At 43.9% G+C, this 261,813-nt stretch overlaps 1 protein-coding gene across 1 annotated transcript; it reads right to left on the reverse strand.

The window, feature by feature from the left end:
- Positions 1 to 49,108: 49,108 nt before the first annotated feature.
- On the reverse strand, positions 49,109 to 179,727 carry GPR37 (G protein-coupled receptor 37). The gene is made up of 2 exons (XM_069764909.1): positions 177,772 to 179,727; positions 49,109 to 50,319 (listed from the first exon to the last, which is right to left on the reverse strand). Exons 1-2 carry the CDS (start codon positions 178,762 to 178,764, stop codon positions 49,501 to 49,503), a joined length of 1,812 nt encoding a protein of 603 aa, XP_069621010.1. The 5' UTR covers positions 178,765 to 179,727; the 3' UTR covers positions 49,109 to 49,500.
- Between the last annotated feature and the right edge of the window lie 82,086 nt (positions 179,728 to 261,813).

Consider the following 261,813-nt stretch of genomic DNA (forward strand, 5'->3'; position numbering starts at 1 on the left):
AGGACGTTATGAGGGTTAAAAGTTGACAAGGGATTTCTAATTTTTCCAACAAAATTTACAAAACCATTTTTTTTAAGGATCACCTCACATTTGAAGAAACTTTGGAGGGTCAATAAAACAGAAAGTACCCAAAAGTGACACCATTCAAGGTGCTAAAAACCACATTCAAGAAGTTTATTAACCCTTCGGGTGCTGCACGAGAACTAAAGCAATGTGGAAGGGAAAAAATGAACATTTTACTTTTTTCACAAAAAGTTTACGTTGGAATCAAATTTTTTTATTTTCACAAGGGTATCAGGAGAAAATGGACCACAAAATGTGTTATGCAATTTCACAAATGCCAATAACACGTATGTGGGGGAAATCCACTGTTTGGGTGCATAGCATGGCTCAGAATAGAGGGAGCACCGTTTGACTTTTGGAACGCAAAATTGGCTGGAATCAATGGTGGTGCCATGTCGCATTTGGAGACCCCCTGATGTATCTAAACAGTGGAACCCCCCCAATTCTAACTCCAACCCTAACCTCAACACACATCTAACCCCAATCCCAACCTTAACCATAACCCTAACCACAAACCTAACCCTAACACACCCCTGACCCTAATCCCAACCCTAACTGTAATCCCAAACATAACCACAACGATAACCCTAAACCAACCCTAACTTTATCCCAACCGTAACTTTAGCCCCAACCCTAACCCTATCCCCAGCCGTAACTTTAGCCCAACCCTACCCCTAGCCCCTACCCTAATTCTAGCCCAATCATAACCCTAACTTTAGCTCAACTCTATCTTTAGCCCAACCCTAACTTTAGCCCAACTCTAACCCTAATGGAAAGGTGGAAATAAATATATTTTTAATTTTATTATTTTTACCTAACTAAGGGGGTGATGAGGGGGGGGGGGGGTATTTACTTTTTTTTTATCACTGTGATAGGGTCTATCACAGTGATAAAAGTGAACCAATAGGAAAAATTTCCTATTGTTGCAGGGGGCTGGCTGGCAGATCTCGGCAGGCACACTGCGCATGCGCCTGCCAATTTTCTTCCCGGGGCCAGGGGACTACATGGGGGGATGCAGGGACACCGGATGTACCAGGAGGTGATTGGGGGACCACATTTCTCTCTCCTCTGATGTGCAATCACATCAAAGGAGAGAGAAATTAAATTGGAAATCGGACTTTGTGTTTTGCGGTCGCCGTTATTCCGTTAATAACGGTGATCGCAACACTGAGGTCAGTATAAATTGAACTGAATCTTGTTCTATGGGGTCTCAACTCCCCCCGGCAGCCAAGACCCCATAGAAATTCCGACTCTGGGGGGAAAGCGATACCCTTATTTCTCAGCACGGTTAAAAAACGGCAATGAGGAATAAGTACCCTTAACTGCCGCCGTTAAAAGTCGCATCGGCGGTCATTAAGGGATTAATATACTTGTACGGCGTTAAAATAAGGTGTAAATAAAAAAATTATTATCATTACTTTTGAAGAATCAATTCAGCGCAACCCACCGTACTTGTTTCATCCAACTGGATCCAATATTTCCTTGAGGATTTATCAACCAGTCCCATTGCATTAGCAGCTGTTTTTCTTCCTGCCTATATAGGAGTTGTGCCTGTCACAACTCCACCAGGTGAGCGTAACCAGCACTTACCCACTATCCCTCCATAGGGTACCTGCCCATTGTGCGATCTGTTCCCCACATCTAGATTTATTCTTTTGCTGCATTAGAATTGAATACTATTAGGGTTACCTACACATAGGAAAAGGATCATTATTCAATTCTGCAATCTATATAAGGCTAGATCAAAAATAGGTTACAACCTTTTAAGCTAGAAGAGATGATCTTAAACTCTACTACATACAAGTAGTTAAACGTCTACATTCTGGAGATGATATGTCTCTCTGAATAAGTTGTCACTATAATGCGGTGCCCACTGTGATACTCCATGGTCCTGTTGCCCTGCATTATTTATACCTATTTGAGCTATTAGAAAAGATGGTCATTTGTCTGGGCTTTATTAAAAATAAGGCAAGTGAGGACTGATAGGGAAAAGTATGAGAACTTATGGCCTAGTGGGATCACTCTTAAAAGTAATTTTTTACAGGAAAGAAGATAATTGTTCTTAAAATCTTTGTTTCAATTTAGTAAATTCATGCAGTTTTTATATTTGTCTTGCATTCAATTAAAATTGCCTTCAGCCACATCAAAAGTCTAACTGGTGTTTAATATGTCCTCCTGGCGGTGACTAAAGCTCATAAAATGAGGCTGACAGAATGGAAACATAGCCTAATTTTCTTTCTCATAAACCATATTTTGAAATGGCATTTTACAGGTTTGTAAACTAAGAAAGAATACATTATTTTATAAGCCTAAGGAGAACACAGTAACAATTACACACAATTACAATTAAACAGTTCAGCTTCTGCCAGTATAGTAAATTCTCTTTGCTCATGGATAAAATATACTAAGTCCAGTTCCATATGACCCCTTAAAATGTTCAGAAAAAGAGCCACGTACTACAACTAAAAATCATTTCTTTAACAATTTTCTTCTAAAATAATCTACAGTATTAACACTATAAAGCATTAATGTATTAATAAATGGTGGCAACAAACAACAACTGCATGAAATGATACAAAAGGGGTTTTCTACTACCCTGATATTGATGAGCTATCCTTGTGACAGGTCAATGTCAGATTGGTGGGACACCACCTAGGACACTTACCGATCAGCTAGTTGATTTTCCTGAAACAGCTAGATACACCCAGTGTACAAAGCAGAACAGCAAAGCTCCATTGTGTAGTGTCCTTTTCCAAATGCTGTAGATCAGCTCCTACAAACCCCTTCACGACCTTGTGTTTTTCCATTTTTGCGTTTTTCGCTTTTTGCTACCCTTCTTCCCAGAGCCATAACTTTTTTTTACATTTTTCTGTCAATATACCGTAGCTGTGTTAGGGCTTGTTTTTTGCAGGCCGCGATGTACTTTTGAAGGACACCATTGGTTTTACCATATTCTATACTAGGAAAATGGAAAACAAATTCAAAGTGCAGAGAAATTGCAAAACAAGTGTAATTCCACAATTGTTTTTTTTAAACCATGTTCACTAAATGCATAAACTGACCTGCCATTATGATTATCCAGGTCATTATGAGTTTTCAGATACCAAACATGTATAGGGTCTTTTTTATTTCAGTGTTGATAAAGAAATCCAAATTTTGCAAAAAAAGGTGCAATTTTCTGAGACCTATAGAGTATCCATTTTTTGGGTTCTGGGTGAGGATTTATTTTTTGTGTGCTAAGCTGATATTTTTATTGATACCATTTTGGCATAGATACTATGTTTTGATCGCCTGTTATACCATTTCATTGCAATGTTGTGGCGACTAAAAGATGTAATTCTGGCACTTTGATTTTTTATTTTTGCTACGCTATCTACAGATCGGATTAATTCTTTTTATATTTTGATAGACTGGACGTTTCTGAACCGATACCAAGTATGTATATTTTTTTATTTAAAGGGGGTGATTTGTACTTTTATATTTTTTTAAATAATTTTAAAAACCTTTTTTCTTCTACTTTTTACTTGCTTCAATAGTCTCTCTAGGAGACTTGAAACTGTGATCTTCTGATCGCTTGTGCTACACATGACAGGGCTTTAGGTCTTGTCTTGCAGACTGAGTTGGGAGCAGATATATAGCATTAAAGAATACTGTATATAAGGCCTGAAAGGTGGTGGCTGTATCTCTGATCGGTCAATCCTGGTTACAGTTACGCTTTAACACAAGGATACAGTTCACACAGTCCTGACCTGGCCTCAACATAAGGTCATCCATTTCCTCCCCATTTTATGAACAACAGTCCTCCTAAATTTGCGCAGTGTCACCCACTGTGTCAGATTCGCTGTCCGTTGGGCAAAAGTTCATGGATAGCATGAGGCAAAGTTCATGGAGCTACGGAACATAGGGGCAAGGTGCACAGTTCATAGGGACAAGGGTTTTTTACCCTTTGACAGTCCACAGTCCCTCAATCCAGCAAGGGGATGTTCAAGCTTGAGTAAAATAAAACAGGTGGGCAGGGTTGAACACAAACCTTTGGCCATCCTTGGCCAACACCAGGGATTTTGGTGACTGGTGGGCCTTCTGCCCCAGGAATAGAGTTGAGCGACCTTGACCTTTTTAGAGTTGAGCCGGGTTTTGCGAAACCCGACTATGTCCAAAGTCGGGTCGAGTGAAATCGGCCGATTATGACGTAAAGTCGGGATCGACCGAAACACGAAACCCAATGCAAGTCAATGGGGCAGCATAGTCGGCAGTGAGTGGGGGCCAGGAAAACACCTAGAGTGCCCATTTTAATGTCAAAACCATCCATTCTTCTTAATGAAGCTTGTCAAGCGTAATTTACCTTAAAATAATTGGAAGGCATTTGAAATTGGGGGTCATTTGGCTAAAGTTGTGGGGGGTAGGGCTGGTTCAAGTAATTAGTGGGCCCAGTAAATCTGGACCACGTCACGGCAGTGGAGCAGGGAGAGGTAAGTATTTCAACTTTGCAAGTGCTGTGATCCTGAGCAAGCAGGGGGGGCCCACTCGTTGGCATTGGCACTGGCACAGGGCCCCTCAAAGTACAGCGGTGTGTTTGCACGGCGGGGGCGCCTCCCACCGGCAGCAACACTTTTGCGTACTATGAGAGGCCCTGTGCCAGTGACGTCGCCAACTAGTATTCCTCCCCCCACCTGATGAAGGAACCTGCACTTTCATCTGCACCTTCCTCTTTGTCCCCGTGTAAGGTGGTATGGTATGCGGGAAGAGCAACCTGACTTTCAGCAGGGTCACAATGTTGTTGTGTAGCGTGCACGGGGAATGTTGCGTTATGGGTCAATGTACCAGCAGACTCATCTATCACTGGCTGGGCAATGGGCACGATGAAGTGGAAACACAGATATAGGCCCAAAGAAGAAAGTGGGCTAAATGCAGTTCAAAATTGGTAACACAGGAATAACCAGGGGGCATTGCAGTGGAGGACAACTGGAATGAGAGGCTGACACAGAGAGTAGGGCCAAATCAGTAAGTAGTCGAAATGCAGTTCAAAATTGGCAACCGTAGTAAACAGGCGGCACAGCTTTGTTCAGTGGAGGAGAACAGCAAGGAGTGGCAGACACCGATAGTAGGCCCCAACCCAACTAGTAGGCCAAATGCAGTCTAACATTAACAACTACTTAACGAGAGGCTGAAAATGGAATTTCAGGACAGGAAACCAGGAGAACAGCAAGGAGTGGCAGACACCGATAGTAGGCCCCAAACCAACTAGTACGCCAAATGCAGTTGTTCCATTTAACCACAATTTAATGAGAGCCTGAAGATAGAAGCTCAGGAAAGGCAACCTGGGGAACACCTTGGAGTGTAACACACCATCTCTCTCCACCCCATACCCATTTTGTAGGCCTAATGCTGTGTACTTTTCTACAACTACTAAACGAGAGTCGGAAGACCGAAGCAATGGCAAGGAAACCTGGGGAACACCTTGGAGTGTAACACACCATCTCTCTCCACCCCATACCCAATTTGTAGGCCTAATGCAGCCTACTTTCCGACACCTACTAAACGAGAGCATGAAGATCGAAGCTCAGGAAAGGCAACCTGGGGAACACCTTGGAGTGTAACACAACCTCTCTCTACACCACGGAAGGGCTGATTCTTAGGAAGGAAGGCTGTTGTAAATAAGCATTGCGCGTCCGAGGGTGATTATATTCTTATTCGGTATCTACTCACCCTCGGACGCGCCATGCTTCTTGATTTGTAATTAATGTTTATTTGCAATGTGCTTTTGACTTACTCAATTATTTTTTTAATTATTGATTTTATTAAATTAATAGTTTAACATCTTATTGGAAATAATTTAAAGGAGACGCGACAGGACAACACTCGGTGGATGCCATATCTGTGTTAACAACTCCAAAAAACTTTCAGTTAACTTCTTGCAGGAGAAAGAAATTGTAGCTGTTGGACCTTTGTAGTACAGTTCCAGATATTTGTTGTGTGTTTGTTTTGATTGTTAAAATGTCTGCATTTGAGATCTCAACACGATCTTATTTTTTATAATCAAATTAATTTTTTAAATATTTTATTAGGTTGGTTCAAGGGGTACACGGGCCGCAGTAGACAGGTCAGTGGAGGCCTAGTGGAAGGAGGGACCGCAGATGCGCCACTGTTTCACCCATACACAATTAGTAGGCCTAATGCAGCGTAGTTTCCAACAGCTACTAAACGAGAGCCGGAAGATCGAAGCTCAGGAAAGGCAACCTGGGGAACACCTTGGAGTGTAACAACAACCTCTCTCTACACCACGGAAGGGCTGATTCTTAGGAAGGAAGGCTGTTGTAAATAAGCATTGCGCGTCCGAGGGTGATTATATTCTTATTCGGTATCTACTCACCCTCGGACGCGCCATGCTTCTTGATTTGTAATTAATGTTTATTTGCAATGTGCTTTTGACTTACTCAATTATTTTTTTAATTATTGATTTTATTAAATTAATAGTTTAACATCTTATTGGAAATAATTTAAAGGAGACGCGACAGGACAACACTCGGTGGATGCCATATCTGTGTTAACAACTCCAAAAAACTTTCAGTTAACTTCTTGCAGGAGAAAGAAATTGTAGCTGTTGGACCTTTGTAGTACAGTTCCAGATATTTGTTGTGTGTTTGTTTTGATTGTTAAAATGTCTGCATTTGAGATCTCAACACGATCTTATTTTTTATAATCAAATTAATTTTTTAAATATTTTATTAGGTTGGTTCAAGGGGTACACGGGCCGCAGTAGACAGGTCAGTGGAGGCCTAGTGGAAGGAGGGACCACAGACAGGCATCGAAGGCCTAAAATAATAACACATGGCTGTAGGCAATTTTAAATTGGTTCCAGGGGTACACGGGCAGCAGTGCCCTGGTCAGTGTAGTAGTAGTTGAAAGAATGGACCGCAGACAGGCATCGAAGGCCTAAAATAAAAAAATTGGGCTGGCTGTAGGCAATTTTAAATTGGTTCCAGGGGTACACGGGCAGCAGTGGTGTGGTCAGTGGAGGCCTAGTGGAAGGAGTGACCGCAGACAGGCATCGAAGGCCTAAAATATTAACACATGGCTGTAGTCAATTTTAAATTGGTTCCAGGGGTACTTGGGCAGCAGTGCCCTGGTCAGTGTAGTAGTAGTTGAAAGAATGGACCGCAGACAGGCATCGAAGGCCTAAAATAAAAAAATTGGGCTGGCTGTAGGCAATTTTAAATTGGTTCCAGGGGTACACGGGCAGCAGTGGTGTGGTCAGTGGAGGCCTAGTGGAAGGAGTGACCGCAGACAGGCATCGAAGGCCTAAAATAATAACACATGGCTGTAGGCAATTTTAAATTGGTTCCAGGGGTACACGGGCAGCAGTGCCCTGGTCAGTGTAGTAGTAGTTGAAAGAATGGACCGCAGACAGGCATCGAAGGCCTAAAATAAAAAAATTGGGCTGGCTGTAGGCAATTTTAAATTGGTTCCAGGGGTACACGGGCAGCAGTGGTGTGGTCAGTGGAGGCCTAGTGGAAGGAGTGACCACAGACAGGCATCGAAGGCCTAAAATATTAACACATGGCTGTAGTCAATTTTAAATTGGTTCCAGGGGTACTTGGGCAGCAGTGCCCTGGTCAGTGTAGTAGTAGTTGAAAGAATGGACCGCAGACAGGCATCGAAGGCCTAAAATAAAAAAATTGGGCTGGCTGTATGCAATTTTAAATTGGTTCCAGGGGTACACGGGCAGCAGTGGTGTGGTCAGTGGAGGCCTAGTGGAAGGAGTGACCGCAGACAGGCATCGAAGGCCTAAAATAATCACACATGGCTGTAGGCAATTTTAAATTGGTTCCAGGGGTACACGGGCAGCAGTGGTGTGGTCAGTGGAGGCCTAGTGGAAGGAGTGACCGCAGACAGGCATCGAAGGCCTAAAATAATAACACATGGCTGTAGGCAATTTTAAATTGGTTCCAGGGGTACACGGGCAGCAGTGCCCTGGTCAGTGTAATAGTAGTTGAAAGAATGGACCGCAGACAGGCATCGAAGGCCTAAAATAAAAAAATTGGGCTGGCTGTAGGCAATTTTAAATTGGTTCCAGGGGTACACGGGCAGCAGTGGTGTGGTCAGTGGAGGCCTAGTGGAAGGAGTGACCGCAGACAGGCATCGAAGGCCTAAAATAATAACACATGGCTGTAGGCAATTTTAAATTGGTTCCAGGGTTACACGGGCAGCAGTGGTGTGGTCAGTGGAGGCCTAGTGGAAGGAGTGACCGCAGACAGGCATCGAAGGCCTAAAATAATCACACATGGCTGTAGGCAATTTTAAATTGGTTCCAGGGGTACACGGGCAGCAGTGGTGTGGTCAGTGGAGGCCTAGTGGAAGGAGTGACCACAGACAGGCATCGAAGGCCTAAAATATTAACACATGGCTGTAGTCAATTTTAAATTGGTTCCAGGGGTACTTGGGCAGCAGTGCCCTGGTCAGTGTAGTAGTAGTTGAAAGAATGGACCGCAGACAGGCATCGAAGGCCTAAAATAAAAAAATTGGGCTGGCTGTAGGCAATTTTAAATTGGTTCCAGGGGTACATGGGCAGCAGTGTATGGTCAGTGGAAGTCTAGTGGAAGGAGTGACGGCAGACAGTCTTCGAAGGCCTAACATAACAAAATTGGGCTGACTGTAGGCACTTTTAAATTGGTTCCAGGGTAACACGGCCAGCAGTGGCCTGGTCAGTGTAGTAGTTGTAGAAAGAAGGGACCGCAGACAGGCTTCGAAGGCCTAAAATAATAAAAATGTCAAAACAATGGTATTGTCAGTGCCAGGCATTGAAGGATGTCAGCGCCTAGACTACACATTGGTGAAGCTGTGAGAGATAATTTTGCTAGTGGTAGAGCACTGTTTGAGCTGGGGGGGGGGAACTGGCTTGTGGCCGGCGGTACAGGCACAGGGCCCCTCATATTACAACGGTGTGTCTGACGTTGGGTGCGCACCACCACCGCCAGAGACACTTTATTGTACTATGAGGGACCCAGTGGCAGTGCCGTCGACCAAAAGCGGCCACACCCACCTCTTCAGACAAACAGCACTCTCAAGGGTCCAAGCGCAAAGTGGCGATAGCACGGCCCCGTGTGGGGAGTTTGGCCATTTCGTGAGGTGGAAACATGTCGTATGCTGGACAATCAGGTGAAGAAAATTACGAGATTGGAAAAGTCATTCAGAATAGTCCACAGGCAAGACCTTTTCATAGGAAAGCTAGGTGTCAGCCGGGCAGGGTGGGGCAAAAGATTTTGAAATCCAGTTGTGGTTCATTTTAATGAAGGTTAGATCATCTACATTTTGGGTAGCCAGACGAGTCCTTTTTTCTGTTAGTATTGAACCTGCAGCACTGAATACTCTTTCTGATAGGACACTAGCTGCCGGGCAAGCAAGCTCCTGCAATGCATATTCTGCCAATTCTGGCCAGGTGTCTAATTTGGATGCCCAGTAATCAAATGGGAATGACGGTTGAGGGAGAACGTCGATAAGGGATGAAAAATAGTTTGTAACCATACTGGACAAATGTTGTCTCCTGTCACTTTGAATTGATGCTGCAGTACCTGTCCTGTCTGCGGTCATAGAAAAATCACTCCACAACCTGGTCAGAAAACCCCTCTGGCCAACGCCACTTCTGATTTCTGCCCCTCTAACACCTCTGGTCTGCTGGCCCCTGGAGCTCGTGTGAGAACGATCACGGGCGCTGTGTGCAGGGAATGCCAGAAGCAAACGGTCAACAAGAGTTGATTGTTTTGTTGCTAATATTAGTTCCAAGTTCTCATGTGGCATAATATTTTGCAATTTGCCTTTATAGCGAGGATCAAGGAGGCAGGCCAACCAGTAATCGTCATCGTTCATCATTTTTGTAATACGTGTGTCCCTTTTGAGGATACGCAAGGCATAATCCGCCATGTGGGCCAAAGTTCCCGTTGTCAAATCTGCGGTTGTGCTTGGTTGAGGGGCAGTTGCAGGCAAATCTACGTCACTTGTGTCCCTCAAAAAACCAGAACCCGGCCTTGCCACGCCACCAATTTCCCGTGCCCCCGGGAAAGCTTCCTCATTAAAAATATACTCATCCCCATCATCCTCCTCATCCTCCACCTCCTCTTCGCCCGGTACCTCGTCATGTACACTGCCCTGACCAGACAATCGCTGACTGTCATCAAGGCTTTCCTCTTCCTCTGGTGCAGACGCCTGATCCTTTATGTGCGTCAAACTTTGCATCAGCAGACGCATTAGGGGGATGCTCATGCTTATTATGGCGTTGTCTGCACTAACCAGCCGTGTGCATTCCTCAAAACACTGAAGGACTTGACACATGTCTTGAATCTTCGACCACTGCACACCTGACAACTCCATGTCTGCCATCCTACTGCCTGCCCGTGTATGTGTATCCTCCCACAAAAACATAACAGCCCGCCTCTGTTCGCACAGTCTCTGAAGCATGTGCAGTGTTGAGTTCCACCTTGTTGCAACGTCTATGATTAGGCGATGCTGGGGAAGGTTCAAAGAACGCTGATAGGTCTGCATACGGCTGGAGTGTACAGGCGAACGGCGGATATGTGCGCAAAGTCCACGCACTTTGAGGAGCAGGTCGGATAACCCCGGATAACTTTTCAGGAAGCACTGCACCACCAGGTTTAAGGTGTGAGCCAGGCAAGGAATGTGTTTCAGTTGGGAAAGGGAGATGGCAGCCATGAAATTCCTTCCGTTATCACTCACTACCTTGCCTGCCTCAAGATCTACAGTGCCCAGCCACGACTGCGTTTCTTGCTGCAAGAACTCGGACAGAACTTCCGCGGTGTGTCTATTGTCGCCCAAACACTTCATAGCCAATACAGCCTGCTGACGTATGCCAGTAGCTGCCCCATAATGGGAGACCTGGTGTGCAACAGTGGCAGGTGCGGATGGAGTGTTTGTGCGACTGCGGTCTGTGGACGAGCTCTTGCTTCTGCAGGAGGACGAGGAGGAGGAGGAGGAGGAGGGGGTGCGAACGGCTACAGACAACTGTTTACTAGACCGTGGGCTAGGCAGAACTGTCCCAAACTTGCTGTCCCCTGTGGACCCTGAATCCACCACATTTACCCAGTGTGCCGTGATGGACACGTAACGTCCCTGGCCATGCCTACTGGTCCATGCATCTATGAGTCAAAATAGGCCAAAAGGTAATCTCAATAATTTTATTAGAAAATGTAATCAAAAAACACATAAGATCATGTACCATATAAGTGACATCATGTGATAATACCGTGAGTACATCAAGAACCCAAGATCACAAAACAGGAAACTGAAAGGTATATAAAACGCCCCCTGAGGAAGCGGGATTCATTTGACGCGAAACGCGCGTTGGGGTAGCACCTCGGACCGGGACAGGACCTGTTACGACTATTATGGGTAATTAATCCTTATCCAGCACTTGCATTTGTACACTATTTGATGACAGCTATGTGGGTAATAGTACCGGTATTATACAATTGAATTAGCTACAATTTGCCACAATCTGTCTTCATTTTGGTACATTTGTTTATGGCATGTTAATTGCACTTGTGTGCATTGCATTACGTTTTATATACCTTTCAGTTTCCTGTTTTGTGATCTTGGGTTCTTGATGTACTCACGGTATTATCACATGATGTCACTTATATGGTACATGATCTTATGTGTTTTTTGATTACATTTTCTAATAAAATTATTGAGATTACCTTTTGGCCTATTTTGACTCATAGTTCTCCTGTTTTCATATGATTGTTATTAGAGTCGCCTTTTTTATTAATTTTTGGTTGTTATTTGTAACTGATGTTCGGTTGGTATATATGGTCCATGCATCTGTTGTCAAGTGCACCTTTGTGCTCACAGATTGCCTGAGTGCATGGACGATGCGCTCTTTAACATGCTGGTGGAGGGCTGGGATGGCTTTTCTGGAAAAAAAGTGTCGACTGGGTAGCTCGTAGCGTGGTACAGCGTAGTCCATCAGGTCTTTGAAAGCTTCGCTTTCAACTAACCGGTAGGGCATCATCTCTAACGAGATTAGTCTAGCTATGTGGGCGTTCAAACCCTGTGTACGCGGATGCGAGGCTAAGTACTTCCTTTTTCTAACCATAGTCTCATGTAGGGTGAGCTGGACTGGAGAGATGGAGATCGTGGAACTAGCGGGGGTGCCGGTGGACATGGCAGACTGAGAGACGGTGGGAGATGGTATTGTTGCCGCCGGTGCCCTAGATGCAGTGTTTCCTACTACGAAACTGGTGATTCCCTGACCCTGACTGCTTTGGCCTGGCAAAGATACCTGCACAGATACAGCAGGTGGTGCGCTAAATGGTGGTCCTACACTGCCGGAAGGGATGTTGCGTTGATGACTAGCTTCATTGGCCGAGGGTGCAACAACCTTAAGGGACGTTTGGTAGTTAGTCCAAGCTTTCAAATGCATGGTGGTTAAATGTCTATGCATGCAACTAGTATTGAGACTTTTCAGATTCTGACCTCTGCTTAAGGAAGTAGAACATTTTTGACAGATGACTTTGCGCTGATCAATTGGATGTTGTTTAAAAAAATGCCAGACTGCACTCTTTCTAGCATCGGATACCTTTTCAGGCATTGCAGACTGAGCTTTAACCGGATGGCCACGCTGTCCTCCACCAGGTTTTGGCTTTGCCACGCGTTTTGGGCAAGATACGGGCCCGGCAGATGGAACCTGTGGCGATGTTGATGCCTGCTGCGGCCCCTCCTCCTCCTCTGCTTCAGAACTGCTGCCGCCTGCACCCTGTTCCCCCAATGGCTGCCAATCGGGGTCAAGAACTGGGTCATCTAATAACTCTTCTTGTACCTCCTGCGCAACTTCGTCTGTGTCACCGTGTCGTTCGGTGGTATAGCGTTCGTGATGGGGCAACATAGTCTCATCAGGGTCTGATTCTTGATCAGCACCCTGCGAGGGCAATGTTGTGGTCTGAGTCAAAGGACCAGCATAGTAGTCTGGCTGTGGCTGTGCGTCAGTGCACTCCATGTCAGATTCAATTTGTAATGGGCATGGACTGTTAACTGCTTCACTTTCTAAGCCAGGGACGGTATGTGTAAAGAGCTCCATGGAGTAACCCGTTGTGTCGCCTGCTGCATTCTTCTCTGTTGTTGTTTTTGCTGAAGAGGACAAGGAAGTGACTTGTCCCTGACCGTGAACATCCACTAACGACGCGCTGCTTTTACTTTTACCAGTTTCACGAGAGGAGGCAAAAGAGCTAGAGGCTGAGTCAGCAAGATAAGCCAAAACTTGCTCTTGCTGCTCCGGCTTTAAAAGCGGTTTTCCTAATCCCAGAAAAGGGAGCGTTCGAGGCCTTGTGTAGCCGGACGACGAACCTGGCTCCACAGCTCCAGACTTAGGTGCAATATTTTTTTCCCCACGACCACCTGATGCTCCACCACTACCACTACCCTCATTACCAGCTGACAATGAACGCCCCCGGCCACGACCTCTTCCACTAGACTTCCTCATTGTTTTAAAAACGTAACCAAACTAACGTTATTTGTTGCAGTCACACAACTTACACGGTGAGCTATAACTTCAGTATGATTTAGCTACCCCTTTACAGGTTGGTGAGACCACAGCGAAAATCAGGCCCAATGTTACACACTCTTTTTTTGGTGGCTGCAAATTAGAGAGATGCCCCACACGCAGGACTGTCACTGAAGCACAAATGTTAATATTAATGTCACACTATTATTTTTTTTTTATTTTTATTTTTTTCAGGAACACTTTAGAAACCCCCCCAAAAAAAAAAAATTGATTTTTGCAGGGAGAATTTAGAAAACAAATGTAACAAACTATATGCTTTCTATGGGCCACTGAGTGAGAGATGACGCACACAGGAATCAGGAGTGGCACACAAGCCCAGAGGCCAATATTTTTCTACCAATGATTGATGGAGTTATTTTCTCTGGTAGATTTTGGAACCCAAATCAAGGAAAAAAAATATAGGCTTTCTATGGACCACAATTGGAGAGAGAGAGAGAGAGAGAGAGAGAGAGAGAGAGAGAGATGGCACACCCAGGAGTCAAGACTGGCACACAAGCAGAAAGGCCAATATTAATCTCCCACTGTTTTTTTTGGTTGTTTTTTTTTTTTTTTTTTCAGGGAGACTTTAGAAAAAAAAATAATAAAAAAAATATGATTTTATCAGGAAGAATTTAGAAACCAAATAAAATAAAATGATTTTTTCAGGGAGAATTTATAAAACAAATAAAACCAAAAATAGGCGTCCTATGGCCCACTGACTGAGAGATGACGCACACAGGAATCAGGAGTGGCACACAAGCCCAGAGGCCAATATTTTTCTACCAATGATTGATGGAGTTATTTTCTCTGGTAGATTTTGGAACCCAAATCAAGGAAAAAAAATATAGGCTTTCTATGGACCACAATTGGAGAGAGAGAGAGAGAGAGAGAGATGGCACACCCAGGAGTCAAGACTGGCACACAAGCAGAAAGGCCAATATTAATCTCCCACTGTTTTTTTTGGTTGTTTTTTTTTTTTTTTTTCAGGGAGACTTTAGAAAAAAAAATAATAAAAAAAATATGATTTTATCAGGAAGAATTTAGAAACCAAATAAAATAAAATGATTTTTTCAAGGAGAATTTATAAAACAAATAAAACCAAAAATAGGCGTTCTATGGCCCACTGACTGAGAGATGACGCACACAGGAATCAGGAGTGGCACACAAGCCCAGAGGCCAATATTTTTCTACCAATGATTGATGGAGTTATTTTCTCTGGTAGATTTTGGAACCCAAATCAAGGAAAAAAAATATAGGCTTTCTATGGACCACAATTGGAGAGAGAGAGAGAGAGAGAGAGAGAGAGAGAGAGATGGCACACCCAGGAGTCAAGACTGGTGTTAAGGACTGGCGGAACGCACCATGTATAGATGGTACGAAACTAGGTGCGTTCGCAGTCCGAGGTCCACCGTGCAGGTAAAAGACCCTGCAGCTAGCAAGACGGACAATATGGCGGTACACTAAAGGATACACGCGTGGGTTAAACCTCACCCAGCGTGAAGAAAGCGATCCTGTTAATCCACAGGACCGCAGTACCGCACTAGTGCGCGAGCAAGTGGTCAGCGGACTTAACCCCAGAAGGGATTGGAGCCCGATTAGACCCTTGCTGGCGTAACACCGCAACTGGGTGTGTAGAGAACTTTAAGAAGTATAAGTGCACAAGAGTGCGAGCGATGCCGCACTAACGGACGCCACTAACCACCCAGACTCGGGTATGGAAAGCGCAAGGCAGGCGCACGGCGCCGTACTGGCAGGCACAGCTACAGGACGCTGAGATGTGTGTCTAGTGCTGTAGGCTAAGTCGGGCGCTAGGTAGCAGCCATACACCTTCCGCGAACAGACATTCAATAGGGAAGGGATTTCAAAGGACGACTTGCACTCACAACATACACACATCAACAATTGTTAGACAATACTAGCGCATGGCCGTGCGGTCATGCGCAGTTTATATAGGAGCAGCACAGGAAGTGGCCACAGCACTTTTGCCCTTCTAGGACCTGCCAAGAGGACCAATGGAATGTGCTGCAGAGCCTGAGCACATGACCCTCGATCTCCAACGGGAGACCTTACGCTGGGCATGCTCAGTACATGCAGACAAGGACTTAGTCCCAGAGAAGTCCGCTCGCTGCTGACCAGTACTGACTTTAATGGCAGAGACTGGAGAAGCAGCACTAACTCTCTGAACAGAGTGAGAATGAGCAAGACGCTGGGACCGACGTCCTTGCTGAGCAGGCTCCACTGCGGCTGGACAAGAATGGGAGACCGCAGCGGAAGTGGCTCGAGATTCCCCCAGTGCAGAAGCGGGAACTCGACCCCTAACATTACCCCCCCCCTCCTTGGGCCTCGCTACGTTCAAAGGCAGCAATGAGCTGCGGAGCCCGAATGTGCTCCACAGGCTCCCAGGTTCTATCCTCTGGACCATGACCCTTCCAATCCACCAAATAAAATTTTTTGCCACGTACCACCTTGCTTCCCACAATAGCATTCACCTCAAATTCATCCGTGGATGAACCCGATGTCCCAGCAGAAGACTCAGAAAACCGAGACAAGCGAACGGGCTTTAAGAGGGAAACGTGAAAGGTATCGGTGATACCAAGGCGTGGAGGAATGGCCAAACGGTAAACCACAGGGTTGACCTGTTCCAGAACTTTAAACGGGCCAATGTAGCGAGGAGCAAACTTAGTGGACTCAACTCGCAGCCTGATGTTACGGGCGGAGAGCCACACTAAGTCGCCGGGAGCAAAGACCGGAGCGGGGCGCCGGTGTGTATCAGCCGAAACCCTCATTCTCTCCTTGGAGGCCCGGATAGCATCCTGTGTGCGGTCCCAGATGTCACGTGCCTCCACCGCCCAGTCTGCCACCCTAGAATCGGTGGAGGACACGGGCATGGGCACAGGGACACGCGGATGCTGGCCGTAATTAAGGAGAAAAGGAGTTTGACCAGTGGAATCGGCTACGGCGTTGTTCAGGGCAAATTCCGCCCAAGGTAGCAAAGATGCCCAGTCATCCTGCCTAGCAGAGACGAAATGTCGCAAATATGTCACCAGAGTCTGGTTGGTTCTCTCCACCAACCCATTCGTCTCGGGATGGTAAGCAGAGGAGAGGTTTAACTCTATGCTGAGTAAACGGCAGAGCTCTCTCCAAAACCGAGATGCGAACTGGGGACCCCGATCGCTGACAATCTTATCAGGCATACCATGCAAACGGAAAACGTGTTTAACGAACAACACCGCCAAGGCCCGTGCTGAGGGTAACCGAGGAAGCGGCACCAAATGCACCATCTTAGAGAAATGGTCAGTGACAACCCAAATAATGGAGCAGCCACGCGACTTGGGTAGACCCACCACAAAGTCCATTCCGACCATCTCCCAGGGCCTGTCTGCCACCGGTAGAGGGTAAAGCAACCCAGCAGGCCGTTGCCGAGGAGACCGATTCTGGGCGCAAGAAACGCACGCCTGAATGTAGTCCCTGACATCTCGGGCCATATGCGGCCACCAGTATGTTCTCGCCAAAAGCTCTGATGTCCTCTTTGTCCCAAAATGCCCCCCCACTCTGGAGGAGTGAGCCCAAGAGAGAACCTCCGGTCGCAAGTTAGCTGGCACGAAAGTCTTGCCCGGGGGCACAGACTCTAGCGAAACCGGAGCTACAGTTCTCAGGCTCTCAGAAGGGACAATAAGCCGAGGCTCCTCCTCCTCCTCCTCAGATGACACTACGGAGCGGGAGAGAGCGTCGGCACGAACGTTCTTCTCCCCGGAGAGAAAATGGAGAGTAAAATGGAACCGGGAGAAGAACAGGGACCATCTAGCCTGGCGAGAATTCAGCCGCTGGGCCGTCTGTATATACACCAAGTTCTTGTGGTCAGTGAAGACTTGGAAGGGAAAGCGAGCTCCCTCCAAGAGGTGTCTCCACTCTGAAAAAGCCAACTTCATAGCTAGCAACTCCCTGTCCCCGATGGAATAATTCCTCTCCGCTGGTGTGAAGGTCTTGGAGAAGAAGAAGCAAGGATGCTTCCGACCTTGAGCATCCTTTTGGAAAAGGACTGCTCCAGCACCAACGGATGAGGCATCCACCTCCAAGATGAATGGTTTATCTACATCGGGGCGATGTAGGATGGGAGCGCTAGCGAAGTGTGACTTAATCGAGAGAAAGGCCTTGGAGACCTCCTCTGACCACAACTTGGGATTTGCTCCCTTCTTGGTGAGGGCGACCAAGGGAGCGACCAAAGTTGAGAAGTGTGGAATGAACTGGCGATAATAATTAATGAACCCCATAAAGCGCTGCACCGCTTTAAGAGAATGGGGTTCCTGCCAGTCCATTACAGCCTGTAGCTTGGCAGGATCCATAGCCAAACCCTGGGCAGAAATGATATATCCAAGGAAAGGCAAGGACTCCTGCTCAAACACACACTTCTCCAACTTAGCGTAGAGGGAGTTTGCCCGTAAGAGGTCGAAGACTTTGCGAACATCTCTCCGATGGGAGTCTATATCTGGAGAGTAGATGAGAATGTCATCCAGATAGACTACGACCGAGGTGGTGAGCATATCCCGAAAGATGTCGTTCACAAAGTCTTGGAAAACGGCTGGGGCATTACAGAGCCCAAAGGGCATCACTAGATATTCATAGTGCCCATCCCTGGTGTTAAAAGCCGTCTTCCATTCATCCCCCTCACGGATGCGAATCAGGTTGTAAGCACCCCGCAGATCTAACTTTGTAAATACCTTTGCTCCCCGTAGCCTATCAAAGAGCTCAGATATCAGGGGTAATGGGTACTTGTTCTTAACGGTAATTGCGTTAAGACCCCTGTAGTCTATGCATGGACGTAAGTCTCCAGTCTTCTTCTGTACGAAGAAGAACCCAGCCCCTGCCGGTGACACTGACTTCCTAATGAATCCTCTTGCCAGATTCTCCTGAATATACTGGGACATTGCCTCCGTCTCCGGGAGAGATAACGGGTAGACTCGACCCCGGGGAGGCTCAGCACCAGGCAAGAGGTCAATAGGACAGTCATAGGGGCGGTGAGGCGGAAGGGTCTCCGCAGCTCTTTTGGAGAACACGTCTGCATGGGACCAATAGTGCTTGGGGAGAGAGGAAAGATCTGCGGGTACCTGTGTAGAAGCAACCTGAACGCACTCCCTCTGACATCTACCCTCACAGGATTTACTCCATCCCAAAATTCTCCCAGAGGACCACTCAATATGAGGAGAATGGTAGCGAAGCCATGGCATCCCCAACAGGACCTCATCAATTCCCTCAGGAATGACTAATAGGGAGATTATCTCCTGATGTGATGGAGACACAGATAGGGTGAAAGGAATGGTTTGGTGAGTAATCTGTGAAGGTAGTGTTGACCCATTTACCACTCGAACGGTCACTGGCTGGGCGAGCATCACCAAGGGTATTGCGTGACGCTGGGCAAAGGTGGAGGACATAAAGTTACCCTCTGCCCCAGAGTCCAAGCATAGCTCGACCGTGAGAGTGGATGGGCCTATGGTAATTGTCCCCTTGAAGGACAACTTTGAGGCAAACGTCGCCGTGTCTAGTGTACCTCCTCCAACTGCCACTAGACGCTGACGTTTCCCCGACCGCTGAGGACTCTTGGAGGCAAGACGTCCTGACTGCTGGCGAACATGACGAACCTTATGTGCACGAGCGGACTGAGACTTGGATCCCGCTCGTGTCACCTCCAAGGTCTCATGTGACTCAGATGTCTGGACTGGAGATTTCAAAGGTTTGGCGAAGGTAGGAGCCAGCCGAAACCTCTGCCTACACTGGGCTCGTTCCAACCTCCGCTCGTTAAAACGGAGGTCTATACGAGTAGAAATAGATATTAACTCCTCCAGTGTGGCAGGAATCTCCCTAGTGGCCAGAGCGTCCTTAACATGGTCAGCCAGACCCCTCCAGAATATGGGGATAAGGGCTTTATCCGACCACTCCAGCTCGGAAGCTAACGTACGGAATCGGACGGAAAAATGGCTGACCAAGGACTCACCCTGAGTTAATGCCAGTAGTTGGAGCGCTGTATCATGGGTGAGTTGAGGTCCTAGAAAGACCTTTTTCAGCGTGCCCAGAAACAACGGAGCACTCTGCACCACATGATCATCACGCTCCCACAGCGGCGTAGCCCACTCCAACGCCCTGTCCGACAACAGCGAGACAATAAATCCCACCTTAGCCCGCTCTGTAGGAAAACGTGCAGCCAGGAGCTCGAGGTGGATAGAGCACTGACTCACGAATCCCCTACAAGTTTTGCAATCTCCAGAAAATTTTTCTGGCAACGGGAGGCGGGATAATGTCGGAACAGGGGTGGCAGTGGACAAGGTTGCTGCCGCCACGCCAGCAGCCTTTACAGCAACTGCGGTAACATCCACAGCTGAGGTTGAGTTCTCGAGAACCTTCAACCTACCCTCCAACTGCTGGATATACCGCAAAGATTGCTGAATGTCCGCCATACTAGCCAGACCTTGGCGCTAGTATTATGTTAAGGACTGGCGGAACGCACCATGTATAGATGGTACGAAACTAGGTGCGTTCGCAGTCCGAGGTCCACCGTGCAGGTAAAAGACCCTGCAGCTAGCAAGACGGACAATATGGCGGTACACTAAAGGATACACGCGTGGGTTAAACCTCACCCAGCGTGAAGAAAGCGATCCTGTTAATCCACAGGACCGCAGTACCGCACTAGTGCGCGAGCAAGTGGTCAGCGGACTTAACCCCAGAAGGGATTGGAGCCCGATTAGACCCTTGCTGGCGTAACACCGCAACTGGGTGTGTAGAGAACTTTAAGAAGTATAAGTGCACAAGAGTGCGAGCGATGCCGCACTAACGGACGCCACTAACCACCCAGACTCGGGTATGGAAAGCGCAAGGCAGGCGCACGGCGCCGTACTGGCAGGCACAGCTACAGGACGCTGAGATGTGTGTCTAGTGCTGTAGGCTAAGTCGGGCGCTAGGTAGCAGCCATACACCTTCCGCGAACAGACATTCAATAGGGAAGGGATTTCAAAGGACGACTTGCACTCACAACATACACACATCAACAATTGTTAGACAATACTAGCGCATGGCCGTGCGGTCATGCGCAGTTTATATAGGAGCAGCACAGGAAGTGGCCACAGCACTTTTGCCCTTCTAGGACCTGCCAAGAGGACCAATGGAATGTGCTGCAGAGCCTGAGCACATGACCCTCGATCTCCAACGGGAGACCTTACGCTGGGCATGCTCAGTACATGCAGACAAGGACTTAGTCCCAGAGAAGTCCGCTCGCTGCTGACCAGTACTGACTTTAATGGCAGAGACTGGAGAAGCAGCACTAACTCTCTGAACAGAGTGAGAATGAGCAAGACGCTGGGACCGACGTCCTTGCTGAGCAGGCTCCACTGCGGCTGGACAAGAATGGGAGACCGCAGCGGAAGTGGCTCGAGATTCCCCCAGTGCAGAAGCGGGAACTCGACCCCTAACAACTGGCACACAAGCAGAAAGGCCAATATTAATCTCCCACTGTTTTTTTTGGTTGTTTTTTTTTTTTTTTTTCAGGGAGACGTTAGAAAAAATAATAATAAAAAAAATATGATTTTATCAGGAAGAATTTAGAAACCAAATAAAATAAAATGATTTTTTCAGGGAGAATTTATAAAACAAATAAAACCAAAAATAGGCGTTCTATGGCCTACTGACTGAGAGATGACGCACACAGGAATCAGGAGTGGCACACAAGCCCAGAGGCCAATATTTTTCTACCAATGATTGATGGAGTTATTTTCTCTGGTAGATTTTGGAACCCAAATCAAGGAAAAAAAATATAGGCTTTCTATGGACCACAATTGGAGAGAGAGAGAGAGAGAGAGAGAGAGGGATGGCACACCCAGGAGTCAAGACTGGCACACAAGCAGAAAGGCCAATATTAATCTCCCACTGTTTTTTTTGGTTGTTTTTTTTTTTTTTTTTTCAGGGAGACTTTAGAAAAAAAAATAATAAAAAAAATATGATTTTATCAGGAAGAATTTAGAAACCAAATAAAATAAAATGATTTTTTCAGGGAGAATTTAGAAAACAAATAAAACCAAAAATAGGCGTTCTATGGCCCACTGACTAAGAGAGAGAGAGAGAGATGGAACGCTTAGTACTGGCACACAAGCCCAAAGGGCAATATTAATCTCCCTTTTTTTTTCCAGGGAGAATTTCTAAAACCCCCCCAAAAAAAAAAAAAGGCTTTCTATGGCCCACTATTTGTGAGAGAGATGGGACGCTCAGGACTGGCACAGATGGCACGCTCAGGACTGGCACAGAAGCCCAGAGGCCAATATTAATCTCCCTTTTTTTCTGGGAGAATTTATAAAACCAAAAAAATATTTAAATAGGCTTTCTATGGCCCACTATTTGTGAGAGAGATGGCACGCTCAGGACTGGCACAGATGGCACGCTCACAACTGGCACACAAGCCCAGAGGCCAATATTAATCTCCCTTTTTTCAGGGAAAATTTATAAAACCAAAAAAAAAATTAAATAGGCTTTCTATGGCCCACTATTTGTGAGAGAGATGGCACGCTCAGGACTGGCACAGATGGCACGCTCACAACTGGCACACAAGCCCAGAGGCCAATATTAATCTCCCTTTTTTCAGGGAAAATTTATAAAACCAAAAAAAAAATTAAATAGGCTTTCTATGGCCCACTATTTGTGAGAGAGATGGCACACTCAGGACTGGCACACAAGCCCAAAGGCCAATATTAATCTCCCACTGTATTTTTATCAGGGAGAATTTATACACCCCACAAAAAAAAATACAGAAAAATGAAAAGGCTTTCTATGGCCCACTATGTGAGAGAGATGGCACACACAGGGATGGCACTCTAGCAGAAATGCCAAATTGCCAATCTTAATCTCCCACCAAAAAAAAAAAAAAAAAAAAAAACAGGGAATGTCCTACAATTACTATCTCCCTGCCTGCAGTAATCTCAGCCAGGTATGGCAGGCAGCTACTATCTCCCTGCCTGCAGTAATCTCAGCCAGGTATGGCAGGCAGCAATAAGGAGTGGACTGATGCACAAATGAAATAAAAAGTGTGGACAAACAAAAAAGATAGCTGTGCAGAAAGGAAGGAACAAGAGGATTTGTGCTTTGAAAAAAGCAGTTGGTTTGCACAGCGGCGTACACACAGCAATGCAGCTATCAGGGAGCCTTCTAGGGCAGCCCAATGAGCTACAGCGCTGAGGGGAAAAAAAAACAAAAAAAACTTCCACTGTCCCTGCACACCGAGGGTGGTGTTGGACAGTGCAAATCGCTGCAGCACAAGCGGTTTTGTGGTTAATGGACCCTGCCTAACGCTATCCCTGCTTCTGACAAAGCGGCAGCAACCTCTCCCTAAGCTCAGATCAGCAGCAGTAAGATGGCGGTCGGCGGGAACGCCTCTTTATAGCCCCTGTGACGTTGCAGACAGCAAGCCAATCACTGCAATGCCCTTCTCTAAGATGGTGGGGACCAGGACCTATGTCATCACGCTGCCCACACTCTGCGTTTACCTTCATTGGCTGAGAAATGGCGCTTTTCGCGTCATTGAAACGCGACTTTGGCGCGAAAGTCGCGTACCGCATGGCCGACCCCGCACAGGGGTCGGATCGGGTTTCATGAAACCCCGACTTAGCCAAAAGTCGGCGACTTTTGAAAATGTTCGACCCGTTTCGCTCAACCCTACCCAGGAACGTTGAACAGTTCCTCTTCCATGTATAACTAGCACAACTGTACACTGTGCTTACAAAAGTAGATTTCTCTTCTGGTTCAGGAATTCATGTTATCTCCTCCCTCCTCAAGGAAGTCTGTGGACGGTCTCCATCTGCACCCTGGCACCCAGTTTCCTGATGCTTGGGCCACAAGTCACCCTGCTTCAAGTAGTGCCGGAGATCTCGACATGCAAAAATGGGCTACGACCCCCGTATCACTTGCACCATGGCCTGCTCCCACATAAGAGGTTGAAACCTACAAGAACTATGCAATACCCCAGAAGTGGTGGTCCCAAATCAAGCCACCTCGATGAGCCTCTCCCAGGCCCTCTCATTCCGCAGGAAAGGCTCATCCTGCTCCCTGCCTTCCCGAATCACATCCATGGCATTCCACCAATGTCACCCCTCCATTTTTAGGAAGTTGACCCTGGTAGCGGTCGTTTGCTCCTTCAGTCTTCAGAGTAGGTGCTCTGGCTCAACCACACTCTGATCAAACAGAATGTGGTGTCGATTTCCGAACTCTTCTATAGACCCCCATTTGCGCTGCAGGTCATAAGTGACGACCTCCCCCGGGATGCCAGCTCTTGGTACCTTATGGCTAGCAGACCTACCAGCATGTCATCACCTCTGGCCCATCTCCTTCTCTCTTCTTTCCAGCCCAAACCCCTAGGTTGCTCACTAACTGCTGAATCTGGGATCGCCCATACTCAGGAACCCCGGTGATGCAGGCCGCACCCTCACTTTGGGTCTTGCCTGTCCAACGATGTCACTCAGCTCTGGGCCACAAGCTCTTGCCCCTCCCACTGCTGTTCTGACCTGCTCTGGTTCCTTCACTCCTCCAACCGCACACTCATAAGCTTTGCTTAACTACACCCTAGTCTCACCCTGTTGCTCTTTTGCGAATTCACTACCTATGAATGGCATTGTCTCTTTCAGCTTCTGGGGCATGTCATGGTTCCGCATTTTCCTGGGTGTTGCTACTTCCAGCTCATCCGCCAATTTTCTATCAGTCTGCACACGATCTCTATTGACTTTCTGCAACAGGCAATGTTTCTTTTTCTTCCATTGCACCCATTTGGGGTCGGGCACTGCTCACTACAGGCCGGCCTCTCCAGACAAGCCACTTCCCAGGCTGGATGGATTTTCACGCCTTTATACTTCTTTTAAGTCCACGATGGGCAAGTTCATCTTGCCATTTAGCACCATTCACCACCATCTTGCAGTCTGTGCTCAGCTTTGTTTTCATTGGCTTTCATCTACATCTGTCAAACTATCTTGATGCATGCTGGGATCCTGAAGGATATACCAAATATAAAGTGCTCAAGAGCAGTAGTCATTACTGAGTTGCAGTGCAACAGTCCTAAGTGTGCTATTATATGTGGGGTGCATTACACTCTTTTGTAGGCAACAGGCCTCTGCTGTCTCCAGGCATTCATCCTCCGGGAGACATTGCACACAATTCAGGGGACACAAAGTTCATTGCAAAAAGCAAACAATTACTGGTCAATTCAAGGTCATCAGGGGGTAGCAAGTGAGACAGCACTTCATGTTTCTTAGTTCCTTAATACAACATATCTTCAGCTCTACCACTTGTTCTTACTGGACTATCAATAAGCCCATTGAATCCATCTGTTTCTGGAATTTCCTGCCCACTTCAGCAGTGCACTCGGGACAGGCCAGCTACCCTTCATGTGATTCCACGTCCACCGACCTTGAGATGTCAGAAAACCATTCTCCCTAGTACCTGGACTGAGCCCTAGAGTTCGGATGTTGTAGGAATGCCCACAAGGGATATCAGTGTGGCCTCACACTGCCTCGAATGATTGGCACATGCTGGCCCTAGAAGTCCACTGCACCTGAATTTGACCTTGTCACAGTACTTCACCATCTGCTCTACTATCAGGAAGTGCCCACTCTTCACTTGCACTAGTTCCCACTCACTGGGTTAGTTCTATCCATTAACTATATCCTATCCTGCAGACTAAATCTATTGTCCTTATCTTACAGTATGTCCTATGTCGTTGCTAAGCAACTATATTCACAGTACTCATATTATTTCAGGTCTACCTCTCTGCTTGCCCTGTACTATGCACTACTCATATTATACATAAACACTTTACATTCTTATACGTTACGTTGTACATTACCATCATACAATATGAAAGACACATATCACTAATTACATCTTGATCCCATAGCAAGACTTCATCTAGGACCACGAAAAAACGATTTTGGTTTTCCGTACATAATGATCCTAGTCTTTTGGTTCTTCAAATATTTGTGATAAATACTATAGTATATTTTATAGACTAAGTTGTAAGCTATAAAACATTTCCAGCTTAGCAGCTGGTAAAGAATAAATGCTATAAAAATGTTATCCAGGTAGTGATATCATTCAGCACTTTATAACCTGATGTTGTAAGCATTAAAATGACAAACATTACTATTTTTCAAACATATCAATGGGCTATTGGGTCACATCTAAGTGAGGATACATTTTGCAAGTGTTTACATGTTCCGGAAAGCAACCGTGCTTTATAACTTTCATGATTTGATAAAATATAACAACTGATTTGGAATGCTGCAATGAATCGGATAATTAGAAATAAAAAAAACTTTAAATGGTTAAAAAGTGGAAGAACTTATATTGACTTTTGTTTGTTTTAATTGCCTTTTAGTCACAGATTTAATTTATTTTTTTCATTGAACCCCTTGGAGATGTAATAATTTTTTTTACTTTGCTGTTTTCACAATGCCTTCCAAGAACCATAACTTCCAAGATCTCATTTAAGGACTTGTTTTTTTTCTTCAGGACAAGTTGTAGATTTGATTAACATCATTTATTTTACCATATACATTTTTTAAAAGTGGAAAAAAATATTCCAAGTGGGGTAAAATTGTGAAAACAATGCAATTCACTAAATGTTTTGGGGTTTCTTTTTTACAGCGTTCATTGTGGTAAAAATTACCTGGCAACATGATTCTTCAGGCCAATATGGATATATTAATATCAAACTTGTAGATTTTTTTTATTTCAATGGTTGGAAAAAAAAAATTAAAAAAATTGCAAAAAATTTTTTTTACATTTATTTCACCATTTGTTTTGGGGGATTGAGGTGTGAGGACTTGTTTTTGCAGTAGCTTTTATCAGTACAATTTTAAAATACGATATAAATACATATTTATAATGTGACAAGAGGTGGACTGCAAATAATATCTATATTGTAGAAGACAATGTAATTAAATTAGAGGCAATGTGGAGTCAATTATTCACTAATAAAGCAAAGTTAAAAGCAGCAAAACAGAAAACACAGAAGAAAATGCATAACATGTAAATGGCATCTAATGTTGTTATATACACGTATCATTTCGAAGCTAAGAAAATGGACAGCTGATAACATTAAATTAACACACTTATCCATTTACCATAAATATTTCAGAAATTATGGCTAAAGAAATTTAGAATTTATTAAAAGTAACAAATGAGAAGAAATATAAATGTAATGTTTACACTTATTAATGAATGTTACACTGAGCAGGTGGCTGAACAGCAGATTCTCCATGAAGCCAAGGAATTGCAGTAATGAAGAGAGGAGGAGGCTGGAATGTCTAATGAAATAAAATATTACCTTCTCTGATACATGTCCTGGAAGAGGAAGTCACTGTTAGGAGTCAAGTTTCCTCTGCTGCACAGGGGGAATCTTGATCCGTCTCCGCTGCGGTCTCCCATTCTCCTCCAGCCGCAGTAGAGTCTGCTCAGCAGGGACGTCGCTCCCAGTGTCTTGCTCGCTCTCACTCTGTACAGAGAGTTACTGCTGCTTCTTCAGCTCCTGCCATTAAAGTCAGTGCTGGTCAGCGGCGAGCGGACTTCCCTGGGACTAAGTCCTTGTTTGCGCACACTGAGCATGCCCAGAGCAAGATCTCCCGTTGGAGATCGAGGGTCATGTGCTCTGGCTCTGCAGTGCATTCCATTGGTTCTCTTGGCAGGCCCTGGAAGGGCAAAGTTTCTCTGGCCACTTCCTGTCCTGCAATTATATAAACTGCGCATGACCGCACGGCCATGCGCTAGTGTACAATTGAATACGTGTGTTTGTTGTGAGTGCAAGTCGTTCATTAAATACCCCTACCCTATTGTATGACTGTTCGCGTATGGAGTATGGCTGCTATCTAGCGCCCAACAAATCACTCAACGTGTCACACACGTATCAGCGTCTATTGCTGTGACCGCCAGTGCGGCGCCACGCGCCAGTAGTGCGCTTCCTGACCCACGTCTGGGTGCTTAGTGGTGCCTGCCAGCACGGCACAGTTCGCACTTCGGTGCTCTAATTATAAGAGTTGCCTAACACACCCTGTTGCGGTGTTGTGTCAGCAAGTGGTCTAATCGGACTTCAATCCTAGTTGGGGTTAAGTTCGCTGACTGCTTGCTCGCCTTCTATGTGCGGTACCGCGATCCTGTGACGCAACAGGATCGCTTCCTTCACGTTGGGTGAAGTTTAACCCACGCGAGTATACTTATGAGTACCGCCATATAGTCCGTCATTACTCAGCAGCAGGTTCCATCTCTGCACGGTGGACCCCGGGCTACGAACGCACCGTACACTATCAGTCTTATTATTTGGTGCGTTCCGCTAGCCCTAACATTACACTAGTGCCAGGGTCTGGCTAGTGATGACGGACAAACAGCAATCCCTGCGGTATATACAGCAGCTGGAGTGTAGGTTGGCGGCTCTCGAGAGCGCAACCTCAGCTGTGGATGTTACCGCAGTTGCTGTACAGGCTGCCAGCGTGGCTGCAGCAACTTTGTCCATTGCCACCCCTGTTCCGACATTTTCTCGCCTCCCGCTGCCAGAAAATTTTTCTGGTAATAGCAAATTTTGTAGGGGATTCGTGAGTCAGTGCTCTATTCATCTCGAGCTTCTGGCTGCACGTTTCCCCACAGAGCGGGCTAAGGTGGGATTTATTGTGTCTCTATTGTCGGACAGGGCGTTGGAATGGGCTACGCCGCTGTGGGAGCGTGGCGATCATGTGGTGCAGAGTGCTCCTCTGTTTTTGAGCACTTTAAAACAGGTCTTTTTAGGACCTCAAGTCACCCATGACACTGCGCTCCAACTGCTGGCATTAACTCAGGGTGAGTCCTTGGTCAGTCATTTTGCCGTCCAATTCCGCACTTTAGCATCTGAGCTGGAATGGTTGGATAAAGCTCTTATCCACATATTTTGGAGGGGCTTGGCTAACCATGTAAAGGACGCTCTGGCCACTAGGGAGATTCCTGCCACACTGGAGGAGTTAATAACAGTCTCCACTCGAATTGACCTCCGTTTTAACGAGCGGAGGTTAGAGCGAGCCCAGTGTAGGCAGAGGTTTCGGCTGGCTCCTACTTTCGCCAAACCTCTGGAATCTCCGGTCCTGGTTCCTGAGTCACATGAGGCCAGGGAAGTGTCACAAGCGGGACCTAAGTCCCGGACCGCTTGTGCACTCAGGGTCTGTCATGTTTGCCAGCAGTCTGGACATTTAGCCACCAGATGTCCTCAGCGGTCGAGGAAACGTCAGCGTCTAGTGGTCGTAGGTGGAGGTACACTAGACACGGCGACGTTTGCCTCTAAATTGTCCTTTAAGGGGACAATTACTATAGGCTCATTCTCCCACTCAGTAGAGCTCTGCGTGGATTCTGGGGCGGAGGGCAATTTTATGTCTTCTGCCTTCACCCAACGCCACGCAATACCTCTGGTTATGCTAGCTCAACCTGTAATGGTACAAGTGGTGAATGGGTCGACTCTGCCCTCACAGATAACTCACCAGACCATCCCTTTTACTCTGTCCATGTCGCCATCTCATCAGGAGATTATTTCTCTGCTCGTCATTCCAGAGGGAATTGATGAAGTCCTGTTGGGAATACCTTGGCTACGGTACCACTCTCCTCATATCGAGTGGTCCTCAGGCAGAATTCTGGGATGGGGTGAATCTTGTGGGGGGTAGGTGTGAGAAGGAGTGCGTTCAGGTAGCTACAACTGAGGTACCCGCAGATTTTTCCTCTCTCCCCAAGCAGTATTGGTCTTATGCAGACGTGTTCTCCAAAAAGGCGGCGGAGACCCTTCCGCCCCATCGCCCCTATGACTGTCCTATTGACATCTTGCCTGGTGCTGAGCCTCCCCGGGGTCGAGTCTATCCGCTATCTCTCCCGGAGACGGAGGCAATGTCACAGTACATCCAGGAAAATCTGGCAAGAGGGTTCATCAGGAAGTCAGTGTCACCTGCTGGGGCAGGGTTCTTCTTCGTGCAGAAGAAGAGTGGGGAATTGCGTCCATGCATAGACTACAGGGGTCTTAACGCCATCACCGTTAAGAATAAATACCCTTTGCCTTTGATATCTGAACTGTTCGATAGGCTTCGGGGAGCAAGGGTATTTACTAAATTAGATCTGCGGGGTGCTTACAACCTGATTCGCATCCGTGAGGGGGACGAATGGAAGACGGCTTTTAACACCAGGGATGGGCACTATGAATATCTGGTGATGCCCTTTGGGCTCTGTAATGCCCCAGCCGTTTTCCAAGACTTTGTGAACGATATCTTCCGGGATATGCTTTCCACCTCGGTCGTAGTCTATCTGGATGATATTCTCATCTACTCTCCAGATATTGACTCCCACCGGAGAGATGTTTGCAAAGTCTTCGACCTCCTACGGGCAAACTCCCTCTATGCCAAGTTGGAGAAGTGTATGTTTGAGCAGGAGTCCTTACCTTTCCTAGGCTACATCATCTCAGCCCAGGGATTGGCTATGGATCCTGCCAAACTACAGGCTGTGATGGACTGGCAGGAACCCCATTCTCTTAAAGCGGTGCAGCGCTTTATGGGGTTCATCAATTATTATCGCCAGTTCATCCCGCATTTCTCAACTTTGGTAGCTCCCTTGGTTGCCCTCACCAAGAAGGGGGCGAATCCCAAATTGTGGTCTGAGGAGGTCTCCAGGGCTTTTATCTCTATAAAGTCACACTTCGCTAGCGCTCCCATTCTTCATCGCCCCGATGTTGATAAGCCATTTATCATGGAGGTGGATGCCTCTTCTGTTGGTGCTGGAGCAGTCCTCTTCCAAAAGGATGCTCAAGGTCGGAAGCATCCTTGCTTCTTTTTCTCCAAGACCTTCGCACCAGCAGAGAGGAATTATTCCATCGGGGACAGGGAGTTGCTAGCCATGAAGTTGGCTTTCTCGGAGTGGAGACATCTCTTGGAGGGAGCACGTTTTCCCTTCCAAGTCTTCACAGATCACAAAAATTTGGTGTATCTGCAGACAGCTCAGCGGTTGAATTCTCGCCAGGCCAGATGGTCCTTGTTCTTCTCCCAGTTTCATTTCACCCTCCATTTCCTTTCTGGGGAGAAGAACATTCGGGCCGACGCTCTCTCTCGCTCCGTTGTGTCATCTGCGGAGGAGGAGGAGGAGCCTCGGCTTATTGTCCCCACCGAGAGTTTGAGAACCGTGGCCCCGTATTCGCTGGAGTCTGTGCCCCCGGGCAAGACTTTTGTTCCATCTAGTTTGCGACCGGAGGTTCTCTCTTGGGCGCACTCGTCCAGGGTGGGTGGACATTTTGGTACTAAAAGGACATCAGAGTTACTGGCGAGGACATACTGGTGGCCGCATATGGCTCGTGATGTCGCGGAGTACGTTCGGGTGTGTGTCTCTTGCGCCAGGAACAAGTCTCCTCGGCAACGGCCAGCTGGGTTGCTTTATCCTCTGCTCGTGGCTGACAGGCCCTGGGAGATGGTCGGGATGGACTTTGTGGTTGGCTTACCCAAGTCTCGTAATTGCACCATTATCTGGGTGATCACCGATCATTTTTCCAAAATGGTGCATTTCGGGCCTCTTCCATGGCTACCATCTGCACGGGCGTTGGCTGTCTTGTTTATCAAGCATATCTTTTGCTTACACGGTATGCCAGACAAAATTGTTAGTGACCGGGGTCCCCAGTTTGCGTCTCAATTCTGGAGGGAGCTATGTCGTCTACTCAGTATTGAGTTAAATCTCTCTTCGGCATATCATCCCGAGACGAATGGGTTGGTAGAAAGGGCCAACCAGACCTTGGTCACATATCTGCGACATTTTGTTTCTGCCAGACAGGATGACTGGGCATCCTTGCTACCGTGGGCAGTGTTTGCACTTAACAATGCCGTAGCCGACTCTACCGGTCAGACTCCATTCCTCTTAAATTACGGCCAGCATCCGCGTGTTCCTGTGCCAATGCCTGTGTCTTCCGCTGATCCCAGGGTGGCAGACTGGGCTGTGGAGGCACGGGACATTTGGGATCGCACGCAGGATGCCATTCGGGCCTCCAAGGAGAGAATGAGGTCCTCCGCCGATGTTCATCGGCGCCCCGCTCCGACTTTTGCCCCTGGTGACTTGGTGTGGCTCTCCGCCCGTAACATCAGGCTGCGAGTTGAGTCCACTAAGTTTGCTCCTCGCTACTTGGGTCCCTTCAAGGTTCTCGAACAGGTTAATCCTGTGGTCTACCGCCTGGCTCTTCCTCCACGCTTGGGTATCACCGACACCTTTCATGTGTCCCTCTTGAAACCCGTATACATGTCCCGGTTTTCCGAGTCATCTGCCGGGACATCGGGTTCGTCTACGGACGATTACGAGGTGAATGCTATTTTGGGGTGCAAGGTGGTACGCGGCAAAAAGTTTTATTTGGTGGATTGGAAGGGTTATGGTCCAGAGGACAGGTCTTGGGAGCCTGCTGAAAACATTCGGGCCCCACAGCTCATTGCTGCCTTCGAGCGTAGCGAGGCCCAAGGAGGGGGGGGCCCTAGGAGGGGGGGTAATGTTAGGAGTCGAGTTTCCTCTGCTGCACAGGGGGAATCTCGATCCGTCTCTGCTGCGGTCTCCCATTCTCCTCCAGCCGCAGTGGAGTCTGCTCAGCAGGGACATCGCTCCCAGTGTCTTGCTCGCTCTCACTCTGTACAGAGAGTTACTGCTGCTTCTTCAGCTCCTGCCATTAAAGTCAGTGCTGGTCAGCGGCGAGCGGACTTCCCTGGGACTAAGTCCTTGTTTGCGCACACTGAGCATGCCCAGAGCAAGATCTCCCGTTGGAGATCGTGGGTCATGTGCTCTGGCTCTGCAGTGCATTCCATTGGTTCTCTTGGCAGGCCCTGGAAGGGCAAAGTTTCTGTGGCCACTTCCTGTCCTGCAATTATATAAACTGCGCATGACCGTACGGCCATGCGCTAGTGTACAATTGAATACGTGTGTTTGTTGTGAGTGCAAGTCGTTCATTAAATACCCCTACCCTATTGTATGACTGTTCGCGTATGGAGTATGGCTGCTATCTAGCGCCCGACAAATCACTCGTGTCACACACGTATCAGCGTCTATTGCTGTGACTGCCAGTGCGGCGCCACGCGCCAGTAGTGCGCTTCCTGACCCACGTCTGGGTGCTTAGTGGTGCCTGCCAGCACGGCACAGTTCGCACTTCGGTGCTCTAATTATAAGAGTTGCCTAACACACCCTGTTGCGGTGTTGTGTCAGCAAGTGGTCTAATCGGACTTCAATCCTAGTTGGGGTTAAGTTCGCTGACTGCTTGCTCGCCTTCTATGTGCGGTACCGCGATCCTGTGACGCAACAGGATCGCTTCCTTCACGTTGGGTGAAGTTTAACCCACGCGAGTATACTTATGAGTACCGCCATATAGTCCGTCATTACTCAGCAGCAGGTTCCATCTCTGCACGGTGGACCCCGGGCTACGAACGCACCGTACACTATCAGTCTTATTATTTGGTGCGTTCCGCTAGCCCTAACAGTCACTCTATAATAAATCTGCTGAAAACTCCCTAAAATCAGCTTGCTCAAACTTATTGTTGTGCCTTACTATAATAGTTTATATATACTTACACTTGACATAAGGCTTTTTGTAAGGCCACGTTCAGTATTTGGTCAGTATATTACATCAGTATTTGGAAGCCAAAACCAGGAGTGGGTGATAAATACGGAAGTGGTGACGTGTTTCTATTATACTTTATTTTGGCTTACAAATACTGTTGTAAAATACTGACCAAGTGAATATTAAGAACATCAATGTGCATTATTGGCTTATAGCAATATATGACAATGATGATCACTTAAAAAACTATTGATAAACAGTACTTATCACCAGTCTGGGGCTTCCCATACTGGTGATTGGTACCGTTCAATGTTATGTTCATATATATTATTGGCCTACTATACATTTCCTTAACTTTTTTTTTAATACTGATGTATACCCACCAGTGGAAAGCCAAAATGACACAAGTAATAAATACCAATGTGTATGTGGGAGCTTTCCAGGGGGCACATAAAACTAAGCAAAGTGAATATATAATATTGTAAGGGGTATACCGGGAACGTGTGATACTCTACTCTCTACTTTTCTTCTTCTTCTTCTTATTTATATAGCACCATTAATTCCATGGTGCTGTACATGAGAAGGGGTTACATCAAAATACAAATATCACTTACCGTAAGCAAAACTAACAATGACGGACTGATACAGAGGGAAGAGGACCCTGCCCTTGCAAGCTTACATTCTACAGGATCATGGGGAAGAAGTTAGCAGGTCACGGTTGTAGTAGCTCCGATGGTGTTGCGGTGGCTGTGTGGTCATTAAAGGTTGTAAGCTTTTTTGAAGAGATGGGTTTTCAGGTTCCGTTTGTAGGATCCAAATGTGGTGGATAACCGGACGTGTTGGAGCACAGAATTCCAGATGATGGGGGATATTCGGGAGAAGTCTTGGAGGCGACTGGGTGAGTAGCGAATAAGCATGGAGGAGAGAAGGAGGTCTTGGATGGACTGGAGTTTACATGAGGGAAGATATTGAGAGATTAGTTTGGAAATATACGGAGGAGAAATGTTATGGATGGCTTTGTAGGTCAGTGTTAGTAGTTTAAACTGGATACGCTTGGAAATTGGGAGCCAGTGAAGGGATTTGCAAAGAGGGGAAGTAGGACTGTAGCGAGGAGAGAGATTAATTAGTAGGGCAGCAGAGTTAAGGGCGGACTGGAGGGGTGCAAGAGTGTTAGAAGGTAGGCCACAGAGGAGGATGTTGCAATAGTCGAGGCGGGAGATGATCAGGGCATGCACAAGCATTTTGGTCCAGTGAGGGTCGAAGGAAAGAACGGATGTTGGAAATATTTTTGAGCTGGAGACGACAGCAGATGGCGAGAGCTTGGATGTGCAGTTTGAAGGACAGGGCAGAGTCAAGGGTTACTCCGAGGCAGCAAATTACCGGGACAGGGGAAAGTGTGAATTCATTTATTGTGATAGATAGATCAGGTAGGGGGTGTATGCGAGATGGAGGAAAGATAATTAGTTCAGATATGTCCACATTGAGTTTGAGGAAGCGAGAGGAGAAGAAGGAGGATATGGCTGATAGAAACTCTGAGATTCTGGAGAGCAGAGAGGTGACATCTGGTCCATAGAGGTAGATCTGAGAGTCATCAGCATATAGATGGTACTGGAAGCCATAGGACTTTATGAGTTGTCCCAGGCCAAGGGTATAGATAGAGAAGAGAAGGGATCATAGGACAGAGCCTTTAGGGACACCAACAGAGAGGGGGCAAGATGAAGAGGTAGTATGGGAGTAGGAAACGCTAAATGTGCAGTTGTTAAGGTATGAGGAGAGCTGGGATAGGGCAAGGTTTTTGACACCAAAGGAAGAGAGGATCTGTAGTAGGAGGCAGTGGTCAACTGTGTCGAAGGCAGAGGACAGGTCTAGAGGGAGGAGTATAGAGAATTGTCTGATAGCTTTGGCTGTAAGTCATTATGTAAATGTTACCTTCATGTGAAACTGTGTATGCATATATGTATGTTTTGCTAATACTTAATGATGAGCATAAGGAAAGCATAGTACCCTGTTCGGCCCACTAGATGGGGCCCATGACACAGTATGATAATAAGTGGTGTAAATAGGTAACCAAAGGAGGAGCTAACTGGGGTAAGGTAGGAAGAGTTTCCTGGTGAGAGTCAGTAGGACCAGGTTGCCCAGGCAGGTGGGAAGGGTGCCAGAGCCCAACCTACTCAGTAGCTCCGCAACGTTAAAGTACAGCACAGAAGTATAGCTGAGCAGTGGGCTTACAGCAGTGTTGGAACGTAGGCTGAGAGCAGGGCCAGGACAGTACGAGGCACAGGTGGCTCCATAATGTGGTAACTTATCGCATGGGCTAATGCCCTCAGAACCGGATCAAAATGGCTATGGGAACCCCCACTCAGTTTGGACAGGTAGGACGCTGCGTTACTGCAAGAGGTGGTATGACCCGGGCACATACTGAAGGCCATAAGAGGAGAAGCAGGGAAAGTGGAGGATGTGGACTGTACAGAACCCGATGCTGTAAATGTAACTGAGAAGGATGTGCTGTGAACAGAAGCAAGTAAAGTTTTGTATTTGAAGTTAAAGCAAGACTATGTCTCAATTTGTGTACAATCGCATGAAAAGGGTCTGCAGCAGCTCAGAAGAGACCCGGAAAGTACGGATAACAAAGAGACAACTACCCTCATAGAACTATGTTCTTGGCATGTGACGGGAGGCCAGGGTGTGCAAAGGCTTTTAACCTCAGCCACGACTATGGCCCTGCCCCTCCCTCACAATATTACAGAATTTTATAACTGTTAGTTAAAGGGAACATGTCAGCAGGATTGTGCACAATAACCTACAGAAAGTGTCAGGTCGGCGCTGTTATATTGATTAAAATGATACCTTGGTTGATGAAATCCATCTTGTGGTTGATGTTTAATCTTTATTTGTAGTTTTGTGGTAATGATATACCCGTGCTCTGGAGCAGTCCTGTGGGGGGGTCCTTTTTGTGGTGCTCTGATTAGCTATTCATTATGAAGACTGCTGACATGTCTCTGATCCCTCAGTAACCTGACCCTTAGTTTACATGATGAATATTATATATACATATTGAGAAAAAAAAACCTTCTGTAGGCAGGTGCCGGCCAAGGCACCTGTGCTGCAACATAATCGTATGTGTACTACTGTATGTATATAATTATTATGGCTCATATTTGTGGGTTTGATATCACCTTTTGTGTTGTCCAGTGACATCAAGCCCTCGGCTTAGTAAGGCCGGCGTCACACTAGAGAGAAATAGGGACAAGGGAGAGGCACAAAAACAACGCATTGTACACTCACCAATGCTTCTCTACGGGGCAGCTTCCATCAGCCGTATATTTCTCGGCCATATTTTATGGGCTGAGAAAATCACAGCATGCTGTGATTGTCGGTGTATTCCGAGAAAAATGAAAGTCTATGGGGGCGAGAAAAATACGGATTACACACGGACCACACGTCTGCCTTGTGAGAAATACGCACCGGTGTCCTATAGAAAAGCCGGCAATTCAGATTTTGTCAGCCCGTAAAATATGGCTGAGAAATATACCGCTGTCCCATAGAGAAACATTGGACGGTGTGCAATGCGTTGTTTTTGTGCCTCTCCCTCGTCCGTATTTCTCTCTAGTGTGACGCCGGCCTAATGGAGAGGCATCTATAAGACGCTTATCCATTAGTAATCCTATAGTTATATTATAAATAACACAGAGCCAGAATAAAGTCCTTTATTTGAAATGAAAAAAACACACTTTTACTTTTTTATTTAAAAATGAGAAACAGACGAGTATAATGCCCATTCCATTTAAGCCATCGTCTACTGTAAAAAAAAAATAAAGATAAAAAACAGCCATATCCCTCACCTGTCTGATGTTCTGTCCCATGCCGTAATCCATGCCTGCAATAATTGGATGGTGCCAAGATGCAACTGTCGAGGATAAAAACCAAGGGAGAATGATGTAAGCGCGGCATCAGTGTCTAGCGGTGATGTCATCAAGGTTACTGCAGGTCAATGAGGCTGCGTTCCCAGCTGAGCCCCTGACCTGCGGTGACCTCAGTGAGATTGCCATTCACGTTGTGAGAAAAAGTCACGGTGAACTGCGGTGAAGTCACTGAGCTCAGCACTGCACCGTGAGAAATCTTTGTTGGTTGCCGCCCGCAGCCGTCAGTTTTGCCTGGCTGGTTATCATAAATACAGGGAATCTCACGTTATTTTTTAAATGTATTTATTTATAGTGAAGGCCCCAGCTGATTAATACTCCCATCAGCTGCCCCTGCTCTAGCTGTTATCGCCAGTAGGTGTAGGCTGATGGGAGGTAAACTTTTTACCGCCGGTCACACCTATGGGCTCATGCTTTCATCTGACAGCGTGGGAACAGCAGCGCTCATGCAGGTGGTATTAATGTTACCGCCAATCAGAGCCACAGGTGTTTTTCGAGCTGTGATGCAGATGACAGCACAAGAAACACCCAGTGTTCAGGAGGCCGAACCCGAACAGTAACATTGACTCTGTGTTTGCCAAGACCAGGAGTGGGTGATAAATACAGAAGTAGTGGCATGTTTCTATTATACTTTTCCTCTGATTGTTCCACTCCTGATTTTGACTTTCAAATATAGATGTAAAATACTGACTAAACATTGAACATGTGAACGTGACCTAAGGCTTTATTCAGACTGTAGTAATTTTTCTGGTGTGCAAAATACAGTTTGAGCGTCAGCAATGGTTTTGATTACATTTTTGTCAGTTTGTCAATGTGTCAGCTAATCCTTTTCATTACAATGTTAATTATGGACAGCTCATGTCATCCAAGTGCTGTCTGTGATTTTCATGGACTCACAGAATTGCACACATTGTCCACAAAAAATGTGAACAGCTGCATAGACTATAATGGGTATATGTTCTGTCTCTGAAAAACACAGAAAAAACATGTGCATGAGAAACAGACGTCTTAAGGAGTTATTACTCATCATTTTCCCATAACTAATTCTGCCGCGTGTTTTAATAATTCCTTTCAACCTTTGGCTGTTGCTAAGCCCAGCTCAGAAAATGAGGAGACAACTATACAATTAATCTTCCAACCTTTCTTTCTAATTCGTCAATGTTTTATTTGGGACCGATTACATTCATGCCATCCGTAATATGTCTAGTACAACAGGTTGGTAAATATATGGTTTGCAAATAGATCAACCAGTACTGTACATTCTCAATTAAAATGAGATCTCTAAATACAGCATGCAAAGTGGTTTAATCCTGACCTGACCTGAAAATGAGCTCTCAGCTAGTTGAAGGCTGAAGTCTTTTCATTACCTAAATGAAAATGATTGTGAACTGCTGAATGCATCTAATACCAGTCCCCATGAAAATACAGATAAACAACCCACAGACGGAGTTCTGCAAGTGAGTATAATCCAGAACAGCCTCAGGGGATGAGTTCAGAAGGAGAAAATTGAACACTATAGCCCGATTCATAGAAGAGTCTACACCAGTTTCAGGCAGAAAACGCTTTGAAAGGTTGCAAAATGATTGTGCAGTAGAGTTGTGCAAAAATTTAGCGACTTTTGCCATTTTCACACTAATTTCAGACACCTCCACCTAAATGGAGAGGGCTGAAAAGGAGCCAGGGTGGGTGGGTAGTGCCATTGACCACCAATGAAATACATCAACAGTGGCGGTGTTTCTTGAACCAGAAATGTTATTCCGGTCTCTGTCTCTGATTGGAGCAGCCATTTCTGGCAAAGCACAAGGAGACACCCACCAATGAGAAAATGTGCCCAACTATATGGTGTGCATTTCTTAATGTATTTGGCGCATCTTACTTCTTTACGGCCTTCATTAAGACTGGCATACAAAATGACAGAATTAGAGCCAACTAATCTTGTTTGTACAATGCAAGTTTGATGAAGATTTGATTGTATCACTCGGGTACAGATATATAGATTTTAGCTAATGCAGTAATAGAGAAGCCGCCACACATCACTATATGACAAGGAGCTATACAAAAGGTGACGAACAGTGTGGCAGACGGTGCAGTGACAGTGTCTTTAGTTATGACATCACATTGTACACTTATTACTTATACAGGAATGGTGGAAGAATAATATTACTGGCGTAGTTTGGCCTGGTAGGTATAATTGAATCTGCTAAAGACTGTGGACCAAACATAACTAGTCTTTTCAGGAGATACAGTAATATTGACTGTAATGACAAACAGAACAGTGTATTTGATCTGATTACATAAAGCAGCCACAATCTCAGGATCAATATATTATGCAGATTACAAATGTAATGCTCAGTTCTTCTAGCCGCTGTTTCATGCTGATTGACTTACCTACACACATTATTCTCATTCTGATTGTATTTCCCATCATAATTCAGGAATTAGAATTATTTCACCCAGAGGCCCTTTCTCCAGCGCTCATTGTCTTTACCTGCAGAATAATGTACTTAGTATGAAATGCCAAGAGGTGGGAAATGACAACTGCTCTGCTCATGTTTCAGGCTTAGAACAATTGATTATATCTTTCTTTGGGGCCAGACTAACACAACCGTATTTTCGGTCTTTCGGTCCGAGTGCTGTTCCTAGAAAAACTGACAACAGCAATCGTTCAGATGGCTCTTCAGGTTGTTTTTTTTTATAAATGGACCAAGTGTCCTTTTAAAAAAAAAAATCTCAGTATGCATTCTTCTGGTCCAAATTTCAGATAAAATGAACCTACTTAAGTCTATGGGAGCACAAAAAATATTGGATCCCTTACAGATCAACCATATAGCATCCAATTTTTTATGGATACATTGCAGTTCTTAAGCTAAGAAACTGTAATGGGTTGATAAATGTTAAAAACTATTTATGTATAAAAACTGATGCCATACGATTTACATATGGATGACAATAAGATCAAAGAAATGAGACGTCGTATGCAAAGTATAAGAGCATGTTCACACTGGCCATTTAACAGACAAAACCTAAGACAGAAACAAAATGAACATATACTTTGCTGTAAGTAAAAAGTAATAGTGCACAAAAATCTCGGGAGATGAGATCTCAGCCGAGATGAGATCTCAGCCGAGATGAGATCTCAGGCTGCGGCTAGTAAGTTATATCTGCATTATAAGACGTACCCCCATTTTCCCTCCAAATTTTGGGGAAAAGAAGTGCGTCTTATAAACCGAAAAATACAGTAAACAATAAAAGTACACATATTTGGAATTGACGCATCTGGAACAAACCGACCTATAAAACTGTCCCACTAGTAAACCCCTTAACCCCTTTTTGACCTCGGACGGGATAGTACGTCCGTTGTCAGATACCGCGCTTTGATGCAGGGCTCCGGCGGTGAACCCGCATCAAAGCCGGGATATGTCAGCTGTTTTGTACAGCTGACATGTGCCCACAATAGCGGCGGGTGAAATCGTGATTCACCCGCCGCTATTAACTAGTTTAATGCCGCTGTCAAACGCTGACAGCAGCATTTAACCAGCGCTTCCGGCCGGGCGGCCGGAAATGAGCGCATCACTGCCCCCCGTCACATGATCGGGGGTCAGCGATGCTTCTGCAGAGTAACCATAGAGGTCCCTGAGACCTCTATGGTTACTGATCCCGGATAGCTGTGAGCGCCACCCTGTGGTCGGCGTTCATAGCACACCTACATTTCTGCTGCATAGCAGCGATCTAATGATTGCTGCTATGTAGCAGAGCCGATCGTGTTGTGCCAGCTTCTAGCCTACCATGGAGGCTATTAAAGCATGGCAAAAGTTTTAAAAAAAGTGAAAAAAATGTGAAAAAATTAAAAAAAAATATAAAAATTTAAATCACCCCCCTTTCGCCCCATTCAAAATAAATCAATAAAAAAAATCAAACCTACACATATTTGGTATTGCCGCGTTCAGAATCGCCCGATCTATCAATAAAAAAAGCATTAATCTGATCGCTAAACAGCGTAGCAAGAAAAAAATAGAAACGCCAGAATTACGTTTTTTTGGTCGCCGCGACATTGCATTAAAATGCAATAACGGGTGATCAAAAGAATGTATCTGCACCAAAATGGTATCATTAAAAACGCCAGCTCGGCTCGCAAAAATTAAGCCCTCAACCGACCCCAGATCATGAAAAATGGAGACGCTACGGGTATCGGAAAATGGCACAATTTTTTTTTTTAGCAAAGTTTGGAATTTTTTTTCACCACTTAGATAAAAAATAACCTAGTCATGTTAAATGTCTATGAACTCGTAATGACCTGGAGAATCATAATGGCAGGTCAGTTTTAGCATTTAGTGAACCTAGCAAAAAAGCCAAACAAAAAACCAGTGTGGGATTGCACTTTTTTTGCAATTTCACTGCACTTGGAATTTTTTTCCCGTTTTCTAGTACACGACATGCTAAAACCAATGATGTCGTTCAAAAATACAACTTGTTTCGCGAAAAATAAGCCCTCACATGGCCATATTGATGGAAAAATAAAAAAGTTATGGCTCTGGGAAGGAGGGGAGCGAAAAACGAACACGGAAAAACGGAAAATCCCAAGGTCATGAAGGGGTTAAATGAACACCATAAAAAATATATAAAAAACCAAGCAAAAAAACAATGCTTTATCATCATACCACCAAACAAAAAGTGGAATAAAATACGATAAAAAAGACGAATATAAATGAACATTCTACCGGTGAAAACGTCATCTTGTCCCACAAAAAAATACATAATACAGGTCCATCAGAGGAAAAATAAAAAGGTTATAGCTCTCAGAATAAAGCAATGCAAGAATAATTATTTTTTCTATAAAATAGTTTTCATTGTGCAAAAGCGCTGAAATCTCATCGGTGCCGAGATCTCCATCTGCGCATGCGCCGCTCCCCCGGCGGCCATTTTACCAGAGTCCACCACACAGGAAGTCATGGGACTACCGAAGCTCTGGCCATTCACAAAATGTCGGCAGAGCCCTGGCTGCACCAGAGACCGCTGCAGCAGCACTGGGCAGAGCCGTCTGGAGCAGCATCGGAGACACCAGCAGAGCACCGGGCAGCAGCGCCGGACACCCAGAGCAGGACCGCCGGACACCCGCAGCAGGACCACCGGGCACCAGAGACACACGCAGAGCACCGGGCAGCAGCAGCAGACACCAGCAGCACTGCCGGACACCCCTTCATCCCAGCCTGCGGCCTGCAGCATCACCCCACTCCTGCCTCCTCCAGCAATGACCCCGCTTCACCGCAGCCACCACCCCGGTAAGCAATAAAACGCATGGATTATAAGAAGCACCACCATTTTATTAAAAATATTTTTTTCCTATTTTCTCCTCAAAATTTGGGGTGCGTCTTATAATCCGGAGCGTCTTATAAAGCAAAAAATACGGTATCTCTGATTTAAGGGCAGAGCAATTCAAAATTTGAAAATTTCATTTTTTTCACAAATAAACACAAGTCATTTTGAAGACATTTCACCACTGTCATGAAGTACAATATGTCACGAAAAAAGTCTCTGAATTAGTGGGATCAGTTGAAGAGTTCCAGAGTCATTACCTCACAAATTGACACTGGATAGAATTATAAAAATTTGCCTGGTTATTAACGTGAAAACCATCTTGTGGTGTAAAGAAATTAAAGGCTTATTTTTTGCAGGGCGAGACAAAATTTTTACTGGCACCGTCTTAGGATAGATATCTCATTTTGATTGCTACTTACTGTATTTTTTGCAATATTGCAGTGACCACAAAAAAGTAATTTTTCCGTTTTAATTTTTTTTTCTATTTACATTTTGTCTACCAATCAGGGTATCAAATTTTTCATTTTGATAGATCTGACTTATCTGGAGATGACAATACCACATATGAGTATTATTTATTTTTTATTATCTTTATTTTTAATGGAGGAAAAAGGGGATGGATTGAACATATATATTTTTTACTTTTTACTGTATTTATTAGTCCACTTAGGGGACTTGAACCGTTAATCGTCTGATCTCTTGTACAATGAACAGCAATGTAAACCAATAACCATAAACCATAATAGAGTAATGTAGTAGTTCTAAGAGCACTGGCACAAAGCAAAAAACAATAATGATAAAGTGCAGGCAAGAAAAAAATATGAATAAAATGAATGATTTTTATTACAAAAATTATTAAAAACAACGAGTTCAAACACAAAAACACATTTGATGTGTTGATTGGTGAACCAAAAGGAGAAACACTCATAAGAATAATAATAAGAGTGATCCTAACACAGTGCCTTGCAAAAGTATTCGGCCCCTGGAACTTTTCAACCTTTTCCCACATATCATGCTTCAAACATAAAGATACCAAATGTAAATTTTTGATGAATAATCAACAAGTGGAACACAACAGGTTTTCTTCAAGAATGGTCCTGTATTTGGCTCCATCCATCTTCCCATCAATTTTAACCATCTTCCCTGTCCGTGCTGAAGAAAAGCAGGCCCAAACCGTGATGCTGCCACCAGCTTCACAATTGTGTTCCACTTGTTGTTGATTCTTCACCAAAAATTTACATTTGGTATCTTTATGTTTGAAGCATGATATGTGGGAAAAGGTTGAAAAGTTCGAGGGAGCCGAATACTTTCGCAAGACACTGTAGGTAATATAAAGCATGATCAATAAGTAGTTAGATATGCATAATAGCAGCACAATGGCATGCCAAGAAAAAATAGTAAAGCAATAAAGATAAAACATTAGGTATAGTAGTATGTATAATGGCAGTCTGGGTATAGAGGCTCACCCGCTAAACTCTCTCGACTTGTGTTTCACAAATGCTTTGTCAGGGTTGGTCGGTAATAGCCACAGTCTGGCATATAAGACACAGCCAATCAGGGAGAAAACATAATAAAATATACACGAATAACACCTGAATAAACAAAGATAATATATGCAAATATTGGGATTTCTTAGAACATACATGGGACTCTAGCCCCTGTGCATAAAATACTTATGAGCTGATCATATCGCTATGAGCTATGGTTCAGGAGGTGCCCATAGCGTAAAAGCTTGTTGACTGGATGTGCTTCACCCTTTCAACAAGCTTTATTAAGCCTCCAAACTCCAAACAGTAACACGGCCTTCCGGGAGACGTCTGTCTTCGGAGTTAAGCACTGGACACTATGTGTCTGGTACAAACCCCAAATTTTACAGTTTGTATTCTCTGATCCCTAATTATAGATTTGATATAAAACTATTTATGTTATGACTTTGCAAATTATTTGCATTTTTTTCTGGAATCCAGAAATTTGAATCCAGATATACAGGTTCTTGTGTTAGAGTGGTCGCGGTTCATCTTGTCATCTCCCCAGATCCTTGGATGGTTTCACTACATAGATGATGTTCTTTTTATTTGGCAGGGTTCTGTTAATGATTTACAGAGTTTCATGGCCATGTTGAACCGCAATGACTCAAAAATTAGACTGACATACACCTACCATTATCAAGAAATGTTATTTCTTGATGTGAAGCTGAGGGTGGAAACTGATGGCTTGATCCATACTGACATACACATTAAAGAGACATCGGTTAAATCTCTGCTTCGTGCCTCATAGGCACATGTGGGTTCGTGTTGGGCAGTTTTTCCGTCTTAGGACAATCTGTACATCAGATGAATCATTTGAAAAAGAATCTGTGGACCTTGGGGAGAGATTTTTGGATTGTAGGTATAGCAAGAGGAGTATTAGAAAAGGACACATTAGAGTGAACAATACCCCGAGGGGTAAGCTACTTACCTTTGATAAGAATAATAGAAAGTCTGATGATGAAATGATACGCTTTATCTTGACGCATAACCACCAGTGGGACACGATGAGAAAGTTTCTTACAAGACATTGGTCGGTGTTTAGCACTACGCCCACATTAGTAAATTGTCTCTCCAAATCACCATTAATAACTGCCAGGAAAAGCAAAACCATTAAAGACATTCTTGTTAATAGCCACTACGTGGAGAAATCCCCAAATCTATTTATAGCTGGTAGACAAAAACAGGGTTGCTACCCGTGTGGTGACTGCCTAAAATCTTGTACGAGCTACATCCTTCACATCATCAGATGACATAAGAAATTTTAAAATCAATGACTATATCACATATAATACAACTCGTGTGTTATATTATGAAAGATGCACTTGCAATATTTTTGATATTGGCCTCATATCTCGCACACTACACATTAGAATGTGTGATCGTGTGATGGACATCATATCCGCCCGTGATCCAGAGGATGTTGGTGCTTCTAAAGACAATCTCCCGACATTTCAGGGCATTCCACAATGGTTATCCGAATGAACTGAAAGTTTGGGGTATTGACAGGGTAAAGACTGGCATAAGACGATGTGATAATAAATGTTTATTAGCTCAAAAAGAATGTAGGTGGATCTCTGTCTTGGGCACAATGGTACCAGATGGTCTGAATGAACAGTTGAACTTTGTGTTGTATCTGTAGCAATTTAAATTATATTTCTCTGGATCTGGCTTTTAATTTGTGTGTCTTGCATCATTATTTTTAATGCTGTACTCCAACAATGAGGAACTCTTTTCCAAGCATGAACAATCACATATGAACAGGACTTCTCTATATACATAGACCTCCCATGTTTTTTGAATAGGACCTCCAGCATATTCTTGCGCTGTGGTGCTTTTTTATTTAATGGCTCATATGTCACAATATAGCTCATGATATTTACATATCTGTGTTGATTTATCACTTTATAGCAGGAAAGATATGCATCTTTTTACGGTGTTAGCCAGGAGATACAAAAATATTTAGAACTGAGAGTCCTCAGTGGTTGATAACTTTTCATGGCTAACTGAAAAAGATGGTAACAAATTGCAAGTTTTTGAGACTACACAGGTCTCTCCATCAGGCAAAGACTAAAAGAAATTCTGAAGAATCACATATTTATACACAACACGGCACAGAAATAATGCGATAGATAAGACAAGTGACGTGAAGAAGAATTATCATTATGGGAGAGGGATAAACAGTTGTGTCCATAAATATTGGAACAGTTCATAGATAAGGAGTGTGAAAGAAGTATTGTACCTCAGCCATTGTGCATATCTTTGACAAGATGTGTTCTGGAGCATCACAGACGGTGACCTTTGTGTGACACATGCGGGTTATTGACATCATAAGGGGGTTCTCCCCTGACCCGCTGTGTCACATGGGCAGCAGAGGAGTGATGCAAATTCAAGCACTCGCAACATGTACAAATGCGCCTTCAATTAGGCCCGGTTAGCTGACAGCTGTTGCAGTAATATATAGGGCGAGTTTGGACACACAACTCATCACAGCCTCCTGAGGAGGCCCATGCAAAACACGCGTTGGGGCTGCGGGTCAGGTGTCACACAGGGATAACTATGGGTAAAAGCAGTTAATATCGGTATGATTATATGCTTGGCATTGTTTATATTTATTTATTTTTTTCTTCTGGTACAATGTACCACAATGATCTGTATCTGTGAGTACTATAATTACGAAGACATTTACAGTTGAAACTGTAACCAAACTGTTACCAAAATGGTAATAAAATGGCTTAAGGATAACAAAGTCAATGTCTTGGAGTGACCATCACAAAGCCCTGATCTCAATCCTATTGAAAATTTATGGGCAAAGCTGCAAAAGGCAGGTGCGAGCAAGGCGACCTACAAACCTGGATCAGTTACACCAGTTTTGTCAGGAGGAATGGGCCCAACTATTGTGAGAAGCTTGTGTAAGGATATCCAAAAACGTTTGACCCAAGTCATTCAATTTAAGGGCAATGGTACCAAATACTAATGAAATGAATGTAAACTTTTGACTTTGCAGTAAGTAATAAACATACCTTAAAACATTCTCTCTCTCTCTCATTATTCTGGCATTTGGCAAATATTAATAATTATGGTAATCTTAATTGACCTAAAGCGGGACAGATTTGTTCTGATTTCATGTCAGATATTGAGAAAAACATGCATATGTGTCTTTTTACTGTATATAGTGTATGTAAACCTCTGGTTTCAACGGTATATATACAATATTGTTCCTACTTTAGCATCTATTGATAACCTGCTTTCCCTGTCCCTATATGCATGTGTCCTCACCCTTAGTACCTGTATCTTTTTGATGTGATTGCATACACATTTTTTAATATGATATAATAAAGAAATATTCAGTTTTTAATGGACTATCTTTGGCTCTGTGTTCATTGTGTTATATGTGTTATACATTATTTAAAGTATACTTGTAGTAAAGTTGTATCTTTAGTTATAGAATGATAGAATATTAGAGTTGGAAGGGACTTCAATCGTGTCCAACCCCCTGATAAGTTCAGGATTCACTAAACCATCTCAGACAGATCTCTATCCAGCCTTGGTTTGAAGACTTCAATTAATGGAGTACTCACCACTTCTTGTGGCAGCACGTGCCACTCATTGATCACCCTCTCACTGTCAAAAAGTTTTTTTCTAATATCTTATTTGTATCCTTTTCCTTTCAGTTTAATTCCATTGCTTCTTGTGATTCCATGTGCAAATGAGAACAAGGATGATCCTTCTACACTGTGACATCCCTTCAGATATTTGTAGACATCTATTAAGTCTCCTCTTAACCTTCTTTTTTGCAAGCTAAACATTCCCAGATCATTTAACCATTCCTCGTAGTACATACTTTGCAATCCGCTCACCATCCTGGTAGTTTCCTTTCTAATCTTGCTCCAGTTTTTCAAAGTCATTTTTAAAATGTTGTGCCCAAAACTGGACACAGTATTCCAGATGAGGAAGGGTAGAGGAGAATAATTGCTTCACATGATGTAGACTCTATGCTTCTTTTAATACATCCCAGAACTGTTTGTTTTTTTCTGCTGCATAACATTGTTGACTCATGTGCAGTCTTTGATCTATTAGTATATTCAAGTCTTTTTCACATGTGCTGTTGCTTAGTTCTATTCCTCCCATTCTGAAGATGTAAATTTTGTTTTTATTGCCCAAATGTAGAATCTTGCATTTATCCCTGTTAAATACCATTCTATTAGTTGCTGCCTATTGATCAAGCTTATATACGTCCTTCTGAATCCTTTCTCTGTCTTCACTTGTGTTAGCAATCCCTCCTAACTTTGCATCATCTGCAAATTTGAATGTGTCATGGAGACATAAGTAGGAGTCCATGGGTTGGATTCCGACCAGCTCCAGCTTAATAACTTACTAGGTATATGTTGGTAGAACCTGCTAAATTTGGCTGATTTAAAATGTAAAGTCATTAAAAAGTTTAGTAAAGATATAGTAAAGTTATAAAAGGAATTGTTTACACAAGTGGTGTGGTATATGCTTAATACTTCATTATTAAATGTGTTGATCAATCTTATGTTAAGATAAGTTAGCAATATCGTGGAGGTCTGACTGGGTTCTGCTCTGTCAGGAGTCGGTTGTAAACAGTGAGCAGAGACAGAACAGAGCAGCTCCTTTCACTCTGTAGTGGCCGCAGCTCTGGTTCAAGTCACTTTAATAAGAACTGAGCTGTGGTTCTCAGCAATCACTAATTCAAAGTTAACGCTCCATGTGCTGTTTCATACTCCTGATCAGATGAGGATTATTATACATTGGGGTTAGGATATCTTCAAAATGTCTTTGCTGGGCTGTAACCACTATGTATAGGTAAGTAACAAAAGGAAAAAGTGGTCAAGGCAGGACAGGGTGATGGGGCTGACTTACACTAGATCTTCAGAATTGAATAATTTTGGAATTTGGGATAATTTTCTGCAATAAAAAATGACAAAATCTAATATTTTTTATTTATTTAATTGGTTCTCTTGAGCTACTTTTATGACTTGAGTGAAAATCTGATGTCGTTTTAGAACAAATTTTTAGCAAAATATGGAAAATTATAAAGGGCTCTCAAAATTTCAAGCACCATTGTAGTTTATCACATATAGATGCTTGTGTTTGTAAGTTTATGGAAACAAAAATCCTTACAAGCATATTTCATAAAAACAAAATAAAATTTATTTAACAGCTAATTTTGGAAATGTTAAAGAAAACAAAACATTACAATATTTCATTTCAGTGCAAACCACCTTGGAGTATAATAATTTTACCTAGTTTTATATATATATATAACATTTTTAAAAAGTTACCAGTTGCGATTATCAAAAAGGCTAACAACAATTGAATTAAGGTGCAGAAACGTGACTGTTAATATTTTTTGTGAAACATACCCTGTTAGGAGACCTATAACATAATAAATATACAGAAGATACCAAAATTGTTCTTACACAAGTCGAATATTTCATTTTAAAAAATCATGAACTAAAAATGATTTAAAATGTATGTCACAGATTATTTACACAGAAAGTGAAAACAGACTTTTCATGTTCAGCAGTGAGTTCCAACCGAAGCAAATGTGGACATTTCACGACGTATAGTACTGAAAGGGGAAAGTTCTAGCTCTGTTGTATATTCATTGTCATTATCATCGCTGGTTGCAGTTGAGGACTTTTGAATGCATTCATCACAACAGCAACAACAGCATTCCATGAAAGCTCGGCTAAACGGCTTGCAAAGGCAAAACAGAAGGACAGGGGTAACACACGATTTAAAAAACAAAAGAAACTGACTGATCAGATGAAGAAGATCCAAGGTCTGCCTGGAGACACCAGTGGACATATAAGCCGTTACAATGTTACAGATATTTTCAGGGATTATACAAAAACCATACAAAATTGTTAGAGCAACTACTGTACAGTTCATTTGGCTCTCGAGCTGAATCTGACGTTTGTTACCTCTCGTACAGGCTTTCTCAGCTCTTCTGATCTTTCTTGCTGTCACCAAAGAACATGTAATTGTGAAAAGAGTGGGCAAACAAAAATAACAGCCAAAGTACCACCACAGTCTAGCGCCATCATAGGTAAGGGCTAAAACATAGATAGTATCAGGAAGATCTGTGGAAATCTTGACAACACATCGCTCACTGAAAGTGTTGACATTCACTGTCGACTCATCCTTGGTTAACTGCCGGAGGACAACTTCGGGCAACGCTAAAAGAAGCGCCCCCACCCATATAACAGCAAGCTTTGCCGTTGTTGATGTGCAATTTTCAATCATCTCATAGTACATCTGTACATTAGTGGCAGCACGGAAGCGGTCAATGCATAGGGCACACAATGTAAATGTAGTAACTCCAAGCGAGGCCACCTGAAAAAGAAGGAAAGATAAATGTCAACTTGCACCCACTGCAAATAAAGTATATTTATCTTATATTTAATTAAGAAACACAAAAATACAGTATCTTACATGATTATAAGGAAAAAGGCACCTATAGAGTCACGTTCAATCAGTATGTACGCTTGATTGTGTATATTTTGGACTGAAGGACATAGACACTCATAGTGGCCACCATACACAATAAAAAGAGTTCCCCTTTCAGAAAAGATTCCCTATAAGCTCCACCCCTTAGTGACGGAGCCAAATTTTTGAAATCTGACCAGTGTCACTTTATGTGTGTAACTCTGGAACACTTCAACAAATCCCAGTGATTTTTAGATTGTTTTTTCATGACACATTATATTTTATGATAATGGTAAATTTAGGTTGATAGGTTTTGTGTGTATTTATAAAAAATATCCGTAATTTGAGAAAAATGTAAAAAAAAAATAGCAATTGCCAAACTTTGAATGATTATCCCTTTAATCCAGATAGTCATATCACAGAAAAACCTTAATAAATAATATTTCCCATATGTCTGCTTTACATCAGCACCATTTGTAAAATGGTATTTTATTTTGTTAGCATTTTAGGAGGCTTAAAAATGTAGCAGTAATTTTTCATTTTTTTCAAGGAAATTTACAAAAAAATTTTTTTTAAGGACCTATCCATGTTTAAAGTGCCTTTAGTGGTCCCATATATTGGGAAACCCCCAAAAGTTATACCATTTTAAAAACAGCACCCCCGACATATTGAAAACTGATGTCAGGTAGTTTATTAACCCTTCAGATGCTTTTCAGGAATTAATGCAAAATGGCATGATAGAATGAAAATGTGCATTTTTACCACCTAAATGTCAGTAAATTCTGAACAGATTATTATAGAAGTCAGACTCTAAGGCCGCTATTTGGTCTTGAATTGCCATGGCAAACACCAGGACCACACAATCATGATCTGAGGGCACCAATTGGGATAAAGAGGAAGCCCCCACACTCTGTTAACCATTTAGAATGATGTAGTCACTATTGACAGCAACATCTAAGGGGTTAAACAGATTTGGACGGTGCAAACACTGATCGTGGCTGATGCAGCAAGTTGTCAGCTATAGTGCACAACCGACGGCTGCTGGATTGTCACCTGTATGGGGAGGCTATTCTCTTATATCTCAGGTCATTAAGGGGTTAATAGTACAGAAAACAAACTTAACTGTGCTTAATTCATCTTAACAGGGTCCAGTGCGGAGCTTCCGCTGTTCCTGATAGCTGTGACAATGTACAACCATTGAGCTTGGCAGCTTTGCTGCCAGCGCTGTTTACACCAGCACAGCACAGTAGCCTGCCGCTCTGTTGACATGATATGTTGACATGAGGTGGAGATGTAGCACTTGACCTGGGCAGAGTAAGTAAGGCTGTTTATTTTTTTCTTAAAGGGAACCTGTCATTTCTGATAATGCTATTAATCTACAGTCATTCTGAAGGTAAATAGTGTTATGAAGGTGCCTGATCGAGGGTCTGACAGTGGGACACCCAGGAGAATATTACCTTTATTTCTCTTAGGAGACACCAGCTTTCAGTCATGCAGGTGTGCCCAGGGCGAGATTACAGTCACTGTGTAAGTTCGCCTCAGAGCGCAGTGAAAGCCGACTCTACAGTGCATCAGTGCAAAGGATCATCCCTTTAATATACATATAGGAATAACAGGACATGCTCCACAATCTCCTACAGCTCATCACACGTTAAATGAAATGCATTCCAAACATTATGATTTGTCCCCAAGCTGCTCTGCAACCAGTGTTGATTATCTTTGGAAGGTTATAATTTTATCAAGCACCCAGTATCTCTGGATTTGACCTCCCATGAAGCTAATTATAAAAAGATGAATGCAGAAAAGATTCAGGGCCTTTTACATGTTGCAGATTTGCAGCTAAATTTTGCATTAGCTGCAATGTGAATACGATATCACAAATCTCCATAAGGAAAGTGTCCTGCACTGCGGCATTTTAAATATGCAGATTGTTGATTTAATGCGCGGATTTCACTCATTGTGTGCATTGAGTGAAATCCGCAACAGAATCTGCAAGTCATACTTGTGGTTGTAGATTCTGCATTGAATCTGGAAAAAAATCCACACAGCTTTGTCCATTTTGTGCATACCCCTACTGTAATTACCTGCACTATGCAAGTTAGGTTCTGACAAAGTTAAAGAAGTTGTCCACTACTTTGACAACTTCTCATTCCCAACGCTAGTCCCCGATAAAATAATAAAGCTTATACTCTCCTTCCATGCTGCAGTGTTTGAACTCGCTCTCCCCGGGCTCTCGTGCGGTGTTGTATCATGTGACCCCGGTGCCCAATCAGCGCTAGCATCACTGTCTCCATCTCCTGTCAAATTGAGCATGAAGTGGAAGTCAGAAATCAGCTCTAGCCTGGACCTCACCTTCATGTTCAATTTGTCTGAAGTCAGGGACAGTGAGGCCATTGCTGATTGGGCACAGGGGTCACGTGACACAACAACTCACGAGACCTCCGGGCAGAGTGAGTGCCAACATCGCGTGAACGGTGCTGGAACAGCAGGTGAGTATAGGCTTTATTATTTTATTGGGGTCAAACATTTAGATCTAGAAGGGGTTGTCCTGGTAGTGGACAAGCACTTTAAAGAATAAAGATTAGTAGTACTACTTATTAGGGGTAATAGTCCAGTGGCTCTGGCTGACGTGATGATGTGGGATATTAAGAGTAGTAGTCAGGTGGCTCTGACGGGATGATGTGGGATATTAGGGGTAGTAGTCTGGTGGCTCTGGCTGATGGGATGATGTGGGATATTAAGAGTAGTAGTCAGGTGGCTCTGACGGGATGATGTGGGATATTAGGGGTAGTAGTCTGGTGGCTCTGGCTGACGGGATGATGTGGGATATTAAGGGTAGTAATCCGGTGGCTCTGACAGGATGATGTGGGATATTAGGGGTAGTAATCCGGTGCCTCTGACGGGATGTTGTGGGATATTAGTTATGTTATTACCCTATACGTATTTCAGTTAAACCTCCTATCATATTTCTTTGTCAATGAATCAAAGTATTCTAAATATTACCATCTATGAGCACAAACCAACAATAATTTATCTTATTGCAGCGCCCCAGAGACCTGGTCGTTGCAGCATAGCGCTCTGCCGCTAAGGGGAGCAGCGGTACGTCTGATGGCACTAAAGAGTTATCCTGACCAGTAGAGTTGAGCGACCTTGACCTTTTTAGAGTCGAGCCGGGTTTTGCGAAACCCGACTATGTCCAAAGTCGGGTCGAGTGAAATCGGCCGATTATGACGTAAAGTCGGGATCGACCGAAACACGAAACCCAATGCAAGTCAATGGGGCAGCATAGTCGGCAGTGAGTGGGGGCCAGGAAAACACCTAGAGTGGCCATTTTAATGTCAAAACCATCCATTCTTCTTAATGAAGCTTGTCAAGCGTAATTTACCTTATAATAATTGGAAGGCATTTGAAATTGGGGGTCATTTGGCTAAAGTTGTGGGGGGTAGGGCTGGTTCAAGTAATTAGTGGGCCCAGGAAATCTGGACCACGTCACGGCAGTGGAGCAGGGAGAGGTAAGTATTTCAACTTTGCAAGTGCTGTGAACCTGAGCAAGCAGGGGGGGCCCACTCGTTGGCATTGGCACTGGCACAGGGCCCCTCAAAGTACAGCGGTGTGTTTGCACGGCGGGGGCGCCTCCCACCGGCAGCAACACTTTTGCGTACTATGAGAGGCCCTGTGCCAGTGACGTCGCCAACTAGTATTCCTCCCCCCACCTGATGAAGGAACCTGCACTTTCATCTGCACCTTCCTCTTTGTCCCCGTGTAAGGTGGTATGGTATGCGGGAAGAGCAACCTGACTTTCAGCAGGGTCACAATGTTGTTGTGTAGCGTGCACGGGGAATGTTGCGTTATGGGTCAATGTACCAGCAGACTCATCTATCACTGGCTGGGCAATGGGCACGATGAAGTGGAAACACAGATATAGGCCCAAAGAAGAAAGTGGGCTAAATGCAGTTCAAAATTGGTAACACAGGAATAACCAGGGGGCATTGCAGTGGAGGACAACTGGAATGAGAGGCTGACACAGAGAGTAGGGCCAAATCAGTAAGTAGTCGAAATGCAGTTCAAAATTGGCAACCGTAGTAAACAGGCGGCACAGCTTTGTTCAGTGGAGGAGAACAGCAAGGAGTGGCAGACACCGATAGTAGGCCCCAAACCAACTAGTACGCCAAATGCAGTTGTTCCATTTAACCACAATTTAATGAGAGCCTGAAGATAGAAGCTCAGGAAAGGCAACCTGGGGAACACCTTGGAGTGTAACACACCATCTCTCTCCACCCCATACCCATTTTGTATGGCCTAATGCAGTGTACTTTTCTACAACTACTAAACGAGAGTCGGAAGACCGAAGCAATGGCAAGGAAACCTGGGGAACACCTTAGAGTGTAACACACCCTCTCTCTACACCCCATACCCAATTTGAAGGCCTAATGCAGTGTAGTTTCCAAGAACTACTAAACGAGAGCCGGAAGATCGAAGCTCAGGAAAGGCAACCTGGGGAACACCTTGGAGTGTAACACACCCTCTCGCTACACCCCATACCCAATTTGAAGGCCTAATGCAGCGTAGTTTCCAACAACTACTAAACGAGAGCCGGAAGATCGAAGCTCAGGAAAGGCAACCTGGGGAACACCTTGGAGTGGAACACACCATCTCTCTACACCCCATACCCAATTTGAAGGCCTAATGCAGAGTAGTTTCCAAGAACTACTAAACGAGAGCCGGAAGATCGAAGCTCAGGAAAGGCAACCTGGGGAACACCTTGGAGTGTAACACAACGTCTCTCTACACGACGGAAGGGCTGATTCTTAGGAAGGAAGGCTGTTGGAAATAAGCATTGCGCGTCCGAGGGTGATTATATTCTTATTAGGTATATACTCACCCTCGGACGCGCCCTGCTTCTTTATTTGGAATGAATGTTTATTTGCAATGTGGTGTTGACTTTCTCTATTATTTTGGTAATTAATGATTTTATTATTTTCATTATTTTGCATCTTCTCGGCAATAATATAAAGAAGACGCGACAGGACAACACTCGGTGGATGCCATATGTGTGTTTTCAATTTAAAAAAACTTTCAGTTAACTACTTGCAGGAGAAAGTAATTGTAGCTGGTGGCCATTTTTAGTACTGTACCAGATTAGAGTTGTGTGTTTGTTTTTAATGTTAAAATGTCTGCATTTGATATCTCACCAGTATTTTCTTTTTTATAAGCAAAATACTTATTTTTATATTTTCTGATGTTGGTTCCAGGGGTACACGGCCAGCAGTGCCCTGGTCAGTGTAGTAGTAGTTGAAAGAATGGACCGCAGACAGGCATCGAAGGCCTAAAATAATAACACATGGCTGTAGGCAATTTTAAATTGGTTCCAGGGGTACACGGACAGCAGTGGTGTGGTCAGTGGAGGCCTAGTGGAAGGAGTGACCGCAGACAGGCATCGAAGGCCTAAAATAATAACACATGGCTGTAGGCAATTTTAAATTGGTTCCAGGGGTACACGGGCAGCAGTGACCTGGTCAGTGTAGTAGTAGTTGAAAGAATGGACCGCAGACAGGCATCGAAGGCCTAAAATAAAAAAATTGGGCTGGCTGTAGGCAATTTTAAATTGGTTCCAGGGGTACACGGGCAGCAGTGGTGTGGTCAGTGGAGGCCTAGTGGAAGGAGTGACCGCAGACAGGCATCGAAGGCCTAAAATAATAACACATGGCTGTAGGCAATTTTAAATTGGTTCCAGGGGTACACGGGCAGCAGTGACCTGGTCAGTGTAGTAGTAGTTGAAAAAATGGACCGCAGACAGGCATCGAATGCCTAAAATAATAACACATGGCTGTAGGCAATTTTAAATTGGTTACAGGGGTACACGGACAGCAGTGACCTGGTCAGTGTAGTAGTAGTTGAAAGAATGGACCGCAGACAGGCATCGAAGGCCTAAAATAAAAAAATTGGGCTGGCTGTAGGCAATTTTAAATTGGTTCCAGGGGTACACGGACAGCAGTGGTGTGGTCAGTGGAGGCCTAGTGGAAGGAGTGACCGCAGACAGGCATCGAAGGCCTAAAATAATAACACATGGCTGTAGGCAATTTTAAATTGGTTCCAGGGGTACACGGACAGCAGTGGTGTGGTCAGTGGAGGCCTAGTGGAAGGAGTGACCGCAGACAGGCATCGAAGGCCTAAAATAATAACACATGGCTGTAGGCAATTTTAAATTGGTTCCAGGGGTACACGGACAGCAGTGACCTGGTCAGTGTAGTAGTAGTTGAAAGAATGGACCGCAGACAGGCATCGAAGGCCTAAAATAAAAAAATTGGGCTGGCTGTAGGCAATTTTAAATTGGTTCCAGGGGTACACGGGCAGCAGTGGTGTGGTCAGTGGAGGCCTAGTGGAAGGAGTGACCGCAGACAGGCATCGAAGGCCTAAAATAATAACACATGGCTGTAGGCAATTTTAAATTGGTTCCAGGGGTACACGGACAGCAGTGGTGTGGTCAGTGGAGGCCTAGTGGAAGGAGTGACCGCAGACAGGCATCGAAGGCCTAAAATAATAACACATGGCTGTAGGCAATTTTAAATTGGTTCCAGGGGTACACGGACAGCAGTGACCTGGTCAGTGTAGTAGTAGTTGAAAGAATGGACCGCAGACAGGCATCGAAGGCCTAAAATAAAAAAATTGGGCTGGCTGTAGGCAATTTTAAATTGGTTCCAGGGGTACACGGACAGCAGTGGTGTGGTCAGTGGAGGCCTAGTGGAAGGAGTGACCGCAGACAGGCATCGAAGGCCTAAAATAATAACACATGGCTGTAGGCAATTTTAAATTGGTTCCAGGGGTACACGGACAGCAGTGGTGTGGTCAGTGGAGGCCTAGTGGAAGGAGTGACCGCAGACAGGCATCGAAGGCCTAAAATAATAACACATGGCTGTAGGCAATTTTAAATTGGTTCCAGGGGTACACGGACAGCAGTGACCTGGTCAGTGTAGTAGTAGTTGAAAGAATGGACCGCAGACAGGCATCAAAGGCCTAAAATAAAAAAATTGGGCTGGCTGTAGGCAATTTTAAATTGGTTCCAGGGGTACACGGGCAGCAGTGGTGTGGTCAGTGGAGGCCTAGTGGAAGGAGTGACCGCAGACAGGCATCGAAGGCCTAAAATAATAACACATGGCTGTAGGCAATTTTAAATTGGTTCCAGGGGTACACGGACAGCAGTGGTGTGGTCAGTGGAGGCCTAGTGGAAGGAGTGACCGCAGACAGGCATCGAAGGCCTAAAATAATAACACATGGCTGTAGGCAATTTTAAATTGGTTCCAGGGGTACACGGGCAGCAGTGACCTGGTCAGTGTAGTAGTAGTTGAAAAAATGGACCGCAGACAGGCATCGAATGCCTAAAATAATAACACATGGCTGTAGGCAATTTTAAATTGGTTCCAGGGGTACACGGGCAGCAGTGACCTGGTCAGTGTAGTAGTAGTTGAAAGAATGGACCGCAGACAGGCATCGAAGGCCTAAAATAAAAAAATTGGGCTGGCTGTAGGCAATTTTAAATTGGTTCCAGGGGTACACGGACAGCAGTGGTGTGGTCAGTGGAGGCCTAGTGGAAGGAGTGACCGCAGACAGGCATCGAAGGCCTAAAATAATAACACATGGCTGTAGGCAATTTTAAATTGGTTCCAGGGGTACACGGACAGCAGTGGTGTGGTCAGTGGAGGCCTAGTGGAAGGAGTGACCGCAGACAGGCATCGAAGGCCTAAAATAATAACACATGGCTGTAGGCAATTTTAAATTGGTTCCAGGGGTACACGGACAGCAGTGGTGTGGTCAGTGGAGGCCTAGTGGAAGGAGTGACCGCAGACAGGCATCGAAGGCCTAAAATAATAACACATGGCTGTAGGCAATTTTAAATTGGTTCCAGGGGTACACGGGCAGCAGTGACCTGGTCAGTGTAGTAGTAGTTGAAAGAATGGACCGCAGACAGGCATCGAAGGCCTAAAATAAAAAAATTGGGCTGGCTGTAGGCAATTTTAAATTGGTTCCAGGGGTACACGGGCAGCAGTGGTGTGGTCAGTGGAGGCCTAGTGGAAGGAGTGACCGCAGACAGGCATCGAAGGCCTAAAATAATAACACATGGCTGTAGGCAATTTTAAATTGGTTCCAGGGGTACACGGGCAGCAGTGACCTGGTCAGTGTAGTAGTAGTTGAAAAAATGGACCGCAGACAGGCATCGAATGCCTAAAATAATAACACATGGCTGTAGGCAATTTTAAATTGGTTACAGGGGTACACGGACAGCAGTGACCTGGTCAGTGTAGTAGTAGTTGAAAGAATGGACCGCAGACAGGCATCGAAGGCCTAAAATAAAAAAATTGGGCTGGCTGTAGGCAATTTTAAATTGGTTCCAGGGGTACACGGACAGCAGTGGTGTGGTCAGTGGAGGCCTAGTGGAAGGAGTGACCGCAGACAGGCATCGAAGGCCTAAAATAATAACACATGGCTGTAGGCAATTTTAAATTGGTTCCAGGGGTACACGGACAGCAGTGACCTGGTCAGTGTAGTAGTAGTTGAAAGAATGGACCGCAGACAGGCATCGAAGGCCTAAAATAAAAAAATTGGGCTGGCTGTAGGCAATTTTAAATTGGTTCCAGGGGTACACGGGCAGCAGTGACCTGGTCAGTGTAGTAGTAGTTGAAAGAATGGACCGCAGACAGGCTTAGAAGGCCTAACATAACAAACTTGGGCTGGCTGTAGGCACTTTTAAATTGGTTCCAGGGGTACACGGGCAGCAGTGGTCTGGTCAGTGGAAGTCTAGTGGAAGGAGTGACCGCAGACAGGCTTCCAAGGCCTAACATAACAAACTTGGGCTGGCTGTAGGCACTTTTAAATTGGTTCCAGGGGTACACGGGCAGCAGTGGTCTGGTCAGTGGAAGTCTAGTGGAAGGAGTGACCGCAGACAGGCTTCCAAGGCCTAACATAACAAACTTGGGCTGGCTGTAGGCACTTTTAAATTGGTTCCAGGGGTACACGGGCAGCAGTGGTCTGGTCAGTGGAAGTCTAGTGGAAGGAGTGACCGCAGACAGGCTTCCAAGGCCTAACATAACAAACTTGGGCTGGCTGTAGGCACTTTTAAATTGGTTCCAGGGGTACACGGGCAGCAGTGGTCTGGTCAGTGGAAGTCTAGTGGAAGGAGTGACCGCAGACAGGCTTCCAAGGCCTAACATAACAAACTTGGGCTGGCTGTAGGCACTTTTAAATTGGTTCCAGGGGTACACGGGCAGCAGTGGTCTGGTCAGTGGAAGTCTAGTGGAAGGAGTGACCGCAGACAGGCTTCGAAGGCCTAACATAACAAAATTGGGCTGGCTGTAGGCACTTTAAATTGGTTCCAGGGGTACATGGGCAGCAGTGTATGGTCAGTGGAAGTCTAGTGGAAGGAGTGACGGCAGACAGTCTTCGAAGGCCTAACATAACAAAATTGGGCTGACTGTAGGCACTTTTAAATTGGTTCCAGGGTAACACGGCCAGCAGTGGCCTGGTCAGTGTAGTAGTTGTAGAAAGAAGGGACCGCAGACAGGCTTCGAAGGCCTAACATAACAAAAATGTCAAAACAATGGTATTGTCAGTGCCAGGCATTGAAGGATGTCAGCGGCTAGACTACACATTGGTGAAGCTGTGAGAGATAATTTTGCTAGTGGTAGAGCACTGTTTGAGCTGGGGGGGGGAACTGTCTTGTGGCCGGCGGTACAGGCACAGGGCCCCTCATATTACAACGGTGTGTCTGACGTTGGGTGCGCACCACCACCGCCAGAGACACTTTATTGTACTATGAGGGACCCAGTGGCAGTGCCGTCGACCAAAAGCGGCCACACCCACCTCTTCAGACAAACAGCACTCTCAAGGGTCCAAGCGCAAAGTGGCGATAGCACGGCCCCGTGTGGGGAGTTTGGCCATTTCGTGAGGTGGAAACATGTCGTATGCTGGACAATCAGGTGAAGAAAATTACGAGATTGGAAAAGTCATTCAGAATAGTCCACAGGCAAGACCTTTTCATAGGAAAGCTAGGTGTCAGCCGGGCAGGGTGGGGCAAAAGATTTTGAAATCCAGTTGTGGTTCATTTTAATGAAGGTTAGATCATCTACATTTTGGGTAGCCAGACGAGTCCTTTTTTCTGTTAGTATTGAACCTGCAGCACTGAATACTCTTTCTGATAGGACACTAGCTGCCGGGCAAGCAAGCTCCTGCAATGCATATTCTGCCAATTCTGGCCAGGTGTCTAATTTGGATGCCCAGTAATCAAATGGGAATGACGGTTGAGGGAGAACGTCGATAAGGGATGAAAAATAGTTTGTAACCATACTGGACAAATGTTGTCTCCTGTCACTTTGAATTGATGCTGCAGTACCTGTCCTGTCTGCGGTCATAGAAAAATCACTCCACAACCTGGTCAGAAAACCCCTCTGTCCAACGCCACTTCTGATTTCTGCCCCTCTAACACCTCTGGTCTGCTGGCCCCTGGAGCTCGTGTGAGAACGATCACGGGCGCTGTGTGCAGGGAATGCCAGAAGCAAACGGTCAACAAGAGTTGATTGTTTTGTTGCTAATATTAGTTCCAAGTTCTCATGTGGCATAATATTTTGCAATTTGCCTTTATAGCGAGGATCAAGGAGGCAGGCCAACCAGTAATCGTCATCGTTCATCATTTTTGTAATGCGTGTGTCCCTTTTGAGGATACGCAAGGCATAATCCGCCATGTGGGCCAAAGTTCCCGTTGTCAAATCTGCGGTTGTGCTTGGTTGAGGGGCAGTTGCAGGCAAATCTACGTCACTTGTGTCCCTCAAAAAACCAGAACCCGGCCTTGCCACGCCACCAATTTCCCGTGCCCCCGGGAAAGCTTCCTCATTAAAAATATACTCATCCCCATCATCCTCCTCATCCTCCACCTCCTCTTCGCCCGGTACCTCGTCATGTACACTGCCCTGACCAGACAATCGCTGACTGTCATCAAGGCTTTCCTCTTCCTCTGGTGCAGACGCCTGATCCTTTATGTGCGTCAAACTTTGCATCAGCAGACGCATTAGGGGGATGCTCATGCTTATTATGGCGTTGTCTGCACTAACCAGCCGTGTGCATTCCTCAAAACACTGAAGGACTTGACACATGTCTTGAATCTTCGACCACTGCACACCTGACAACTCCATGTCTGCCATCCTACTGCCTGCCCGTGTATGTGTATCCTCCCACAAAAACATAACAGCCCGCCTCTGTTCGCACAGTCTCTGAAGCATGTGCAGTGTTGAGTTCCACCTTGTTGCAACATCTATGATTAGGCGATGCTGGGGAAGGTTCAAAGAACGCTGATAGGTCTGCATACGGCTGGAGTGTACAGGCGAACGGCGGATATGTGCGCAAAGTCCACGCACTTTGAGGAGCAGGTCGGATAACCCCGGATAACTTTTCAGGAAGCACTGCACCACCAGGTTTAAGGTGTGAGCCAGGCAAGGAATGTGTTTCAGTTGGGAAAGGGAGATGGCAGCCATGAAATTCCTTCCGTTATCACTCACTACCTTGCCTGCCTCAAGATCTACAGTGCCCAGCCACGACTGCGTTTCTTGCTGCAAGAACTCGGACAGAACTTCCGCGGTGTGTCTATTGTCGCCCAAACACTTCATAGCCAATACAGCCTGCTGACGTATGCCAGTAGCTGCCCCATAATGGGAGACCTGGTGTGCAACAGTGGCAGGTGCGGATGGAGTGTTTGTGCGACTGCGGTCTGTGGACGAGCTCTTGCTTCTGCAGGAGGACGAGGAGGAGGAGGAGGAGGGGGTGCGAACGGCTACAGACAACTGTTTACTAGACCGTGGGCTAGGCAGAACTGTCCCAAACTTGCTGTCCCCTGTGGACCCTGAATCCACCACATTTACCCAGTGTGCCGTGATGGACACGTAACGTCCCTGGCCATGCCTACTGGTCCATGCATCTGTTGTCAGGTGCACCTTTGTGCTCACAGATTGCCTGAGTGCATGGACGATGCGCTCTTTAACATGCTGGTGGAGGGCTGGGATGGCTTTTCTGGAAAAAAAGTGTCGACTGGGTAGCTCGTAGCGTGGTACAGCGTAGTCCATCAGGTCTTTGAAAGCTTCGCTTTCAACTAACCGGTAGGGCATCATCTCTAACGAGATTAGTCTAGCTATGTGGGCGTTCAAACCCTGTGTACGCGGATGCGAGGCTAAGTATTTCCTTTTTCTAACCATAGTCTCATGTAGGGTGAGCTGGACTGGAGAGCTGGAGATCGTGGAACTAGCGGGGGTGCCGGTGGACATGGCAGACTGAGAGACGGTGGGAGATGGTATTGTTGCCGCCGGTGCCCTAGATGCAGTGTTTCCTACTACGAAACTGGTGATTCCCTGACCCTGACTGCTTTGGCCTGGCAAAGATACCTGCACAGATACAGCAGGTGGTGCGCTAAATGGTGGTCCTACACTGCCGGAAGGGATGTTGCGTTGATGACTAGCTTCATTGGCCGAGGGTGCAACAACCTTAAGGGACGTTTGGTAGTTAGTCCAAGCTTTCAAATGCATGGTGGTTAAATGTCTATGCATGCAACTAGTATTGAGACTTTTCAGATTCTGACCTCTGCTTAAGGAAGTAGAACATTTTTGACAGATGACTTTGCGCTGATCAATTGGATGTTGTTTAAAAAAATGCCAGACTGCACTCTTTCTAGCATCGGATACCTTTTCAGGCATTGCAGACTGAGCTTTAACCGGATGGCCACGCTGTCCTCCACCAGGTTTTGGCTTTGCCACGCGTTTTGGGCAAGATACGGGCCCGGCAGATGGAACCTGTGGCGATGTTGATGCCTGCTGCGGCCCCTCCTCCTCCTCTGCTTCAGAACTGCTGCCGCCTGCACCCTGTTCCCCCAATGGCTGCCAATCGGGGTCAAGAACTGGGTCATCTAATAACTCTTCTTGTACCTCCTGCGCAACTTCGTCTGTGTCACCGTGTCGTTCGGTGGTATAGCGTTCGTGATGGGGCAACATAGTCTCATCAGGGTCTGATTCTTGATCAGCACCCTGCGAGGGCAATGTTGTGGTCTGAGTCAAAGGACCAGCATAGTAGTCTGGCTGTGGCTGTGCGTCAGTGCACTCCATGTCAGATTCAATTTGTAATGGGCATGGACTGTTAACTGCTTCACTTTCTAAGCCAGGGACGGTATGTGTAAAGAGCTCCATGGAGTAACCCGTTGTGTCGCCTGCTGCATTCTTCTCTGTTGTTGTTTTTGCTGAAGAGGACAAGGAAGTGACTTGTCCCTGACCGTGAACATCCACTAACGACGCGCTGCTTTTACTTTTACCAGTTTCACGAGATGAGGCAAAAGAGCTAGAGGCTGAGTCAGCAAGTTAAGCCAAAACTTGCTCTTGCTGCTCCGGCTTTAAAAGCGGTTTTCCTAATCCCAGAAAAGGGAGCGTTCGAGGCCTTGTGTAGCCGGACGACGAACCTGGCTCCACAGCTCCAGACTTAGGTGCAATATTTTTTCCCCCACGACCACCTGATGCTCCACCACTACCACTACCCTCATTACCAGCTGACAATGAACGCCCCCGGCCACGACCTCTTCCACTAGACTTCCTCATTGTTTTAAAAACGTAACCAAACTAACGTTATTTGTTGCAGTCACACAACTTACACGGTGAGCTATAACTTCAGTATGATTTAGCTACCCCTTTACAGGTTGGTGAGACCACAGCGAAAATCAGGCCCAATGTTACACACTCTTTTTTTGGTGGCTGCAAATTAGAGAGATGCCCCACACGCAGGACTGTCACTGAAGCACAAATGTTAATATTAATGTCACACTATTATTTTTTTTTTATTTTTATTTTTTTCAGGAACACTTTAGAAACCCCCCAAAAAAAAAAAAATAGATTTTTGCAGGGAGAATTTAGAAAACAAATGTAACAAACTATATGCTTTCTATGGGCCACTGAGTGAGAGATGACGCACACAGGAATCAGGAGTGGCACACAAGCCCAGAGGCCAATATTTTTCTACCAATGATTGATGGAGTTATTTTCTCTGGTAGATTTTGGAACCCAAATCAAGGAAAAAAAATGTAGGCTTTCTATGGACCACAATTGGAGAGAGAGAGAGAGAGAGATGGCACACCCAGGAGTCAAGACTGGCACACAAGCAGAAAGGCCAATATTAATCTCCCACTGTTTTTTTTTTGTTTTTTTTTTTTTTTTTTTTTTTTCAGGGAGACTTTAGAAAAAAAAATAATAAAAAAAATATGATTTTATCAGGAAGAATTTAGAAACCAAATAAAATAAAATGATTTTTTCAGGGAGAATTTATAAAACAAATAAAACCAAAAATAGGCGTTCTATGGCCCACTGACTGAGAGATGACGCACCCAGGAGTCAAGACTGGCACACAAGCAGAAAGGCCAATATTAATCTCCCACTGTTTTTTTTGGTTGTTTTTTTTTTTTTTTTTTCAGGGAGACTTTAGAAAAAAAAATAATAAAAAAAATATGATTTTATCAGGAAGAATTTAGAAACCAAATAAAATAAAATGATTTTTTCAGGGAGAATTTATAAAACAAATAAAACCAAAAATAGGCGTTCTATGGCCCACTGACTGAGAGATGACGCACCCAGGAGTCAAGACTGGCACACAAGCAGAAAGGCCAATATTAATCTCCCACTGTTTTTTTTTTTTTTTTTCAGGGAGACTTTAGAAAAAAAAATAATAAAAAAAATATGATTTTATCAGGAAGAATTTAGAAACCAAATAAAATAAAATGATTTTTTCAGGGAGAATTTAGAAAACAAATAAAACCAAAAATATGCGTTCTATGGCCCACTGACTGAGAGAGAGAGAGAGATGGAACGCTTAGTACTGGCACACAAGCCCAAAGGGCAATATTAATCTCCCTTTTTTTTTCCAGGGAGAATTTCTGAAACCCAAAAAAAAAATAAAATAGGCTTTCTATGGCCCACTATTTGTGAGAGAGATGGGACGCTCAGGACTGGCACAGATGGCACGCTCAGGACTGGCACAGAAGCCCAGAGGCCAATATTAATCTCCCTTTTTTTCTGGGAGAATTTATAAAACCAAAAAAATATTTAAATAGGCTTTCTATGGCCCACTATTTGTGAGAGAGATGGCACGCTCAGGACTGGCACAGATGGCACGCTCACAACTGGCACACAAGCCCAGAGGCCAATATTAATCTCCCTTTTTTCAGGGAGAATTTCTAAAACCCCAAAAAAAAATAAAATAGGCTTTCTATGGCCCACTATTTGTGAGAGAGATGGGACGCTCAGGACTGGCACAGATGGCACGCTCAGGACTGGCACAGAAGCCCAGAGGCCAATATTAATCTCCCTTTTTTTCTGGGAGAATTTATAAAACCAAAAAAATATTTAAATAGGCTTTCTATGGCCCACTATTTGTGAGAGAGATGGCACGCTCAGGACTGGCACAGATGGCACGCTCACAACTGGCACACAAGCCCAGAGGCCAATATTAATCTCCCTTTTTTCAGGGAAAATTGATAAAACAAAAAAAAAAATTAAATAGGCTTTCTATGGCCCACTATTTGTGAGAGAGATGGCACGCTCAGGGCTGGCTGGCACAGATGGCACGCTCAGGACTGGCACACAAGCCCAGAGGCCAATATTAATCTCCCTTTTTTTCTGGGAGAATTTATAAAACCAAAAAAATATTTAAATAGGCTTTCTATGGCCCACTATTTGTGAGAGAGATGGCACGCTCAGGACTGGCACAGATGGCACGCTCACAACTGGCACACAAGCCCAGAGGCCAATATTAATCTCCCTTTTTTCAGGGAAAATTGATAAAACAAAAAAAAAAATTAAATAGGCTTTCTATGGCCCACTATTTGTGAGAGAGATGGCACGCTCAGGGCTGGCTGGCACAGATGGCACGCTCAGGACTGGCACACAAGCCCAGAGGCCAATATTAATCTCCCTTTTTTTCTGGGAGAATTTATAAAACCAAAAAAATATTTAAATAGGCTTTCTATGGCCCACTATTTGTGAGAGAGATGGCACGCTCAGGACTGGCACAGATGGCACGCTCACAACTGGCACACAAGCCCAGAGGCCAATATTAATCTCCCTTTTTTCAGGGAAAATTTATAAAACAAAAAAAAAAATTAAATAGGCTTTCTATGGCCCACTATTTGTGAGAGAGATGGCACGCTCAGGGCTGGCACAGATGGCACGCTCAGGACTGGCACACAAGCCCAGAGGCCAATATTAATCTCCCTTTTTTTCAGGGAGAATTTATAAAACCAAAAAAAAAAACAAATAGGCTTTCTATGGCCCACTATTTGTGAGAGAGATGGCACACTCAGGACTGGCACACAAGCCCAAAGGCCAATATTAATCTCCCACTGTATTTTTATCAGGGAGAATTTATACACCCCACAAAAAAAAATACAGAAAAATGAAAAGGCTTTCTATGGCCCACTATGTGAGAGAGATGGCACACACAGGGATGGCACTCTAGCAGAAATGCCAAATTGCCAATCTTAATCTCCCACCAAAAAAAAAAAAAAAAAAAAAACAGGGAATGTCCTACAATTACTATCTCCCTGCCTGCAGTAATCTCAGCCAGGTATGGCAGGCAGCTACTATCTCCCTGCCTGCAGTAATCTCAGCCAGGTATGGCAGGCAGCAATAAGGAGTGGACTGATGCACAAATGAAATAAAAAGTGTGGACAAACAAAAAAGATAGCTGTGCAGAAAGGAAGGAACAAGAGGATTTGTGCTTTGAAAAAAGCAGTTGGTTTGCACAGCGGCGTACACACAGCAATGCAGCTATCAGGGAGCCTTCTAGGGCAGCCCAATGAGCTACAGCGCTGAGGGGAAAAAAAAAAAAAAAAAAACTTCCACTGTCCCTGCACACCGAGGGTGGTGTTGGACAGTGCAAATCGCTGCAGCACAAGCGGTTTTGTGGTTAATGGACCCTGCCTAACGCTATCCCTGCTTCTGACAAAGCGGCAGCAACCTCTCCCTAAGCTCAGATCAGCAGCAGTAAGATGGCGGTCGGCGGGAACGCCTCTTTATAGCCCCTGTGACGTCGCAGACAGCAAGCCAATCACTGCAATGCCCTTCTCTAAGATGGTGGGGACCAGGACCTATGTCATCACGCTGCCCACACTCTGCGTTTACCTTCATTGGCTGAGAAATGGCGCTTTTCGCGTCATTGAAACGCGACTTTGGCGCGAAAGTCGCGTACCGCATGGCCGACCCCGCACAGGGGTCGGATCGGGTTTCATGAAACCCCGACTTAGCCAAAAGTCGGCGACTTTTGAAAATGTTCGACCCGTTTCGCTCAACCCTACTGACCAGGTATCACCAGAACACATTACACTTCACACTCCGGCCACTAGGGGGAGCAAAAGGCTTTATTTATTGGGCCACTCCTCACACTGGTAAAACTAGGGGCTGGGGAGGAAGTTAGTCAGAAGCTGACTGGGTTGGAACCAGGCAACATCCCGTGGCAGGGGGTGTTGCAGGGAGAAGGCACAGGGGGGTCGAGAACGAGAACAGCAGTTGTGAGGACTATACCGAATGCTCAGCAGGGTAGGACTACAACACACAGGCGCTATTGGTAGGCAACGATTTCCATCTGAGAGGGAAACTCTGGATGTGCCCATCGGACCAGCCGGTCTCTGAGAGCCCTGTTAAATGTACTCTGGATTGAGGATCCTGAAGTCTTCAGTAAAGAGGTAAAGAGACTGCAACCTTGTGTCCTCTTTATTGCCTGCACCCCACACCATCACCATCCACCTTACTGGGAAGCCCTGGGGACATACTTCACCTGTGGGAAGGTATACCATCCAGCTGCAATTCCATCACCCCAGCGGACTCCATAGCAGCGTCGGTCACCCTGACCGAACACCACAGGTGGCGTACGAACCATTGATAGACTGTACAAATCCCTTTACTGGACGCCCCTTAGCAGGGTCACGGACCGGGTCTAGCCACCGTGACAGCCTCAGAACCGAACCAGAGAGGCCCGGTACCGAGAACTCATGGCCCTGTGTCTGGGGGCGATCCATTATTAAACAGTAATATGACAGGAAATTTACATTTGTCTTTACTAAAGATGAAACAATCCAATGAACACATACAATGAAGAATGAATAAACATTTATTAAGGAAAATTCGATCAAAGGTTTCTCTGTGTACATAACCTTTATCATTGATGAATACAAATCCACAATGGGACAAATAATGTCTCCGGATATACATTCATTTTACTAAGGATTTAAAAGAGTGTTTCAAAATGGTATAAGCTGATGCCATATAACAGTTGCACTGCACAACGATTACCAAAATAAATTAAAGGGGTTATTCACTACTGTAGATAACACCTTCTTAAATGCCTGAGTCCTCCAAGTAAAATAAGAAAAGCTGAAAGTCACCTCCCACACCAGCGCTGCTCTAAGAATACTGGCACTGGGTTTCCCAACACCTGTGTGGCAGTGTTATGTCACGTGAGTGCTACAGCCAATCAAAGGTCATTGAATGGCAGGGCAAAGCTGGCTGGTGACTGGCCTCAGACTTGTCAGAGGAGACACATATTACACATCCATCTTTTTTTAACGCATGTTTACACTGAAAAACTCTAAATCCTTTCAGAGAAACATTTACCCACCTGTAATCATGTGGGTAGTGTCTGATTCATGCTGTCTGTGGTTTGGTCAAAATGCATCTAAACAAAGGTTCCTTTTACAGGGAATCTGTCAGCAGGTTTTTGCTACATAATCTGAGGCCAGCACAATGTAGTGGCAGAGACCCTGATTCTAGTGATGTGTCAGCTTCTATAAAAACAGTGTTTTATTAGCAGAAGATTATCACTAGAGGACTAGTTGTCTTGTGCCATATAGATCTCCTGCCTTGTGTAATTACACCCCCACTACTGCTAAGCAAGGCACAGTGTACACAGAACATTGTCAATCAATGGTGTGGACACAGAAATAGATGGCTCAGCAGTCAGAAAACTGGTAAATCACTGGAATCAGGATCTCTGTCCCTACATCATGCTGCTCTCATATTACACAGCAAGTGTCCAGTTACAGATTCCCTCTAACCCCTTTCCGACATTGTACGCCGATGTTGGACTCCCTCCCTTTGATGTGGGCTCAGGACTGAGCCCACATCTTTTCCGGTTTTCAACAGTTGACATGTGCCACTAACAGCTGTGGGTGGAATTGTGATCCACATGAGGCTGTTAACTAGTTAAAATGCCTCTGTCAATCTCTGACAACATGATTTAACGAGTGCTCCCGGCAAGCGCACTGGAAATCCCGCCCATCGGTGACCCCGTCACGTGATCGAGGGTCACCGATGGGTTGGCATGACAACTAGAGATCTCCAACAGATCTATATGGTTGCTACTGCCGGATTGCTATGAGTGTTCGAAGCTCATAGCAAATGAGCAATTCTGCTACATACTGTTAGGACTGGCGGAACGCACCAAGTACAAGGTGAAATAATATAGGTGCATTCGCAGTTCGGAGTCCACCGTGCAGGTGAAAACCTGCTGCTAGTAAATGGCAGCGCTATATGGCGGTGGAAGCGAACCCTGTTAAGCCACAGGACCGCAATACCGCACTAAAGAGCGCAAGCAAGGAGTCAGCGAACTCAGTCCCAAGACTCAGGGTAGAAGTCCGTTCTGACTACTTGCGCACAACACCGCAACTGGGTGTAATAACAAATAGTTTGAGAGCACCGAAGTGCAAACTGTGCCGTACTGGCAGACACCACCAGACACCCGGACGTGGGTAGGAAGCGCACTACTGGCGCGTGGCGCCGCACTGGCGGTCACAGCAATGGACGCTGATTCGTGTGTAAGATGTAGAGAGGTTAGTTGGGTGCTAGATAGCAGCCATACACCTTACGCGAACAGTCATACAATATGGTAGGATTATCCAAGGACGACTTGCACTCACAACAAACACACGTATGCAATTGTACACTAGCGCATGGCCGTGCGGTCATGCGAAGCTTATATAGCTGCAGCACGTTCAGGACCTTCCAATAAAGGACCAATGGGAACCGCTGCAGCATCTGAGCATGTGACCCTCGATCTCCAACGGGAGATGTCACCCTGGGCATGCTCAGAAGGGAAAAAGCAGGACTTAGATCCCAAAAGCGTCTGCTAGCTTCTGCCCAGCACTGGCTTTAATGGCAAAAGCTGGAAAAGCAACAGCAAGGCTAAGCAGAGTGAGACTGAGCCAGACGCAAGGACCGACATCTCTGCTGAGCAGGTTCCACTGTGGCAGGAGAAGAATGGGAGACCGCAGCAGAAATGGCCTGAGATTCCCCCTGTGCAGAAGCGGGAACTCGACCCCTAACACATACAGGCGATCTGATCATCGCATGTACAGTTAGGTCCATATATATTTGGACAGAGACAACATTTTTCTAAGTTTGGTTATAGACATTACCACAATGAATTTTAAACAAAACAATTTAGATGTAGTTGAAGTTCAGACTTTCAGCTTTCATTTGAGGGTATCCACATTAAAATTGGATGAAGGGTTTAGGAGTTTCAGCTCCTTAACATGTGCCACCCTGATTTTAAAGGGACCAAAAGTAATTGGACAGATTCAATAATTTGAAATAAAATGTTCATTTTTAGTACTTGGGTTGAAAACCCTTTGTTGGCAATGACTGCCTGAAGTGTTGAACTCATGAACATCACCAGATGCTGTGTTTCCTCCTTTTTGAAGCTCTGCCAGGCCTTCACTGCGGTGGTTTTCAGTTGCTGTTTGTTTGTGGGCCTTTCTGTCTGAAGTTTAGTCTTTAACAAGTGAAATGCATGCTCAATTGGGTTGAGATCAGGTGACTGACTTGGCCATTCAAGAATATTCCACTTCTTTGCTTTAATACTCTCTTGGGTTGCTTTGGCTTTATGTTTTGGGTCATTGTCCATCTGTAGTATGAAATGACAACCAATCAGTTTGGCTGCATTTGGCTGGATCTGAACACACAGTATGTCTCTGAATACTTCAGAATTCATTCGGCTGCTTCTGTCCTGTGTCACATCATCAACAAACACAAGTGACCCAGTGCCACTGGCAGCCATGCATGCCCAAGCCATCACACTGCCTCCGCCGTGTTTTACAGATGTTGTGCTATGCTTTGGATCATGAGCTGTACCACGCCTTCGCCATACTTTTCTCTTTCCATCATTCTGGTAGAGGTTGATGTTGGTTTCATCTGTCCAAAGAATGTTCTTCCAGAAATGTGCTGGCTTTTTTAGATTTTTTTTAGCAAAGTCCAGTCTAGCCTTCTTATTCTTGATGCTTATGAGTGGCTTGCACCGTGCAGTTAACCCTCTGTATTTACTTTCATGCAGTCTTCTCTTTATGGTAGACTAGCTGAAGAGCCCGGCGTTGCCTGGGCATAGTAAATATCTGTGGTTAGTTATAGCACCTCACTTCTTATTTTCCCATCACGCCTCTCATTTTCCCAATCACATCTTTCATTTTCCCCCTCATATCTCTCATTTTCTCCCTTACACCTCTCATTTTCTCCCTCACTCCTCTCATTCCCCCCTAACACTTGTCATTTCGACCTCACATCTGTCATTTTCCGATCACTCCACTATTTTCCCTCACTCCTCTTTCGACCCCACATCTGTCATTTTCCGATCACTCCACTATTTTCCCTCACTCCTCTCATTTTGCACTCACACCTTTTCATTTTCACCTCAGTATATACATGTTTGTCATCTCCCTTATATATAGTATACAACTGTATGTCATCTCCTGTATATAGTATATACCTGTATGTCATCTCCCCTGTATATATAATATACCTGCTGTGTGTCATCTCCTTCTATATATAGTATATACCTGTATGTCATCTCCTCCTGTATATAGTATATACCTGTGAGTCATCTCCCCTGTATATAGTATATATCTGTGTGTCATCTCCTCCTGTATATAGTATATACCTGTATGTCATCTTCTATATATAGCATATACCTGTATGTCATCTCCTCCTGTATATAGTATATACCTGTAGGTCATCTGCTCCTGTATATAGTATATACCTGTGTGTCATCTCCTCCTGTATATAGTATGTACCTGTATGTCATCTCCTCTATATAGTATATACCTGTGTGTCATCTCTCCTGTATATAGTATATATCTGTGTGTCATCTCCCCTGTATATAGTATATACCTGTGTGTCATCTCCTCCTGTATTAGACCTCGTTCACACATTATTTGCTCAGTATTTTTACCTCAGTATTTGTAAGATAAATTGGCAGCCTGATAAATCCCCAGCCAACAGGAAGCCCTCCCCCTGGCAGTATATATTAGCTCACACATACACATAATAGACAGGTCATGTGACTGACAGCTGCCGTATTTCCTATATGGTACATTTGTTGCTCTTGTAGTTTGTCTGCTTATTAATCTAATTTTTATTTTTGAAGGATAATACCAGACTTGTGTGTGTTTTAGGGCGAGTTTCGTTTGTCAAGTTGTGTGTGTTGAGTTGCGTGTGGCGACATGCATGTAGCGACTTTTGTGAGATGAGTTTTGTGTGGCAACATGCATGTAGCAACTTTTTGTGTGTCGAGTTGCATGTGACAGGTTAGTGTAGCAAGTTGTGTGCAGCAAGTTTTGCGCATGGCGAGTTTTGCGCATGGCGAGTTTTATGTGTGGTGCCTTTTGACTATGTGCAAGTTGTGTGTGAGGCAACTTTTGCATGTGCTGCAACTTTTGTACATGTGGCAATTTTTCCGCATGTGCAAGTTTTGCGTGTGGCGAGTTTTCCATGAGGTGAGTTTTGCACTTGTGGCGAGTTTTGCGTGATCCTAGTTTTTGCATGTGGCGAGTTTTGCGCGTGGAGAGTTTTGAGCGGCGACTTTTGTGTTTCGACTTTTATGTGGCGAGGTTGGTGTATGTGTGGTGAAATGTGTGCTGAGGGTGGTATATGTGTTCAAGCACGTGGTAGTGTGTGGCGCATTTTGTGTGTGTCCATATCCCCGTGTGTGGTGAGTATCCCATGTCGGGGCCCCACCTTAGCAACTGTACGGTATATACTCTTTGGCGCCATCGCTCTCACTCTTTAAGTCCCCCTTGTTCACATCTGGCAGCTGTCAATTTGCCTCCAACACTTTTCCTTTCACTTTTTCCCCATTATGTAGATAGGGGCAAAATTGTTTGGTGAATTGGAAAGCGCGGGGTTAAAATTTCGCCTCACAACATAGCCTATGATGCTCTCAGGGACCAGACGTGTGACTGTGCAAAATTTTGTGGCTGTGGCTGCGACGCCTCCAACACTTTTCCTTTCACTTTTTTCCCCATTATGTAGATAGGGGCAAAATTATTTGGTGAATTGGAAAGCGTGGGGTTAAAATTTCACCTCACCACATAGCCTATGATGCTCTCGGGGTCCAGACGTGTGACTGTGCAAAATTTTGTGGCTGTAGCTGCGACGCCTCCAACACTTTTCCTTTCACTTTTTCCCCATTATGTAGATAGGGGCAAAATTGTTTGGTGGATTGGAAAGCGCGGTGTTAAAATTTCACCTCACAACATAGCCTATGACGCTCTCAGGGTCCAGACGTGTGACTGTGCAAAATTTTGTGGCTGTAGCTACGACGCCTCCAACACTTTTCCTTTCACTTTTTTCCCCATTATGTAGATAGGGGCAAAATTGTTTGGAGAATTGGAACGCGCGGGGTTAAAATTTCGCCTCACAACATAGCCTATGACGCTCTCGGGGTCCAGACGTGTGACTATGCAAAATTTTGTGGCTGTAGCTGTGACGGTGCAGATGCCAATCCCGGACATACACACATACACACACACATACACACACACATTCAGCTTTATATAGTAGACTAGCTGAAGAGCCCGGCGTTGCCTGGGCATAGTAAATATCTGTGGTTAGTTATAGCACGTCACTTCTCTTATTTTCCCATTACGCCTCTCATTTTCCCAATCACATCTTTAATTTTCCCCCTCACATCTCTCATTTTCTCCCACACACCTCATTTTCTCCCTCATTCCTCTCATTCCCGCCTAACACTTGTCATTTCGACCTCACACTTGTCATTTTCCGATCACTACACTATTTTCCCTCACTCCTCTCATTTTGCACTCACACCTTTTCATTTTCACCTCACACCTCTCATTTTCACCTCAGTATATACATGTTTGTCATCTCCCTTATATATAGTATACACCTGTATGTCATCTCCTGTATATAGTATATACCTGTATGTCATCTCCCCTGTATATAGTATATACCTGCTGTGTGTCATCTCCCCTGTATATAGTATATACCTGTATGTCATCTCCTCCTATATATAGTATATACCTGTATGTCATCTCCTCCTATATATAGTATATACCTGTATGTCATCTCCTCCTATATATAGTATATACCTGTATGTCATCTCCTTCTATATATAATATATACCTGTATGTCATCTCCTGTATATAGCATATACCTGTGTGTCATTTCCCCTGTATATAGTATATATCTGTGTGTCATCTCCTCCTGTATATAGTATATACCTGTATGTCATCTTCTATATATAGCATATACCTGTATGTCATCTCCTCCTGTATATAGTATATACCTGTAGGTAATCTGCTCCTGTATATAGTATATACCTGTGTGTCATCTCCTCCTGTATATAGTATATACCTGTATGTCATCTCCTCCTGTATATAGTATGTACCTGTATGTCATCTCCTCCTTTAAATAGTATATACCTGTGTGTCATCTCTCCTGTATATAGTATATATCTGTGTGTCATCTCCCCTGTATATAGTATATACCTGTGTGATCTCCTGTATTAGACCTCGTTAACACATTATTTGCTCAGTATTTTTACCTCAGTATTTGTAAGATAAAATGGCAGCCTGATAAATCCCTAGCCAACAGGAAGCCCTCCCCCCTGGCAGTATATATTAGCACACATATACACATAATAGACAGGTCATGTGACTGACAGCTGCCGTATTTCCTATATGGTACATTTGTTGCTCTTGTAGTTTGTCTGCTTATTAATCAGAATTTTATTTTTGAAGGCTAATACCAGACTTGTGTGTGTTTTAGGGCGAGTTTCGTTTGTCAAGTTGTGTGTGTTGAGTTGTGTGTGGCGACATGCATGTAGCGACTTTTGTGAGATGAGTTTTGTGTGGCAACATGCGTGTAGCAACTTTTTGTGTGTCGAGTTGCATGTGACAGGTTAGTGCAGCAAGTTGTGTGCAGCAAGTTTTGCGCATGGCGAGTTTTGCGCGTGGTGAGTTTTATGTCTGGTGCCTTTTGAGTATGTGCAAGTTTTGTGTGAGGCAACTTTTGCATGTGTTGAAAATTTTGTGCATATGGCAATTTTTCCGCATGTGCAAGTTTTGCGTGTGGCGAGTTTTCCATGAGGTGAGTTTTGCACTTGTGGCGAGTTTTGCGTGAGCCTAGTTTTTGCATGTGGCGAGTTTTGCACGTGGTGAGTTTTGAGCGGCGACTTTTGTGTTTCGACTTTTATGTGGCGAAGTTGGCATATGTGTGGTGAAATGTGTGCTGAGGGTGGTATATGTGTTCAAGCACGTGGTAGTGTGTGGCGCATTTTGTGTGTGTGTTCATATCCCCGTGTGGTGAGTATCCCATGTCGGGGTCCTACCTAAGCAACTGTATGGTATACACTCTTTGGCGCCATCACTCTCACTCTTTAAGTCCCACTTGTTCACATCTGGCAGCTGTCAATTTGCCTCCAACACTTTTCCTTTCACTTTTCCCCATTATGTAGATAGGGGAAAAATAGTTTGGTGAATTGGAAAGCGCGGAGTTAAAATTTCACTTCACAACATAGCCTATGACGCTCTCAGGGTCCAGACGTGTGACTGTGCAAAATTTTGTTTCTGTAGCTGCGACACCTCCAACACTTTTCCTTTCACTTTTTTCCCCATTATGTAGATAGGGGCAAAATTGTTTGGTGAATTGGAAAGCGCGGGGTTAAAATTTCACCTCAAAACGTAGCCTATGACGCTCTCAGGGTCCAGACGTGTGGCTGTGCAAAATTTTGTTTCTGTAGCTGCGACGCCTCAAACACTTTTCCTTTCACTTTTTTCCCCATTATGTAGATAGGAGCAAAATTGTTTGGTAAATTGGAAAGCGCGGGGTTAAAATTTCACCTCACAACATAGCCTATGACGCTCTCAGGGTCCAGACGTGTGACTGTGCAAAATTTTGTTGCTGTAGCTGCGACGCCTCAAACACTTTTCCTTTCACTTTTTTCCCCATTATGTAGATGGGAGCAAAATTGTTTGGTGAATTGGAAAGCGCGGGGTTAAAATTTCACCTCACAACATAGCCTATGACGCTCTCGGGGTCCAGACGTGTGACTGTGCCAAATTTTGTGGCTGTAGCTGCGACGGTGCAGATGCCAATCCCGGACATACACACATACACACACACACACACATTCAGCTTTATATAGTAGACTAGCTGAAGAGCCCGGCATTGCCTGGGCATAGTAAATATCTGTGGTTAGTTATAGCACCTCACTTCTCTTATTTTCCCATCACACCTCTCATTTTCCCAATCACATCTTTCATTTTCCCCCTCATATCTCTCATTTTCTCCCTTACACCTCTCATTTTCTCCCTCACTCCTCTCATTCCCCCCTAACACTTGTCATTTCGACCTCACATCTGTCATTTTCCGATCACTCCACTATTTTCCCTCACTCCTCTCATTTTGCACTCACACCTTTTCATTTTCACCTCAGTATATACATGTTTGTCATCTCCCATATATAGTATAAAACTGTATGTCATCTCCTGTATATAGTATATACCTGTATGTCATCTCCCCTGTATATATAATATACCTGCTGTGTGTCATCTCCCCTGTATATAGTATATACCTGTATGTCATCTCCTCCTATATATAGTATATACCTGTATGTCATCTCCTTCTATATATAGTATATACCTGTATGTCATCTCCTCCTGGAAATAGTATATACCTGTGTGTCATCTCCCCTGTATATAGTATATATCTGTGTGTCATCTCCTCCTGTATATAGTATATACCTGTATGTCATCTTCTATATATAGCATATACCTGTATGTCATCTCCTCCTGTATATAGTATATACCTGTAGGTCATCTGCTCCTGTATATAGTATATACCTGTGTGTCATCTCCTCCTGTATATAGTATGTACCTGTATGTCATCTCCTCTATATAGTATATACCTGTGTGTCATCTCTCCTGTATATAGTATATATCTGTGTGTCATCTCCCCTGTATATAGTATATACCTGTGTGTCATCTCCTCCTGTATTAGACCTCGTTCACACATTATTTGCTCAGTATTTTTACCTCAGTATTTGTAAGCTAAATTGGCAGCCTGATAAATCCCCAGCCAACAGGAAGCCCTCCCCCTGGCAGTATATATTAGCTCACACATACACATAATTGACAGGTCATGTGACTGACAGCTGCCGTATTTCCTATATGGTACATTTGTTGCTCTTGTAGTTTGTCTGCTTATTAATCTAATTTTTATTTTTGAAGGATAATACCAGACTTGTGTGTGTTTTAGGGCGAGTTTCGTTTGTCAAGTTGTGTGTGTTGAGTTGCGTGTGGCGACATGCATGTAGCGACTTTTGTGAGATGAGTTTTGTGTGGCAACATGCATGTAGCAACTTTTTGTGTGTCGAGTTGCATGTGACAGGTTAGTGTAGCAAGTTGTGTGCAGCAAGATTTGCGCATGGCGAGTTTTGCGCATGGCGAGTTTTATGTGTGGTGCCTTTTGAGTATGTGCAAGTTGTGTGTGAGGCAACTTTTGCATGTGCTGCAACTTTTGTACATGTGGCAATTTTTCCGCGTGTGCAAGTTTTGCGTGTGGCGAGTTTTCCATGAGGTGAGTTTTGCACTTGTGGCGAGTTTTGCGTGAGCCTAGTTTTTGCATGTGGCGAGTTTTGCGCGTGGCGAGTTTTGAGCGGCAACTTTTGTGTTTCAACTTTTATGTGGCGAGGTTGGTGTATGTGTGGTGAAATGTGTGCTGAGGGTGGTATATGTGTTCAAGCACGTGGTAGTGTGTGGCGCATTTTGTGTGTGTTCATATCCCTGTGTGTGGTGAGTATCCCATGTCGGGGCCCCACCTTAGCAACTGTACGGTATATACTCTTTGGCGCCATCGCTCTCACTCTTTAAGTCCCCCTTGTTCACATCTGGCAGCTGTCAATTTGCCTCCAACACTTTTCCTTTCACTTTTTCCCCATTATGTAGATAGGGGCAAAATTGTTTGGTGAATTGGAAAGCGCGGGGTTAAAATTTCACCTCACAACATAGCCTATGATGCTCTCAGGGACCAGACGTGTGACTGTGCAAAATTTTGTGGCTGTAGCTACGACGCCTCCAACACTTTTCCTTTCACTTTTTTCCCCATTATGTAGATAGGGGCAAAATTGTTGGGTGAATTGGAACGCGCGGGGTTAAAATTTCGCCTCACAACATAGCCTATGACGCTCTCGGGGTCCAGACGTGTGACTGTGCAAAATTTTGTGGCTGTAGCTGTGACGGTGCAGATGCCAATCCCGGACATACACACATACACACACACACATTCAGCTTTATATAGTAGATTTGGATATTGATACGCCTACCTCCTGGAGAGTGTTGTTCACTAGGTTGGCTGTTGTGAAGGGGTTTCTCTTCACTATGGAGATTATTCTGCGATCATCCACCACTGTTGCCTTCTGTGGGCGCCCATGTCTTTTTGCATTGAAGAGTTCACCATTGCTTTCTTTCTTTCTCAGGATGTACCAAACTGTAGATTTTGCCAATCATAATATTGCAGCAATCTCTCGGATGGGTTTTTTCTGTTTTCGCAGCTTAAGGATGGCTTGTTTCACCTGCATGGAGAGCTCCTTTGGTCACATGTTTACTTCACAGCAAAACCTTCCAAATGCATGCACCACACCTCAAATCAACTCCAGGCCTTTTATCTGCTTAATTGAGAATGACATAATGAAGGGATTGCCCACACCTGTCCATGAAATAGCCTTGGAGTCAATTGTCCAATAACTTTTGGCCCCTTTAAAAACAGGGTGGCACATGTTAAGGAGCTGAAACTCCTAAACCCTTCATCCAATTTTAATGTGGATACCCTCAAATGAAAGCTGAAAGTCTGAACTTCAACTGCATCTGAATTGTTTTGTTTAAAATTCATTGTGGTAATGTCTATAACCAAAATTAGAAAAATGTTGTCTCTGTCCAAATATATATGGACCTAACTGTACGTATCAGAGCTGATCGGACTATGGCAGATTCTAGTCTCCCATGGACACTATTGAAGCATGCCAAAGGTAAAAAAAAAGTTTTTAAAAAAAATGTATAAAAGTTCAATTCACCCTATTTTGTCATATTCAAAATAAAAAAAATTAAAATCATACATACATAGACTGCTCATAAAAATGAAGGGAACACTTAAACAACAGAATATAACTCAAAGTAAATCAGACTTCTGTAAAATCAAACTGTCCACTTAAGAAGCAACATTGTTTGACAATCAATTTCACATGCTGTTGTGCAAATGGAATAGACAACAGATGGAAATTATTGGCAATTATCAAGACACACTCAATAAAGGAGTGGTTCTGGATGTGGGGACCACAGACCACATCTCAGTACCAATACTTTCTGGCTGATGTTTTGGTCACTTTTGAATGTTGGTTGTGCTTTCACACTCGTGGTAGCATGAGATTGACTCTACAACCCACACAAGTGGGTCAGGTAGTGCAGCCCATTCAGGATGGCACATCAATGCGAGCTGTGGCAAGAAGGTTTGCTGTGTCTGTCAGCATAGTGTCCAGAGGCTGGAGGCACTACCAGGAGACAGGCCAGTACACCAGTAGACATGGAGGGGGCTGTAGGAGGGCAACAACCCAGCAGCAGGACCGCCAGCTCAGCCATTGTGCAAGGAGGAACAGGAGAAGCACTCCCAGAGCCCTGTAAAATGACCTCCAGCAGGCCACAAATGTGCATGTTTCTGCAAACGGTTAGAAACTGACTCCATGAGGATGGTCTGAGTGCCTGACATCCACAGATGGGGTTGTGCTCACAGCCCAACACTGTGCAGGATACTTGGCATGTGCCACAGAACACCAGGATTGGCAAATTTGCCACTTGCGCCTTGTGCTCTTCACAGATGAAAGCAGGTTCACACTGAGCACATGTAACAGACGTGAGAGCCTGGAGATGCCATGGAGAGTGATTTGCTGCCTGCAACATCCTTCAGCATGACCGGTTTGGCAGAGGGTCAGTAATGGTGTGGGGTGGCATTTCTTTGGAGGGCCACACAGCCCTCCATGTGCTCACCAGAGGTAGCCTGACTGCCATTAGGTACCGAGATGAAATCCTCAGACCCCTTGTGAGACCATAAGCTGGTGCGGTTGGCCCTGGGTTCCTCCTAATGCAGGACAATGCCGGACCTCATGTGGCTGGAGTGTGTCAGCAGTTCCTGCAAGATGAAGGCATTGAAGCTATGGACTTGCCCGCCCGTTCCCCAGACCTGAATCCGCTTGAACACATCTGGGACATTATGTCTCGCATCATCCACCAATGTCACATTGCACCAGACTGTCCAGGAGTTGGCAGATGCTTTAGTCTAGGTCTGGGAGGAGATCCCTCAGGAGACCATCCATCACCTCATCAGGTGCATGCACAGGCATTGTAGGGAGGTCATACAGGCACGTGGAGGTCACACACACTATTGAGCATCATTTTCTTGTCTTGAGGCATTTCCACTGAAGTTGGATCAGCCTGTAACTTCATTTTCCACTTTGATTTTGAGCATCATTCCAACTCCAGACCTCCATGGGATATTAGTTGTGATTCACATTGATCATTTTTAGGTTTTATTGTTCTCAACACATTCAACTATGTAATGAATAAAGATTTAAAACTGGAATATTTCATTCAGTGATATCTAGGATGTGGGATTTTAGTGTCCCCTCTATTTTTTTGAGCAGTGTATTTGGTATCACCGCATTCAGAATCGCCCAGTCTATCAATAGTAAAAAAAAGAAATTACCCGATCTCTAAATGGCGTAACAAGAAAAAAAGTCAAAATGCCAGAATTTTTTTTTTTGGTCGCGGCAACATTGCATTAATATGCAATAACGGACAATCAAAAGATCGTATCTGCACCAAAATGGTATCATCAAAAAATGTCAGCTCAGCATGCAAAAAGTCCTCACTAGGGTTGAGCGAAACGGATCGTTCATTTTCAAAAGTCGCCGACTTTTGGCAAAGTCGGGTTTCATGAAACTCGACCCGATCCCTGTGTGGGGTCCGCCATGTGGTACGCGACTTTCCCGCCAGAGTCGCGTTTCGTATGACACGCTTGGCGCCATTTTTTCAGCCAATGAAGGAGCGTGGGCAGAGTGATGACATAGGTCTTAGGGGCGTGGACGCCTATCGCCATCTTGTCGCTTGTGCGCTGTAGCAATTTGCAATGTGTAACACCAGCTTTTCTGTTCAGGGACGGAGGGGAGAGAGAGAGAGAGAGAGAGAGGGAGGGAGGGAAGAAGAAGAAGAAGAAGAATAAGAAGAATTCCCCATTGACTTTGCATTGGGTTTCGTGTTTCGGTCGATCCCCGACTTTTCGCCATAATCAGCCGATTTCACTCGACTCGACTTTAGAGATAGTCGAGTTTCGCGAAACCCGACTCGACCCTAAAAAAGTAAAAGTCGCTCAACCCTAGTCCTCACCCAACTCGAGATCACAAAAAATGGAGATGCTATGTGTATCAGAAAATGGCACAACTTTTTTTTTTCAACAAATTTGGAATTTTTTTTCACCACTAAAATAAAAAAAAACCTCGCCACGGACTCGGTCACCCTGGAAACCCGTACTTCTTAAGATACAGGTATAAAGGCTTGATTAAGCCAAAACATTAATTTACATACCTGTCTTACTTGCATCGTTTGGCTACCGAGTATTGAACTAATTATAATAAATTGCATAATTTTTGGGAACTCTTAGTGTGCCAGAGTTATTTGTGTATATATATATATATATATATATATATATATATATACAGTGGGGCAAAAAAGTATTTAGTCAGTCAGCAATAGTGCAAGTTCCACCACTTAAAAAGATGAGAGGCGTCTGTAATTTACATCATAGGTAGACCTCAACTATGGGAGACAAACTGAGAAAAAAAAATCCAGAAAATCACATTCTCAGTTTTTTTAACATTTTATTTGCATATTATGGTGGAAAATAAGTATTTGGTCAGAAACAAAATTTCATCTCAATACTTTGTAATATATCCTTTGTTGGCAATGACAGAGGTCAAACGTTTTCTGTAAGTCTTCACAAAGTTGCCACACACTGTTGTTGGTATGTTGGCCCATTCCTCCATGCAGATCTCCTCTAGAGCAGTGATGTTTTTGACTTTTCGCTTGGCAACACGGACTTTCAACTCCCTCCAAAGGTTTACTATAGGGTTGAGATCTGGAGACTGGCTAGGCCACTCCAGGACCTTGAAATGCTTCTTACGAAGCCACTCCTTCGTTGCCCTGGCGGTGTGCTTTGGATCATTGTCATGTTGAAAGACCCAGCCACGTTTCATCTTCAATGCCCTTGCTGATGGAAGGAGGTTTGCACTCAAAATCTCACGATACATGGCCCCATTCATTCTTTCATGTACCCGGATCAGTCGTCCTGGCCCCTTTGCAGAGAAACAGCCCCAAAGCATGATGTTTCCACCACCATGCTTTAGGTATGGTGTTTGATGGATGCAACTCAGTATTCTTTTTCCTCCAAACACGACAAGTTGTGTTTCTACCAAACAGTTCCAGTTTGGTTTCATCAGACCATAGGACATTCTCCCAAAACTCCTCTGGATCATCCAAATGCTCTCTAGCAAACTTCAGACGGGCCCAGACATGTACTGGCTTAAGCAGTGGGACACGTCTGGCACTGTAGGATCTGAGTCCATGGTGGCGTAGTGTGTTACTTATGGTAGGCCTTGTTACATTGGTCCCAGCTCTCTGCAGTTCATTCACTAGGTCCCCCCGCGTGGTTTTGGGATTTTTGCTCACCGTTCTTGTGATTATTCTGACCCTACGGGGTGGGATTTTGCGTGGAGCCCCAGATCGAGGGAGATTATCAGTGATCTTGTATGTCTTCCATTTTCTAATTATTGCTCCCACTGTTGATTTCTTCACTCCAAGCTGGTTGGCTATTGCAGATTCAGTCTTCCCAGCCTGGTGCAGGGCTACAATTTTGTTTCTGGTGTCCTTTGACAGCTCTTTGGTCTTCACCATAGTGGAGTTTGGAGTCAGACTGTTTGAGGGTGTGCACAAGTGTCTTTTTATACTGAAAACAAGTTTTAGCAGGTGCCATTACTACAGGTAATGAGTGGAGGAAAGAGGAGACTCTTAAAGAAGAAGTTACAGGTCTGTGAGAGCCAGAAATCTTGATTGTTTGTTTCTGACCAAATACTTATTTTCCACCATAATATGCAAAAAAATGATAAAAAAACAGACAATGTGATTTTCTGGATTTTTTTTTCTCAGTTTGTCTCCCATAGTTGAGGTCTACCTATGATGTAAATTACAGACGCCTCTCATCTTTTTAAGTGGTGGAACTTGCACTATTGCTGACTGACTAAATACTTTTTTGCCCCACTGTATATATATATATATATATATATATATACAGTTAGGTCCATATATATTTGGACAGAGACAACATTTTTCTAATTTTGGTTATAGACATTACCACAATGAATTTTAAACAAAACAATTCCAATGCAGTTGAAGTTCAGACTTTCAGCTTTCATTTGAGGGTATCCACATTAAAATTGGATGAAGGGTTTAGGAGTTTCAGCTCCTTAGCATGTGCCACCGTGTTTTTAAATGGACCAAAAGTAATTGGACAGATTCAATAATTTTTAAATAAAATGTTCATTTTTAGTACTTGGTTGAAAACCCTATGTTGGCAATGACTGCCTGAAGTCTTGAACTCATGGACATCTCCAGACGCTGTGTTTCCTCCTTTTTGATGCTCTGCCAGGCCTACACTACAGTGGTTTTCAGCTGCTGTTTGTTTGTGGGACTTCCTGTCTGAAGTTTAGTCTTTAACAAGTGAAATGCATGCTCAATTGGGTTGAGATCAGATGACTGACTTGGCCATTCAAAAATATTCCACTTCTTTGCTTTGATAAACTCCTGGGTTGCCTTGGCTTTATGTTTTGGGTCATTGTCCATCTGTAGTATGAAACGACGACCAATCAGTTTTGCTGCATTTGGCTGGATCTGAGCACACAGTATGTCTCTGAATACCTCAGAATTAATTTGGCTGCTTGTGTCCTGTGTCACATCATCAATAAACACTAGTGACCCAGTGGCACTGGCAGCCATGCATGCCCAAGCCATCACACTGCCTCTGCCGTGTTTTACAGATGATGTGGTATGCTCTGGATGATGAGCTGTACCACGCCTTCTCCATACTTTTCTCTTTCCATCTTTCTGGTAGAAGTTGATCTTGGTTTCATCTGTCCAAAGAATGTTCTTCCAGAACGGTGCTAGCTTTTTTAGATTTTTTTTAGCAGAGTCCAGTCTAGCCTTTTTATTCTTGATGCTTATGAGTGGCTTGCACCGTGCAGTGAACCCTCTGTATTTACTTTCATGCAGTCTTCTCTTTATGGTAGATTTGGATATTGATACGCCTACCTCCTGGAGAGTGTTGTTCACTCGGTTGGCTGTTGTGAAGGGGTTTCTCTTCACCATGGAGATAATTCTGCGTTCATCCACCACTGTTGTCTTCCGTGGGCGCCCAGGTCTTTTTGCATTGATGAGTTCACCAGTGCTTTCTTTCTTTCTCGGGATGTACCAAACTGTAGATTTTGCCACTCCTAATATTGTAGCAATTTCTCGAAGGGTTTTTTCTGTTTTCGCAGCGTAAGGATGGCTTGTTTCACCTGCATGGAGAGCTCCTTTGACCGCATGTTTACTTCACAGCAAAACCTTCCAAATGCAAGCACCACACCTCAAATCAACTCCAGGCCTTTTATCTGCTTAATTGAGAATGACATAGCGAAGGGTTGCCCACACCTGTCCATGAAATAGCCTTGGAGTCAATTGTCCAATTACTTTTGGTCCCTTTAAAAACAGGGTGGCACATGTTAAGGAGCTGAAATTCCTAAACCCTTCATCCAATTTTAATGTGGATACCCTCAAATGAAAGCTGAAAGTCTGATCTTCAACTGCATCTGAATTGTTTTGTTTAAAATTCATTGTGGTAATGTCTATAACCAAAATTAGAAAAATGTTGTCTCTGTCCAAATATATATGGACCTAACTGTATATATATATATATATATATATATATATATCTAAAAACCTAGACATGTTTGGTGTCTATGAACTCGTAATAACCTGGAGAATCATAATGGCAGGTCATTTTTAGCATTTAGTGAACACGGTAAAAAAAAAATTGTGGGATTGCACTTTGTTTTGCAATTCACCGCACTTGGAATTTGTTTCCTGTTTTCCAGTACACAATATGATAAAACTAATGGTGCCGTTCAAAAGTACAACTTGTCCCAAAAAAAACAACCCATCACATGGCCATTTTGAACAAAAAATAAAAGTTATGGCTCTGGGAAGAAGGGGAGAAAAATGAAACTGCAAAACCAAAAATACCTCCTCTGGTCGTGAAGGGGTTAAACAAATCAAAGTTAGGGAAGATTTTTTCTCCAACAGTTATGCAATAAGTTCTGCAAAGAGAATATGCCCTATATTTGCCATATGGACTTTAGCTTATCTCCAGGAGAGCTACAACAACCAGCAAGTCTCCCATTGACGGACTGTGAATGTTGGAAAAATGTTAGAAATATAATATTACATGCAGCTGCTCCAAATAACATGCTTGACTGAGATTTTGGGAGCTGCACGTAAATCTATTAGTTCATTCATATAGTGGGTGCTATAGTAAATTGTCTATGACCAGTCAAAAGTATAATGCAGCGTGTCTCACTTTGTTCTCCAATAAATAAAATATATTTTTCTTTTCGTTAAAAGTATCAGACATTATAAAAGCATTATATTAAGTAGACAAGTGAAGGACAATGCATTTAGATACTGCATGTCTAAAGTTTAATGTACCATTTAACTAGTTACAGTATTCTTCCATCAAAACATGCTTTTCCTCACTCCACATGTTGTCTGGCATCACAAATCCTATTCTAATTAATGCTGGTAAACAATTACCACTGTAAACATTACCATGATAATACATGCACTGTAAATTAATCTGCTACTATGGTGTGACATAGTGAGTTTGTGTTTTATAAAGTGTAACTAGTATCAGTTTGGACGAAGGGCTTCAGCACAGAAACTACATTCCACACTTCTTGAGCATAATGGTTTATCAACATATACGGAATGTATCGGAGAGTACTGTGACAGAGCAGGCAGGGACAGCAGATCGCTGCACAATCAAACAATCTTTATTGCGTCACTTGGAGAATATTTCACCAAACATTGATCTAATTCCCTATAGTCTATAGCATGGCAACATCCCTTCCATGACGCGGTACCAAAAACAACCTCCAAACATGTGATGTCCTTTTCTACCTTTTTCTTGTGATAAGCTCACTAGTTGGATAGAAATACTCACAGGCCACCTCCTTAACCATCAGTTACATTTAATTCAAAGAGCGAAAATAGGTCCCTGAAGTCCTGACTCCTGCCAGTCTGCAAAGTTGTGTATCAGGTAGGCCCCCTGCAGAGAGGAACAAATTACATTATGGTATATGGACCAGCACATCTAAACTAGTGTGAACAGATGCCAACTAAAAAAGCATATAAGCAACAAATAGAAAGGTTGTACCATAGTATACAAAGAAGGATTACTCTAGAACATTGAAACTGCATTGCTGTCATAGGAAATAAAGCGCTATATAATTTACACATTAAATATTTATCTGCAAAAATTGCTATGCAGGACAGGGACCCAATTTACAAAGGACGCCTTGACATGGTAATTGGGCTCACTGTTGTGAATTCCGCTCTTGGGCTCCCTCCAGGGTTGTAAGTGGCACTTTTGTGAGTTCTGCTCTTGGGCTCCCTCTTGTGGTTGCAAGTGGTATGGCTGCTCCTTGGAGTTAGCTGTCTTCAGCTGCCTCCACTTAGCTTCTCTTCTGCTCGGCTATTTAGGCCTGGCTTTTCCTTCAGCCAGTGCCACTTGTAAATGGTTCCTGGTTGGATTCACATCTCTTTGGATTTCCCTGTTATCCTGACCAGTTCAGCAAAGCTAAGTTTTTGCTTGCTCTTTTCTGTCCATAGATTGTGGACTTATCCGTTCTGTGCTTTCTTTGTTTGTCCAGCTTATCAGTATGAATTAATTCTGTCTTGCTGGAAGCTCTGGGAAGCAGATTTACCCTCCACACCTTTAGTCAGGTGTGGAGATTTTTGTAAACTCTGCGTGGATTTTTTGTAGTGTTTTATACTGACCGCACAGTATTCCATCCTGTCCTATCTATTTAGCTAGACTGGCCTCCTGTGCTCATCCTGGTTTCATTCTGTGCATGTCTTTTCCCTCTCCATTCACAGTCATTATTTGTGGGGGGGCTAATCTATCCTTTGGGGATTTTCTCTGAGGCAAGATAGCTTTCCTGCTTCTATATTTAGGGGTAGTTAGCTCTTAGGCTGTGACGAGATGCCTAGGGAGAGTTAGGAGCATTCCACGGCTACTTCTAGTGTTGTGTTGAGCTTAGGGACTGCGGTCAGTACAGTTTCCACGTCCTTCAGAGCTCGTTCCATGTTGCTCCTAAACCACCAGATCATAACAGTACAAGTGGCCAAAAATGAATTAAATGCATCTCAAAAGAAGGAAAAGAAAGTTCTGAACCATTTTTTTTTCTGTGCTCTGGTTTGTTTTTTTTTTCCTCTTGATATCTGGGTGGTTCAGGATATATGCTTTGGCATGGATGTTCAGGGTTTGTTTTCTCGTGTGGATAAACTTGCTGCAAGAGTACAGAGTATCCAGGACTATGTTGTCCAGACTCCGGCTTTAGAGCCTAGAATTCCTACTCCTGATTTGTTTTTTGGGGACAGATCCATGTTTTTGAACTTTAAAAATAACTGCAAATTGTTTTTTGCTTTGAAACCCCGTTCTTCTGGTGATTCCATTCAGCAAGTAAAAATCATCATATCCTTGCTGCGTGGTGACCCTCAAGACTGGGCTTTTTCTCTTGAAACAGGGGATCCGGCATTATTGAATGTAGACACATTTTTTCAAGCGCTCGGATTATTATATGACGAACCTAATTCTGTGGATCATGCAGAAAAAACCCTGTTGACCTTGTGTCAAGGTCAGGAAGCGGCGGAATTATACTGCCAGAAATTTAGAAAATGGTCTGTGCTCACGAAATGGAATGAAGAGGCTCTGGCTGCTATTTTCAGAAAAGGTCTTTCTGAAGCCCTTAAAGATGTTATGGTGGGCTTTCCTACGCCTGCCGGTTTGAGCGAATCTATGTCTCTAGCAATTCAGATTGATCGGCGTCTACGCGAGCGCAAAGCTGTGCACCATATGGCAGTATCCTCTGAGCAGAGTCCTGAACCTATGCAATGTGATAGGATTTTGACTAGAACAGAACGGCAGGAATTCAGACGTCAGAATAGGCTGTGTTTTTACTGTGGTGATTCTGCTCATGTTATCTCTGATTGCCCTAAGCGTACTAAGAGAGTCGCTAGGTCTGTTACCATTAGTACTATACAGCCTAAATTTCTCTTATCTGTGACCCTGATTTGCTCATTATCGTCCTTTTCTGTTATGGCATTTGTGGATTCAGGCACTGCCCTGAACTTAATGGACTTAGAATTCGCCAGGCGCTGTGGTTTTTCCCTGCAGCCTTTGCAGAGCCCTATTCCTTTGAGGGGTATTGATGCTACACCCTTGGCCAAGGATAAACCTCAGTACTGGACACAGATGACTATGTACATGGCTCCAGCACATCAGAAAAATTGCCATTTTCTGGTGTTGCATAACCTGCATGATGTTGTTGTACTGGGTTTTCCATGGTAACAGGAACATAATCCGGTGCTGGATTGGAAAACTATGTCGGTGACTAGTTGGGGTTGTCAAGGGGTACATAGTGACGTTCCTGTGATGTCAATTTCCTCTTCCCCCTCTTCTGAGGTCCCTGAGTTTTTGTCGGATTTCCAGGATGTATTTGATGAGCCCAAGTCCAGTTCCCTTCCTCCACACAGGGACTGTGATTGTGCTATTAACTTGATTCCTGGTTGCAAGTTCCCTAAGGGCCGACTTTTCAATCTGTCTGTGCCAGAGCATGCCGCCATGCGGAGTTATGTTAAGGAGTCTTTGGAGAAGGGGCATATTCGGCCCTCTTCGTCACCATTGGGAGCGGGTTTCTTTTTTGTTGCTGAGAAGGATGGCTCCTTGAGACCCTGTATTGATTATTGTCTTCTTAATAAGATCACGGTCAAATTCCAATACCCCTTGCCTTTGCTTACTGATTTGTTTGCTCAGATTAAGGGGGCTAGTTGGTTTACTAAGATTGACCTCCGAGGGGCATATAATCTTGTTCGTATTAAACAGGGTGACGAATGGAAAACTGCACTTAATACGCCCGAAGGCCATTTTGAATACCTTGTGATGCCATTTGGGCTCTCTAATGCTCCATCTGTGTTCCAGTCTTTCATGCATAATATTTTCCACAATTACAGTGCCTACAAGTAGTATTCAACCCCCTGCAGATTTAGCAGGTTTACACATTTGGAATTACCTTGGCATTGTGACATTTGGACTGTAGATCAGCCTGGAAGTGTGAAATGCACTGCAGCAAAAAAGAATGTTATTTCTTTGTTTATTTTTTTTTAAGTTGTGAAAAGTCTTTTCAGAGGGTCATTTATTATTCAACCCCTCAACCCACCAGAATAATGTTTGGTTCCCCTAAAGTATTAAGAAATAGTTCAGGCACAAAGAACAATGAGCTTCACATGTTTGGATTAATTATCTCTTTTTCCAGCCTTTTCTGACTATTTAAGACCCTCCCCAAACTTGTGAACAGCACTCATATATGGTCAACATGGGAAAGACAAAGGAGCATTCCAAGGCCATCAGAGACAAGATCGTGGAGGGTCACAAGGCTGACAAGGGGTACAAAACCCTTTACAAGGAGTTGGGCCTACCTGTCTCCACTGTTGGGAGCATCATCCGGAAGTGGAAGGCTTATGGAACTACTGTTAGCCTTCCACGGCCTGGACAGCCTTTGAAAGTTTCCTCACGTGTCGAGGCCAGGCTTGTCCGAAGAGTCAAGGCTAACCCAAGGACGACAAGGAAGGAGCTCCGGGAAGATCTCATGGCAGTGGGGACATTGGTTTCAGTCAATACCATAAGTAACGTACTCCACCGCAATGGTCTCCGTTCCAGACGAGCCCGTAAGGTACCTTTACTTTCAAAGCATCATGTCAAGGCTCATCTACAGTTTGCTCATGATCACTTGGAGGACTCTGAGACTGACTGGTTCAAGGTTCTCTGGTCTGATGAGACCAAGATCGAGATCTTTGGTGCCAACCACACACGTGACGTTTGGAGACTGGATGGCACTGCATAGACCCCAAGAATACCATCCCTACAGTCAAGCATGGTGGTGGCAGCATCATGCTGTGGGGCTGTTTCTCAGCCAAGGGGCCTGGCCATCTGGTCCGCATCCATGGGAAGATGGATAGCACGGCCTACCTGGAGATTTTTGCCAAGAACCTCCGCTCCTCCATCAAGGATCTTAAGATGGGTCGTCATTTCATCTTCCAACAAGACAACGACCCAAAGCACACAGCCAAGATAACCAAGGCCTGGTTCAAGAGGCAAAAAATCAAGGTGTTGCAGTGGCCTAGTCAGTCTCCTGACCTTAACCCAATTGAAAACTTGTGGAAGGAGCTCAAGATTAAAGTCCACATGAGACACCCAAAGAACCTAGATAACTTGGAAAAGATCTGCATGGAGGAGTGGGCCAAGATAACTCCAGAGACCTGTGCCGGCCTGATCAGGTCTTATAAAAAATGATTATTAGCTGTAATTGCAAACAAAGGTTATTCCACAAAATATTAAACCTAGGGGTTGAATAATAATTGACCCACACTTTTATGTTTAAAATTTATAAAAATTTAACTGAGCAACAAAACTTTTTGGTTTGTAAGATTTATGCATCTGTTAATAAATCCTGCTCTTGTTTGAAGTTTGAAGGCTCTAACTTATTTGCATCTTATTAAACCTGCTAAATCTGCAGGGGGTTGAATACTACTTGTAGGCACTGTATCTTGATAAATTCATGGTCGTATATTTGGATGATATTTTGATTTTTTCTAATGATTGGGAGTCTCATGTGAAGCAGGTCAGGATGGTGTTCCAGATCCTTCGTGATAATGCTTTTTTTGTGGAGGGGTCTAAGTGCCTATTCGGAGTTCAGAAGGTCTCTTTTTTGGGTTTTATTTTTTCTCCCTCGTCTATAGAAATGGATCCTGTTAAGGTCCAAGCTATTCATGACTGGATCCAACCCACATCTGTGAAAGGCCTTCAAAAATTTTTGGGCTTTGCTAATTTCTATCGCCGTTTCATTGCCAACTTTTCCAGTGTGGTTAAGCCCCTTACTGATTTGACGAAGAAAGGCGCTGATGTGATGAATTGGTCCTCTGAGGCTGTTGAGGCCTTTCAGGAGCTTAAACGCCGATTTACTTTTGCCCCTGTCTTGCGTCAGCCGAATGTTTCTCTTCCTTTTCAGGTTGAGGTCGACGCTTCTGAGATTGGGGCAGGGGCCGTTTTGTCTCAGAGGGAATCTGATGGTTCTTTGATGAAACCATGTGCTTTTTTTTCCAGAAAGTTTTCGCCTGCGGAACGCAATTATGATGTCGGCAATCGGGAGTTGTTGGCTATGAAGTGGGCGTTTGAGGAGTGGCGACATTGGCTTGATGGAGCTAAACACCGCGTTGTGGTCCTGACCGATCATAAGAATCTGATTTACCTCGAGTCGGCCAAGCGGCTGAATCCTAGACAGGCTCGATGGTCCCTGTTTTTCTCCCGTTTTGATTTTGTGGTCTCGTATGTTCCGGGATCTAAGAATGTTAAGGCTGATGCCCTCTCTAGGAGTTTTTCGCCTGATTCTCCTGGAGTCCTTGAGCCGGTTGGCATTCTTAAGGAGGGGGTTATTCTTTCTGCTATCTCCCCTGATTTGCGGCGGGTGCTTCGGGAATTTCAGGCTGATAGGCCTGACCGCTGTCCAGTGGGGAAGCTGTTTGTTCCTGATAGATGGACAAGTAAGGTAATTTCTGAGGTTCATTGTTCAGTGTTGGCTGGTCATCCTGGGATTTTTGGTACTAGAGATTTGGTTGCTAGGTCGTTTTGGTGGCCTTCCTTGTCGCGCGATGTGCGTGCTTTTGTGCAGTCCTGTGGGACTTGCGCCTGGGCCAAGCCTTGCTGTTCCCGTGCTAGTGGGTTGCTTTTGCCTTTGCCGGTCCCTGAGAGGCCCTGGACACATATTTCCATGGATTTTATTTAGGATCTTCCTGTTTCCCAGAAGATGTCTGTTATCTGGGTTGTTTGTGACCGGTTCTCTAAAATGGTCCATCTGGTACCTTTGCCTAAGTTGCCTTCCTCCTCAGATCTGGTTCCATTATTTTTTCAGCATGTGGTTCGTTTGCATGGCATTCCGGAGAATATTGTGTCTGACAGAGGTTCTCAGTTTGTCTCTAGATTTTGGCGGGCCTTTTGTGCTAGGATGGGCATTGATTTGTCTTTTTCTTCAGCGTTTCATCCTCAGACTAATGGCCAAACTGAGCGAACTAATCAGACCTTGGAGACCTATTTGAGATGCTTTGTGTCTGCTGATCAGGATGATTTGGTGTCTTTCTTGCCGTTGGCCGAGTTTGCCCTTAATAATCGGGCTAGTTCGGCTACTTTGGTTTCACCTTTCTTTTGTAATTTTGGTTTTCATCCTCGTTTTTCTTCTGGGCAGGTTGAGCCTTCTGATTGTCCTGGTGTTGATTCTGTGGTGGACAGGCTGCAGCAGATTTGGACTCATGTGGTGGACAATTTGACGTTGTCTCAGGAAAGGGCTCAACGTTTTGCTAACCGCCGTCGGTGTGTTGGTCCCCGGCTTCGTGTGGGGGATTTGGTTTGGTTGTCTTCTCATGTTCCTATGAAGGTTTATTCCCCTAAGTTTAAGCCTCGGTTTATTGGTCCTTATAAAATTTCTGAAATTATTAATCAGGTGTCTTTTCGTTTGGCTCTTCCAGCCTCTTTTGCCATTCATAATGTTTTCCATAGATCTTTGTTGCGGAGATATGTGGTGCCCGTTGTTCCCTCGGTTGACCCTCCTGCCCCGGTGTTGGTTGAGGGAGAGTTGGAATATGAGGTTGAGAAGATTTTGGATTCTCGTTTTTCGAGGCGGAGGCTTCAGTATCTTGTCAAGTGGAAGGGTTATGGCCAGGAGGATAATTCTTGGGTTGTTGCCTCCGATGTCCACGCCACCGATTTGGTTCATGCTTTTCATTTGGCTCGTCCTGATCGGCCTGGGGGCTCTGGTGAGGGTTCGGTGACCCCTCCTCAAGGGGGGGTACTGTTGTGAATTCCGCTCTTGGGCTCCCTCCGGTGGTTGTAAGTGGCACTTTTGTGAGTTCTGCTCTTGGGCTCCCTCTTGTGGTTGCAAGTGGTATGGCTGCTCCTTGGAGTTCAGCCAGTGCCACTTGTAAATGCTTCCTGGTTGGATTCACATCTCTTTGGATTTCCCTGTTATCCTGACCAGTTCACCAAAGCTAAGTTTTTGCTTGCTCTTTTCTGTCCATAGATTGTGGACTTATCCGTTCTGTGCTTTCTTTGTTTGTCCAGCTTATCAGTATGAATTAATTCTGTCTTGCTGGAAGCTCTGGGAAGCAGATTTACCCTCCACACCTTTAGTCAGGTGTGGAGATTTTTGTAAACTCTGTGTGGATTTTTTGTAGTGTTTTATACTGACTGCACAGTATTCCATCCTGTCCTATCTATTTAGCTAGACTGGCCTCCTGTGCTCATCCTGGTTTCATTCTGTGTATGTCTTTTCCCTCTCCACTCACAGTCATTATTTGTGGGGGGGGGGGGGGGCTAATCTATCCTTTGGGGATTTTCTCTGAGGCAAGATAGCTTTCCTGCTCCTATCTTTAGGGGTAGTTAGCTCTTAGGCTGTGACGAGATGCCTAGGGAGAGTTAGGAGCATTCCACGGCTACTTCTAGTGTTGTGTTGAGCTTAGGGACTGCGGTCAGTACAGTTACCACATCCTTCAGAGCTCGTTCCATGTTGCTCCTAAACCACCAGATCATAACAGCTCACATACAGTACATACCAAAAGTTTGGACACACCTTCTCATTTAAAGATTTTTCTGTATTTTCATGACTATGAAAATTTTACATTCACACTGAAGGCATCAAAACTATGAATTAACACATGTGGAATTATATGCTTAACAAAAAAGTGTGAAGCAACTGAAATAATGTTTTATATTCCAGGTTCTTCAAAGTAGCCACCTTTTGCTTTGATGACTGCTTTGCACACTCTTGGCATTCTCTTGATGAGCTTTAAGAGGTAGTCACCGGGAATGGTTTTCACTACACAGGTGTGCCCTGTCAGGTTTAATAAGTGGGATTTCTTGCCTTATAAATGGGGTTGGGACCATCAGTTGTGTTGTGCAGAAGTCTGGTGGATACACAGCTGATAGTCCTAATGAATAGACTGTTAGAATTTGTATTATGGCAAGAAAAAAGCAGCTACGTAAAGAAAAATGAGTGGCCATCATTACTTTAAGAAATGAAGGTCAGTCAGTCTGAAAAATTGGGAAAATTTGGGAAAACTTTGAAAGTGTCCCCAAGTAAGGTGGCAAAAACCATCAAGCGCTACAAAGAAACTGGCTCACATGAGGACCGCCCCAGGAAAGGAAGACCAAGAGTCACCTCTGTTTCTGAGGATAAGTTTATCCGAGTCACCAGCCTCAGAAATCGCAGGTTAACAGCAGCTCAGATTAGAGACCAGGTCAATGCCATACAGAGTTCTAGCAGTAAACATCTCTACAACAACTGTTAAGAGAAGACTTTGTGCAGCAAGCCTTCATGGTAAAATAGCTGCTAGGAAACCACTGCTAAGGACAGGCAACAATCAGAAGAGACTTGTTTGGGCTAAAGAACACAAGGAATAGACCAGTGGAAATCTGTGCTTTGGTCTGATGAGTCCAAATCTGAGATCTTTGGATCAAACCACCGTGTCTTTGTGCGACGCAGAAAAGGTGAACGGATGGACTCTACATGCATGGTTCCCACTGTGAAGCATGGAGGTGTGATGGTGTGGGGGTGCTTTGCTGATGACACTGTTGGGGATTTATTCAAAATTGAAGGCATAATGAACAGTCATCAAAGCAAAAGGTGGCTACTTTGAAGAACCTAGAATATAAGACATAATTTCAGTTGTTTCGCACTTTTTTGTTAAGTATACAATTCCACATGTGTTAATTCATAGTTTTGATGCCTTCAGTGTGAATGTACAATTTTCATAGTCATGAAAATACAGAAAAATCTTTAAATGAGGTGTGTCCAAACTTTTGGTCTGTACTGTATATTGGCCAATGTAGGCGCGAAGTACCTTCCTTTTTCCTATTTCCTTACTATTTGTTGCTTATGTTTTTTTTTGGTTGACACTTGTTCACACTAGTATAGATGGGCTTGTCCTTTTTTCTATTGAATTAGGCTACGTTCAGATTTGCGTTGTGCGCCGCTGCGTCGGCGACGCAACGCACAATGCAAATAAAAACGCACCAAAACGCATGCAAAAACGCTGCGTTTTGCGACGCATGCGTCCTTTTTTGCCGAAATTTGGACGCAATAAAAATGCAACTTGTTGCATTTTCTGCGCCCAACGCTTGCGGCAAAAAAAACTCATGCGTCGCACAACGCAGCACAACGCATGTCCATGCGCCCCCATGTTAAATATAGGGGCGCATGACGCATGCGTTGCCGCAGCGTTTCCCGACGCAGCGTCAGGAAACGCTAATGTGAACGTTGCCTTATAGCCTTTTGGACATGTGCACTCCCACTCCCATTAGCCACAGGTGATTTTAAGCAGATTACCTGGTCCATTCCTGCCCCATAAATTGTAGACTTTTTTGCTCAGGAGAGGTGACATATCCGGACAGGGAACCAATTTACGAAGGACTCCTTGACGTGGCAATTGGGCTCACATATTGTTAGGGTTGGCGGAACGCACCAAATATATAATTTATTAAATGGAATTGGTGCGTTCGCAACCCGGGATCCACCGTGCAGGAAAGCACCTGCTGCTAAATAATGGCGGCTCTATATGGCGGTATATACCAACTCTGTTAGCTTCACAGAGTAACCGCGAGAGGAAAGCTCTGTGCCCTGTTAGACTTTCACAGAGGCACAGGCCAACTACCCAGATGTGAGCAGTGAGTGGTCATGCATGCATACAAAACTCCTCGCCGGAGATGCCAGCATTCTAGGGGCTTATTTCAGCCGGGTCCCTGAACACATTCAAACACATGACCACATTGGCGCAAAGCATATAGCATAAGATGATACTAGCGCATGGCCGTGCGGTCATGCGCAGTTTATATAGTTGCAGCACAGGAAGCTGCTACTGAAGTTTTTGCCCTTTCAGGACCTTCCAGAAGGACCAATGGAAAGTGCTGCAGTACCTGAGCATGTTTTGCCCTTTCAGGACCTTCCAGAAGGACCAATGGAATGTACTGCAGCACCTGAGCATGTGACCGAACATGTGGCCCTCGACCTCCAATGGGAGACCCTGCCCTGGGCATGCTCAGTGTGCGTAAACAAGGACTTAGTCCCAGAGAGGCTCGCTCGCCGCAGATCAGTGCAGGGTACCATAGGAAAGCCAGAAAAGGCAGTAGTGACCCTATGCACCGAATCAGCCCCAGCGAGACGCTGGGAGCGACGTCTCCGCTGAGCAGAGCCCACTGCGGCCGATACCGAATGGGAGACCGCAGCAGACATGGATCGAGACTCCCCCTGTGCAGCAGAGGAAACTCGACTCCTAACACATATATTTGCCAATCTATGCGCAAAGTACATTCCTTGTTTTCATAGCAATTTTTGCAGATAAATATTTCATATGTACATTATATAGCGCTTTTTTCCATTTTTCCTACTTCCTATGGCAGCAATGCAGTTTCAATGTTCTAGAATAATCCTTCTTTGCATATTATAGTGCAACCTTACTAATTGTTGCTTATATGGTATATGGAAGCTGTCTGAGGGTGACACACTGTGACAGTCCCTTGTCCCCCTCAAATTGTATACAGCCAAGTGACCTCAACAGGTTGCTTGTCAAGTACAGGTTGATATTTTTGACATGACGCATGGCTTCGGCTACCTGGACAATGCATCAGCATTTTGGTGCTGCTTCCTTATCGGTTATTATACAGTAAAATTATGGTGTTGAATGGTCGGGCTCCAGTTTCCTTAACTTAAACTCTGCTTTCTGAACCAACAAATCAGCATTGTAGATCTACTACATCATTTCCTAGCAGAATATCTGCAGGCAGGCCACTCAAACCAACCACGCATTGCTTGGTCCCAAAGCCAAAGTCCAGTTCTACGTTCGCTTTTGGAATATTTCTTCATTTGCCTCCACCTTATTCAATTATAATGCTAATCCTTGCTGTATCACCTCTGGCCAAACCACTACCTCCTGTGACCTACATCCCATAAACCTCTAGTGGTCGAACATTGATGTCTGAGTCATTTAGCAAGTCAACTTGGAGTGGTGACACATCTTCCTCCATTGGTTGGCTGTAGATAGCTAATAAGACAATTTGGTGTAATGTCATTCCTCAACCAACCAGCAGGACAGGTGGCTTGCAGATGACCAGGCTTCCTGCATGAATAACATCTTAGCTGTTTTGCACTCCTTCCCATTTGCATTTGGAGAAAAAAGGTAAGGGAACCTGGAAGCGGATACCTGTAGAAACATGAGGTTGTTGCTGGATTTGAGGATGACTCCTTCACTTGATAGCTCAGCATGCGGCCTGCAGATGCCCATGATACTCACAACCTTATCATGTATGCTCTACTACATTCCCTCCCAGTCTCATTCAATAAAAAATGTGGTGCTGCTCTAGTTGGAGGGTGAACATTGCAGACTGGAGTACAATGTGTCTCTGGTGGTGGGTTGCTGGTACTTGGAAATTCCAAAACGTTTGACCGTCATTCAGTTTAAGGGAGATGGTCCCAAATACTGATGAAATGTATGTAAGCTTTTGACTTTGCAGTAATTAATAAAAATGCCTCAAACATTCTCATTATTCTGGCATTTGGCAAAAATTAATAACTATGGTAATCCTAACTGACCTAAAAGGAGAAAGGTTTATTCTGATTTCATGTCAGATATTGAGGAAAAACATGCATATGTGTCTTTTTTATATAGCGCATGTAAACTTCTGGTTTTCACTGTATAAAAACGGTAAAATAAGCATTGAACACATCACCAATTTTCTAAGTAAATATATTTGGAAAAGTATTTCTAAAGCTATTGACATGAAATTCTCAATAGATGTCGGTAAAAACCCAACAAATCTGCACATGCATAGAAATCAAACCATAGATGTCCATAAATTAAGTTATGTGTAATAATGAGAAATGACACAGGGAGAAAGTATTGAACACAAAAAGAAAGAGAGGTACAAAAAGCTGCAGCGCCCCAGAGTCCTGGTTCGTTGCAGTAATGTTGTTCTTCCACCAGGGGGAGCGATGTTACGTCTGAGGGCAATGAAGGAGATCTTCTGTTCAGGTATCACAGCCACACACACACACTTCACACGCCAGTCCACCAGGGGGAGCTAAGGGTTATATCTATTAGGCCACTCCTCACATTAGGGTAAAACTGGGGGGTTGGTGAGGAGGTTAGTCAGTATCAGAAGGAGAAGTCTGAGGAGAGTTCCTGGCTGGGGACCGACAAGGAAAGGTCTCCCGGTCGAGCTGGCTAGGGTGATCTCTAGTCAGATCCAGACTGAAGTCTGAGGAGGGAGAAGGACACGGAGCTGCGCCTGCAACCCATGTGGCAGCATCCTAAGAAAGGACAAGAAAGGAATTGTGCTGTAGTGAGTGAGAAAAGAAGTCATAGCAACAGGAGTGAAACATTAGTGGGAGACCAGCTAGAAGCAGGCTGCCTCCATCTGAAGAGCAGATCTGGTGGCCAGAATACCGAGGGAGTAAAGAGCTCTATGCCGTTACTTCAGAGACTGGCAGGACAGTTAATTCCAAGTTGGCTGTCCGATCTTTATACCTAAGAAGACACGGTGGCAACTTGTGGGGGTCGGGGTGTCTCTAGGGTCCCTATAAACAAGCCTTAGGCCATCAGTCATACGGGTTTTGTCCTATCCGTACCATCTGGGGGACAGAGAGGAGTAACAACAGTGAGGACCTTATGGTAGCTTATGCAAGTAGGGACCTACTGAGTTACTGTGCGCTAAGGGAAGTCTATTGAATTCCTCCTGGATAAGGGGACTCTGGATATTGCCTTCGGACCGTCCGGACTCTGCCTACCCTGTGGTCCCTACCCTGGACTGTGGATGCTGAAGTCTTCAGTAAAGGTAAAGAGACTGCAACCTTGTGTCCTCGTTATTCACTGCGCCTTACACCATCCACCATCTACACTCTGGGAAGCCCTGGGAACGTACTTCACCTGTGGGAAGGTATACCATCTAGCTGCCATAACATCACCCCAGTGGACCCCTAAGCAGCGTCGGTCACCCTGACCGAATACCACAGGTGGCGTCACGAATACTATCCCTTTAAAGACCTTTCTTCCCATTTCACCAAGTGACCTCCTGAGGGCCACAGACCGGGTCAGCCACCGTGACATCCCCATTGACTACAGAAGAGCCCGGATCCGAGTACCCCACGGCCCACGGGGCGCTCCAAAGCCATGGAAAGTCATTACACCAGCTGAAATCTATCAATAATTAGAAAGCAATCTTGCCACTTAGTAAAAAATATCTGCTGGTTCAATTGATAGCCTATAAAAAGGTGTTTCATTACTAAGATGCCACACATGAAAGAAACATCTCATGATGAGTAAAACCAGTGAGCTGTTTCAAAACCTTTGCAACCTTATTGTTAGAAAACACACTGATTGCAATGACTGTAGAAAAATGTGGCACTCAGAGAGAAAAGTGACAAAAACAAAATGTTCCATTTATTGCATCCAGAATTAGCGTTAAACGTTTTCGGTCCACATCCGGACCTTCATCAGAACTGATATGAGAAGACTTGGTTTTATGTCTTGTTATGGATCTCCAGTTTTCTACAAAAAGTCCAGGGAGAAATCCAAGTAGCCTGGATGCCTGGCGGAGCTAGAATAAGGCAGCGCGTGGGAGCAGGCGAACATGGCCGCAAAGGGTGAGCTTGTCAGAAGATTATAGACTAAAAGAACAATTTACATTTTACTCAAAAATATACCTATAAAGAGAAAAATATGGGAAACTGAAAATTTTGCAGTGGTCTCTTAACTTTTACCAGTGCTGTATATTTCCATATTTCAAACATTAAGTATTTCCTGTCATTGGTCAAAAAGTTTAACACATTCCATGTTATAAGTATTTCTATAGCTGTAAAAGGGATTGCCCTTATGTCTTAAGTATACAATTTTGTGTATTCGGTATCTACATGCTGATTGTAATCTCTGATCTATACATGAGCTATATACATTTCAAAATTGCTATTTGCATTGCATAATGCTACAGAGAAGTGCTTCATTACTTTGGACTTGTAGACCACTATTGGAATGAGACGCCAGCCATTAAAACAGTTGGTTTGTATATAAGACATGCCAGTTGCAGTTAGAATTGATAGATGATTGTAGGTCGGGGCTAGGCATTCTATCAAAATCTAATATGAAGACTCAAATTAAAAATGACCAGCCTCATAGCACCAACTGCCTCCACAAACTAATCCTATATTTCATGGTTTGATGAGATTGCAGATGGTAAATGTATATTTGTTACCTATTCGAACTCTTCCTAAATATAATATATGATATGTATATTTAGGTTTATAAGTATGGATATTTACAGTAGATTACAATTGCCTACGCAATTATCTCATTGTGCATGTGTAGACATGGTAATGGTGAGCAAAAGATCTATTTGCCTGCAAACCATCTAACAAGATTTTTGCAAGCATCTGGTGAGCAGCAGAGGGAATTACTACAAATATCAAAACCTTCAATTTAGGCAACATCTACTACTACATATATATATTACTAAGAAATATTCTTCAGGCTTGATCATTCTGCCTTGTCAGTTTTTTCCCGGACTCATAAGTGGTGAATTACGGTAGTCATTGAGGACTAATAGAAAAAGTGTCTTCTTGTAAGAACATTTGAACAAATATAATAAGACACATGAGGGTGGTTGGTATTGAAAAGCCATTGTAATTATCTGAAAATTCTTCACAGTCACAACATGGCCATACATTTCCAAACCAGAATTGATCAGCAACTCAGCTGAACTGTTGAATGTAAAACACTGCAATACATCATAATGACTAAAAATATTTGCTTAGTGTCAGCTGAAAAGCAGACACCTAATCCATCAGTGTGGGACTGAAAAAAAGAGAGTACAATCTTCACTCTCTCCTGTCTAGACAAAAATAAAAAAGAAACCCCAAGTGAGGATCTGCAAATACTATTTTATGGTGGCTAAAATCTTTCCTGACCACAACAAATGGATCAGATCAGATGAATTCCCAGGATAAAACATTGTTAGAATTCTGAGTGCTGTGAAAATTACCCTAGAGTCTGTCTTTTATTAATGAAATTTTTTTTTCTAATAGTGGGTATAGAAAACACGGATAACAGTAAGTTTAACTGTGAATTCACAGTCAGGATTTTGTTACACAAAAAGATAATTTTGAACCCATTATAGCTTACTATTAGGTGTATGATCACATGTCCACATCCAGTAGTTTGAAATATATATATATTATATATGTTATACTAGATGGAGGCCCGATGCTATCGCATTGGGAGGGCAGTAATGTCACGATGGGGACAGTCATGCAACGCTGTTGTTGCCTAATGGCATCCTGTGATAATCTGATGACTTTTGCATCATGGGACTCATGCAATGCTGTTGCTCTTCAAGAGTCTCATTTGCACTTTGTTATCTTCGACATTGTGCCTTTGATTCCTTCCTTCCATTGCCATTGGCGTACTTTTTATGAGGAGCCATGTTGGCCTTAATATTTGCTTTTTAAAGGGTTTTCCCATGAATGAAAGTTCATTTTAAAAATTGTCTGTGTCTGACCGTGTACTGAGTATACCACAGCTCCTGTGCAGGGGAGGAAGCAAAAGACAATACTGACATTACAGCAGATCGCAGAGGATACATTTTGTGAGGTAAAATATTTTTTAAAAACTGTCAGTGAAATATTTTACCTCAGAAAATGAATCCACTGTGATCCCTTGCTGTAATGTCAGTATTGTCTTTTGCTTCCTCCCCTGCCCAGGAGATATGGTATGCTTCGTACAAGGTCAGACACAGTAAATTTTTAAAATGAACTTTCATTCATGGGAAAACCCCTTTAATGTGACCGGCTTCCTCTGCCTGTAGACACATAGCGCTTCTGCCGCCGGGATCAGCCGAATGATTCACTGCACCTGCACGTAATTTGCGCAGGAGCAGTAAATCAGACCACTGCCATCTTTCTGCAGACAGATAGTGGCAGTCAATTTAAAACTGTGCATGCACTCCTCCTGTACAAAGATGGCGGCAGTCAGTGAATCATTCAGCTGATCCCGGCAGCGGTGTGTTCGCGACGGTGTTCCGCTGGTGGTACCACGCAAGAGGCTGCCTGAGTGTGTGTGTATGAGTGTGAAAGTGTGAGTGTGTGAGAGTGTGTGTGTGTGGTGCATATGGCATATAGAGTGTGTGTGTGAGAGGTGCGATGGTGTTCCACTGGTGGTACCGCACAATAGGTTGGTACCAGCAGCAGTTTCCATATTGAGACACCCATCACTTGGGTGTGCCAATATCACGGTCGGTGAACTTCCTCTGCTTGGAATTCTAGGATACAGCGACATCTGAACAGAACTGGAAATGAAAACATTACAAGGCAATTATATAAATATATATATATACTAGATGGTGGCCCGATTCTAACGCATCGGGTATTCTAGAATATGCATATCCACGTAGTATATTGCAAAAGAGAAAAAAATCACGAGAACACAAAAAACAGATCACATGTATCCAATAAAGTAGAAAAAACACATCAATCATATTGCAAAATAAGATCTGGTCTCAAATTCATACCGTAGGGGACTCTAGTTTGTTACGGAAAATACCAAGGTCATGAAAGGGTGAAAATAGAACCTTAGGCCTCATTCAGATTTCCGTGATTCCTCACATATGCAAAAACAAATGGTATGAGTATCATCAGTATTTTGGATATGATTTGTATCAATGTTTGGCCCATGTGTCAGTTTTTACCAGTGATTCTTACGTGATTTTCACGTATAGATAAATAAATACATTACAAAGTATATCCTATCCTTGCAATGCTAATAACAGTCAGCACATGAACTGCTCATTGATACCATGTTTTGCCCATTATTTTCATGGACTCAAAGTTGTACTACTACTTTTTGCCAATGATGCTTGTAAAAAATATACATGTCTACTGAATTTTTGCATGGACACACGGTATGCAAAAAATCACGGGTATGTGAAAATCCCAATAGACTATAATGGAAAAAGTTTTTCTATCTGTGAAGAACATGGATAAAAAACGTACATGAAACATGAACGTCTGAATATGTCCAATACCATACATGGCTAGTAGAAAACGGATGGTAAGTGGTGGTAGCCAACAGGCAATTTACCATCACTGCAGTAAAAAGCATTTTAAGTTGTTTAAATTGTAAAAACAGTCATAAAACTATCAATTTTTGGGGACAGATGCCAGTCTTACTAGTGTGTATACACAGGAGGGGCAAATGTAAGAAGCCATGGCTTTTTCACTTGGGGGCATGCAAAAATTATCCCTTTTTGGAGTGCATGAATAGCTGTGTTCTTTGCCTAAATGAAAAAAATGATAGCTTTTTCACAAGCTGTTCAAAAATTACCCTTTTATTTAGGGATCAGCCACAAGGAAGCTGATTTGAAAGTGAAGAAGTAATGGCTTCTCAAGTAGGAGTGAAAAAAATGGCCATTTTGGGGGATCTGCAACAAATTTGTGATTTTCAAAATGATGAAAATTACAAAAGCTTTTTATCAAGCCATTCAAAAATGTTCCCTTTATAGGGTGCGGCACAGGCTAACTATATTCAAAGTGGAGAAGAAATTGTCAAAAAGCCTTGAATAAAGTTATCCGTAATTTGAAAGCTGTTTCATGTTCATGTGTGTTCAAGATACTATGTTTCCCAGCTGTGGTACACACTCTACAAGTGTGGGAGATGTATGTGGGTAAGCAGCAACAGAAGCTGCATGGTATAATACAGGGTGCGCCATTAATATGGATACACCTGGGTGGGCCATTTATAAAGTTGGATCCAAAATGGCTGACTTCAAAATGGCCGCCATGGTCACCACTCTTCTTGAAAAGTTTTCCCCCTCCCATATACAATGTGCCACAAACAGGAAGTTGATATCACCAACCATTCCCATTTTATTTAGGTGTATCCATATACATGGCCCACCCAGGTGTATCTATATAAATGGCCCACCCTGTAGTATCACAGGTCATGCAAGGAGATGTGTCGAAGTGTAGGGCTAGCAATGGCAGCCCTTGAAGCAGCAATATAGCTCCATAAATCAGTGTGCAGTCAGATATGTGGTTGCACAGTGGCAAAAGCAGGACAGTATAATTATGTAAAGGGATAGGCAGGGAGTCATCTTGCAGTATAAGGCCAGTAATGGCAGCTTCAGCAGTATAGTACAGATGCATGATAGAGAGGGAATAGGTGTCTGTCTGAGCATGGGCCATTGGCACTGGTGGATGCAGAACAGTGTAGAAGACAATGAAAAGGCAGATGAAACGATTAGTGTAATCATTTGCATCAGCTATAGGTGGATGAAAGTTGGCTCTGATACATGCCTGATTTTGTTTTGACAAATGTAAGGTGTTCCACACTTGTGGAGGATAACCTGGTCTGTTTGAGTCTGACAAAGCCACTGGCCATGAAGAATAGTACACTCTAGGCTGAACAGAGCAGTACACTGGGTCAGTTCTTGCCACTGGTCTAATCTGCTGAGCTTGAAGTCCATAAAATGGGGACTTAGGCTATCTGCTTGAAAAAAGGACACAGTCTAAGCACACAAGAACCTGTCTGTTCATTGGGTGCATCTCAATGTGCCCAAGAGCGTCAGGTTGGTGAAGTGACAAATGAAACATCTGCTCCATCATATCAAATATACTGTAGTTGTTGCTGCTGCTGCCTTGGCTACTTGTTGTAAATCTAGCAATTGCACAGAGAGAGGCTATGGCTCTGTGGGAAGCGGAGAGGTTTCTCCTGGTCAGTTGTGCAGTCAGTAAAACCTTCACCAAGCATGGAACATAGCTTATTTCTGGAGGTTTTGATGGATTTTTATAGCTTGTTTTCTGGGAAGTGTAAAAAGAAAAAAACCCATGAAATTTGGTGTTGCAATTTTTTTTCTTTATCACATTTACCTTATGAATTAAACAATTTTATATGTATATTTTTTTATTTTTAGCTAGGGGTGAGGGTTGATTCACAGTTTCCTATAACGCCTAGCCTGTGGCTTGAAGTCACAGAACAAATAACATTACAGGGATGTGGGTCTTCAGCGGACCGCCAACTTTCATAACAACCAATGGGCTTATAGGGGAACCAATAGGCACCCAAACAAACTCCTAGGCCAGATTCCAGTAGCACTGACCGTTGCTGTTAAAGGCAGATGCCGCTAATATAATATAGCACATATCTGCCTTGTGTGGAGCAATCTCAGTAGTTCCCTAGCACATCCTGGAGTGTTAAAGGGAACCTGTCGCCCCCAAAATCGACGGTGAGCTAAGCCCACCGGCATCAGGGGTTTATCTACAGCATTCTGTAATGCTGTAGATAAGCCGCCGATGTATCCTGAAAGATGAGAAAAAGAGGTTAAATTATACTCACCTGGGGGGCGGTCCGATCCGATGGGCGTCGCGGTCCAGGGCCTCCCATCTTCATAGGATGACGTCCTCTTCTGGTCTTCACGCTGCGGCTCTGGCACAGGCGTACTTTGTCTGCCCTGTTGAGGGCAGAGCAAATTACTGCAGTGTGCAGGCGCCGGGAAAGGTCAGAGAGGCCCTGCACCTGCTCACTGCAGTACTTTGCTCTGCCCTCAACAGGGCAGACAAAGTATGCCTGCGCCGGAGCCACAGCGTGAAGACAAGAAGAGGACGTCATCTGATGAAGACAGGAGGCACCAGACCAGAACACCAATCGGGACCGCCCTGGGGGGTGTATAATATAACCTCTTTTTCTTATCTTTTAGGATACATCAGGGGCTTATCTACAGCATTCCAGAATGCTGTAGATTAGCCCCTGATGCTTGTTGGCTTAGCTCACCCTTGATTTTGGGGGTGACAGGTTCCCTTTAAGGGGTTAAAAAGGCTAACAAAAATAAAATAAATGATACCGTTGTTGATAGAAGAGCTACAGTAAGCAGCCTTGAAAGCTTGCTTTGTAGCATAATTTATTTTATTTTTGTTATCAATTAAATGGTATATCTCCAAAATAATTTTGTTTCTTTTGAGAGCAGTCAAGTCCTTTTCCACTGCTACAGAAACCAGAGGTGGCCCGATTTCCACCACTACAAGCATTGTGCTGGGTGCATTAGAGGGAACCTGCCTCTTGACTTATGCTGCCAAAATTGCAGCAGCAAGAATCAGAGCCTGGCTGCACAGAGCATTTCAAATAAAAGATACCTACTTTAAAGATCCCAGTGCCGCTCTTGGTGACTGACAGGTCTTCGCTATCGGAGAGACCTGTATTCTATCTATGCAGCTTAAATTAAACTTGCTTTCCCTCCTGCCTGGCCATACTGTCAGACGATTAGAAACTGTCAGACATCAGTTCATCTAAATCCTTCACTATTGTCATGGCCAATATAGGAGAGCCTAAGTAAAAGTACTGAGGATTCTTTCACTCCGAGTGCATCATATCCCATTTGGGAACATTCAACTGCAGTTTCCAATTTTCTAAACTATTTTCTTCTCAGATAAATAATGTTTAATGTTACAATCAAATCCTTCAATAAAGATACGCTCTATCACAGACCTTTGTGTCATCAACAAACAGGGAAACCTGCCAAACCCTCCTCAGTAAAGGTACCTTCACACTGAGCAACTTTCCAACGAGAACGACAGCGATCCGTGACGTTGCAGCGTCCTGGATAGCGATCTCGTTGTGTTTGACACGCAGCAGCGATCAGGATCCCGCTGTGCCATCGCTGGTCGGAGCTAGAAGTCCGGAACTTTATTTGGTCATCAGGTCGGCGTGATTCGTCATGTTTTGACAGCAAAAGCAAAGATGCCTGCAATGGTTTTTCATGGAGCGAACAACCAGCGAGAAGTACGTCACTGGATCACTCCTGCATCGTTCAGCTGTTGCCGGTGTTTGACGTCTCCTAGCGACCTAAACAGTGACGCTGCAGCGATCGGCTCGTTGTCTATATCGCTGCAGCGTCGCTAATGTGATGGTACCTTAAGTTGCAGATATAAAAGTCTACAGCCATTCAATACAAAGATCCAGCAGGCAGTATCACTGTGGACACAAGAAAACTTCAGACTAAGCTGTGTGTATGGAATACAAGGGAGCAGCGAGGGATATTGACAAAATGTCATACTTCGTAATTTTATGGGATTCCGTCCTCCGTTGACACCTTGTCAGAAGTTATCCAAATACACATTGCATAGAAAGGCCATATCATGGCCTTGTAGATTGTAAGCTTGCGAGCAGGGACCTCACCCCTAATTTCACTGTTTAAATTGTCTTAACTTGTACTGAATTTAATGTCTGTACATGTCCCCGCTTAATTGTAAAGTGCTGCGGAATATGTTGGCGCTATATAAATAAAAAATATTACATTATTATTATATCATGAGGTGACTAGTAGCATGGAGCTAGATTGGTTTGCTACACCAAATAAATAATAACCATAAATAATAAATAATAACCATTATTATTATTATAGTGCCATTTATACCATGGCGCTTTACATGTGAGGAGGGGTATACATAATAAAAACAAGTACGATAATCTTGAACAATACAAGTCACAACTGGTACAGGAGGAGAGAGGACCCTGCCTGCGAGGGCTCACAATATATATATTGTGAGGCAGTGACTCCTGCTAGTTAGGGGGCGCTGTATGTGCTCTTCAGAATGTGCATGGAAGCGTAGTGAGGCCATGAGGGCATACTGCAGACAAAGGTGTGGCTGTAATTACACTGTGTTCCAAATTATTATGCAAATAATATTTCCTCATATTTTCTCTAAATTACCTATCTGAATTGCAGTCATTGTTATTTTCCAGCCATCTACTATTCCAGTATAATTGCAATGTTTTGGAACAAACTGCCTATGAAAACAGTATCTTTTAAAAAAAAATAAACATTCAAAATGCATGTTCCAAATTATTATGCACAGCAGAGTTTTCAACCTTTTTTATTTAATTTTGAACAAAAAAATGGTCAATTGTGAAGTTATAAGCATTATCAGCTTATTACATAATGAAATCAGTTTTCAAGTGAAAACTTTATTCTAGGTGGTGTTACATTTGTACATAGGACCCCTTGTTCGAAAGAAGCTTCTGAACTCTCTTGTCCATTGAATTTGTCAGTTTTTGGATGGTTTCTGCTTCAATTGTTTTGCATGTGGACAGAATACCCTCCCAGAGCTGTTGCTTAGATGCGAACTGCCTCCCGCCATCATAGACACTCCTTTTGATGATGCTCCAGAGGTTCTCAATGGGGTTGAGGTCATGGGAAGATGGTGGCCACACCATAAGTTTGTCCTCTTTTATGCCCATAGCAGCCAGAGATGCAGATGTGTTTTTTGCAGCATGAGACGGTGCATTATCATGCATGAAAATGATCTTGCTGTGGAAAGTATGGTTCTTCCTCTTGAACCATGGCAGGAAGTGTTGTTTTAGAAACTCCACATAGATTATGGAGTTGATCTTTACCCCTTCAGGGATCATAAAGGGGTCGACAATCTCTCTCCCCATGATTCCAGCCCAAAACATTACTCCACCTCCTTCTTGTTGGCACCTTAGCCGTGTTTTCATGGGGTGTCCTGTTGTGAATTCTGTGATCAAGCTCCCTCCTGTGGTCACGAGTGGTACTGCGGCTTCTGAGTTTCCTTCCTCAGGTGATGAGGTTAAGTCGTTAGGTGCTGCTCTATTTAACTCCACCTAGTGCTTTGATCCTGGCCTCCAGTCAATGTTCTAGTATTGGTCTTGCTTTCTCCTGGATCGTTCCTGTGGCCTGTCTGCTCAGCATAAGCTAAGTTCTGCTTGTGTTACTTTTGTTGCTTTATTTTCTGTCCAGCTTGCTTTTTTGGTTTTGCTTGCTTGCTGGAAGCTCTGAGACGCAGAGGGAGCACCTCCGTACCGTTAGTCGGTGCGGAGGGTCTTTTTGCCCCTCTGCGTGGTTGTTTGTAGGTTTTTGTGTTGACCGCAAAGCTATCTTTCCTATCCTCGGTCTATTCAGTAAGTCGGGCCTCACTTTGCTAAATCTATTTCATCTCTGTGTTTGTATTTTCATCTTAACTCACAGTCATTATATGTGGGGGGCTGCCTTTTCCTTTGGGGAATTTCTCTGAGACAAGGTAGGCTTATTTTTCTATCTTCAGGTCTAGCTAGTTTCTCAGGCTGTGCCGAGTTGCATAGGGAGCGTTAGGCGCAATCCACGGCTACCTCTAGTGTGGTTTGATAGGTTTAGGGATTGCGGTCAGCAGAGTTCCCACGTCTCAGAGCTCGTCCTGTTTTGTGGTTTTTGTCAGGTCACTTGTGTGCTCTGAACTTCAAGGTCCATTGTGGTTCTGAATTACCTATTCATAACAGTGTCCATCAACCAGCCATCCTCCACTCCATCCATCTGGACCATTGAGCGTTGCACGGCACACATCGGTGAACAAAACAGTTTGGAAGTCAGTCTTCATGTATCGTTTGGCCCAATGGAGCCGTTTCTTCTTGTGTGCAGTAGATAGAGGTGGTCGACGGGATGGCTTACGCACAGCTGCAAACCTCTGAAGGACCCTGCATCTTGTTGTTCTGGGGACATTGGAGGCACCAGCAGCTTCAAAAACTTGTCTGCTGCTATGACAAGGCATTTTTGCAGCTGCTCTTTTAACCTTATGCAATTGCCTGTTGGAAAGAGTCCTCAATTTTTCCTTATCAGCATGCACATGTGTGTGCTGGGAATCAGCTACATACTTCTTGATTGTGCGATGATCATGATGAAGTGTCTTGGCAATGTTGATTGTAGTCATGCCTTGACCTAAATGCTCCACAATTCGTTGCTTCTCAGCAGCCGACACATCCTTTTTCTTTCCCATTTTGGCCAAAAATGTAGGCTGCTTAATAATGTGGAACAGCCTTCTTAAGGAGTCTTGCCTTTATTTGGACACACCTGCCAAACTAATTTGCACAGGTATCTGCAATTGCTTTCAGTGATATGAAGAGCCCTGACACATCACCATCAATGAGTTTAAATGACAAAAAAAAAAATTCTAACCTTATCACGCCTAAACTCTTTGTGCATAATAATTTGAAACACAGTGTAGAATAGTAAAGCAGTGACTGATTAAGGGTATGTGCACACGTTGCAGATTTCCTGCGGATCTGCAGCGTTTTTTGCCGTGCAGAAACGCTGCAGATCCGCAAGTGATTTACAGTACAATGTAAATCAATGGTAAAAAAAATGCTGTGCTAATGGTGTGGAAAATTCTGTGCGGAAATGCTACGGATTAAAAGGAGCATGTCACTTCTTTTTTGCGGATCTGCAGCGTTTTTGTACCCATTCCATAATAGAAATCCACAGGGGTAAAAGACACAGTAAATCCGCAGCAAATCTGCACACAAAAAACGCGTCAAATAAGCACCTGCGTTTTCTGCCAAGAGATGCAGAATCCGCACCAAAAATTCCTAAGCCTAATCCGCAACATGTGCACATAGCCTAAAAGCCCTGGAGTAGAGGGAAAGGTGTGTCAGTGTTGAGCTTGGAAGCAGACAGAGCAGTTGTTTGCAGAGCTCTCTCTGTGTGGAGCAACACAGAGGCAGAAGGAACCAAAGCGACTGACACCCTGCGTCTTGGGCTGCCTTGTGTTTACCTGGCTGCAATCCGGAGGATAAAGAGTGCAATGCACTGAGTGAGTAGAGACTTGATACCGGCGTGTGGTCACCCAGGGAAACTGGACAGATGGAAGTTTGGCCTGTTTATTGACTGCATCATTTAGCCATGTATTACTAAAGGACTGTATGAAGAAGCCGTATAATGTATAGACTGTGTGAAGTAACACAATAAACGCTTTGTTTGAACTTGCTTGGGTCATTGCCGTTTCACTGTCTATGGTCCTACCGCTGCATCACAATATACACATACACACACGCTTTTTTAACCCCTTCATGACCGGATGTATTTTCGTTTTTGTTTTTTGCTCCCCTTCTTCCCAGATACATCTTTTTATTTTTCAGTGAATATGGGCAAGTGAGGGCTTGTTTTTTGCGGGACAAGTTGTACATTTGAACGACACCACTAGTTTTAACATATCGTGTACTGGAAAATGGGAAAAAAAAATTCAAAGTGTGGTGAAATTGAAAAAAAAGTGCAATTCCACACTTGTTTTTTGTTTGGCTTTTTTGCCATGTTCACTAAATGCTAAAACTGACCTGCCATTATGATTCTCCAGGCCATTATGAGTTCATAGACACCAAACATGTATAGGTTCTTTTTTATCTACTGTATTTTTTCGGAGGTGGAAAATAGTGAAAAAACTATTTGAAGCAAAAAAAGTGGTCAAATATTTAGTAACATAACATACTATTATATGTGTTGTTATTATATATAATAATATATTATTATGTTGGAAGCTGCAGGTAGAAAATGGTGCTGCCCAGTGTGGTGTCTGTAAAGTACTATGTGAAGACGCTGGAGGGTGAGTATAAGAATGGGGGCACAAGGCTTATATTTAAAGCACCACTCCAGCACTGTAAAATAACATTGGAGTGCTGCTTTAAGAACCCATGGGAGAACTATAACTCCCAGCATGTCCTGCAGGTCCAATGGCATGCTGGGAGTTATAGTTCACCACAGGAGTGGCAGAGCGCTTTATTGTGTGTTGTAAAGATTAACCTTTTAATTGTGCCAGCCAACCAGTCACACTGTGGTGAGGTAAAAAGCTGGAGCATCCCATGACTGCACAGTGTCTTCCCTCTTGTTGCCTCTCCACAGCACAGGTCATAAGAGGAAGCTTGCAGATTCTAGTGGGGAGTCTGAAGGACCTGTGATGACATCAGAAGAGGGAGGACTCTGTGCTGCCATGTGATGATCCAGCCTGCCCACTTCATGACATCACACAGATCCTTATGCCTCAGCATCCAGAACAGCCAGGCAGGTATGCAGAGATCTTGTCCCCTATGGCACCTGCTGCTGCCCCTCCTCCCCCAGACACACAGATCTCCCCAGCTGCTGCAGGAATCCAGCACTGGGGAAAACATGCCTGTCCCTGTTTAAGTGAAAGAGTATTCAATGGCTGCTGACTGGTGGGTGGGGAAGGGGCTAATGAATATTCACTGCACTTTAATAATCGGGACCATGTGGCTTCCCCAGCGCTAGATTTGTGCAGTGGGGACATTTTTCTGCCTCCCGAAAGTGGGATAACAGTACGATCCCACTAGCCGCTGCCCCCTCCCCACGTTACATCCCTACCATAAGACGCACCCACACTTTCCTCCCAAATTTGGAGGATAAAAAGTGCCTCTTATGGTCAGAAAAATACGGTAAGTGGTGAAAAAGAATTCCAAATTTTGTTACAAAATAAATAAAATTGCGCCATTTTCTGATACCTGTAACGTCTCCAATTTACATGACCTCGGGTTAGGTGAGGGCTTATTTTTTGTGTGCCGAGCTACCGTTTTTAATTATACCATTTTGGTGCAGATATGATCTTTTGATCGCCCATTATTGCATTTTAATGCAATGTGGCAACAACCATAAAACCTAATTCTGGCATTTTGACTTTTTTTCTCGTTACGCTGATTCTCGTTAGATCGGCCGATTCTGAATGTGGTGATACCAAATATGCGTTTGTTTGATTTTTCAATTGTTTTATTTTGAAAGGGGAAAGAGGAGGGTAATTTGAACTTTTATTTTTTGTTATTTTTTAAATATTTTTAAAAACATTTTTTTTTTTACCTTTGAGATGCTTCAATAGTCTCCATGGGAGACTAGAAGCTGTCATAACCCGATCGGCTCTGCTACATACAGGCGATGATCAGATCACCTGTATGTAGCAGAATTGCTCACTTGCTATGATACAGGAAAGATATATATCTGTGTACCGTGTTAGCCAGTAGATAAAATAATATTTGGAATTGAGTCCCCAGTGGTTGATACCTTTTAATGGCTAACTGAAAAGATCATAACAAATTGCAAGCTTTCGAGACTACACAGGTCTCTTCATCAGGCATAGACTAATACAACATCTGAAGAATCACATATTTATACACAACAGTGTATCACTTTCTATGAGCTCTGACAACGGGGCGGCGCTCATAGCAATTCAGCAGTGACAACCATAGAGGCTTGCTGGAGACCACTGGTTGTCATGCCAACCCATCGTCAACCCGCAGTCATGTGACACGGGCTTGCCGAAAGCATGTTAAATGTCAAAGTTCGTCAGGCTTGAGAAAGGCTCATTCAGAGCCGAAACGTCGCCCAGACATGTGGGTTGAATAAATCCTGCACATTTTTCACCAAGGATATGGAGTGCTGCCCTCTTTTTTGAAATATATATATATATATATATATAAGAGTTTTTGGCAAAGCCAGCTTACGCTTTGAAGAAACAGGAATACATCCAACCTGTGGTTACAGTTCGCACGGAAAACGGATTGGGACAAATCCACACATGTAAAGAAAAAGCTTTTTGTTTCTCAAGCGATCAGTCCATTGGTAGAGTAAAATATACCTTTTATTTATCCATTAAAAAGTTCCAGATTTCTTCAGCTACAATATTGCATACATTCAATCCCTTATGGACGACATGTTTCGACCCAGGTCCGCTCAGGCTGGGTGAGTGGTTGGATGCACATCTCCAGCCACTAGTTTCTTTGACTCCTAGCCATATACGTGACACGAAGGCAATGGTTACCATGATGCATGCTTTTAAGTAATTAGTCTGTATCCCACTATTCCCCACAATGTAGCTCTCAAATGTTTATCCTTCTATCTCAGGAAATATAGCAGCTATTTGGAGGTTTTATGTGATTTTTTACTTGAAGCAACTAAGTTCCTCTTAATTATTGCATGTTTGAGAATAGGTATTTTTTGCAGACAAGTGGTGTAAGTATGGTAGCAAAATTCTCCCCTTCACTCACTAATATTGTAATGGCAACCTGGGAAGAGAATTTTATGTACAGTACAGACCAAAAGTTTGGACACACCTTCTCATTTAAAGATTTGTCTGTATTTGCATGACTATGAAAATTGTACATTCACACTGAAGGCATGGAAACTATGAATTAACACATGTGGAATTATATACTTACCAAAATAGTGTGAAACAACTGAAATTATGTTTTATATTCTAGGTTCTTCAAAGTAGCCACCTTTTGCTTTGATGACTGCTTTGCACACTCTTGGCATTCTCTTGATGAGCTTCAAGAGGTAGTCACCGGGAACGGTCTTCCAACAATCTTGAAGAAGTTCCCAGAGATGCTTAGCACTTGTTGGTCTTTTTGCCTTCACTCTGCGGTCCAGCTCACCCCAAACCATCTCGATTGAGTTCAGGTCTTGTGATTGTGGAGGCCAGGTCATCTGGTGTAGCACCCCATCACTCTCCGTCTTGGTCAAATAGCCCTTACACAGCCTGGAGGTGTGTTTGGGGTCATTATCCTGTTGAAAAATAAATGATGGTCCAACTAAACACAAACCGGATGGCATAGCATGCCGCTGCAAGATGCTGTGGTAGCCATGCTGGTTCAGTATGCCTTCAATTTTGAATAAATCCCCAACAGTGTCACCAGCAAAGCACCCCCACACCATCACACCTCCTCCTTCATGCTTCTCGGTGGGAACCAGGCATGTAGAGTACATCCATTCACCTTTTCTGCGTTGCACAAAGACACGGTGGTTGGAACCAAAAATCTCAAATTTGGACTCATAAGACCAAAGCACAGATTTCCACTAGTCTAATGTCCATTCCTTGTGTTCTTTAGCCCAAACAAGTCTCTTCTGTTTGTTGCCTGTCCTTAGCAGTGGTTTCCTAGCAGCTATTTTACCATGAAGGCCTGCTGCATAAAGTCTCCTCTTAACAGTTGTTGTAGAGATGTGTCTGCTGCTAGAACTCTGTGTGGCATTGACCTGGTCTCTAATCTGAGCTGCTGTTAACCAGCGATTTCTGAGGCTGGTGACTCGGATAAACTTATCCTCAGAAGCAGAGGTGACTCTTGGTCTTCCTTTCCTGGGGCGGTCCTCATGTGAGCCAGTTTCTTTGTAGCGCTTGATGGTTTTTGCAACTGCACTTGGGGACACTTTCACAGTTTTCCCAATTTTTCGGACTGACTGACCTTCATTTCTTAAAGTAATGATGGCCACTCATTTTTCTTTACTTAGCTGCTTTTTTCTTGCCATAACACAAATTCTAAACGTCTATTCAGTAGGACTCTCAGCTGTGTATCCACCAGAGTTCTTCACAACACAACTGATGGTCCCAACCCCATTTACAAGGCAAGAAATCCCACTTATTAAACCTGACAGGGCACACCTGTGATGTGAAAACCATTTCCAGTGACTACCTCTTGAAGCTCATGAAGAGAATGCCAAGAGTATGCAAAGCAGTCATCAAAGCAAAAGGTGGCTACTTTGAGGAACCTAGAATATAAGGCATAATTTCAGTTGTTTCACACTTTTTTGTTAAGTATATACAGTGGGGCAAAAAAGTATTTAGTCAGTCAGCAATAGTGCAAGTTCCACCACTTAAAAAGATGAGAGGCGTCTGTAATTTACATCATAGGTAGACCTCAACTATGGGAGACAAACTGAGAAAAAAAAATCCAGAAAATCACATTGTCTGTTTTTTTAACATTTTATTTGCATATTATGGTGGAAAATAAGTATTTGGTCAGAAACAAACAATCAAGATTTCTAGCTCTCACAGACCTGTAACTTCTTCTTTAAGAGTCTCCTCTTTCCTCCACTCATTACCTGTAGTAATGGCACCTGTTTAAACTTGTTATCAGTATAAAAAGACACCTGTGCACACCCTCAAACAGTCTGACTCCAAACTCCACTATGGTGAAGACCAAAGAGCTGTCAAAGGACACCAGAAACAAAATTGCAGCCCTGCACCAGGCTGGGAAGACTGAATCTGCAATAACCAACCTGCTTGGAGTGAAAAAATCAACAGTGGGAGCAATAATTAGAAAATGGAAGACATACAAGACCACTGATAATCTCCCTCGATCTGGGGCTCCACGCAAAATCCCACCCTGTGGGGTCAGAATGATCACAAGAACGGTGAGCAAAAATCCCTGAACCACGCGGGGGGACCTAGTGAATGAACTGCAGAGAGCTGGGACCAATGTAACAAGGCCTACCATAAGTAACACACTACGCCACCATGGACTCAGATCCTGCAGTGCCAGACGTGTCCCATTGCTTAAGCCAGTACATGTCCGGGCCCATCTGAAGTTTGCTAGAGAGCATTTGGATGATCCAGAGGAGTTTTGGGAGAATGTCCTATGGTCTGATGAAACCAAACTGGAACTGTTTGGTAGAAACACAACTTGTCGTGTTTGGAGGAAAAAGAATACTGAGTTGCATCCATCAAACACCATACCTACTGTAAAGCATGGTGGTGGAAACATCATGCTTTGGGGCTGTTTCTCTGCAAAGGGGCCAGGACGACTGATCCGGGTACATGAAAGAATGAATGGGGCCATGTATCGTGAGATTTTGAGTGCAAACCTCCTTCCATCAGCAAGGGCATTGAAGATGAAACGTGGCTGGGTCTTTCAACATGACAATGATCCAAAGCACACCGCCAGGGCAACGAAGGAGTGGCTTCGTAAGAAGCATTTCAAGGTCCTGGCGTGGCCTAGCCAGTCTCCAGATCTCAACCCTATAGAAAACCTTTGGAGGGAGTTGAAAGTCCGTGTTGCCAAGCGAAAAGCCAAAAACATCACTGCTCTAGAGGAGATCTGCATGGAGGAATGGGCCAACATACCAACAACAGTGTGTGGCAACCTTGTGAAGACTTACAGAAAATGTTTGACCTCTGTCATTGCCAACAAAGGATATATTACAAAGTATTGAGATGAAATTTTGTTTCTGACCAAATACTTATTTTCCACCATAATGTGCAAAAAAAATGATAAAAAAACAGACAATGTGATTTTCTGGATTTTTTTTTTCTCAGTTCGTCTCCCATAGTTGAGGTCTATCTATGATGTAAATTACAGACGCCTCTCATCTTTTTAAGTGGTGGAACTTGCACTATTGCTGACTGACTAAATACTTTTTTGCCCCACTGTAATTCCACTTGTATTAATTCATAGTTTTGATGCCTTCAGTGTGAATGTACAATTTTCATAGTCATGAAAATACAGAAAAATCTTTAAATGAGAAGGTGTGTCCAAACTTTTGGTCTGTACTGTATATATCTTCAAATCCATTCAGAGACAATTAGGTGTGGATGGGAAGATATATAGATGAACTGTTCTTTGTGCTGAAAAATATGGAGGATGATGCCCAGTCTTTTCTCGAATATTTAAACAACAATGATTATAATCTCCAATTTACTGGTTTTCGTGAGAAGTCACAGACTGATTTTTTAGATGTAACGTTTGTTGCTAGTATTGAGGAGAACAGGGTATTGGTACTCCCTTACCGAAAATCAACTGCTTCAAACATTATACTGGCAGCTACATCTTGCCACCCCCCACATGTGATTAGAAACCTACCCGTGGGGGGAACTCATCAGGTCTAAACGCAATAGTTCTCATGATTCTATATATACAAGTGAAAGTAAAAAAGTTTGCAGCAGAATACAAAACCGTGGTTATCCTAAATGGTATTTGGAAAGAGCCCATTCGATTGTCAGGAATATTAGCAGAGACTCTTTACTTAAAGGGAACTTGTCACCCCGAAAATCGCGGGTGAGGTAAGCCCACCGGCATCAGGGGCTTATCTACAGCATTCTGTAATGCTGTAGATAAGCCCCCGATGTTACCTGAAAGAGGAGAAAAAGACGTTAGATTATACTCACCCAGGGGCGGTCCCGCTGCTGGTCAGGTCAGATGGGTGTCTCTGGTCCGCTGCGGCGTCTCCCATCTTCTTTCCATGACGTCCTCTTCTGATCTTCAGCCACGGCTCCGGCGCAGGCGTACTTTGTCTGACATGTTGAGGGCAGAGCAAAGTACTGCAGTGCGCAGGCGCCGGGCCTCTCTGACCTTTCCGGCGCCTGCGCACTGCAGTACTTTGTTGTGCCCTCAACAGGGCAGACAAAGTATGCCTGCGCCGGAGCCGTGGTTGAAGATCAGAAGAGGACGTCATGGAAAGAAGATGGGAGGCGCCGCAGCGGACCTGAGACACCCATCTGACCTGACCAGCAGCGTGACCGCCCCTGGGTGAGTATAATCTAATGTCTTTTTCTCCTCTTTCAGGTAACATCGGGGGCTTATCTACAGCATTACAGAATGCTGTAGATAAGCCCCTGATGCCGGTGGGCTTACATCACCCGCGATTTTCGGGGTGACAGGTTCCCTTTAAACATAAACGTGAGAAAAATAATATTATTACATTCACCACAGGGTACAGTCCACAATTTAACCAGATCACTGATATCATACGGAAGTACATACCTATTTTGCGACAAGATACAATTCTCAGAAACATCTTGGATAATCACATGGTCCGATTTGTGCCCAAAAGAGCAACTACATTAAAAAAAAAGTTTGTCTCCCAGCTTATTTGTGCATTTAGAACGAGATCAAAGGAAAATCTGGCTTAGTGCTGTTGGTTTCCACAAATGTGGAGCTAACGTGTGCAAATGTTGCCAATATGCTACAAAGGAAAAAAAAATTGTCTTTTTCAAACAAAAAAGAGTTTCCAACACGCAGTTCTATAAATTGCATTACATACAATGTTACTTATCTAATTCAGTGCAATATTTGTCAACTTCAATATGTGGGTTGTACCATGAACCCTCTGAAAAAACAGCATCCGTAAACATTTGTCCGATGCGGTTAATTTGCCCCCAGCAGGTTTCTCTGCAGTTTCACGACATTTCGCCAATAAACATAATGGGGATCTAAAATCTTTTTCGTTCAAAGGAATAGAGAAAGCGTCTAAGCCTGTCTAAGCAACTTACATGAAAAAATCCTAGCAAGGGAAAGTAAGTGGATTTTTTTTTACTGGAAACTAGAGTGCCGTGTGGTTTAAATAGCCGCATGGACTTGATAACGCAATATTAAATATAAATTGAGATGTTATAATAGAAGCTCTATAGTCACAGTAATTTATTTAATATGAAATAATTCCACTATTACCCAACTTTTTTTCCAGCTTTGTGCTGTGAATATCTGAATATTTAATATGAATCTTTTTTGTATCCTATAGATATAGTTGATTTTAATTTGTATTTAATGTAGATTTTAAATATTCGTTTTTTTCATGTTGTTGAAATCCTTAGGGAAGGATCAATACCGCAAGGGGTTACTGTTGGCTATGGGGTTAACTGGGTTAAATCAAATATATTGGAATTTTCGATACACACCTGTGACTCCCAGTAACCCATATGGGCCTTATTTTTTTTTTCTCCTTCCCTATACTACATTTGCGGTCTTGATTCAGTACTCATTTGGTCCTGGAGGAAGACACATGTGGTGTCGAAACATGTCGTCCATAAGGGATTGAATGTATGCAATATTGTAACTGAAGAAATCTGGAACTTTTTAATGGATAAATAAAAGGTATATTTTACTCTACCATTGAACTGATCGCTGGAGAAACAAAAAGTTTTTTCTTTATATTTATATATATATATATATATATATATATATATATATATACATTATATATAATGTTTTGAAGAATAATTCTTTTGAAAATTATGTGTAAATGACAGAGCAATTCTATATGTATAAGCTCATGTTAAAATCGCATTGCAGTCTGATAGCAATCACACTACAATCGGATGCTAGGTGTGAAAAATCGAATTGTACTCACATGAAAAACACATGACACTTGCATTACACCCGTCCGACTCTCCTGCATCAAAATCGGACCAATTTTAAAATTGCTAGTGTGACTCCAGCCATATAAAATATATACTGTGTCTTTAGTAATACAGCGTTTTTAAAGAAATGTTCCTATTAGTAGGATGCTTTAAGATTTCTATAAATGCTCCCGATTCTGCCTCAGAGATTTTTTTCTAGCAGATTATTTTTCTAATGAATTATAATTAATTTGCTCAGCAAAGCTTCTTATCCCCAAGGTTTATAATAATTTCCATATACCATGAGTCTGAAAATTAGCTTTCACAAAAAAGAAAATGCCCTTGCAATGTACAATTTTCATGGCCAAAGAGGCTGCAATGGTTTCAATATCTGACCTTACTATAACATACCTTTACATTTCAGTCTGTATATTGTGGTTCACTGTGGTGCTCTCTGCTATTACCTCCACAGCAATTGTGGAAAATACTGCATCTATCCCATTCACGTGAAACAACCCTTTGCAACTGAATGGGACTGATTTCCAGTTGCAGAAATTACTGCAAAAAAATCTGTGATGTACGAATTCACCTTTATGCAGCACATTTGGAGTGAAAGACGCAATTGCAATATGTATTTCTGATTAATTAATGATGAAGCAATCCATAAAATAGGGTTATTACCTTAAAGGTACAATACGAAGAAGAAATGCGGCACTCACCAAGTTGAGAAAAATTCCAGTGTCCTTTATTTCACCATGTGCGACTTGAACAATGGTCAGACATACAGATTAAGGAGGCATGCGGGGAGAAAGGACTACAGCCGTTTTGCGTGCGACCGCTTCAATGGGTCTAGGACACACATTGGCCAAGCAAATAGCCCGCCAGCTATTTGTTGTGATTTGCCGCCTTGGGCTGCCAAAGGAGATCCTTACAGATCAGGGGACTCCTTTTATGTACAAAGTGACCAGGGAGCTATGTAAGCTGCTCCAGATTAAACAGCTATGCACTTTGGTGTACCACCCACAAACCGACAGGTTGGTGGAGAGATTTAATAAGACCGTTAAGTCCATGCTAAAAAAAGGTGGTCACCAAGGACGGGAGTGATTGGAACATGTTACTGCCCTATATAATGTTCGCTATCTGCAAGGTACCGCCGGCGTCCATGGGGTTCTCTCCATTTGAGCTGTTGTATGGCAGGCACCTGAGGGGACTGCTAGACATAGCTAAGGAGAAGTGGGAACAGAAACCAACTCAGCATCGGAGCATAATCGAGCACGTGGTGAGCATGCAGGACAGTATGACCCATAGTAAAAGAGCAACTAATGGATGCCCAGGCCAAGCAGAGCTGCACGTGCAATAAGAGAGCTATGGTCAGGACCTTTAAATAAGTGAACCAGATGTTGGTACTAGTACCCACCCCAGAGAGTAAGCTAATGGCCACGTGGCAAGGGCCATATGAGATAAGAGTGTACCAACCAGGAAAAATGAAACCCGAGTAACTATACCAAGTCAACCTGCTAAAAGGATGGGGAATGTTTGGTCGCGGAGGCGACTCCGGACGTGCCAACGGGGATCCCTCTGGCACCGGCCAAGGACCCAGCAGGCAGTCAGGTTAAAATAAATGATGCCCTCATCAAACAGCAGTGGCAAGAGGCTTGGGCTCTGGCACAGCGGAATACAGACATATTCTCAGAACTGATGGGGCGGACCTCTGTGATACAGCATGACATCGTCACCGAGCCCCGGGCAAGGGTACGGATGAAACCGTACCGAGTGCCAGAAGCCTGAAGGCAGGCCATTGCGGCTGAAGTGAAGCAAATGCTTCAGTTGGGGTCATCGAGGAGTCCCGGAGTGAGTGGGCTAGCCCCTTTGTGCTGATCCCAAAGCCAGATGGGTCATTACATTTTTGTAATGACTTCAGGAAATTAAATGAGGTATCAAAGTTTGTCCTTTATCCAATGCCCCAGGTGGACAAGCTAATTGAGAGACTGAGGGAAGCCCAATACTTTACCATGCTTGATCTCACCAAAGGTTACTGGCGGGTCCCGTTATCGGTGTCAACAAAAGAAAAGACTGCTTTTATCACACCAGAGGGTCTTTACCAGTATGTTTTCTTGCCTTTTGGGTTACATGGGGCTCCAGCCACATTCCAGACTCTGATGGACATTGTATTAGAGCCTTAACGGAAATATGAGTCAGCCTATTCTGATGACATGGTCATCTTTAGTATCATCTGGAATATCCACCTATCCCAGGTACAAGCAGTGTTTGAGTCTCTCAGAATCGTGGGGTTAACAGCGAACTCAAAGAAATGCGCGTTAAGACTCACGGAGGACCGGTACTTAGGTTGCGTAATCGGCAACTGGGTTGAAAACAAAAACACATTTTTCCCACAAAAAATAAGTTTTAGCTCCAAATATAGCATTTTCATAAGTGAAACAGGACAAACTGCCCATATAATTTGTTGTGCAATTTCTCCTGAGTACACTGATACCCAATATGTGGAGGAAAACTACTGGCTCGGTACACGGCAGGGCTTGGAAAGAACAGAGCATCAGAGGAGTTGGAGCGCAATATTAGGCCGGAGTTACACTAGAACGTAATATGGAAGAGTGCTATGCGATAAAAAAATCACATAGCACTCGGACCAATGTTAATCTATGGGGCAGCTCCTATCATCGGTTTTCTCGGCCTTATTATACGTGTGAGAGAAATCGCAGCCCCACCGTATTACGGCCGAGACTTGCCAATAAAAGCTGATGGGTGCGAGAAAAACTTGCCCACTACACAGACCATCAGTGTGACTTGCGAGAAATACACACCGGTGTCCTTTAGAAAAGCCGGCAATTCAGTGCGGTGTAATGTAAAATCACACTGACAGGTTAAAATAGAATAAAATAAATGTCTACACATAGTAAAGGAAAGATATATATCTTTGTACCGTGTTAGCCAGTAGATAGAAAATTATTTAAACATGAGAGTCCTCAGTGGTTGATACCTGTTAATGGCTAACTGAAAAGATGGTAACAAATTGCAAGCTTTCGAGACTATGCAGGTCTCTTCATCAAGCAAACACTAATGCAAAATCTGAAGAATCACATACTTATACATCTTCTCATTTAAAGATTTTTCTGTATTTTCATGACCATGAAAATTGTACATTCACACTGAAGGCATCAAAACTATGAATTAACACATGTGGAATTATATACTTAACAAAAAAGTGTGAAACAACTGAAATTATGTCTTATATTCTAGGTTCTTCAAAGTAGCCACCTTTTGCTTTGATGACTGCTTTGCACACTCTCGGCATTCTCTTGATGAGCTTCAAAAGGTAGTTACCGGGAATGGTCTTCCCACAATCTTGAAGGAATTCCCAGAGATGCTTAGCACTTGTTGGCCCTTTTGCCTTCACTCTGCAGTCCAGCTCACCCCAAACCATCTGGATTTGGTTTGGTTAAGTATATAATTCCACATGTGTTAATTCATAGTTTTGATGCCCACAGTGTGAATGTACAATTTTCATGGTCATGAAAATACAGAAAAATCTTTAAATGAGAAGATGTGTCCAAACTTTTGTACTGTACTGTAGATATTGGAACAGTTCATAGATAAGGAAGTCTTAATGTTTTATGGTCCTCTGAATGGGTCTGGTTCTGTGCTGTGATGACCCCAGAAGGTCTGAAGAGCAAATTCCTTAATTGATTTAAAAAGACATAAATCCATGCAACACATTCCTTCCTGTCACTACTGTGTTTTAGGCAGCCCCCAAATTTAAGAAGCATCATTGTCAGAAGCTCCCTGTCCTCTTCAACAGCTCCAGGAAACTTTCCTTGCAACCAGAAAAATGTAAAACTTGTCCATTTATAATGACCACGGACAAGATAAAGATCCCCAATTTACATCAGGAGTACAAGATACCAGGTACTTTCAGCTGCATCACATCTAATGTGGTGTACTTAATTTATACTAAATGTCCAACTGGGGGTCTGTATCTGGGGACAAAGGGCAAAAACTTAGAACAAGGATGAATTTTCATAAGATGCTCCTATTCCAGCACTTAGCCTCTCTCTTCCCACTGCCCTTTAAAAAAAAACGGCGTGGGCTCCCGCACAATTTTCTGCGCCAGAGGGGGAAAGCCGATGGCCGGGCGCCAATATTTGTAGCCTGGGAAGGGGGTAATACACAAGGCTCCCCCTATATGACATGGGCTCCCCCTATATTTTATAGCCAGAAAGGCTACGTAGACAGCTGGGGGCTGCTATTCATAGCCTAGAGAGGGGCCATGGATATTGCCCCCCCCCCGGCTACAAATACCAGTCCGCAGCCGCCCCAGAAATGGCGCATCTGTAAGATGCGCCAATTCCGGCACTTAGCCTCTCTCTTCCCACTCCAGTGTAGCGGTGGGATATGGGGTAATAAGGGGTTAATGTCACCTTGCTATTGTAAGGTGACATTAAGCCTGGCTAATAATAGAGAGGTGTCAATAAGACAATTACACCACTTGCTTCTTCCTTTCAACTGCTTTTACTGTGCTAATTTCACAGAAATTCTTGCATTACATTCACTAGTTATGGTGATGTACTTGTTCTATCCCATGAAGTAAAGTGTTTTAGTGCATGAAGTTTTTAGAGAACATCAAATTTAGAGTTCAAATTTGCCCCACACAATGAATGCAGACCAGCCCTTGTCCTCAGTAGAACTTATCCTACTTCCACATCCAGAAAATGATTTTTTCAAAGACTGTTAATCTCCCACCACACAACTTAAAATAATAATTTGCTACCCATTTTCCTGTATTGTTACACTTTCCTATTGTGTGCTTTTTTAGACTAAATATATAGAAAAAATAGTAATTTCACTATATCTAATCAATATTTACTTATTGGGTGAATACAGACAGCAGTGGCCCACTGTGCAAGAACACAATATGGGCCCATTTCCCACAAATATATTATCTTAGAGCTCCCCTTATGTATGAGTTTTGCTTGGAACTTGCCTGAAAAAGCACTAAAAACACAAAAAACAATTAACATATTTACGGCAATATAAAAATGACTGGTTACGTCTTGTAACTTTTTTAACCACTTCAGGCTTCGAAAGTCTTGAAGAAGCTAAAAGAACTGAACTGACCATTACCCTATTTAATATATAGCATTAAAAATGTAAAAAAAAGCCATAAAAAAGACTTCAAACAAGACATTTCAGGAAAAATACGGCCAAGTGTTTTCCTGACGTGTGTTGTGCTTCAAAAACCAGTACAACGGTGTCTATAAGACGCCATGTGCACATTCTCTAAGTTTTTTGAAGTTCTTTAGCTCAGTCCCTTGCATCAGAGGTGGATATATCATAGTGCAACTTGTGCAGCCACACAGGGGCCCAAGAAGTATGGTGGCCCACTTCTACATCAAAAGCACTAAGCAGTTTCTGTCATACAGATCTATAGGCCTGCAAGGGGCCCATAATCCATGCTATTCTTGCACAAGACCCTTTTCTGCCTAAGTCTACCACTGCCTTACACACAATCTAGGACATAGAAGGAAACCACTTTGAAGGTGACAGTGGGCTTACTAAATGTAAGAGGACCACTAGGGCCCAGTATGTACACCCCTACCTATGGACACTTCTGAAATATAATTATTTTAGCCTGACCCTAAAAGGAATGCTCTATGACATGATCAAAAGAAATAAGTAACATCCCCATGCAATTAGTTTTTGCACGATTTCAAAAAGATTAATGGCTTGACAAAGATTGTGTACTTTCCCACTGTTTTCGTAACATGGCGCATTATTACTTAACATAGTGCTGTGAAACAGAGGTCTTTTGTTCAGCCATTCATTATAATAATTCATTAATAAATGCACATCTTGACCACAAGCAAAATGCTCCCTCTGCATTATTTATGAAGTTCGTTAAACTAATTTTTATACAGCATTTCTGCCCAAGCATAAAAAGCCATAGAAAAGAATAATGCATTACACAGTGGTATTTTTCCCATGAATTTTAATGAGTTGCAGTCCCATAACTAGCATTTATAACACTCGCTTCTACGATTTACTAGCTTTTACACTGAAGCACTAAACAACGGGATACACAGTACCTGCTTATAATACAGGCAGAATACTGCACAGTATGGGAACGTCTAAAATATTCTGAAATTTGCAAGTCTGCCATTTTAGCATCTTTTTCTGAGACACTAATTGACTTATTGGTACTTTGCTTTAAAATAACTGTATTTTTACACGCATGACATTCAGAAAAGTAATCCGCAACCAATACTCGGAAAACAACCCTGTCTGAATCAATGAGCTGTTCATGCTAAATATAACAGTAAGTGTATTATTTATTTATTACTACATATAATATGTGCATTGACCTGAAAAATCAAAGCTAAATAAGCAGCAGAATGGGTAGAGGAGTAGAACATTTGAAACCAACATATCAGCCAGGACCCACCCAAAATGCCTACTAGAATTGCCTAATAATTAAGCATGCAGGGTACAGAAGGTATACAGTAGATATTGAAGTCAAGAGGCAAGAAATAGGATGTCCCAACTCTGAGCCAACCTAGTCACCAAAAACAACAGAGTTCACCTGTTATCACTAGAGTTGAGCGAACATGTTCGGGTTCCCTCTTATTCCCACTCTCCATGCATGTGCTGTGACTGTGACACAGCCGCGACACATGCAGCTGTGGCGCCGATCAGCCGGCGCAATCCAGAAAGCCGGGTACCCTCTGCAGCTCAAAAGGAACCCAAGCAAATTTGCTCGTCTCTACTGATCACCAAGGAGAGCTTTCCCCGCTAGCTAACACGTTAGAGATGGAGGGCTTAGGCTGCTGTCACCCTAGCAGTATTTGGTCAGTATTTTACATCAGTATTTGTAAGCCAAAACTAGGAGTTGAACAAATAGAGGTAAAGTATAATAGAAACATATGCACCACTTCTGCATTTATCACCCACTCCTGGTTTTGGCTTACAAATACTGACCAAATACTGCTAGTACAGCCCCCAAGAAATTGTGAAGTTTTAATAGGGCATATGGGCAAGAGTTACTCATTTAGATGGAATCTGACACTGGGTTTTCGCTCTCCCCCTTAAATGCAGCATTAAGTAGGGGCATAGACTCTGATTACAGTATTGCACTACTTACTGGGCTGCATTCTGTAGTTTTGATAAACTAACTTTTCTGCTGCAGATCTACTAGTTCTCTGAATGCTGAGTTCTGTATAACTCCGCCTGTAGCATTGATTAGCAGCAACTGAATACGGAGGACTAGGCAGCACGATGCCTCAGGGATTAGCGCTGTAGCATTACAGAGCTGGGGTTTTGGATTCTAATCCCACCAAGGACAACGTCTGCAAGGAGTTTGTATATTCTGCCCATGTTTGCGAAGGTTTCATCCAACACTCCAAAGTTATACTAATAGGTAATGGGGACAGGGATGATAATTTTTGGAAAGCGCTGTGTAATTAACCCTTTTCTGACATCTGACGTACTATCCCGTCGAGGTGGAGGGGGCCCGTATGCCCACCGACGGGATAGTACGTCATACGCGATCGGCCGCGCTCACGGGGGGAGCGCGGCCGATCGCGTCCGGGTGTAAGCTGCCTATCGCAGCTGACATCCGGCATTATGTGCCAGGAGTGGTCACGGACCGCCCCCGGCACATTAACCACCGGCACACCGCGATCAAACATGATCGTGGTGTGCCGGCGGTACAGGGAAGCATCGCGCAGGGAGGGGGCTCCCTGCGGGCTTCCCTGAGACCCCCGCAGCAACGCGATGTGATCGCGTTGCTGCGAGGGTCTACTTACCTCCCTCCATGCAGCAGGCTCGGATCCAAAATGGCCACGGCATCCGGGTCCTGCAGGGAGGGAGGTGGCTTACCAAGTGCCTGCTCAAAGCAGGCGCTTGGTAAGCCAAGCCTGCTCTAACTCAGATCGCTGATCTGACAGAGTGCTGTGCAATCTGTCAGATCAACGATCTGTGATGTCGCCCCCTGGGACAAAGTAAAAAAAAAACGAGGCAAAAAATAACGCTTTATTATCATACCACCGAACAAAAAGTGGAATAACACGCGATCAAAAAGACATATAAATAACCATGGTACTGCTGAAAACGTCATCTTGTCCAGCAAAAAATGAGCCACCATACTGCATCATCAGCAAAAAGATAAAAAAAGTTATAGTCCTGAGAATAAAGCGATGCAAAAATAATTATTTTTTCTATAAAATAGTTTTTATCGTATAAAAGCGCCAAAACATAAAAAAATGATATAAATGAGGTATCGCTGTAATCGTACTGACGTGAAGAATAAAACTGCTTTATCAATTTTACCAAACGCGGAATGGTATAAACGCCTCCCCGAAAAGAAATTCATGAATAGCTGGTTTTTGGTCATTCTGTCTCACAAAAATCGGAATAAAAAGTGATCAAAAAATGTCACATGCCCGAAAATGTTACCAATAAAAACGTCAACTCGTCCCGCAAAAAACAAGACCTCACATGACTCTGTGGACCAAAATATGGAAAAATTATAGCTCTCAAAATGTGGTAACGCAAAAAATAATTTTTGCAATAAAAAGCGTCTTTCAGTGTGTGACGGCTGCCAATCATAAAAATCCACTAATAAACCCGCTATAAAAGTAAATCAAACCCCCCTTCATCACCCCCTTAGTTGGGGAAAAATTAAAAAAATTTATTTATTTCCATTTTCCCATTAGGGTTAGGGCTAGGGTTAGGGCTAGGGTTAGGGCTAGGGTTAATGCTACAGTTAGGGTTGAGGCTAAAGTTAGGGTTAGGGTTGGGGCTACAGTTACGGTTAGGGTTTAGATTACATTTACGGTTGGGAATAGGGTTGGGATTAGGGTTAGGGGTGTGCCAGGGTTAGAGGTGTGGTTAGGGTTACTGCTGGGATTAGGGTTAGGGGTGTCCGATCTCAATTCCAGCCAATTCTGCGTTGAAAAAGTAAAACAGTGCTCCTTCCCTTCCGAGCCCTCCCGTGTGCCCAAACAGGGGTTTTACCCCAACATATGGGGTACCAGCGTACTCAGGACAAATAGGACAACTTTTGGGGTCCAATTTCTCCTGTTACCCTTGGGAAAATACAAAACTGGGGGCTAAAAATTAATTTTTATGGGAAAAAAAGATTTTTTATTTTCATGGCTCTGCGTTACAAACTGTAGTGAAACACTTGGGGGCTCAAAGTTCTCACAACACATCTAGATGAGTTCCTTGGGGGGTCTAGTTTCCAATATGGGGTCACTTGTGGGGGGTTTCTACTGTTTAGATACATTAGGGGCTCTGCAAGCGCAATGTGACACCTGCAGACCATTCCATCTAAGTCTGCATTCCAAATGGCGCTCCTTCCCTTCCGAGCCCTCCCATGCGCCCAAACAGTGGTTCCCCCCCACATATGGGGTATCAGCGCACTCAGGACAAATTGGACAACAAATTTTGGGGTCCAATTTCTCATGTTACCCTCGGGAAAATACAAAACTGGGGGCTAAAAAATAATTTTTGTGGGAAAAAAATGTTTGTTTTATTTTTATGGCTCTGCATTATAAACTTCTGTGAAGCCCTTGGTGGGTCAAAGCGCTCACCACACATCTAGATAAGTTCCTTAGGGGTCTACTTTCCAAAATGGTGTCACTTGTGGGGGTTTCAATGTTTAGGCACATCAGTAGCTCTCCAAACGCAACATGGCATCCCATCTCAATTCCTGTCAATTTTGCATTGAAAAGTCAAACGGCGCTCCTTCCCTTCCGAGCTCTCCCATGCGCCCAAACAGTGGTTTACCCCCACATATGGGGTATCAGCGTACTCAGGACAAATCATAAAACAACTTTTGGGGTCCATTTTCTTCTCTTACCCTTGGGAAAATAAAAATTTGGGGGCGAAAATATAATTTTTGGGAAAAAGTATGATTTTTTATTTTTACGGTTCTGCATTATAAACTTCTGTGAAGCACTTGGTGGGTCAAAGTGCTAACCACACCTCTAGATAAGTTCCTTAGGGGGTCTACTTTCCAAAATGATGTCACTTGTGGGGGGTTTCAATGTTTAGGCACATCAGGGGCTCTCCAAACGCAACATGGCGTCTCATCTTGATTCCAGTCAATTTTGCATTGAAAAGTCAAATGGCGCTCCTTCACTTCCAAGCTCTGTCATGCACCCAAACAGTGGTTTACCCCCACATATTGGGTATCTGTGTACTCAGGACAAATTGTAAAACAACTTTTGGGGTCCATTTTCTCCTGTTACCCTTGGTAAAATAAAACAAATTTGTTCATTTTTATTTAAACATTCCAAAAATTCCTGTGAAGCACCAGAAGGGTTAATAAACTTCTTGAATATGGTTTTGAGAACCTTGAGGGGTGCAGTTTTTAGAATGGTGTCACACTTGGGTATTTTCTATCATATAGACCCCTCAAAATGACTTCAAATGAGATGTGGTCCCTAAAAAAAAATGGTGTTGTAAAAATGAGAAATTGCTGGTCAACTTTTAACCCTTATAACTCCCTAACAAAAAAAAATTTTGGTTCCAAAATTGTGCTGATGTAAAGTAGACATGTGGGAAATGTTACTTATTAAGTATTTTGTGTGACATAACTCTGTGATTTAATTGCATAAAAATTCAAAGTTGGAAAATTGCAAAATTTACAAAATTTTCCGCCAAATTTGTTTTTTTCGCAAATAAGCGCAGGCAATATCAAAGAAATTTTACCACTATCATGAAGTACAATATGTCACGAGAAAACATTATCAGAATCACTGGGATCCGTTGAAGCGTTCCAGAGTTATAACCTCATAAAGGGACAGTGGTCAGAATTGTAAAAATTGGCCCGGTCATTAACGTGCAAACCACCCTTGGGGGTAAAGGGGTTAATGGTACCATATAAGTGAGTAAAATAAATAAATGAATAGACTTCATGGTAGCAAGTTTTCTAGGACTCTAGTGATCATCTACTGATGATAAAACAGTGATTTTATCAACAGCAGGAAGAAACCCAGTAAGCGACACATGACTGGAATCATTGTTTTTATCTCTATATCATGCTCCTTTGAGATTTGATTCTTTGGCAAAAACCGGTGACTGATTACTTTTAATACTTCCCTTTTAAAAGCATTACTAGAATTATAAATATTTCATGTACTAATTTCCCAGCCCAATGAGAGATCTGATGATGTGGACTGATAGAAACACGTCTATGATGCTATTCGTTCAAACCATTAGACGTGCGGCCAGGTAGAGATTTGTTGGTGTTTTGTGGATAACAAAATCCAACCACAATACTGAGGTGTGAACATTACCTAAGTTCTGACAACAACTCTCCAGAATTAAAAGGTCATGCTGCCATGATGAGTACCACAGCCATTTCATTCTTGCTATTAATTAGTCTGCACTCTATTCTAATGATGTCTGACAGGTTATAGAGATTAAAGTTTTTGCACAAACCATTACAGTCCCATGAATACATGGGAATAGTTGTTCTGAGTATTCAAATATGATAAGTTATAACAGAAAAAATAGAACTATAAGATTTGTCAAAACAGCCTGTGTGTTACTGTTTTTGCAAGTATTTATTGCTAAGGAGAAAACCGAAAAGTATAAATAAAGTTATAAAAAATTATAATTGAATACTATAGAGGGAACCTTAGGTTTGCACTACTGTAGAACTTGTAATTGGAATTTTAGGACTTGCATGTAAATTTTTCAACAATTTTGGTTCTCATGTCCTGAGACAGGTCTCTTCTCCTTTTTTCTTTCTCCATGCTTTGTGTGGCACATACAGTCACACAATGCAAAGATTGAGTCATGTTCTCCCGTTTTCAAGCGTGATTTTTCTATTACCCACACTTGTTAATTGCCACAGGTGACTGAGAACAAGCATCACATGCTTAAAACAAAGTTGTTTACCCACAACTATGAAAATGTGCCAACAATTTTGTCCATTTTGGAGGTATAGGTGAAATTATGTCCAATTTGCCTTTTTCCTCTGTTTGTTGTGTTGTTCCAATACACACAAAAGAAATAAACATTTGCATAACAAAACATGTGCAATTGCAACGATTTTCTGTTGGAAAATTTCACGGGTGCCAACACTTTCTGCCATCACTGTATAAGGCCAACTTCATCCATCCATGAAACATGGACCATTTTCGCATTGGGAAACCCAGCAAACTTCTTCACAAGCATACAGTGGGGCAAAAAAGTATTTAGTCAGTCAGCAATAGTGCAAGTTCCACCACTTAAAAAGATGAGAGGCGTCTGTAATTTACATCATAGGTAGACCTCAACTATGGGAGACAAACTGAGAAAAAAAATCCAGAAAATCACATTGTCTGTTTTTTTAACATTTTATTTGCATATTATGGTGGAAAATAAGTATTTGGTCAGAAACAAACAATCAAGATTTCTGGCTCTCACAGACCTGTAACTTCTTCTTTAAGAGTCTCCTCTTTCCTCCACTCATTACCTGTAGTAATGGCACCTGTTTAAACTTGTTATCAGTATAAAAAGACACCTGTGCACACCCTCAAACAGTCTGACTCCAAACTCCACTATGGTGAAGACCAAAGAGCTGTCAAAGGACACCAGAAACAAAATTGTAGCCCTGCACCAAGCTGGGAAGACTGAATCTGCAATAGCCAACCAGCTTGGAGTGAAGAAATCAACAGTGGGAGCAATAATTAGAAAATGGAAGACATACAAGACCACTGATAATCTCCCTCGATCTGGGGCTCCACGCAAAATCCCACCCCGTGGGGTCAGAATGATCACAAGAACGGTGAGCAAAAATCCCAGAACCACGCAGGGGGACCTAGTGAATGAACTGCAGAGAGCTGGGACCAATGTAACAAGGCCTACCATAAGTAACACACTACGCCACCATGGACTCAGATCCTGCAGTGCCAGACGTGTCCCACTGCTTAAGCCAGTACATGTCCGGGCCCGTCTGAAGTTTGCTAGAGAGCATTTGGATGATCCAGAGGAGTTTTGGGAGAATGTCCTATGGTCTGATGAAACCAAACTGGAACTGTTTGGTAGAAACACAACTTGTCGTGTTTGGAGGAAAAAGAATACTGAGTTGCATCCATCAAACACCATACCTACTGTAAAGCATGGTGGTGGAAACATCATGCTTTGGGGCTGTTTCTCTGCAAAGGGGCCAGGACGACTGATCCGGGTACATGAAAGAATGAATGGGGCCATGTATCGTGAGATTTTGAGTGCAAACCTCCTTCCATCAGCAAGGGCATTGAAGATGAAACGTGGCTGGGTCTTTCAACATGACAATGATCCAAAGCACACCGCCAGGGCAACGAAGGAGTGGCTTCGTAAGAAGCATTTCAAGGTCCTGGAGTGGCCTAGCCAGTCTCCAGATCTCAACCCTATAGAAAACCTTTGGAGGGAGTTGAAAGTCCGTGTTGCCAAGCGAAAAGCCAAAAACATCACTGCTCTAGAGGAGATCTGCATGGAGGAATGGGCCAACATACCAACAATAGTGTGTGGCAACCTTGTGAAGACTTACAGAAAACGTTTGACCTCTGTCATTGCCAACAAAGGATATATTACAAAGTATTGAGATGAAATTTTGTTTCTGACCAAATACTTATTTTCCACCATAATATGCAAATAAAATGTTAAAAAAACAGACAATGTGATTTTCTGGATTTTTTTTTTTCAGTTTGTCTCCCATCGTTGAGGTCTACCTATGATGTAAATTACAGACGCCTCTCATCTTTTTAAGTGGTGGAACTTGCACTATTGCTGACTGACTAAATACTTTTTTGCCCCACTGTATATGAAGCAGTTAGCTCAGGTCGGGCAAAGTCTTCTAATCTGTGCATTGTCCATGCTTCACGGATGTGAGTAACTTCCTTAACAAGACATAAACTGAATGTGTAAACTACTGAATAAGAGGGTTGGGTATCCATCAAAATGTTTAACTGTGCAACAGTCACTGTCCATACTTACACATGATGAAAGTCACACAATATGCTACTTTTATGAGGCTACTACACAAGTACATCAATAAGTCATGGAAAACAAGACGCATGACTGCTGCTGTTGACAGCGGAGTCATTGTCCAACAAAGGTCTGTGTGTAGCCGTAGCCTCAGGCAAAATTTGGTGCTTCATCAAAAGATATCTAAAGGGATCTTTTATATAATAAAACTTTCAAGCATTCTGTATACCTATAATTTGTGATCTAGATATTTTAGGACCTTACCGATAAAATGAAGACCTTTGTTTGGAATGACAGTGTACACTTAAAAGGTCAAGATTGCATGGCATACTCATGCAAGACAGAACCAGACTTGAAAAATGCTCTAGGGTGCGAAATATCTCATTGTATATATTCAGTGAATAAAGACTTTGCATTATCTTTACATTGGATTCTGCAGCCTCACTTTACTTGATTGCAGATGAAACATTTTCACTCATAATGGGTATCCAATAGATTTTTTAGTGGAAAACTAAAGCATAAATAGTTCATTGCCATCAGCTTAGTATAGGACCACTCTATCTTTGAAAATTATTTTTATTATTGCAAAAACCTAATTAAAAGTGAACATCATCAAATACTTATAAAAGGATGCAAGAAGAACCCCACAACTAACTTATCACCATCCCCAGCTCTGGAGAGAAAAAGAAGGAAAAAGGCAAAAAAACCCAATTTAATGAGAATAGTTGTGTGTGAAATTGTAATTTTCTAATGCACAATACATAATATATGAATAAGAACTGGGCATACTCGCACAGTATTGAAACTAGTGAATAACATGTCAACATTAGAGGTTTTCCTTACCTGTTTACTAAAGACATCCTGAGAAGTGAATCATTACTTTTAGAGAATATTTGCTCACAATAAGCATGACTGGTAACTATGAATCATAATTCTTTACAAAATACTAGTACACAATTTTTCGAAGAATTGAGGCTGAGATCTCAGCCAAAAAGTACTACACAAAAAACAACATAAAATACATGCATTGATTTTTTACGCTAAGAACATTGAGACTATCGAACTCTCTGACACACAATGTTGTGATGGTCAATTCACTAAACAAGGAGGCTTGGATTCCTCATTTTTTAAATGAGGAAAATGTAATAATAGCACAGGTCTGAGTAGCCAAAGTACGTGAACCTTTACTTCCAGTATCTGTTGTGACCCCTATGTTTAGCAATAACTGCACCTAAATGTTCCTGAATATTGTTCATTAGACTGGCACATCGGCTTGGAGGAATTTTAGCCCATTCCTCCTATAAAACAGCTTTAACCCTGTTATGGTGATGGACTTTCTCCCATGAACTGCTCCCTTCAGGTCCTTCTATAACATTTCTATATCATTTAATACGGATATAATGCGCCGTGTTGTGGAGTGAATGGCATGCTGCTTCCAAGACAAACTACTACACTATTAGATTTATCTCTGATGTTCCTCAGCTTAACCACTCAGGTCTGTGATAGTGATACAGATAAATTGAAGAGTGGCAGGGACTAGTCTGATCACAAACTCATTGCTGATGGTGGAGGCAGGTGGAGTGCTGATAAACGGTCTTCTAATAAAGTGCAGCGATGTCCCCAGGAGCCACACATGTGGTAACACTCCCTGATCTCTCTCCTAAGCAGTTGTCGCAAGTTCTCTCTTCTTAGTGAGGAGACTAGGAAGTGTTACCATATGTGTGGCTCCCTGCAACCTCGCTTCACGCTAGAAGACCGCTCACGGCTGCACATCACCAATGGTAAGTATATTATCACTATTATATTACTACTATTACATGTGTGTTTACTCTGATTGGAGTGTTGACAATGATAGACAGTGAAGCTGAGTAACAGCAGGGAATATATCTAATAAAGTAGCAGTTTGTCCTTCTGAGCAGCACACTTCCTGTCGCTCGGACTGCACACGTGCATTAGCAGTATGCGAAGTGCAGGCGGATCGGTGAGCAACCATGCCATCCATAACAGCTTCAAATCTTCTGATTCATCCCCAATTTGTTCGATCGGATTAAGATCTGGGATACTGTGGCCTTGCTCCAAGCATATCACTTTATAAAGATCATTAAAAGGAGTAGCTAAACATTTGATCTTTTTTTATATTTCTTTTCATGCAGCCATATTGTTTGTAGATTGGTGGGGGTCCAGAGTCAGATACCTCATTAACTTCCCAAAATATGACTGAGAAGTGTGCAGTTAAGGAGACAGAAGCACAAATCTAGAATTGTAAAAATGGGCATGGTCATTAAGTACATCATTGGCTCTGTTACTAAGGGGTTATGTTTGCTTTTGGTTTTTGTCTCCAGTAATTGAAAAGAATGCACACATAGGAAGTCATGTATCGGATTCAGCCATTATAGAATATTCCAGTATTTTACCTTAGCAGCATATTGAGCTGCTTTACGCTGCCGTCACACTATCGGTATTTGGTCAGTATTTTACATCAGTATTTCTTAGCCAAAACCAGGAGTGGGTGATAAATACAGAAGTGGTGCATATGTTTCTATTATACTTTTCCTCTGATTGTTCCACTCCTGGTTTTGGGTTACAAATACTGATGTAAAATACTGACCAAATACTGATAGTGTGACGGCAGCCTTAGAATGATTTTTGGTCATAATCTGTACTGTAAAACAGTCCTATCAGTTTTCTAGGATTTGACTAAATCTGAGTAGATAGAATGCATAGCTCTATACACATTAGAGTTAATCTTACTACTTTTATAATCAATAATATCATAACTTTATTACCACTGATTCAGTTCAATTGGCAGCCATACATGCCATAACCATGCTTTAATCACATTTGTCTGATGATGCACTATGCTTTCTATTGCGATAAATCCACTCTAGAAGGCATGGTTATTGGAATACTGTGTGAGCTAGCCTGGTGTTTCTTCATAGGGCTGGACAGCACACACACAAACCCATATTGTCAGATGGGGATACACTATAGTTTCCAGCCACACTAGTATCTCTGACCAGACAGAGCCTGTGCTGCCCAGAGCTTCTGATCATGAAGCCTTTCTCATCACAGCGACACAATGAATATTGAAGCGCCTAGCAACAAAAGCAGATATTGTTCAAACAGATCTAGATACAGATATGACAGGAGTCTCAGGAGGTAGGCCAAAAGCCTTGCAGGACCTTGGTCCAGCAACTACCTTAGTATTCCGTGGCCACCAGACCAGAGCACTGTGAGCCTCCTACAACCTGTGGAAACCTGGGCATCTCTTCTGAACAGTAGGATTCTGTGAAGTCATGCAAATGTCGCATCACAGCGTAATAATCAGAAGAGGCACTGTAGATGCCAGAGGTGGTAAGAGGTTCGCAGTGCTATGGCGTGTCAGCCACTGGGAATAGGACTGGAATGATAGCACAACCTATTTAAGATGGCAATACTTAGTCAATATTGACCCTTTAAATGGCTTTACCACATAACTTAGGATAAGAGCCCAGATCAGAAACTTCATTTGCAGACACTTGTTCTAGGGTTTTTGCCTCTCATCAGTTTCTAGTTTGGCTTCTTATATTAAGTCATGTGACAAGGTCCTTTAAAGGGTCGATATTGACTTTTAGCATTGCTACATCCAATAGGTAGCACTTCCTACGGAAGCATTGCAAGGTCTATGAGTCTCCCTATGTCAACTTGATGCTCTCCACATGAAGAATCTTTACTTCTTAGACTCCATGTCAGAGACCGCTAACTCAGCCAACCAGTTCTACTGCTTCTCACTGATAAGCGGCAAATAATAAATGGAATTTTTGGTTAGGCTTCTTATCCTAAGTCATGTGACAAGGTACTTTAAAGGAATAATATTGACTTTTAGGATTGGAAGCACTAAAATTCCTGTCCTCTCCCCATCTGAAGAATCTATTTGCATAGGGCCAGACACAGACATGCCGCTACAAGCTGACCTGAGACAGCTGCACTTTCACAAGTAGATACATATATTTGTATTTTTCACGAAGGAAGACATTTTGCGATCATTCAGATTAGGTGTCTTCCAGATTTTTGAATGTTGTTGAGCTCACAAGTGCTTTTCTACTTTTTCATTAATGTAAAAAATTGTTAATTTTACCACTCCTAAAAGCTTCTATTAATTCTGATTGCCATTTTTTTTGGCAAAATATGGCCTCCTTCAAATGTATTTATACCTATTTGGACTTCATTTTGAGAGTTCTTCTGAAAAACAAAAATACTAAATCAACACTTAGAAGCTGATTCATTAAGGCTAAGTGCACACTTGCGTTTCGTTGGCCTGCGTATGGCTGCATAGTTCCTCCCTTAACTTCCGCTTACTTCTGCATGCATCCATATCTATCTTTAATATTGAGTACGCAGGGACATGCGTTGAATGCGGCGTTTTGATGTGCCCACCGACCGCACGGGAACGCAAAGTTGCGTTCCCGTGCAGTCGGCAGGCACATCAAAACGCCACAACTACACACAACGCATGTCTCTGCGTACCCAATGTTAAAGATAGATACGCAGGAAACATGCAGAAGTAGGCGGAGCTTAAGGAAGGAACTACGCAGCCATACGCAGGCCAGCGAAACGCAAGTGTGCACTTAGCCTAAGTGTGTTTTGTGCACACAAGTCTTAATGAAGGGCTTGCTGGAGTACAATGCTCCAAATTTATTAAGAAGCGCCTATCACTTAATGAATTTAACCCCTTCCCGACCTGTGACACAGCGTATGCGTCATGAAAGTCGGTGCCAATCCGACCTGTGACGCATATGCTGTGTCACAGAAAGATCGCGTCCCTGCAGATCGGGTGAAAGGGTTAACTCCCATTTCACCCGATCTGCAGGGACAGGGGGAGTGGTAGTTTAGCCCAGGGGGGGTGGCTTCACCCCCTCGTGGCTACGATCGCTCTGATTGGCTGTTGAAAGTGAAACTGCCAATCAGAGCGATTTGTAATATTTCACCTAAAAAAATGGTGAAATATTACAATCCAGCCATGGCCGATGCTGAAATATCATCGGCCATGGCTGGAAATACTAATGTGCCCCCACCCCACTCCTCCGATCGCCCCCCCAGCCCCCCGATCTGTGGCCCGCTCCCCTCCGTCCTGTGCTCCGCTCCCCCGTCCTCCTGTCCGCTCCCCCCGTGCTCCAATCACACCCCCCCGTGCTCCAATCAAACCCCCCCGCACTCCGATCCCCCCCCGTGCTCCGATCCACCCCCCCTGCACACCGATCCACCCCCCTTGCACACCGATCCACCCGCCCGCACACCGATCACTCTCCCCCATGCTCCGATCCCTCCCCCCCGTGCTCCGACGCCCCCCCGTGCCCTGATCTCCCCCCCCTGTGCCCTGATCTCCCCCCCTTATACTTACCGATCCTGGCGGGGTCCGTCCGTCTTCTTCCCCGGGCGCCGCCATGTTCCAAAATGGCGGGCGCATGCGCAGTGCGCCCGCCGAATCTGCCGGCCGGCAGATTCGTTCCAATGTGAATTTTGATCACTGTGATATAATCTATCACAGTGGTCAAAATAAAAAAACAGTAAATGACCCCCCCCATTTGTCCCCCATAGATAGGGACAATAATAAAATAAAGAATTTTTTTTTTTTTTCACTAAGGTTGGAGTTAGAACTAGGGTTAGGGTTAGGGGTAGGGTTAGAGGTAGGGGTAGGGGTAGGGGTAGGGGTAGGGTTAGGGTTAGGGGTAGGGTTAGGGGTAGGGTTAGGGGTAGGGTTAGGGGTAGGGGTAGGGGTAGGGTTAGGGTTAGGGGTAGGGGTAGGGTTAGGGGTAGGGTTTCGGTATGTGCACACGTATTCTGGTCCTCTGCGGATTTTTCCGCAGCGGATTTGATAAATCCGCAGTGCTAAACCGCTGCGGATTTATGGCAGATTTACCGCGGTTTTTCTGCGCATTTCACTGCGGTTTTACAACTGCGATTTTCTATTGGAGCAGTTGTAAAACCGCTGTGGAATCCGCAGAAAGAAGTGACATGCTGCGGAATGTAAACCGCTGCGTTTCCGTGCAGTTTTTCCGCAGCATGTGTACAGCGATTTTTGTTTCCCATAGGTTTACATTGAAATGTAAACTCATGGGAAACTGCTGCGGATCCGCAGCGTTTTCCGAAGCGTGTGCACATACCTTTAGAATTAGGCTATGTGCACACGGTGCGGATTTGGCTGTGGATCCGCAGCGGATTGGCCGCTGCGGATCCGCAGCAGTGTTCCATCAGGTTTACAGTACCATGTAAACCTATGGAAAACCAAATCCGCTGTGCCCATGGTGCGGAAAATACCGCACGGAAACGCTGCGTTGTATTTTCCGCAGCATGTCAATTCTTTGTGCGGATTCCGCAGCGTTTTACACCTATACCTCAATAGGAATCCGCAGGTGAAATCCGCAGTAAATCCGCAGGTAAAACGCAGTGCCTTTTACCCGCGGATTTTTCAAAAATGGTGCGGAAAAATCTCACACGAATCCGCAACGTGGGTACATAGCCTTAGGGTTAGGGTTGGGTTGGAATTAGGGTTGTGGTTAGGGTTAGGGGTGTGTTGGGGTTAGGGTTGTGGTTAGGGTTACGGCTACAGTTGGGATAAGGGTTAGGGGTGTGTTGGCGTTAGAATTGAGGGGTTTCCACTGTTTAGGCACATCAGGGGGTCTTCAAACGCAACATGGCGCCACCATTGATTCCAGCCAATCTTTTATTCAAAAAGTCAAATGGTGCTCCTTCCCTTCCGAGCCCCGACGTGTGCCCAAACAGTGGTTTACCCCCACATATGGGGTATCAGTGTACTCAGGACAAACTGGGCAACAATTACTGGGGTCCAATTTCTCCTGTTACCCTTGAGAAAATAAAAAATTGCTTGCTAAAACATCATTTTTGAGGAAAGAAAAATGATTTTTTATTTTCACGGCTCTGCGTTGTAAACGTCTGTGAAGCACTTGGGGGTTAAAAGTGCTCACCACATATCTAGATAAGTTCCTTGGGGGGTCTAGTTTCCAAAATGGGGTCACTTGTGGGGGGTTTCTACTGTTTAGGCACACCAGGGGCTCTGCAAACGCAACGTGACGCCCGCAGACCATTCCATCAAAGTCTGCATTTCAAAACGTCACTACTTGACTTCCGAGCCCCGACATGTGCCCAAACAGTGGTTTACCCCCACATATGGGGTATCAGCGTACTCAGAACAAACTGGGCAACAATTACTGGGGTCCAATTTCTCCTGTTACCCTTGAGAAAATAAAAAATTGCTTGCTAAAACATCATTTTTGAGGAAAGAAAAATGATTTTTTATTTTCACAGCTCTGCGTTGTAAACGTCTGTGAAGCACTTGGGGGTTCAAAGTGCTCACCACATATCTAGATAAGTTCCTTGGGGGGTCTAGTTTCCAAAATGGGGTCACTTGTGGGGGGTTGCTACTGTTTAGGCACACCAGGGGCTCTGCAAACGCAACGTGACGCCCGCAGACCATTCCATCAAAGTCTGCATTTCAAAAGTCACTACTTCCCTTCTGAGCCCCGACGTGTGCCCAAACAGTGGTTTACCCCCACATATGGGGTATCAGCGTACTCAGGAGAAACTGGACAACAACTTTTGGGGTCCAATTTCTCCTGTAACCCTTGGGAAAATAAAAAATTCTGGGCTAAAAAATTATTTTTGAGGAAAGAAAACGTATTTATTATTTTCACTGCTCTGTGTTATAAACTTCTGTGAAGCACTTGGGGGTTCAAAGTGCTCACCTCACATCTAGATAAGTTCCTTTCGGGGTCTAGTTTCTAAAATGGGGTCACTTGTGGGGGGTTTCTACTGTTTAGCCACATCAGGGGCTCTGCAAACGCAACGTAACGCCCGCAGAGCATTCCATCAAAGTCTGCATTTCAAAATGTCACTACTTGACTTCCGAGCCCCGACATGTGCCCAAACTGTGGTTTACCCCCACATATGGGGTATCAGCGTACTCAGGAGAAACTGTACAACAACTTTTGGGGTCAAATTTCTCCTGTTACCCTTGGGAAAATAATAAATTGCAGGCTAAAAAATCATTTTAGAGAAAATAAAATTTTTATTTTATTTTCATGGCTCTGGGTTATAAACTTCTGTGAAGCACTTGGAAGTTCAAAGTCCTCACCACACATCTAGATTAGTTCCTTTGGGGGTCTAGTTTCCAAAATGGGGTCATATGTGGGGGATCTCCAATGTTTAGGCACACAGGGGCTCTCCAAACGTGACATGGTGTCCGCTAATGATTGGAGCTAATTTTCCATTTAAAAAGCCAATTGGCGTGCCTTCCCTTCCGAGCCCTGCCGTGCGCCCAAACAGTGGTTTACCCCCACATATGGGGTATCAGCGTACTCAGGACAAACTGGACAACAACATTTGCGGTCCAATTTCTCCTATTACCCTTGGCAAAATAGGAAATTCCAGGCTAAAAATCATTTTTGAGGAAAGAAAAATTATTTTTTATTTTCATGGCTCTGCATTATAAACTTCTGTGAAGCACCTGGGGGTTTAAAGTGCTCAATATGCATCTAGATAAGTTCCTTGGGGGGTCTAGTTTCCAAAATGGGGTCACTTGTGGGGGAGCTCCAATGCATAGGCACACAGGGGCTCTCTAAACGCGACATGGTGTCCGCTAACAATTGGAGCTAATTTTCCATTCAAAAAGTCAAATGGCGCGCCTTCCCTTCCGAGCCCTGCCGTGTGCCCAAACAGTGGTTTACCCCCACATATGAGGTATCGGCGTACTCGGGAGAAATTGCCCAACAAATTTTAGGATTCATTTTATCCTATTGCCCATGTGAAAATGAAAAACTGAGGCGAAAAGAATTTTTTTGTGAAAAAAAAAGTACTTTTTCATTTTTACAGATCAATTTGTGAAGCACCTGAGGGTTTAAAGTGCTCAATATGCATCTAGATAAGTTCCTTGGGGGGTCTAGTTTCCAAAATGGGGTCATTTGTGGGGGAGCTCCAATGTTTAGGCACACGGGGGCTCTCCAAACACGACATGGTGTCCGCTAACGATGGAGATAATTTTTCATTCAAAAAGTCAAATGGCGCTCCTTCCCTTCCGAACCTTACCATGTGCCCAAACAGTGGTTTACCCCCACATGTGAGGTATCGGTGTACTTATGAGAAATTGCCCAACAAATTTTAGGATCCATTTTATCCTGTTGCCCATGTGAAAATGAAAAAAATTGAGGCTAAAAGAATTTTTTTGTGAAAAAAAAGTACTTTTTCATTTTTACGGATCAATTTGTGAAGCCCCCGGGGGTTCAAAGTTCTCACTATGCATCTAGATAAGTTCCTTCGGGCGTCTAGTTTCCAAAATGGGGTCACGTGTGGGGGAGCTCCAATTTTTAGGCACACGGGGGCTCTCCAAACGTGACATGGTGTCCGCTAAAGAGTGGAGCCAATTTTTCATTCAAAAAGTCAAATGGCGCTCCTTCCCTTCCAAGCCCTGCCGTGCGCCCAAACAGTGGTTTACCCCCACATATGAGGTATCAGCGTACTCAGGACAAATTGGACAACAACTTTCGTGGTTCAGTTTCTCCTTGTACCATTGGGAAAATAAAAAAAATGTTGCTAAAAGATAATTTTTGTGACTAAAAAGTTAAATGTTCATTTTTTCCTTCCATGTTGCTTCTGCTGCTGTGAAGCACCTGAAGGGTTAAAAAACTTCTTGAATGTGGTTTTGAGCACCTTGAGGGGTGCATTTTTTAGAATGGTGTCACTTTTGGGTATTTTCAGCCATATAGACCCCTCAAACTGACTTCAAATGTGAGGTGGTCCCTAAAAAAAATGGTTTTGTAAATTTCGTTGTAAAAATGAGAAATCGCTGGTCAAATTTTAACTCTTATAACTTCCTAGCAAAAAAAAATTTTGTTTCCAAAATTGTGCTGGTATAAAGTAGACATGTGGGAAATGTTATTTATTAACTATTTTGTGTCACATAACTCTCTGGTTTAACAGAATAAAAATTCAAAATGTGAAAATTGCGAAATTTTCAAAATTTTCGCCAAATTTCCGTTTTTATCACAAATAAACGCAGAATTTATTGACCTAAATTTACCACTAACATGAAGCCCAATATGTCACGAAAAAACAATCTCAGAACCGCTAGGATCCGTTGAAGCGTTCCTGAGTTATTACCTCATAAAGGGACACTGGTCAGAATTGCAAAAAACGGCCAGGTCATTAAGGTCAAAATAGGCTGGGTCATGAAGGGGTTAAAGCATCTTCTTAGTGGCATGCACTTCACCCAAATTGCTACTCCAGTCAAACATTGGAGTAGCATTTCTGGAATAAGAATTTGCTTAATGTGACGGGCAGGCACAGCCAAGCTCCACACTGCCCTGGCTCTTCTCCAGCTCTGCCCATTTTTGCAGAAGTGCTATAACTTTGCATTGTGGAAAAATTTTGTGACTTTCAAAACATTCTTCACCAATTTTCTGGCATAAAAGCTTTAAGACATCGGGGGGCCTTAGAATTACCTGCATGAGGTAAAAGGCTACACCGGGCCATGATACTTATCAGTCAATAACACAATTAGTTTTTAATCTCTAAAAATAATGGCCAATATTATTGTAATACCTTTATTATTGCAATAACGGTTTTACAATTGTAATAACAATGGTTATTGCAATATTTTTGTAAAACCATCTGAATAAATTAAAGCCTCAATGACATTTTCATTTTGTTACAAATCCATTGTACTGCTGTACAGACAAAAAATTATTCAAATTGAGTCACTGTGCAAATAGAGCAGTATATAAAATATTACATAACTACGTAAAAGGTTTCTAATATTAGGGTATGTGCAGATGTTGAGTATTAGGCAGCGCTTTGGACGCAGCAGATGTCCGCTCCATCCAAAGCGCTGCTGGCTTTTGAACGCAGGTGATTCCACATGTGTTCATTGATCCATGCGGAATCACCGCTTCCTATACATTGTGCGGGTAACATTTATCTTGCGGAGGCTGAACATCTCCGCAAGATAAATTGACATGCTGCAGTCTGGAAAGACACTCTGTATGTCCGTCTCCGCAGGGAAGCCGCGGGCACCAAGGCACACATAGTGGGCATGGGATTTCTTGAAATCCCATCCACTATACTGTAACATCTGGACGCTGTGGATGTACACAGCGTCCAACCCGCAGCGTTTACTGACCATGGTAACATACCCGGTTTGGTATCACGGCATACTGGAAGATAAAGGATTACACTTTTGCCTAAATACCATTGGTTATGCAAATGATTTGGGAGTACGAAACCATGAAGTCACTATTAAACAAAACACGCTTAATGAGCTTCAGTAAAATGGCAATTCTGAAGAGTTACATATTTCAGTTAGTTTTTAGATTTATATACCACTTTTACAATTAAAAAATTAAGTATATATGCGGAGAAGAGTCCTGATGTAGAATAGGCAAAAAGCAAAGATATTCAGATATTGGAATAGGACTTCCTTAACATTGAGACACTTTTACAATTTTTAGGATATAGTGTAGGTACACTTCAACTGTGAGAAACAGAATCTTAAAAAAAAAACAGAAAATCCCAAAGTATGATTTTTATATAATTAATTTGCATTTTATTACATAAAATAAGTATTTGACACAAAAGAAAAACAGAACTTAATATTTGGTAGAGAAACCTTTGTAATTAAAAAGGCAGGCATTTCCTGTAGTTCTTAAACAAGTTTTCACACACTGCAGCAGGCATTTTGGCCCACTCCTCCATACAGATGTTCTCCAGATCTTTCAGGTTTCGGGACTGTCGCCAGGCAACATTGAGTTTCAGTTCCCTCCAAAGATTTTCTATTGGGTTCAGGTCTGCAGACTGGCTAGGCCGATGCAGGACTTTGAAATTCTTTTTACAGAGACACTCCTTAGTTGCCCTGGTTGTGTGTTTTGGGTCATTGGCATGCTGGAAGACCCAGCCATAACCCATCTTCAATGTTCTTACTGACGGAAGGCGGGTGCTAGCCAAAATCTTGCGATACAAGACCCCTTCTATCCTCCCTTCAACGCGGTGCATTCATCCTGTCCCCTTTGCAAAAAAGCACCCCAAAAGTATGAGGTTCCCCCACCATGCTTCACGGTTGGGACAATGTTCTTGGGGTTGTACTCATCCTTCTTCTTCCTCCAAACACGGCTAGTAGAGTTGATACAAAAAAGTTCTATTTTGGGCTTATCTAACCACATGACCTTCTCCCATGCCTCATCTGGATCATGACATGAAGAAACAAACCGAAAAAAAGTCCAATAATAGGGTATATGTAACAAAATTTAATAAAATATATGATAATGTGGTAGAGTGAGAACAGATAACAAAGATGGGCACTATACCAGGGACATACAAAATTCAAGAATTAATAACAGGCATAGATAATTACGGTAATTAGTATAGCTAAGGTGAGAATTCAATATATGTGTGCATATCTATGTATACATGTAATATAATCAGTAAAGTGAATCATAGTCATGCTGCAAATAATATACCTAAGCAGGGATATCAGAAGGTGTATGGCGGGATAAAGTGCGTGTGCTGGGGTGGCAGAAGAGTAAATAACACAAGACGGTGTTCAAAACATAATATAAACAATAATCAAAATGGTGTCACCGTGGTACAACCCATATGCAATGAGATGGGCATAGAGGAGTTAGTGAAGAAAAAAAGCCACCTGGTATTTACCTGCTAAGGCTGGTAGGAGTCCCTGGATGTGCCTTGCCCTCATCTGGATCATCCAGATGGTTATTGGCAAACTTAAAACAGCCTGGACATGTGCTGGCGTGAGCAGGTGGACCTTGTATGCTCTGCAAGATTTTCATCCATGACGGCGTAGTATGTTATTAATGGTAATGTTTGCATTTTCAGCTCTCTTCAGGTCAATGAACAGGTTCTCCCGTGTAGTTCTGGCCTGATTCCTTCTCATCCTTACCCCACAAAGTGAGATCTTGCATGGTGCACCAGACCAAGGAAGATTGACAATCATCAGTGTTTCTTCTATTTTCTAATAGTTGCGCCAACAGTTGTTGCCTTTTGACTAAGCTGCTTGCCTATTGTCCTGTAGCCCATCCAAGCCTTGTACAAGTCTACAATTTTGCCCCTGGTGTCCTTAGACAGCTCTTTGGCCTTGGCCATGGTGGGAAGGTTGGAGTGTGAATGATTGTGTGTACAGGTGCCTTTTATACAGGTAACAAGTTCAAACAGGCACAATTAATAGTGGTAATGAGTGCAAACTAGGAGGGCTTCTTAAAGAAAAACTAACAAGTCTGCAAGACTCAGAATTCTTGCTGTTTGGTAGGTGATCAAATACTTATTTCTTGCACACAAAAAAAAGAAGAAATTAATTTAAAAATCATATAATGTGATTTTCTGTTTTTTTTTTATCTTTAGGTTCTATTTCTCACAGTTGAAGTGTAACTACAATAAAAATTACAGCCCTCTGCATTCTTTGTAGGTGGGAAAACTTGCAAAATTGGCAGTTTGTCAAACATTTATTTTCCTTACTGTATCACAGTAATGGGAAAATCTGTCTTCACTAAATACATATTTTATCTCAGAATTGAGAATTTTGATAATGACTGATAAATAATGGCAGAGAAAAGAAGCTAATTTTTCTGATAAGATATATTATAAAGTTGCTTATTTTCACATGCACTAACAATTTATGTAATAAAAATTAAAATAACAGTTATTCTTTAACCCCTTTAGACCTCTAGCCTGTTTGCACCTTCATGACAATTTTACAATTCTGACCAGTGAGACTTTATGAGGCAGTAACTCTGGAACACTTCTCCGGATCCCACTGATCCGGTGACTGTCTTTTCGTGACATATTGTATTTCATGATAGTGGTGAAAATAGTTATTAAAAATAAAATAGTTAATAACATTTTCCACATGTCTATTTTACATCAGCACAATTTTTGAAACAATGTTTTTTGTGTCGAAGTTATAAGGGTTAAAAGTTGATTGTCGATTTCTCATTTACTCAACAAAATTTACAAAACCATTTTTTAGGGACCACATTACATTTGAAGTGACTTTGAGGGGTCTAAAAGACAGAAAATACCCCAAAGTGACACCATTCTAAAAACTGCACTCCTCAAGGTGCTTCATAGGAATTTTTGGAATGTGCAAAGAAAAAATGAACACTTATTTTTTTTTAAATACACTTTAGACCACTTTTTTTTATTTTTAAAAGGGCAACAGGAAAAAATTGACCCCAAAATGTGTTGTGCAATTTCTCCTGAACATATCAATATCCCATATGTGGGGGGAAAACCACTTTTTGAGTGAATGGCAAAGTTTGGAAAGGAAGGAGCGCCACTTGACTTTTTGAATGTAAAATTTGATGGAATAATTAGCGGATGCCGTGTTGCATTTGGACACAATTTTGGAAACGAGGCCCCTAAGGGAATTTATGCAGATGCATGGAGAGCACCTTAAACCCCCAGGTGCTTCTCAGAAGTTTATAACATTGAGCCGTGAAAAATAAGAAAAGCATATTTTTCCCATAAAAATATTTTTTAACCCAAAATTTTGCACATTCATATGGGTAAGAGGAGAAATTGCACCATACGATTTGTTGTGCAATTTCCTGGGGAAAACGGTTTGGGCACATGGCAGGGCTCAGAAAGGAAGGAGTGACATTTTGAAGTACAGCCTTTGATGGAATTGTGTATGGGTGTCATGTCGCGTTTGGAGAGCCCCTGATTTGCATACACAGTACAAAACACCTACCGTATATACTCGAGTATAAGCTGAGATTTTCAGCCCATTTTTTAGGCTGAAAGTGCCCCTCTCGGCTTATACTCGAGTCATTGTCCCAGGGGTTGGCGGGGGAGGGAGAACGGCGGCTGTGACATATGGTGAATATTGCAAGTGCCGGGGGCCTGATCGACGAGAGGTGAGTATGTCATTTATTTATTTTTTATCACAGCAACAGCATATGGGGCAAATATCTCTATGGAGCATCTCATGGGGCCATAATCAGCATTTGTGCAGCATTATATGGGGCAAATATCTCTATGGAGAATCTTATGGGGCCACAATTAGCATTTGTGCAGCATTATATGGGGCAAGTATCTCTATGTAGCATCTTATGGGGCCATAATCAACATTTGTGCAGCATTATATGGAGCATATATCTCTATGGAGCATCTTATGGGGCCCTTATTAACCTTTGTGCAGCATTATATGGGGCATATTTTAATATGGAGCATCTTATGGGGCCCATCATAAATTTTATGGAGCATTATATGGGGCTCCTGATTCAATATGGATATTCAAAAACACTTAACCTACTGATATTTCAATTAATTTTACTTTTATTGGTATCTATTTTTATTTTTGAAATTTACCGGTAGCTGCTGCATTGGCTTATACTCGAGTCATTTTCCCAGTTTTTTGTGGCAAAGTCAGGGGTCTAGGCTTATACCCGGGTCGGCTTATACCCGAGTATATACGGTAACTCCATTTTGGAAACTAGACTCTTCAAGGAATTTATCAAGATGTGTGGTGAGCACCTTGAAACCTCAGGTGCTTCACAGAATTTTACAACGTTGCTCTGTAAAAATGTAAAAAAAAATTTTTTTCCCACAAAACTGTTTTAGCCCCAAATGTTTTAATTTTCACAAGGATAGCAGAAGAAAATGGACCACAAAATTTGTTGTGCAATTTTTCCTGAGTACAGCGATACCACAAATGCATATGTGATCGAAAACTACTTTTGAGGCACATTGCCAAGCTCAGAAGGGAATGAGCGCCATATTGTAGTTCAGATTTTGCTGGAACGGTTTGACACTGCCATGTCACATTGGCAGAGCCTCTGTGGTGCCAGAACAGAAGAACCCCCATATATGACCTCATGTTGCAAACTATACTCCTTAATGAGTTAATCTAGGAGTACAGTAATCATATTGACACCACATGTGCCACACGTATTTTTATACTATTGGGCGGTGAAGAAAGAATAATTACATTTTTACCACTAAAATGTTGTTTTAGCCCCATGTTTTTAAGGTTTCTAGGGGCTAAATAGGAAAAAATGGCATTGCAATGGCTTATAACTGTCAGTGCGGCACTGACACAAGCCCCTGGGCCCATGCTCTGTGCATGGTCTGAGGGGCTGGCTGTAGCCTGGTGACCTTGAAGTCATCATGGTGACATTGGGTCATCATGGCAACGATCGGGCCCTCGCGATAATGTCGCAGGGGCAACGATCGGAGTGCAGAGGGGGCTCCCTCCCTCTGCACACCTGCTAAATGCTGTAATTGTAGTATTTCGGAGGTTAAAGTGCTGTGAGCGGTGCAGGCACCAGTCTTGGCCTGAGTACCACGTGTCAGCTGTCAGACTCACCTGACACCCGGCGGCGATAGCGCATGCACAACCTCTGTGCATGCAAAATTGCCTGAAAATACTCAATACATCTAAGTTCGGTAAGTACCAGCTGAACAAGACATACTGAGTAAGGCCGGAGTCACACTAGAGTGTAATACGGACGAGTGCTATGCGATAAAAAAATCGCATAGCACTTGGACCAATGTTAATCTATGGGGCAGCGCCCATCATCCGTTTTTTTTCTTGGGCGTATTCAGTGTGGAAGTGAAATCACAGCATGCTGCAATTGTCAGTGTATCTCGGCCGAGAATTGCCAATGCAGTCTATGGGTGCGAGAAAAACTCGCACACCACACGGACCATCAGTGTGACTCGCGAGAAATTTGCACCGGTGTTCTATAGAAAGCCGGCAACTCAGTGCGGTGTAAGGTAAAATCACAATGACAGGTTAAAATAGAATAGATAAAATAAATGTCTACACATTGTCTGCAACAAGCTCTCCTACATCCATGATCTCTTTGTTACTACCAAACTTTCCTTCCTCGCCATCACCGAAACCTGGCTCACCCCTTCTGACACAGTCTCCCCTGCTGCACTCTCTTACGGTGGCTTCCACCTTTCCCACACACCCCGCCCCAGCAGCAAACATGGCGGAGGAGTTTGTTTTCTTCTGTCAGATAACTGCTCCTTCACCCCAATCCCACTGCCACCTTCTGTTACCCTCCCTTCCTTTGAGGTGCACTCTGTGCGCATCTATTCCCCCACCAACCTCCAACTGGCTGTCATTTACCGCCCCCAAGAGCCAGCCACCATTTTCTTTGACCACTTCACCACCTGGCTACTTCATTTCCTTTCTGCGGACATCCCCACTATCATCATGGGTGACTTCAACATCCCCATTGACACTTCCCTCTCAGCTGCCACTAAACTTCTAACTCTCACTTCCTCCTTCGGCCTCACTCAATGGTCTTCTGCAGCCACTCACAAAGACGGTCACACACTGGACCTCATCTTCACCCGCCTCTGCTCTCTATCTAACCTCTCTAACTCACCTCTTCCACTCTCTGACCACAACTTTCTCACATTCTCATCTCTCTCCACTCCATGTCTACAATCCCCACCCCACAAACTTTCACACCCTCGCAGAAATATTAAATATCTTGACCTACATTCATTCTCTGAATCCCTCCTCCCCCTCACAGGCATAAGTTCCATACACAATGCGGATGACGCTGCTGCTCTATATAACACCACAATAGCTGTAGCTCTGGAATCTGCTGCCCCACTTACACATACCAAAGCTCGCAAAATCAACAGATAGCCCTGGCACACCAGCCTGACTAAAGAACTGAGGCGAGCTTCCAGGGCTGTTGAGCGCAGATGGAAAAGATCCCACTCCAACGAGCACTTCATCGCATTCAAACAGTCCCTCATTACTTTCAATACCACACTCGCCACAGCTAAACAAACCTACTTCTCATCTCTCATATCCGCTCTCTCTCACAACGCTAAACAGTTATTCAACACCTTCAATTCTCTCCTCCGTCCCCCAGCACCTTCTCCCTCCCCACTTATCTCCACTGAAGACTTTGCCTCATTTTTCAAGCAGAAGATTGATAGCATTAGAGACAGTTTTGGTCAACAACCCCCAGAGCCCTTCCTCCCGATTTCCCAGCCCTCCACCTCCAAAACCAACTTCTCCACCATTACAGAAGATCAACTCTCCACTCTACTCTCAAGATCGCATCTCACCACCTGTGCACTCGACCCACTCCAATCCCACCTCATCCCAAACCTCACCACAATCTTCATCCCAACCCTAACCCATCTCTTCAACCTATCACTAACAACTGGTGTCTTCCCCTCAAGCTTTAAACATGCCTCCATCACACCTATCCTCAAAAAGCCCTCTCTTGACCCATCCTCTGTATCTAGCTATCGCCCTATATCACTTCTCCCCTATGCCTCCAAACTACTGGAACAACACGTCTACCTTGAACTGTCCTCCCATCTCTCTTCTTGCTCCCTCTTTGACCGCCTACAATCTGGCTTCCGGTCACACCATTCCACCGAAACTGCCCTAACTAAAGTCACCAATGACCTCTTAACCGCCAAGAGCAAGCGACACTACTCTGTCCTCCTCCTCCTCGACCTGTCGGCTGCCTTTGACACAGTGGACCATTCCCTATAATTACAAACCCTCTCATCCCTTGGCATCGCAGACTTGGCCTTATCCTGGATCTCATCATACCTAACTGTTGTGAATTCTGTGGCCAAGCTCCCTCCTGTGGTCGTGAGTGGTACTTCGGCTGGTTCTGTCTATGAGCTTCCTTTGGTGGATGAGAGTGGTACTGCGGCTTCTGAGTTTCCTTTCTCAGGTGATGAGGTTAAGTCGTTAGGTGCTGCTCTATTTAACTCCACCTAGTGCTTTGATCCTGGCCTCCAGTCAATGTTCTAGTATTGGTCTTGCTTCCTCCTGGATCGTTCCTGTGGCCTGTCTTCCTGCATAAGCTAAGTTTTGCTTGTGTTATTTTTGTTTGCTATTTTTTCTGTCCAGCTTGCTATATTGGTTTTTCTTGCTTGCTGGAAGCTCTGGGACGCAGAGGGAGCACCTCCGTACCGTTAGTCGGTGCGGAGGGTCTTTTTGCCCCCTCTGCGTGGTTGTTTGTAGGGTTTTGTGTTGACCGCAAAGCAATCTTTCCTATCTTCGGTCTGTTCAGTAAGTTGGGCCTCACTTTGCTAAATCTATTTCATCTCTGCGTTTGTATTTTCATCTCAACTCACAGTCATTATATGTGGGGGGCTGCCTTTTCCTTTGGGGTATTTCTCTGAGGCAAGCTAGGCTTATTTTTCTTTCTTAGGGCTAGCTAGTTTCTCAGGCTGTGCTCGAGGCGCATAGGACTGGTCAGGAGCGCTCCACGGCTACCTCTAGTGTGGTTGGATAGGATCAGGGATTGCGGTCAGCAGAGTTCCCACGTCTTAGAGCTCGTCCTATGTTTTTGGTAATTGTCAGGTCACTTTGTGTGCAATGAACTTCAAGGTCCATTGTGGTTCTGAATTACCTGTTCATAACAGTACTGGAGGCACAAAGTACTAATGCTTCTCAATAGAGGGAAAAGAGAAGTTCTGAGACCATTTTTTTTTTCTTTGCACTGTGTTCTGTCTTTCTTTTCCCCTTTACATCAGGGTGGTTCAGAACACAGGTGTGGACATGGACATTCAGGGTCTGTTCTCTTTGATGGATAATCTCACTATAAATGTACAGAATATTCAAGATTTAGTTGTTCAGAATCCTATGTTAGAACCTAAAATTCCTATTCCTGAGTTATTTTCTGGAGATAGAGCTAAGCTTTTGAATTTTAAAAATAATTGTAAACTATTTCTGGCTTTGAAACCCCGCTCCTCTGGTGACCCAGTTCAACAAGTTAAGATCATTATTTCTTTATTACGTGGCGACCCTCAAGACTGGGCATTTTCCCTTGTGCCAGGAGATCCTGCATTATGTAATATTGATGTGTTTTTTCTGGCGCTCGGATTGCTGTACGATGAACCTAATTCAGTGGATCAGGCAGAGAAAATTTGCTGGCTCTATGTCAGGGTCAGGATGAGATAGAGATTTATTGTCAGAAGTTTAGAAAGTGGTCCGTGCTCACTCAATGGAATGAATGTGCGCTGGCAGCTATTTTCAGAAAGGGTCTCTCTGAAGCCCTTAAGGATGTCATGGTGGGATTTCCTATGCCTGCTGGTCTGAATGAGTCTATGTCTTTGGCCATTCAGATCGGTCGACGCATGCGTGAGCGTAAATCTGTGCACCATTTGGCGGTATTATCTGAGCATAAACCTGAGCCTATGCAGTGCGATAGGACTTTGACCAGAGCTGAAAGGCAAGAACACAGACGTCAGAATGGGCTGTGTTTCTACTGTGGTGATTCCACTCATGCTATCTCCGATTGTCCTAAGCGCACTAAGCGGTTCGCTAGGTCTGCCACCATTGGTACGGTACAGTCTAAATTTCTTTTGTCCGTTACTTTGATCTGCTCTTTGTCTTCCTATTCTGTCATGGCATGTGTGGATTCAGGCGCTGCCCTGAATTTGATGGACTTGGAGTTTGCTAGGCGCTGTGGGTTTGTCTTGGAGCCCTTGCAGTGTCCTATTCCATTGAGAGGAATTGATGCTACGCCTTTGGCCAAGAATAAGCCTCAGTATTGGACCCAGCTGACCATGTGCATGGCTCCTGCGCACCAGGAGGATATTCGCTTTCTGGTGTTGCATAATCTGCATGATGTGGTCGTGTTGGGGTTGCCATGGCTACAACTCCATAACCCAGTATTAGATTGGAAATCTATGTCTGTGTCCAGCTGGGGTTGTCAGGGGGTACATGGTGATGTTCCATTTCTGTCTATCTCATCATCCACCCCTTCTGAGGTCCCAGAGTTCTTGTCTGATTACCGGGATGTATTCGATGAGCCCAAGTCCAATGCCCTACCTCCGCATAGGGATTGTGATTGTGCTATCGATTTGATTCCTGGTAGTAAGTTTCCTAAGGGTCGACTGTTTAATTTATCTGTGCCTGAGCACGCCGCTATGCGGAGTTACGTGAAGGAGTCTTTGGAGAAGGGTCATATTCGCCCGTCATCGTCGCCATTGGGAGCGGGGTTCTTTTTTGTGGCCAAGAAGGATGGTTCGCTGAGACCTTGTATTGATTACCGCCTTCTAAATAAAATTACGGTCAAATTTCAGTACCCCTTGCCGCTGCTGTCTGATTTGTTTGCTCGGATTAAGGGGGCTAGTTGGTTCACCAAGATAGATCTTCGTGGTGCATATAATCTTGTGCGTATTAAACAGGGCGATGAATGGAAAACAGCATTTAATATGCCCGAAGGCCATTTTGAGTACCTGGTTATGCCATTCGGGCTTTCTAATGCTCCATCAGTGTTTCAGTCCTGTATGCATGACATCTTCCGAGAGTACCTGGATAAATTCCTGATTGTATACTTGGATGATATTTTTGTCTTCTCGGATGATTGGGAGTCTCATGTGAAGCAGGTCAGAATGGTGTTCCAGGTCCTGCGTGCTAATTCTGTTTGTAAAGGGGTCAAAGTGTCTCTTTGGTGTTCAGAAGGTTTCATTTTTGGGGTTCATTTTTTCCCCTTCTACTATCGAGATGGACCCTGTTAAAGTTCAGGCCATTTATGATTGGACTCAGCCAACATCTCTGAAGAGTCTGCAGAAGTTCCTTGGCTTTGCTAATTTTTATCGTCGCTTCATCAATAATTTTTCTAGTATTGCTAAACCGTTGACTGATTTAACCAAGCTTTTCAGGAGTTAAAGCGTCGTTTTTCTTCTGCCCCTGTGTTGTGCCAACCAGATGATTCGCTTCCGTTCCAGGTCGAGGTTGATGCTTCTGAAATTGGAGCAGGGGCTGTTTTGTCGCAGAGAAGTCCTGATGGCTCGGTGATGAAACCATGTGCCTTCTTTTCCAGGAAGTTTTCGCCTGCTGAGCGAAATTATGATGTTGGCAATCGAGAGTTGCTAGCCATGAAGTGGGCATTCGAGGAGTGACGTCATTGGCTTGAAGGAGCTAAGCATCGCGTGGTGGTCTTGACTGATCACAAGAACTTGACTTATCTCGAGTCTGCCAAACGGTTGAATCCTAGACAGGCTCGTTGGTCGCTGTTTTTCTCCCATTTTGACTTTGTGGTTTCGTACCTTCCGGGCTCTAAAAATGTGAAGGCGGATGCCCTGTCTAGGAGTTTTGTGCCCGATTCTCCGGGTTTGTCTGAGCCGGCGGATGTTCTCAAAGAGGGGGTAATTTTGTCTGCCATCTCCCCTGATTTGCGGCGGGTGCTGCAAAAATTTCAGGCTAATAGACCTGACCGTTGCCCAGCGGAGAAACTGTTTGTCCCTGATAGGTGGACGAATAAAGTTATCTCTGAGGTTCATTGTTCGGTGTTGGCTGGTCATCCTGGAATCTTTGGTACCAGAGATTTGGTGGCTAGATCCTTTTGGTGGCCGTCTCTGTTGCGGGATGTACGTTCTTTCGTGCAGTCCTGTGGGATTTGTGCTCGGGCTAAGCCCTGCTGTTCTCGTGCCAGTGGGTTGCTTTTGCCTTTGCCGGTCCCGAAGAGGCCTTGGACACATATCTCTATGGATTTTATTTCGGATCTCGCCGTCTCTCAAAGAATGTCGGTCATTTGGGTGGTTTGTGATCGCTTCTCTAAGATGGTCCATTTGGTGCCCTTGTCTAAATTACCTTCCTCCTCTGATTTGGTGCCATTGTTTTTCCAGCATGTGGTTCATTTACATGGCATTCCAGAGAACATCTTTTTTTGACAGAGGTTCCCAGTTTGTTTCGAGGTTTTGGCGAGCCTTTTGTGCTAGGATGGGCATTGATTTGTCTTTTTCCTCGGCTTTCTATCCTCAGACAAATGGCCAGACTGAACGAACCAATCAGACCTTGGAAACATATCTGAGATGTTTAGTTTCTGCTGATCAGGATGATTGGGTGTCCTTTTTGCCTTTGGCTGAGTTCGCCCTTAATAATCGGGCCAGCTCGGCTACTTTGGTTTCGCCGTTTTTCTGCAATTCTGGGTTCCACCCTCGTTTCTCTTCAGGGCAGGTTGAGTCTTCGGACTGTCCTGGTGTGGATACTGTGGTGGATAGGTTGCAGCAGATTTGGACTCATGTAGTGGACAATTTGACTTTGTCCCAGGAGAAGGCTCAACGTTTCGCTAACCGCAGGCGCTGTGTGGGTCCCCGATGTTACAGCGGCTGCTCACCGCTCTGTTCCTGGTCCTCAGCATGCCGCCTCCGCCCCCCTCGCGCGCTCTTCTTTCAGCGCTCGGCGCGTTGTCCTCTCCTCCTCTCGGGCGGCGCCATCTTCTTCCGGCATCGCTCGTTCCTGTGCCCCTACTTCCGGCGCTCCTGCGCAGGTGCACAGGCTTCAGCATTAGATACAGCCTCACAGCTCCGGATCACCTAGCACCGGGTGTGGTGCATCTGCAGCCAATCACCATGGAGAGCACGGTATTTCAGGCCACCTCCTCTGCTAGGAGGTGCCTGAGTATCTTTAGTGTTTGCTTAGTCTCTGGCCGTTCGCTGTGTCTCTGTACTTGCTCTGCGCTCCGGCGCTACTATTTACTGTGTTTGTTTTCCGTTACTTTGTTTCAGTTCCCTCTCCGTCCCTGGTTCTCCTCTGCCGATTCCTGCCTTCCGTTCCCGTGTCTTCTGCCTCTGGATTCTCCGCTGCTGATCCCGGTCCTCAGTTTTGTCTACTCTTCAGCCTTCCCTTTACTTGAGCCGTCCCTTCTGGTATCCGCTACCGTGGTAAGGTAACCTCTGGGCCTGCTCCTAAACAGCCCCTGTATAGGGGTTGGTTAACACCGGGTCTGCTCGCCCACGAGGGGGACTTCTACGGTCCAGAGGGTCCACTCTCGTACCAATCTCTGTAGTCCTAACAGTATACTCAGGCCATGGACCCCGCGGGTGCCGCGTTTTCTGCTCAGAAGGAATTGGCGCACATACGCGACAATCAGCAGCGCATCATGTCCTTCTTAAAAAATTTGGAGTCTCGCCTAACCTCTTTGCAAACCGCCGACCCTGCTAATACTAATCAAATTGCAGCCATGCAGCAGGAACTCTCCCAACAACGCGATACGCAGGCGCGTATGCTATCCTATTTGGCTTCCATAGACGACCGTTTATTTAATTTGCAGTCTCTCTCTACGGCTTCCGCCCAGGCTTCGCAAGATTCGGCTCCCTCGCCCCATCCGCTTCCTCGCCTCGGCAATCCTCCCAGGTTTAGCGGGGATCCCAAGCTCTGTAGGGGGTTCCTGAACCAGTGTCGCCTCCACTTTGAGCTCCTTCCCCAACAGTATCCCTCCGACCGGGCCAAAGTGGCTTTTATAGTATCTCATTTAGAGGGGGAGGCTTTGGCCTGGATCAATCCTCTGTGGGAACGGGATGATCCTGTAGTTACCCAACTAGCTTCTTTCTTAGAGACTTTTCACAGGGTTTTTGATGAGCCCGGGCGCTTAGCTTCCACAACCGAGTCGCTTTTCAACCTCCAGCAAGGTTCTCTATCTGTTGGCCAATACGCCATACGTTTTCGTACTTTAGCCTCTGAATTAGGGTGGAACAACGAGGCCCTGGTAGGAGCCTTTTGGCGAGGCCTGTCCAGTCGAATAAAGGATGAGCTGGCTGGACGGGATACCCCAACATCTTTAGATGACCTCATTTCCCTGTCCACGCGCATAGACCTACGCTTTCAGGAGCGAACGCGTGAGACTACTAGAGAAAAGAGGTCTGTTCGTTCTCTACCTCCCATCCGCAGGTCAGGAAGTCCGCGTCCCTTGTCATCTACCACAACTTCCTTGCCAGAGCCCATGCAAATAGATCGGGTCAAGCTAGCAGAGCAACGCCGTCGGGAGAGACGATCCCAAGGACTCTGCTTTTACTGCGGTAGCGCCTCACATTTACTACGAACATGTCCTGAGAGGCCGGAAAACTCCTCCGCCTAGGACAGGTAAGGGAGGCCTCCCTAGGTGTTTCTGATTCCTCTCAACCCTTGTTTTTGTCCGTTTTGTTAGTGCTAAATCAAAAGCATTTTTCTGAGGCCGCGTATGTGGATTCGGGCGCGGCGGGCAACTTTATCAGTCTTGAGGCGGTTCGGAGGCTTCGCGTTCCAGTTCTCTCGTTGGATTCTCCTCGTCAGATTGCTTCCGTGGATGGGAGACCCTTGCAAGACGCCGTCACTTTGATTACGGAAGAGATAGACCTATGTATCGGGGCTCTTCATCGTGAGAAGATAACTTTCTATGTTTTGCCTAATCTAACCCATACTCTGCTTCTAGGTTTACCTTGGCTCCGTTTGCACGAACCCACCCTGGACTGGCGTTCAGGTGATGTACTCCGTTGGGGATCTACGTGTCAAACACAATGCCTTCTGCCTGTTCGCCCTGTAGTTTCGCTTCCGACTGATTCCGTTCTTCCCGGACTACCTACTCCATATCTGTCCTACATCGATGTTTTTGACAAGAAAGAAGCAGAGAGTCTTCCTCCGCATCGACTCTACGATTGCCCGATCGAACTTCTTGCCGGTTCCACTCCACCTAGAGGGAGGATTTACCCTCTGTCTCCTGCTGAGACTAAAGCTATGTCTGAGTACATCCAAGAGAATCTATCTAGGGGATTCATCCAAAAGTCTTCTTCCCCTGCCGGTGCGGGGTTCTTCTTCATCAAGAAAAAAGACGGATCTCTTCGACCCTGCATTGATTACAGAGGTTTGAACAACATTACTATCAAGAACAAGTACCCTCTGCCCCTTATTCCTGAACTCTTCGACCGATTAAGAGGAGCACGAATCTTTACGAAGCTGGATCTTCGAGGTGCTTATAATCTTGTTCGAATCCGGGCCGGCGACGAGTGGAAGACTGCCTTTAACACTCGGGACGGGCATTATGAATACCTAGTCATGCCGTTCGGTCTCTGCAATGCTCCCGCAGTCTTCCAAGAATTCGTCAATGACATTTTCCGAGACCTTCTTTTCTCCTGTGTGGTAGTATATCTAGACGACATCCTAATTTTTTCGGCTGACCTATCATCTCACAGAAGAAGCGTCCGTTTGGTTTTGCAACGCCTTAGAGAGTATCGTCTTTATGCTAAGTTTGAGAAGTGTCTCTTCGAACAGACTTCACTGCCTTTTCTCGGATACGTCATTTCGGATTCTGGTCTCAAGATGGACCCTGAGAAGCTGAGAACCATTCTCAGTTGGCCACGTCCCTATGGAACAAAAGCCATCCAGCGCTTTCTAGGGTTCGCCAACTACTACAGGCAGTTCATTTCACATTTCTCCTCGGTAGTTCGGCCTCTTGCTGCTCTCACTCGTAAAGGTGCCAATCCGAAGACTTGGACTCCAGAGGCCGAAAAAGCTTTTGAGCTTCTGAAGCAATCCTTTTCCTCCGCTCCCGTTTTACACCATCCAGAGATCAATAGACCATTCATTCTCGAGGTGGATGCCTCTTCTACCGGTGCCGGGGCAGTGCTCTCTCAAAGATCTTCTACTGGTCGCCTGGTTCCCTGTGGCTTCTTTTCCAAGACATTCTCAGCATCGGAACGAAATTATACCATTGGGGACCGAGAACTCTTGGCCATAAAGCTGGCTCTTGGGGAGTGGAGGCATCTTCTGGAGGGAGCCTTTCATCCGTTTGTGATTTTTTCTGACCACAAGAATTTGGCCTATCTTCAGACCGCACACAGACTTAATCCACGGCAAGCTCGATGGTCCCTGTTTTTTGCCCGCTTCGACTTTGAGCTTCGTTTTCGTCCTGGCGACAAGAACGTCAAAGCAGATGCCCTGTCCAGACTTTCGCAACTTGAGGACATCAAAGAGGAACCAGCGCATATTGTGGATCCCGGTAAAATCGTTACTGTGGCCCCTTTAAGTATAAGCTGTCCACCCCCGGGTAAGACGTTTGTCACTGAGAAGGACAGAGAGACAGTGCTGCGATGGGGACATTCCTCCAAATTGGCAGGCCACGCCGGGATTAGAAAAACCTCTCTTCTCATCTCTCGCTACTATTGGTGGCCCTCGTTACGTCATGATGTCGAGGAGTTTGTCGTCTCCTGCCCTTCCTGTGCCAAGTGCAAGGTGCCTAGACAATTACCTCGTGGAGGGGTACTTCCTCTTCCTGTGCCTTCGAGTCCTTGGCAACACATCGCCATGGACTTCATTACCGATTTACCGAGATCCTCTGGTTGTACAGCCATCCTTACGGTGGTAGATCGGTTCTCTAAGATGGCCCATTTCGTTCCCTTGTCTGGACTTCCCTCAGCTCCAGAATTGGCGAGGATCTTTATTTCTAATATCTTCAAACTCCATGGGTTCCCTTTAAACATCGTGTCTGACCGAGGAGTCCAGTTTACATCACGATTCTGGAGAGTGTTATGCAAGCTTTTGAAGGTATCACTAGATTTTTCATCAGCCTATCACCCTCAGACTAATGGTCAAGCTGAACGAACAAATCAGATTGTGACTGCCTATCTTCGTCATTTCATCAACTCCCACCAAGATGATTGGGTAAACCTTCTGCCTTGGGCCGAATTCGCCTATAACAATCATTCTAGTGAATCCTCAGCCAAGTCTCCTTTTTTTTGTCGTATGGACAACATCCGAATATGCCTCTTCCAATTTCTTCCACTACTGGAGTTCCGGCAGCAGACTCTTTGACTTTAAATTTTTCTGCAATTTGGGGTGAGGTTAAAGAGGCTCTCAAAAAGACTTCTGTTAAAATGAAGAGACATGCCGACAAGAAGCGCTTAGATTCTTTCTCATTTTTACCAGGCGATAAAGTTTGGCTCGCCTCTCGTTACATTAGGCTCAAGATACCATCCTATAAACTTGGTCCTCGTTTCATCGGTCCCTTCGAGATTCTGAGTCGAGTCAACGAAGTTGCCTACAAGCTGAAGTTGCCCGCTTCGCTCCGGATTCCCAATACTTTTCATGTGTCTCTGCTCAAGCCTGTTGTTCTTAATCGCTTCCATCCTTCTTCCTGTACCTCTCCTCAGCCTGTCCATGCTGATAACATCTTTGAGGTGAGGGATATTCTAGCCAAGAAGAGTATTCGCGGGAGAGAGTTTTTCCTAGTGGATTGGAAGGGGTTTGGGCCTGAGGAAAGATCCTGGGAACCTCGAGAGAATATCGATGCACCTCGTCTACTTAACAAATTCCTCTCTAGTTTTAGGAAGGGAGATTTTAAAGAGGGGGTACTGTTACAGCGGCTGCTCACCGCTCTGTTCCTGGTCCTCAGCGTGCCGCCTCCGCCCCCCTCACGCGCTCTTCTTTCAGCGCTCAGCGCGTTGTCCTCTCCTCCTCTCGGGCGGCGCCATCTTCTTCCGGCATCGCTCGTTCCTGTGCCCCTACTTCCGGCGCTCCTGCGCAGGTGCACAGGCTTCAGCATTAGATACAGCCTCACAGCTCCGGATCACCTAGCACCGGGTGTGGTGCATCTGCAGCCAATCACCATGGAGAGCACGGTATTTCAGGCCACCTCCTCTGCTAGGAGGTGCCTGAGTATCTTTAGTGTTTGCTTAGTCTCTGGCCGTTCGCTGTGTCTCTGTACTTGCTCTGCGCTCCGGCGCTACTATTTACTGTGTTTGTTTTCCGTTACTTTGTTTCAGTTCCCTCTCCATCCCTGGTTCTCCTCTGCCGATTCCTGCCTTCCGTTCCCGTGTCTTCTGCCTCTGGATTTTCCGCTGCTGATTCCGGTCCTCAGTTTTGTCTACTCCTCAGCCTTCCCTTTACTTGAGCCGTCCCATCTGGTATCCGCTACCGTGGTAAGGTAACCTCTGGGCCTGCTCCTAAACAGCCCCTGTATAGGGGTTGGTTAACACCGGGTCTGCTCGCCCACGAGGGGGACTTCTACGGTCCAGAGGGTCCACTCTCGTACCATCTCTGTAGTCCTAACACCTGACTTCGTGTTGGGGATTTGGTTTGGTTGTCATCTCGTTATATTCCTATGAAGGTTTCCTCTCCTAAGTTTAAGCCTCGTTTCATTGGTCCATATAGGATTTCTGAGGTTCTTAATCCTGTGTCTTTTCGTTTGACTCTTCCAGCTTCTTTTTCCATCCATAACGTGTTTCATAGGTCATTGTTGCGGAGATACGTGGCACCTGTGGTTCCATCTATTGATCCTCCTGCTCCGGTTTTGGTTGAAGGGGAGTTGGAGTATATAGTGGAGAAGATTTTGGATTCTCGTGTTTCGAGACGGAAACTCCAGTATCTGGTTAAGTGGAAAGGTTATGGTCAGGAAGATAATTCCTGGGTTTTTGCCTCTGATGTCCATGCTGCCGATCTGGTTCGTGCCTTTCATGTGGCTCATCCTGGTCGGCCTGGGGGCTCTGGTGAGGGTTCGGTGACCCCTCCTCAAGGGGGGGGTACTGTTGTGAATTCTGTGGCCAAGCTCCCTCCTGTGGTCGTGAGTGGTACTTCGGCTGGTTCTGTCTATGAGCTTCCTTTGGTGGATGAGAGTGGTACTGCGGCTTCTGAGTTTCCTTCCTCAGGTGATGAGGTTAAGTCGTTAGGTGCTGCTCTATTTAACTCCACCTAGTGCTTTGATCCTGGCCTCCAGTCAATGTTCTAGTATTGGTCTTGCTTCCTCCTGGATCGTTCCTGTGGCCTGTCTTCCTGCATAAGCTAAGTTTTGCTTGTGTTATTTTTGTTTGCTATTTTTTCTGTCCAGCTTGCTATATTGGTTTTTCTTGCTTGCTGGAAGCTCTGGGACGCAGAGGGAGCACCTCCGTTCCGTTAGTCGGTGCGGAGGGTCTTTTTGCCCCCTCTGCGTGGTTGTTTGTAGGGTTTTGTGTTAACCGCAAAGCAATCTTTCCTATCTTCGGTCTGTTCAGTAAGTTGGGCCTCACTTTGCTAAATCTATTTCATCTCTGCGTTTGTATTTTCATCTCAACTCACAGTCATTATATGTGGGGGGCTGCCTTTTCCTTTGGGGTATTTCTCTGAGGCAAGCTAGGCTTATTTTTCTTTCTTAGGGCTAGCTAGTTTCTAGGGCTGTGCTCGAGGCGCATAGGACTGGTCAGGAGCGCTCCACGGCTACCTCTAGTGTGGTTGGATAGGATTAGGGATTGCGGTCAGCAGAGTTCCCACGTCTCAGAGCTCGTCCTATGTTTTTGGTAATTGTCAGGTCACTTTGTGTGCTCTGAACTTCAAGGTCCATTGTGGTTCTGAATTACCTGTTCATAACACCTAACAGACAGGACATTCAGCGTCTCCCACTCACACACCACCTCCTCACCTCGCCCTCTATCTGTCGGAGTCCCACAAGGTTCAGTCCTTGGGCCCTTGCTCTTCTCCATTTACACCTTTGGCCTGGGACAGCTCATAGAATCTCATGGCTTTCAGTATCATCTCTATGCTGACGACACACAGATCTACATCTCTGGACCAGATATCACCTCCCTTCTAACCAGAATCCCTCAATGTCTGTCCACTATTTCATCCTTCTTCTCCGCTAGATTTCTGAAACTTAACATGGACAAAACAGAATTTATCATCTTTCCCCCATCTCACGCGACCCCCCCAACAAACCTATCCATTACAGTAAATGGCTGCCCACTCTCCCCAGTCCCACAAGCTCGCTGCCTTGGGGTAATCCTTGACGCTGATCTCTCCTTCAAACCCCATATCCAAGCCCTTTCCACTTCCTGCCGACTTCAACTCAAAAATATTTCACGAATCCGTTCATTCCTCAACCATAAATCTGCAAAAACCCTAGTCCATGCCCTCATCATCTCTCGCCTTGACTACTGCAACCTCCTGCTCTGTGGCCTCCCCTCTAACACTCTCGCACCCCTCCAATCTATTCTAAACTCTGCTGCCCGACTAATCCACCTGTCCCCCCGCTATTCCCCGGCCTCTCCCCTCTGTCAATCCCTTCACTGGCTCCCCATTGCCCAGAGACTCCACTACAAAACCCTAACCATGACGTACAAAGCCATCCACAACCTGTCTCCTCCATACATCTGCGACCTCGTGTCCCGGTACTTACCTACCCGCAACCTCCGATCCTCACAAGATCTCCTACTCAACTCCCCCCTTATCTCCTCTTCCCACAATCGTATACAAGATTTCTCTCGCGTATCACCCCTACTCTGGAACCCTCTACCACAACACATCAGACTCTCGCCTACCATCGAAACCTTCAAAAAGAACCTGAAGACCCACCTCTTCAGACAAGCCTACAACCTGCAGTTACCACCGATCGACCAAACCGCTGCATGACCAGCTCTACCCTCACCTACTGTATTCTCACCCATCCCTTGTAGATTGTGAGCCTTCGCGGGCAGGGTCCTCATTCCTCCTGTACCAGTTATGACTTGTATTGTTTAAGATTATTGTACTTGTTTTTATTATGTTTACCCCTCCTCACATGTAAAGCGCCATGGAATAAATGGCGCTATAACAATAAATAATAATAATAATAATAATAACATAGAATAGGTAGATATACAGTGCCTTGCGAAAGTATTCGGCTCCCTGGAACTTTTCAACCTTTTCCAACATATCATGCTTCAAACATAAAGATACCAAATGTAAATTTTGGGTGAAGAATCAACAAGTGGAACACAACTGTGAAGTTGAACGAAATTAATAGGTTATTTTAAATTTTTGAGGAAAATCAAAAACTGAAAAGTGAGGCGTGCAATATTATTCGGTCCCTTTACTTTCACTGCAGCAAACTCACTCCATAAGTTCATTGTGGATCTCTGAATGATCCAATGTTGTCCTAAATGCCTAATGATGATAAATATAATCCACCTGTGTGTAATCAAGTCTCCGTATAAATGCACCTGCTCTGTGATAGTCTCAGAGCTCTGTTTGAAGCACAGAGAGCATCATGAAGACCAAAAAAACACAATAGGCAGGTCCGTGATACTGTTGTGGAGAAGTTTAAAGCCGGATTTGGATACAAAATGATTTCCAAACTTTAAACATCCCAAGGAGCACTGTGCAAGTGATCATATTGAAATGGAAGGAGTATCATACCACTGCAAATCTACCAAGACCCGACCGTCCCTCTAAACTTTCATCTCAAACAAGGAAAAGACTGATCAGAGATGCAGCCAAGAGGCCCATGATCACTCTGGATGAACTGCAGAGATCTACAGCTGAGGTGGGACAGTCTGTCCATAGGACAACAATCAGTCGTACACTACACAAATCTGGCCTTTATGGAAGAGTGGCAAGAAGAAAGCCATTTCTCAAACATTTCCATAAAAAGTGGTGTTTAAAGTTTGCAACAAGCCACCTGGGAGACACACCAAACATGTGCAAGAAGGTGCTCTGGTCAGATGAAACCAAAATCTATATTTTTGGCAACAATGCCAAACGATAGGTTTGGTGTAAAGGCAACAGAGCTCATCACCCTGAACACACCATCCCCACTGTCAAACATGGTGGTGGAAGCATCATGGCTTGGGCCTGATTTTCTTCAGCAGGGACAGGGAAGATGGTTAAAATTGATGGAAAGATGGATGGAGCCAAATACAGGACCATTCTTGAAGAAAACCTCTTTGAGTCTGCAAAAGACCTGAGACTGGGACGGAGATTTGTCTTCCAACAAGTCAATGATCCCAAACATAAAGCAAAATCTACAATGGAATGGTTCACAAATAAACATATCCAGGTGTTAGAATGGCCAAGTCAAAGTCCAGACCTCAATCCAATCGAGAATCTGTGGAAAGAGCTGAAAACTGCTGTTCACAAACGATCTCCATCAAACCTCACTGAGCTCGAGCTGTTTGCCAAGGAAGAATGGGCAAGAATTTCAGTCTCTCGATGTACAAAACTGATACAGACATACCCCAATCGACTTTCAGCTGTATTCGCAGCAAAAGGTGGCGCAACAAAGTATTAAGTTAAAGGGGCCGAATAATATTGCATGCCCCACTTTTTAGTTTGGGAATTTCCACAAAAATTTAAAATAACCACTTTCATTCAACTTCACAATTGTGTTCCACTTGTTGATTCTTCACCAAAAATTTACAATTGGTATCTTTATGCTTGAAGCATGATATGTGGGAAAAGTTTGAAAAGTTCCAGGGAACCGTTTACTTTCGCAAGGCACTGTGTGTTTGTATATATATATATATATATATATATATATATATATATATATATATATATATACATACACCTGTATATCTATATATCTATATATATATATATATAGTCGTCTAAGGGTCACTTCCGTCTGTTTGTCTGTCTAAAGGAAATCCCGCGTCGCTGATTCAATCAGCGACAGGCTAAGTCCGGCCGTGTTACTTATGGGCCTCAGAATTCTGGGAGTTGTAGTTTGCTTACCCTCATAGGCCATGTAGTATTCTGCATTTTAACTACATTTCCCAGAGGCAGGGAGTACAGTGCACAGAGAAAACAGAGAAGTGTCTGCATGGCTGCTATAGGGCAATAATGGTCTCCTGTTATGACCTGGTGGTTAGGAGCACCCGGAATGACCTGATAGTTAAACCTCATACAGGACGAGCTCTGGGATGTGGGAGCTCTGCTGACCGCAAGCCCTAATCCTATCACACACACTAGAAATAGCCGTGGAGCGCTCCTGACCAGACCTAGGCGCCTCGTCACAGCCTAAGAACTATCTAGCCCTAGAGATAGAAAATAAAGCCTACCTTGCCTCAGAGAAATTCCCCAAAGGTAAAGGAAGCCCCCCACATATATTGACTGTGAGTAAAGATGAAAGTCACAAACGCAGAAATGAAACAGGTTTCAGCAAAGGGAGGCCAGACTTACTAAATAGACAGAGGATAGGAAAGGTAACTTTGCGATCAGCACAAAAACCTACAAAAGACCACGCAGAGTGTGCAAAAAAGACCTCCGCACCGACTCACGGTGCGGAGGGGCCACTCTGCATCCCAGGGCTTCCAGCTAGCAAGACAAAATCATGAAAACCAGCTGGACAAGAAAACAGTGAACAAATAATGACTATCAGGAACTTAGCTTCTGCAGGAGAAGGCAGGTCACCAGAGAGATCCAGGAGCGAACTGAACCAATGCAAAAACATTGACAGCTGGCATGGAGTAACGATCTGAGAGGAGTTAAATAGAGCAGTCAACCAAAGGATAAACCACGTCACCTGTGTAAGGAACCTCAGAAGCAGCAGCTTCACTCACAGCCACCAGAGGGAGCCCATAGACAGAACTCGCCGAAGTACCATTCACGACCACAGGAGGGAGTTCGACAACAGAATTCACAAGTCTCCCTCTATGTCGCGGCCGTTTAGGGTGGTCTTTGGCGGCCGGCACACGGCACTTAGGTAACTGGGCAGCGGAGTCCCGGAATAAGAGCCTGAAGCAGTTGACCCTCATCGTGCACCCGCTGAGCAGCCTGCAGGTGAAGCTGCCGTGTAACGTGCGGGTGAGACCCCAGGACTCGCTCCCCTATCCAGACGCGAACCGGGTGTTCTTCATGGTGAGCGGGTGTCTTCCTTTCTCACTGCAGAAGACACTGAGGCTCTGTATCTGTACTGCAGGTCTCTGCTGCGACCCAGTGTATTAGCAGAGGCTGGAAACACACAGCGAGGCTCAGAGTCCAGGAGGTCCAAGTCGCTGATGGGTGAGGGCAGGGTACGGTGTGCAGGGTACGATGGGCAAAGTTCGGTGTGCAGGGTACGGTGGGAAAGGTACAGTGGGAAAGGTGCTGTGTGCAGGGTATGGTGTGCAGGATACGGTGGGCAAAGTGCAGTGGGCAGGGTACGGTGTGCAGGGTACAGTGTGCCATCTCCTGAGGATCTCATCTCCTGATGGTCCTACATGATAGGCTCTAGGAGAACTGATCTGTGACTACAGCAGCAGTTGGCATCAATGTGGCTGTTTTTTTCATACCCCTTTGGCACATTTGTGCCTGTCTGATGCTTTTGTGACCAGATGTGCAATGTTAGTAAAAGACGATTACTTTTAGGATATGCCATGTGTATCAGATGGGTGAAGGCCATACCGCTGTGGTCTAAGGATGAGCAGATTATCTCCAATCACCCCGAGAAGTTTGGTGAATCAAATGTGCAGTATTATACTCTGAGGTCCAGTGCTATATACCCCTGTGTGTATGGTGGGAGTTCTGCACACCCCTCACCTGAAGCTGTGGTCAGAGGTTAGTTGGGTGAAGGTGCCCTGGGGTCACACTGTGATTACACTGAGGCTGCAATATAGTCTGATCGCTTTACACGCGGACTGTGCTGTGGTTTGCGGTGCGGGTTTCTCTAGATGCTCCTCCATCAATGGAATTCCCTACAATCTGCAGTGTGTTTTCTGCGACTGTTTATTTTACTCACTTACATAGCGCCATTAATTCCACAGCACTTTACAGACATCATCATCACTGTCCTCATTGGGGCTGACAATCTAGACAAGCGCAGTCCGGCCGCGAATTGGCACTGGATTTGAACCACGCTTCGCTAATCGGCCAGCCGGGCATGACCAATCAGCGATATTGGCGCGAAATTTAACCCCCACTCACAGCGCGATGTACATACATACATACATATTCTAGAATACCCGACGCGTTACAATCGGGCCACCATCTAATATATATATATATAATGTCATTGACACACACAAATATATATATATATATTTTTTTTTTTCATACAGAGCTATATAGCAAAATAGCCGATAATTCAATTGTCGGGTTCTGTAAAATCATTGCAGAACCCAACAGGATATGAGACATGGTTTACATACAGTAAACCATTGCATATCTGTTATATTTTTATATATCCCTCCCTAATAATGTTAGTAGTGTAAGTGTGTAAAAGCTCAGGCGGGGAGTTAGCGCAGCCTAAGTGACGTCAGCGGTAGTCACTGAGCATGCGCTGACTCCCCGCCTGATGCGCTGAACTGACAGCGTGGGAAAATGTTCAGAAACTTTCCCACGCTAATCAGTTCATGACCGGTCAGGCGGGGAGGCTGCACAGGCAGCTTTTCATTCATTCCTCCGTGGTTTACAGCTCGGCCGATCGCATTAGCACCGCTCCAGGTTATAAACGAATTAACCCCTTGAGATGGATTTACAGTGTGGGACTTGACTGTATGGCGGACAGGTAAGGGATATTGTTGCTTTTTTATTTTGGATTTTTTTTTACAGAAAAAAGAGGGCTTCACTTGGATTGAGAGTACAATAAAGATGTTAAACCAGTGTGTGTAATTATTTAATTAAAATACTTTATTCTTAATGTGTGTATTTTTAACCCTTTCAGACTATTGTATTAATAATGGATAGGTGTCTTATTGACACCTCTCCATTATTAACCAGGCTTAATGTCACCTTACAATAGCAAGGTGACACTCACCCCTTGTTACCTCATATGCCAATGCCACAGGGCAGTGAGAAGAAAGAGGCTAAGTGCAGGAATAGGCGCATCTTACAGATGAGCCTTTTCTGAGGTGGCTGGGGGCAGATGTTTTTAGCCAGGGGGCCAATAACCATGGTTCCTCTCTAGGCTATTAATATCTGCCCTCAGTCACTGGCTTTCCCTCTCTGGCAGAGAAAATTGCGTGGGAGCCCACACCATTTTTTTCTGTGAATTAACCCTTTAATTTAACACCTAGAGCTCCAAAATTTTACACACACACTACTAACATTATTAGGGAGGGATATATAAAAATAAAACAGAAATGCAATGGTTTACTGTGTTTAAACCATGTCTCATATCCTATTGGGTTTGGTAATGGTTTAGCAAAAGCCGACATATGATTTACCGAGTTTTCTGCTATCTACCTCTGTAAGAAATATATATATATATATATATATATATATATATATATATATATATATATATATATAAAAATATATATATATATATATATATGTGTAGAAAAAGTGGAACAGCACCAGTAAAAATACCTTAAAGCGTGCACGCTTCCCTCCTGACCAGCATTTCAATGGCCTTTCAGACAGTAAACAAAAAGGGAAACAGCACAAAAAGATATAAAAGTGAGGACTTTAATGCCCTGTGGCGTGGCAACATTTCAGATAAAACAAATCCTTTCTCAAGGAAAGTCCTCTTTTTTACATCTTTTTGTGCTGTTTACCTTTTTGTTTACTTTCTCTCTCTCTCTCTCTATAATGTTTTCACGAATATTTGAGCCCATGACTCCATTATGTGTCCATTTTGCAAGCCGGCAAGAAAATCTCGCCATTCAGATGCCATACGGATACTTTTTTGAGAAAAATCGCATCCTCGCATTGCACACGGATCACTGTTCATGAAACATTTGTGCCATTCTCGTCCGTGTAAAACGGACCAATATTTTATATGTTGTGTGTGACTCCAGCCTAAGTCCAAGTTCAGTAAGTGGTTAAAACAGTTATCCAACATTGGACAACCCCCTACTTAATTAAATGAGGGCCCTGTAGAAAATAAAAACAGTGTATACTACTCTCCCACAGTGACGCTGTTCCAGTGACGTTGGTGCTGCTGTTCCTGGTGGGAGATGTGACATTGTATGACGTGACAGCTGCAGCCTTTTCTATTTCATCAGAATGGATGTCTACTTGATGTAATATTAATGAGCTGCAGCCAATCAGGAGCTTTAACTGGCTTTAGTGACCACGTGCCATAAAAATGTCAGGTTACCAGCTGGAAACAGCAGGGCCGACATCACTGTAACAGTGAAGCTGTGAGAAGCGAGCATACATCGTTTTTATTTTTCATGGGGCACTGAATGAATCCCCTTTAACATATATTATTTTCTGTCTAATTTAAATGACACTTCAGGCCAGAAGCATGACCTTTTATAGGTCTCCTGACCTATAAGCATTTCCAATAATGTGATACAAAAGCAGCCTTGCAATTATCGTATTATATAAAACTGTGTACTTACAATTGCTCATTTTGCCTTTCTACCCAGGTAGTTCTTCTCTTTTCTCCATGTAGAAACAGGGAGTCTTTTTTTCCCTGCATTTATCATACCCCTCTTCCACTCCTGATCCATCTGCTTCCTCCTCCCTCCTGCCAGGGAATTTTGCAGTGACTTATGACTCATACAGGGAAAATTGACCCCCTGTTTCTACATAGAGCTTAGAAAGATTCGGCTCATCAGTTTTTAATTATAGGATATCATACAAATAAAGGAAAATAAAAGAATTAGCTGGGTAAAAAGGCAAAACGAGCAATTATAAGTACACAGTGCTATATAATATGATTATTGCAATATATTAAGAGGATGAAAACTTTGATGAGAGGGCTTCTTTAGCATATCTAGTCACTGCCACCCTAGACCACCAGGGATGTAGATTATGACCTTCACTGTGCTTGATCAGGCTGCCATATACCTTTATGTTATGTGGCCCTATATGTCTATGTAATAACTACCGTATATTTATATTTATTTGATATGGTTCTATATTGCCTGGCAGAAAGGGAACCAGTCCCAGGTCTCTCTCTCTACTTGTCCTAATTAATGACTACAATTGCTAAGAGAGAGCATTGACTGCTACTCTAGCATGTGGTATTTTTTTTTTTAACTAAAATGCACAGTATGAAATTTTAATTACAGATTTCTAAAAAATAACACGCCATTATGCAGTTGGGATTTTGTCCTTTCTAAATCTATGTATTAAATAGTAATTAATAGAAATTTTTAAAAGCAAATTTTCTTCAATATGTGACTACTGACTACAGCATTCATTGAGAGAAAAACAAGTTGAAGCAAGATGTAAAATTGTGCATTCCAACATCACATAATTCAGACCAGAGAAGTGGATAAAGTCAGAACAGCAATACTGTCATGTGCATACTTCTCTTTTAGAAATAACAAATATCATACATATATTTCTAAATTAAGAAAAACAATGATGGCAGCATTGACTGCTGATTTTTTCCCCCGGTCATGCACAATGTGAGGAATAGTGGACTATAGCCAGTTCGCTGTGAGGTTGGCAGGGATACAGACTGAATGGCACAAAACTGGCACTGACGTTACGCTGATCACTTTTAAATAAGGAACAAATATGCATGGCAATTGGAGACAGGCAAAACAGCTTTAGGAGACCATATTTATTTCCAAAGCGGAGACAAAAACTTGGCACACACTCTCTCCTGCTCATCTTTTACTAGATATTGTACCAGTTGGTTCTTGTCAAGAGAAACTCCAGAATAGGGTATATATGTTAATTAAACATAGTATCTTATATTCTAAAAAAACATGCAGAAATCATTCAGGTTCAAGTGAAACAATTTTCCAAATCCAGATTCCTATGCCAGTTGTATCACAATAGGGAAAATGATAGATCTGCTTCTTTTTTGTCCTGAATGAGTCCCACATCAGTTCACAGGCAGTTTAGCTTTCGTAGAGCCCATGGATAAGGTCTAACACAATTTCTAGGGGAGCAGGCAAACTTTTGGGGGCACGTACAAACATCAGTTATGGAGTGGCAAAATCCACACCAAATTGTACGGATATCCTTTGAAAATGGTGCTGATAGAATGCAAATTATACCCTTTGCATTGAATAGTGTGAAATCGGAAACACAGATCAACATGGGTTACAAATAAGCTTGCGCTGTGGACTGTAGAAGAGATTTCATAAAACCCATATCTTGTTACTATACTGCAGCAGATTTTCTGTCCTGAATATCCAGAATAACAATCCTCTGTGTATATGCCCCTGTGCATGTAACCTTTCTAATTCTGAAAAGTGGATTTTAATAGTATGTAAAAGAAGTAGGTTACTAGAGATGGGTGGATCCCAGGATGTTTGGGTCAGGTGGGTTCGGCCAAACAGTTAAAAAAAAAAAAGTTTGGGTACCAGAACAGTACCCGGACCCGAACCTGGAGCCCATTCACTTGAATGGGGGGCCAAAATATCCAGTGTTTGCCACACAAACATTGCTTCTGATTGGCGGTAAAATCATTACCGCCGATCAGACAACCACGGTTCTCACGCTGTCAAATGACAGCACAAGCCTGCAGCTGTGATCGGAAGCAAAAAGTTCACCTCTGGTCACTGGCGTTGGCTGAAGAGACTACTGCTCCTGTGTTTGGTGTACATGCCCGAACAGTAGTTTTTTGGTACAGAAGCTACTTTATCGGTTGGGTTCGCCCATCTCTATAGGGTACGAAATGGTTTTAAAATATCAAATAGGAATTATGTAACCACTATCCTATTACATTTAAAGGAGTTTTCTGTGACTTTTATATTAAATCCTTGGGATAGGTCATCAATATCTGATTGGTGGTAGCACGACATCTCTGCCAGTCAGCTGTTCCCAATGGCGGTCAGATGTGTTGAGTTGCCGAACTGCACTGCACAGTTCCAGTAATGGAGTAGTGGCCTCGTCTGGGTACTGCATATCTTCCCTGTATTTGAATCAATAGGGGGCCCGACTGTGGCCTATATTTAATAGACCGAGCTGTGCTGTAGAGCTCCGAAACCCAGCACATTCAGCCACGGCTGCCAGGATCAGCTGGTCGGTGGAGGGTGTTGAATGTCCACATATGTTATACTGGTTACCTATCTCAAAAGATAGGTCAATAATCTAAAAGTCTTAGGCAAGATTTTTAATTCATTGTAAAACACAAACCAGTAAACATAAAAGGGAATACACCAGTAGTTTTATGCTAATAGATTTTATAGTAACAACTAAAGGGCTATGAGACCTTCAGATTGATAAAGGGCAGATGTGTCAGGAAGCACACTCTGCATGATAAACATCAGTTTCCTCCTGCTGATTGGCAAAGGGGATTACCTGACTAACTGCATTACATGGTGTAGTAATGTCATTTTCCACATCAGGAATTAAAGTTCCTATAAATTAATATGTTTATATAAGAAGTCTAACGTAAAAACCTTAAAAAGACAAAGTTTTGCACAACACAAGGGTTGTGCCAAAGGTTTCCAACATTTTTTCGACCGTCCTGAGCTGGGGCAGGATGGTGGTGTGGCATCACATGCCATACAGTTCATGATCAGTAGTGGCATATCTTATTCCAGAAATATTACACCTGTCCCTGTCTGGAGTAAGATTTTTTTGGAAGACACACTGAGTTGTACACTGTACACCAGTGATAAAATGAGACAAATTCATTAAGTAGCATGCACCTCTTAATGACTCAGGTGCATCTTACTCCACAATGCCGCATCTTTGAGACTGGCATGTACAATGCCAGACTTAAAGAGGTTGTCTACTACTTGGACAACTTCTTGTCATACTCCTTGCTTGGCCCCATAAAATAATAACGGTTATACTCACCTCCCGCGGCAACGCTGTGCCGGCGGTGTCGGCACTCGTGGTCCTGGGGCTCTGGTGCAGTTATTTTCACACGTGACGCTTGCACCCAATCAGTGCTGGCATTTCTATCCCTGCCTCCTGTCGAATTGAGCATGAAGAGGAAGTCAAAGATCAGCTGCAGCCCAGACTTCCTCGTGTTCGATTTGTCTGAAGGCGGGGACAGTGACACAAGTGCTGACTGGGTGCCGGCGTCACGTGTCACAACCGCATGAGAGCCCAGGGACCACAAATGCTGACACTGTGCTGGGATGCGAGGTGAGTATAAGCTTTTTTACTTTATGGGTGCCAAACATTTTGATCAAGAAGGAGTTGACCTACTAGTGAACAACCCATTTAATGAATCGTGGCCTCAGTGTCTATTTATTTGGTGCTATTGGATCCACTAACACAATGTTTCTCAACTTCGGTCCTCAAGACCCACCAACAGGTCAAGTTTTCAGGATCTCCTAAGGTACCTTCACACATAACGATTTCGTTAACGATATCATTGCTTTTGTGACATAGCAATGATATTGTTAACGAAATCGTTAAGCGTGACAGCGACCAACGATCAGGCCCCTGCTGGGAGATCGTTGGTCGCTGGGTATGATCAGGACCTTTTTTTGGTCACTGATCACCTGCTGTCATCGCTGAATCGGCATGTGTGACGCCGATCCAGTGATGTGTTCACTGGTAACCAGGGTAAATATCGGGTTACTAAGCGCAGAGAAGCGCTTAGTAACCCGATATTTACCCTGGTTACCATTGTAAAAGTAAAAAAAAAAAAAACAGTACATACTCACATTCCGATGTCTGTCACGTCCCCCGGCCTCCACAGGGTTAAAACTGCTTTCGGCAGGAGCGCTGCTAATGCACACGCTGCTGCCGAGAGCTTTCCCTGCACTGTGTCAGCGCCGGACGGCCGTAAAGCAGAGCACGCGGTGACATCACCGCTGCTTTACGGCCGGCGCTGACACAGTGCAGGGAAAGCTCTCGGCAGCAGCGCGTGCATTAGCAGCGCTCCTGTCGAAAGCAGTTTTAACCCTGTGGACGCCGGGGGACGTGACAGACATCGGAATGTGAGTATGTACTGTTTGTTTGCTTTTTACTTTTACAATGGTAACCAGGGTAAATATCGGGTTACTAAGAGCGGCCCTGCGCTTAGCAACCCGATGTTTACCCTGGTTACCCAGGGACTTCGGCATCGTTGAAGACAGTTTCAACGATGCCAAAGTTGTTCCCCGGATCGTTGGTCGCTGGATAGCTGTCTGTGTGACAGCTCCCCAGTGACCACACAACGACTTACCAATGATCACGGCCAGGTCGTATCACTGGTCGTGATCATTGGTAAGTCGTTTAGTGTAACGGTACCTTTAGTATTGCACAGGTGATAATTTCATTTTCTGCTCCAGCATTAACTCCATTACCTATGGAAATCCTGAAAACATGGCCTGTTGGTGGGTCTTGAGGACTGGAGTTGAGAAACACTGCACTAACAGAACATTATGTGTGCATTACAAGGCAGCCGTATCATATAAAGGAGATAAAGTCTCTTAGAACATTATTCCAAACAGTACATAATATAAAAGCTGTCAATGGCAAAACACTACAATTAATTTGGCGGTAAACATGCACAGTGCATTCTAAACTAATATGATATATAACAAATCTATTAAAACACATTTAAGAAATATTACCTCAATATAAGGAATGATTTTGCAAGAGAAATCCTCCAGCAGCCACTTTTTTGTTAGTTCATGAAATATTACCAATGGGAGGCAGAAGAAAATTATCAAAAAATCCCAAAAGGCCAAATTTGCCAAAAGTGAGTTGGATATGCTTCTCATATAATAGTTATGGCAAACTATGCACATAACAGCCATATTACCCATAATCCCAATAACAAATATAATGATGGATAAGCACATGACTGCATATGCCCCATACGAATCTTCTGTTAAAGGGTAAAATGGATTCTTAATGTGAAGCTTTTTATTTGTTGCGTTTTTTGGTACTAAAGCTTGATTAGCTTCCATATTATCGGAGAACACTTTCAAATCATTGGTAGCATAGGGTACCGATCCATTTAACGACAATGCATGTGGTTCTGTCTCTTTTCCAACATTGGAACTCTGCAAAGTTTCATTCAAATCCACCAATAGTTTTTTTTCACTGTTTGTTTTATTTGAGCTGTCATTTCCTTTCTTCCACTGCCGTTCATATGCTTCCCTTTTATGTCTTGCACTGATATATACCATGGCAATGTGATCCTTAGGATGCTGCTCAGGTGTTTCAGCCTCATACCTGGTTTCCATGGCTGTGATGCTCAGTTTTCTATGCTCCTTGGGAAAGGTTTCAGATGGCATATTCGGTGCAGGTGTTCTCTGTCCTTGTTTGCCATTTTGCTGATGTGAATTCTGTTCAATCAATGCAGAATCTATAGGCTTGCTTAAGCTTGGGTGTAAAAATTTGCAAATAATGCTTCTTAGACCCCCACCTGGGATAGACTTCTCGTCAACAGTTTGACCCTTTGTCCTTTTAGAATTAACTTTGTCCAGAAAAGGAGATGGATCATGGCACCAGGTTGCGCCATCTTCATATTTCACCTTTAGATCATCTTGCAATTCATGATTACTCACTATTGATGCTCCAAAAAATAAAAAAGATGTAGTATAAATTGGTAAGAGCATGTTTAAAAGAAAACATACAGTTAAAAAGCAAGAAGGAAATCGCTGGTTCTGTGCATGTCACCTGATTCCACAGTGCCAGACAAAGCAGTGAGAACAGACAGAGAAATACCAGGGTGTAAATAAATTACGCACTCCTTGGAGTAAAGTTTCACCTCTGAAACATGGTAAATGACACCGCAATTCAATGAGTGGAAGTCATTCCAGCATCAGTGCACAAGCTGTCAGGAGAAAAAAGTTCAGGTTGCCAATGCTGTACATTCATAGAAATACCAGGGCTCCACCCTAATTGTGCCACTGTCTTTGTAAGAACTGTTCGCTATTCCCTGGCTGCTCATTTAAATGTTCTTTCAGAGCTTCATTGCAAAGACATCAAGGGATGGCTCTTCCTGCTCCTAATAATCACAAATGAAAATAATCCCTCCTAGGCTCAGAGTAAACAGGTTGCAGAGATGTCATCAGATCAGATTAAAGGCTGGACAGTCAAAAAAAAAGACAACAGGCTTCCATGGCCGGAAAGAGCGAGAAGACTTAACAATTTTCTTGAAGGTTTCCTTGTCTGACTTCTAGAGAGCATAGGTTGAGGAGAAGGTGAAGAAGCCCTGTTGGCCCTCAAGATGCAGAAGAAGAGCCTCTGTTTCTGAAGGCTTCTCCCTGGCTGTACTGCTGCTGTCAGTGAAAAGAGCCCCGCCTGTAGGGTTTACAAGCCTATTCTCTGCGCCTGTGTATGGCTGTAACCGAGACAGCCTCTCTCCTCCCTTCTCTACACTATCTCTCCATCTAATGTCACTCTGAGCAATTATCACACCTTGCTGGGTGCCCTCACATGTATCTGCTTGCATCTCCCACAAGAAAGGTGGCTACTTAAGACCCAGACTGGCATTTTAAAGGCAGTATTTATGCCCTATTGGATTTTTCAAACAAAGAGACCATAATCCTTTACCTCAGTACATTGTAGTAGCACTTGCGGCAGCAGTGCCATTCTCTGTCTGGGCAAAACATAGCCAGTTTTCAGTACTGAAGCTTACACAAAGGCGGCGCAGGAGGGGGAGTGGGGGAATGAACAGAAGCTGTTAATGCTGCAAGTAAGGTCTAGAAGCAGCTGGCTGAATTCTTTCCCAGTAAGTAATACAGAATATCTGCATTGAAATCCAAAATGGTGATACCTTTAACAAATATAACTATAGGATTACAATATTAGTTCTATATTTGGACGTAAAGTTTGACAGTACGATATCATATACTATCATAATTACTTATTACTTATTATTATAGCGCCATTTACTCCATGGCGCTTTACATGTAAGGAGGGGTATACATAATAAAAACAAGTGCAATAATCTTAAACAATACAAGTCATAACTGGTACAGGAGGAGAGAGGACCCTGCCCGTGAGGGCTCACAATCTACAAGGGATGGGTGAGGATACAGTAGGTGAGGATAGAGCTGGTCGTGCAGCGGTTTGGTCGATCGGTGGTCACTGCAGGTTGTAGGGTTGCCGGAAGAGGTGGGTCTTCAGGTTCTTTTTGAAGGTTTCGATGGTAGGCTGATGTGTTGTGGTAGAGGGTTCCAGAGTAGGGGTGATACTTGTGATTACTTGTACTTACTTGTAATTACTTGTGATGAAAGAGCAAAATTGTAATAAAAAAAATTATTTTAAAAAATATAGCTCCTGGCCGAGATTATTAAGTACAGGGTGGAAACAAAACAGCAATTACTATTAACATAGTAACATAGTAACATAGTTAGTAAGGCCGAAAAAAGACATTTGTCCATCCAGTTCAGCCTATATTCCATCATAATAAATATCCAGATCTACGTCCTTCTACAGAACCTAATAATTGTATGATACAATATTGTTCTGCTCCAGGAAGACATCCAGGCCTCTCTTGAACCCCTCAACTGAGTTCGCCATCACCACCTCCTCAGGCAAGCAATTCCAGATTCTCACTGCCCTAACAGTAAAGAATCCTCTTCTATGTTGGTGGAAAAACCTTCTCTCCTCCAGACGCAAAGAATGCCCCCTTGTGCCCGTCACCTTCCTTGGTATAAACAGATCCTCAGCGAGATATTTGTATTGTCCCCTTATATACTTATACATGGTTATTAGATCGCCCCTCAGTCGTCTTTTTTCTAGACTAAATAATCCTAATTTCGCTAATCTATCTGGGTATTGTAGTTCTCCCATCCCCTTTATTAATTTTGTTGCCCTCCTTTGTACTCTCTCTAGTTCCATTATATCCTTCCTGAGCACTGGTGCCCAAAACTGGACACAGTACTCCATGTGCGGTCTAACTAGGGATTTGTACAGAGGCAGTATAATGCTCTCATCATGTGTATCCAGACCTCTTTTAATGCACCCCATGATCCTGTTTGCCTTGGCAGCTGCTGCCTGGCACTGGCTGCTCCAGGTAAGTTTATCATTAACTAGGATCCCCAAGTCTTTCTCCCTGTCAGATTTACCCAGTGGTTTCCCGTTCAGTGTGTAATGGTGATATTGATTCCCTCTTCCCATGTGTATAACCTTACATTTATCATTGTTAAACCTCATCTGCCACCTTTCAGCCCAAGTTTCCAACTTATCCAGATCCATCTGTAGCAGAATACTATCTTCTCTTGTATTAAAGGAGGAGTTAAAATCAAAACTTTACATTGCCTGCAGGAAAACACATTCAATTCTTTCTCAGGTCTACTTAGGTGAAAGTACACTGTGCACGTCATGTCCAGAATATACATGCGCAATACCATATTGGGAAAAACTGAAAAAAACAGTAAAGTGAACTGGATTTTTTTCAAAGTATAATAATAATAATCTTTATAATAATCTTTATTTTTATATAGCGCTAACATATTCCGCAGCGCTTTAGAGTTTTGCACACATTATTATATTTTCCTATTGCCGCTATTCCACTAATTCTGGGACAGTTTTTCTTTTTTTTTTTTCTGTGCCCCTCCATTCCAGAGTCATGTTCCTTGGTAATAAAGGTGTGGTATCCCACAAATTGGCCATTTCCATGGGGTATCGGATGTACAGTGTGTTCCATGCAAATACCGTGATTTCTGTGTTTTGACTTACAAAAACTGATGGAAAATACTGACCAAATGCTGATAGTGTGACCGTAGCCTTGAACTATAAGCTTGGCAGTTTCAGGGATAGAAATATAATTTGCAAACATAGTATATGAAAGGAAAATATTATTTTAAATAGATACTGTATTGTACATTAGGTGTCAAACAGTATAATATATGTATTTGTGTGTAAAGGCATTATATTACACATACCAATGGAATAATTGAGTGGCACAAATAACACTATATTCTGCATAATACAATGGAATTTTCAAATAGGTACACATTATACATAGAAGGATATCTGTGAAAGTACATTGAAAAGCTCAGCACATTCATCAGGACGGATGATTAGAGATGGACGGACCCCTGGATGTTCGGGTCCAGCCGAACAGTTAAAAAAAAGTTTGACTTTGGGTGCCAGAACAGTACCCGAATCCAAACCCCATTCCCTTGAATGGGGACATGAAACATCCAGTGTTTGCCACACTGTTATGTACATGACAGCGTGGCATACACTGCCTTTGACCAGTGGAAAAATGATTACCGCTAGTCAGACAGCCGCGGTTCCCACGCTGTCAAATGATAGCGGGAGCCTGCAGCTGTGAATGGAGGTAAAAAGTTTACCTCCGGTTACTGGCGTTGGCTGATGGGACTACTCTAATATCAGAGAAAGAAGGCAGCGGCTGATTGGAGTATTCATTATCCAATGCCTGCGCTGTAAAGAAATAGTAATAATAAGGAAAAAAATGGGTTCCCTTGTATTTTTGATAACCAGCCAGGCAAAACTCACAGCTGGGGGCTGCAACCCTCAGATGTCAGCTTTAGCAAGGTTGGTTATCAATAGAGGTATCCCCATGCCGTTTTTTTAGAATTATTTAAATAAATAATCTTAAAAAATGGCTTTGAGTCTCCCCCATTTTTGACAACCAGACAAGCTAAAGCAGACAACTGGGGTCTGATATTCCCAGGCTGGCAAGGAGCCATGGATATTGCCCCCTCCCAGCCTAAAAATAGCAGCCTGCAGCTGCCCAGAAAAGACTCATCTATTAGATGCTCCAATTCTGGCACTTTGCTCCTCTCACTTGCCCTGTGGCGGTGACAAATGGGGCTCATATTTGTGGGGTTTATGTCACCTTTGTATTGTCCAGCGACATCAATCTCATGGCTTAGTAATGGAGAGGCGTCTATGAGACACCTATTCATTACCATTACTAATCCTGTAGTTGTATTGTAAATAAAAACACACAGCCAGAATAAAGTCCTTTATCTATCTATCTATCTATCTATCTCTATCTATATATATATATATATATATATATATATATATATACAGTACAGACCAAAAGTTTGGACACACCTTTTCATTTTTTTAAAGATTTTTCTATATTTTCATGACTATGAAAATTGTACATTCACGCTGAAGGCATCAAAACTATGAATTAACACATGTGGAATAATATACTGTTAAGGCTAGCAGAACGCACCGAGTAAATAGAGATGTTTATTGATATTGGTGCGTTCGCAGCCCGGGGTCCACCGTGCAGGAGTACCTGCTGCTAGCAAACGGCGGAGCTATATGGCGGTATAGACTAACTCAGTTAATTCACTGAGTAGCCGTGAAAGGAAAGCACTGTGCCCTGTTAGACTCCACAGAGGCACAGGCTAACTGCCCAAACAGAGAGCAGTCAGTGGTCACACAAACACACAAAACTCCTCGCCGGAGGAGCCAGCATTCTAGGAGCTTATTTCAGCCGGGTCCCTGAATACACTCAGACTCAATCTCCTTGCCGGAGGAGCCAGCATTCTAGGGGCTTATTTCAGCCGGGTCCCTGAACACACATACATGTGACCACACTGGCGCAAAGCACATAACAGAAGACAATACTAGCGCATGGCCGTGCGGTCATGCGCAGTTTATATAGTTGCAGCACAGGAAACTGCTACTGAAGCTTTTGCCCTTTCAGGACCTTCCAGAAGGACCAATGGAAAGTGCTGCAGTACCTGAGCATGTTTTGCCCTTTCAGGACCTTCCAGAAGGACCAATGGAATGTACTGCAGCACCTGAGCATGTGACCGAACATGTGGCCCTCGACCTCCAATGGGAGACCCTGCCCTGGGCATGCTCAGTGTGAGTAAACAAGGACTTAGTCCCAGAGAGGCTCGCTCGCCGCAGATCAGTGCAGGGTACCATAGGAAAGCCAGAAAAGGCAGTAGTGACCCTATGCACCGAATCAGCCCCAGCGAGACGCTGGGAGCGACGTCTCCGCTGAGCAGAGCCCACTGCGGCCGATACCGCATGGGAGACCGCAGCAGACACGGATCGAGATTCCCCCTGTGCAGCAGAGGAAACTCGACTCCTAACATATACTTAACAAAAAAGTGTGAAACAACTGAAATTATGTCTTATATTCTAGGTTCTTCAAAGTAGCCACCTTTTGCTTTGATGATTGCTTTGCACACTCTTGGCATTCTCTTGATGAGCTTCAAGAGGTAGTCAACGGGAATGGTCTTCCAACAATCTTGAAGGAGTTCCCAGAGATGCTTAGCACTTGTTGGCCCTTTTGCCTTCACTCTGCGGTCCAGCTCATCCCCAAACCATCTCGATTGGGTTCAGGTCTGGTGACTGTGGAGGCCAGGTCATCTGGCATAGCACCCCATCACTCTCCTTCTTGGTCAAATAGCCTTTACACAGCCTGGAGGTGTGTTTGGGGTCATTGTCCTGTTGAAAAATAAACGATGGTCCAACTAAACGCAAACCGGATGGAATAGCATGCCACTGCAAGATGCTGTGGTAGCAATGCTGGTTCAGTATGCCTTCAATTTTGAATAAATTCCCAACAGTGTTACCAGCAAAGCACCCCCACACCATCACACCTCCTCCTCCATGCTTCACGGTGGGAACCAGGCATGTAGAGTCCATCCATTCACCTTTTCTGCGTCACACAAAGACACGGTGGTTGGAACCAAAGATCTCAACTTTGGACTCATCAGACCAAAGCACAGATTTCCACTGGTGTGATGCCCATTCCTTGTGTTCTTTAGCCCAAACAAGTCTCTTCTACTTGTTGCCTGTCCTTAGCAGTGGATTCCTAGCAGCTATTTTACCATGAAGGACTGCTGCACAAATTCTCCTCTTAACAGTTGTTGTAGAGATGTGTCTGCTGCTAGAACTCTGTGTGGCATTGACCTGGTCTCTAATCTGAGCTGCTGTTAACCTGCGATTACTGAGGCTGGTGACTCGGATAAACTTATCCTCAGAAGCAGAGGTGACTCTTGGTCTGCCTTTCCTGAGGCGTTCCTCATGTGAGCCAGTTTCTTTGTAGCGCTTGATGGTTTTTGCCACTGCACTTGGGGACACTTTCAAAGTTTTCCCAATTTTTCGGACTGACTGACCTCCATTTCTTAAAGTAATGATGGCCACTCGTTTTTCTTTACTTAGCTGCTTTTTTCTTGCCATAATACAAATTCTAACAGTCTATTCAGTAGGACTATCAGCTGTGTATCCACCAGACTTCTGCACAACACAACTGATTGTCCCAACCCCATTTATAAGGCAAGAAATCACACTTATTAAACCTGACAGGGCACACCTGTGAAGTGAAAACCATTCCCGGTGAATACCTCTTGAAGCTCATGAAGAGAATGCCAAGAGTGTGCAAAGCAGTCATCAAAGCGAAAGGTGGCTACTTTGAAGAACCTAGAATATAAGACATATTTTCAGTTGTTTCACACTTTTTTGTTAAGTATATAATTCCACATGTGTTAATTCATAGTTCTGATGCCATCAGTGTGAATGTACAATTTTCAGTCATGAAAATATAGAAAAATCTTTAAAAAATGAGGTGTCCAAACTTTTGGTCTGTATTGTATATGTATGTATATATATATATATATATATATATATATATATATATATTGTGATGCAGTGACCCCTGTGACAGCTAGGGGGTGCTGTGAATGCTCTTTGGGATGTGCATGGAGGCATATCTATTGTGATAATCGTGGTGAAACAGTGACTGGCTGTGTTGTGAATGGCCGATATGTGTCGCAGAGGGAGTCTGCGTAGTAAGTCTGATGCAATGTTGTTGTTCTAGGACCTGAAGTCCCTCAAGAGTGTATATGTATGGTGTAGTGGTAAGGGAGGTTTACTAGGCTAGTTGTGTGAGATGGGCGGGACAAACTAGCCACACATCCACACTCCCATCCAGGGGAGTGGTTAAGGGTATATAATGTGACCAGGGTGTGGATCACATGGTTCCCTGTGTGGTTCCAGTGGAAGGTCCTGGAGAGCCTGTGTGTTGGGAGGTCCTGGGAGTAGGACCGGATCCCTGAATAGCACACTGAACCACCTGTGTTGAATTTCCTGGGAGTAGGAGTTCTGAATAGCACATGGTGGGGCTTTGGACTTGCGGGTGGCCTGGGGTGTTGGACGAGGTCCTGAATAGCACCTGGACAGGTAACATGTGCGGTTCATGTGGGGAAGCTACCATCCTTCGGTGGCTCTGGACTGACTGATGTGTGCCGGCCAGGCAAGTTGGTGAACGCCGTAAGGCAGCTTTCCCGGAGGAGTGGACTGACGAGGAGTCAGCAGGTGGAGCAGGAGCTCCCGTCAGGTACCTATACAGACTGTTGGTGCTTGTGATGTTCTATGAACTGTGTGGTCTCCCACGGTGACTGAACGGAGTGAGGTTCGGCGTGTTTAGAGGCCGCGACCCAGTGTCATATGCGCGGTGTGTGACTTGGGACATTGGTGAAGTGTACGGCGTACGGACACCCATGGTAACTAGACGAAGTGAGAGGTCCAGCATGTTTAGTGTCTGTGAGACAAAGCCGTAAATGTGAGTTCAAGCTGTAAATGAAGTGTTAAGATAAAGCTGCAAGTTAATATCACCAGTTGGTGCCTATTCTGTTCTATGGAATGTATAACATGAACTGTGCAAACCCGGTTTATGACAATTTAATAAACTGTATGGACTGTTTGTTTGGAAAAATCGTGCCTGACTACGTTAATCCCGTGCCAAGCGAGTGTCCCCCAATACACTTAGTGAGAGCAATCTTACAATATATATATATATATATATATATATATATATATATAATGCTCGAGGGTGTTGGATTGTCCTGGGATGGGCTGGAGTCCTGCAAGCACCTGGTAAGAGTGTGTGTCCTGGAATGGTCAGAGTTTTGGATTGTCCGCGGACAGACTGGAGTCCTGTAAGCACTTGGTTAGATCATGGACTGATGGCCTGTGTGTTGGAAGCGCCTGTGACTGGTCTTCCTGGAAGCGCATGGAAAGGCTGCATCTACAGAACCTGGGATGATTTCTGTGTTGGGGAAACTTCAGTTCCTACTGTGGGTCTGGACTATCCGAGGTGCCCTGGTCACAAGGATGGTGATACCAGTGAGGCAGTTTCCCTGTAAACCAGCACTGGCAGGAGTCAGTGTGTGGAGCCGAAGCTCCTGTAAGGTAACTCCAGGTAACAAGGGGTTACGGGCAGACACGGATCTGCCATTGGAACAGACTATCGGTGGTTAATGTGTTTCATTGATATAAATGATGAACTGTTTGTGTTATGGTTTATGACGTTTAATAAACCGGAATAGACTGTTTTTGTGGAAAAATCGTGCCTGTATGCGTTATTCCCGTGCAAAGCGAGTGTCCCCCAAGACCCGAAGTAAGGGAAACGCTACAATATATATATATATATATATATATACATACATACTAGATGGTGGCCCGAGTCTAACACATCGGGTATTCTAGAATATGTATGTAGTTTATTTATGAAAATTTAAGAATAATGCAATGAATACACAGGATTTTCCGGGTAAAATATATACATTATCATTAAATTTTATTGCACACTGAACTTAAAACAACAGAACAAAATTATTAAAGGGACTCTGTCACCTGAATTTGGCGGGACTGGTTTTGGGTCATATGGGCGGAGTTTTCGGGTGTTTGATTCACCCTTTCCTTACCCGCTGGCTGCATGCTGGCTGCAATATTGGATTGAAGTTCATTCTCTGTCCTCCATAGTACACGCCTGTGCAAGGCAATCTTGCCTTGTGCAGGCGTGTACTATGGAGGACAGAGAATGAACTTCAATCCAATATTGCAGCCAGCATGCAGCCAGCGGGTAAGGAAAGGGTGAATCAAACACCCAAAAACTCCGCCCATATGACCCAAAACCAGTCCCGCCAAATTCAGGTGACAGGTTCCCTTTAAACAGATCATCAAAATATATAAACCATTACATGAATATCTAACTGTATTTAAATAAATCATCAGATGAAAGAAGTACATCAACACTATATTTGTTAACAATATCAACCCAAAATATTTTTGTACACCACATTGACGGACAGAACATGTTCAGTCAAACGTGTGTGAACTATGTCACACTGTGATTGACAGAACGTGTTCAGTAAAAGTGACTGAACTACTTGGCACTGTGACTGACAGAACTTGTTCAGTAAACGTGACAGAACTACATCACACTGACAGAACTTGTTCAGTAAACGTGAGTAAACTATGTCACACTGTGACAGACAGAACTTATTCAGTAAACGTGAGTGAACTACGTCGCACTGTGACTGACAGAACTTGTTCAGTAAACATGACAGAACTACGTGGCACTGTGATTGACAGAATTTGTTCAGTAAATGTGACTGAACTACGTGGCACTGTGACTGACAGAACTTATTCAGTAAACGTGAGTGAACTACGTCGCACTGTGACTGACAGAACTTGTTCAGTAACCGTGACTGAAGTACGTGGCACTGTGACTGACAGAACGTATTCAGTAAACATGACAGAACTACGTGGCACTGTGACTGACAGAACTTGTTCAGTAAATGTGACTGAACTACGTGGCACTGTGACTGACAGAACTTGTCCAGTAAACGTGACTGAACTACATCACACTGTGACTGACAGAACTTGTTCACTAAACGTGACTGAAGTATGTGGCACTGTGACTGACAGAAATTGTTCAGTAAACGTGAGTGAACTGTTATGACCTGGTGGTCAGGACAATAATGGACCTGGTGGTTAAGAGCACACGGAATGACCTGATAGTTACAGATAATAAAGGACGAGCTCTGGGACCTGGGAACTCTGCTGACCGCAATCCCTAATCCTATCAAACACACTAGAAATAGCCGTGGATTGCGCCTAACGCTCCCTATGCAACTCGGCACAGCCTAAGAAACTAGCTAGCCCTGAAGATAGAAAAATAAAGCCTACCTTGCCTCAGAGAAATTCCCCAAAGGAAAAGGCAGCCCCCCACATATAATGACTGTGAGTAAGATGAAAATACAAACACAGAGATGAAATAGATTTAGCAAAGTGAGGCCCGACTTACTGAACAGACCGAGAATAGGAAAGGTTACTTTGCGGTCAGCAAAAAAACCTACAAAAAGACCACGCAGAGGGCGCAAAAAGACCCTCCGCACCGACTCACGGTGCGGAGGCGCTCCCTCTGCGTCCCAGAGCTTCCAGCAGGCAAGACAACAATAACAATTGCAAGCTGGACAGAAAAATAGCAAACCAAAGAAATACAAGCTGGAACTTAGCTACTGCTGGGAAGACAGGTCACAAGAACGATCCAGGAGTGAACTAAACCAATACTGGAACATTGACAGGTGGCATGGAGCAAAGATCTAAGTGGAGTTAAATAGAGCAGCCCGCTAACGAATTAACCTCGTCACCTGTGGAAGGAAACTCAGAAACACCCACCAGAGGAAGTCCATGGACAGAACCAGCCGAAGTACCATTCATGACCACAGGAGGGAGCCCGACAACAGAATTCACAACAGTACCCCCCCTTGAGGAGGGGTCACCGAACCCTCACCAGAGCCCCCAGGCCGACCAGGATGAGCCAAATGAAAGGCACGAACCAGATCGGCAGCATGAACATCAGAGGCAAAAACCCAGGAATTATCTTCCTGACCATAACCCTTCCACTTGACCAGGTACTGGAGTTTCCGTCTCGAAACACGAGAATCCAAAATCTTCTCCACCACATACTCCAACTCCCCCTCAACCAACACCGGGGCAGGAGGATCAACGGATGGAACCACAGGCGCCACGTATCTCCGCAATAACGACCTATGGAACACATTATGGATGGCAAAAGAAGCAGGAAGGGCCAAACGAAATGACACAGGATTGATAACCTCAGAAATCTTATACGGACCAATGAAACGAGGCTTAAACTTAGGAGAGGAAACCTTCATAGGAACATAACGAGACGACAACCAAACCAAATCCCCAACACGAAGTCGGGGACCCACACAGCGCCGGCGGTTAGCGAAACGTTGAGCCTTCTCCTGGGACAATGTCAAATTGTCCACCACATGAGTCCAAATCTGCTGCAACCTATCCACCACAGTATCTACACCAGGACAGTCCGAAGACTCAACCTGCCCTGAAGAGAAACGAGGATGGAAACCAGAATTGCAGAAAAACGGCGAAACCAAAGTAGCCGAGCTGGCCCGATTATTAAGGGCGAACTCAGCCAATGGCAAAAAGGACACCCAATCATCCTGATCAGCAGAAACAAAGCATCTCAGATATGTTTCCAAAGTTTGATTAGTTTGTTCGGTTTGGCCATTTGTCTGAGGATGGAAAGCCGAGGAAAAAGACAAATCAATGCCCATCCTAGCACAAAAGGATCGCCAAAACCTCGAAACAAACTGGGAACCTCTGTCAGAAACGATGTTCTCCGGGATACCATGTAAACGAACCACATGCTGGAAAAATAATGGCACCAAATCAGAGGAGGAAGGCAATTTAGACAAAGGTACCAAATGGACCATCTTAGAAAAGCGATCACAAACCACCCAAATGACCGACATCTTTTGAGAGACGGGGAGATCCGAAATAAAATCCATAGAAATATGCGTCCAGGGCCTCTTCGGGACCGGCAAGGGCAAAAGCAACCCACTGGCACGAGAACAGCAGGGCTTAGCCCGAGCACAAGTCCCACAGGACTGCACAAAAGAACGCACATCCCGTGACAAAGACGGCCACCAGAAGGATCTAGCCACCAAATCTCTGGTACAAAAGATTCCAGGATGCCCAGCCAACACTGAACAATGAATCTCAGAGATAACTCTACTAGTCCATCTATCAGGGACAAACAGTTTCTCCGCTGGGCAACGGTCAGGTCTATCAGCCTGAAATTTTTGCAGCACCTGCCGCAAATCAGGGGAGATGGCAGACAAAATTACCCTTTGAGAATACCCGGCGGCTCAGGAACACCCGGAGAGTCAGGCACAAAACTCCTTGACAGGGCATCAGCCTTCACATTCTTAGAGCCCGGAAGGTACGAAACCACAAAATCAAAACGGGAGAAAAATAACAACCATCGAGCCTGTCTCGGATTCAACCGTTTGGCAGACTCAAGATAAGTCAAATTCTTGTGATCTGTCAAGACCACCACGCGATGCTTGGCTCCTTCCAGCCAATGACGCCACTCCTCGAATGCCCACTTCATAGCCAACAACTCCCGATTGCCGACATAATAATTACGCTCAGTGGGCGAAAACTTTCTAGAAAAGAAAGCACATGGCTTCATCACCGAGCCATCAGAACTTCTTTGCGACAAAACAGTCCCTGCTCCAATCTCAGAAGCATCAACCTCAACCTGAAACGGGAGCGAAACATCTGGCTGGCACAACACAGGGGCAGAAGAAAAACGACGCTTCAACTCCTGAAAAGCCTCTACAGCTGCAGAAGACCAATTGACCACATCAGCACCCTTCTTGGTCAAATCAGTCAACGGTTTAGCAACAGTAGAAAAATTAGCGATGAAGCGCCGATAAAAATTAGCAAAGCCCAGGAACTTTTGCAGGCTCCTCACAGATGTCGGCTGAGTCCAATCGTAAATGGCCTGGACTTTAACAGGGTCCATCTCGATAGTAGAAGGGGAAAAAATGAACCCCAAAAATGAGACCTTCTGAACTCCAAAGAGACACTTTGACCCCTTCACAAACAAGGAATTTGCACGAAGGACCTGGAACACCATTCTGACCTGCTTCACATGAGACTCCCAATCATCCGAAAAGACCAAAATATCATCCAAATACACAATCAGGAATTTATCCAGGTACTCTCGGAAGATGTCATGCATAAAGGACTGAAATACTGATGGAGCATTGGAAAGCCCGAATGGCATAACCAGGTACTCAAAATGGCCCTCGGGCGTATTAAATGCTGTTTTCCATTAATCGCCTTGTTTAATACGCACAAGATTATACGCCCCTCGAAGATCTATCTTGGTGAACCAACTAGCCCCTTTAATACGAGCAAACAAATCAGATAGCAACGGCAAAGGATACTGACATTTGACTGTAATTTTATAAAGAAGGCGGTAATCAATACAAGGTCTCAAAGAACCATCCTTCTTGGCCACAAAAAAAAAAACCCTGCTCCTAACGGTGATGACGACGGGCGAATATGGCCTTTCTCCAAGGATTCCTTTATATAACTCCGCATAGCGGCGTGTTCTGGTACAGATAAATTGAACAATCGGCTCTTAGGAAACTTACTACCAGGAATCAAATTAATTGCACAATCGCAATCCCTATGAGGAGGTAGGGCACTGGCTTTGGGCTCATCAAATACATCCCGATAATCTGACAAAAACTCTGGAACTTCAGAAGGTGTGGATGACGAAATAGACAAAAATGGAACATCACCATGTACCCCCTGGCAACCCCAGCTGGACACAGACATAGATTTCCAGTCCAATACTGGATTATGAACCTGTAGCCATGGCAACCCCAAAACGACCACATCATGCAGATTATGCAACACCAGAAAGCGGATATCCTCCTGGTGCAGGAGCCATGCACATGGTCAATTGGGTCCAGTACTGAGGCTTATTCTTGGCCAAAGGCGTAGCATCAATTCCTCTCAATGGAATAGGATACTGCAAGGGCTCCAAGAAAAAACCACAGCGCCTAGCATACTCCAAGTCCATCAAATTCAGGGCAGCGCCTGAATCCACAAATGCCATAACAGAATAGGATGACAAAGAGCAAATCAGAGTAACAGACAATAGAAATTTAGACTGTACCGTACCAATGGTGGCAGACCTAGCGAACCGCTTAGTGCGCTTAGGACAAACGGAGATAGCATGAGTGGAATCACCACAGTAAAAACAGCCCATTCCGACGTCTGTGTTCTTGCCGTTCAGCTCTGGTCAAAGTCCTATCACATTGCATAGGCTCAGGCACATGCTCAGATAGTACCGCCAAATGGTGCACAGCTTTACGCTCACGCAAGCGTCAATCGATCTGAATGGCCAAGGACATAGACTCATTCAGACCAGCAGGCATGGGAAACCCCACCATGACATCCTTAAGGGCTTCAGAGAGACCCTTTCTGAAGATTGCTGCCAGGGCACATTCATTCCACTGAGTGAGCACAGACCACTTTCTAAACTTCTGATAATATATCTTCGCTTCATCCTGACCCTGACACAGAGCCAGCAAGATTTTCTCTGCCTGATCCACTGAATTAGGTTTGTCATAAAGCAATCCAAGCGCCAGGAAAAACGCATCAACATCACGCAATGCCGGATCTCCTGGCGCAAGGGAAAATGCCCAGTCTTGAGGGTCACCACGTAACAAAGAAATAATGATCTTTACTTGTTGAACAGGGTCACCTGAGGAGCGAGGTTTCAAGGCAAGAAACAATTTACAATTATTTTTGAAATTCAAGAACTTAGATCTATCACCAAAAAACAAATCAGGAATTGGAATCCTAAGCTCTGACATCGGATTCTGAACCACAAAATCTTGAATGTTTTGTACCCTTGTAGTGAGATTATCCATCCAAGAGGACAGACCTTGAATGTCCATGTTTACACCAGTGTCCTGAACCACCCAGAGGTAAAGGGGAAAAAAAGAGACAAAACACACTGCAAAGAAAAAAAAATGGTCTCAGAACTTCTCTTATCCCTCTATTGAGATGCATTAGTACTTTGGGCCACCTGTACTGTTATGACCTGGTGGTCAGGACAATAATGGACCTGGTGGTTAAGAGCACACGGAATGACCTGATAGTTACAGATAATAAAGGACGAGCTCTGGGACGTGGGAACTCTGCTGACCGCAATCCCTAATCCTATCAAACACACTAGAAATAGCCGTGGATTGCGCCTAACGCTCCCTATGCAACCTGGCACAGCCTAAGAAACTAGCTAGCCCTGAAGATAGAAAAATAAAGCCTACCTTGCCTCAGAGAAATTCCCCAAAGGAAAAGGCAGCCCCCCACATATAATGACTGTGAGTAAGATGAAAATACAAACACAGAGATGAAATAGATTTAGCAAAGTGAGGCCCGACTTACTGAACAGACCGAGGATAGGAAAGGTTACTTTGCGGTCAGCAAAAAAACCTACAAAAAGACCACGCAGAGGGCGCAAAAAGACCCTCCGCACCGACTCACGGTGCGGAGGCGCTCCCTCTGCGTCCCAGAGCTTCCAGCAAGCAAGATAACAATAACAATTGCAAGCTGGACAGAAAAAAAACAAACCAAAGAAATACAAGCTGGAACTTAGCTACTGCTGGGAAGACAGGTCACAAGAACGATCCAGGAGTGAACTAAACCAATACTGGAACATTGACAGGTGGCATGGAGCAAAGATCTAAGTGGAGTTAAATAGAGCAGCCCGCTAACGAATTAACCTCGTGACCTGTGGAAGGAAACTCTGAAACACCCACCAGAGGAAGTCCATGGACAGAACCAGCCGAAGTACCATTCATGACCACAGGAGGGAGCCCGACAACAGAATTCACAACAGTAAAAGCCTACCTTGCCTCAGAGAAATTCCCCAAAGGAAAAGGCAGCCCCCACATATAATGACTGTGAGTAAGATGAAAATACAAACACAGAGATGAAATAGATTTAGCAAAGTGAGGTCCGACTTACTGAACAGACCGAGGATAGGAAAGGTTACTTTGCGGTCAGCAAAAAAACCTACAAAAAGACCATGCAGAGGGCGCAAAAAGACCCTCCGCACCGACTCACGGTGCGGAGGCGCTCCCTCTGCGTCCCAGAGCTTCCAGCAAGCAAGACAACAATAACAATTGCAAGCTGGACAGAAAAATAGCAAACCAAAGAAATACAAGCTGGAACTTAGCTACTGCTGGGAAGACAGGTCACAAGAACGATCCAGGAGTGAACTAAACCAATACTGGAACATTGACAGGTGGCATGGAGCAAAGATCTAAGTGGAGTTAAATAGAGCAGCCCGCTAACGAATTAACCTCGTCACCTGTGGAAGGAAACTCAGAAATACCCACCAGAGGAAGTCCATGGACAGAACCAGCCGAAGTACCATTCATGACCACAGGAGGGAGCCCGACAACAGAATTCACAACAGTGAACTATGTGGCGACCAATCAGCGACGCGGAATTTCCGTTACAGACAAACTGTCCACTTAGGAAGCAACACTGTTTGACAATTAATTTCACATGCTGGTGTGCAAATGGAATACACAACAGATGGAAATTATTGGCAATTAACAAGACACAATAAAGGAGTGGCTCTGCAGGTGGGGACCACATTTCAGTACCAATGATTTCCGGCTGATGTTTTGGTCACTTTTGAATGTTGGTTGTGCTTTCACACTTGTGATAGCATGAGATGGACTATACAACCCATACAAGTGGCTCAGGTAGTGCAGCTCATCCAGGATGACACATCAATGTGAGCTGTGGCAAGAGGGTTTGCTGAGTCCGTCAGTGTAGTGTCCAGAGGCTGGAGGCGCTACCAGGAGACAGGCCAGTACACCAGGAGACATGGAGGGGGCCATAGGAGGGTCAATAACCCAGCAGCAGGTCCGCTACCTCAGCCTTAGTGCAAGGAGGAACAGAAGCACTACCAGAGCCCTGCAAAATGACCTCCAGCAGGCCACAAATGTGCAGCGTCTTCACAAACGGTTAAAAACCAACTCCATGAGGATGGTCTGAGTGCCTGACGTCCACAGATGGGGGTTGAGCTCACAGCCCAACACCGTGCAGGATGTTTGGCATTTGCCACAGAATACCAGGATTGGCAAATTTGCAACTGGCGCCCTGTGCTCTTCACAGATGAAAGCAGGTTCACACTGAGCACGTAAGAGTCTGGAGATGCCGTGGAAGTGGAGAGCGATCTGCTGCCTGGAACATCCTCAGCATGACCGGTTTGGCAGTGGGTCAGTAGTGGTCTGGGGTGGCATTTCTTTGGAGGGCCGCACAGCCCTCCACGTGCTCGCCAGAGGTAGCCTGACTGCCATTGGCACCGAAATGAGATCCTCAGACTCCTTGTGAGACCATATGCTGGTGCGGTTGGCCCTGGGTTCCTCCTAATGCAGGACAATGCCAGACCTCATGTGGCTGGAGTGTGTCAGCAGTTCCTGCAAGATGAAGGCATTGAAGCTATGGACTGGCCCGCCCGTTCTCCAGACCTGAATCCGATTGAACACATCTGGGACATCATGTCTCGCACCATCCACCAACGTCACGTTGCACCACAGACTGTCCAGTAGTTGGCAGATGCTTTAGTCCAGGTCTGGGAGATCCCTCAGGAGACCGTCTGCCGCCTCATCAGGAGCATGCCCAGGTGTTGTAGGGAGGTCACACAGGCACGTGGAGGCCACAAACACTAATGAGCATCATTTTCTTGTCTTGAGACATTTCCACTGAAGTTGGACCAGCCTGTAACTTCATTTTCCACTTTGATTTTGAGCATCATTCCAACTCCAGACCTCCGTGGGATATTAGTTGTGATTTACGATGATCATTTTTATGTTTTATTGTTCTCAACACATTCCACTTTGTAATGAATAAAGATTTACAACTGGAATATTTCATTCAGTGATATCTAGGATGTGGGATTTTAGTGTTTTTTTGAGCAGTATATATATATATATCGAACATACTCGAGTATAAGCCGACCCGAGTATAAGCCGGGGAACCTAATTTTACCACGGAGTATAAGCTGGGTATGCATTGTCTCCTCATCCCCATCCTGGTATGCATGGCTCCCCTGTCTGTCATTGTATGCATGGCTCCCTGTCTTTGTATGCATGGCTCCCCTGTCCCTGTCATTGCATGCATGGCTCCCTTATCCTTTTTATGCATGCTTCATATTTAAAAACAAACATTCTATTCACCTTCCTGCGCTCCGATGCATCATGTTCTGGTGGCAGCGCCTCTGTCTTGCGGCCGAGTGATCATGTGGCCCCGCTCATTAAGGTAATGAATATGCACTTTCTTGCTTATGGGAGTGGAGAGACGTGCATATGCATTACCTTAATGAGCGGGGCCATGTGATCGCTCGGCACAGGAAGAGCTGCTGGCGCCGGAACCAACAAGATGCAGTGCCAACGAGGAGGCGCCGGTAGGATATGTGCTGGAAGCCGGGGGCTGCGGCTGACACTGTGCGCTATTACAGCAGTGGCACAGACTTTAGCCACAGCTGCCAACTCCTGCTTCTGTGACCCAGTGCTCCGCCAGTCGCCCCCCTGCCAGCTTCTGGGACAATTGGCTCGTGTATAAGCCGAGGGAGGCATTTTCAGCACAAAAAATGTGCTGAAAAACTCTGCTTATATACAAGTATATACAGTATACACAAATGACAGAGCAGACATGGAGGAGCCTCATCTATTACGTTATATATACACTACAGTTCCAAAGTTTAGGGTCACCCAGACAATTTTGTGTTTTCCATGAAAACTCATACTTTTATTAATCAAATGAGTTGACAAATGAATTTAAAATCTAGTGCAGACATTGACAAGGTACGAAAAAAAGATTTTTACTTGAAATAATTTTCTCTTTCAAACTTTGCTTTCGTCAAAGAATGCTCCCTTTGCAGCAATTACAGCATTGCAGACCTTTGGCATTCTAGTAGTTAATTTGCTAAGGTAATCTGGAGAAATTTCATCCCATGCTTCCAGAAGCCCCTCCCACAAGTTGGTTTGGTTTGATGGGCACTTTTTGCATACCATATGGTCAAGCTGCTCCCACAAAAGCTCAATAGGGTTGAGATCTGGTCAATAGGGTTGAGATCAGAATACCAGCTGACTGCTTCTTCCCTAAATAGTTCTTGCATAATTTGGAGGTGTGCTTTGGGTCATTGTCCTGTTGTATGATGAAATTGGCTCCAATCAAGCGCTGTCCACAGGGTATGGCAGGCGTTGCAAAAAGGAATGATAGCCTTCCTTATTCAAAATTCATTTTACCTTGTACCAATATCCCACTTTACCAGCACCAAAGCAACCCCAGACCATCACATTCCCTCCACCATGCTTGACAGATGACGTCAGGCACTCTTCCAGCATCTATTCAGTTGTTCTGTGTCTCACAAATGTTCTTCTTTGTGATCCAAACACCTCAAACTTGGATTCGTCAGTCCATAACACTTTTTTCCAATCTTCCTCTGTCCAATATCTATGTTCTTTGTCATGATCCCAATGGCAGGGGATCACAAAAGGACAAGCACAAAAACAAAACAAGCTCTAGGGTGATGGAACCTGAGCTGACCGCGATCCTGAACCTAAACACACAACTAGCAGTAGCCGGGGAACGTGCCTACGATGATTCCTAGACGTCTCGCGCCAGCCGAAGGATTAACTTCCCCTATAAGAAGAAACACAGACCTCACTTGCCTCCAGAGAAACACCCCACAGAAATAGCATCCCCCCACATGTAATAACGGTGAAATGAGAGGAAAGCACATACGTAGTTATGAAAATAGAATCAGCAAAAATGAGGCCCGCTAAAGCTAGATAGCAGAGGATACAAAAGTGAATTGCGCGGTCAGCGAAAAACCCTTCAAAAAACCATCCTGAAATTACTTGAACTCATGTGCCAACTCATGGAACATGAGGAGTAATTTCAGCCCACTAGAGCAACCAGCAGCAAGGAATCACATATCTGCAAGCTGGACTAAGACAAAAATTAAGCAAAACGTGGAACAGGAAAATCAAAACTTAGCTTGTCCTGAAGATAACAGACGCAGGGAGCAGAGGTAAAAAGACACGCTGATTACATTGATAGCCGGCGAGGAAATTACAAAAAAGCCAGGTTAAATAGGAAACTCCCATAACCTGATGGAACAGGTGGACACCAGAGACCGCAGAGAACACAAGTCACCCAGTACCATCAGTAACCACCAGAGGGAGCCCAAAAACAGAACTCACAACAGTACCCCCCCTTCAGGAGGGGTCACCGAACCCTCACGAGAACCACCAGGGCGACCAGGATGAGCCCTATGAAAAGCACGGACCAAATCGGCAGCATGAACATCAGAGGCAATCACCCAAGAATTATCCTCCTGACCATAACCCTTCCACTTGACCAAATACTGGAGTTTCCGTCTGGAAACACGAGAATCCAAGATCTTCTCCACAACATACTCCAATTCACCCTCCACCAGCACCGGAGCAGGAGGCTCAAGCGAAGGAACGACAGGTACCTCATACTTCCGCAACAACGACCGATGGAACACATTATGAATAGCAAACGATGCCGGGAGATCTAAACGAAACGACACAGGGTTAAGAATTTCCAAGATCCTATAGGGACCGATGAACCGAGGCTTGAACTTAGGAGAAGAGACCTCCATAGGAACAAAACGAGAAGACAACCACACCAAGTCCCCAACAAGAAGTCGAGGACCCACGCGGCGACGGCGATTAGCAAACTGCTGAGCCCTCTCCTGGGACAACTTCAAATTGTCCACCACATGACTCCAAATCCGATGCAACCTATCCACCACCATGTCCACTCCAGGACAATCAGAAGGCTCCACCTGACCAGAGGAAAAACGAGGATGAAACCCCGAATTACAAAAGAAAGGAGAAACCAAGGTAGCAGAACTAGCCCGATTATTAAGGGCAAACTCGGCAAGCGGCAAAAAGGAAACCCAGTCATCTTGATCAGCAGAAACAAAACACCTTAAATAAGTTTCTAAAGTCTGATTAGTTCGTTCCGTCTGGCCATTCGTCTGGGGATGGAATGCAGACGAAAAGGACAAATCAATGCCCATCTTAGCACAGAACGTCCGCCAAAATCTAGACACAAACTGGGATCCCCTGTCAGAAACGATGTTCTCCGGAATGCCATGCAAACGAACCACGTTTTGAAAAAACAGAGGGACCAACTCAGAGGAGGAAGGTAACTTAGGCAAGGGTACCAGATGAACCATCTTAGAAAAGCGGTCACACACAACCCATATGACGGACATTTTTTGAGAGACAGGGAGATCCGAAATAAAGTCCATGGAAATGTGCGTCCAAGGCCTCTTCGGGATAGGCAAAGGTAACAACAATCCACTGGCCCGAGAACAGCAAGGCTTAGCCCGAGCACAAACTCCACAAGACTGCACGAAAGAACGCACATCCCTCGACAAGGAAGGCCACCAAAAAGACCTGGCTACCAAGTCTCTAGTACCAAATATTCCAGGATGACCTGCCAACACATAAGAATGGACCTCGGAGATGACTCTACTGGTCCAATTATCCGGAACAAAGTCTTTCCGGCGGACAACGATCAGGTTTATCCGCCTGAAACTCCTGCAAAGCACGTCGCAAGTCTGCGGAGACAGCCGACAAAATCACCCCATCCCTAAGGATACCAGTGGGCTCAGAATTTCCAGGGGAGTCAGGCACAAAACTCCTAGAAAGAGCATCCGCCTTCACATTCTTTGAATCTGGCAGGTATGAAACCACAAAATTGAAACGGGAGAAAAACAGTGACCAACGAGCCTGTCTAGGATTCAGACGCTTGGCAGACTCAAGGTACATCAGATTTTTGTGATCAGTCAAGACCACCACACGATGTCTAGCACCCTCAAGCCAATGACGCCACTCCTCAAATGCCCACTTCATGGCCAAAAGCTCCCGATTACCAACATCATAATTCCGTTCAGCGGGAGAAAATTTTCTAGAAAAGAACGCACATGGCTTCATCACTGAGCCATCGGAGCTTCTCTGTGACAAAACCGCCCCCGCTCCGATCTCGGAAGCATCAACCTCAACCTGAAAAGGAAGCGACGTATCTGTCTGACGCAACACAGGAGCAGAAGAAAACCGGCGCTTAAGTTCCTGAAAGGCCTCCACAGCCGCAGGAGACCAATCAGTAACATCAGCACCCTTTTTAGTCAAATCCGTCAAAGGCTTAACAACACTAGAAAAATTAGTTATGAAGCGACGATAAAAATTAGCAAAGCCCAAGAACTTCTGTAGACTCTTAAGAGATGTAGGCTGCGTCCAGTCACAAATAGCCTGAACCTTGACGGGATCCATCTCAATAGTAGAAGGGGAAAAAATATACCCCAAAAAAGAAATCTTCTGGACTCCAAAGAGACATTTAGAACCCTTTACAAACAAAGAATTGGCCCGCAGGACCTGAAACACCTTCCTGACCTGCTGAACATGAGACTCCCAGTCATCAGAAAAAACCAAAATATCATCCAAATACACGATAATAAATTTATCCAGATATTCACGGAAAATATCGTACATAAAAGACTGGAAGACAGAAGGAGCATTAGAAAGTCCAAAAGGCATCACCAAATACTCGAAATGGCCCTCAGGCGTATTAAATGCGGTTTTCCACTCATCACCCTGCCTTATCCGCACAAGATTATACGCACCCCGAAGATGAATCTTAGTGAACCATTTAGCCCCCTTAATGCGAGCGAACAAATCAGTCAACAATGGCAAAGGATACTGATATTTGACTGTAATCTTATTCAAAAGACGATAATCTATGCAAGGCCTCAAGGAACCATCTTTTTAGGCCACAAAAAAAAAACCTGCTCCCAAAGGGGACGAAGATGGACGGATATGTCCCTTTTCCAAGGACTCCTTAACATAATTCCGCATAGCAGTATGCTCTGGCACTGACAGATTGAACAAACGACCTTTAGGGAATTTACTGCCAGGAATCAAATCTATAGCACAATCGCAATCCCTGTGAGGAGGAAGCGAACTGAGCTTAGGCTCCTCAAAAACCTCCCGATAATCAGACAAAAATACCGGAACCTCAGAAGGAGTAGATGAAGCGATAGAAATCGGAGATGCATAATCATGAACCCCCTGACATCCCCAGCTTAACACAGACATTGTTTTCCAGTCCAGGACTGGGTTATGAGTTTGAAACCATGGCAGACCAAGCACTAAGACATCATGTAAATTATACAGTACCAGGAAGCGAATCACCTCCTGATGAACGGGAGTCATACGCATGGTCACTTGTGTCCAGTACTGAGGTTTATTCATAGCCAAAGGTGTACAGTCAATTCCTTTCAAAGGAATAGGAACTTCCAGAGGTTCCAGACTAAACCCACAGCGATTGGCAAATGACCAATCCATAAGACTCAGGGCAGCGCCTGAATCCACATAGGCATCGACGGAAATGGATGATAATGAACAAATTAGCGTCACATACAGAATGAACTTAGACTGTAAAGTACCAATGGCAACAGACTTATCAACCTTTTTTGTGCGTTTAGAGCATGCTGATATAACATGAGCTGAATCACCACAATAAAAACACAATCCATTTTTCCGCCTATAATTTTGCCGTTCACTTCTGGACTGAATTCTATCACATTGCATTATCTCAGGTGCCTGTTCAGAAGACACCGCCAAATGGTGCACAGGTTTGCGCTCCCGTAAACGCCGATCAATCTGAATAGCCATAGTCATGGACTCATTCAGACCTGTAGGCGCCGGGAACCCCACCATAACATCTTTAATGGCCTCAGAAAGGCCATCTCTGAATTTTGCAGCCAGAGCGCACTCATTCCACTGAGTAAGCACCGACCATTTCTGAAATTTCTGACAATATATTTCTGCTTCATCTTGCCCCTGAGAGAGAGCCAATAAAGCTTTTTCAGCCTGAATCTCTAGGTTAGGTTCCTCATAGAGCAAACCCAATGCCAGAAAAAACGCATCCACATTGAGCAACGCAGGATCCCCTGGTGCCAATGCAAATGCCCAATTCTGAGGGTCACCCCGCAGGAAAGATATAACAATCTTGACCTGCTGAGCAGGGTCTCCAGAGGAGCGAGATTTCAAGGAAAGAAACAACTTGCAATTGTTCCTAAAATTCAGAAAACTAGATCTATCTCCAGAAAAAAACTCTGGGACAGGAATTCTAGGTTCAGACATAGGCGTATGTACAACAAAATCTTGTATATTTTGAACCTTAGCAGCAAGATTATTCAGGCTGGAAGCCAAACTCTGGACGTCCATGATAAACAGCTGAGGTCAGAGCCATTCAAGGATTAAGAGGAGGAAAGAAGCAGTCAAGCTGCAATTAAGGCTAGGCAGCAAACACTGAGGAGGGAAAAAAAAAAAAAAAAACTTCCTCAGACTACTTTTCCTCCTACTTCAGCCAAAACGATGACCAATTTTTTCGGGCCGGCTATACTGTCATGATCCCAATGGCAGGGGATCACAAAAGGACAAGCACAAAAACAAAACAAGCTCTAGGGTGATGGAACCTGAGCTGACCGCGATCCTGAACCTAAACACACAACTAGCAGTAGCCGGGGAACGTGCCTACGATGATTCCTAGACGTCTCGCGCCAGCCGAAGGATTAACTTCCCCTATAAGAAGAAACACAGACCTCACTTGCCTCCAGAGAAACACCCCACAGAAATAGCAGCCCCCCACACGTAATAAAGGTGAAATGAGAGGAAAGCACATACGTAGTTATGAAAATAGAATCAGCAAAAATGAGGCCCGCTAAAGCTAGATAGCAGAGGATACAAAAGTGAACTGCGCGGTCAGCGAAAAACCCTTCAAAAAACCATCCTGAAATTACTTGAACTCATGTGCCAACTCATGGAACATGAGGAGTAGTTTCAGCCCACTAGAGCAACCAGCAGCAAGGAATCACATATCTGCAAGCTGGACTAAGACAAAAATTAAGCAAAACGTGGAACAGGAAAATCAAAACTTAGCTTGTCCTGAAGATAACAGACGCAGGGAGCAGAGGTAAAAAGACATGCTGATTACATTGATAGCCGGCGAGGAAATGACAAAAAAGCCAGGTTAAATAGGAAATTCCCATAACCTGATGGAACAGGTGGACACCAGAGACCGCAGAGAACACAAGTCACCCAGTACCATCAGTAACCACCAGAGGGAGCCCAAAAACAGAACTCACAACAGTTCTTTTCCCATATTAATCTTTTCCTTTTATTAGCCAGTTTCAGATATGACTTTTTCTTTGCCACTCTACCCTGAAGGCCAGCATCCCGGAGTCGCCTCTTCACTGTAGACGTTGACACTGGCGTTTTGCTTGTACTCTTTAATGAAGCTGCCAGTTGAGGACATGTGAGGCATCGTTTTCTTAAACTACAGACTCTAATGTACTTGTCTTGTTGCTCAGTTGTGCAGTGGGGCCTCTCACTTCTCTTTCTACTCTGGTTAGAGCCTGTTTGTGCTCTCCTCTGAAGGGAGTAGTACACACCGTTGTAGGAAATCTTCAGTTTCTTGGCAATTTCTCGCATGGAATAGCCTTCATTTCTAAGAACAAGAATAGACTGTCGAGTTTCACATGAAAGCTCTTTTTTTCTGGCCATTTTGAGAGTTTAATGGAACCAACAAATGTAATGCCCCAGATTCTCAACTAGCTCAAAGGAAGGTTCAGTTTATAGGTTCTCTAATCAACCAAACAGTTTTTAGCTGTGCTAACATACTTGCACAAGGGTTTTCAAGGGCATTCTAACCATCCATTAGCCTTCTTACACAGTTACCAAACACAAAGTACCATAAGAAGACTGGAGTGATAGTTGTTGGAAATGGGCCACTATACACCTATGAAGACATTGCATTACAAACCAGACATTTGCAGCTAGAATAATCATCTACCACGTTAACAATGTATAGAGTATATTTCTGAATCATTTAATGTTAACTTCATTGGAAAAAACTGTTCTTTCAAAAATAAGGAAATTTCTAAGTGACCCTAAACTTGTGAACAGTAGTGTACATACATACGTATATATATAATATATATATATATATATATATACACACAGGACAGAGCTGACATGGAGGAGCCGCATCTATTACATTATATACAGTGTGTACAGAAGGTATTCAGATCCCTTTAAATTTTTCACGCTTTGTTTCATTGCAGCCATTTGACAAGTTCAAAAAATTTCATTTTTTTCACATTAATGTAGAAATTTTTCCAAAATTATTAAAAAAGAAAAACTGAAATATCACATGGTCATAAGTAGACCCTTTGCTCAGTATTGAGTAGAAGCACCCTTTTGAGCTAGTACAGCAATGAGTCTTCTTGGGAATGATGCAATAAGTTATTCATACCTGGATTTGGGAATCCTCTGCCATTCTTCCTTGCAGATCCTCTCCAGTTCCGTCAGGTTGGATGGTGAACGTTGGTGGACAGCAATTTTTAGATCTCTCCAGAGATGCTCATTTAGGTTTAGGCCAGGGCTCTGGCTGGGCCAGTCAAGAATGGTCACAGAGTTGTTCTGAAGCCACTCCTTTGTTATATTAGCTGTGTGCTTGAGGTCATAGTTTTGTTGGAAGGTGAACCTTCGGCCAAGTTTGAGGTCCAGAGTACTCTGGAAGAGGTTTTCATCCAGGATATATCTGTACTTGGGACGCATTCATGTCGCTTTCAATGACAACCAGTTGTCCTGTCCCTACAGCTGAAAAACACCCCCATAGCATGATGCTGCCACCACGTTTCACTGCTGGGATTGCATTGGGCAGGTGATGAGCAGTGCCTGGTTTTCTCCACACATACCACTTTGAATTGTCACCAAAAAGGTCTATGATCGTCTCATCAGATAAAGATATCTTATTTCTCATAGTTTTTAATCCATCATGTGTTTTTTTAAGCAAACTCTATGCAGGCTTTCATATGTCTTGCACTGAGGAGAGGCTTTTGTCGGGCTACTCTGCCATAAAGGCCCGACTGGTGGAGGGCTGCAGTGATAGTTGACTTTGTGGAGCTTTCTTCCATCTCCCTACTGCATCTCTGGAGCTCAGCTGCAATGATCTTAGGGTTCTTTTTTACCTCTCTCACCAAGGCTCTTCTCCCACGATTGCTGTTTGGCTGGACGGCCAGGTCGAGGAAGACTTCTGGTGGTCCCAAACTTCTTGCATTTATGGCTCATGGAGGCTACTATGCTCTTAGGAACCTTGAGTACTGCAGAAATTCTGCTGTAACCTTGGCCAGATCTGTGCCTTGCCACAATTCTGTCTCTGAGCTCCTTGGCCAGTTCCTTTGACCTCATGATTCTCATTTGGTCTGACATGCACTGTGAGCTGTGAGGTCTTATATAGGTGTGTGCCTTTCCAAATCAAGTCCTATCAGATTAATTAAACACAGCTGGACTCAAATGAAGGAGAATTATCTCAAGGAGGAACATAAGGAAATGGACAACATGTGACTTAAACACGAGTGTCTGAGCAAAGGGTCTGAATATTTATGACCATGTGATATTTCGGGGTTTTTTTTAAATTAAATTTGCAAACATTTCAACATTTCTGCTTTTTTAGTCAAGAGAGGTGCAGAGTGTACATTAATGTGAAAAAAATGAACTTTTTTGAATTTACCAAATGGCTTCAATGAAACAAAGAGTGAAAAATTTAAAGGGGTCTGAATACTTTCCGTACCCACTGTGTATATTACACACATACAGGTCCTTCTCAAAAAATTAGCATATAGTGTTAAATTTCATTATTTACCATAATGTAATGATTACAATTAAACTTTCATATATTATAGATTCATTATCCACCAACTGAAATTTGTCAGGTCTTTTATTGTTTTAATACTGATGATTTTGGCAAACAACTCCTGATAACCCAAAAAACCTGTCTCAATAAATTAGCATATTTCACCCATCCAATCAAATAAAAGTGTTTTTTAATAACAAACAAAAAAACCAACAAATAATAATGTTCAGTTATGCACTCAATACTTGGTCGGGAATCCTTTGGCAGAAATGACTGCTTCAATGCGGCGTGGCATGGAGGCAATCAGCCTGTGACACTGCTGAGATGTTATGGAGGCCCAGGATGCTTCAATAGCGGCCTTAAGCTCATCCAGAGTGTTGGGTCTTGCGTCTCTCAACTTTCTCTTCACAATATCCCACAGATTCTCTATGGGGTTCAGGTCAGGAGAGTTGGCAGGCCAATTGAGCACAGTAATACCATGGTCAGTAAACCATTTACCAGTGGTTTTGGCACTGTGAGCAGGTGCCAGGTCGTGCTGAAAAATGAAATCTTCATCTCCATAAAGCATTTCAGCCGATGGAAGCATGAAGTGCTCCAAAATCTCCTGATAGCTAGCTGCATTGACCCTGCCCTTGATGAAACACAGTGGACCAACACCAGCAGCTGACATGGCACCCCACACCATCACTGACTGTGGGTACTTGACACTGGACTTCAGGCATTTTGGCATTTCCTTCTCCCCAGTCTTCCTCCAGACTCTGGCACCTTGATTTCCGAATGACATGCAAAATTTGCTTTCATCAGAAAAAAGTACTTGGGACCACTTAGCAACAGTCCAGTGCTGCTTCTCTGTAGCTCAAAAGTGGCTTTACCTGGGGAATGCGGCACCTGTAGCCCATTTCCTGCACACGCCTGTGCACGGTGGCTGTGGATGTTTCCACACCAGACTCAGTCCACTGCTTCCTCAGGTTCCCCAAGGTCTGGAATCGGTCCTTCTCCACAATCTTCCTCAGGGTCCGGTCTCCTCTTCTCGTTGTACAGCGTTTTCTGCCACATTGTTTCCTTCCAACAGACTTACCATTGAGGTGCCTTGATGCAGCACTCTGGGAACAGCCTATTTTTTGAGAAATTTCTTTCTAGGTCTTACCCTCTTGCTTGAGGGTGTCAATGATGGCCTTCTTGACATCTGTCAGGTCGCTAGTCTTACCCATGATGGGGGTTTTGAGTAATGAACCAGGCAGGGAGTTTATAAAAGCCTCAGGTATCTTTTGCATGTGTTTAGAGTTAATTAGTTGATTCAGAAGATTAGGGTAATAGGTCGTTTAGAGAACCTTTTCTTGATATGCTAATTTATTGAGACAGGTTTTTTGGGTTATCAGGAGTTGTATGCCAAAATCATCAGTATTAAAACAATAAAAGACCTGACAAATTTCAGTTGGTGGATAATGAATCTATAATATATGAAAGTTTAATTGTAATCATTACATTATGGTAAATAATGAAATTTAACACTATATGCTAATTTTTTTAGAAGGACCTGAATATATATGTAGATATATATACACACACACACAGACACAGGACTGAGCTGACATGATTACTTGGGTAATCATTTAGTTAATTTGTGTTGCACATCAGTAGTGTTGAATATATGATGTGAAATGTTTTTATGTGTGATATAATCATACTTTAGTATAACTAACCACAGTCAGTTACTATGCCCAGACAATGCTGGATTCTTCAGCTAGTTTGAAATAAAAACAAAACACACTTTGCCTTTTTTTATTTAAAAATAACAAACAGTTAAACTCCCCTAACGCCCATTTCAGTAAAGCCCTCGTCTACTGTAACAAAAATAAAAAACAATCATGTCCCCACCTGTCCATCGTTCTGTCCCACACAGTAATCTATGTCTGTGGATAAATAGTTTCATCCTGGACAGTGCCAAGATGCATCCATGCAGGCTGAGAACCACTGGGGAATGAGCTGCTGTGAGCTCATTCTCAGTGACTAGCGGTGACTTTATCGAGGTTACCGCCAGTCACTGAGACTACGTTCCCAGCCAGGCCCCTGAACTGTGGTGACCTTGGTGAGATCACCACTAGCACAGTGAGAAAGACTTGTGGTTTTATTTCAAATAAGACTTTATTCTTGCCGTTTGCTTATTTACAATACAACTATAGGATTAGAAATGGAGAGTCGTCTTACAGATGCCTCTCCATTACTAAGCCATGGGCTTGATGTCACCGGACAATACAAAGGTGACATGAACCCCATTTGCCACCACCACAGGGCAAGTGGGAAGAGCCGGGAAAAGCGCCAGAATTGGCCCTTCTAATAGATGCACTTTTTCTGGGTGTCAGGGGGTTGCTATTTTAAGGCTGGGGGGCGAATACTAGTGCCCCTTTCGAGCCTGAAAATACCAGCTGTAAGTGGTCTACTTTAGCTTGGCTGGTTGTCAAAAATGGGGGAGACAGACATCGTTTTTATAAATTATAAGAAGGGACACCTCTATTTTTGATAACCAACCTTGCTAAAGCTGACAGCGTGGGAACCACGGTTGTCTGACTGGCAGAAATGATTTTACCACTGATTAGAGGCAGTGTTTGCCGGTGTTCAAGGACCAAACTTGAACAGCAACACAGATTGGTGAAGTCCGTGTTCGGGGTCCGTGCATGAACAGTAAGTATTCAGAAAGAACCCCAAACTTTACTGTTCAGGTTCACCTATCTCTACAGATGATATGTGAACCAGCTGTTCCCAAGAAGTAGGTATCCCGTTATACAAGTGAAGATGCAGAGGCAGACCATATGCCAACTAAAACATGGGTATATGATTCAGGATTTCATCTTTTTTGTGTCATCCTCCTCCTCATCCACCACATCAACAGGGATGATGCTACCGTCGCTATAAATTTTTTAAGGGTGTTTATGATGTCCTCATTAACAATTTTTGGAGGCCTACCTTGAATATTCTTTGATATATATGTATAAGCCCACGGGTAAATGTTTTTCAGCCCATGCACTTGTGCATGCATGGTCATTACCAGTCTAGGATACCCACTCCTTAATAAAGGGAAAAAATGTTTTCTGAGGCTCTCTACTACATCTCTTTAAAGGGGTATTAGGGTGCCTCCTTCTAATTTTTTACATCCCTTGTACTAAGTGCATACGCTTCACCAGTGTAGGAGACTCACTCCTTAGCAATGGGAAAAAATGCTTTTCTGAGACTCCACCTTCTAGATGAGGGAACATTTTTGGAATCTAAACAAGCCAGTGGGTTCTTTTAGTAATATCCGATCTAGTGCCTTGTTGCAGGCTGTCAGGTGGTCGGCACATAGGGAGTTCTCAGACTGCATACAGGATTTCACACCTGGAACAGAGTAGATGTGATATGCTCCACTCTATTTCCCAGCAGGGTTGAGTAAATAACAGTCCTTTATGCTGCTACATTAAACTTATCGCTTTTGTCAGGGCTAATTCAAATAGATTCTATTCTGTTATAATAATGTACTCAGAAATTCAACAAAGCAGGTATAATTAACTGATTTAATGTGTCCATTCACAGTTTAACACTAGCATCTGCATATAAGAGGTAGTGGTGGGAGACATTACGCTACTGGAACTGGAATTACCACTTCTGAACTCTCGAGAACTTTGTTTCCATCGTTCTTTGGGTGCTTCTTGAAGTATCTTTGAAGTCATTGTCCTTTTGGAAGACTCGTGACCTAGGATGCAAACCCACCTTTCTGACCCCAGGCACTACATTGTGAGCCCCTTTAGGAATCTTCACATTTCATGATGCCTTGCACACAGTCAAGGCATCTAGGGCCAGATGCAGCAAAACAACCCCAAAATATCTTTGAACCTCCACCATATTTGACGGTAACTACTGTGTTCATTTATTTGTAGGCCTCATTCCATTTACAGTAAACAGCAGAATGACATGCTTTACCAAAAACTCTATCATGGTCTCATCTGTCCACAAGACGCCTGCCGGCCCTCTAAAAATAGTGAGGGCTACCTGCTGGCCTACTGCAAATGGTGAAGGCCGCCTGATCACCCTCCAAGTTTCAAACTTTATAGTATTAATACAAAAAAGAAACTTTGCCCAACTCAGATGGATAAATTATATTGCAGTAGCAATATACGGCTATGCAAAGCATAGCCGTCTGTTGGCCTTCCACAAATGCTTAGTGAGGGCCGCCTGCTGGCCCTCTGACAATAGTGAGGTCCACCTGTTGGCCCTCTAACAACAGTAAGAGTCGCCTGATGGCACTCTACAAATAGTGATGGGCGCCTAATGGCCTTGGAAAACAAAAAAAGAAAATTGTGACTTTCAGAGTCCCTCCTTCATAAATTAAACAGTATATGTGTGATCATGTCTCATACAGCATATGGCCAGATAAGGTACTAAAATGCTAAAATTACATTTCCTGAGGAACGTTTTCACCATTGAAAGCAATGCAAAGTGCAAAAATGTAGCAAAAAGTGTTAACATAGCCCAAGGTGTGGAGGTGCATTTTTTTCAACTATTTATTTTGCCTTATATACCAGTTATTATACTGGAAGAAATGTTTCTTTACATTGTTTCCAGTCAAATCCATTTTAATTGCAGTTTTGTATGTTTGTCAGTCCGTAAAAGTGGCCTATACTGACAGCATTGTTCCCTGCAGCGACCTAGGGTTCTGAGATGCTTCCAGGGGTCCTCCCCATGCTGTTCCCGTGACACTTCAATGTGGTTTCCATAATTTTCAGCAACTTTTTGACTCCCTCCAGACCTCTAGGGGGGGGCATGGAAAAAATGCTTGCATTTCCCATTGACTTGCATTATACTCATTACTCGGGTCGAGCACCCGAGCAGTACGATTTGCTCAACTCATGTACCCGAGCATTTTAGTGCTCGCTCATCACTAGTCATGACTTGTTCACTATCACTGTTAGGAGATGCCAGGTGATGGAAATTTTCCAGCTTTATAAAAACTCAGCCTTTGATCTTGTGCCAAAAAATAGCAGCCATGGGTTATTCTAAGCAGGTGTCTAGCACTCTGAAAATGAAAATGGTGGAGGCCCACAAAGCAGGAAAAGGCTGTAAGACAGAAAAGCATTCTCAAGTTGCCCTTTCCTCAGTTCGAAATGTAATTAAGAAATGGCTGCTAACAGGAACAGTGGAGGTCAAGAATAGCTCACAATCTAAATTCCCATGTCTTTTTAGTGTGGGAGGAAACCGAAGTTCCCTGGAGGAAACCCACACAAAGATGAAAATATAAACTCCTTGTACCTGTTGTCCTTGGTGGGATTTGAACCCAGGACCCAAGCATAGCAAATTAAGAGTGCTAACTCCTGGCCCATGGCTTTCCTCTCCAGGTTTTCTACTTCTTTAGCTAACTGCAGTAAATTTTAAGAGTATTTTCTTCAACTCTTCTCATTAGAGAAGATGCTCCTGTTTAGGTGTTAACTTCAGTGATAAACCTGGAGGTCTCTGTGAGATGGTTGCAGTTCCATCTTTGTTAAATCTCTGTGTCGCTTTTGCTACAGTATTTTGTCTGGTAAATATAGCTTTGTTGATCTTCTTGTAGCATTCAGCTTTCTTTCTCAGGTCTTGTAACATTTACTTTCTTCGGTTTTGTGGGAGCATTTTGTAATATGGTTTCACATAGAAAATGTTGATTCTGAAAGGAAACTAAAAGGTCTTCTGACAAATCTATTGGGGTTTACTCATTTATTGCTGAGGAATAAGAAAGAGAATCAGAGTGAGATTCTGTTTGGAAATCGAGTCCTGACATTCAAGTGAATGTTACTCTGAAGTTTGCCACTTGACTTCTCGCTTCTAGTCTCGTATATATAACTTGGCCAGTTCAATTTTCCATACACCTATTACTAAAGATCCCTGTTGCATTGCAAATTGTCCAGGTTTACTTGGTCTTAATAAACAGGTCTCACTTTTATTTTTAGAGGCGAGAAAAAAACAATAGATTATGCCCAAAACAACAGCACATAACATTTCCAAAATTTTTAGCACATGTAGATAACTTTAGGCCAAAGAGGAACCTTTAAGTGTCCTGAACGACACCTATTTAAGGTTAAAGGGGTACTCCCATCTCCAAGATTCTATCCCAATATGTAGAAGGTGTAATAAAAATATTAGCAAATACTTCCAATTAGAAATGTAGTATAGTTCTTCTGATTCGCTATGTCTCTTTGCTCATGTATAGGCATCGCAGGACATTAGGTATTCATGGTTCCGACCACTGATACCACTGACATGAAAGGTCCTGCAAAGTCTGCACATGAGGAGAGAGACACAGCAAATGAGATAAAATATACTACATTTCTAATTACAGGCATTTGTTAATATTATTATTACAGCTACCACATATTGGGATAGGATCTTGGCGATGGGACTACCCCCTTAATCTAAAGTTTTAAACGTCTGTGACTCATGGATACACATGGTCATCTGCAACTGACAAGCACGGTCCATTGGTTAATTGCTTAACATAGGACTGTTATGTATTATCTGCTTCTTCTTTCTTACATTCTGTGTGCTCCCATCCCTTACCTCTCCTTTTATATACCTCATTTTTTTTGTTTTGTTCCTTTCATTTTAACCCCTTAGGAACAGAGCCAATTTGGTACTTAATGACCAAGCCAATTTTTACAATTCAGACCAGTCACTTCAAACGGTTATACGAGCTCTGGAACGATTCAGCGAATCCCACTGATTTTGAGTGTTTTTTCATGACATATTGTACTTCATATGTTAGTGGTAAAATGTCTTTGATATAACTTGCATTTATTTATGTAAAAAATGGAAATTTGGCAAAAATTTAGCAATTTTCAAACTTTTTATTTTTGTACCCTTATATCACAGAGTGGTTTCACACAAGATAGTTAATAAATAAAATTTCCCACATGTCAACTTTACATCAGTACAATTTTGGAAACAATTTTTTTGTTAGGACGTTATAAGGGTTAAAAGTTGACCAGCAATTTTTCATTTTTCCAACAAAATTTACAAAACCATTTTTTTTTTAGGGACCACCTCACATTTGAAGTGAGTTTGCAGGGTCAATATAAAGGAAAATACCCAAAAGTGACACCATTTTAAAAATTGCACCCCTCAAGCTGCGCAAAACCAATTCAAGAAGTGTATTAACCTTTCAGGTGCTTCACGAGAACTAAAGCAATGTGGAAGAAAAAAATGAACATTTTACTTTTTTCACAAAAAAATTACTTTAGAACCAAATTTTTTATTTTCAAAAAGTTATCAGGAGAAAATGGACCACAAAATTTGTTGTGCAATTTCTCCTGAGTACGCCAATACCGCATATGTGGGGGAAAGCCACTGTGTGGGCGCATGGCAGGGCTCAAAATGGAGGAAGCACTGTTTGACTTTTTCAACGCAAAATTGGCTGGAATCAATAGTGGGCGCCATGTCACATTTGGAGACCTCCTGATGTACGTAAACAGTGAAACTCCCCCAATTCTAACTCCAACCCTAACCCCAACACACCCCTAACCCTAATCCCAACTCTAACCCAAACCCACTCCTAACCCTAACCATGATCCCAACCCCAACACAAACCTAACCCCAACCCTAGCTCTAGCCCCAACCCTACAACCAAACCCAAGCTAGCCCCAACCCTAATAGAAAAATGGAAATACATACTTGTTTTGATCACTGTGATAGAGTCTATCACAGTAATCAAAATGAACCAATAGGAAAAAATGTCCTATTGTTGCCGGTCGGCAGATCTCGGCAGGCGCACTGCCCTAGGGACAGCGGAGGGACCGGGGGATTTGAGAGACTCCATTTCAGAAATTAAATGGGAAATCGGACATTTTTTTGCGGTCGCCGTTATTCCGTGAATAATGGCGATCGCAACATTGGGGTTGGTAAAAACTGACCCAAATCATGTTCTCTAGGGTCTCGGCTACCCCCAGTAGCCGAGACTCCGGAGAATTTCCGACTCTGGGGGGGGGGGGGCGCTATCCACTTATTTCTCAGCGCCGTTAAAGCGTTAAGCGTCGCTGAAGAATAAGTACCCTTCACTGCCGATGTTAAAAGGTGTATTGACGGTTGTTAAGGGGTTAATTCTAATACATTGATAAATGCCATTGTCTTCTTGGTATTTGTCATGCGACTGAAGTTAAATGCTGTAATTCAAACTTTGTTATATTTATAAAGTATCGTACATTTTTTTAAAGAGAAATATACCATCTACCTAACCAGTGTCGCAGATCAAATCCCCTCTCTATGGCAAAATATTCCCTAACAGCATTGGCTTTTTTTAATGGTAGGATAACGGGTCCAAATTGCTGTCAAAATTGCTCAAGAATAGTTTGAGAAATATGACAGATTAAGGTGTTGTCTTCACCTCTATATTCTACAGATCTTTGAGCATCTGTGGACTGTGCCTTATAATAAAATGCAATCCATGGAGGCTCCATCTCACCACTTACAGATCTTAAAGAATCTCCTAAGATACCACAGAAAACCTTTACAGATCCTGTTGATCAAAGCTGTTCTGGTAGGATGTAATGAATCTATACAATTAGGGAAGAGTCAGACGGCCGAATAACTCGGATCGCAAGGCAGTGCTTGGACTGGCCATTGGCTCTCCCGAATCGAGGATGACAACTGCATAGAAAAACATGCTATCATGCTCAGACTAGGAGAGCCGACAGCCAGTCTGAGCATTGCGATCCTCATCTGAGTTATATAGCCGTCTGACTCTTCCCTTAGGGTGGTGGTTTTACTGGTATGACTGGCAGGTATATGCGGTGCCCCAGAGTCCTGGTTGTCGCAGTGGTATTGCTTTCCTCTCGGGGAGAGTGATGCTACGTTTGGAGGCAATGAAGGCAAACTCTTTGTCAGGTAACACAATGCATGCAACACGTTCACACTCCAGATCAGAAGGGGGGAGCTCTAAGCCTGTTTAAGGTGAACCCCGAACATCCTGATCTGGAGGGAAAGTGTTCAGTTCCTGTCAGGAAGACAGAGGGAGAGGAAGCATAGGAGCCCTGTGGCCTGAAGTGCTGCAGCTCCTAGGAAACAGACAGATAGAAAGTAGAATATATTGCAGCAAGCGTGAAGGAAGTCAGAGCAAAGGAGAGGATATCAGAGGGAGATCAGCCAGGAACAGGCTGCCTCCTTCTGAGGCACAGAAATCCGTTAGCCGGCACACCGAGGGAGTAAGGACTTTTATGCTTTACTTCAGAGACCGTCAGGAAAGCTAATTGCAGGTTACCTGTCCGCACCTACACCCAGGAGGCACGGTGGCACCCTTCAGATGCCGGGGCATGCTAGAGTCCCTACAAACAGCCTCAAGTCACCAGTCATATGGGTTTGTACTATCCATCTGGGGGACAGAGAGAGACATAACATCTACAACATCTGTGAGGACCTTATTAGAAGCTTAGCAGTAAGGGACTACAATATCATGGCGCTAGAGGAAGGCTACTGATTTCCACCTGGATAAGGGGACTCTGAACTTGCCTCCAAACCAGCCGGACTCTGCCAGCCCTGTGATCTGGTGCTCTGGACTGTGGATGCTGAAGCCTTCAGTAAAGGTAAAGAGACTGCAACCTTGTGTCCTCGTTCTTCACTGCGCATATCATCCACCATCTACACACTGGGAAGCCCTGGGGAAACACTTCACCTGTGGGAAGGTATACCATCTAGCTGCCATAACATCACCCCAGCGGACCCCTTAAAGCAGTGTTGGTCACCCTGACCAAATACCACAGGTGGCATCACGAACATTTCCCCTTTAAAGACCTTTCCCTTTTACACGGACGTCCCAGAGCCACGGACCGGGTCAGCCACCGTGACATCCCCCTGTGAACCGCAGGACCTGGTACCGAGTACCCCACGGCCCCACGGGGGCGCTCCATATACACGTTTCCGTATTTAATGAAGCAAAAAACAAGGCTAACAAGCCAAGAGAAACGACCAAAAAAGCCCATGTAATTTATAAAAATGAAAATTCTTTATTAATAAATAGTGACAAAGACAAATGGCTATCAAGATAGGGGATAGCATGCAATACAAGTGACCCAAAAATAACAATGGTAAAAAACGAAACGGTGTGCGCGCATACCAGAAATACCCCGCATACGGTATTAAATACATAGTAAACTCCCCGTCAAATCATCACGGTGTAGGAGAGGTTGCTTAGATGAAACTACATTGCTATGGACATAGTAAGAAATACTCCAAAAATTTGAGAGCAATCGCATATGCCAGACCTAAAAATAGGCTATAGATGGGAAAGTACCATATTAACTATACCTTGTTTCAACTGGCATCAGATGCAGGGACTCCTGGGATGTGCGCACACACCCCAACGCACATTTCGGATGTTATCCTTCCTCAGGGTACTTTCCCATCTATAGCCTATGATGATTTGACGGGGAGTTTACTATGTATTTAATACCGTATGTGGGGTATTTCTGGTATGTGCGCACACCGTTCCGTTTTTTACCATTGTTATTTTTAGGTCACTTGTATTGCATGCTATCCCCTATCTTGATAGCCATTTGTCTTTGTCACTATTTATTAATACAGAATTTTCATTTTTATAAATTACATGGGCTTTTTTGGTTGTTTCTCTTGGCTTGTTAGCCTTGTTTTTTGCTTCATTATTTCACTAGCGACTAGCCCTTACTGTGTAGTCCGTTGTGTGCAGCTGGCTATTTATTATGGTTGATCTCTTCTAACATCTATATATTTATATGTTGCCATGCCGACTGCTTTTGCAAGTATCTGCCTCTATTACGTTTCCGTATTTGCGATGCAGCGAGGATTTTGAAGGAGTAACATTTTTCTGTATTAATTTACTTTTTAAACCCTAAAACCAGTCTTGCTGTTGTTTGGCATGAAGTATTCTTCATTTACTAGTCTACATAGCAAATTCCTTCTTTGTTTTCCTGAGCAAAAATATTAATTAATTCATCAACATGAAATGTTATCAGCCATTTAACTAACCATATTGTAGGTGTGGTTTAGCAATAATTTTGCTCACTATGATAATATTTCACAATAACGCTCAGTTTTAGGTTACTACAATTATCCCATTAAAAAATTCCATATACACACCCATCATTAAAGAAAATCCCCAAATGAGATCTTTATGGTACACACCCGCAATAACATAAGCTTAGATGAAAACCCAAACGTCCAATTCTTTCAAATTGAGCTCACTAGCCAAAGCCAATGATGAATGAAAATAATCGTTCATACCAATAGCACACAGGTACAAGATGATGCTTATGGAATACAGTACGAAAGATACACCAAAAATAGATACAGGAAAGTAGAACATTAGTGGAAAAGGAAATAATGAACGTAACCAAAATGGAAACATATAAACCTTTCATTTGACAGATCTGAACATATAAACAAGCTTGATAATTCCATAACAGTGTTTTTACCCTGCAGTGTCTTCAGGCGTTAGACACAAGCGACAGCTGAGCTTAACAAGCACAGTTCTGAGCTGATTGTAGTGGACAGTGAAGAAGCCAGAATATGTGGATGTTTCACAGAAAGAGTATACACCTGCAGCAATAAAGATAGCAGTGGGTGAAAGGGAAAAGATCAAATATGTTTTGCTTAATGCAAGCAGTCATTTAGAGTGCATGCAGAACGGCTTATGAGATAGAAAAAAAAAGACAAAGGAGCATGTGAAACTACTTAAGATAGAGACAGAATAGTCTAAAGCAGCAGAATATTATCCTCACACAAGTCTCCAATAACATAGGGTAGAATATACCATTTAAATTGCCTTTGATGGAAATGTTTTGCTCCATTGACTCAATGAAAAATGGAGAAAGCATTCATAAATAGTGTACAGATGATGCATCCCTTCCCATTTACAACAGCTGCAGCATCAGTCCGAAAGAGAAACTAGGGACCCCCAGTCTGGAAATATGTACAGGTCACAGAGGTTAGACCTGGAGCTATAGGGCATTTATGGCATATCTTGTGAATATCTCATAAACGCTTAATATGAGAGTATCCCTTTAAAGGGTTGTCCACTACCCTGATAACCCTTTCTCAATCACGAAGTTCCCCCCCCCCAGCAAAATATTAACACCTAAATTCACCTCCCATGCTGGCGTTTTTCAAGTCGTGACAGCACTGGCTCTCCCAGGCATGGCACGATATGGTTATGTCACGAGATCCCTGTGGCCGATCAGTGGACGCTTCATTCTCCCATCCTTCAGACAAATCAGACATACGGAGGAAGTGAGAGAGCTTTCTGCAGCTCTGACTTCCTAGATGTCAGTGAAGAGCCCTGGGAGAACCAGTGCAGAGATTTTGGAACAGCACCGGCGTCAGAGATGTTATTTTATTTGGAAGGGGGGTTGGACAGCGATTTAGAAGGGGTTGTTCAAGTAATAGGCATCCCCTTGAACATGTTATTTAACAACCATACAATACAATATGCTTTGCATATTGCGTGCTCAGTATAAGTTTTATATATATATATATATATATATATATATATATACATACACACACAGTACAGACCAAAAGTTTGGACACACCTTCTCATTTAAAGATTTTTCTGTATTTTCATGACTATGAAAATTGTACATTCACACTGAAGGCATCAAAACTATGAATTAACACATGTGGAATTATATACTTAACAAAAAAGTGTGAAACAACTGAAATTATGTCTTATATTCTAGGTTCTTCAAAGTAGCCACCTTTTTCTTTGATGACTGCTTTGCACTCTTGGCATTCTCTTGATGAGCTTCAAGAGGTAGTCACCGGAAATGGTCTTCCAACAATCTTGAAGGAGTTCCCAGAGATATTTAGCACTTGTTGGCCATTTTGCCTTCACTCTGCAGTCCAGCTCACCCCAAACCATCTCGATTGGGTTCAGGTCTGGTGACTGTGGAGGCCAGGTCATCTGGCGTAGCACCCCATCACTCTCCTTCTTGGTCAAATAGCCCTTACACAGCCTGGAGGTGTGTTTGGGGTCATTGTCCTGTTGAAAAATAAATGATGGTCCAGTATGCCTTCAATTTTGAATAAATCCTCATCAGTGTCACCAGCAAAGCACCCCCACACCTCCTCCTCCATGCTTCACGGTGGGAACCAGGTATGTAGAGTCCATCCATTCACCTTTTCTGCATCGCACAAAGACACGGTAGTTGGAACCAAAGATCTCAAATTTGGAGTCATCAGACCAAAGCACTGGTCTTATGTCAATTCCTTGTGTTCTTTAGCCCAAACAAGTCTCTTCTGCTTGTTGCCTGTCCTTAGCAGTGGTTTCCTAGCAGCTATTTTGCCATGAAGGCCTGCTGCACAAAGTCTCCTCTTAACAGTTGTTGTAGAGATGTGTCTGCTGCTAGAACTCTGTGTGGCATTGACCTGGTCTCTAATCTGAGCTGCTGTTAACCTGCGATTTCTGAGGCTGGTAACTCGGATAAACTTATCCTAAGAAGCAGAGGTGACTCTTGGTCATCCTTTCCTGGGGCGGTCCTCATGTGAGCCAGTTTCTTTGTAGCGCTTGATGGTTTATGCCACTGCACTTGGGGACACTTTCAAAGTTTTCCCAATTTTTCAGACTGACTGACCTTCATTTCTTAAAGTAATGATGGCCACTCGTTTTTCTTTACTTAGCTGCTTTCTTCTTGCCATAACACAAATTCTAACAGTCTATTCAATAGGACCAACAGCTGTGTATCCACCAGACTTCTGCACAACACAACTGATGGTCCCAACCCCATTTATAAGGCAAGAAATGACACTTATTAAACCTGACAGGGCATACCTGTGAAGTGAAAACCATTCCCGGTGACTACCTCTTGAAGCTCATCAAGAGAATGCCAAGAGTGTGCAAAGCAGTCATCAAAGCAAAAGGTGGCTACTTTGAAGAACCTAGAATATAAGACATAATTTCAGTTGTTTCACACTTTTTTTGATGCCTTCAGTGTGAATGTACAGTTTTCATAGTCATGAAAATACAGAAAAATCTTTAAATGAGGTGTGTCCAAACTTTTGGTCTGTGCTGTATATATATATATATATATATATATATATATATATATATATTTACTCAATAATACCATGGCAATTAAAACATGGGAAGTCTACAAAACCCACTGGTATCAACACTAAATTATTGAGAACGCCAACTTATATTTTAAAGTTATATTTGCTTTATTGTTGAACTGTCCAGCACCCTAGATATTAAGTATTTCTGTAAAAGAGAAACAACAAAATTCTTACCCCAGTTTCCTTTATTTGAAATTGAAGAATAATTCATGTATAAGTGTTCTGTTGTGGTTTTAAAAATATATTAGTACCCAAAAAACTGTACAAGAACCCTTTATCTTGCTTTCAATAGAATACTTGTACAGGCCATATCTTCAGGAGTGTGTGTGTAAACATCAGGAAACATCTTAAGAGCGCATCATATCTCTCAGGCTGAATAGGCAATTCCTTATAATGTGTCAATATTACAAGCTATGCCATGAATAATGGCAGAATTGTTGTCACTAATACAATTGAAAATGGACAATGCATCTAAAAGCAACATCCTCAAGATACGTCATTATGACTGGGTGAATAGTCGCATTCATATAACATACTGTAGGGAATAGTAAGACTTGGGAACTCTTGTGAATTACACATTAACAAAAGCACACATATTTACACTGAGTAATATGCCTTTAATTCTAAAAATGCGATTATGGTTTTCATGAATATCTGCACTAAATACAGTACATTATCCTTTTTAGAATAAACATGACTTGTCATATCAAACAACTTTGTATAGGTATGATTGATGGATAATTGAACGAAGATAAAACCACCATTTAAGGGAGCATTACATGTGGTAAATTAAACCTATATTGTATTACTTTGCTAATTTATACATACACACTATAGCTCCCTTGACATTTTTTTGTGTTTGTTAACAACTTGGAATTTCTTTTTTTTTTTTTTTTGAGTTTGCATCAGTTCATCTAAAGAACATGACTACAGCTGTGAATATTTTCTTTTCTTTTTATTGTCACGAAAACAACAAATAGAACAAAATAAATTAAAACCTTGGGTGAAAAACCTCGAGTGCTGATTAGCAGTATGCTTTGGGTCATTGTCTTATTGGAAGGTGAACCTCCATCCCAGTCTGAAATCACTAACAAATTTTGCTAAAAAAAAAAAAAATACCTGTGTTTCGCACCATCCATCTTCCACTTGACTTGGACCATATTCCCTGTCCCTGTTGTTGAAAAACATCCCCACAGCATGATGCGGTCACCAAGTTTCACTGTGGCGATGGTATTCTTGGGGTGATAAGCTGTGTTGGTTTGGCTCCAGCCATAGCACTTACCTTGGTAGGCAAAAAGTTCAATTTTGCTCTCACCTGACCACAGCACCTTCCTCCAAACATTTGAGGAGTCTGACACGTCTGTTGACAAACTCAAAAAGAGCCTTACAATTTGTGTGTGTGTGTGTGTAAAGGCTTTTTTCTGCCCACTCTTCCATAAAGGCCACCTCTATGGAGTGTACATCTTAGGCCAGGGTCACACTTGCGAGTGCAATGCGAGAAACTCACGCAACTCTCTCACATCAATACCCGGCACTGCCGCCGGCACTCAGGGCTGGAATGTGTGGCTGCATGTATTTCTATGCAGCTGAATGTTTCGGTGCCGAGTGCCGGGTATTGATGCGCGAGTTTCTCGCATTGCACACACAAGTGTGACACCATGCTTATTGTGGCCGTATGGATACTCCAGTCTCTGCTTGAGAACTCTGCAGCTCCTTCAAGGTTACCTTTGGTCTCTGTGCTGCCTCTCTGATTAATGCCTTCCTTTCCCGGGCTGAGTTTTGGTGAGCAGCGCTCTCTTGGCAGGTTTGTTGAGGTACCGTGTTATTTGTATTTAATGATAATGGATTTAATGGTGCGCTGGGGGCAGGGCCGGCGTCAGCACCGGGGCAAATGCCGGGGCCCTGGCGAGACTGGGGGGCCCATAACGGTAAGACACTTATTATGCCGGCATTGCCGACACTGATGCGCAGCGCATCACGCGCTCCTGGGGGGGCCCCGAAGCTGGACTACATTCCCGAGTCCAACCCTCCCTCCCTGTGCTAGTGTGCTGTGTCTGATTGCAGCCAGGATTTGGAGGCGGAGCTGGGGCGGATATGATTCCCAGCAACAGGAGGCGGGACTCACTGACTGGGACTCACTGCAGCAGGAATACTCACCAATCACCGTCCATGGGGATAGAAGAGTCACTTCCGGGCCGGTGGTCGTCACTTCCGGGTGAGAGTGAGGAGCTCATCACTAAGAAGAGCAGCGCTGCCACTGACACACAGATCACGTTGCGACATGGTCTGGGACCCGGTTGCACCGTCTAGTTCCAGCGCAGCGAGCAGCAGAAGACGAGCAGCATTCATCAGTGCATGTGCTTAGATCCTGTGTCCACAACGGTCGGGGGCGACGGCGATGCCGTGGTGGTGGGTGAGCTGGGCTGCCTGTGCTATATACTACGTGGGCTGCCTGTGCTATATACTACGTGGGCTGCCTGTGCTATATACTACGTGGGCTGCCTGTGCTATATGCTACGTGGGCTGCCTGTGCTATATGCTACGTGGGCTGTGTTATATGCTACGTGGGCTGTGTTATATGCTACGTGGGCTGTGGTATATTTCTCTGCTGTATCTGAGCATTATGAAGCATGGTATGTGTTTAAGAGGGGGGCCCACTGAGACTCTTTCGCCCGGGGCCCTCAAAAACCTGGAGCCGGCCCTGGCTGGGGGATATCTAAGCCATAATCATCAACATTAACAGAAATAAACACTTGGAACAGATCACTCTGTTTGTAGTGACTCTTTAGAATATATGAGTTTCACTTTTTGCATTGATGAACTGAAGCAAATTAACTTTTTGATGATATTCTAATTTTGTGAAAAGCACCTGTATATGACCTATTAATGTGGACATACAGGTAGAAATGTTAGACGAGTCCTACCTGTATACAAAAGAGAATAGTAAAACCAAAAACACTCAGTTTGAAAAAATGTTGCAGTAATCCGCAAGTGCTAGTAAAAGATGTAAAAAACAGGGTATTTGGTTGATACGTTTTTTGCAAAAAATGTATAATAAGCTGCTCTACCAATCTTCACGGTATACCCTTATCAGAGCAGTTCTTGCGGATTACTGCAACATTTTTTCAAACTGAGTGTTTTTGGTTTTACTATTCTCTTTTGTGTCTTCAGGTTTCTTGGTGGTGTGTGAACATGATCATACAGACTTGTTCACTGTGCAAGTAGCCCATGTGTTCCTGAGTCCTACCTGTATGCCTCATATTAATGGTCTTGTTGCTGAGAAATGTTATATTCTGTCTTTATGGTAGTGATTTCTTCCAGGCTCTGGGGTGTGCAGCATCTGGAAGAAATCCCTGCCTCCTCTCCTCATTACAATACTACCCACCAACCAGGGACGGCAGTTCTGGCCCCGGAATCTTGCCCCTGCACTTCCTCAGAAATATATACCTCATCCTGTCTTCTATGGGTGCTGCATTCAGGGATCTTCTGTACAGGCGACTTCCACTCCAGTGACCTCAGGTGTGCGCGACGATAAGGTATTCTCCCCACTTCCTATCTCCATAGTCATTGCTATGTGCTAGTGATGACTGTGCAGGCAGGAAGTGGGGAGAGTACCTTACTGGTGCGCACACCGGAAGTCACAGTGACTCGCTAGCACCAGAGCAGAAGATCCCTGAGTGCAATGCCCATAGAAGGAAGGACGAGGTACGTATTTATGAGGGAGTACAGGGCGTGGGCGCAGGATTTCGAGGTCATACCTAACGTTCATGGGAGGGGGTGGTATTGTAATGAGGAGAGGAGGCAGTGTTTTCTTTTAGGCACTGCATACCCCGGAGCCTGGAAGAAATCATTAACATAAAGACAGAATATAACATTTCTCAGCAACAAGATCATTAATATGAGGCATACAGGTAGGACTAGTTTAACATTTCTATTACCTGTATGCCCATATTAATAGGTCATATACGTCCCTGGAAGGGGGGGGGGGGGGGAATTGACAGATTCCCTTTAAACTCAGCTTGTAATGTAACAAAATAAGTAGAAAGCCACAGGGGTGAGCACTTTCACAAGTCACTGTATGTATATACAGAGGAGGAAATAGGTATTTGATCCCTTGCTGATTTTGCAAGTTTGACCACTGACAAAGACATGAACAGTCTATAATTTTAAGGGTAGGCTAATTTTAACATTGAGAGATAGAATGTAAAAAATAAAATCCAGAAATTCACATTGTACAAATTATATCAATTTATTTGCATTTTGCAGTGAGAAATAAGTATTTGATCCCTTAACAACCATTAAGAGTTCTGGCTCCTACAGGCCAGTTAGACACTTCTAATCAACTCGTTACCTGCATTAAAGACAGCTGTCTTACATAGTCACCTTTATAAAAAGACTCCTGTCCACAGACTCAATTAATCAATCAGACTTTAACCTCTACAACATGGGCAAGACCAAAGAGCTTTATAAGAATGTCAGAGACAAGATCATAGACCTGTACAAAGCAGAAATTGGCTACAAAACCATAAGTAAGAGGCTGGGTGAGGAGACAGCTGTTGGTGCAATAATAAGAAAATGGAAGAAATACAAAATTACTGTCAATCGACATCGATCTGGAGCACCATGCAAAATCTCATCTCGTGGGGTATCCTCGATCATGAGGAAGGTGAGAGATCAGACTAAAACTACACGAGGGGGACTTATTAATGATCTCAAGGCAGCTGGGACCACAGTAACCAAGAAAACCATTGGTAACACATTACACCGTAAAGGTTTAAAATCATGCAGTGCCCGCAAGGTCCCCCTGCTCAAGAAGGCACATGTGCAGTCTCGTCTTGTATGAGTGACTGGGAGAAGGTGCTGTGGTCAGATGAAATAAAAATTGAGGTCTTTGGCATTAACTCAACTCGCCGTGTTTGGAGGAAGAGAAATGCTGCCTATGACCCATAGAACACCATCCCCACTGTCAGGCATGGAGGTGGAAACATTTTTGGGAGTGTTTCTTTGCTAAGGGCACAGGAATACTTCACCACATCAACGGAAGAATGGATGGAGCCACGTACCGTAAAATCCTGAGTGACTACCTCCTTCTCTCAGCCAGGACATTAAAAATGGACGTGGCTGTGTCTTCCAGCAAGACAATGACCCAAACCATACAGCCAAGGCAACAAAGAAGTGGGTCAAAAAGAAGAACATTAAGGTCATGGAGTGGCCTAGCCAGTCTCCAGACCTTAATCCCAAAGAAAACTCAGTGGGAGTTGATGCTCCGAGTTGCCAAGCAACAGCCTCAAAATCTTAATGATTGAGATGATCTGCAAAGAAGAGTAGACCAGAATTCCTCCTCACGTGTGCAAACCTCATCATCAACTACAAAAAACGTTTGACTGATGTGCTTGACAACAAGGGTTTTGCCATCAATTATTAAGTCTTGTTTGCCAGATGGATCAAATACTTATTTCTCACTGCAAAATGCAAATAAATTTATATAATTTATACAATGTGATTTTCTGGATTTTATTTTTGATATTCTCTCTTTCAATGTTAAAATTAACCTACCCTTAACCCCTTTCTGCCATCGGGCAGAATAGTATGTCCGATGGCAGAATCCCAGCTTTGATGCAGGCTCCGGCGGTGAGCCGAATTGCCATGTGCCCGCAATAGTGGCGCGGGAATTATGATCCGTCCGCACCTATTAACTAGTTAAATGCCGCTGTCAAACTGACAGCAGCATTTAACAAGCGCTTCCGGCCATCCGGCCGGAAATGTGTGCACCGGTGACCCCCGTCACATCATCGAGGGTCATCGGTGCGTCGGCATAACAACCAGAGGTCTCCTGCAATCCTCTATGGTTGTTGATGACGGATTGCTATGAGCGCCACCCTGTGGTCGGCGCTCATAGCAATGCTGTAATTCTGCAACATAGAGGTGATCTGAACATCGCCTCTATGTAGCAGAGGTGATCGAGTTATGGCAGCTTCCAGCCTCCCACGGAGTCTATTGAAGCATGCCAAAATTTACAAAAAAATATATGTTTTTAAAAATATGAAAAGAATAAAAAAAAATACAATTTTAAATCACCCCCCTTTTGCCCCATTCAAAATAAAACTATAAAAAAAAACCTACTTATATTTGGTATCGCAGAGTTCAGAATCACCTGATAAAAAAAAAAAAAGATTCACCAGATCTCTAAACAGCGTAGCGAGAAAAAAAGTAAAAACACCAGAATTACTTTTTTTGGTCGCCGAGACATTGCATTAAAATACGTTCTTTTGATCGCCCTCTATTGTGTCTGTACCAAAATGGTATCATTAAAAATGTCAGCTCGGCACGCAAAAAATAAGCCCTCACACAAACCCAGATCACGAAAAATGAAGACGCTACGGGTAACGTAAAATTAAGCATTTTTTATTATTTTATTTTTTTTAGCAAAGTTTGGAATTTTTTTTCACCACTTAGATAAAAAAGAACCTAGACATGTTTGGTGTCTATGAACTCGTAATGACCTGGGGAATCATAATGGCAGGTCAGTTTTAGCATTTAGTAAATCTAGCAAAAAAGCTAAACAAACAAGTTTGGGACTGCATTGCACTTTCACTGCACTTGGAATTTTTTCCCACTTTCTAGTACAAAACATGGTAAAACCAATGGTATCGTTCAAAAGTACAATTTGTCCTGCAAAAAAATAAGCCCTCGCATGGCCATATGGACAAAAAATAAAAAAGTTATGGCTCTGGGAAGGAGGGGAGCGAAAAATAAAAATGCAAAACTGAAAAAAGCTCAGGTCATTAAGGGGTTAAAATTATAGACGGTTCACGTCTTTGTCAGTAGGCAAACTTACAAAATCAAGGGATCAAATACTTATTTTCCCCACTGTAGCTCTGGCAAAAATGAAGAGACCACCACATCAAAATCCTGTCATGGGCAGCCCAATCTCCAGACATGAACCCCATTGAAAACCTCTAGAATGTAATCAAGAGGATGATGGATAGTCACAAACCATCAAACAAGGAAGAACTGCTTACATTTTTGCGCCAGAAGCAGTGTGAAAGACTGGTGGAAAGCATGCCAAGACGCATGAAAGATGTGATTAAAAATCATGGTTATTCCACAAAATATTGATTTCTGAACTCTTCCTGAGTTAATATATTAGTATTGTTGTGTCTAAATGATTATGAACTTGCTTTCTTTGCATTATTTGAGGTCTAAAAGCACTGGGTTATTTTTTTTTTAAATTTTGACCATTTCTCCTTTTCAGAAAAAAAGCAAAGACAAAATTTATTGCTTGGAAATTTGGAGACATGTTGTCAGAAGCCTAAAAGAACAATTTACATTTTACTCAAAAATATACCTATAAAGAGTGAAATCAGGCAAACTGAACATTTTGCAGTGATCTCAATGTTTGCCAGAGCTATATATACCATATTTTTCGGACTATAAGACCCAGCGGACTATAAGATGCACCCAGGTTTTAGAGTGGAAAATAGGGAAAAAAATATTTGAAGCAAAAAAGGTGGTAAAATATTTAATAACATAAACATACTATTATATGTGGTGTTATTATATATAATAGTATGTTATTATGTTGGAAGCTGCGGGTAGAAGATGGAGCTGCGGGACCAGTGTGGTGTCTGTAAAGTACTATATGAAGCTGCTGGAGGGTGAGTATAAGAATGGGGGCACAGGGCTTAACCCTTTCCCGACATGCGCCGTACATGTACTGCGCATGCCGTGAATCCCCCTTTGATGTGGGCTCCGGTGGTGAGCCCGCATCAAAGTCGCGACATGTCAGCTGTTTTGTACAGCTGACATGTGCGCGCAATAGCGGCGGGTGAAATCGCTATTCACCCGCCGCTATTAACCTGTTAAATGCCGCTGTCAAACACAGACAGCGGCATTTAACTACCGCATCCGGCCGGGCGGCCGGAAATGACGTCATCGCCGACGCCTCTCACATGATCGGGGGTCTTCAATGCATCAGGAAGGTAACCATAGAGGTCCTTGAGACCTCTATGGTTACTGATGCAGGCCTGCTAAGAGCGCCCCCCTGTGGTCGGCGCTCACAGCACACCTGCATTTCAGCTACATAGCAGCGATCTGATGATCGCTGCTATGTAGCAGAGCCGATCAGGCTATGCCAGCTTCTAGCCTCCCATGGCTATTGAAGCATGCCACACAGTTAAAAAAAAAATGTTTTTAAAAATATGAAACAAAATAAAAAATATAAAAGTTTAAATCACCCCCCTTTCGCCCCATCCTAAATAAAACAATAAAAAAAAAATCAAACATACACATATTTGGTGTCGCCGCGTTCAGAATCGCCCGATCTATCAATTAAAAAAAAGCATTAACCTGATCGCTAAACGGCGTAGCGAGAAAAAAATCCGAAACGCCAGAACTATGTTTTTTTGGTCACCGTGACATTGCATTAAAATGCAATAACGGGCGATCAAAAGAACGTATCTGCGCAAAAATGGTATCATTAAAAACATCAGCTCGGCATGCAAAAATTAAGCCCTCACCCGACCCCAGATGACGAAAAATGGAGACGCTACGGGTATCGGAAAATGGCACCTTTTTTTTTTTTTTTAAGCAAAGTTTGGAATTTTTTTTCACCACTTGGATAAAAAATAAACTAGACATGTTAGGTGTCTATGAACTCGTAATGACCTAGAGAATCATAATGGCAGGTCAGTTTTAGCATTTAGTGAACCTAGCAAAAAAGCCAAACAAAAAATAAGTGTGGGATTGCACTTCTTTTGCAATTTCACCGCACTTGGAATTTTATTCCCGTTTTCTAGTGAAAGACATGGTAAAACCAATGGTGTCGTTCAAAAGTACAACTTGTCCCGCAAAAAATAAGCCCTCACATGACAATATTGACGGAAAAATAAAAAAGTTATGGCTCAGGGAATGAGGGAAGTGAAAAACGAAAACGCAAAAATGAAAAAGGGCCATGACTTGAAGGGGTTAAAGCTCCACTCCAGCACTGAAAAATAACACTGGAGTGCTGCTTTGAGATCCCATTGGGAGAACTATAACTCCCAGCATGTCCTGCAGATCCTATGGCATGCTGGGAGTTTTAGTTCACCACAGGAGTGGCAGAGTGCTTTATTGTGTGTTGCAGTGACTAACCTTTTAATTGTGGCAGCCAGCCACACTGTGGTGAGGTAAAATGCTGGAGCATCTCATCCCATGACACCACAGAGCGCTCCCACTTGTTGCCTCTCCACAGCACAGGAGTAAGCTTGTAGTGTGGTGTCTGCAGGACCTGTGATGACATCAGAAGAGGGAGGGCTCTGTGCTGCCATGTGATGCTCCAGCCCGCCCTCTTCATAACATCACACAGGTCCTTGTGCTGGAGCACTCAGCATCCAGCACAGCTCCAGCAGGCAGATATGCAGCGATCTTGTCCCTCTGGCCCCTGCTGCTGCCTCCTCCAACAGACACACAGGTCTCCCCAGCTGCTGCAGGAATCCAGCGCTGGGGAAATCATGTGTGTGACTGTGAAGGAGTATTCATGTGCTGCTCCCAGCTCAGCTGACAGATGGGTGGGGAAGCAGCTAATGAATATTCACTGCACTTTAATGATCGGGACCATGTGGTTTCCCCAGCTCTGATTCCCAAAGCCAGGCAGGGACTTGTGCTGCTGGCAGGGACATGCCACTCCCCCCATCACTATATGCCCCCCACTGTGCTGCTGGAAGACATGCCCCCCCTGTGCTGCTGAAAGACACATGCCCCCCTGTGCTGCAGGAAGACACATGCCCCCCTGCTGCTGGAAAACATATGCCCCCCTGTGCTGCTGGAAGACACATGCCCCCCTGCTGCTGGCAGACACATGCACCCCCCTGTGCTGCTGGCAGACACATGCCCCCCTGTACTGCTGGCAGACACATGCCCCCCTGTACTGCTGGCAGACACATGCCCCTCCTGTGCTGCTGGCAGACACATGCCCCCCCTGTACTGCTGGCAGACACATGCCCCCCTGTGCTGCTGGAAGACACATGCCCCCGTGCTGCTGGCAGGCACATGATAAAATAAACACTTAACTCACCTTCAGATGATGGCTCGGTGCTCACAGCTCCTCGGTTGTGCTTCCTGTTTCCCAGGCATCAGATCATGTGACCTGGGCACACAGTGATGTCATCACTGTGCTGTGCCGATCACATGATCAGATGTCAGCACAGACACAGGAAGCACAACCGAGGAGCTGTGAGCACGGAGCCATTATATGAAGGTGAGTTAAGTGTTTATTTTATCATGTGCCTGCCAGCAGCACAGGGGGGGGCATGTGCCTGCCAGCAGCACGGGGGGCATACAAGAGTGATGGGGGCCATATCGATGATGGGAGGGGGGAGGATGCAGGCACATGTAATATTCGCTGCTCCCCTGTGAATCAACTGGGCAGCTTCAGCACCAAGGTGATGGACAGCGGGAGCAGTGAATATTACATGAGGCTAATGAGCGGGAGCACAGGACCTCCTGCAGTATCTGCAGCCGGCGGCCAGCCCACCCCAGCCACCACTCCAAAACTGCTCCCCCTCCTCTCCAGCACAGCACACAGATTTGGATTATAAGACGCACCCCCCATTTTCCCCTAACATTTGGGGGAACAAAAGTGCGTCTTATAATCAGAAAAATACGGTATACACATACATACATGCAGGTGATTCTCACAAAATTAGAGTATAAAAAAGTTAAGTTTATTTCAGTTCTTCATTACAAAAAGTGAAACTCATATTACATAGAGTCATTACAAACAGTGATCTATTTCAATGATTATTTATGTTAATGTTGATATTATGGCTTAAAGCCAATGAAAACCCAAAGGTCATTATCTCGGTAAATTAGAATACTTTATAACACCGGCTTGAAAAATGATTTTAAGATCTGAAATGTTGGCCTACTGAAATGTATGTTCAGTAAATGCACTTAATACTTGGTCAGGGCTCCTTTTGCACCAATTACTGCATCAATGTGGCGTGGCATGGAGGCGATCAGCCTGTGGCACTGCTGAGGTGTTATGGAAGCCCAGGTTGCTTTGATAGCAGCTTTCAGCTCGTCTGCATTGTTGGGTCTGGTGTCTCATCTTCCTCTTGACAATACCCCATAGATTCTCTATGGGTTTAAGGTCAGGCGAGTTTGCTGGCCAATCAAGCACAGTGATACTGTTGTTTTTAAACCAGGTATTGGTACTTTTGGCAGTATGGACAGGTGTCAAGTTCTGCTGGAGAATAAAATTTCCATCTCCAAAAAGCTTGTTGGCAGAGGAAAGCATAAGTGCTTCAAAATTTCCTGGTAGACGGCTGCGCTGACTTTGGTCTTGATAAAACACAGTAGACCTACGCCAGCAGATGACATGGCGCCCCAAACCATCACCGATTGTACCCAACACTGTGCAGGATGATTGGCATTTGCCAGAGAACACGAAGATTAGCAGATTTGACATCGGTGCCCTGTGCTTTTCAGGGATTAGAGCAGGTACATACTGAGCACATGTGAAAGACAAGACAGAGTCTTGAAATGCCGTGGAGCCGACAACATCCTCCAGCATGACCGGTTTAGCAGTGGGTCAGTAATGGTGTGGGGGTATATCTTTGGAGGGCCGCACAGGCCTCCATGTGCTGTTTGAGAAGGTCCCTCAGGAGAGAATCTACCATCTCATCAGGACTATGCCCAGGCGTTGTAGGGAGGTCATGCAGGCATATAAAGACCACACACACTACTGAGCATCATTTCCTTGTTTTGAGGTATTTCCACTGAACTTGGATGAGCCTGTAGTTTTATTTTCCACTTTTATTTTGAGTATCATTCCAAATCCAGACCTCCATGGGATATTTTGATATACATTGATTTCCATACATATATGCACAAACACACACAGCATATTATACACCGTGTTTAGAATACATGAGTACATTCACTTAAAGTAAAATTTGAATCAATATTTCACTGCATACAAGAACAATTTCCAAAATTTTAGTAAGACTGAGTTTCATAAAACTTTTTTTTATTTCCTAGCCTTAGCAATTATCTTTTTTCAACTTAGTTAATATGAAAATGAATACACCACATACAAATTACTAGGATGTACTTGCTGTTTTTGATAAGATCTCCCTGATTTTCAAGTACAGCAACAAGTCTTCTACAGTTACTGTTTCACTTATTCATTCCCGTCTGGACTATTGTAACTCTCTACTAATCGGCCTCCCTCTTACCAAACTCTCCCCGCTCCAATCTGTGCTGAATGCTGCAGCCAGGATCATATTCCTCACCAACCGTTACTCCGATGCCTCTACCTTGTGCCAGTCATTACACTGGTTACCAATCCACTCCAGAATCTAGTACAAAACTACTACCCTCATCCACAAAGCACTCCATGGCTCAGCACCACTCTACATCTCCTCTCTGGTCTCAGTCTACCACCCTACCCATGCCCTACGCTCCGCTAATGACCTCAGGTTAGCATCCCAAATAATCAAAACCTCCCACTCCCGTCTCCAAGACTTTACACGTGCTGCGCCGATTCTTTGGAATGCACTACCTAGGTTAATACGATTAGTCCCCAATCCCCACAGTTATAAGCGGCCCTAAAAACTCATTTGTTCAGATTCACCTACCGCCTCAACGCATTGACCTAACGATCCCTGTGTGGCCTATTAACCCCTTCCCGACCCATGACGCCACGTAGGCGTCATGAAAGTCGGTGCCAATCCGACCCATGACGCCTATGTGGCGTCATGGAAAGATCGCGTCCCTGCAGATCGGGTGAAAGGGTTAACTCCCATTTCACCCGATCTGCAGGGACAGGGGGAGTGGTAGTTTAGCCCAGGGGGGGTGGCTTCACCCCTCCGTGGCTACGATCGCTCTGACTGGCTGTTGAAAGTGAAACTGCCAATCAGAGCGATTTGTAATATTTCACCTATTATAACGGGTGAAATTTTACAATCCAGCCATGCCCGATGCTGCAATATCATCGGCCATGGCTGGAAATACTAATGTGCCCCCACCCCACCCCACCGATCGCCCCCCCAGCCCTCCGATCTGGCCGGTACACTGCTCCGGCTCCCCTCCGTCCTGTGCTCCGCTCCCCCGTGCTCTTGTCCGCTCCCCCCGTGCTCCAATCACCCTCCCCCGTGCTCCAACCAACCCCCCTGCACTCCGATCCACCCCCCCTGCAGTCCGATCCACCCCCCTGCAGTCTGATCCACCCCCCGATGCTCCAATGCACCCCCCTGTGCTCCGTTCCACCCCTCCCGCGCTCCGATCCACCCCCCCATGCTCCGATCCCCCCCCCCGTGCTCCCCCCCACCCTATCATACTTACCGATCCTGCCGGGGTCCATCTGTCTTCTCCCTGGGCGCCGCCATCTTCCAAAATGGCGGGCGCATGCGCAGTGCGCCCGCCGAATCTGCCGGCCGGCAGATTCGTTCCAAAGTACATTTTGATCACTGAGATATAATCTATCTCAGTGATCAAAATAAAAAAAATAATAAATGACCCCCCCCCTTTGTCTCCCCCATAGGTAGGGACAATAAAAAAATAAAGAATTTTTTTTTCCACTTATGTTAGAATAGGGGTAGGGTTAGGGGTAGGGTTAGGGCTAGGGGTAGGGTTAGGGTTAGGTGTAGGGTTAGGGTTAGGGGTAGGGTTAGGGCTAGGGTTAGGGTTTTGGTATGTGCACACGTATTCTGGTCCTCTGCGGATTTTTCCGCTGCGGATTTGATAAATCCACAGTGCTAAACCGCTGCGGATTTATGGCGGATTTACCGCGTTTTTTCTGCGCATTTCACTGCGGTTTTACAACTGCGATTTTCTATTTGAGCAGTTGTAAAACCGCTGCGGAATCCGCAGAAAGAAGTGACATGCTGCGGAATGTAAACCGCTGCGTTTCCGTGCAGTTTTTCCGCAGCATGTGTACAGCGATTTTTGTTTCCCATAGGTTTACATTGAACTGTAAACTCATGGGAAACTGCTGCGGATCCGCAGCGTTTTCCGCAGCGTGTGCACATACCTTTAGAATTAGGCTATGTGCACACGGTGCGGATTGGCCGCTGCGGATTCGCAGCAGTGTTCCATCAGGTTTACAGTACCAAGTAAACCTGTGGAAAACCAAATCCGCTGTGCCCATGGTGCGGAAAATACCACGCGGAAACGCTGCGTTGTATTTTCCGCAGCATGTCAATTCTTTGTGCGGATTCCGCAGCGTTTTACACCTGTTCCTCAATAGGAATCCGCAGGTGAAATCCGCACAAAAAACACTGGAAATCCGCGGAAAATCCTCAGGTAAAACGCAGTGCCTTTTACCCGCGGATTTTTCAAAAATGATGCTGAAAAATCTCACACGAATCCGCAACGTGGGCACATAGCCTTAGGGTTAGGGTTGGAATTAGGGTTGTGGTTAGGGGTGTGTTGGGGTTAGGGTTGTGATTAGGGTTATGGCTACAGTTGGGATTAGAGTTAGGGGTGTGTTGGGGTTAGTGTTGGAGGTAGAATTGAGGGGTTTCCACTGTTTAGGCACATCAGGGGTCTCCAAACGCAACATGGCGCCACCATTGATTCCAGCCAATCTCGTATTCAAAAAGTAAAATGGTGCTCCCTCAGTTCCGAGCCCCGACGTGTGCCCAAACAGTGGTTTACCCCCACATATGGGGTACCAGCATACTCAGGATAAACTGCGCAACAATTACTGGGGTCCAATTTCTCCTGTTACCCTTGTGAAAATAAAAAAATGCTTGCTAAAACATCATTTTTGAGGAAAGAAAAATGATTTTTTATTTTCACGGCTCTGCGTTGTAAACGTCTGTGAAGCACTTGGGGGTTCAAAGTGCTCACCACATATCTAGATAAGTTCCTTGGGGGGTCTAGTTTCTAAAATGGGGTCACTTGTGGGGTTTTCTACTGTTTAGGCACACCAGGGGCTCTGCAAACGCAACGTGACGCCCGCAGACCATTTCATCAAAGCCTGCATTTCAAAAGTCACTACTTCCCTTCTGAGCCCCGACGTGTGCCCAAACAGTGGTTTACCTCCACACATGGGGTATCAGCGTACTCAGGAGAAACTGGACAACAACTTTTGGGGTCCAATTTCTCCTGTAACCCTTGGGAAAATAAAAAATTCTGGGCTAAATAATTATTTTTGAGGAAAGAAAACGTATTTATTATTTTCACGGTTCTGCATTATAAACTTCTATGAAGCACTTGGGGGTTCAAAGTGCTCACCACACATCTAGATAAGTTCCTTTCGGGGTCTAGTTTCCAAAATGGGGTCACTTGTGGGGGGTTTCTACTGTTTAGGCACATCAGGGGCTCTGCAAACGCAACGTGACGCCCACAGAGCATTCCATCAAAGTCTGCATTTCAAAACGTCACTACTTCACTTCCGAGCCCCGGCATGTGCCCAAACAGTGGTTTACCCCCACATATGGGGTATCAACGTACTCAGGAGAAACTGGACAACAACTTTTGGGGTCAAATTTCTCCTGTTACCCTTGGGAAAATAAAAAATTGCAGGCTAAAAGATCATTTTTGAGAAAATATATATTTTTATTTATTTTCATGGCTCTGCGTTATAAACTTCTGTGAAGCACTTAGGGGTTCAAAGTCCTCACCACACATCTAGATTAGTTCCTTTGGGGGTCTAGTTTCCAAAATGGGGTCATTTTTGGGGGATCTCCAATGTTTAGGCACACAGGGGCTCTCCAAACGTGACATGGTGTCCGCTAATGATTGGAGCTAATTTTCCATTTAAAAAGCCAAATGGCGTGCCTTCCCTTCCGAGCCCTGCCGTGCGCCCAAACAGTGGTTTACCCCCACATATGGGGTATCAGCGTACTCAGGACAAACTGGACAACAACATTTGGGGTCCAATTTCTCCTATTACCCTTGGCAAAATAGGAAATTCCAAGCTAAAAAATCATTTTTGAGGAAAGAAAAATTATTTTTTATTTTCATGGCTCTGCGTTATAAACTTCTGTGAAGCACCTGGGGGTTTAAAATGCTCAATATGCATCTAGATAAGTTCCTTGGGGGGTCTAGTTTCCAAAATGGGGTCACTTGTGGGGAAGCTCCAATGTTTAGGCACACAGGGGCTCTCCAATCGCGACATGGTGTCCGCTAACAATTGGAGCTAATTTTCCATTCAAAAAGTCAATTGGCGCGCCTTCCCTTCCGAGCCCTGCCGAGTGCCCAAACAGTGGTTTACCCCCACATATGAGGTATCGTCGTACTCGGGAGAAATTGCCCAACAAATTTTATGATCCATTTTATCCTATTGCCCATGTGAAAATGAAAAAATTGAGGCGAAAAGAATTTTTTTGTGAAAAAAAAGTACTTTTTCATTTTTACAGATCAATTTGTGAAGCACCTGAGGGTTTAAAGTGCTCACTAGGCATCTAGATAAGATCCTTGGGGGTTCTAGTTTCCAAAATGGGGTCACTTGTGGGGGAGCGCCAATGTTTAGGCACACAGGGTCTCTCCAAACGCGACATGGTGTCCGCTAACGATGGAGATAATTTTTTATTCAAAAAGTCAAATGGCGCTCCTTCCCTTCCGAGCCTTACCATGTGCCCAAACAGTGGTTTACCCCCACATGTGAGGTATCGGTGTACTCAGGAGAAATTGCCCAACAAATTTTAGGATCCATTTTATCCTGTTGCCCATGTGAAAATGAAAAAATTGAGGCTAAAAGAATTTTTTTGTGAAAAAAAAGTACTTTTTCATTTTTACGGATCAATTTGTGAAGCACCTGGGGGTTCAAAGTGCTCACTATGCATCTAGATAAGTTCCTTGGTGCGTCTAGTTTCCAAAATGGGGTCACTTGTGGGGGAGCTCCAATTTTTAGGCACACGGGGGCTCTCCAAACGTGACATGGTGTCCGCTAAAGAGTGGAGCCAATTTTTCATTCAAAAAGTCAAATGGCGCTCCTTCCCTTCCAAGCCCTGCCGTGCGCCCAAACAGTGGTTTACCCCCACATATGAGGTATCAGCGTACTCAGGGCAAATTGGACAACAACTTTCGTGGTTCAGTTTCTCCTTTTACCATTGGGAAAATAAAAAAATTGTTGCTAAAAGATAATTTTTGTGACTAAAAAGTTAAATGTTCATTTTTTCCTTCCATGTTGCTTCTGCTGCTGTGAAGCACCTAAAGGGTTAATAAACTTCTTGAATGTGGTTTTGAGTACCTTGAGGGGTGCAGTTTTTAGAATGGTGTCACTTTTGGGTATTTTCAGCCATATAGACCCCTCAAACTGACTTCAAATGTGAGGTGGTCCCTAAAAAAAATGGTTTTGTAAATATTGTTGTAAAAATGAGAAATCGCTGGTCAAATTTTAACCCTTATAACTTCCTAGCAAAAAAAAAATTTTGTTTCCAAAATTGTGCTGATGTAAAGTATACATGTGGGAAATGTTATTTATTAACTATTTTGTGTCACATAACTCTCTGGTTTAACAGAATAAAAATTAAAAACGTGAAAATTGCGAAATTTTCAAAATTTTCGCCAAATTTCCGTTTTTATCACATATAAACGCATAATTTATTGACCTAAATTTACCACTAACATGAAGCCCAATATGTCACGAAAAAACAATCTCAGAACCGCTAGGATCCGTTGAAGCGTTCCTGAGTTATTACCTCATAAAGGGACACTGGTCAGAATTGCAAAAAACGGCAAGGTCTTTAAGGTCAAAATAGGCTGGATCATGAAGGGGTTAAAAAAAAAACCATAATCAGGTTCCTCGTATCATGTTCTCATACACTTTATGCAGTTAATAGCCCTCTGTGTCTGTACTGTTACATACTTAGGCAGTTAACTGGTTCATGCATCTTTACATGAACACCCGAGCCTTATGGCTGGTCCGAATAACTAAAGCAATTGTTACCATCCACCTCTCGTGTCTCCCCTTTTCCTCATAGTTTGTAAGCTTGCGAGCAGGACCCTCACTCCTCTTGGTATCTATTTTGAACTGTGATTTCTGTTATGCTGTAATGTTTATTGTCTGTACAAGTCCCCTCTATAATTTGTAAAGCGCTGCGGAATATGTTGGCGCTATATAAATAAAATTATTATTATTATTATTACAGTAGTTAGCCACATATTGCAACATCTATCTTTTTATTTATGAAGAATTAACTCTTTTAGAGCCTGGATGCTGGATGGAAAGTGTTTTTTTCTCTTATCTCTTCAGAATTAACAATAACTAAATTTTGACAAAATCTAGTTTCATAGAAAATTTTTTAACCCAAAACTAGTGATGGGCGAACCCCTGGATATTTGCATTTGGTCAAACAGTTAAAAGTTTTGTTACCAGAAGAGTACCAAACCCAATTCAGATGAATATAGAGCCCAACCATCCATTGCTTGCCAACCAGTCATCTGCATGGCAGTTCCCATGCTGTCCATGCGAGAATGCGTCCTTTCCTCAACCGTAAATCTACTAAAATGCTTGTGCATGCCCTCATCATCTCCCGCCTTGACTACTGCAACATCCTTTTCTGCTACCTCCCTGCTAACACCCTTGCACCTCTTCAGTCCATCCTTAACTCTGCTGCCCGACTAATTCATCTCTCTCCTTGCTACTCCTCTGCTTCCCCCCCCTCTACAAATCTCTTCACTGGCTCCCATTCCCTCAGCGTATCCAGTTCAAATTACTAATACTGACTTACAAAGCCATCCACGACCTGTCTCCTCCAAATATCTCTGAACTAATCTCCCAATATCTTCCCTCACGTGATCTCCGGTCCTCCCAAGGCCTCCTTCTCTCCTCCACACTTATTCGCTCCTCATACAACCGCCTCCAAGACTTCTCCCGAATATCCCCCATCCTCTGGAATTCTTTGCCCCAACACGTCCGACTATCAACCACATTCGGATCCTTCAGACGGAACTTGAAAACCCATCTCTTCAGGAAAGCCTTCAGCCTGCACTGACCCCGCTGCCTCATCACTACCGAAGCTACAGCCTCACCAACACCGGAGCTCCTGCAACCCTCAACCTACTGTCTCCTTCCCCATAATCCTGTAGAATGTAAGCCCGCAAGGGCACGGTCCTCGCCCCTCTGTATCAGTCTGTCATTGTTAGTTTGTTTACTGTAAGTGATATCTGTAACTTGTATGTAACCCCTTCTCATGTAAAGCCCCATGGAATCAATGGTGCTATATAAATAAATAATAATAATGAGCGACTGCTATAGCACAGCATCAGTGACTAGCAGTGACATCGAGTTTACCGAAGTTCACTGAGGGTTCGTTTCCAGCTCACTTAGCTGTAAGCCAGGCCGATAAACTGCAGTGACCTCAATGAGATCACCACTAGCACCATGAGAAAAGTCTCACGGTGCAGCACAGAGTTCAGCGAGTTCACTACATGAAAATGTTAGTATAGTCCAAAATGTATTAATAATTTTGCTAAAAGGGCTGGTTTATTGCACTATATTGAGTAATAATGGGGATGTTGACTAAATCAGCTGTTCTTGGTGTTGGCCGGAACTACTTGGTTATGGAGCTGCACAGCGTAGTTCTGTCTACAGTACAGCGGCCGCTATCAAGTACTGCACATCCGCCATCTATTAATTTGAACAGGAGGTAGATATGCAGCACTCTGCCACAGCCATTGTATAACAGACGGAGCTGTGCTGTTCCTTAAAGGGAACCTGTCACCCCGTTTTTTAAAGATTAGATAAAAATAGTGTGAAATAGGGGCAGAGCTGGGCTTTACATTAGTGCCTTTTTGGTGCCTTTATTCCCCCGTTAGGCTGCCGAACTACCTTTGTGAACTGGCCGTTTTGTCTTTTCACTCAAGTTGGTCAGGTCGGATGGGCGTGGTCAAATAGCGGTTCCTCCCCCCTGCTTCTCGGCGTGTCTGTCGTAAACGCGATCTGTGAATCGCACAGATCGCGCTCTTTCTTAGCAGTTGCGCAGTGAATTCGCCTCTGGCGCCTGCGCATTATGCTTTGCCCAGCTGTGGGCATAGCATAATTTACATCACTGCGCATGCGCGGGTCGTAACTTTAGCCTGGGTGCCCCGGAAGTGATCATATGGGCATAGTGTTTATCTGGATGCCGGTAAAATTTTCTCAGCCCGAACTGCGAGCGTAAGTTTGGTGCCAAAATTACGCTCGCAGTTTGGGCTGAGAAAATTTTACCGGCATCCAGATAAACACTATGCCCATATGATCACTTCCGGGGCACCCAGTCCATATTAATGTGTAAAATAAACAATTAAAATAAAAAATATTTATATACTTACCTCTCCGGAGGCCCCTGGACATCACCGCTGGTAACCGGCAGCCTTCTTTGCTTAAAATGAGCGCGTTTAGGGCCTTCCATGACGTCACGGCTTCTGATTGGTCGCGTGCCACTCATGTGACCGCCACGCGACCAATCACAAGCCGCGACGTCATTCTCAGGTCCTAAATTCCTAGAATGAGGAGTTTAGGACTTGAGAATGACGTCGTGGCTTGTGATTGGTCGCGTGGCGGTCACATGAGCGGCACGCGACCAATCACAAGCCACGACGTCATTCTCAAGTCCTAAACTCCTCATTCTAGGAATTTAGGACCTGAGAATGACGTCGCGGCTTGTGATTGGTCGCGTGGCGGTCACATGAGCGGCACGCGACCAATCAGAAGCCGTGACGTCATGGAAGGCTCTAAACGCGCTCATTTTAAGCAAAGAAGGCTGCTGGTTACCAGCGGTGATGTCCAGGGGCCTCCGGAGAGGTGAGCATATCAATATTTTTTATTTTAATTCTTTATTTTACACATTAATATGGATCCGGTACCGATTCCCGATACCACAAAAGTATCGGAACTCGGTATCGGAATTCCGCAAGTATCGGCCGATACCCGATACTTGCGGTATCGGAATGCTCAACACTAGTTACGACCCGCGCATGCGCAGTGATGTAAATTATGCTATGCCCACAGTTGGGCAAAGCATAATACGCAGGCGCCAAATTAGACGTTACTGCGCAGGCGCTAAACACAACGCCAACGGCGGGACTAAATTGCACAGGGAAACGCAAGAGGTGGGGGAGGAACCGCTATTTGACCACGCCCATCCGACCTGACCAACTTGAGTGACAGGACAAAACGGCCAGTTCACAAAGGTATTTCGGCAGCCTAACGGGGGAATAAAGGCACCAAAAAGGCACTAATGTAAAGCCCAGCTCTGCCCCTATTTCACACTATTTTTATCTAATCTTTAAAAAACGGGGTGACAGTTTCCCTTTAACTGGTCAGTTCCGGCCACTGCCGACATGACAGGTGACGCCGGGGCTGCCAGGTGTCGCACCCCTACCGATCAGACATTGATGGTTTATCCTTAGGACAGATCATCAATGTTAAAGTAGTGGACAACCTCTTTAATTTTTCAGTGATTTGCAGACAGATTTGATCATCTTTTCAGTGTCAGAATGATCAAAGCAAGGTCAGAATAATAAAGATGTATTGCAAAGTTTGTGAGTTTGACTTGTACTGTTGATTTATGAACAGAAAAACTGAAGTTACTAATTAACCTAAAGCAATTGTTATAGGTATTGTTACTATTGCTGAATCATTTACAAATAAGTAGAGTACACCAATACTAGTAAAACATTATTAGATATTACTAAGGTTATGATGGTAATAAACCTTGGGATGGAGTGACTGGCCATGAGAAAACCAGTAGGAGAGTTACACACGTAGGGTTGTCCCTTATTTATTTATTTTTTTTTAAATCGTTTATTGACAATAAAATAAATTGTGTTACAAACATATTTGCATCCAAGGTTATCAAGCATAGTATGCAGTACATATAAACTGCGTATGATTAAACATGTAATAAAATGCAATCTTCGTTTATAGTCAATGTTATCTTGTGATTATTATTATGCTTGTTTTCCAATAGTAACATATGAGTCATTTAGGTAAATAGAACATAAAGAAAACCATAACTCTTGAGTCACAACTATATCTATTCTAACCTCTAATACGCCGCATTACCTCGTGTCTGTCCCCCTGTGTGACATCTCCCGTCCCCAAGAAGTCTATAGAGTAAGATGGGAAGCATTCCATCTACCCCAAATTTTTTCAAATTTGACCGGGCAGCCTCTATTTTGATATAGCGTGCGTTCATATGGAATTATCGAGTTAATCAGGTCAATCCAAGTTCTTATAGATGGTTTTGAACTCCCCATCCACCGCAGTGCCAGTACCTTCCGCGCCATAAAGAGCGTCTCACGTAAGAAAGTGCCAGTGTAATGATCCCAAGTCTCCTCCTCCCATATTCCAAATAAACAAACTAGTGGTTCATGGGGGACTGGAATTAACAACAAAGTTGTCAATAGCGATGTCACCCCCTTCCAGAATTGAAAAGTGACGGGACAACTCCATATCATGTGAATAAAATCTGCATCGGGTGAATAGCAACGCATACATTCTGACGTTTGAAGCCGACCCATTTTAAAAAGCCGTTTCGGGGTTAGATACGACTGGTGTATTATATAAAGCTGAGTCATCCTGTTGTTAACCGAAGGGGATACTTTAATTGAGGATTCCAGGATGTCGTCCCATTCCTCTTCTTGAATATCAGCAAGAAGTCCCCCCCACTTCCCTTTAACAGATTCAATGGTAAGTGTTGCTCCCGCGGATAACATGTAGGTGTATAGAGAGGAGATGAGACCCTGTGGACCCTGCGACTTAAGAATTCCTATCAAGGGTAGAGAGGATATAACTCGACCTGCGCCCGCCTGTCTCATATATGACTGAATGGCTGACCTGAGCTGTAAATATCGAAAAAATTGGGATCTCGGTATATTGTACTTGGTTTGCAATTGCTCAAAAGACACAAAAGTTCCCCCATCATACAGATCACCTATTGATGAGACACCATGCCCAATCCAAAAACCAGCGGACGGGTGGTCCAATAAAGTTGGGAAATAGCCATTGCTCCACAGGGGCATCTCCGCAATAATATCTATGAATCCAACCGTTTTTTTAAAACGGAAGAAGCGAGCAGCGAAACGGCGCCCGTCGGGCAGGCGGGAAGGACTCTTGGACGCCACGCACGTTGCGGTGAGCACTCCGTTACCTTTGCCTTATCGCCGGTATTTCGGTTATGTTTACCGCTTGGTCTATGATATCTGTCTTCACTGTTGCATCCTGCCATGCTGTTATATTGACATCTCTCACTGCGGCATCAGCACTTGTACCCGGCCACTTGCCATACGTTTTTTTTTGCATTATACTTATCAGCCTACATTGTACTGGTTTGTTTTATGTCCACTCGACTCACTGTAGTCAGTATATTTTCTTCTATTTATACAGCAGTTTTTTGTTTGTATATTTAAATTTTTTTGGCATCAATCTGATGTATCTTTTGGCTATAAAGTGCATAGATAGACAGGCAGTTTCATATCTGTATACCGGCTATAGGCTGTGGAGATTCAGTGTTCGCTGTCCCATACATTTGTTTTTGTATCACTTGCAGTTATATATTTATATTTATTGTGGCATTTGCATATTTACATTTTGGTATTTACTGCCAGATACGTTACAGTGTATTGGGTGCGTCCACTATACAGTTGGTCCTTCCCCACGGAGGTTTTTTTCAGCCCTGTTTATTGTTTTGGTCCCTTTTTTATGTTAAATTGTATAATAAAGATGTTATCTTTTAAACTTTATTTTTTGCCTTAATATAGATAGAAGTCTGGTAGCGCCGCCCCAGCTCCCTGTTTTGGTCTCTGCAGCGTAGTTAGCTTAAGTTTGGGCCTAGATTTCCCCCAAATAAAAACTGTAATTTGAGTTCAAACTTGCAAAAAAGGATTTAGGGATTAGTACAACACTGTGTTGGAGACAGTAGCTAAGTTTGGGAAGCAATATCATTTTAATTAAATTGATCCGGCCGGCCACAGACAACGGAAGTTTACTCCACGCTGCAAATTTACATTTAACTATTTCTAGCAATGGGAATACATTAAGTTGTAGGTCAGACCTACTATTCTGAGAAATATGTATACCCAAATATTTAAAGCTATGTACAATAGAGAGGGAAGAATGAGTCCCAAGGCCGGGCATTGAGGTGTGAGAAAGAGGCATCAACACGGATTTATCCCAGTTTATGTATAAGCCCGAGTGTCTACTAAATTTATCTATAGTAGCTATTACCCGTAGTAACGTTTCCTCTGCCCTATCCATAAATATCACCATATCATCGTGAGTCCAATAGTATCCACCCGGTCAGCTATATTTATACCCTTAATGTCAGTGGAGGACCTTATACGTATCGCCAAAGCCTCTATTGCTAGGGCAAAGAGGGCCGGGGAGAGAGGGCACCCTTGGCGGGTCCCTCTATGTAGTGAAAAAGATTTAGAGTCAGAGCCATTAACAATGATGCAGGCCCTGGGTTTCATATATAAAAGACCCACCCATTTCAAAAAGCCGTTACCAAAACCATATTTTTTTAAACATGCTGACAGAAAGGGCCATTCCAGAGAGTCAAAAGCCTTAGCCGCATCTAGCGATGCCAGTGACCAGGTGTTATCTGGTACCAATGAGCTATATTGGACTACTGACTGGACCCGCCTGATATTGATGGAGGTATTTATTCCTGGCATAAAACCCGTTTGGTCCGGGTGTATTAGGTCTAATATGATCGAGTTCAGTCTTGTAGCTAGGATTTTAGTAAAAACTTTATAATCTACATTTACCAATGATATGGGTCTATAAGATCCACATTCCAATGGGTCCTTCCCCTCCTTTCTGAGCACAATAATGTTTGCCTCATAAAATGTGTCAGGCATAGAACCCCTCACCCGCATCCCCTGGAACACTCTCAACAAGATTGGCGCCAGTGTGTCACGATATTTCCTATACAATTCAGTGGGAAACCCATCTGGGCCAGGGGCTTTCCCAGAGGCCATATCCATCAAAGCTTGTTCAACTTCCTCCAATGTAATCTCCACATCCATAAAGGCTCGTTGAACTGAGGTCAGTACAGGAAACGTTATGTCGGATAAATAATCTAGGTTTTCCCGAGTATCAAAGTCACACTCAGATGTATATAATGATTTATAGTAATCATGGAAACAGCGAAGTATCTCCTCGGTTGAGGACACTAATGATCCGTCTGATGTTCGAATCTGCAATATAGTGTTGGATATATTATGTTGGCATACCAAAAAGGCCAGAAATTTGCTAGCCTGATTTCCCAGCTCAAAATAGGATTGACGGGTAAAAAATAATTTACGTTTAGATTTAGTATCTACGTGTTGAGCATATAGCCTCTGGGAAGTTAGCCACTCTAGTCTATTACCATTAGTCGGGTCAGCTATATAAGCAGACTCTGACTCTTTTAATCGTTGCTCCATCTCGTCATCCTCCCTCGATGTCACCCTTTTTATATAAGATATCGTAGAAGATAGGCATCCCCTTAGATATGCCTTAAGGGTATCCCAGAATAGGTTAATGTCTCGGGGTTCTGGGTGGGACGAAATAAAGCATTTCAGCTGGTCGACAGTCCTGCCACTGGAGTCTATCAACTTAAGCCAAAATGGATTTAATTTCCAAGCTATCCCTCTATTCGATTGGCTAAATTTAAGTGTAAGAATGTCCGGACTATGATCAGATATTCCCCTATTACCATGTTCAATACTGTCTACCCATGCTGCCAGCCCTTCAGAACCGAAAATATAGTCTAGACGTGAAAGAGATCGTCTGGTAGATGAGTAACAGGTATAACTTTTTACTCCGGGATGGCGCATCCTCCAAAAGTCTAACCAGCCACTACCCTCCATGAATAAAGCTAGTTGGGACGGGACGTGAGACAAGGTCTCCCCCGTCACATCATCACCCAATCTCAATCTATCAAGGCGGGTGTGCACAACCAGAGTCGCCCATACAGATGACGCTTGCGTCTGGAAAGCTCAAGGCAAAGTTCATTGCCATCCGAAGTATTGATAGATTAGCCGGGGGAGGGTTATATATACATAGTAAGACGTATTCACGAGAGTTAATAAATGCGTGTACAAATAGAAACCGGCCCTCAGAATCCCTCCTCGCCTCCCTCAGCTCCCATCTGACCTCTCTATGAATTAACAATGAGACTCCTCTCGAGTAAGTGGTGTGAAATGCATTTATGGACCATTGCACCCAGGCTTCTGCACACATCGGGCCGTGTCTCTAGTTAGGTGTGTCTCCACCAACGCTACAATATGTGGATGATAGCGCTTGATTTGTGAGAACACCTTAATTTTCTTCCGGGGAGATTTAATACATCGCACATTCCAGGTCATGTATATTATTTCAGAGCCCATACTCACTCATCAAAATATGATACATAACGTCATCCGAGCAAATCTTAGGGATAGTACACAAGGGTTCAGAGGTCCATTGGCGACGATTTCTACCTACGGAACAAATAAAATAAACATAGGGAAAAAAACATAACAAGAACCAAACATTATAGGAGCGTAGTCCCATGCTCCTATTATCCGGTGAAAAAAACGGGGATACCCTTGCTAAATTAAATTAAAGGGACACTGTCACCTGGATTTGGAGGGAACAATCTTCAGCCATGGAGGCAGGGTTTGGGGGTTTTTGATTCACCCTTTCCTTACCCGCTGGCTGCATGCTGGCTGCAATATTGGATTGAAGTTCATTCTCTGTCCTCCATAGTACACGCCTGCGCAAGGGAAGATTGCCTTGTGCAGGCATGTACTACAGAGGACAGAGAATGAACTTCAATCCAATATTGCAGCCAGCATGCAGCCAGCGGGTAAGGAAAGGGTGAATCAAAAACCCCCAAACCCCGCCTCCATGGCTGAAGATTGTTCCCTCCAAATTCAGGTGACAGTGTCCCTTTAAGCATTCGGTATTGTTGGTAGGTTAAGTACCCACATACAGAGCTCCATTCATGTTTATCCACCCAAGTATTCTAGGAGTTCTTTGCATTGGACGTCTTGTGGACCCGTAGCCATTCAACCGCTTCAGTGAAGAAGATAGAGGAACCTTCATGAACAATTCGCAGGCGAGCGGGATATATCATGGAGTATATAACATTCCGATCTCTGAGTTGCTTTTTAATTTCCAGGAACTGCACTTGTTGTTTCTGAAGTTCCATGGAGAAATCCGGAAAAATTGAAATCGTGGCATTGTGGAATTTGATAGGACTCTTTTGTCGTGCCAAACGTAAAATGGCGTCTCTATCTTTACAATTGAGGATGCGGGCCAAGAAAGGTCTCGGAGGGGCTCCAGGTGGGAGGGGCTTCGTGGGGACCCGATGGGCCCTTTCCACTGAGAAAGTTGAGGAGAATTCACCTTCCAGAGTAGTCTTAAGCCAGTCCTCAAGGAATTCCTCGGGTCGTTGACCCTCCGAGCGCTCTCGTAGACCAATAATACGGATATTATTTCGACGCAGTCTGTTCTCCAGATCATCCGCTTTTTGTTTCCAGGCGTTTATGGAACCAGCCACTCTTGTTAATTTAGCCTCCATGGGCGTGATGGTATCTTCAATTTGCGATACTTTCGTTTCCACCTCCGCGACACGTCCTCCCATATTCTGCATATCCAGTCTCAGGCGGCCCACCTCAGTGTGCACGTCTTCTATCTTTTTGGTAAGAGAGGATCTAGTTAAGGAGATAGCTTGCATTAGCTGCTCAGAGGCCTGTTTGAGAGTTAATTCCTCTTGTTCCCCCTCTTCATTACTATCAGAAAGACGACCTTTACGTTGACTTTGCGAGTGGTTATTTATGAGATTTCGCCCACCATCCGAGGGCTCCTCTCTAGCATATTTTCTAAGTTTATCGGCCGTTCCCGATACTTTTGCGTGCTGCATGACTGTCAGGAGTGAGAGACAGCAAAGTGATTGGAGATATAAACTGCCAAATTCCAGCCACAGGAAAATAGCAGAGCCGGCAAAGATTATATGTATAGACTTATGAGGCTACTTGCGGTATATGGGCTGCTTGTAATAATGGAGGCAACAGCATCCAGATCCCAGGAGAGTTTTATGTCCCAGGAGGGGAGTGGGAGAAGGGTCCGCAGCAGCGGCACAGGCAGCGAGGGGGGGAGGGGAGCCAAACCCTCCAAATCACAAATGCTGGTGGGGTAGGTGTCTTTTAAATAGGGGAACGCGGGGCCCAATTTCTCAGGGCACTCACCGCTTATCCCCTTAATGTTTTACAGGATATATGTTCACCCCCGACAGTGCAGCAAATATAACTCCTAGCGCCACGGCCCTTAATGGCTGACCGGGCGCTTATAGAAAGAATGCCGCTCACGCTGGCACCACCAGCCACAGTCCCCCATCTCCTGGTATATCAGCGCAGGTACCTCCAGCTCCTGAGTACAGTCCGGGAATCCAGGGGGGAACCTCCGGCCCCAATGCAAGCTGGCGATGCTCCGTGTCCTGCCGGAGCACACGCTGGTAAGATGGCCGCCGCCTCTCTCTGTTCTCACCACCTCCGCAGGCCCCGTCGGCTTTTGGCTCTCTTCCAAGTCTCGGTATCCCTCACATCTCAGTCCCGTGCCTTCCAGAGTCCAAGGAGGGACACAGGTCGCACTCAGCCCACTCTTTAAAAGGGTTTAGGTGGCAGGATAGTGGGAGCTCTCCGGGAGTACGCCTGCTTCCTTCAGCTACATAGCCACGCCCCCCGTTGTCCCTTATTTTTCAGATAAGGAATAGTGGTAATATACATATTTGTGCGTATGTTTAGTTCTTAACAGCCAACATTCATGTTGTTGGTGTTTTTGCATTTATTATTTTGATACTGAGATTATTAATAAAGTATTATTACTCTATATGGAGGCACAAATCTGTTTCTATACAAATTTTTTTTCTTAGTTTTGCGCAGTTTACATGCTGACCTAGAAGTCCTGTCTCTGCATTTGGTTGCGCTTGCTATCTGCCATTTATGTGGCTTCGCTTGGGCCATCAATGTCTTTCACATCAGGATTCTAGAGTAGAAAGCTTTGTAAAGTCGCAAAATGTTGGCACCACACGAAGCTGCACTAAAATTTTGTGACTCACGGCATTCTCCCACCATTTTCTGTGGCTGGATGGGGGTGAGGCAGCCCTCGCTTGTCACATTTATGACAAGTGGCGGCATTCCCTACGCCACAAATGTAACTCAAGTCCCGGACTGAAGCAAGATTTATGGCGAGGTGCACGTGGAACCGCACGCCTCTTGTCAGACTTTCCTGATTTATTACTAGCTGAAGAGCCCGGCATTGCCTGGGCATAGTAAATATCTGTGGTTAGTTATAGCACCTCACTTTTCTTATTTTCCCATCACGCCTCATTTTCCCCCTCACATCTCTCATTTTCTCCCTCACACCTCTCATTTTTCCCCTCACTCCTCTCATTCCCCCCTAACACTTGTCATTTCGACCTCACGTCATTTTCCGATCACTTCACAATTTTTCCTCAGTCCTCTCATTTTGCACTCACACGTTTTCATTTTCACTTCATACCTCTCATTTTCCCCTCAGTATATACATGTTTGTCATCTTTCTTATATATAGTATACACCTGTATGTCATCTCCTGTATATAGTATATACCTGTGTCATCTCCCCTGTATATAGTATATACCTGCTGTGTCATCTCCTCCTGTATATTGTATATACCTGTGTCATCTCCTCCTGTATATAGAATATACCTGTATGTAATCTCTTCTGTATATAGTATATACCTGTATGTCATCTCCTATATATAGTATATACCTATATGTCATCTCCTGTATATAGTATATACCTGTGTCATCTCCCTGTGTATAGTATATACCTGCTGTATGTCATCTCCTCCTCTATATACCTATGTGACATCCCTTTTATATAGTATATACCTGTATGTCATCTCCTCCTGTATATAGTATATACCTGTATGTCATCTCCTCCTATAGTATATACCTGTAGGTCATCTCCTCCTGTATGTATAACAGCAAGTCATCTCCTGTATATAGTATATACCTGTATGTCATTTCCTCCTGTATATAGTATATACCTGTGTTATCTCATGTATATAGTATATACCTGTATGCCATCTCCTCCTGTATATAGTATATACCCGTGTGTCATCTGCTCCTGTATATAGTATATACCTGTGTGTCATCTCCCCTGTATACAGTATGTACCTCTATGTCATCTCCTCCTGTTCACACGTTATTTGGTCAGTATTTTTACCTCAGTATTTGTAAGCTAAATTGGCAGCCTGATAAATCCCCAGCCAACAGGAAGCCCTCCCCCTGGCAGTATATATTAGCTCACACATAATAGACAGGTCATGTGACTGACAGCTGCCGTATTTCCTATATGGTACATTTGTTGCTCTTGTAGTTTGTCTGCTTATTTATCAGATTTTTATTTTTGAAGGATAATACCAGACTTGTGTGTGTTTTAGGGCGAGTTTCATGTGTCAAGTTGTGTGTTGAGTTGCGTGTGGCGACATGCATGTAGCGACTTTTGCGAGATGAGTTTTGTGTGGCGACATGCGTGTAGCAACTTTTTGTGTGTCGAGTTGCATGTGACAGGTCAGTGTAGCAAGTTGTGTGCAGCAAGTTTTGCGCATGGCGAGTTTTATGTGGTGCGTTTTGAGTATGTGCAAGTTTTGTGTGAGGCAACTTTTGCATGTGTTGCAACTTTTGTGCATGTGGCAATTTTTCCGCGTGTGCAAGTTTTGCGTATGGCGAGTTTTCCATGAGGTGAGTTTTGCACGTGTGGCTAGTTTTGCGTGAGCCTAGTTTTGCATGTGGCGAGTTTTGCGCGTGGCGAGTTTTGAGCGGCGACTTTTGTGTTTCGACTTTTATGTGGCGAGGTTGGTGTATGTGTGGTGAAACCTGTGCTGAGGGTGATATGTGTTCAAGCACGTGGTAGTGTGTGGTGCATTTTGTGTGTTCATATCCCCGTGTGTGGTGAGTATCCCATGTCGGGGCCCCACCTTAGCAACTGTACGGTATATACTCTTTGGCGCCATCGCTCTCACTCCTTAAGTCCCCCTTGTTCACATCTGGCAGCTGTCAATTTGCCTCCAACACTTTTCCTTTAACCTTTTCCCCCATTATGTAGATAGGGGCAAAATTGTTTGGTGAATTGGAACGCGCGGGGTTAAAATTTTTGCCTCACAACATAGCCTATGACGCTCTCGGGGTCCAGACGTGTGCAAAATTTTGTGTCTGTAGCTGCGACATTGCAGATGCCAAACCCGGACATACACACATTCAGCCTTATAAATAATAATAATCTTTATTTTTATATAGCGCTAACATATTCCGCAGCGCTTTACAGTTTGCACACATTATCATCACTGTTCACAATGGCGCTCACCATCTAAATTCCCTATCATACTGAATGTTTGGACTGTGGGAGGAAACCGGAGCACCCGGAGGAAACCCACGCAAACACGGAGAGAACATACAAACTCTTTGCAGATGTTGTCCTTGGTGGGGTTTAAACCCAGGAATCCAGCGCTGCAAGGCTGCTGTGCTAACCACTGCGCCACGGTGCTGCCCATATATTAGATTAGAGGAGAATGAACTTCAGAAGTTTTGCTGATGTTTTTCTGCAGTATAGCTGACATAAAATTTGTATGTCTCCTACGGACATCTATGGCTTGATTTCTTTGCCTGTGTGGATTGGATGCAATCGACATCTGGTGAGTATTTCAAGTCAATAGCACCTTTAGAAATGTATTTACGTAGAAAACTGGGGACGTGTTCAATACTTATTTGACCCGCCGTATGCATTACTATAATGTGCTGTAGTGCAAAAGTGAGCCTGCATGTTTAGAAGTATGTGTATAAGGGCATATTTATGTGTGTAAAAGCACGTAATTTCAAGCATGCGTGTGTAAAAGCATGTGTGAAAAATCATTCTTAATGTCATGATCCAGGTTGGGGTTTGCTTCTTGCTTTTCTTTCCCCAGCCTGGTTATGGTGGGGTTAACCTTTCCTGCCTCTCTTTGGTTGTGAGTGGCTATTTATTGGTGCCACTTCTGGTAGCATTTGTCAGTGATAGCTCCAGTATCTGGCTTGAGCAGCTGACCTGTATACCCAAGAGATCCTTCTGTCTTTACCTACGCGTATTTGTGCCTGACCCGTTCCCTATCCCTGACTTTGTGTGTGTTTGGTGGTTTCCTACAGTGTATGACTCGGCTTGAATACTGAACCCTGCTTCCAGCTTTCCGTCTCTGTTACTAGTTTCCCGTCTGGCTTTGACTCTTTGGCTCGTACCCAGACTACGTCTTGTCTCCGTTTTGAATCCCGCGCTCCTGTCTGGTTCCGACGTCTGGCTTGTCTCTGACCACGTGCATTGCTGTGACCTCTGGTACTTTGTTTTCCTGTCTGTTGCTGATCGGCCTGTCTGACTTCTCTGCCGCCTCCTAGTGGCTCTCCGAGCCTTGCACTGTGGTGCTACACAGTGAGTGCTGCCTTTTTCTCCTTACCTGTGCCCCCTGGTGGAGGTTGCGTGCAACTGCCTTTGAGCTGCATTACACTTAAGTGTTGAAGTGCGGGTGGGTGAAAGTGTGCCTGCATGTGTAGAAAAAAAATGCACATGAAATGCTAGAGGCTGGGGTCCTATGCAGCATTTGGAGCAGATGTTGAGAACATTTGTAGTGCGGATTAAAAGAATTTGAAACAAATTGAAAATGTTTTGTTTATTGTTAAATGGATGGTTTAGCAGTTACGGAAATCATGAATAAGCAATCATTTGCTGACTTCCTGGCAGGAAGGAGGCGTTCTGCTCTTGCTCGATTAACAGTTTGGTCCCACAGCACTGTTGGACTGCTCGTCTGAACACTGCACTGCTGTCATTACTATTTGAGGCAGCATGGAAGCGCAGTGGGAATGAAGTTGGATGTGATAAGGAACCAACACTGCACACAAGTGATCCCACCCAGCTTTCAGCACACCAATGACCAGATCTATTGGAAAGAGCCTGTAGACATGATGCATGTTCAACAGACATTGCTAGACAGTAGAAGAGTCTGGTGGTCTTCTTGTCAACAGGCTGTACACAATACTATCCACACCAAGGTAACTGGATGAAACTGATACCTGTACACTATTTAGCTAAAATAAAAATGGGACATAAATCTGTGTGTGGACTAATAATGTATATAGCTACAAAGTATGTAACATAAAAAATAAACAATATACATATGAAAACAGCAATAGGCAGTACAAAGACTTGTGGCTGGCACTGCAAAGATCAGCCATTGACATGTGGATATGACTTTCCAAGGAAGTCATACTTTTCAAAACAAAATGGTCCAGAGATTAGCAGAGGACAAAATGATTGTACAGGTCCAATAACCATACGTTGTGTTGTTAGCATAACCAAAAGTGAATGTAAATCCACTGGCTTAGTAGGACAAAGGGTACAATGTTGTATGGACCACAAAGTTCACTCACATGAACAAGCGATGGCAACGCTCATCTATGAGGCAGCAGGGACAAGGAGAAAACTTGAAAGCAAATGATGGCACAGCCTTCTCTTTTTATGTAAGTGAACATTTCTTCAGTCTTTTAGCAGTCCATACAACAATGGACCCTCAGTTGCAATCCCCAGTGGATTTACATTGGACTTCTGGTCATGCCAACAACACAGGATATTGTTACTGCACCTTGGTCATGTCATTGTACAGTACAATCAGTTTGTATATGACTTTCACATCATCGAACAACCCAAAAATAGAAATTAGAATACGATGGATGCTGCAGGGCGAAAATCGCAAAGTAGCAAAATTAGTGCCAAATACATAATGCCCAGCTTGAGCCACTTGACCTAGGGGGAGTGGATTTTGCTTGATTGTTTTTTAAGAGTCATGTCAATTTTGTGGAGCTTTTGTACATTCCAGCTTTGGAAACCCCAAAGTGAACCCAATAAGGAAATATGCTACTAGTCTTGTGGTGCAACAAATAATGATTTTATTGGGGGGATCTTACTGGTATTTCAATTTAAAATTAGGGGTGATGTCAGAGCGGGTAATGTACATTATCACTATTTACCATATAGACATGACTATGCTATAAATCAAGATGCTATAGTGCGCTCCAGTACGGAATAATGTTTGGAGTCTTCACTTGTGCCATATGCAGCATAAGGCTCCAAAATGTTATAATTCTGCTGGACATATGGAGGTTCACCTGCAGATGGTCTAGCAAATGATTAAGTGGGGTTTGCGGTGAAAAAAACCCACTGCTCTGTATGTAAATTAGTCTGGGGCTAGTAAACTTACAGCAAAACCAGATTTGCTAATGAGTTCAATAATGTGACAGTTTCATAGCTCAGATCATTTCAGATATTGAAATTGTAATTATGTGCAATTTTGTTTTTTAATTAAAAATAGCATTTTTTTTAATGGTGAAACATTTTTTGTGTGACTGCTGTATGCCCTAATCACATTGCAATCCTTGTACTGAGTGTCTGCTCTCCTGACCTGGGAGTGACAGCCGCATAGAAATACATTACGCTGTCGTGCTCCGGTCAGGAGAGCAGACAAACAGTCCGAGGATTGTGATGCGATCGGGTGAGTGACACAGCAGTCTGACTGCATCCAATCAGTGACGCTGACCAGGCAGGTTTTATAGGAGGTGTGAATATTCATTTGGCATTTACATACAAAATCCTGACCAAATCTGCACCTGAGGTCACTGGCAGGTCACCTGCGTTTTTCATGCGTTTTTTTTCATGCGGATTTGTGTGTGTTTTTGTAAGCTCAATAAAGATGTACCAAAAAAAAAGGGTGATGTCATTTCTTGTCCAACCTCTTCATTTACATACTCCAGTGAAGAATAATGTTTACACACACAGACAGATGATAGATAACAGATAGATCAATAGATAGATGATAGATAAATCTATCGTATCTATCTATAAATATATCTATCGATAGATACATCTATAGATAGCTAGATAGATACAGTGGTTAGCACAGCAGCCATCTCGGGACCCGGGCTGACTCCTCTTGCACAAGTATATTATATATTCCACCCTTTACATTGCCATATTGATATTTAGCTTCAGTTGTGGGACTGTGGCTAGATATGACTTACAGAGCATTGCTCTACATTCAGTATTATCACTCTGGCACCTGGTGTTGTGTTATTCTGTATCCTGCATGTCTATTGCTCCAGTCCCTGACAGCAAGCAGCTTGGATGGTATCTGAGTCATTCTATCTTCGGCATTGAATCCTGCATATATCTATATATGTTAGTCATACTATTATGCCTTTGTGTTTATAGATATTTAACTCACTTTTGCATGTCCTTACTCAGAGAGATCACATAACTGTTTCAAAGTGCTTTATGATCCATGTAGACCTGGACATTTGTTTATCTGATCACTACATTTATTGTGTCCTGTTGTCTCAACTGAGTTAGATTGATTGCTAACGAGCTTTAACACAAAAAAAAATAAAAATAAAAAAAAGAGATCTAAGGGCTAGCCTTCTATAAATGTAGATGTAGCTTGGGGATGCATTCGTGCAGGGGTGCATTCGTGCACTGTTATTCGTGTATTTTTTATTCAAAGTACTTTTTTTTCTAAGTACTCGGCAGTTATAACATGGCAGTTAGACAGGGCAGGAGACAGGTAAGAAAAACTAAATCTAATCCATATTCACTTGAAACAGCACAAATACTCACCATATTTATTTGTATAATCTATATTCTGGCTGCTGCATTCACTCACATTCACCGCCCTTGCATTAACTCTCTACACTCCATCCATATCGGCCCCTCTGTCCTTGCCTCTCCTATGTATAGCACTCATGCTCTATTCACATTGCTTAACAGCACAGATCCATTCAGTCCCAACATCCAACACAAGAGACGCTCTCACAAATCACTTAACCATCTGCTCACTCTTTCGATCCTCCTTCTCCTAGTCGCTGGAGACATATCTCCAAACCCCGGCCCCCCATGTTATAGCCAGTCAAACCTCCCAATTGCTACACCCAGAAACCCCTCTAACCTTATTAATATTCCCTGCATGCCTGCTGTCTCTTTCTATTGTGCCCTTTGGAATTCTCGCTCTGTGTGTAATAAACTCTCCTTCATTCATGACTTCTTCCTTTCTAATTCTCTTAATCTCCTGGCTCTTACTGAAACCTGGATCCAGCAGTCAGACACCACCGCTGCTGCTGCTCTTTCATATGGTGGACTACACTTTTCTCATACCCCAAGATCAGACAACAGAGCAGGTGGAGGCGTTGGTCTGCTCCTTTCACCCAAATGTACTTTCCAAGTTATCCCCCAAGTACCCTCACTTGTCTTCCCTTCCTTTGAGGTCCATGTGGTCAGACTCTACGTCCCCTTCTCCATGCGAGTGGCGGTGGTGTATCGTCCTCCCGGCCCCTCTCATCAGTTCCTGGATCACTTTGCCACCTGGCTTCCACACTTTCTCTCCTGTGACACCCCCACCCTTATCATGGGTGATTTCAACATCCCCATTGCCTCTCCCCTCTCCCCATCTGCTTCTCACCTTTTATCTCTATCCTCCTCTTTTGGCCTCTCGCAGCATACTAACTCTCCAACACATGAAGATGGAAACTCCCTTGACTTGGTCTTCTCCCGACTTTGCTCAGTGGATGACTTCACAAACTCCCCTCTCCCGCTCTCTGACCACAACCTTCTTTCATTCTCTATCAAGAACTGCCATCCTGCTCAGGTCACCCCCACTTTCCACACCTATAGAAACATACAGGCCATTAACACCCAGAAACTTATGATGAACTTGCAGTCCTCATTGGCCCCTATTTCCTCCATCTCATGTCCTGATTCTGCATTGAAGCATTACAATGAAACCCTGCAAAGTGCTCTGGATGAAGCTGCTCCTCCTATACATAAAACAACTCGGCACAGACGGCAACAACCGTGGCACACGCTGCAAACACGTTTCCTGCAGCGGTGCTCCAGGTGCGCAGAACGTCTGTGGAGAAAATCTAATCTACCCGAAGATTTCATCCATTATAAGTTCATGCTAAAGACATACAATTCTGCCCTTCACCTCTCCAAACAAACCTACTTCAACACCCTCATCACCTCCCTGTCCAATAACCCTAAACGTCTCTTTGACACGTTCCAGTCCCTACTCAACCCAAGAGAGCAGGCCCCAACCACGGATCTCCGTGCTGACGATCTGGCCAATTACTTCAAAGAAAAAATTGACCACATTCGACAGGAAATCATCTCCCAATCTCTTCATACCATGCACTGTCCTCCCTCCCCCACTGCATCTAGTTCACTCTCTGACTTTGAAGCAGTTACAGAAGAAGAAGTAAGCAGGCTCCTTGCATCTTCGCGCCCGACCACTTGCACCAGTGACCCCATTCCGTCACATCTCCTCCAGTCCCTTTCCCCGGCTATCACCTCTCACCTAACAAAAATATTCAACCTTTCCCTCACTTCCGGTATTTTTCCCTCCTCATTTAAGCATGCCATCATACATCCATTACTTAAAAAACCATCCCTCGATCAAAACTGTGCCGCTAATTATAGACCTGTCTCTAATCTTCCCTTCATCTCTAAACTCCTCGAACGCCTGGTCCACTCCCGTCTTACCCGCTATCTCTCAGATAACTCTCTTCTCGACCCTCTTCAATCTGGCTTCCGCTCTTTACACTCTACTGAAACTGCCCTCATTAAAGTCTCTAATGACCTACTAACAGCTAAATCTAATGGTCACTACTCCATGCTAATTCTCTTGGATCTCTCTGCAGCATTTGACACTGTGGATCATCAGCTCCTCCTCACTATGCTCCGCTCCATCGGCCTCAAGGACACCGTTCTCTCCTGGTTCTCCTCCTATCTCTCTGACCGATCCTTCACTGTATGTTTTGCTGGTTCCTCCTCCTCTCACCTTCCCCTTACTGTTGGGGTTCCTCAAGGATCAGTCCTAGGCCCCCTACTCTTCTCGTTGTATACTGCCCCTATTGGACAAACAATCAGTAGATTTGGTTTCCAGTACCATCTCTATGCTGACGACACCCAATTATACACTTCTGCTCCCGATATCACACCGACCTTTTTAGAAAACACCAGTGATTGTCTTACCGCTGTCTCTAACATCATGTCCTCCCTCTATCTGAAACTAAACCTGTCAAAAACTGAACTCCTCGTGTTCTCTCCCTCTACTAACCTACCTTTGCCTGACATTGCCATCTCCGTGTGCGGTTCCACCATTACTCCAAAGCAACATGCCCGCTGCCTTGGGGTCATCCTTGATTCTGACCTTTCATTCACCCCCTACATCCGATCACTGGCTCGCTCTTCTTACCTGCATCTCAAAAACATTTCTAGAATTCGCCCTTTTCTTAATTTCGACTCTGCAAAAACTCTGACTGTTTCACTTATTCATTCTCGTCTGGACTATTGTAACTCTCTACTAATCGGTCTCCCTCTTGCAAAACTCTCCCCGCTCCAATCTGTCCTGAATGCTGCAGCCAGGATCATATTCCTCACCAACCGTTACACCAATGCCTCTACCCTGTGCCAGTCATTACACTGGCTACCCATCCACTCCAGAATCCAGTACAAAACTACTACCCTCATCCACAAAGCACTCCATGGCTCAGCACCACCCTACATCTCCTCCCTGGTATCAGTCTACCACCCTACCCGTGCCCTCCGCTCCGCTAATGACCTCAGGTTAGCATCCTCAATAATCAGAACCTCCCACTCCCGTCTCCAAGACTTTACACGTGCTGCGCCGATTCTTTGGAATGCACTACCTAGGTTAATACGATTAATCCCCAATCCCCACAGTTTTAAGCGTGCCCTAAAAACTCATTTGTTCAGACTGGCCTACCGCCTCAATGCATTAACCTAACGATCCCTGTGTGGCCTATTTATAATAAAAAAAAAAAAAAAAAAAAAAAAAAGGTTCCTCGCATCATGTTCTCATACACTTTATGCAGTATTAGCCCTCTGTGTCTGTACTGCTACATACTTAGGCAGGTAACTGGTTCATGCAGCTTTACATGAACACCTGAGCCTTACACTATAGCTGGTCCGAATAACTAAAGCAATTGTTACCATCCACCTCTCGTGTCTCCCCTTTTCCCCATAGTTTGTAAGCTTGCGAGCAGGGCCCTCACTCCTCCTGGTATCTGTTTTGAACTGTATTTCTGTTATGATGTAATGTTTATTGTCTGTACAAGTCCCCTCTATAATTTGTAAAGCGCTGCGGAATATGTTGGCGCTATATAAATAAAATTATTATTATTATTATTATTCTGAAGCTCTCTAGCTACCTATAATCTTCCCCAGTTGCACCGTCTGCACACTACAAATTACAACTATAGCGGTTCTATTATATCCTCTCTAGCTATTCATAGCACTTCCCTATTCGCGCTTATTGCACACTACCATTGCAGTTGCACTTTATTAACAATAGTTGCACTTATTTTTTATGCACTTTGGCAAGGTTGCTATAAGCCTCCAGGTTTCTCTGGACATTTCTGCACATTGCACTTTATACATTATTTACACAAATATAGTGTGAGCAGCACTTGAGTGGCCACATATATATATTTTTATATATATTCTTTTGTATTTTGTATTTTTTTATTTTTCTAGTAAATTGTTTCATCCACTGTTTTTACAAAAACATTTTTTTGCAGTTATGCACACAATTTTAGTTTGTGGATAATCCCCTTTTACTATTTTTTGCACCAAGAGTGGATAGGGTATAAGTTCACATACATATATAGTTGCTTCATATATATTTTTGTACCATATCTCTAATATAAATCTGTGTCATACATATTTTTTTCTTCTGGGTGTTATATGTACCTGATGTTTGATTGTTTTATATAAATTGGGTCAGCCTGTACCATCTCCCACATTGTTTTAATTATCTGTTTTTATTGTCCTGATTGTGCGCACAATTATTATATTTTGAATTTTATTATCTTTATATTATTTTTTTTTTTTTTTTTTGCCAATAAGATATAATAAAGGCATTCTTTGTATCTTAACTCTGCCTGGTAGCCTTTCTTGGGTAACTCTATATTGGCTGTGGTTGTCCTCTTCTGGTTCACTTGTGGTTTCCACACTCTTTCTCCACAGAACGCTAGTCACTGGCACAAATTATATACACATATATATATATATATATTTCTTTAAACAATCTTATTAACTATTGGTATACAGTGATTGGTACATCTGTGGTTGTTGTCTAGCACAGCAGCCTTGCAGCGCTGGAATCCTGGGTTCAAACCCCACCATGGACAACATCTGCAAGGAGTTTGTATGCGTGGATTTCCTCCGGGCACTCCGGTTTCCTCCCACATTCCAAAGACATGCTGATAGGGAATTTAGATTGTGAGCCCCAACGGGGACAGTGATGATAATGTGTGCAAACTGTAAAGCGCTGCGGAATATGTTAGCGCTATATAAAAATAAAGATTATTATTATAGATATATCAATAGATAGATAATAGATAAATAGATGATAGATAGATAATACAAAGCCCGATGTTTAGTATATCTATGTATCTTTATTCTGTCTGTCTGTCACAGAAATCCCAAGTCGCTGCAAAACGGCCACGACCAATCAGCGACGGGCACAGTCCGGCAGTGAAATGGCTGCTCCCTACTCCCCTGCAGTCAGTGCCCCCTCCAGTCTGCGCTCACACAGGGTTAATGGCAGCGTTAACAGACCGCGCTATGCCACGGTGTAACGCACTCCGTTAACGCTGCTATTAACCCTGTGTGACCAACTTTTTACTATTGATGATGCCTATGCAGCATCAATAGTAAAAAGAACTAATGTTAAAAATAATGATTAAAAAAAACCCATTATATACTCACCCTCCATCGGACCCTGGATCCAGCTGAGGCCTTTCCCGCTCCTCGCGACGCTCCAGTGACCGATCCACCGGTCCATGCATTGTGGTCTCGTGAGACTGCTACGTCATCATCTCGCGAGACTGCAATGCACTCTTGGGAGCGGAGCGTCGCGAGGAGCATCGGTAAACACCTGGCCTGGATCCGGGGGGGCCGATGGAGGGTGAGTATAGAACTATTTTTTATTTTAATTCTTTTTTTAACAGGGATATGGTGTCCACATTGCTATATATTACGTGGGCTGTGTTAGATACTGCGTGGGCTGTGTTATATACTACATCTCTGTGCTATATACTATGTGGGCTGTGCTAGATACTACGTGGCTGTGGTACATATTA

This window comes from Ranitomeya imitator, chromosome 4 (assembly GCF_032444005.1).
Source record: "Ranitomeya imitator isolate aRanImi1 chromosome 4, aRanImi1.pri, whole genome shotgun sequence".
Taxonomy (NCBI): domain Eukaryota; kingdom Metazoa; phylum Chordata; class Amphibia; order Anura; family Dendrobatidae; genus Ranitomeya; species Ranitomeya imitator.

Excerpts from the sequence above, each read along its gene's own strand:
- GPR37 (XM_069764909.1), bottom strand. The coding sequence starts at position 178,764 with ATGCTCTTACCAATTTATACTACATCTTTTTTATTTTTTGGAGCATCA. Across the intron at positions 50,320-177,771 it reads AAATCATTCCTTATATTGAG|GTGGCCTCGCTTGGAGTTAC; the intron begins GTAATATTTCTT and ends CTTCTTTTTCAG.